Source organism: Oncorhynchus masou, chromosome 31, assembly GCF_036934945.1.
Source record: "Oncorhynchus masou masou isolate Uvic2021 chromosome 31, UVic_Omas_1.1, whole genome shotgun sequence".
NCBI lineage: Eukaryota > Metazoa > Chordata > Actinopteri > Salmoniformes > Salmonidae > Oncorhynchus > Oncorhynchus masou.
Genome location: NC_088242.1, coordinates 37,479,098 through 37,767,455, shown reverse-complemented (window position 1 = coordinate 37,767,455; position 288,358 = coordinate 37,479,098). Strand labels below are relative to the sequence as shown.

At 43.0% G+C, this 288,358-nt stretch overlaps 14 protein-coding genes and 1 non-coding gene across 24 annotated transcripts in view; 6 read left to right on the top strand and 9 right to left on the bottom strand.

The window, feature by feature from the left end:
• Positions 1 to 6,851, bottom strand: part of LOC135523913 (transmembrane protein 106B-like) — a 16,470-nt gene extending 9,619 nt beyond the window's left edge. Inside the window, exons 1-3 of the mRNA XM_064950931.1 lie at positions 6,710 to 6,851; positions 1,668 to 1,873; positions 616 to 676 (exon numbers count right to left, since the gene is read on the bottom strand). Coding sequence (XP_064807003.1) covers positions 616 to 676; positions 1,668 to 1,854 — 248 coding nt within the window. The 5' untranslated portion in view covers positions 1,855 to 1,873; positions 6,710 to 6,851. The remainder of the gene's footprint in view (positions 1 to 615; positions 677 to 1,667; positions 1,874 to 6,709) is intronic.
• Positions 6,852 to 8,641: 1,790 nt separating this feature from the next.
• On the bottom strand, positions 8,642 to 18,154 carry LOC135523912 (next to BRCA1 gene 1 protein-like). The gene is given in 22 exon segments (XM_064950930.1): positions 8,642 to 9,774; positions 10,086 to 10,185; positions 11,017 to 11,098; positions 11,434 to 11,519; positions 11,738 to 12,141; positions 12,143 to 12,318; positions 12,500 to 12,664; positions 12,985 to 13,143; positions 13,390 to 13,500; positions 13,649 to 13,724; positions 13,859 to 13,996; positions 14,252 to 14,500; positions 14,757 to 14,916; positions 15,222 to 15,461; positions 15,594 to 15,713; positions 15,894 to 16,141; positions 16,261 to 16,338; positions 16,568 to 16,756; positions 16,885 to 16,907; positions 17,026 to 17,044; positions 17,678 to 17,740; positions 17,936 to 18,154. Coding segments are annotated over 22 exon segments (3,204 nt in total). The 5' UTR covers positions 18,038 to 18,154; the 3' UTR covers positions 8,642 to 9,558.
• Positions 18,155 to 18,218: 64 nt separating this feature from the next.
• psme3 (proteasome activator subunit 3) lies at positions 18,219 to 25,180 on the top strand. Its single transcript, XM_064950929.1, has 11 exons — positions 18,219 to 18,374; positions 18,814 to 18,846; positions 18,958 to 19,020; positions 19,121 to 19,225; positions 19,321 to 19,369; positions 23,780 to 23,898; positions 24,009 to 24,077; positions 24,198 to 24,265; positions 24,360 to 24,414; positions 24,601 to 24,687; positions 24,793 to 25,180. The coding sequence occupies exons 1-11, from the start codon at positions 18,333 to 18,335 to the stop codon at positions 24,871 to 24,873; spliced, it is 771 nt and encodes a 256-aa protein (XP_064807001.1). The 5' UTR covers positions 18,219 to 18,332; the 3' UTR covers positions 24,874 to 25,180.
• An 8,951-nt stretch (positions 25,181 to 34,131) lies between these two features.
• Positions 34,132 to 39,095, bottom strand: LOC135523910 (glucose-6-phosphatase catalytic subunit 1-like). The gene is given in 6 exon segments (XM_064950927.1): positions 34,132 to 36,069; positions 36,614 to 36,729; positions 37,054 to 37,159; positions 38,427 to 38,536; positions 38,721 to 38,855; positions 38,857 to 39,095. Coding segments are annotated over 6 exon segments (1,053 nt in total). The 5' UTR covers positions 38,934 to 39,095; the 3' UTR covers positions 34,132 to 35,560.
• A 1,463-nt stretch (positions 39,096 to 40,558) lies between these two features.
• Positions 40,559 to 44,089, top strand: LOC135523909 (glucose-6-phosphatase catalytic subunit 1-like). The gene is made up of 5 exons (XM_064950926.1): positions 40,559 to 40,899; positions 41,160 to 41,269; positions 42,271 to 42,382; positions 42,804 to 42,919; positions 43,034 to 44,089. Exons 1-5 carry the CDS (start codon positions 40,670 to 40,672, stop codon positions 43,540 to 43,542), a joined length of 1,077 nt encoding a protein of 358 aa, XP_064806998.1. The 5' UTR covers positions 40,559 to 40,669; the 3' UTR covers positions 43,543 to 44,089.
• Positions 44,090 to 49,265: 5,176 nt separating this feature from the next.
• LOC135525186 (putative protein PTGES3L) lies at positions 49,266 to 51,342 on the top strand. Its single transcript, XM_064952920.1, has 7 exons — positions 49,266 to 49,402; positions 49,507 to 49,620; positions 49,989 to 50,055; positions 50,260 to 50,361; positions 50,687 to 50,776; positions 50,865 to 50,927; positions 51,057 to 51,342. Exons 1-7 carry the CDS (start codon positions 49,314 to 49,316, stop codon positions 51,063 to 51,065), a joined length of 534 nt encoding a protein of 177 aa, XP_064808992.1. The 5' UTR covers positions 49,266 to 49,313; the 3' UTR covers positions 51,066 to 51,342.
• Positions 51,343 to 53,987: 2,645 nt separating this feature from the next.
• Positions 53,988 to 123,906, top strand: LOC135523908 (formin-like protein 1). The gene is made up of 25 exons (XM_064950925.1): positions 53,988 to 54,760; positions 76,209 to 76,292; positions 77,823 to 77,901; positions 78,152 to 78,230; positions 88,828 to 88,911; positions 90,746 to 90,871; positions 96,250 to 96,358; positions 96,633 to 96,709; positions 97,114 to 97,207; positions 98,931 to 99,005; positions 99,214 to 99,324; positions 102,574 to 102,723; positions 102,904 to 103,005; positions 103,128 to 103,380; positions 117,256 to 117,498; positions 117,648 to 117,772; positions 118,091 to 118,293; positions 118,693 to 118,927; positions 119,053 to 119,121; positions 119,242 to 119,322; positions 120,509 to 120,802; positions 121,310 to 121,411; positions 121,638 to 121,742; positions 121,885 to 121,990; positions 123,780 to 123,906. The coding sequence occupies exons 1-25, from the start codon at positions 54,602 to 54,604 to the stop codon at positions 123,878 to 123,880; spliced, it is 3,246 nt and encodes a 1,081-aa protein (XP_064806997.1). The 5' UTR covers positions 53,988 to 54,601; the 3' UTR covers positions 123,881 to 123,906.
• Positions 123,907 to 129,363: 5,457 nt separating this feature from the next.
• On the bottom strand, positions 129,364 to 169,123 carry LOC135523907 (SRC kinase signaling inhibitor 1-like). 4 transcript variants are annotated; one of them, XM_064950923.1, is made up of 17 exons: positions 168,825 to 169,123; positions 160,083 to 160,109; positions 151,141 to 151,342; positions 148,053 to 148,182; positions 147,633 to 147,804; positions 143,519 to 144,477; positions 143,305 to 143,394; positions 142,688 to 142,728; positions 139,446 to 139,606; positions 139,000 to 139,175; positions 138,692 to 138,822; positions 136,399 to 136,546; positions 135,791 to 136,115; positions 135,233 to 135,560; positions 135,008 to 135,144; positions 134,688 to 134,843; positions 129,364 to 133,527 (listed from the first exon to the last, which is right to left on the bottom strand). In XM_064950923.1, exons 1-17 carry the CDS (start codon positions 168,909 to 168,911, stop codon positions 133,369 to 133,371), a joined length of 3,429 nt encoding a protein of 1,142 aa, XP_064806995.1. In that variant the 5' UTR covers positions 168,912 to 169,123; the 3' UTR covers positions 129,364 to 133,368. The 4 variants fall into 4 exon arrangements, with proteins under 4 accessions (XP_064806995.1, XP_064806996.1, XP_064806993.1 ...); XM_064950924.1 differs by having other exon boundaries at positions 135,791 to 136,088; XM_064950921.1 differs by having other exon boundaries at positions 135,008 to 135,141; positions 168,825 to 168,987.
• A 19,171-nt stretch (positions 169,124 to 188,294) lies between these two features.
• grb7 (growth factor receptor bound protein 7) lies at positions 188,295 to 202,951 on the bottom strand. Of its 2 annotated transcripts, none has more exons than XM_064950920.1 (14): positions 202,819 to 202,951; positions 198,037 to 198,223; positions 197,591 to 197,711; positions 194,894 to 195,050; positions 194,479 to 194,600; positions 193,761 to 193,835; positions 193,286 to 193,423; positions 192,662 to 192,772; positions 192,471 to 192,569; positions 192,076 to 192,267; positions 191,528 to 191,585; positions 191,313 to 191,400; positions 191,072 to 191,165; positions 188,295 to 190,370 (listed from the first exon to the last, which is right to left on the bottom strand). In XM_064950920.1, the coding sequence occupies exons 2-14, from the start codon at positions 198,207 to 198,209 to the stop codon at positions 190,224 to 190,226; spliced, it is 1,575 nt and encodes a 524-aa protein (XP_064806992.1). In that variant the 5' UTR covers positions 198,210 to 198,223; positions 202,819 to 202,951; the 3' UTR covers positions 188,295 to 190,223. The 2 variants fall into 2 exon arrangements, with proteins under 2 accessions (XP_064806992.1, XP_064806990.1); XM_064950918.1 differs by having other exon boundaries at positions 198,037 to 198,219; positions 202,819 to 202,950.
• Positions 202,952 to 212,013: 9,062 nt separating this feature from the next.
• LOC135523905 (ADP-ribosylation factor 1-like) lies at positions 212,014 to 218,307 on the bottom strand. Its single transcript, XM_064950917.1, has 5 exons — positions 218,211 to 218,307; positions 214,469 to 214,621; positions 214,235 to 214,345; positions 213,977 to 214,101; positions 212,014 to 213,744 (listed from the first exon to the last, which is right to left on the bottom strand). The coding sequence occupies exons 2-5, from the start codon at positions 214,614 to 214,616 to the stop codon at positions 213,583 to 213,585; spliced, it is 546 nt and encodes a 181-aa protein (XP_064806989.1). The 5' UTR covers positions 214,617 to 214,621; positions 218,211 to 218,307; the 3' UTR covers positions 212,014 to 213,582.
• Positions 218,308 to 228,299: 9,992 nt separating this feature from the next.
• Positions 228,300 to 250,379, bottom strand: LOC135523904 (progranulin-like). Of its 2 annotated transcripts, none has more exons than XM_064950915.1 (17): positions 250,233 to 250,379; positions 249,958 to 250,059; positions 247,353 to 247,484; positions 246,887 to 247,024; positions 246,579 to 246,692; positions 240,841 to 240,976; positions 240,462 to 240,556; positions 240,090 to 240,219; positions 237,929 to 238,020; positions 237,669 to 237,816; positions 237,413 to 237,510; positions 236,907 to 237,158; positions 236,295 to 236,531; positions 233,355 to 233,624; positions 232,948 to 233,181; positions 231,646 to 231,903; positions 228,300 to 229,631 (listed from the first exon to the last, which is right to left on the bottom strand). In XM_064950915.1, exons 2-17 carry the CDS (start codon positions 249,958 to 249,960, stop codon positions 229,488 to 229,490), a joined length of 2,481 nt encoding a protein of 826 aa, XP_064806987.1. In that variant the 5' UTR covers positions 249,961 to 250,059; positions 250,233 to 250,379; the 3' UTR covers positions 228,300 to 229,487. The 2 variants fall into 2 exon arrangements, with proteins under 2 accessions (XP_064806987.1, XP_064806988.1); XM_064950916.1 differs by having other exon boundaries at positions 240,462 to 240,553; positions 250,233 to 250,378.
• A 3,701-nt stretch (positions 250,380 to 254,080) lies between these two features.
• On the top strand, positions 254,081 to 264,448 carry LOC135523902 (delta-1-pyrroline-5-carboxylate synthase-like). Of its 5 annotated transcripts, none has more exons than XM_064950912.1 (18): positions 254,081 to 254,234; positions 255,109 to 255,234; positions 256,066 to 256,217; positions 256,390 to 256,539; positions 256,784 to 256,888; positions 257,000 to 257,152; positions 257,724 to 257,814; positions 258,422 to 258,546; positions 258,938 to 259,082; positions 259,316 to 259,389; positions 259,479 to 259,578; positions 259,821 to 260,041; positions 260,194 to 260,331; positions 260,640 to 260,835; positions 260,919 to 261,040; positions 262,109 to 262,295; positions 262,893 to 262,988; positions 263,072 to 264,448. In XM_064950912.1, the coding sequence occupies exons 2-18, from the start codon at positions 255,135 to 255,137 to the stop codon at positions 263,275 to 263,277; spliced, it is 2,361 nt and encodes a 786-aa protein (XP_064806984.1). In that variant the 5' UTR covers positions 254,081 to 254,234; positions 255,109 to 255,134; the 3' UTR covers positions 263,278 to 264,448. The 5 variants fall into 5 exon arrangements, with proteins under 5 accessions (XP_064806984.1, XP_064806982.1, XP_064806985.1 ...); XM_064950910.1 differs by having other exon boundaries at positions 257,000 to 257,158; XM_064950911.1 differs by lacking the exon at positions 254,081 to 254,234 and adding an exon at positions 254,243 to 254,759 and having other exon boundaries at positions 257,000 to 257,158.
• On the top strand, positions 260,440 to 260,570 carry LOC135525393 (small nucleolar RNA SNORA15). Its single transcript, XR_010453161.1, has one exon. It is a non-coding gene; the product is annotated as a small nucleolar RNA SNORA15 (small nucleolar RNA).
• Positions 264,449 to 266,922: 2,474 nt separating the features above from the next.
• On the bottom strand, positions 266,923 to 268,763 carry LOC135525185 (gamma-crystallin M2-like). The gene is made up of 3 exons (XM_064952918.1): positions 268,663 to 268,763; positions 267,779 to 268,021; positions 266,923 to 267,425 (listed from the first exon to the last, which is right to left on the bottom strand). Exons 2-3 carry the CDS (start codon positions 267,953 to 267,955, stop codon positions 267,150 to 267,152), a joined length of 453 nt encoding a protein of 150 aa, XP_064808990.1. The 5' UTR covers positions 267,956 to 268,021; positions 268,663 to 268,763; the 3' UTR covers positions 266,923 to 267,149.
• Positions 268,764 to 270,838: 2,075 nt separating this feature from the next.
• LOC135525184 (gamma-crystallin M2-like) lies at positions 270,839 to 274,335 on the bottom strand. Its single transcript, XM_064952917.1, has 3 exons — positions 274,327 to 274,335; positions 271,590 to 271,832; positions 270,839 to 271,114 (listed from the first exon to the last, which is right to left on the bottom strand). The coding sequence occupies exons 1-3, from the start codon at positions 274,333 to 274,335 to the stop codon at positions 270,839 to 270,841; spliced, it is 528 nt and encodes a 175-aa protein (XP_064808989.1).
• Between the last annotated feature and the right edge of the window lie 14,023 nt (positions 274,336 to 288,358).

The following is a 288,358-nucleotide window of genomic DNA, read 5'->3' as shown; positions in this document are numbered from 1 at the left end:
TTTTGGGCCTTCCTCTGAGCTACCTGCCATCCAGGACCTATACATCAAGCAGTGTCAGAGGAAGGCCCGAAAAATCTATATCAGGCAGTGTCAGAGGAAGGACCGTCATGCATTCTTCACGACTGTGCGGGTGTGTGTGGACATTGTTAAGTCCTTAATCATGTCGACCCACTCCACTACAGCCCTGTCGATATGGATGTGGGAGTGCTCACCCCCCTGTTTACTGTAGTCCACGATCAGCTCTTTGGTCTTACTGAGGTTGAAGGAGAAGTTGTTGTCCTGGCACCACACTGCCAGGTCTCTGACCTCATCCCTGTAGGCTTTCTCATCGCCGTCGGTGATCAGGCCTACCAACGTTGCGTCTTCAGCGAACTTGATGATGGTGTCGTGCATGGCCACGCAGTCGTGGTTTAACAGGGAGTACAGGAGGGGACTAAGCACTCACCAATGAGGGGCCCCCGTGTTGAGGGTCAGCGTGGTGTGTTGCCTACCCTCACCACCTAGCGGAGGCCCGTCAGGAACTCCAGGATCCAGTTGCAGAGGGAGGTGTTCAACACAGTTATGCACGCACACACAAACACAATTAGACACTCAAAAACAGACACACACACTTACGTCCGGCTGGGCCTCAGTCTAATGTCTGAACATGGGATGACTGCCACTAGCTGATCATGTCCTATACAGAGAAGAACAAGTTATTATTTCACAGTTAGAGATACTGCTGTATTGGCATGTCAGCCTTGCTGCACAGAGCACAACAGGAATTGATTTCATTTTACAGAGAACTGAAAGGGACTCTCCCTTCTTCTGAAACAAATGTGGGTTATGACTGCCACAAGCTGATCACGTCCTATACAGAGAACAGTAAGGTGAGTTATTACTTCACAGTTAGACATACTGCTGCATTCAAATCCAATCCAAGTGTATTGGTCGTGTACACAGTTTAGCAGATGTTATAGCGGGTCTCCCGAAATGCTTAAGTTACTAGCTCCTAACAATGCAGTAAAATATCAAACAAGTGCACAAATAACACAAAATTTAAATGAAGAAATGTCAACATCCCAAATAGCACTGTAACAATAATCCAAATGCAATCTATGTGTATATACAGTACACCAGATTAATTGACACAAGATATACTAAGAATTATATGTACAGCAGTAGATACTGTATATTAGAGTGAGCTATGTCAAGAATCCAGTATATAAATAAATATGTGGTGTGTATAAGCAGTGTAACTAAAATGCAATGTACAGTAGTAGAAATATTAGAATGAGCTACTGTATGTCGAAAATACAGTATTTAAATACACAGTACAAAGCCCCATGGCAAAATTGAAAGAACTGCAGGAAATGAGCTAACAGACCAGTCCGCAATATAAATATATAATATATGTATGTGAATCAAGTGTAAAGACAGTTGGGCAGTATGTGAATAGAAAAGTATGTTTACAGAAGTAGTTGGGAGTGGCATGTCAGCCTTGCTACACAGAACACAACAGTATTTTGAGAACTGAAAGTGACTCACTTCTCTTAAAACAAATGTAGGCTATAAAATACAAATCTTAACAAGTCTTGAATAACAACATGGAAATAATCGCAACATCAACATGTAAGTACATCACAGGCACAACTAAGTAGTTAGTCTGGCTGAAGTGGACCACCTACCTCTTGGAATACGCCCTACTCCCCAACAAGTCGGGCAGGTATCTCCTAGGTTGCCTGTACTGTTCCCGGTGATGGCTCCATATAGTTGGGAGGGGGACTGAAGTCTTCTCTTCTCCGGTTCTTGTTCCTGAGGCAGGATGGCCTCTGTATCATCCTTGGAGCCACTGGAGTGTTCTAAAGTAACCATAGTCGAAAAACCATCCGATCTAATGGGAGAAATGCAAACACAACCCCCACCCCACGGTGCTCTTACAAGGTGGAATTTCCCTCTTGAAGATCAGCCATGCATTCCCTCACTTTTCTCACACAAACAAGTACGATTGATATTGTCTAGTTTGGTATTACTCCATCTATAAGCACCTTGGTGACTCCGTTGGTCCTCTTTGTGAAACCTGAAATAATGTTGAGTTGCACTTTACGGTGTGAGGGCACCATAAACCTTCAACCTGCCTCTATAAAATAATTGTCCTGAATTAAATCTAGAGACATAGGAGGAGACAAAGACATAGGATGCCCAAGTCCTCAACATTGCTGTGAAGGCAAGACGGTTAGCATCACTGTATAGTATCTCTGACTGTCATGTCTTATTATGTCTGTTCCTGTCCTTTCTCGTCACTCTGTCTCTCTCTGCTGGTCTTATTAGGTTACCTTCTCTTTCTCTCCTTCTCCAGCTGTTCCTCATCTCCCCTAACTAGCTCATTCACCCTTTCCCCACCTGTTCCCTTTTTTCCCTCTGATTAGGTCTCTATTTCTCTCTCTGTTCCTGCTACTTTCGGTGTCAGATTCTCGTTTGTGTTTCTCATGCCAGAAGCAAGCTATCGTCTCGTTTGCTTCCACCTAGTCCTATCCTGTCGGAGTCTGCCTGGCAGGTGCATCCTGCACTCTACTAACTATCTTTTGTTCCATTGACAACGTCGGAAGAGGATCTATGCCATTCCTGTTTTTTCATTAAAAGAACTCTGTTTCTGTTAAAACCGCTTTTGGGTCTTCACTCAAGTACATAACACTGACTGATTGCAGATCTATAATCGACTGCTACTGAGTTAGAGAAGTTTTGTCAAGGTGAGATGTTGAAAGGAATATTTTATGGGGGCCACAATATTGCTACGATGTAGGCCCCGGCTATTCAACTGGTGTCCCTTGGGTCAGATTTGTCCAATTTATGAATTTAGAATGGCCCTTTGATAGTGGCGTGTATTCATGGATGCTAATGGATGCCAGTCTTCCCCCCAAAAATGTATCTTTCGCCTTTCGGTGTGTCATAATCTTCCTTTATTTCGCAAGAGGCTGAATGTATATCACAGGAGAAAGCATCTGACCGAGTAAAACAGCACCCCTCTGTTTCTCCTCATGTAGACAATCTATCTGATGCTGTCTGGTCCAAACAAGTATGACATTGTTGCAGCCCGTAGCATTGAGTGCAAGGGAAGCCAGCAAGCATCTGGCCTCCCTTGACAAATAAAAGTATACAAAATTAGCCAACCAGCTTTAAGCTAAACTGAGCGAGCTCAACTGTGAATGGTCCTGGTGCACAAAAAAAGTGCCAAAGGAAGCCAGCTTGGATTTGGCATCACTTCTATCAAATCCCATTGAGAGCATACGTCATTGACAGAAAAACTTGAATTGTTGCATCTCGTGGCATTGTTTCCATCCGGTGGCTAGCTAGCCAGCTAGCTAAAATTGGCCCTTTCCTCAATCAGCCTTGGTTGGATTTAGGAATTTGGACTTGTGGTTTTACTTAATTCTCCACTGGCCAATGATTATAAAGGTGATTCTTATCCAACCATTACCATTAATTCGTACATTGTTGTGCCCCTGGCCTGAAAGGATGGAAGTTCAATATAGAAGGCTACATGTAGAAGGCTAATGTTAACAAGCTAATGTTGCCCATGAATGGGTTAGGCTAGAGAGCAAGCATTTTAGCCAGGTAGCCTAGGACAACAAAAAATACAAGTGTGTACTGTATGACAGGAGGATAGAATGTTTCGTCAACCTGAAAGAGAGGATGACATTGGCGCTTCTCGACAAGTAGTCAACATGTTTTTCTACTTGCACGAACACACACACGCACACATAAATCTGAACCTTGGACAGTAATCCTATTTAGCTTATGGTGATTGGACTAAATTGTTTTGGTATCTTTTAGATGTCACTGTATTAGACTAAGCAGAGGTGATTTGATGGTATTCAAATGTTGAAGTTGAAATGATGCTGGAATAGTAGAGGCAGCTACTGTTTTCTTTGCGACTTGCGGTCACCCTCTGTGGTTCTAAATCCATAGTTGTTTAGTGGTACAAAAATGTCTGAAACTGGAACTTGCTTGACCATGCTGTATGTCATGTAACTTTCTGTTACTATAAATGGAATATGCTTTGTGGACTTCACTGGATAGAGGTTGCTATCCTTGCCTTCCCCAGGGATTTTACCCATGCACCACTACTGCCCTTTGATCAATTCTGAAAATAATTTATTCTTTTTTAATGCAAAAAGGTGCCCTCTTCAAAATTTTCCAGTGGGAGAACCTGTTTTCCTGTAGTCTCGCCCATTACCTGCTGTCACTCAATATCACTGAACATACCAGTTACAGTATCATCATCTACTTTTATATAATGTTGTTCGTTTGCTAAGCAAGGGTAATAATTCTCTCAAGAGAGCAACCTATGTGAGCTTAGTTGCTTTTCTCAAGAAAGCCAACAGATATCTAGCGAAAATGCTTGATGAGAAGTTCGTATTAGATGCAGTTCGTTTTTTTGTGACATCTTCAATCAATTGAATTGACTATATTATTATGATTTGAAAAACACTGCTTTTCAAAAATGTGTTATTTTTCTCCTCTGATATGAGCCCAAACAAAACGCTACACTGTGCAACAAGATTTGATGAGTTTTGCGACTGGATCCCATCGACAGGGCCATTGCATTTTGGTACACCAGAATTACATTCATTTCCAATTAAACGCTGCGTTTGCCTTACAGCATTGCGTTGCAGAGGCAGTTGCAGTGCATACCTAGGTTTTATCGAACATATGCGTCAACCTGTATGCATAGACAGCTTGACAGAAATGGTAGCAGAAGGTGAATGTTTAACTTTTGTTGCAAACATCCAGATGATGCTGCATACTATTTTGCGCAATGTTGCTGTCTGTGTGTTTGAAGCATAAAACACTGTGTTTGTCTCGCTCTGTGTAGTGCATATGTTGGATTTATCGAACAAATGCATCAAACAGTATGTGCAGAGGGTTGACAGAAATGGTAGCAGAAGGTGAATGTTCGGGATCATCTGGATATATGTGCAACAAAAGTTATGCTACAATTTATGTTAAGCTGTCTACAGCATACAGGTTGATGCATACGTTAGATAAAACCTAGGTCTGCACCACACCAAACGCACTGCACCTGCCTCTGCCTCTGCAACGCAATGCTGCATGGCAAACGCAGAATGTAATTATGGTGTACCAAAATGCAATGACACTGTAGTCCCCACAGAGGTGGTGCCCAGTTTGTTTATAAAGATCTGTTCTCTACTGATGTGGGGGGAGAAAAACTTCTCTGCGAAAGCTCGTCAACTGAAACATGCCATTCACACAGTGGCAGTCGGTGCCGAGGGAGGACGATGTTTATTTTATTTATTTTTTTGACCAATGCCTTTTATTTCTATTACAGGGTATTGGATGACTGTCATTCATATTCCATTCACCCAGCTCAATGTAACATCGATAGGTTTAGGCTACTACATGATACTCTAAAGTTTTCCTATACCCAGCATGAGGTTGCTACAACCCAGCCTATGAATGAAAGTTTACAACATAGGTTGAGAGACATTTGAGTAATCAAGGTGACATACATTGACACGTTCAATAGCACCTTGCGTACTCTTGCCCGCATCGAGCTGATCTAGTGTGTAATTATTAGTCTAACAGTTACAAACGAGAGTTTCGGTTGAACAAATTCAAGTGGCGCAGTGTTCTACGACACTGCATCTCTGTGCTGGAGGCGTCAATACAAACAACCTGGTTCGAATTGGGAGTCCCATAGGGCGGATCACAATTGGCCCAGCGTTGGCTGTCACTGTAAATAAGAATTTGTTCTTAACGGACTTGCCTAGTTAAATGTTTATCCCTGTTCCGTTAGCTTCCATTTAAGAAAAAAAAAATCAACAGAATCGGCAGAATTAATACACCCCTGATCACTCGCAAACACAGTTCACTTTCTTGGCAGCCACAAGCAAACAGCATGATCACTTTGATCCTTGTATAATTACTTTTAGCATCTAGGTGCTCTCCTTCTCTCACCTTTTCCCTTTGCTTGTGGACTTCAGTCCACAAAACATCAGCTGTCTGTGATCTGGCAAAAAATATCTTACCAAGCCAAACCTTCATATCATAACCGCTACACACAGCCTACATCATTGTCACCATATTAATGTCATAAAAACTGATTTTATATCAGAGCTGTGCATGTTGTTCACAAGCGTACCTGCCCTCATTGGCTAGAATGGTTCCACCAGATCTCACCTCTACTTTAGGCTGAATGGTAGAACAGCTATTGCCATGTTAAAATGTTATGGAATGCATTTTTGCCATTTTTCTATGGTAGGCCACTCTGGTAGACCTAAATTATGATCAAATAGCCACAGTAGCCTACTTGACCACTCTAGAAACTGTAACTTGAATCTGGTACAGCTGCAGTGTTCACAGTAAACTTGGGGCTCCTGAGTGGCACAGAGGTGGAAGGCACTGCATCTCAGTACAACATACCCTGGTTCAAATCCAGGTTTTTAACAGACTTGCCTAGTTAAAGAAAGATAAAATATATATATATTTTTAATGCGCTGGAAGTTGACCAGAATTTTTACAACATTCAAGCATGCTCGCAGACCTGAAATGTGCTCAGAGAACATTGCTGGTGGTATGTATGCCCTATACATTATTTATGCTTTAAAAACATTGATTTTATTTCTTTTTTTAATCTAGGGAAAATGACAATGCATTAGTTCAGCTGACAGTGTAGAAAGTTGATATGCTTTTGCCTCTAAGCACTTACCGTATAAAATTATGTCCTGCAGGTTTGCAGTGCTGCTATTTGTTGATTAGGTAAATACTCTCAGCCTAGCATGTTTTATATCAGTCAAGGATTAACGAATGTTGGACACTTCTCCTACATCGTTTATATAAACTTGCGAAGTGAAGTAATCACTTCCTACTTGAGGCATTTGGCAGGAGGGATGTCGTTTCTGAATGTTGTATGTTGCCACTTGGTGGGAAATTACAAGCATTAACCACGTCAATGTTTATCATATGCGCCTATAATTTGATTAAGACTTGGCCGAAGAAATATATGGAAAGCAATGTATGGAAGTCGGTAGGCCAATGTCCAATTTCTAAAAAACACCGAGTATAACTTATTTTAAGTTGCAAACAAGTTTGTAATACCTTAATGGCAATGTAATGCCCAGCAATTCAATTCACATCCCGTTTTTAGAAGGTAGAACATACGTTGTAAAAGCCATTTTCAATATCATCTTTATGTATTACACTAACCACAGCTACAGACGCCTATAGAAAGGAACTTCAAAAGAAAAGGCCTTGGCCAATTGCAACCAAGGGATAGTTAACCCATAAAAAAATGCCATATTGCTTTCCTTGCCCTGCAAGCAGTCTATGGACAAGGTATGGCAGCAATCCATGCTTTGGTTTTGGACACTTTTAAACGCTAACTTTATTTGCATTTGTGGCAGAAATCCATTGCAGTCAATGGTACCCATATTTGCATTTTCATACTTTATGGCCAAGTCTTTTTGTATCTAAAATTGATTATTTAGCTCAACGAAGTCATATAAATGATGTGGACATGAAAGCGCACAAATGCTAATATAGGTACTATTGGAGTGTTTGTAATCATGTAGATAAGTTATTCATGGTTACATAAAATTGTAAGTAGCCAACACGGGTAAATTGCCACAGTGGATTTGCTGTGGTAAACAAGGGAATACTTAATTTCAGTTGTAGGGAATTGTCATATTTCAATCTGTGCATAGTCTTCTCAATGAGTAGGTTTAATTAATACAAATATAATAGCCCGTAGTGAACAGGACAAACATGTCTTGAAAAACTTTGAGAAAGCAGAACTAAAAGTTAACACCTACAGCTTAATGCTTCTTGATGGTTTAGCTGAAAAATTGTGCTTACATAATAAAATACCATCGAGCATGACAATTACCCTCTGTTCTTTAAATTTAAACTATTTTGTGCCGTGCACATGACTTAAAGTTAACCTATAAGTTCAACAAGTCATCAGACACAAAATGTACAGAAACCCATACAATAAATCAGTGCCATTCAACAGGTGTAAAGTTCTTAAGTAAAAATACTTTAAAGGAGTATTTAAGTCATTTTTTTGGTATCTACTTTACTATTTATATTTTTGACAACTTTTACTTCACTACATTTCTAAAGGAAATAATGTACTTTTTACTCCATACAGTTTGCCTGTCACCCTAAAGTACTCATTACATTTTGAATGCTTAGCAGGACAGGAACATTGTCAAATTCACACACGTATCAAGAGAACATCCCTAGTGAATCTGGCAGATTCGCTAAACACAAATGCTTTGTTTGAAAAGTGTCTGAGTGTTGGCGTGTGCCCCTGGCTATCTGTAAATAAATGTTTAAAAAAATAAAAATAAACAAGAAAATAGTGCTGGCTGGTTTGCTTAATATAAGGAATTTGAAATTATTTATATTTTTACTTTTGATACTTAAGTACATTTTAGCAAATCAATTTACTTTTGGTACTTAAGTATATTTAAAAACAAGTACTTTTAAACTTTTACTCAAGTAGTATTTTACTGGGTGACTTTCACTTGAGTCCTTTTCTAAAGGTATCTTTACTTTGACTCAAGTATGACAATTGGGTACTTTTGCCATCACTGCCATTCAAACAACCATGTTGAAAATACATTTCAGCCCCTAAAAATAGAATTGTGCAATTTGTTTATTGGCTGATTGACAATTGCAGTGTACTTACATGCTGATTGAAAGGAGACCCCTTTAGCAAGCACAGTTAATATTTTCAGAATTTCTTTCGAAAACATGATCTTTAAACTGTTAGTATTTGAACATATCACAACCACAAACATGTGTCCAGTTACAAACCTATTTTTTTCTGAAAGGAAAAGTACACACAGAGATAGGCCTATACTATGTTTGACAGTTCAGCCTACAAAGTTTGAAACCTATGCACTCAAATCACCATGACTCGGTCACTGATTACCATTCATAAAAACAAGCTATGAGAAACTTGGTTCCATGAACAAACTTTGGAATGTTATGGTTGGATATACGTAGTAGTGTTATATGATAGAAATATAAGAAAGGGGATGATTCTTACAATGTGAAAGAGGAAAATTAGTACAAGTGTGATGCAGACAACATTTATAGATGCGAGTCCTATAGTACCACAAGTATGACTCGTGTGCTTAAAACTGACATGCAGGTGTCTCCTAAAAAGAAACAGCTTATTTCCTTAGTCTGCAGTGTCTGTTCCTTATACAATCCACAGGTCAAATGTTGCTTGTAGCCAGACATCTAGAATAACAGTACTTTTGATACATACATACATACAATATTGCATTGTTTAGGCCAATTCACTACTATATCTAAAAGAAATCTGACATCTCAGTTCTTTAGCATTCCTTATGTAATTGGAATGTGACTCAAACCATGTAAGTCCTTCAAAACAACAAGAATAGTCTCAATACCCAACACAATGGAGAAGATTGGAATTCTGAATACATTCACAACCTCCATTCTCTTTGGGACAGAGAACCTACCCTGGCCCTGTCAATAGGTAAAGCCCATGACCTGACATCAGTGGCAAAATGAACCCCCCTCTCATTGGTTGTCAGGGGTCGTGTAGCGGTCTGGCTGATTGGCCGACCGGCCCGTCAGTAGTGTGTTGTCGGCCATGGCGACCAGCTCGTTGACAGTGTGCTGAAGGTTGTGCCTGTGCTTCATCAGCAGCCACTGGTTGAGCCGCTGGTCCCTGAAGCCCATCTCCAGCAGCACGGCCATCATGGAGGCGTCCTGGCTGGCCGGGTCCACACCACGCTGCAGTGAAGGGGGTGGGGGAGCCAGGTCAAAAGGTTAGTTCTCGCTTGTCATATTAAAAGTGCACAGGGGTTATACAATAATACTGTACATTCAACACTGTAAAAAAAAAAGACATGCATCACCTTGGTCTTTTGAGCCAAAAACGCTTTAAAATAGATAAGCAACTTTTTTCACAGTTGTATGAAATAATCACTCATCTTTATGACGTTATAACCATTCATCATAGAGCATATTAAAAAGTTACGTCAAAGTTTTATCTCATGGCAGTGTGTGACGAGGTGACGTAGTGTGCTGTACGTGGGACCTACCTGTGTGGAGCAGCTCTGTCCAGTGAAGAGAGCCTTATAGGCAGACGCTGCCACTGACAGAACGCCCTTTACTAGTCCCTCCGTGATACCGCCTTGGCCCCTACAGAACAGGAAGGATGTTGTCAGCCACTATGGGGAACTATTTGTTCCAGGGCCAGTGGTTTGGAGCTAGCAATGCTTTCACAAGACCCAAAATGCCACAAAGCGTGTACAAAAAAAGCTGTGTCACAGTTATATCACCAAATGACATCACACCATGAAGGTCTTTAAATATCTTCTCTTTATTGCGGTTTTATCATTTACAGTTGTATCTTTTGATATCTACCTGTAGGCAGGTAGCGTAGTGGTTAAGGGCATTGGGCCAGTAACTGAAAGGTTTCTGGTTCGAATCCCGAGCCGATGAGGTGAAATGGGTTGACGTGCCCTTGAGCAAGGCACTTAACCCTAATCTGGATGAGATCTTCTGCTAAATGACTAAGATGTAAATGTCATGTGTCAAAAATACTGTGCCTATCAACAATTAATGATTAGTAGCCATTGAAACGTTTCACATTCAAATATTAATTTGTTGGCAGAAACCAAGTGTTTCAAACATTTTTTGGGGGAACTTCTACCATTGAAAAGCGATATTACAAGTATAAATACAGTAAAGTACAAACACTAAAATGTTTGAAGCAAAATAGCATTGTTTTTTTAATGACAATTGCTCAATTCAAGGAGTTGGTCTGATGGGTGCAGTCTCATGACATCGGCCTCCCCCTTGCTTGCGGGAACAATGGAGAAGCAATAGAGGAGCAAAGAGGAAAGGCCCACCTGTATATCATGAGGAGACCCGGACCACCTATTGAGATGCGACTTTTGTTAAGTAAATCAGGTGATAAATGACGTACTAGGGAGGCTGGAGTCTTTTAATATTGTGTAGGTGTTTCACCTTGGGCGCAGGGAGCTGCAGGGTCTGGAGTTGTATGTCTCCAAGGCACTGGCTAAGCCCGATGGTCTGGTTGTACTAGATACTGAAATATAGATGGGGGGAGGGGGGGGGGGGCGACACATGCTGGATGAGAGAGCTATTACAGAACAGTTGAGACGTTTTCCTGTTCCAGCCTCTTCGAAAGACACATATGTTTCCTTTCTGGTCAGTGGCCGCAGACGGCGAAGTGAACACATCCTCAAAAAGACATGATGGAACAAACACAAGACAAGCTAGTCACATTAGTTAAATTGCATATTTTTTGGGACTGTGTGATCAGAGCTTCCAAAAAAAAACACGTCGCGTCTGCTTCATGCAGTGAAAAGGCTGTATTTTGTAGACACTTTCCCAACCGGCTGTGTGTGTCTTAACACTCACCATTTAAATGGACCACTGGTTGGCATGGTTCTACTGGTCCAGACGCTTGTTGACTTGTTGGCTCTGCAACGTGGACTGCTTCAGACCTGGAAAACACACCAAACATAATGATATACTGATCGGAGAGAGAACGGACAGTGGGGTATAATATCAGTCTGATAGTCCTCCCGCAGAAGATACTGAACAATTTGCACACTTTACTTCAATAAAACACACTGTGATTGAACAGTAACATATCGTGATATCATTGTCCCCTGTTATAGCTGAGCTGATAGCCTACTATTGCCTCAGAGAGCCCTCTCACCTGTGTGTGTACAGGGCTTGTGGGGACAGGAGAGAGACCGGCGGTGGCACCACCTCAGGGGCAAGGGGGACAGCATCCAGCGTCTGGGAGGCACACAGCATCTGGTTGACACTGCTGTGGATGGTGGTCTCCGTGACTGTGGCTGCAGCCTCGCCCCCCTCTTGCCTCTCCCCCTCTGGGGTGGCTCTGTCCAGCTCCTCAGGCTCAGAGTCTGTCGCCGCCTCCTGCTCCACGGCTGCGGTAGTGACAGGCTCCGAGAGGGCGGAGCTGTACGTGGACTCGCCCAGCGGCCGACTGGTGTCGAAGCAGTCCGGCAGGACTATGACGTAGTCCTCGCAGGAGGATGAGGACAAGGTGGAGATTTGGCTGCTCACCTCGTCCCAGTCCGCTTGTTCGTTCTTCTTCCTCCTCATGTTCTTTCTCCTCTTCAATCTCCACGTAGTTGTCATCCTTTTCATCTTCTTTATCATCGGCTTTCTGGTCCTTCACATCCTTTCTGCCTTTGTTGTCTTCCTCGTCCTCCACCTTCATTGCATACAGCTCCATGTACACATTCTCAACCTCTGGGGCCACAAGCACCTCTGAGGACAATGCATTGAGAACAAACCAACCGTTTTCTGATTATGTCTCATAATCATGTCTTCTGCTAATTTACAATTGCCAATGTGTAAAAAGGTGAGAGCATTACTTGGTGCATTTTGACTTGAGTTACTGGAGTCTGTAAACAGAAGCAGACAGGCTGCAGTGAGAGCGGTTCCTTACCTGTGACAGTCTCCTCTGAAAGTGTGATCTGGGGAAGGCCTGGAGGTGAACCTTGATCTCTCATAACACCCATCATCAGCAAATCTGGTCCTGTCACTCTTAATGTGGTGTCAAATACTTTCCTCTCATAGCCGAAGACAGGGCCCGAGGCTACAGCTCCAAAAACTGAAACAACTTTAGTTTTTAACTTCAATTTAGATTATTTAGTTATTTAACAGACGCGCTTATACAGAGCGACTTACAGTAATGAGTGCATAGATTTTCATACTGGTCCACCGTGGGAATCGAACCCACAACCCTGGCATTACAGGGTTGTGGGTTCAATACTGTCATACAGTATTACATGACAGTCATAACAAATACCACAGATAGTGAGTGGACAGAACAACCATACTTTATCATTCAACTGAGTCTTATATCATTTTCACTTAGTGATGTTTACATGTTTTCACATTTTGTTGGGAAATTCAACCAAATAAGATCACCTTTGGGCTTGCAGTAGCTGGGCTGATGTCTGCGAGGGGGCTTGTGGTCGGGAGCCTCCTCGAGGGCGAGGGAGCGGATCACCGTCTCACACACAAACTGAGTCCCGCTGATGTCTTCCTCCTCGTGGCCAGGTGGGTCAGAGTTCTCCCCGTTCACTCCTGACCACAACACCCAATACAAAGATTAGGGTCGTGCCCGATTCAGGGTCATCACTGGGATCAAAGCTTCTTTTCTCTCAACTTCTTTCACTCAAGCCGACACGTCCCCCTAGTTAACATAACGCCTCAATTCTAGCCTACATTCATAAGCAACACAACATCTCACAATTTGATATGTATTTTTTTTCACTTATTTACTGTACAACTCAGTATGGTGAAAGTCCACAACATTCGCCTCTGCCTTACCTAGCAGGTTGTTGACCCGGTTCATCTCCGTGTTGTTTTCGACCTGGTCGGTGCCTGGGTGCTCCAGTAGAGGGCCATTGTGGGGCAGAGGGGACACACAGGGGGTCAGATCTACCAAAGGAACAAAAACAAACTCATCTCGGTCATCACAAGTCTGACAAGCATTAGGTCTTGAAACTCTCTGAATATCAGGGAAGAAAATGCCCCACCCCAAAAAAAAACTTGACATGGATTGTGGTGGCGTCGTATTATTTCTTACCGACTGGAGTGTTGTTCGGAACTTTCTCCAACTCTTGCACAACGTTAATATCCAGCAATCCAAAGGACAAACGATCCTAAAAAAATAAAAAACAAAGCACAAGTATTGTTGAGTCATTGAATAAAGCATGATGCTGCCCCATGGTGTACGATGAGGTCTACCTTTATGGCAAAGCCAACACCCTCTGCCTTGACCTAAGCCTTTCCTCACCTGTGCAGTGAGCAGGTCTACAGAGGGGAAGTGGTAGTCTCTGTGGCAGTTGTCTACAGACACGGCCAGACCACTGTCCCTGGAGCTGTTACTCGACATCCCCTCCACCTTCACCACCACAGGCCCAGGCTCCAATTCCTGAAGCAGTGTGGGAGAATGTCTAAACATGAGCAAGGTTTGGAATGATATAACGATACTAATAGTGGTGGAAATAGGCTGGATTTTGAAGTTTTATTACTGAATCTAAGTCCAGCCCTATAGAAGTGCCTGCATTAGCTAAGTAAATATTATTGCTTTGTACCTGGTGTCAAATTTGCTTCGTAAATCCGTCCCTGCACTAGTGTATGTACTGGGTAAAGAAATGTGAATGGGAAACAGAGGTGGTTGACTTGCCAGGCATTTGTTCTGTGGACAGTTGGCGTGTGGGCTGGTGCTGGGGGCCACCACAATGCTGCACCACACGCGAGGGCCAAACTGCTCTCCGCAGTGTGCAAGGCGCCAGTGTGAGGTGTAGGTGCCCTCCATCACCGGGGCGATGAAGGCCACACTGACCACGCCCACCTGGCCCGGCTGCAGGAGGGGCACGGCCACCTCACGCTTCTCCTCCAATGCCAGTGCCAGGTTACCCCACATGCACTTCAGCTAAAGACACAGGCATGCAAAGAAGACACAGACATTTACACAAACCCAAGGAACCAGACACAAACACTTAAACAGAGAGCTTACACTGAATCCACAAAAGGCTGTAGCACTGGTCTGGTTAATCAGACAGGGTAAGTACTAATTACAAATAATCAATAGTTACAATTAGGTGGGGTTAGTTCTAGTATTCGGGTTAGAGATTGAGATCGTTTTAGTATGCAGGTTAGGGACTTAGATCGTTCCTCTTGGGTGGTACCTTGGTCTCGGAGGTCCAGTTGATGATGCCTGAGTTCTTCATCTTCCAATACTTGATGAACTTGGTGCCGGGCTCTCGGCGGGTCCCGTCAGGCAGATTTTCATCCAGAAACAAGGCAGCCATAGTGGGCACCAAGGTGGTGTAGGAGACCTCGGGACCCCTAGTATTTCAAGTGTACAGAGCATTGTTGAAAACAGCCCCGGCTCCAGACCCATCCCTGTTTTTTTTATGAATCATCGAAAAAAGCAGGATCCTTTTTTGCAGCTCAAAGCTATTTTTTTGCTTAGAAATATATGAAGCAGCAGCAGCAGATTCACACGTGAGGTAGTTCCATCATCCACCAGCGATAAACTCTATTACAACTATTACAAAGATGGCCTATTTCTTGGGAAAATATTTGATTTTTGCTCCATGCTGGGCCTAGAGACAACCAGCACTCTGACGCCCTCCCGGGGTGGCGCTTACTCTGGACTGGAAGCCTGGGGGTCTGGGGCAGGGCCTGGTGCTGGGGCAGCAGCAGGGGCCTGGGTGGTGGCCACGTTGGATCTGGCCGAGGTAGAAGCGGGGCCGCTCCATTGCAGGCCCCTCTTCTCCAGCCTCAGCTTCTTCTTAATCTCCTTCACCTCGGCCTTGAGCTGCCTCCGCTCGGCTTTGAGGCGCTGACGCTCAGCCTTGCGCACGGTCCGGTCTCCTCGCCTTGGAAACCTGGGCACAAACAAAATGTAGAGAGAGGTGTGAAGGCTAAGCATCTTCTGACAATGCAAGAAAGTAAGATAGGTAAAGTAATGCATAGACAACATCACAGTAAAGGCAGGCTTCTACATCCAGCGAACTAACCTTAATTCTCCTGACATCCCATGCTCAGGGATGGAGAGGGGAGTCTTGGTTCTCACCAGGTTGTGACTGGGGTCGTGGCTGTGTCGACACAGCTCACATAAGATACAGGACGGACACACTCTGTTCGAAAAACAGGACACCAAAAAGAATGCACGGGCAAGGTTATATACTTATATTACTGTGGAAGTGACATATTTCATGAGGAATAAGTCAAATAAACATTGTATACTATTTCAACTCCTGAGTTAATCATTAACAACATAATAGCGCTTGATCTGTTATTGTTGCGATGCGGTTTACCTGCACTGATAAGCTCCATCGGTGGCTGGTCTCTTGCATTTGCTGCATTCCGGAGTGTAGCCCAATGAGGAGTAGGCGGGGGGGCCGGTGGAGGAGGAGTTCACCTTTGGGCCTTTGATATTGACTCCGCCCACTGCCCCAAGGGCCTCGAGAGGCCCATCACAGTTGGGGGTCTTGTGGGTGCAACACTGGCCAGAGAAGTCACTGCACATCCTCTCCACTACCTCCTTCACCACCTCATCCTTGAACTGACAGTAGAGGGATCCCATTAAAAGAGGTTCCCACATTTTTTTTAAAGTTGATTTTTAGGGAAGTTTTCCTTTATATTTCTGAAATAGTAAAGAATATAATTTCAATATGGACTTACTTTTTCCATGTAAGATCTAAACCAAGCTGGGGGAAGTTTATCCTCTGGCTTAGTTACTTTGTTGTCCTTCACAACCACCTATAAAATCAAATGATCGACATTTAACTCATTATGATTGGTCAAATCCTATGACACCAAAGTGTGTGTTCATCAAATCTTAGCTCTACTTTTATTATTACATTGGCCCAACATTTCATGAAGACAACGATTATATCGCTCATGCCAAAATATACCACCCTGACACAACACTTTTCTTACATTCAGACAACATTACATCAACATTGAAAGCCATGAGTGGTGCTCTTACAGCATCTCTCTCGGGAGTGACCTGTGTGCCTTTGTCCACAGTTTTGACCCTGGAGGGGTACGGCGGGGCTGGCCGGAGTTCCCCCTTCAGCTCCTTCACTTCTTGGGTCTTGCCCGGCCCAGTGCCAGCCTGCCCCTGCTTCGCCTTGTAAACGTTCATGTGCAACTGGTTCCCCTGCTTCTCTGCACTCTGGAGGAAATACATACAACACATGCCACGTTCAGTAATTACATACAGCATTCTACACACTGGAAGAAAAAGTTTAAATATTTGTTTTAGCTATTGAAAGCCATGAAAGAACATGTATGTTTGAATACCTTCACACCCTCCTCATATTCCTCTGAAACACAATCAAAAGAGATCAGAGAATACATTTTGTATTGGTGAAGATTATGAACGGTAAAGCTTTAATAACAGCCACACAAAAAAAGCCTATTAAGTTAACACTATTTAAATACCTTGGCTATTGATGGAAACCTGGATCAAAGAAGAAGGAGATGCAGAAACAGAAAGTGTTACACAATATCTTCAGTTTACTGTATTCAGTATACTGAATAATCAACCATGAACCATGAATACTGAATAATAATCATTATTAATATTGGGGTGGCAGGCTGTCTGGTTCGAATACCGGAGCCGAGTTAATAGTGGACAAAACCTCAATCGCCTCGACTAACATTGACTCTGTACCGGTACCCCCCTTTATATAGTCTCGCTATTGTTAACTTACTGCTGCTCTTTAATTATTTGTTACTTTTATTTTTTAATCTTTTTTTAACTGCATTGTTGGTTAGGGTCCTGTCAGTAAGCATTTCACTGTAAGGTCTACCTGTTGTATTCGGCGCATGTGACTAATAAAATGCGATTTGATTTGACAAGACTTGGCAAGGCTCTTAACCCTAATTGCTCCATCGGCGCTGTACAACGTCGTGATCTTACTCTCTGGGGGAGTTACACGTGTGCGTAAGAGGATAAATATAAGAACACCCCCCCCCCCCCTGCTAATGTATCTCTTGTGTTTTATTATTACTACTGTTGTTGTACATCAGAAATGTTGGCACTGCATTCGTTGAAATAATACACAGTAGCACAAAATACATTTGAACTCACCTCCTCGTTGTCCTCATCAAAATATTTCACTTGAAAATGGCTTATTCCAAATGATGCTTTTATCTGCAGATTCAAAGAAGCATGATGATTGAGGATCAGCTTAACAAGATAACATCACATATCATCATAATTTGTGTTGTTAGAAAAATAATTTGCAGACAAATGTAATTCGTGTGGTGTAATGTTGTGCTAGCTAGGCCTGCTAGGCAAGGGGCCTCGAAGAATCCAGGCTAGCTAAACTGCGCCAGCGCTACTTACCCAGGCTTCCACCGACTCCCATTCCGACTTGTCCAAATCTGGAGCAACAAATCTCTTTACATTTCCCCTGAAATTCACTTTAATAGTAACAGGGAGACCCATTGCTGATTTTTGCGATTAAATAAGGACAATCATGAAAGGTAATAAGTGGACAAAACGAGCTTTCGCACTCGCCAATCCTCTTGTTTACATCTTCAGCTGCGTTCAGGAAAACACGATGACGCGTTCAGCACATACCTAATACGCATGCGTATTCGTTTGTAGTGTTGTCGCATGTTGAAAACGTCATTTTTAAGCTCACAAGTGTGGCTGACGGGAGTGGGAAAACCACACGTTTAGCCCCGAATTGAATGAATTGAGGACAATCGTACTTTTACCCGGTTTGTGGTTAAAGAAGATGAATTCTCTCCTCAAGGTGGACAATGAACTCAAAACTAAGGTAAAACGTGATTGATCAACGCCACATGTCACGAGACATGGGGGAAAGTTGCTAGCTAGCTAATGTAATGCTAACGTGACCTAGCTTGCAATTATATGAATCAGAATGAGGCCAAGTGTTTAAGGTAATTTGCTTTATCTTCTGCGCCCGTAATAACGGACAAGGCAAACTGTCTAACAGGGTGCACCTCCCTGAACAAAAGGGTTGCTGTGCCGCATATTTCGGTGCGAGCTAACGGTGTCGAGGTACCGTTAACTCAATTTGGCACAATTTTTTTTTTTAGGCCTAGTCAGTAGAGTAAGCATGTTGAAATGACGTTGATGACTGGTATCATATTGCAGACAGTAGTCTAGTCTACTCACTTGTTGTATTTAAACAGACTTGCTGATTTATTGAATTGTTTGCCTGTGATATGACAGTTGTTTGGTTATTTGTTCAGGTCGATGCTTTCAGAGAACGAATTACTGGGGAGGTGAGTTTCCTTTCAGTGGTTTATTCATTGAGGGACAAAAGCAAATATTTTAGCTAGCGACCTGTATCTAGAGCTGAGTGTAATTTTCCAACTCAACTCTTTGTTTCACAGGCAGAGGAGTTAGTTGCAAGTTTTTTCCCAAATAAGTTATTGGAACTCGACCATTTCCTCAAGGTAAACATTTATTTACATTCATCAAAATGAAATGATTAGTCAAATGTCCTCTTGACTTCCCTTTATAGTGTGTGTATGTGTTGTTGGTCATCCTTTGCAGGATCCTGGCTTAAACATCTGTGAACTGAAGGAAATACACTCAGAAATCAACTTGACTGTGCCAGACCCCATTATACTCTCGAGCCTCCACGATGGACTTGAAGCGGTGAGACTTGGAATGGAATTTAACACCCTGTAATTACCAAATGCCATCTGTGATTGCATGTGTTCATTGTAAACAACTTGATATCCTCTTCAAAGCAAAATGCCAAAAAGAGGAAGATGGAAGATGGCTCTGGGGAGGACAAGGGTGAGTAATTCACACACATTTTTACCTCTGAGTTTTCTGGTGTTTAGTTTTTTTTACCACGGGCCTAGTATGGGTGCCTGGCTTTGTCTGAAAGTGGGGGGTGGAAAGCTTTGGTATAATGGTTGCTCCTGAGTGGCCCAGCAGTCTAAAACACTATCTCTGTGCTAGAGGTGGCACTACAGACCCTGGTTCAATCCCAGGCTGTGTCACAACCGGCTGTGATCGGGGGTCCTATAAGGCGGCACGCAATTGGCCCAGTGTTGTCCGGGTTAAGGGAGTGTTTGGCTGGGGGCCGTCATTGTAAAATAAGAATTTGTTCTCAACTGACTTGTCTCGTCAAATAAAATACTTTTCAAGTAATGCAAACAGACCCTGCGCAAGGATAAAGTGACTAAGGGGGCAATTGAAATCGGTGAGAGGGCACATTTTTGGGGGGGTTCTTGGAATTTATATTGAATTCTGCTTATATCACGCTATACCACAAACATAAAGTTCAAATGCAGAGACTCAGACTATTGAGTGCTTTTGGTTGGCAGGAAATATGTAGTCCTCACATTTTATTGGTCACACACATGTTTGCGAAATGCTTGTGTTTCAAGTTCCAACAGTGCAGTAATATCTAACAAGGAGTATCGAACAATTTCACAACAATACACACATCTAAAGGAATGGAATTAAGACTATATAACTATTTGGACAAGCAATGTCGGAGCGGCATAGATACATACAGTAGAATAGAATACAGTATACATGAGTAGAGTAATGCAAATTATGTCAACATTATTAACATGACTAGAGTTCCATTATTAAAGTGGCCAGGGATTTCAAGTCTATGTATATAGGGCAGCAGCCTCTAATGTGCTAGTGATGGCTATTTAACGGTATGATGGTCTTGAGATTGAAAAACTATCTCTCTGTCCCAGCTTTGATGCACCTGTACTAACCTCGCCTTCTGGATGATAGCGGGGTGAACAGGCAGTGGCTCGGCTGGTTGTTGTCCTTGATGATCTTTTTGGCCTTCCTGTGACATCGGGTGCTGTAGGTGTCCTGGAGGGCAGGTAGTTTGCCCCCGGTGATGCGTTGAGTAGACTGCACCACCCCCTGAAGAGCCCTGCGGTTGTATGCGGTGCAGTTGCTGTACCAGGTGGTGATATAGCCCAACAGGATGCTCTGGATGCATCTGTAGAAGTTTGAAGGTTTAAGGTGCCAAGGCGCTGTTGCGCCGCCTTCACCACACTGTCTGTGGGTGGACCATTTCAGTTTGCCAGTGATGTGTACGCCGAGGATCTTGAAGCTTTCCACCTTCTCCACTCTGATCCTGTCGATGTGGACAGGTGGGTGCTGCCTCTGCTGTATCCTGACGTCCACGATCAGCTTCTTTGTTTTGTTGACGTTGAGTGAGAGGTTGTTTTCCAGGCACCAACTCCCAGGGCCTTCACCTCCTCCCTGTAGGCTCGTCATTGTTGGTAATCAGGCATACTGTTGTGTCTTCTGCAAACTTGACTGCAAACTTAATGATGAGAATGGAGGGTACTATGTGGTTGAACGCTTAGCTGTAGTCAATGACCAGCGTTCTTACGTAGGTATTCTTCTTGTCCAGGTGGGATAGGGCAGTGTGATGGCGACTGCATCGTCTGTGGATCTATTGGGGCAGTAAGCAAATTTGAAGTGGGTCTCGGGTGTCAGCTAAGGTAGAGGTGATATGATCCATGACTAGTCTCAAAGCACTTCATAATGACAGAAGTGAGTGCTATGGGGCGATAGTCATTTTGTTCAGTTAAACAGCCTATGTGAATGCAAAATAACGCAAACTAAATGCGAAAGTAGTGCCCTAGTTATTCATGCAAACTAAGATACTAAATAGCAGTTTGTCTTAGATTACCGACACAACTGTGAATATGAACGAACACAATGCCGGCATACATTAAAAACATTTTCAATACTTGCAGATCCATTTAAACGCATGAAAAGCAATAGGCTACCAAGATAACCATAGCAATAATATGTAGGCTATCCATTTCTATGATGAAACATACCAATATGTAGCTATACCCAGGAGAGTCATTTGGTTTCTTGCATCGGAATGATTGATTTCTGCTTATATCACACCAAAACACAAACCTAAAACTTAAAATGCAGAGACCATTGAGTGCTTTTGACCAAAAAGTGACAGGTTGGCGTGAAATCTGTTTCGCTCTATCAGCACCATGGACAGCACCCTACACACTTAGCAAGGCTGTTTTGGCAATGGAAATATAGGCTAGCTAAAGAAGTCATTTTGCCATTGCATAGCCTAGGTGTTTGCTGAAAATGAAGCCACTGGCTATACTACCAAGATTTTGATGTAAAACCAACCAATTAAACTGAACAACATTATAAACGCATCATGCAACAATTAATGATTTTACTGAGTTACAGTCCATATAAGGAAATCGGTCAATTGAAGTAAATTTATTAATCTCTAATCTATGGATTTCACATAACTGGACAGGGGCACCATGGTTAGCCCCCCCCCCCCCCCGGCAGAAATACTCCTCCGTTTCATTAGCTGTCAGGATGGCTGGTCTCAGTCAATCCCCCAGGTGAAGAAGCCTGATGTGGAGGTCCTGGGCTGGTGTAGTTACACGGGGTCATGTTCCTTCAACTTTAGACATCTGTGGCATTGTGTTGTGACAAAACGGTACATTTTAGAGTGGTCTTTTATTGTCCCCTACACAAGATGCACTTGTGTAATGATCATGCTGTTTAATAAGATTCTTGATACGCCATACCTGTCAGGTGGATGGGTTATCTTGGCAAATGAGAAATGCTCACCAACAGATGTAAAGACATTTGTGCACAACATTTGAGAGAAATAAGCTTTTTGTGAATTTGAAACATTTCAGGGATTATTTTATTTTTTTCAGCTAATGAAACATGGGACCAACACTTTACATGTTGCGTTTTATATTTTAGTTGAGCATACGTTTGTTTCTTACCTTTCCAGAAGAGTTGCAGTCTTCTTGATGCTCTATTGAACTTCCTGAGTAATTGATCATTTCATTCTTCCCGAAATCGTCTTGTAAGAATCCCCCTCAAATGCCAGTTGGATTAGTTGAGCTTTCGTTGGATGTAGCATGCTTCATCTGTGCTGACTTAACTTATTTTCCACTGACATGTGTTATTGCCAGCTGCCTATCATTTAACAAGTGTTGACACCTCAGTTCCCATTGCACACCAAACTTGTTTTTCTTTCTGCAGTGCATTTCAAATGCTTCCTGTTTGATGCGTGCCGAGTGAATCCTTTTGGTTCTATCAATAGCATGCTTCCAGTTAGAATACCCGCCTTGGACGAAAGCCATGGACCCAATACAGAACTTTGTGACACTTTGGTTCCCCTGTCCATCTGCAGAAACTCAGTATTCCAGCCACTCTTTTCCTATGAACCGGTTGCTATTAAATGGACATTTTTCAACAGAAACCCTGCGGCTAGGTTAAGATTCTAACCTGGTCCGCCTCCTCTGTTCCAAGATTTGTCAGGAACAGTCGGAACGGGCTGTGGAGCCATTATCCCGGCGGCAGTTGTTGAAGGGTGCGTCTGCTCTTCACACGGAACTAGTTGAAGCTCGGCAGCAGCATCTTCTGCAGGGCTTGCCGGCGGCCACAGTGGTTTGACTTCTGGTATCCATTAAGGCTGGTTAAAGCTAAATAAGCTAATAGCACTAATGAGTTTTTACAGCTAGCATGGAAGCTAACTGAACTCTAGTGTGGAGCGGGAAGCAGCTTAAACTGTAAACTTGACCCTGTCCTTAAATCGTGCAGTTCTCTACTAAGGTGTAACCTTTTGTAGGCTGGTGGAAGGCTACTCAGTCCTACTGCGCTCCAGCGAAATCGCGACATGCCTGTGCTCGTCATGGCTCTAACAGGCAAAGTGAAACCCTACAATCAATTTGTTTGTGGTGAATGGAGCTCAAATGATATGTGACTACCATTGGACCAACGCCATCGGATATGAAACAACAATACACATGTAAGAGCACAACAAAATGGATAAAGAAATGTATTATTGCAGGTGCCTTTTCATTGTAAGCATCAGTGGTACAACTAGTGCTTTCTAACTGCACTGAACCAACACAGTGTGCGTGGGAGCGACGCACAACTTTTGAGTGGTCAAAACCATTCATCTTGAGGCGATGGGGGGTGGGTGCAAAATGCAATCTGTTTTATTATATCATATATACAATGGCCATATCTATTTTAATACCTAGCTCTAATTATTATGACTAATTATTGAAAATTATAGATTACCCAATGTATCATATTTTTCTTGCACCTCTATTTTGAAAGTGGGGTTGCAGCTGCTCCGTTTGCTCCTATGGTCAAGTCCAGTTGTAAAACCTCTCTTGTTCATCTTCTCTTCCCCTTCTACAGTGGCTGGCACCAAGGTTTTTGTCATGCCCGGTGGGATGATGAAGAGCAATGCCAAGCTGGTGGACCTGATTGAGAAGGTCAAGCCAGAGATCAGGACACTGATAGAGAAATGTAACACGGTACGTAGCTTTATCCCACACAGTTTCTTCCTTAGTCTATTTGGACAGGTGCTCATATCACTCATTACTTATCACCCATGATCTAATATTCAGTCTTTCTTGTTCTTCAGGTCAAAATGTGGGTTCAGTTGCTTATCCCAAGAATAGAAGATGGCAACAACTTTGGAGTTTCAATTCAGGTGCCATGTTTACTTTAAATATATTAAAAGGGCAAATGTTATTGCAGTCTGTACCTAAGGTCTCATTTAAGTGTATAGCTACATTGAACCATTACTCAATTACTGATTGGGCATCTGCAGGAGGAGACAGTTGCTGAACTCCGAACAGTGGAGGGAGAGGCAGCATCTTACCTCGACCAGATATCCAGGTACTAACTAAAGTCAACCCAGTCTTTACTTTGTTTACGCTGAGCACTCTTACTGCAGTAGACTGTAATAATCTTATTTCCTATCTGCCCATAGATACTACATCACAAGAGCAAAGCTGGTGTCCAAAATAGCAAAATACCCACATGTGGTAAGTGTGATTTGCTAACTGCAGGTCTGGTTGGCAAGCTTCTTCCAGGCAGAAACCTATCTTGTGTGTGCATTTACTGAGGGCAAAACGATGGTATGGACATTTGGATATCGTTCCAACCCTAATATGCATATTTTACCTGCACCTACATTACTATTTACCTTATGTCGCTCTGTCGCTAAACAGGAGGACTACCGGCGCACAGTGACGGAGATTGATGAGAAAGAATACATCAGCCTCAAGATCATAGTTTCAGAGCTGAGAAATCAATACGTGAGTCAAATGTCCTGTTATACACAGAAATAGTTTTCGGCACCATCCATTTCTACCCGCAAGTTAACATGTTGCGTTCTAATCCTGAACTCTGCTCTGCTACAGGTAACGTTACACGACATGATCTTGAAGAACATTGACAAGATAAAGAAGCCTAGGAGCAGTAATGCTGAGGCATTGTACTAAGACTGACTCAACCACCCTTCCCCTGCCATGTTGTCAAGTTTACGGTACCCACAAGCCTGGGTTTGGGTCGTCTGACCGTCTAGAGCTAGACCATCATACCCAGATCAGTACAATCCAGAAACCATAGCCCCAGTAGAGACAACCACACGCGTATTTTCGTTTTTGATTTGTAAAATATCGTCATTGTTTTTAAAAACCCTTTCAAGAATACGTTATGAGATTGCTCGACGAATAGAGAGGTCTAGAAAAAGAAGTGCTATGTATTTTTAAAAATGTAATTAAAAAAACATTTTGTCCATGCATCTTCCACTGTCTTTTGTTGAACTTATTTACACCCAGCTCTGTTTTGGATTGGTCCAATATAGCGTTGACCGTTTTGATATCTGTCTGATCATTTTGATATCTGTCTACTGCTTTATCGAATGTGTTCTATGGCTGCGATAGGAGACAAGTCCCATGTAGGTCACTGAAGAAGTGCTTTTAGCAGCTGTGTGTTCAATTACCCTGGTGGTAATGGCTGACTCAAAGCAGAACAATTATTTCAGAATGTAAGATTGTTTTTCTTTTTTTCTTAAAATGTATTTAAAGACATGTTCCGGAACTTTGGCGACTACGAGGTGGGCGTTTTCCCCACATGGGCCAGCCACCTAGCAATATGAGTTCGAGCCAATGAGCTTTAGCTCCTCGCCATTTGAGTGACGGCTAGCAAGAGGAGCAAACACAGAGCAAGTGAGAGCAATGACGTGGTGGATATATGTGATGTAGAATGCAATTTTCTGGGACTAATTTCGGGTCATGAGTGCTACGTTCAGAACTACTGGTTAAGTATACAGAAGTATATCTTTAAACAGCGAAATCCCATTGAGACCAAGGCCTCTTTTTTTACAAGGGCATCCCGCACACAATCATACAAATTTACAATTTCAACACAATAAAAAATACTATTTACAAGCAATTGAAGATAAGTAACTTACAAAACACGATCATGAAAAAACAAACCTGTTCCTAAGTGAAAGTCAGAGACATTGGAAGGGCCCTTGTTAGATGAACTACAATGCTGTTAACTCCAGAAAGGTGTTTAACTCATTTTACTGAATAGAATGATATTATAAGAAGGCATTTGGAATAGTTTCATTTTTAAACAGTATGTTTCATCATGCTTGATGTTCTTCAGGGGTGAAAAGTATCATGTAATATTAGACATCGTTACACTCATTTCTGCTCACATATACCAGTGACGTAACCCATGTTTTAGCAATGCACTTGTCACCCAGTAGATGGCGCTAAATAGTACATGTAAGGCTGGTGTGAAATGAACATCCCTAGCAGTGCAAAAGTCAATCATGATTTACATTTATAATAACACACATCTGATTCGACCGAACTGCATCTTGATCACTTACGTAACGGACCTTATGTTTTGATTATTTTATTGGAAAAGGTCCCTTTAGTGTACATCAGATGAAAGAACAAATGTGCCTGGCATTAGTTCACGGGTTTTACAGACAATGTTTTCTTCAGGTATTCAGAGGAAATTATATCCACCTTTCAAACAATGTATATTAATGATGAGGCCATCTGCGCTCTTTTAAGGTCCTTACTACTGAATAGTGTCTGTTCTAGGTGCATAGGAGTCAAAATAAGAATACTGGAAAAGATCGAGACTGCACACTGTCGAAAAAAGGAATACATTCAAAACGGAAGCTTAAATACAAAATACAAATGTTTATAAAAAAACTGGTGCAAAAATCGAAGTTGAAAACAAAAGTGCCATCATCATTGTAAATTCGCACACACACCTGGCTTCTATTTCAAGAATAATATGTCACATGATCGGGTGTCCTTAATGTTTTGTATACTCAGTGTATGTTTTACATGCTTTTTATTTATTTTTGCATGTCAAAATGCCTTTGTTGTAAATGTTTTCGCGCCACATTGGTGGCATTTGTGAAAAAAGTAAATCATTGGAAGTGTTGCAAAGTTAATTGAAGTTAATGTCACTGTTGATTTATATAATTATTTAATTGAAAACTCGTTGGAACCCATAGCGGCCATCAACAGCCTTTCTTTAAATTACTATTGCGGCCGCGAACGGCCACGTTTTTCTAAAAATGATCTGTGTCGCAAAATGTACTTACTAACAAACTGTTGTCGTATTCGCGTGGCTGTTGTCATCAACCAGAAACCGGAAAGGTATGCTGTCATTTTACTTAAAAAATGTTTTTTAAATAACTTAGGTCCATAAGTATTTGGACAGGGACACAGTTTGCATCATTTTGGCTCTGTACATCACCACAATGGAAACAATCCAGATGTGCTTTACTTTTAGACTTTCATCTTTAATTTTTGTGAAAATTATTGTATGAACCGTATAGGAATTACAACCATTTTTATACATAGCTCCCCAAGTAAATTGGACAAATGTATTACATTTATTTTTTCCTATTCGATGTACACACAATACCCCATAATGACAAAGCAGAGACAGGTTTTTAGAACATTTTGCAAATGTATAAAAATAAATAACTGATATGTAAATGTTATAAGTAAGACCCTTAACTGAAGCACCTTTGGCAGTGATTACAGCCTTGAGTCTTAGGTATGACAGTATAAGCTTGGCACACCTGCATTTGGGGAGTTTCTCCCATTCTCCACAGATCCTCTCAAGCTCTATCAGGTTGGATGGGGAGCGTCGCTGCGCAGCTATTTTTAGGTCTCTTAAGAGTTGTTCGATCGGGTTAAAGTCCGGGCTCTGGCAAGGCCACTCAAGGACATTCAGAGACTTGTTCCCAAAGACACTCCTACGTTGTCTTGACTGTGTGCTTAGGGTCGTTGTGAACCTTCGCCTCCAGTCTAAGGTCCTGAGTGCTCTGGAGCAGGTTTTCATCAAGGACCTCTCTGTACTTTGCTACGTTCATCTTTCCCTCCACCCTGACTAATCTCCCAGTCCCTGCCGCTGAAAAACACCCCCACAGCATGATGCTGCAACCATGCTTCACCGTAGGGATGGTGCCAGGTTTCCTCCAGACGTAACACTTGGCATTCAGGCCAAATAGTTCAGTCTTGGTTTCATCAGACCAAAGAATCTTGTTTCTCATGGTCTGAGAGTCCTTTAGGTGCTTTTTGGCAAACTCCAAACGGGCTGTCATGTGCCTTTTACTGAGGAGTGGCTTTCCGTCTGGCCACTACCATAAAGGCCTGATTGGTGGAGTGCTGCAGATATAGTTGTCCTTCTGGAATGTTCTCCCATCTCCATAGAGGAACTCTGGAGCTCTGTCAGAGTGACCATCAGGTTCTTGGTCACCTCTCTGATCAAGGCCCTTCTCCCCCGATTTCTCAGTTTGGCCGGGCTCTAGGAAAAGTCTTGGTGGTTCCAAACATCTTCCATTTAATAATGATGGAGGCCACTGTGTTCTTGGAACTTCAATGCCCCAGAAGTATTTTGGTACCCTTCCCCAGATCTGTGCCTCGACACAATCCTGTCTCGGAGTCCTACGGACAATTCCACAAAAGTATGTGGACACCCTTCAAATTAGTGGATTTGGTTATTTCATGCCACACCCGTTGGGGACAGTTGTATAAAATTGAGCACACAAAATCGAGCACACAGGCAAACATTTGCAGTAGAATGACCTTACTGAAGAGCTGTGACTTTCAATGTGCCACCTTTGCAACAAGTCAGTTAATCAAATGTCTGCCCTGCTAGAGCTGCCCCCGGTCAACTGTAAGTACTGGTATTGCTAAGTGAAAACGTCTAGGAGCAACAACGGCTTAGCCCTTAAGTGGTAGGCCACACAAGCTTCCAGAATGGGACCTTTGAGTGCTGAAGAGCGTAGCAAGTAAAAATCATCTTTAACACTTACTACCAAGGTCCAAACTGCCTTTAGATGCAACGTACAAGAACTGTTCGTCGAAAGCTTCATAAAATGGGTTTCCATGGCTGAGCAGCCGCACGCAAGACTCAGATCACCATGTGCAATGCCTATAATCGTCTGGAGTGGTGTAAAGCTCGCAGCCATTGGACTGGAGCAGTAGAAACACGTTCTCTGGAGTGATGAATCACACTTCACCATCTGGATGTCTGACAGATTAATCTGGGTTTGGCGGATGCCAGCAGAACGCTACCTGGCCCAATGCAATGTGTCAACTGTAAAGTTTGGTGGAGGAGGAATAATGGTCTGGGTCAGTTTTTCATGGTTCGGGCTAGGCCCCTCAGTTCCAGTGAAGGGAAATCTTAATGCTACAGCATACAATGACATTCTAGATTATGTAACAAAAATTAGGGGAAGGCCCTTTCCTGTTTCAGCATGCCAATGCCACTTGCACAAAGTGAGAAATGGTTTGTCGAGATCGGTGTGGAAGAACTTGTCTGGCCTGCACAGAGCCCTGACCTAAACCCCATTGAATATCTTTGGGATGAATTGGAATGCTGACTGCAAGCCACACCTAATCACCCAACATCAGTGCTCTAATGCTTTTGTGGCTGAATGGAAGCAAGTTCCCGCAGCAATGTTCCAACATCTAGTTGAAAGCCTTCCCACAAGAGTGGAGGCTGTTATAGAGGGGGGACCAACTCTGTATTAATGCCCATGAATTTACACTACATTACTTTTGATAATGTAGTGTATTTTGGTTTATGATGCGGATTCGGACACGTCCTCCTTGTACTTTTTAAACAGCGTTGTTGAAGTTTGATGATGTGAAGTTCTGGGAATAGCTCCCAGATTAGAAAATCCTGTCATAATCATTTGGTTGCCCACAGGCGAGCTCATCAGCAGTGGAGCAGGATTGCTCTCTGACTCTTGGAAATAGTTAGTGTTTAGCTGTATATCGTCAGCTAACTAGTTGGTTATGTTGTCTTGTTTCTACTTATGTAATTCATATGGTAATGGCTGCTTCCTATAGCTAGCTAGCTAGCTAGCTCTGCCACACAGGAAAAGTGTGTCGGTATATTTGGGCTGCGTTTGCGAAGCGTCGACCTCAAATGTCACGTTCACAAGCTAGGCTCACAGAAAAGCAGCTAACTAGCCACCGGAATGGAGATTAGAGTAATTTATTTTTATTTCACCTTTATTTAACCAGGTAGGCAAGTTGAGAACAAGTTCTCATTTACAATTGCGACCTGGCCAAGATAAAGCAAAGCAGTTCGACACATACAACGACACAGAGTTACACATGGAGTAAAACAAACATACAGTCAATAATACAGTATAAACAAGTCTATATACGATGTGAGCAAATGAGGTGAGATAAGGGAGGTAAAGGCAAAATAAGGCCATGGTGGCAAAGTAAATACAATATAGCAAGTAAATCACTGGAATGGTAGATTTGCAATGGAAGAATGTGCAAAGTAGAAATACAGTAGGGAAAGAGGTAGTTGTTTGGGCTAAATTATAGGTGGGCTATGTACAGGTGCAGTAATCTGTGAGCTGTTCTGACAGTTGGTGCTTTAAGCTAATGAGGGAGATAAGTGTTTCCAGTTTCAGAGATTTTTGTAGTTTGTTCCAGTCATTGGCCGCAGAGAACTGGAAGGAGAGGCGGCCAAAGAAAGAATTGGTTTTGAGGGTGACTAGAGAGATATACCTGCTGGAGCGTGTGCTACAGGTGGGAGATGCTATGGTGACCAGCGAGCTGAGATAAGGGGGGACTTTGCCTAGCAGGGTCTTGTAGATGACATGGAGCCAGTGGGTTTGGCGACGAGTATGAAGCGAGGGGTCGCAATGGTGGGTAGTATATGGGGCTTTGGTGACAAAACGGATTGCACTGTGATAGACTGCATCCAATTTGTTGAGTAGGGTATTGGAGGCTATTTTGTAAATGACATCACCAAAGTCGAGAATTGGTAGGATGGTCAGTTTTACAAGGGTATGTTTGGCAGCATGAGTGAAGGATGCTTTGTTGCGAAATAGGAAGCCAATTCTAGATTTAACTTTGGATTGGAGATGATTGATATGGGTCTGGAAGGAGAGGTTACAGTCTAACCAGACACCTAAGTATTTGTAGTTGTCCACGTATTCTAAGTCAGAGCCGTCCAGAGTAGTGATGTTGGACAGGCGGGTAGGTGCAGGTAGCGATCGGTTGAAGAGCATGCATTTAGTTTTACTTGTATTTAAGAGCATTTGGAGGCCACGGAAGGAGATTTGTATGGCATTGAAGCTTGCCTGGAGGGTTGTTAACACAGTGTCCAAAGAAGGGCCAGAAGTATACAGAATGGTGTCGTCTGCGTAGAGGTGGATCAGAGACTCACCAGCAGCAAGAGCGACCTCATTGATGTATACAGAGAAGAGAGTCGGTCCAAGAATTGAACCCTGTGGCACCCCCATAGAGACTGCCAGAGGTCCGGATAGCAGACCCTCCAATTTGACACACTGAACTCTATCAGAGAAGTAGTTGGTGAACCAGGCGAGGCAATCATTTGAGAAACCAAGGCTGTCGAGTCTGCCGATAAGGATGTGGTGATTGACAGAGTCGAAAGCCTTGGCCAGATCAATGAATACGGCTGCACAGTAATGTTTCTTATCAATGGCGGTTAAGATATCGTTTAGGACCTTGAGCGTTCCTGAGGTGCACCCATGACCGGCTCTGAAACCAGATTGCATAGCAGAGAAGGTATGGTGAGATTCGAAATGGTCGGTAATCTGTTTGTTGACTTGGCTTTCAAGACCTTAGAAAGGCATGGTAGGATAGATATAGGTCTGTAGCAGTTTGGGTCAAGAGTGTCCCCCCCTTTGAAGAGGGGGATGACCGCAGCTGCTTTCCAATCTTTGGGAATCTCAGACGACACGAAAGAGAGGTTGAACAGGCTAGTAATAGGGGTGGCAACAATTTTGGCAGATAATTTTAGAAAGAAAGGGGCCAGATTGTCGAGCCCGGCTGATTTGTAGGGGTCCAGATTTTGCAGCTCTTTCAGAACATCAACTGAACGGATTTGGGAGAAGGAGAAATGGGGAAGGCTTGGGCGAGTTGCTGTGGGGGGTGCAGTGCTGTTGACCGGGGTAGGAGTAGCCAGGTGGAAAGCATGGCCAGCCGTAGAAAAATCCTTATTGAAATTCTCAATTATGGTGGATTTATCAGTGGTGACAGTGTTTCCTATCTTCAGTGCAGTGGGCAGCTGGGAGGAGGTGTTCTTATTCTCCATGGACTTTACAGTGTCCCAGAACATTTTTGAGTGAGTGTTGCAGGAAGCAAATTTCTGCTTGAAAAAGCTAGCCTTGGCTTTTCTAACTGCCTGTGTATAATGGTTTCTAGCTTCCCTGAACAGCTGCGTATCACGGGTGCTGTTCGATGCTAATGCAGAACGCCATAGGATGTGTTTGTGTTGGTTAAGGGCAGTCAGGTCTGGGAAGAACCAAAGGCTAAATCGGTTCCTGGTTCTAAATTTCTTGAATGGGGCATGTTTATTTAAGATGGTTAGGAAGGCATTTAAAAAAAATATCCAGGCATCCTCTACTGACGGGATGAGATCAATATCCTTCCAGGATACCCCGGCCAGGTCGATTAGAAAGGCCTGCTCGCTGAAGTGTTTCAGGGAGTGTTTTACAGTGATGAGTGGAGGTCGTTTGACTGCTGACCCATTACGGATGCAGGCAATGAGGCAGTGATCGCTGAGATCTTGGTTGAAGACAGCAGAGGTGGATTTAGAGGGCAAGTTGGTTAGGATGATATCTATGAGGGTGCCCGTGTTTAAGGCTTTGGGGAGGTACCTGGTAAGTTCCTTGATAATTTGTGTGAGATTGAGGGCATCAAGTTTAGATTGTAGGATGGCTGGGGTGTTAAGCATGTTCCAGTTTAGGTCACCTAGCAGCACGAGCTCTGAAGATAGATGGGGGGCAATCAGTTCACATATGGTGTCCAGAGCACAGCTGGGGGCAGAGGGTGGTCTATAGCAGGCGGCAACGGAGAGAGACTTGTTTTTAGAGAGGTGGATTTTTAAAAGTAGAAGTTCAAATTGTTTGGGTACAGACCTGGATAGTAGGACAGAACTCTGCAGGCTATCTTTGCAGTAGATTGCAACACCGCCCCCTTTGGCAGTTCTATCTTGTCTGAAAATGTTGTAGTTTGGAATTAAAAGTTCAGAATTTTTGGTGGTCTTCCTAAGCCAGGATTCAGACACAGCTAGAACATCCGGGTTGGCAGAGTGTGCTAAAGCAGTGAATAGAACAAACTTAGGGAGAAGGCTTCTAATGTTAACATGCATGAAACCAAGGCTATTACGGTTACAGAAGTCGTCAAAAGAGAGCACCTGGGGAATAGGAGTGGAGCTAGGCACTGCAGGGCCTGGATTCACCTCTACATCGCCAGAGGAACAGAGGAGGAGTAGAATAAGGGTGCGGCTAAAAGCAATAAGAATTGGTTTATCTGTTGTGTTTAGGTCATAGTTTGTAATGTTTGGGGGAAAGATATTCATAGGCTATACATTGCTTTGTTTTCTATTATTTGACAGTTTAGCTGTAGTGTTAGGGTTGATGCCTGTGCAGTGGAGCTCATATGATTTTGTGTTGTAGTGATATTTGTTTACATAGCCAGCGACAAGCTGCTTGTTTTGTCCTGTTTCTACAGATGGAAACTGTCCCAGCTTCGTGACTTATTAGCTAACATTGGCAGACTGTAACGTAAACTCACCCCCTTCCGTACAAATGTGCGCAACCGCAACATTCAAACGAGGCTGCAAAGAAAACTAATGGGACTGTAGCGACCAGTGTTGCCAATACATTTTCAGGGTAAGTTGCTGGAGTCAGGTTGATTTGTTGCTAAAAGTTGCTAAATTACGTTGTGATGTCATTGCGTGATAGCGTAAAACAGTATTATGTCACCATAGGAAATATGCATGTCCGTCACAATACTAGTCTCTGATAGGCTGGATTGTCCCCGACTTGATACTGGGGTCAAGTTAAGGTGATTTTGTACGGTAGTGTTGACATGTGACAATGCACAGTAAAGTCCCGTCTTTATTGATTATTGCTGGTATGTTTGTTTGAAACAGTATAATGGGTATGTATCACTAATACACAGATGCACATGGTGCACACAAAAAGTACCGCTCTTTGAACCGCCACGCTCAAAACCCCCAACATCAGTGGCCATGAGGTACAGAGAACGAGTGTTGCTATGTATTGAGCTGAGGAATGATGGCCTAGTAGTTAATGTTTAATGCCTGGCTCTGGTGAAAATTAATCAGCATTGGCATTTTGGAAAAACAAGACACAGAGAAGAAAAGCTGGACCGAATCTTTCTCGGAAGAACAATCAAACTCAAAAGTATAAAAACCTCTGATTTTACTCATTAGTTAATCTTGGCAAACTTGTTCACAATATCTAGTAAATACAAAACACAAAAATTGTCAAACACAACATTTTAGATGCATGATCATATTCACCACCTGTGCATAACCGTATCCATCTATAAGTCTATCTACAGGGATAGGCAACTGGTGGCCCGCGGGATGCATACGGCCCGTGGACCAATTTAAAATCAGGGTGGGGGGGACTCAGTCAGGGTCTCAACTAAGAGTTAGAATAATACTACGCAAGGTTCACTTTTGGAATTTAGTTGAGCATCAGCAGTCTCTTAATTAGCTCATGTCATTGGTAAATTAGTCTAGCTTTCTGAACTTGTAGTAAGCAATTACCGACCAGGGTGAGGCCCATTGATCATAAGTCATCGTATTTAAAAACTGCAAACATTTTCCTCCCTATGGCAAAATGTTTAGAATTGCTTGAAATGCGCTCTACAACTGCAAAATCTTCTCTCCGCCACAGTGTGGATGTCTGGGTACGCAGACCCACGAGCCACTGAATCCCCTCATAATGACTCCAGACCCTCATAGTTGCACATCCCTGACATGCAGTGCCTTCGGGGAAGTACTCACACCCCTTGATATTTTTCCCAAAACATTTTGTCAAAGACTGAATTTAAAATGGATTAAATTGAGATTTTTGGTCACTAGCCTACACACAATACCACATGGTCTTGAGTTCAACCCCTTTGTTATGGCAAGCCTAAATATACATTGGCAAACATTTCCAAAAAATATGTTTTCACTTTGTCATTATGGGGTATTGTGTGAGATAAAAATAAATACATGTAATCCATTTTCAATTTAGGCTGGAACACAATATGTGGAAGAAATCAAGGTGTATGAATACTGTCTGAAAGCACTGTACCTCTGTACTATCTACCTCTGTACTAAATGTGGTGCTGTTATCTCAAAACAGTCATTCTGCATTGTAAAACAATTTTACAATATGTTGCGATTTTGTAAAATGACTGACATGGACCCGTAGAGGCCCCCAGGTGCCAAATCTGTGGGGTTTCCATTTCTTAATCCATTCGGGGTACATCAATGTTCCTATGTAGATATTTGGTGCTGTTATCTCAAAACAGTCATTCCAAATTGTCAAACAGTGTTACAATATGTTGGCATTTTGTAAAATGTCTGCTGTGGCCCCAGGGGCCAAATCTGTGGGGGCTCCATTTATACTGTAAATATTTTCAGGGTACATACATCTACCTCTGTAACACATTTGGTGCAGTTATATCAAAACACTACTTCTGAATTGTTCAATGTTGTGTTACTTTCAGTGGCCATTTTGTAAGATGTCTGCCATGGCCTGATATGTAAATAATTTCAGTGTACATAAATCTACCTCTGCAAAATTTGGTGCTTTTATCATAAAGTGAAAGATTGTTATGAAAATTTCAGTTTAGCCGCCCCACTACCTGGGAAGATCCAAGAGAGTCCTCCGGAAACCAGAGCTGTGGGAATGAAGAGAGCAGCAGCACTCTTACTAAATGACAACACATAGAACATTGCCTGGTCTCTCGAGGAGAACGTCAAGCCATCCAAAATCTGTAGCAACAATAAAGAGACAGTGATACATCCCACCCTGAAGGGGATGCTGCTGTTCTTGTTCTCGGTGTAGAGGGGCGAGTGCAGGCCCAGGCCCAGGCCAAACAGGGTGCCCATATTGCGCAGGAGGCTGGCAAAGGGGGTGGAGTCCATGTAGACCCACTCGGCTTTCACACACCACTTCTGGGCTTTCTCCAGGGTCCACAGCAGGTCCACGCCTATAGCTTTCAGCAGCTCGTAGAAGCCCACAGCAAAGGAGAGCAGAAAGATGGTGGTGTAGAAGTACTTCTTCAGACTGGCTCCATAGATCCACTGCACTCTGGAGAAGGCCTCAGCCACCATGATACCTGCCATGGATATAGACAAGAACATTTTAGAACAAAATCAAAACCCGATACCCCTCTTACACTGTAAAGAAAAATCTAGTTGTTTTACGGTAACTTACTGGTAGCCAGTAACTGTAAAATACAAGTTTTAGTATTTTACCATGAAGCCGGAAGAAACTTTGGTTTAATAGCACATTGCTGTAAAGGTATTGTAAAATATGTACTGTAAAAGGTACAGTATGTTACTGTAAATTTCAAAGAAACTTGGGTTTAACGGTACATTTCTGTAATTTCCAAAGAAACTTGGGTTTAACAGTACATTACTGTAAAGTTTACAGTCTGTCAGTAAAAACAACAGGATTATTTTACAGTGTACTTGCTGATCCAAACCAAGCCAATCCGAGCTGTACTGTGCTGGCCTGGTTGCGCATTCACCACAGTTCCTAGAAAGGACGACAACGTGAAAGGAAAATAACCAAGCCTGCACAGTATGATTCAGGTTAGCACAATCTGCTAGGGGTACAAGCTGCATCTTGAAATCTCGCTCAAGCCCTGGTTCTCTGACCTGTGATGACCCCACTGATGACCTGGTGCGGGAAGTGGGCAGCCATGTAGACTCTGGACATGCACACCAGCAGCTCTACTGTACACAGCAGCATCCAGAGCCCCACCTGCAAGAACCTGGGGAAGAACAAGACACTAAGGCCCTGCTCCAAAACAACAATAGATCCTACCCCCTAACCAAGTTTTTGTTTACAGATTTGTCCTCCAAAAAAATCTATTTGAGGTCCAGAAAAAGGGCAGTTAATTGAAAATATATAAGTCCAACATTACTACATACTTTCTATCTACAGTAGTTTCAGATGTTCGACGCATAACATCGGCTAGCAGGCCATAGTTTTCCCACCTCTGTCCTAACCCCTAGGCACTTTGTGTGGATCTGAAAGCACTGAATTGGGTATAAGCAGTAACAACACTATTGACTCCACTTCTCTTTTGACCCACCTGTACAGGAGAGGGGGGAACCGCCTTTCTGTCGCCACTGAGAAGACAGCTGTTAACATCACGTACCACACCCCAGACGAGCCCATGGCATGACCCGAAGGGCTTCCTATTAAAAACAGCACACTTTGGCTTCATGAACCATTTCGGATATAAGCGTTGGCTAAAGCACACACATATCTGGCTACCAGGGATATGATGAATATCTGGGCAAAGTCCCTTTGTTCAGCAGCTATTGTCTGCATTATTTTCCCATTATCACATTACTCCTCTTTCCCATCCCTGTTTGGTTGTCTTATTTAGACAGTGGACACACACCCTGAAGATGCAATTAGCTAAACAACAATTACACACTACACTACCCACTGAATTCCTTTCCAGATAAGATTATTCTCTTATGTATTTACCCTGCGGAATGGGAATCGATAAGTGCAAAGGTGTTATGGCCCTATAGTACTGGTATCAGTCATTTATGACATACAGGCCAAGCAAATAATGCCTTGTAAGAATTCGCAGATGAGTAGGTAAACCACCACTTCCCTCCGAATTATTGGCCAACGTGCAATCATTGATAAACAAACTGTACGATCTACGATTGAGACCATCCTACCAACGGGACATTAAAAACTGTAATATCTAATGTTTCACAGACGTAGCTGAACAACGATACGGGTAATATAGAGCTGGCTGGCTTCTCCGTGCATTGGCAGGGCAGCTACGTTTGGTAAGACGAGGGGCAGGGGTGTGACTCTATTTGTCAATAACTGCTGGTGCGCGATGTCTAATATTGAAGAAGTCTCGAGGTATTGATCGCCGACGGTAGAAACCTCATGATAAACTGTAGACCACCCACAACTACGTGGCCAAACACGACTCCAAAACCATCATTAAGTTTGCTGACGACACAACAGTGTTAGGCTTGATCAACAACAATGATTAGACAGCCTAAAGGGAGGAGGTTAGAGACCTGTAAGTGTGATGCCAGGACAACAACCTCTCCCGCAATGTGAGCAAGACAATGGAGCTGATTGTGGACTATAGGAAAAGCAGGGCCGAACAGGCCCTCATTAACATCGAGGTTGAAGTGGAGCGGGTCGAGAGTTTCAAGTTCCTTGGTGTCCACATCACTAACAAACTCTCACGGTCCAAACACACCAAGACAGTTGTGAAGATGGCACGAAAACACATTTTCCCCCTCAGGAGACTGAAAAGATTTGACATCGGTCACCAGATCCTCAAAAAGTTCTACATCTGCACCATCGAGAGCATCCTGACCAGTTGCATCACCGCCTGGTATGGCAACTGCTCGGAGTCTGTCCATAAGGGTATTGCGTACGCTCTGACTCTGGCACACATATATCTATGGCATTGCCTACCTGGTCCAGTTTCACAGGTGATGGGGAATTGTTTTAAGACAGGGGCTGGATCTGTCCCATAGAAGCGGGTATCATGGACCCACCAATAGGGTCTCTCTCCAAATAGAACCCTGCCATGGAGAGGGAACATCATTCAACTCTTTGAAAGTCCCGACTTTGTAATATATAATGACAATTTCAGTTTTAAATTATGTTCAAGTCAGCGTACGTTTTTGTGAATGTGTACTAAATCGCAATGTGTACCAAAATCCATGAAAAACAAATGACACAAAAACAATTTAATCCGTTCCTTACCACTTCATGACCAGGTTGAGCCAGTCCCCGATGACAGCCACCCAGATGAGCTTTACACCCACGTCCCTGCGCAGATGGAACCAGACTGGGAAGAAACAAAAGAAGGTGGTATGCAGGTCAGCCACTGTAGAGGCTAAACCAGCCCTCATAATGCCCATACTGGGTCTGCAGATGGATGGCCACTTCCACCCCCCAGCTGTGGAAAAGATCCATGACTGTGGTGTGGATCCAGATCAGTCCCCAGGGAAGGTACACCAAAGCTGGGCGAGGATTGGAGAATGGTCAGGAGCGGTTCTCTTGAGCTCCAGGACTGTCATGCAGTCTGTTGTTCCCACTGGACTTTATTCAAGGTTAGGGCATTTGTTTGCTTCCAGGAGGTTGTTGCAAACACACTCCATAACCTTTAGCCTACACATGGGCAGGCTTGGTGATTTGGAGGCAAGTCTGAGGTCCCTGGCCTAAGTGATATTTGGTTAACCCTACCCCACCTTGTGGGCAAAACATTTGACTGGCGGTGGAGATTAAAAATAGATATATATAATTTTAAAGTACATTTCCAGCAATTCTACACATTTTGCTATGAGTAGAGAAAATGTTGCAGTTTTAAAGCTAATTTCCCGGAAATTCTACACATTTTGCCTTGACTTATGCCATGTTCATACTATATATGGTTGCCTAATGGTAAGTCCGCCACTGAGCCTACACCCCTCCTCCTGCTCCCAAAAGCGGTAAACAGAGGTGGTCTGCTCTGGAGTGATACGCTAGCCCCTGAAACAGGATGACTGTGCAATGGTGAGTGAACGTTTTTCCACTTCAGGACAATACGTCTCATGGTGAGGATTGTAGCAAGGACACTTCAAGTAGTCCAATTAAAATTGATTGACCTATCTATGTCTCACTACTTCAACCACATCCATCATTGGCATGTGAAACAAATGGAACTCAATCCATTGAAATTTCACGATTGACCTTGTGACCTGCTATAATGATGAGAGTTCATTGGCTATTTCCTTCCCAGATAAAACCCTGGCTTGGGGGTTGCCTTATCGGATTTATTTACAGTACAGTGAGTACCATATCTAGGACCTAGTGTTATTGGTAAGTTATCTTCTCAGCATCTCCTGAGTAAGTCCAAAATCATTTAATGATTGATTCCTTTATGTAGCTGCAGGATTCTGGCCAGACTCAATTTTCACAAAGTCGTCAGAAATTTATTATATAACTGACAGATTATGGTCTGCAAGTTGTTGAAGGATGGGCGTATTTAGCGTATTGTGTGTATATATATATATATATATATATATATATATTTGCCTTTTTGTAATTCAAATGTTTTTTTTATTTCTTTTTTTTTTAAATGTGTTTTTTAAAACTGGCCAAAAAGTGGGCTGAGGGAAGTCTGTGCATTTGTGTGACTCTTTTAGTCCCTATCTTATCCATTACATGGTCTTACAAGGACATCTTACTGTATTACACATAAAGCAGACTGTAGTGTAGTAAAACATTGGGTTTTCATTTCAGTAGAGAAAAGCGAATGCAATGCATGTTTTCCACGCATCCACTTGCTTGGCTTGTTTTGCCACAAATTGTATTGTGGAGGCTATTTGTTGGGTTTTTAATTTGAATTCCACCGGTCAATCATAAATTAAGTATTTTTGGCTCCATTTCAGGGTGAGAGACACAGAGACACTGATTGACTATTGTTTTTACCTGTCCTTTGTACTTATTTGTATGGCCTCTATCCTTAGTACAACCCTCCCAAACACCCCTGCCCCGCTGTGTTTTATTACACGTGCTAGGTCCAAAGATCAGGCTGTACATGCCTGTGGGTGGTGGGACCCTCGGGTATAAAAACAACAGGCAGCCTCATGCATACAGTGCTCTCATACCCCATCACATCTCACATTGGCTTTCTACTAGACTGACAATTCACAAGGGACAGTTCGAAAATGGAGGCAGTCATGGATGCCATGCAGGGCTATGGGGTGAGCACCACTAATTACCTTCAGACCAACTATAAGGATGCCCAGGGTTTGTTCCTGTGGGTGTCCTGGGCTGCTGACCTCAGGAACACCTTCTTCATCTTCTTCCCTCTTTGGTTCCACCTGCGGGAGTCAGTGGGCATCAAGCTCATCTGGGTGGCAGTGATCGGCGACTGGCTCAACCTGGTCTTCAAGTGGTGAGTCGTACTGCCTATGAATGTGTTCTGTGTGGTTTATGCATGTGTTATGAAGTCATTAATATTGGTACCCTTCAAATAAACGGTTACTGGGATACCAATTCAGAACTTGATCAAATGTGTCCCTTCGGCTACATCTGGCACATTGACATGTCGATAAATGTGCACAGTCACAGTCAATTTAATTGAAATAAAATGCAACCGACTGAAATTCCCCACATTCATCTTAATTCTAAGTGGCTTGTGCTTTCCTTCCTAAGGATTCTGTTTGGCGAGAGGCCGTATTGGTGGGTCCATGAAACACCTTACTACAGCAATACCACTGCACCTCACATTGAACAGTACCCAATGACCTGTGAAACTGGCCCAGGTAAGAAGCATCACTTTACTTTCATATACTTCTACCGTAGTGCCTTATGACATGAAATATACACTCCCCTATGTATTTATTTGGAAAGTGAAGCTACAACTTTTCATTTGGCTTTATACTCCAGCATTTTGGATTTGAGATCAGATTTTTCATATGAGGTGACAGTACAGAATGTCACCTTTTATTTGAGGGTATTTTCATACATATCTGTTTTACCATTTAGAAATGAAAGCACTTTATGTATCTAGTCCCCCCAATTTGAAGGTGTCTTAAGTATTTGGACAAATTCACTGTTAGAGTATTTTCATACATAGCTGTTTTAGCATTTGGAAATGAAACCACTTTATTGAAAGCACTTCACAAACATTTTTACGCAAAATGACACAATACATTATTTACCATTCATTTCTATTGGGCACAACATAATCCGAAACGCAACCAAAACAAACTGCAAATGCATCCAACAAGTATCTAATCAAAAGTTTTGTATTTGGTCCTGTATTTCTAGCTCACAATGACTACATCAAGCTTGTGACTGCAATTTCTTTGGATGCATTTGCAGTTTTTGGTTGTGTTTTAGATTATGTTGTGCCCAATAGAAATGAATGGTAATTAATGTATTGCGTCATTTAGGAGTCACTCAACAAAACGCTTTAATTTCTAAACAGTAAAACAAATATGTATGAAAATACCCTCATATTAAAGTTCACATTCTGTGCTGTTGCCTCATATGAGGCAACATTTTCCTCAACATTTGATCTAAAATCCAAATGCTGGAGTATAGAGCCAAATTAAAAGTTTTCGCTTCACTGTCGAAATAAAAGTTTATGGGAGTGATATGCTATGATTCAGTGAAAATAGCCAACGTTTTATAAGTAAATGATGTTGAGAATATTCATGGTTTACGATATTGTACAGCATTGTGTTGGATTTTCATTTTACTTGAATAAAGTGCTATGGCCATTGACTGAAGTATGCCTTTCTGTCTGCGTGCCTGGTAGGCAGTCCCTCTGGCCACGCTATGGGAGCTGCAGGCGTCTACTACACACTGGTTACCTCCATTCTAGCCATCATGCTGACCAAGAATAAGACGGGATCTTCCTCTAAGGGCCTGTAAGTTCCAGAACATTCAACCCCTCTTGTCCTCAATGATCTTGCTCTTGTTTGCCATTTTTCGTTCAGTGCTTGACAGTTTTATGCTACTTGTCTGTGCAGCACTGTAGTTGATGATTTACCCTGAAAACTAACTTCAGTTAGTCGAAGGGAAGGGGGTGTGCAAAAGATTCCGTTCGAGTGGTTTTGTTGTCAAATCAAAGGAAGCGACAGTCGATTAAAATGATTACATGTATCAGTAGAAGCCTATTCACCTCTAGTGACACAGGAAAAACAAATTCCCCTGCTGTGAATAATATTTATTTGCACATTTACTGGTATTCACAATTTATTATGCAGTCTCTTAGCAGCCAGACAGATTTCAAAATGCCTAAAGATGCATTTGATGATGGTTCCTCTCCCTCTCCCCTTGTCTGGGCAGGTATCTACGGGGCACTCTGTGGGCGTTCTTCTGGGCGGTCCAGGTCTGTGTGTGTCTCTCCAGAGTCTTCATTGCTGCCCACTTCCCCCACCAAGTCATCTGTGGAGTAATCACAGGTCAGTATGAAGCCCTTATACCAGCCCTTATAACAACCCTCACAAATATGGCACAAAATGTGCAGATTGTTCAACTACATGATGTTAATATTACGTTTTCTATTTGATTTCCAGGTATGGTTGTGGCCGAGGCGTTCAACAGAACCCAGTGGATCTACGGAGCCAGTCTGAAGAAGTACTTCTACACCACCCTCTTTCTGCTCTCCATCGCTGTGGGCTTCTACGTGCTGCTGAAGGCTCTAGGCGTGGACCTGCTATGGACCCTGGAGAAAGCCCAGAAGTGGTGTGTGAGAGCCGAGTGGGTCCACATGGACTCCACTCCCTTCGCCAGCCTCCTGCGTAACATGGGCACCCTGTTTGGCCTGGGCCTGGGCCTGCACTCGCCCCTCTACACCGAGAGCAAGAACATCAGCGGCACCACCCTCTTTAGGACGGGATGTATCGTCACCTCGCTGCTCCTGCTGCACCTCTTTGACTCCTTCAAGCCCCCCACGCACACTGCCGCTGTCTTCTACCTGCTGTCTTTCTGTAAGAGCGCCACTGTCCCCCTGGCAACCGTCAGCATCATCCCCTACTGCGTGTCTGGAGCTCTGAGCAGCGTACAGAGCAAGAAGTATTTGTGAGGTCGTTGACGGCCGACATGCACATAGTCTCGTGTATTCGGATATGACTCCAGAATTGAACCGTGCTGTAATCCTTAATCATTCCATGCATTGACTTTCTTTCCCAAACTGCCCAAGCGATCAACAAGCCATTGTGGTCTTTGTCTACCCTACTTTCATCCAGTCACCCACTGTAAAGGTCTTATTTTCTTATCTACACACAGTGTAATCACTATAATGAAAGGATTATCCAGTGAATTACTCAGTGGCACTTTAGACACTGTGGTTTGATTGTATCAAAACTGATAATTTATAAGTAGTTCAGTGCGAACTCAGGAGTCCAGAAAGTTAATGTTCCTGTTTTGAAACGAGATAAAGCCGAATCAAATCCAGGAGAAAATGAGCCCAAAAGCTCTCTCAGGGACTTAAGTGGCCTGCTTTACAGTGCGTTCTAAGAATATGTTATACATGAATAACTTTGTTAATATTTTTTTTGTAACTGTATTTTTCCTGTTTAATATATTTTTAGAAATTCTGTCATATTTATAATAAAAATCTTTAAAATATATCACTTACTATGTTCTAACACTAGTATGCATATATTTAGGGATTGGTTCAGACACATGGTTCTACATTCAGTTTTTAAATGTTTCCTATCATTAATGACACGTTACTGATAAACTATCAGCAAGTCCACAACACTTTGAAACTGCAGCAGTGGTAAAACTAAAATCATCACACTATCAGTGACATGCGTCTACAAAACAAGTACACATTGTAAAAAAAAATATTCTATTTGTACGGTACATATAAACAGAGCCAAACCACTGGTCATCAACCCTATATGGAGCCCTGGACTTTAGCCTCATGCTCACTGATAATCACTGATGACATAAGTCCACACGTCACACAGCCGTCACTCCCTGCAAGTACTTAGAACAGATGGCCTTGGCTGAACCATCGATATTTGACTGCCAGGTTTTTAATCGATAGAGTCTGGCCTGCTTTTTGTTATGCATTTGGTTATGTATTTGCTAGCCTCAAAGCAGACAATAAAAATGAATGTCCATTAAATAGACTGGCTCGCAGTTGGCATTTCATTTCTGTAAGGACCTCGCTTTGTGCACGGGGGACTTGTCATGCTGAATTAAGAAAGGGCCTTTCCCAAACTGTTGCCACAAAGTTGGAAGCACAGAATCGCATAGAATGTTGCTGTGGCATTAAAATTTCCCTTCACTGTAACTAAAGGGACTAACCCAAACCATCATCCTCCACCAAACTTTACAGTTGGCAAAAAAACTGGGGGGGGGGGGGGACAAAAACACAATTTCAAAATGTGGTGGAACATGTCCCCCCGTCCCCAGTGAAAGTTGCGCCCCTGCCAACATGTAATGGTTTCTGAGAAGCTGAATTATATGGTTCTGCACTACACATGAGGTAAGCCTGTCCCTGCTCATACCTAAGTGTTGCTGCATGTGGTCAAACCTCCGCTCCCAGTCCATCTTCAGTTGCACCTCCTGGCCCACCTTTAGGACTGAACCCACAAAGTGCAAAGCCTCAGCCCCCTGCCATGTCACCTGCAGCACCGGCACATCCCCAATCAGCCCGCGGTCATCTGGCTGGAGATGGAAGATACTAGGTGTTAGCCTGTGTCCGACCACTTCCAGCCCACCTCAACAATGGTCCCATCCTTATCTCACCCGAAAGAGAGGGGTAGTTCAGTGACTTCAAAGATGATAGAGTTGATGCATTCTGGCCTTCCTGTATTTACCTGACCACCTCCCTCAGAACACAATATGGTGTGTTGAAGCTCGACATTGACATTTCTTTCTTCCCACTGATTTCTTCTTTCTGTTCACCAGGTGAGCAAGGGTGACAAATTGAGGTGACAAACTGCAGAGAGAAAGACAATTTGCCAACATCAAAATTATGATGACGGTCAGTTGAAAACACCTCATTTATGCCAAGGACTCTCGCCTTTGTAAACATTTAGCAGTGGTAGCCACAGAACCGACAATATGTTCAGATTCTTCAGCTGCCAGTAGTAGCTACAATGTAGGATATTAATTTGACCACTCTGTGGCAGGATAACCTTACTGCAATGAAGGAAATGTCAAACGTGTAGTGTATTTGAGGTCTAAAAAGGTTTCTGAAGCTTGTAATTTCCACTTAAAAATTTCGGACTTGATTTTCCTTATGAAAAATGTGTAAAAACTTACAAAAATGTCCATTAATTATAGTTCACATATCTTTCAATCAGAACATTTCTTGTTGCTGCTCGATTACTTTCCTGCTGTAGCAAACGGTCTCAAATTAATATCCTACATCTGTTTCATACATCAATAAGACAGATATGAATGAACCAGCGCCCTCTTGTGGCTGTTCGGCAACAAAACATTACCAGGACTAGGCTTGAAGCAGAAAAACAGAGCAAATGCACACATCTAACTGCGATTAGGCTACTGCATGCATAACGTTGTCAATGAAAAATCAGACATATTCTTAATTTCAATGTGCAGTCACTACTCACAAAAAGTCATTGGATGAGCATGTGCGTTGTGACGTTAAACACAACTAGACCCATGTCTGTTCGGTCTGGCTGGCTTGATTTATTGTGCGGCTAACGTGCTTTTTGATTGACATTTCTTCATGGCATTGGAAGACTAGACATTGTGTAAGAAATGTCACACTCTGCCTGTCAACAACTAGCTAGCTAACTAAAGTAGGCTACACACAAAAAGAGGACAAGTTACTGTAAGAACGTTAGCTAGCTAGCTAGCTCATGCTAACTGTAGTCTAATGTTGGCTTGTTACTTTTCAGCTAGCACCTTTTCAGCGAGCAAACTCCTGTTTGTGCCAAGTCTTAAAAAAGCACAAGGCAAACAAACATTATGTTACTCTCTCTCAAACGTCTTACATGTAAAAGTCCTTTTGACACTAAAATGCCATATTTAAAGCTGCAATATGTAACTTTTTGGGCGACCCGACTATATTGACATAGAAGTTTCAGTTATAGATCTGCCATTCTCATTGAAAGCAAGTCTAAGAAGTGGTAGATCTGTGCTATGTGCACTATTTCTATTCTTCCTGCGCTTAAGTAGAATTTCAGCATTTTTACTTTCGGTTTTGTACACAAGCTTCAAACAGCTGAAAATACAATATTTTTTGTTATGGAAAATATATTTCACCGCAGTTTAGACGGTACAATGATTCTCTACACTATACTTGCTTGTTTTGTCACATAAACTGAAATTAGGCGAACTATTAGAAATTTAGCAACATGGAAATGGCGGAGCGATTTCTGCGTATTGCACCTTTTAAAGAAATATAATGTCATAAATCCAAGGTACACTCAGTAGCTCTATTTTAGATCCCTGAAATAGGGATGGGTTTACTAAATTAACTGGTCTATGCAGTAGCTCAATAGCCAGAACTGTCTGCGTTCTTTCGGCAGCAAAGAAACAAAAGCAACAGTAGCTAGTATTTCCGATATCAGGTTCTGCCTTCTAAATAAAAGCCTCTGAAAAGACTTTTCAAGCGAAAATGGGTTATACCAGGAATATGATATTTTACTTTTGAAGATAGCCGACACCTACAGGTTAAACTAAAATAAAGCATACTACCTAAACATTTGGGTCCTTTCTAATGTTTTCTGCAAGTGGTTCAATTGCCATTGCAAACAGGAGTGGGGAGAGAGGACATCCCTATCTTGTGTCCTGTTCTAAAGTAATTTAATTCAATAGTGTAATATATGTGTATATTTTTGCTTTAATATATTTTCTAATATTTTTATTAGATGCATTATTTCAGCTGGAAAGTTTTGAATAGAAAAGGCCATTTAAGACAGTCAAACGTATTTTCGGCAAAACAACAGCCATTCAATCTATATCTTGTTTTTTAGCCTTATTGTATTCAACTGAATCACGTTCTTGTATTCGTTTGTAAGTGTATATTTGTAATACACCCTGTTTGATTGATATGTGTCAAGTCTGGTAAAACTTTTGCCATTTTGTTGCTTAGGAGCTTTGTTATTTTATTGTCACAATTTATTAAACGTATGGGTCTGTAATACGTAGGGGACTCTACAGCTTTTCCTTGTTTTAATATAACTGAAATAGCTGTTTGATACATGGACCTAGGAACCACTGAATTGAGTGACATGTGTGTTGTCATTTGTGTAAATAGGTGTGCTACTTTTCCCCAAAATATGAAATAGAATTCTATAAGAAAGCTGTCCAGACCTGGTGCCTTTCTAATATTTAGTATTAGGGCCTGATATTTCTTTTGGGGCGATCTCTGTTTTTAGTGATACTTTTCTGTCTGCTGATAATTTATTTATTTATTTATTTTACTAGGCAAGTCAGTTAATAAGAACAAATTCTTATTTTCAATGACGGCCTAGGAACAGTGGGTTCCTAACATGAATCACATTGTTCCTAATGAACACATCTGTACCCTTATCTTTTAAGATTATAACTGGTTTGGCATGTTTTGTGAGCGCTGTGAGATGTTTACCAGATTTATTTGCCATTAGAATGTAACAGGTATTGGTATACATGAATACAAAACTAAACTTATTTGCAGATGATCTCCTGATACACTTGACCAATTTTGAAAACCCCAATGCCCCCCGCTCACTAAAGTATATTTTCAGAATACTCTACAATCTCAGGATGTAAAATTAACGTTGAAAAAGAACAACTCATGATCTACAGCAATCCTTCAAAGTGGACCACAAAAAAATACCAAATACTTAGGATGCTTGATAAGTGACAACAAACAAATATATAAAGATAACTTTAGCCCATTACTCAACACTATGAAAGCCAGACCTAATTAAATGGAACAATCGCACCATAAATTTGACAGGTAGAGTAGACCTCTTCAGAATGGCATGGCTCCGTAGGTTGTTATGCTTATTCTCAGTCATATCAACTACTCCACCAAATAAATAATTTAAAAAAGTTTACTCAGTCATAAGACTTTATATGGGCAACTGAAACTCACAGAATAAAATAGGAACGTTTTTAGATCTTCCTAAGTCTGAGGGTGGTTTTAACCTTCCAGACTTGGAGTTGTATCAACTCTCCACCCAGGGCTTTTAATTTCTACATGTAGTTAAATACACTGAAGAGGAACAACGGGTACATATTGAAGATGCATGCGCATGTTCATCCCCAATCTTTTCACATGTCTATTTTCAAAGGATAAAGCTACGAACATTTACAAATTCACAGTTGAGAGCACTATATGGAAGAATATGTAACTTATTCTACAAAAACTCTGCAGGCGTCGGAGATGTGTGTGTGAGCATGTGGGCCTGGGCACGGGTAATGTAGTTGATTTTTGTGGGATGTCGTTTGTCTTTTGTATTGTATTGTATTGTTTACAAAAATAAAATATTGAAAACCAGAGATTAAGCAGCTTTCAGTTTCTGTCTTTCTTCTGGCAAGCTTTTCATCTCCCTTCCCCATCAATCAATCACATGTATTTATAAAGCCCTTTTCTTTCTTTTTTACATCAGCAGATGTCACAAAGTGCTATACAGAAACCCAGTCTAAAACCCCAAACAGCAAGCAATGCAGATGAGTTCACAGAAGGTGGGATGGTCCTGGAGTGAAAACTGAAAATGCCCCTTCTTTCCAGAGAGTTCCATTACAGCCTATAGGGAAAGGGGGGAGAGATATGTAGCCCGAGCAGCTGATAACAACTGATCTAAAAATAGTGCAGGGCCTAACAGATGGGCTGCTAACTATTCTGAGTAGGCTACTTGTTCTATCAGTCAACCACAAATGAACTATAAATGTCCAAGAGCATATTATCTCCCTAGAATCAACAAGATGGCTATGCTACCGAAAAACCTTCCCAGGCCAGAGGACTGGTATGTACTGTATTGCTGTGAAGCTTTTTTCTCATTTGACAGATTACATCTACAAATGCAATATAACAAAATGTTCATTATGTTTTCTCTGCTTCTAACAATAGTCAAGGAGCACAGGCTCTATGGTATGACCGGAAAAAATACGTCATCATTAATTTCATGGTGCAAAACCCCAAGGATGTTGAGGTTGATATTCAGGATACCTTTATAGTTTTAAGGTGAGTTTGATTCATTTGTAACCCTGAAGTGTGAATGATCTAGAACATTTTTAGTCTAAATAAATAGTGTCCAAATAGTGTGTGCGAGAGAGAGAGAGAGAGAGAGAGAGAGAGAGAGAGAGAGAGAGAGAGAGAGAGAGAGAGAGAGAGAGAGAGAGAGAGAGAGAGAGAGCACTTGTGTATCTGAGGTTGGGGGGGAGGGGGGAGGGTTGGGCAACTATTCTAATGTGCATTGATTTATTAAGCAGGCCTGTATTACCACTCTATAATGACTGCTCTGACGCATAGGATATGTTGTTATTGCCAAATGTTTCATTATAACCTACGTTTTATAACGTTGTTTGTCTCTGGATTTGTGTCCATGACAGTTGTAAAGATGTCGATGACAACAGCGTCTACAATCACATTTATTTCTACGACAAAGTCATCAAATTTGTAAGTATTCACATTTCTCCGTCATATCAAAGTTAATTTGATTCTCACAGTTAACAAAGATAACAGCTGTAAAGATGTATAAATATGCAGCATGCTTCAATGTTCAGCACGGTAATGTATTAAAAAAATGGATCCACATTACAGAGCATAATGGATACTGCAGTACATCCTGCTAAAAGTAAGCTTTGTATATTTATCTAACAGGACTCCCAAGTGAAGGTCCATGACCGCAGCATCCACATCTTGATTAGGAAGGCTAAAGAAAATGTAGCATGGCCTCGTCTTCAGAAAGATGCCGATCTCAAGGTACTGGAACATTTCATCTTCCACTTAGAGGAAGTGAAGAGCAGTGTAAGGGTAGACTAATGCTTCATGTGTTAAAGGTAGACTCAGCAATATGACGTCATCAAGAACAGTGGGGCGACGAAGGCAATTTGTGCCCTCCCCTTGGGCCATGCTCACACTGGAAAGAGCCAATAGACTTGGTTGATTCGAAGGTTGTTACTGTTGACTACTGAAAGCAGAAAGTCACCATGCTACACTGTGGTAGTCATATTGCAGGGTCTACCTTCTCACTGACAATATGCGCATCAACATGCTCTCTCTCCCAACATTATTCTGTCCCTTGTAGCCAAATTGGATGGCTGTAGACTTTGATAACTGGAGAGACTGGGAGAATGAAGAGGACGAGGGAATGGCGGAGTACGAGCAATATTTTGACGTACGTGTAACTGCCAAATGGGCTTATCCTACGTCTATGTTTGAAGGTCACATCAGTGTGGCTTTAATGAATGGTTTTCCATTTTTAGATGATTCAGGATATGGGGAACAAGAAAGAAGGGCCACCTGCGATGGATGATCTGGATGATCTGGTTAGTACAGCAAGAATCCACCTCCAATTCGCATTTCACAACCATCATTAGAGACATATTACCCCTGACTTGTCAGCATGTAAAGCAAGTGAGGAAGTTTATCGAATGAGTTGTTTTCTCTCTCCACAGAGTGATTGAATACTTTTCTGAAGAGAGCTTTCCTCTGCATTGGAAAGCTTGATGTGCATTGAAAATCGCTGATGAAGACTCATCAAGATCATGCCATGTTGATGGATTATTGTATTTGTTGATGATTGCGGTGAATGCCATGTGGATTAATATATTGAATTGCTAGGTATTTTTCCTGGTACTGTTGTCTGTGTAATTTGCAGTACTATCGATTGAATGTTATTTATTAAATCAACTGAAGTCTTGTTTCTACTTTTCTGATATGTAACCTCTTAAATATACTGAATAAAAATATAAACGCAACATGTAAAATGTTGGGACCATGTTTCATAAGCTGAAATAAAAGATCCCAGAAATGTTCCATAAACACAAAAAGCGAATTTCTCTCAAATGTTGTTCACAAATTTGTTTAAATCCCTGTTAGTGAGCATTTCTCCTTTACCAAGATAATCCAGCCACCTCACAGGTGTGGCATATCAAGAAGCTGATTAAACAGCATGATCATTACACAGGTGCACCTTGTGCTGGGGACAATTAAAGGCAACTCTAAAATGTGCAGTTGTGTCACACAACACAATACCATAGATTTCTCAAGTTTTGAGGGAGCTTGCAATTGACATGCTGACTGCAGGAATATCCACCAGAGCTGTTTCCAGAGAATTTCATGTTAATTTCTCAACCATAAGCCACCTCCAATGTCATTTTAGAGAATTTGGCAGTACATTCAACCGGCCTCACAACTGCAGACCATGTGTAACCACGCCAGCTCACACATGTAAGATGGTCTGTGACAACCCATCCGGACAGCTGATGAAACTGGGTCAACACAACAGAAGAATTTCGGCACCAACTGTCAGAAACCGTCTCAGAGAAGCTCATCTGCATGCTCGTCGTCCTCACCAGGGTCTTGACCTGACTGCTGTTCTGCGTCGTAATCGACTTCAGTGTGCAAATGTTCACCATTTGATGGCCACTGGCACGCTAAAGAAGTGTGCTCTTCACAGATGAATCCTGGTTTCAACTGTGCCGGGTAGATGGCAGACAGTGTGTATGACGTCGTGTGGGTGAGCGGTTTGCTGATGTCAACGTTGTGAACAGAGTGCCCCATGGTGGCGGTGGGGTTATGGTATGAACACAATTGCATTTTATCGATGGCAATTTGAATGCACAGAGATACTGTGATGAGATCCTGAGGCCCATTGTCGTGCCATTCTTCCACGGCCATCACCTCATGTTTCAGCATGATATTGCATGGCCCAATGTTGCAAGGAACTGTACACAATTCCTGGAAGCTCAAAATGACCCAATTCTTCCATGGCCTACATACTCACCAGACCTGTCACCCATTGAGCATGTTTGGGATACTCTTTTTTTCGCTTTGCATCCTCGTATTGAGGTTCAAATCATACAGATATCTACACATTTACAGTAAAAACAGAAACTCAGTCACATTTTCAGACCCAGATGTCAGTGTAATTGCAAGAAAATATAGGACCGTTAAGTAGCAGGGTGATGTAAATGGTTTAAATGATCTACTTGAATGATCTACTTGAAAATGTTTAGAAAGTACAAGTGCAATTAGAACACCATTCTATGGTTGGTTTGATCATGTGACGATGTATCCCGGAACAATGTAGTGTCTTGCCAATACCAGTAGGTGGCACCCTTACGGTGTGAATGCTAAAGTGTTTTTGTTTTTTATGGCCCTTTTGATATACAAGCACAACCCATCAAGGGCTTATAACACCACCATGGCTTATTGGTATTAGCCAGACATTGTTGTATTGTTCATAAGTAAGTAACAATACATGGGCAACCAGCTGTTTTGCACTTCAAAGCAGTCTGAAAACTCTTAAAAAGGAATTATTTTTTATAATTCATCCTGTTGCCCAAAATGATTCTTTAACTTACTATTCATAATATCATTGTTTCCTTATGTACTAGGGTGCAATACTACATTATATAGCCTTGGTTTTATGTAGATCTCCTGTGCTGATCCGGTGTGGTAAGGCCTACAGGTATCAACATTACCCTCATTACTTATTAAAGCCTTGCTTCCACGTAATGCACCTTTCAGGAAAACACCATTCGCTATATTGGTGTCAGGTCCAAATGCCTGGATTATTAACTGCCCTATGCCCTACTCTGAGCAGTGCCTAGTACAGTTATGTCACTGCTATAGAACTTTTGAGTCTGATGACATCCCTGATCCTGTTTTGCAGCCCCCTTTAGTTCACCTCTCAACGTGGGGTTGTTTTTGTAGACTTTGGGCATTATGAGATTTCCAATGATGTAATGAGCTAGTTTGAATAAGGCTTTGATCCACGTTAGATGTGGTTCAACAAGCTGTAGACGTTATGCCGTACCTCCACTCTACCTCTGACAAGGCAGGCTTCAATTGATTACCGCGACAGAACATTCCCGTATTTGCCATGTTATTCAGCTCGCACGTAAACAAACGTTTCATATGCAATTTAATAGACATTTATACAGGACTGTAACCGTTTGGTAATGTTAAACAATCAATGATGGACTTGTAGCACCCACCGTTAGACATCTGCATTGAAGACAACTGTTTGTCATCCAATTGAACGATGGTTTCTCTCCATCTCTCCCTCATTCTGGCCTCCTTCCCTCTGTCTTTGTCATAAAACACACTACCCACTGGGCACAGACGTCCATTCAATGTTGATTCAACACAATTTAATTGAAATGACGTGGAAATAACGTTGATTCAACCAGTGTGTGCCCAGTGGGTAGTCTGGTTTTGAGAAGTTGACACTACCTGAACTGAAAGGCACTAGGACCCAGGAAACTCCATCACTTCTCCACTCCTTCCCTCTCTCTGGAGAGCTGCATATGCTGATGTTGCCTCCCCTTTCTGTCTGTCCCTGTTTTCAGATTATAGAGAAGTTGGCTGTGGACCTATGCCTCCTCTCTCCTCCTCCGATATGGCTGCCAGGAGACCGGTTAGCCCCAGCATCGTGTGTGGACACCAGTCAGAAGAGAGTGGCCCCCACCTCCTATCTTTAAGTCCCCCATCTCTCTTGGCCAGCTACTGCTGTCACTAAGGAACTAGGCTACTCTCTGCATAGTAGGAGTTTTGCACCTCTCCTTCACAGGATGACACAGGAGCTCTACCTTTTGAATTTGAGTCTTCTCTGACTCACGCTCATACTCTCCTGTCGCCTCCCTATTTCTCTCTCCATCTCTCGGGGGGTTGTTCATGTCGCACAGGGACCTTGCTTACAGGTCTGACACTTTCTCGTTGTTGCTTTAGAGTCATTTTGTATCATCACTCCCCCTGTCTGAGAGGATGAAGGAGCAGGAACATTGGAGAAGATGATTCTTTGGGCTGGCCTGCTCCCCTGGGGTTTAAGGAAATTGTCAATGGTCGCCACTCAATGCCACATCGAGCCTCAACTCAACGGGAGAAGTAGTGGAAGAATACGTTTGGTTCACCACAACATTTGAGTTCCAGTGCTGTCTTAGCCCTTGGAAGTAGCTGTGGAGTACCTGGGTCTGTGCATCTGGGACAGATAATCATGGGCAATGCCGCTGGGAGCATGGATGTGCCACCGGGGAAGGAGGTGAAGACGGTGTCGGCCCCCCCAGGCTCAGGGGCCCCCCAGAAACAGGCGGCAGGCCCCAAACTCCCCATGCCTGCCGAGGAGGAGTTAGAGGAGCGTTTCAATGCAGTGCTGGTGAGTCTGATTGCTGATGACACACACACACACACACACAGGGCCCAGAATAAGTAGCCTGTGATGGCACACATACAATTTGACACAATACAAAGAAACAAAGAACACTAATCATTTTGAAAACGTGCACATCCTCAGGACAGGCTTATCAAAGAGCAGGGTACATAATGTGACTGTGGAAGGACAAATAAGTCCTTTATTATCTGGTTTACAGTAGTATTGAGTTCATTGTATGGTCATTTGGGGATGGATAAAGGGGAAGTTCTGATCCATATTTGCAGTGGGTAAGGTATAATAAAAGTTAAACATTAAACAAATATAACCCCACCTGGACTGTGATCCTGTGACACAAGGTAAAAAAAAAATGTTCAAGTTTGTAGATCAAAGATATTCATGATTCCCCTAATCCCAATGACTTGTACAATTTCACTTGTATAACATCAGTTGTTTGATCTACGGTGGTGTTAAAATGTTAGGCAAGCCACATTTTAATAGACGGCATTCACTGTAGTAACAGAAAACCCATCCATTCACTTCCTAACACAAATATTTCCTTGTACTCGATGACAAATCCTCAACAGAACCGATCGCAAGTTGGGAATTCCTCGACTCCATAACTTAATGTTCCTGTGACTCCCTTTACTGGGACCATTTGTCCTCGGTCTGCGAAAACCTATTATAGGCCAAACAACTCGTGGTCATGTTGACAGCCAAAAACCATTTGAGAAACAGTGGCTCAGCTACATTTGATGTTGCTCAGGGGTATCAGTGCCATGGTATACTATTAAATGCATTCTTGTTTTTAGTCTCGCACATCCCTCTTTATCTCCTTGGTCCATACCTATTTGTTTTGCCCTGTAGAGTTGCATCATAGATATAAAAACAAATAGATGGTGAAAGAGAAGAGAGCTACCTGACCATGTGTCCTTCAAGAAGCTTTCTATGTCACTTTAAAACACTTATAGGCTAACTTTACTTTTTCCATAGAAATTACATTAGTGAGATGTGCACAAACAAACTACTGTGCTGTGTCAATGTGCAATTGCAGCTGCCAGATGACACTTATATGCATACTATGATGTTAATTCATGTCAGTCTCATGGCTCATTTTACTCAGTCAAAAGCAATGTGTACTCCTGTAATTGAAAGCAATCTAGAATGTGGACTTGATTGCTGTCACACCCTGGTCGAGGTATTTTGTGTTTGTCTTCATTTATTTGGTCAGGCCAGGGTGTGGCATGGGTTTTTGTATGTGGTGTGTTTGTATCGGGATTGTAGCTTAGTGGGGTGTTCTAGTTAAGTCTATGGCTGTCTGAAGTGGTTCTCAATCAGAGCCAGGTGTTTATCGTTGTCTCTGATTGGGAACCATATTTAGGCAGCCATATTCTTTGAGTGTTTCATGGGTGATTGTCCTTAGTGTCCTGATGTCCTTGTTCTGTGTTTATTTACACCAATATAGGCTGTTTCGGTTTTCGTTACGTTCTTTGTTTTATAGTGTTTGTAATTGATTCGGGTTTTACGTTTGTTGGATCGCAATCTACACGCCGCATTTTGGTCAGACTCTTCATCACACCTAGAAAACCGTAACAGAATCACCCACCACAACAGGACCAAGTGGCGTGTCAACAGGCAGGAGCAGCAGGAGAAGCAACAGCGGCAGCAGGAGCAACAAAATGAGGAATGGACATGGGACGATGTTTTGGATGGCAAGGGTTGCTATACATGGGAGGAGATACTGGCTGGAAGAGATCGCCTCCCATGGGAACAGGTGGAGGCACTGAGGAGAGCAGAGGCAGCCGGAGAGAGGAGCCGGCGTTATGAGGGAACACGGTTGGCAAGGAAGCCCGGGAGTCAGCCCCAAACATTTCTTGGGGGGGGGGCTCACAGGGAGTATGGCGACGCTAGGTAGGAGACCTACGCCAACTTCCTGTGGTTACCGGGGGGATAGAGAGACCGGGCAGGCACCGTGTTATGCTGTGGTGAGCACGGTGTCTCCAATGCGGGTGCACAGCCCGGTGCGGTATATTCCAGCTCCGCGTATCGGCCGGGCTAGATTGAGCATCGAGCCAAATACCATGAAGCCGGCTCTACGCATCTGGTCCCCAGTGCGTCTCCTTGGGCCGGCTTACATGGTACAAGCCTTGCGCACAGTGTCCCCGGTTCGCCTGCATAGCCCAGTGCGGGCTATTCCACCTCGCCGCACTGGCAGAGCGACCGGGAGTATTCAACCAGGTAAGGTTGGGCAGAAATTTTTGGGGCTGACTCCCGAGCTTCCATCCGCGTCGCCGTGCTGCCTCCTCATACCAGTGCCTCTCAGCTTTCTCCGCCTCCAGTTCTTCTTTGGGGCGGCGATATTCTCCAGGCTGAGCCCAGGGTCCTTCTCCGTCCAATTCTTCCTCCCATGTCCATTCCTTCTCTTGCTGCACCTTGGGGCGGCTACACTCCCCTGGTTTAGCCCAGGGTCCTCTCCCGTCGAGGATTTCCTCCCAAGTCCAGAAATTCTTATCACGCTGCTCCTGCTGCTGCCTTTGCTGTGCTACACACAGGAAGTCAGGAAACAGGTACAGAAGGTGGAGTTTAATAAAGAACAGATACTCAAACATGAGTGTACAGAACCTGAGAGAAAAACAGTAACACCTAGTGACTGAAAACTGAGGGCTAAATAAAGGGGGAGTAATCAAAGAGGGAATGACAACCAGGTATGCGAAATGATGGGGAACAGGTGTGCGTGATAAAGAAGCCCGGACCACTGTTTAGTAGGTTGGTGACTAAGAGCACCGGAAGGAGGGAGCAGGAGTTTGATACGATAGGTTACCTCATTGACCCTGTGGAGGACCTTGAAGAGCCCCACAAACCGGGGGCTCAGCTTCCGGCAGGACAGGCGGAGCGGGAGGTCCCTGGTGGGGAGCCATATGCGATCACCAGGATGGAACACCTGGGCCTCACTGCGGTGGCAGTCCGCCAGATCCTTCGGAGGGTGGACGACACACTGGAGCCTCACGTGGATGGTGTGCCACACCTCCACTGCGCACTGGAACCACTCATCCACTGCAGGGGCCTCGGTCTGGCTTGGAGTCCATGGAGCCAAGGCCGGTTGATATCCCAGGACGCACTGGAAGGGAGTCAGCCTGGTGGAGTGTCGAAGTGAGTCATATTCCACCCAGGGAAGAACAAGGCCCACTCACCTTTCCGGTCCTGGCAGTGACTTCTTAGGAACCTCCCCAGCTCCTGGTTGGTCCGATGCTGGTACCCGAAGGTGAGGCTGACCGTGACCCCTAGCTTTTCCATAAAGGTTTTCCAGATCCTCGGAAGGCCATAGTCCCGGAAGACCTGCTGGTATAGTGCCTCGGCGACCTGGAGAGCTGCGGGGAGACCAGAGAGGAATAAACCAGCATGATTTAGAAAATCTGTCCACAACCACCAGAATGGTGGTGAAACTGTCAGAGGGGAGATCGGTAACAAAGTCAATGGACAGATGAGACCAGGGATGCTGAGGCACGGGAAGGGGAAGGAGCTTCCCTGCTGGAGCGTGCCGGGGGACTTTGTTTAAGCACACACAGAACAGTTGATGTAACGAATAACATCCTGCGCCAAGGTGGGCCACCAATAATTCTCAGAGAGATTGAATGGTACGGGTGATCCCAGGATGTCCAGTGACAACAGCTGTGTGTGCACAGGTCAACAGCCGCTCCCTTATCCCTGCGGTAACGTAGATGCGTTCAGGAGGACAGGTAGTGGGTAACAGGTTCCCAGGTTCGTGGAAGATCACATGACTGTACCTCTGCTCTCGTGGATCCCAAGATAGCACTGTCTGGTACGTCCTGAAGCCCTCCTTGACCACAATAGGGACTGAGCCCCAGCTGTTTCAGTCATCACAATGAGTGCGTCCAAGGAGAGGTTGTCATCTCGACAAGCCAGTTCCGTCTGGACCTCCTCGCGCAGTCGTCTTCTGAATAGTGTACGGAGTGCCGGCTCATTCCATTCACTGGATGCTGCTACAGTCCGGAAGGTGAGCGCGTACTCGGCAGCGGTCTGGTCATCCTGCCGTAATTGGAATTTACATTTACATTTAAGTCATTTAGCAGACGCTCTTATCCAGAGCGACTTACAAATTGGTGAATTCACCTTCTGACATCAGTGGAACAGCCACTTTACAATAGTGCATCTAAATCATTTAAGGGGGGGGGGGGTGAGAAGGATTGCTTTAGGTAGGTATTCCTTGAAGAGGTGGGGTTTCAGGTGTCTCCGGAAGGTGGTGATTGACTCCGCTGTCCTGGCGTCGTGAGGGAGTTTGTTCCACCATTGGGGGGCCAGAGCAGCGAACAGTTTTGACTGGGCTGAGCGGGAACTGTACTTCCTCAGTGGTAGGGAGGCGAGCAGGCCAGAGGTGGATGAACGCAGTGCCCTTGTTTGGGTGTAGGGCCTGATCAGAGCCTGGAGGTACTGCGGTGCCGTTCCCCTCACTGCTCCGTAGGCAAGCACCATGGTCTTGTAGCGGATGCGAGCTTCAACTGGAAGCCAGTGGAGAGAGCGGAGGAGCGGGGTGACGTGAGAGAACTTGGGAAGGTTGAACACCAGACGGGCTGCGGCGTTCTGGATGAGTTGTAGGAGACTATCACAGTGCAGGTGCATTTATACGGAGACTTGATTACACACAGGTGGATTGCATTTATCATCATTAGTCATTTAGGTCAACATTTGATCATTCAAAGATCCTCACTGAACTTCTGGAGAGAGTTTGCTGCACTGAAAGTAAAGGGGCTGAATAATTTTGCACGCCCAATTTTTCCGTTTTTGATTTGTTAAAAAAGTTAGAAATATCCAATAAATGTCGTTCCACTTCATGATTGTGTCCCACTTGTTGTTGATTCTTCACAAAAAAATACAGTTTTATATCTTTATGTTTGAAGCCTGAAATGTGGCAAAAGGTCGCAAAGTTCAAGGGGGCCGAATACTTTCGCAAGGCACTGTACATGTAGATATGGTTAAAGTAGCGCAAAAGAGGGTTACGCAGTAGCGTAAAAGAGGGGTTGGCGGGACACAATGCAGATAGCCCGGTTAGCCAATGTGCAGGAGAACTGGTTGGTCGTATGTACATGAATCTATAGTTAAAGTGACTATGCATATATGATAAACAGAGTAGCAGCAGCATAAGACGGTTTGGGGGGGGCACACAATGCAAATAGTCAGGGTAGCCATTTGATTACCTGTTCAGGAGTCTTATGGCTTGGGAATAATAACTGTTGAGAACCCCTTTTTGTCCTAAACTTGGCACTCCGGGACCACTTGCCATGCGGTAGTAGAGAGAACAGTCTATAACTGGGGTGGCTGGGGTCTTTGACAATTTTTAGGGCCTTCCTCCGACACCGCCTTGTGTAGAGGTCCTAGATGGCAGGCAGCTTAGCCCCAGTGATGTGCTGGGCCGTACGCACTACCCTCTGTAGTGCCTTGCAGTCAGAGGCCGAGCAATTGCCATATCAGGCAGTGACGCAACCAGTCAGGATGCTCTCGATGTTGCAGCTGTAGAACCTTTTGAGGATTTCAGGACCCATGCCAAATCTTTTTAGTTTCCTGAGGGGGAAATAGGGTTTGTCGTGACCTCAATAGGCGCTATAAACCCCCTCTCTGCCCTCCAGTGGATGATCGAAAATGGCTCTGATCAGAGCCATGAACCCCTCATTCACATACAGCTCCTCCTCTCCCAGATGGCCATAGCCCACTCCAATCCTGCCCAGTCAGCAGAGAAATAAGCGTGGCAACCTTGGACCTCTCAGTGGTGGGAGCACCCATCTGGTGCACAAAAGCGGGACCACTGGATTAGGAAACCACAGCATTTCAGATGGGGTTGCATCATATTTATCCAGGAGGGACAGACAGGCAACACTGACATGGGTGGACTGCTGAGTAGACTGGTGGCAGTGTATCCTCCACTAGATCAAGGCAACGCCTCTTGGGCATGTTCGAGACGTTGAAGACTGCGAAGAACCTCTTCCATTGCCTTTCCCAGTTGCGTCAGCTGGTCGTTGTATTGACGAAGTAGCTACCCCTGTTCATCAACCATCTGGGGCCCGATTACCTGCTGCTTCCATTTGTTGAGGCTGAATTCTGTAACGTACACACTGGGAGTCAGAAAGCAAGTGGTGAGCTTAATAAGAAACAGACCATAGCCCACTCTACCAACCACAAATATGCATGCATGCATGCATGCACACATATATACATACATATATATGTGCATGCATGCATGCATGCATACATATATACGCATGCATGCATACATACATACATACATACATACATACATACATACATACATACATACATACATACATACATACATACATACATACACACACATACACACACACACACACACACACACACACACACCACACACCACTTTTTTACATACGTTGGTTTACTGTTAATACATACATACATACATACATACCCATTCCCCTTTTTTTCACTGCGTTGGTTTACTGTTAATGGAACTAGCTTACATGTAAGTAACCTAGTGGTTAGAGCGTTGGACTTGAATCCCTGAGCTGACAAGGTAAAAATCTGTTGTTCTGCCCCTGAACAAGGCAGTTAACCCATTGTTCCTAGGCCATTGAAAATAAGAATTTGTTCTTAACTGACTTTCCTTGTTAAATAAAGGTATATATAAAAATATATATATATTTAGATTGTCTTTATTGATCTGATATTTTGTTTACTAGGCCTTCTAGTTGATACCTCTATTTTGTTCTGTTTGCATTCACTTGTTCGCATTTGAGGTTTTGTCGGTATTCTAAGACAAATTGCTATTCAGTATTTTTGTCTGCATGCATGAATAACTAGGCTAATACTTTCAGCATTTAGTTTGCATTATTTTGGTGTTGACATCTGTGTGTACGGCTGCATTCACATAGGGTAATTAATCTATTAAACAGCCTATCATTATTGTAGCCTATATTCATTACCAAAACTGACTTGCTTTAGTGTAAGGCGCTGTCCATTGTGCTGATACAGTGGAGATGGGCTACAGACTTTGCACCAACCGGACGGTCACTTCAAAAGTACTGAGTGATCTCGGAGTCTCAGCATTTGAACTATAAGGGGGTATAGTGTGATATCAGTAGAATTCAATATAATTCCAAAACAAGAAACCGCCAAAATTGGGCCCCCTCTCCGATTTCAACTGCCTCCTTAGTCACTTTATCCTTGTGTCAGGTCTGATTAGTTGGGAATAGCAGCCAAGTATGCTCGCTATCTTATTTGTGCTTATTAGATACAAGTGTCAAGTGTCAAGGCCAACAGTTTCCACATGACTTATACAATAGCTAGCTTCCTTTGTATGTAGCTTGCCTCTTATCTGACTGGTAGTTAGCTACTAGCACTGTTGATGCGCAACCCAAGTGCTTTGGTCAGGTTTTAGAACTCTCAGATTTGGCTGAAAATATGTTAGCATTGTCAGAAATGCTACAAAAAGGTAGCACATAGTTGGTTCTTAATGGACGGAAATGTGAGAGTGATAAATTCTACTTTTTATAAAAACTGTTGCACCTACAAACGCATTCAGTCTAAATGGATACAAGTCTAATGGTCACCTTATGGACGCTGTTGCCTCGTTTTAATCCGACGACTGGAATTTGACCTAGGTTTGGGCAAAAAATTGTCTGAAGACCCTAATGCCAACGACCCTGTCAAAAATCCGGTATGTTGGTTCTCAGTAATGGACGGACCATGACGAGAGACAGGGAGTGTGTTGTGTAACTCCATTCAACTTTATTTGCACATTTTCATAGACATTTGTGTCATATTAGCTTAGATATGATGGTAGGGAAATCTGAATATAACATTGAGCTTCAACCAATGCCACCACATCAGGATGAGATGCCAAGTGACTCACCATGTGGGAGACATGCCTACACTGCTTACTATCTGAATGAAAATATAACTTTTTTCTTTCTTTAGTTATTTTTTGGGGTTTGTTGTAACAACATTCACAATATTGCTGAGCCTACTTCTATCCAATCCTCTTCGAACTCCACAAGTGTATTAGGCTTTGGAGAGAGGTACAGTGGGGAGAACAAGTATTTGATACACTGCCGATTTTGCAGGTTTACTACTTACAAAGCATGTAGAGGTCTGTAATTTGTATCATAGGTACACTATATCATAGGGACACAACACAAAACAAAAATCCAGACAATCACATTGTATGATTTTTAAGTAATTAATTTGCATTTTATTGCATGACATAAGTATTTGATCACATACCAACCAGTAAGAATTCCGGCTCTCACTGACCTGTTAGTTTTTCTTTAAGACTCCCTCCTGTTCTCCACTCATTACCTGTATTAACTGCACCTGTTTGAACTCGTTACCTGTATAAAAGACACCTGTCCACACACTCAATCAAACAGACTCCAACCTCTCCACAATGGCCAAGACCAGAGAGTTGTGTAAGGACATCAGGGTTAAATTGTAGACCTGCACAAGGCTGGGATGGGCTACAGGACAATAGGCAAGCAGCTTGGTGAGAAGGCAACAACTGTTGGCTCAATTATTAGAAAATTGAAGTTCAAGATGACGGTCAATCACTCTCGGTTTGGGGCTCCATGCAAGATCTCACCTCGTGGGGCATCAATGATCATGAGGAAGGTGAGGGATCAGCCCAGAACAACATGGCAGGACCTGGTCAATGACCTGAAGAGAGCTGGGACCACAGTCCCAAAGAAAACCAATAGTAACACGCTACGCCGTCATGGATTAAAATCCTGCAGCGCACGCAAGGTCCCCCTGCTCAAGCCAGCGCATGTCCAGGCCCGTCTGAAGTTTGCCAATGACCATCTGGATGATCCAGAGGAGCAATGGGAGAAGGTCATGTGGTCTGATGAGACAAAAATAGAGCTTTTTGGTCTAATCTCCACTCGCCGTGTTTGGAGGAAGAAGAAGGATGAGTACAACCCCAACAACACCATCCCAACCGTGAAGCATGGAGGTGGAAACATCATTCTTTAGGGATGCTTTTCTGCAAAGGGGACAGGATGACTGCACCGTATTGAGGGGAGGATGGATGGGGCCATGTATTGCGAGATCTTGGCTAACAACCTCCTTCCCTCAGAAAGAGCATTGAAGATGGGTCGTGGCTGGGTCTTCCAGCATGACAACGACCCAAAACACACAGCCAGGGAAGCTAAGGAGTGGCTCCGTAAGAAGCATCTCAAGGTCCTGGAGTGGCCGAGCCAGTCTCCAGGCCTGAACCCAATAGAAAATCTTTGGAGGGAACTGAAAGTCCGTATTGCCCAGCGACAGCCCCGAAACCTGAAGGATCTGGAGAAGGTCTGTATGGAGGAGTGGACCAAAATCCCTGCTGCAGTGTGTGCAAACCTGTTCAATAACTACAGGAAACGTATGATCTCTGTAATTGCAAACCAAGGTTTCTGTACCAAATATTAAGTTCTGCTTTTCTGATGTATCAAATACTTATGTCATGCAATATGCTAATTAATGACTCATCATCATACAATGTGATTTTCTGGATTTTTGTTTTAGATTCCCTCTCTCACAGTTGACGTGTACCTATGATAAACATTACAGTCCTCTACATGCTTTGTAAGTAGGAAAACCTGCAAAATCGGCAGTGTATCAAATACTTGTTCTCCCCACTGTAGATACCTTGATAGAAGCTCAGAACTATGTACGTGGAGCTAGACTATACTCTTAACTACAGATGTAGGATCTTACTTTGAGCCAGTTTGCTACAGCATGAAATAATCCTGAAGCAACAGGAAATGTGAATTATTATGTGGATTATAATTAATGAACATTTTTGTAGGGATTGATACATTTTTCCGAAGAGAAAATCATGTCTGAAATTTCATAGTGGAAATTACAAACTTCAGAAGCCTTTTTAACCTCAAATACACAACATGTTTCCATTGCAGGAAAGTTCTCCTTAAAACAGGGCGATCAAAGGAAAATCATATGCAGTGGTGTAAAGTACTTAAAATAAGGAATTTAAAATTATTTATACTTCTACTTTAACTTTTGACACCTAAGTATATTTTAGCAATTTACATTTACCTTTGATACTTAAGTATATTTAGAACCAAATACTTTTGGACTTTTACTCCGTAGTATTTTACTAGGTGACTTTTATTTTTACTTCAGTAACTTTCTATTAAGGTATCTACTGTATACATTTACTCAAGTATTACAATTTGGTACTTTTTCCACCACTGATTGTATGTGGTTCTTGCCCATTGGTCTCTGTCAACCTTGTTTGATTTGCTAGGGTAAAGCTATTTGATCGCTCATTTGGATTCATTTGCATGCATGCCTAACACATCTATCTTCTACACTCAGTTCCAATGAAGACTATTTGTAGGCTACACTGAGAACTCATCCATAAACCTAGCTCGTGCACAGACAACTCCCAACCCCACTTTGCTCTGTAATTGAATATGACTCCAATCAAATGAAAGAGTCGACGTTATGGAACACCGTTGTCTAGTCATTAATAAAAGTCCATCATTTACATAAGTTGCTACATAGGCAGTTGAATAAATGCATTGTATTGCTCCATAACTCATACCTTAGATATAAACAGATTTCTACCAAAGTTTGAATCATGTGGTGAGTATAGTCAATGTTATCGCTCCATTCATTATTGAATTGCTACTGTATATGATTTTCGGACAGTGTACTCTATCCCTACACTTCTTGTCTAATGAATTTGTTTCCATGGTTCAGGAACAGGGAGGAATAGGGGGGCCAGCTACTGTAGGGCAGAAGCAGGACGCGTGCGTGTTCTTGAGAAATCGAACACGGGTCTGGAGTGAGATCTGGAGATCAGACTTGTTGTTGTAATGAATCAACTTGGCAGTGGTCAAGGCTTAAGGGCTTGGGCATACATCCGGTGCCGGCTGTAGTGCTGTCAAATCACGCTGGACCTCCCTGTGTCTCTGTCTTTGTATGTGTCTGTGTTTGTGTGTGTACAGACAATGTAAGTAGTAAGTATAAGGTATGTTTTGCATCTAACATACATGTATCAACATGCCTGCTTGTGTTCGTAAATTCATGTTTGTACATAAGGTGCACATGACCACATTCTGCTGTGGTATGGGACTGTTCCTTTTTTTGCTACATCACTCTATCGTAGGGAGCAGTAAAGATAGATCATCCCTGCCACACACACCCTTACCAAACGCCCCCGGACCCACCCCCATCTTCAATCTAATGCTCAGTGTACATAGCAAATCTCAGATGGGCCAGACGACTGTCTAGCGAGCAGGCTGGTTGGTGTGCAGGGATCCCTCTACAGTGGGCGATCTCTGCTACAGAGAAAGACATTAAAGGGAAATGCCACCGCCGCTCGATTTCACTGCATATGCCCATTAATATGTTATTCATTTATCATACACTACTGTTCAAAAGTTTGGGGTCACTTAGAAATGTCCATGTTGTTGAAAGAAAAACACTTTTTGTCCATTAAAATAACATCATATTGCTCAGAAATACAGTGTAGACATTTTTAATGTTGTAAATGACCATTGTAGCTGGAAATGGCTGATTCTTAATGGAATATCTACAGAGGCCCATTATCAGCAACCATCACTCCTGTGTTCTAATGGCACGTTAGCTAATTCAAGTTTATCATTTTGAAAGGCTAATTGATCATTAGAAAACCTTTTTGCAATTATCTTAGCACAGCTGGAAACTGTTTTTCTGATTAAAGAAGCAATAAAACTGGCCTTGAGACTAGTTGTGTATCTGGAGCATCAGCATTTGTGGGTTCGATTACAGGCTCAAAATGTCCAGAAACAAAGACTTTCTTCTGACACTCGTCAGTCTATTATTGTTCTGAGAAATGAAGGCTATTCCATGTGAGAAATTGCCAAGAAACTGAAGATCTCGTACAAAGCTGTGTACTACTTCCTTCACAGAACAGCGCAAACTGGCTACATTTACCACGATATCCAGAATTCATAACGATTTCAGGATGTAGTACCGCATCAGTTGATGTGGGAAATATCAAAATGTCTGAGGATTTTGAAACTGGTTGCCAGGATCAATGAATGTTAAAGTGATGCTATTCCATACATTTTCCACTTCACTTCCAAGAGGAAGGCATCCAATCAGCCAATCAAGCTGAGGTAACGTGGCTAAGGTTACCTAGCTAACTAGGTAGATAACTACATTTGTTTATCTAAATCAACATCTAGCTAGTTAGCTTTCATAATACGCTGTCTAGACATTCGAAAGCAAATCAATGTAATTAGCCAGCTGCTATGTGATTTGATTTGCAACTTTGCAAGCTAATGTTAGCTTCATTAGGTTTTGTTATCTACAGCCTACCGGACTGTATCTAAACGCTGGCTAGCTAACCAACTACCACATGACTATGTGCTCTATTTAGAGTCCGATCCCATCAACATCTGCAGCGGCATCGGCATCAGGCTCAGCACTAGGAACTCACCTTTGCTAAATATTTCCATAACTCCATGATGCGCAAATAAATATACTGGAGCTAGGCATACATATGGTCTGTGTCTTGTTGTCATAGTTGGTGTGTTTACAAGTACGTTATGCTTCAACTTGTACTGTAGTTTTCGCTGTATTGTGGAGGCTTTAGTTGAAGTCTAAATTGGAGAAAAGGAGCTGTTAGGTATGGGTGGCTGACTGGGTGTCTGTTAGGGATGGGTACTGTGTGTGTGTATGAAGATTAGTATGTATGATCTATTGACATGAGGAGGCTGGGTGGATTTTGTACCTCGTTGAGTGTGTATTAATGGTGACAAAGCAGTCAAATTTGGCCAATCACGGACTACTGTGTGTCCTACAGACTAATCTTGCTGCTGATAACAAGGACCGTGACACCAGCTTTGGTAGTACAGAGCCTGCACTATTTGGATGAAAGCTTTCAGCCGGGAACAAGCTCAAGCTCAACGTCGTCTGATTCTGAAACAAGCCAGGACAGCCAAAAGGTATTTATAAAAGCACAATACCCTCTTGAGAAAACAGAATCACAAACACACTATACTGTCTACAAGTCAAGTGATCCTTGCAGACAGTTCTTTGGCATGGGGAATAAGGGCTGTTTGTATACTTTTCTAGCCTATTCACTCTATTGTTGGCAGTGCTTGTCTACTCAACAGCACAACTGTAGGTGCTCATACACAACAATACACGACTAGAAGTCTACAAGTCAAGCCCTCTCGAACTTTTCACATCTTTGTTAACTGTCCATCTCAATAACCCAAATTGACTCTGAGTGTAACAAAACACATACCGGTACACAGGACCTTTTTGTTTTGTTTAACAGATGATCTGTCTTTATGTCTTTCCAGGAGACTTGCAGTACAAACAAATCTTCTGCAAGAAGTCAAAACAGTGGGTGGTGAAAGTGTACAAGCCTAGAACCCACCTCTTCATTCAGGGAGAGGCTTGTCCACCTGGCTGTGGCGTGAAGAAAGGACCAGACGGTGGGTCTACAAGGAGCCAGAGTCACAGCGCCCTAAACCTAACATTTCTGCCAACATCACCACAGCACCAAAGCCTGCTAAACCAGCTGCCATTATCCAACACAAGAAGAGGTGCACCAGCTGAAGAGCATTCTGGAACCTGCCTGGAACATTCAGTCAGAGTTGTTGTAGAATAATATAGAATACCTAGTATGCTCACAACTGCATTGTGGTATAGATATGGCTAGTTCCAATGGTGTTTTATATAATATGTTTTACAAGTGTACTGACAAGTGACCAAAGTGACCCAGCTGCATCAGAAACCAATAAAGTGTTGACTTCAACCTCTGGATCATTTCATTGTGATATTCATGCCTTTGCATGTTGATAAACTAGCTACAATCCTACTGCTAAAACAATATAGGGAGTTGTATGTATCATTTAAACTTGAATTTGTTGGCAAGTAAACATATTTCAATAAAAACAGTAGATTAGTCTGTCACTATGGCAACTAAATAGACGTGGCTTTTGTTCAAAACAACTTTTATTTGCTCTGGAGACCAAGGTGAGTTTACACAGCAGTATGCAGGAACAGTCATGGCAATGTATGACATATATACACAGTAGAATAAAAAATATACTACTAGCGCCGATGATAAATACTACAGTTTTTTTTAAAGGAAATACTTGCATGTGGTGTGTTTGGGTGGTGCAGTGACGTGTTCGCAGTCACGTTGATATAAGTGGAGGTTGTTATGGGACCCTTCATATCTATTTGTTTTGTTTGTATCCAAGTAGTTTTGTCTGTGAGAGAAAGATACAAATGCTATTAGACATTCATGGACAATCTTGATGATGTATAATATGAGACATTAACAGTCACATGTTAGCTAGCCACAACACACGGGTATAGTTACTCCAAGACTAATATGAGTCATAAAGCCAAAGTCCTTTACTCTTTATCATCATCTAAACATTTCAACAGTTTTGCTCCTGATGACATGGACTGAGGTTAGCTAGGCTAGTTAGCTAAAATGTTAAGACAACAGTACATTTTAGGTATAGCAAACATAGCTAGCTTAACAAAATTGTACTGTACTAAACAGCACCGCCTTGTGTTAAAAGATAGCTTATTTTACTTGTTTGCCTTCCTGAGTCCTGGTCTTCCTGGTCTAGGATGCCACCACAGCTTGCTGGTCCCGCAATTATTTTCCTCTAGGCATGCGTCCTCCGAAACATGACCCGCCAGACCACACTTCTTAACACCTGCCTGCCCACTTAACCCGGAAGCCAGCCGCACCAATGGGTCAGAGGAAACACTGTTCAACTGATGACCGAGGTCAGCCTGCAGGTGCCCGGCTTGCAACAAGAAGTCACTAGAGCACAATTAGCCAAGTAAATCCCCACCCTGCCAATCCCTCCCCTAACCCGGACGATGTTGGGCCAATTGTGCGCCGCCCTATGGGACTCCCAATCACAGCCAGTTGTGACACAGCCCGGGATCGAACCCGGGTCTGTAGAATTGCATCTAGCACTGCGATGCAGTACCTTAGACTGCTGCGACACGCTGCAGCTATTCTACAATCACTGCATCCAAAATACCACAGTCCACTGTAGTCACTGCACTTTTACAGCAGTTTTAAAACGGAAATCATTTTTTGTAAGGGTACGGAGGGAGACTGGAAAAACACCCCAAATAGTGTCTAGCGCTGAAGTTTCCCTTTAAGTACAGCTGTAAAAACCCTGCACCAGGGGCCAGACTGTCCCAATGTTAATTGACTAGAGACTCAGACTACTAAATTATACCAGAGTGTCAGATGTCAATCCCCCACAAGGGTGGCACTGTGTGTGTGTGTGTGTGTGTGTGTGTGTGTGTGTGTGTGTGTGTGTGTGTGTGTGTGTGTGTGTGTGTGTGTGTGTGTGTGTGTGTGTGTGTGTGTGTGTGTGTGTGTGCGCGCGCACGCCGTGTCTGACCCACTATGCTCCCTCCCTGAACAATCCGTTTGTCACATAATGACGGGCTGATGGTGTTAAGTGCTGAATCAGATTAGCATCTATACCACAGACCTCAGCATTATATAGGTGGTGATAATAACAAGGTGCTCAAAGGGAGGCCTTGGCTCAACCCTCCTCCCTCTCCCTATTCACATTTATATTGAGCGTCTTTCCTCTGTACTTTGCATATACCACTATGCATATTTCCCACTGTGCAATGCTGTTGGCTGTGTAAATGTGCATCTGGGGATTTGCATACTGTTGATACGCGTGTGTACGTGTGCTCCTGTATATGCACGCCAGTCTTTGTATGAGAGCATAAAAGCATCAGGATACAGCTTACATGCGGGTGTGGATTTGATCAAAAGGGTGTGAATTTACTTTGAACATGTTTGTGTACACATGCTTGCATGAATTTATAGAGTACCTCTGTGAAACTGACAGCCATGTTGTTTTCTGCTCCACTGAGGCCGGAGAGCCAAGGTGGCTCCACAGACCCCACATTGGTGGGAGCCAACCCAGGTATCAATTACAGAACCTCATATAAAGGACCTTTGTCACTAAAGCCCCTAAAGGTTGTTTGGTAGCCAGGTACAGCACAACAAGACTGAGTAGAGACCGTAATGATGACAATGTCTCAACTCCACCTGAATTCACCCCCGGAAATATTTTGACAGCTAATTATTTTCCATGCCTTAAAGACTGTACATACTGTATGTGAAAATATTTTCTATTAGTTTAGCAAATAGCACGCAATGCAGGTATTCTCACTGTCACCTTTTCCACCCTCTTTGTGGGACTGTTTACCCATTTGGCGGAATTTAGCCTCTCACATACTGACTGTTAGCCTTTCCCCAACTCCCAAAATCAATTTCCCCAACTCCCAAAGTCAATCAAAGACGGATAGGAGCTAACTGCCCTAACTCCTGAGTGGGCCTCTGTTAAACATGGCAGCTTAACTAAAACAGAAGGAAGCGACATGCTCCCAGGCTACTTGACATGGCAGCCTCAACCACACTTCTTGAGGCCTCCTGATAGCCGAGACAGACAGTGTCCCTGGAGAGTTACGGATCTAGAGCTGAGAAGCCTTTTTAAAGTCAATGACGGGATTGGAAGTGAAGCCGAATGTCTGAGTGCCACATTTACTTTGTTATGACAATGAGAGCAGTTTGATACTATGCCGTATGCTTTCCCACAAGTCTGCATGAATGCACGCTGCGCTTGTTCCCCTGTAACATTCAATCTGCTTTATCACACAGCAAAGAGGGTGTGTCACTGGCGGTGGTACCTTATGAGGCATGGCTGTGTATGTTTTTGTGTATCCTTGTGTAGGAGTATGTGTCCTGTATATGTGAGGGAAGAGAGCAAGGGGGAGGTCTAATCAATAGACCTCAAGGGGGAGGGCTAATCTGAAATGGGATGAGTGCAGTTTGTCTCGTCACCACTGTCTTTGAAGATAGAGCTCCTAAAGAGACAGGTGGCCCAATTTAACGGTAACAAATGGACCTACAGTATTAAGTACCGGTATGCACCATTTAAAACATTGTATTTTTTTACAGATAATTAACAGGGTATTTTCCAGATTTTGAAATGCACATCTCTCATATGTAACTCTAGCTTCATGATATCAATGAGAAGAAAACAGGTGACTTTGACGCCATATTGCTCCTACTGTGCGAATACATGACCGTACAACTCCAGTAGGTTTCTCCTCTGTGAATGTACACGACCGTAAAACTCCAGTAGGTTTCTCCTCTGTGCATGTACACTACCGTAAAACTCCAGTAGGTTTCTCCTCTGTGCATGTACACTATCGTACAACTCCAATAGGTTTCTTCTCTGTGCATGTACACTACCATAAAACTCCAGTAGGTTTCTCCTCTATGCATGTACACTAGCATACAACTCCAGTAGGATTTCTCCTCTGTGCATGTACACAAGCATTAAACTCCAGTAGATTTCTCCTTTGTGCATGTACACTACCATTAAACTCCAGTAGGTTTCTCCTCTGTGCATTTAACACTACCATTAAACTCCAGTAGGTTTCTCCTCTGTGCATGTACACTACCATCAAACTCCAATAGGTTTCTCCTCTGTGCATGTACACTACCATTAAACTCCAATAGGTTTCTCCTCTGTGCATGTACACTACCATTAAACTCCAATAGGTTTCTCCTCTGTGCATGTACACTAGCATAAAACTCCAGGAGGTTTCTCATCTGCGTGTCCCTGTACAGGACTAGCCACCAGCCAACTCTAATCCCAGTTTATTGATCCAACATCATTTATCAAGTCTGATTTATCAGAGCACTGGCTGTACCATTGATTTAGGATGCTGTACGCTATTAGTTGTGCATCAGTTTTCACACCCCTGTGTGTGACACAAGTAACTTTTAACTGACCGACCTGACGTGGTTACAAAAAATATTTGTTGGGATGCATCAAAACCAAAAGGCCATTAGCCTCCTTCAGCATTAACTTATGTTTGACTGGTCATGAGTTGAGTTGTTCCACTAAAATTGCATTTACAAAGTATCCACAGACCATAGACTTTCCTGAGAAGCCCTTGTCTGGGCGTATCTAGCAATTCGCTGTATCTAAACAAAACAAGTAGCAATTCTGAGAGAGAAAAATGTGTTGCTTTGGAGGCTTACCCAAAAAGTTAACTGTGAGTGACCTTGTGAAGAACCTCTCTACTGGTTACAGAAACGTACAGAGACAACAGGAGGAGGAGAAGAGGGGGAGGAAGAAGAGGGGAAGGAGGAGGAGTGGGGGAGGAAGAGGAGGGGAAGGAGGAGGAGTGGTGGAGGAAGAAGAGGGGAAGGAGGAGAAGAGGGGGAGGAAGAGGAGGGGAAGGAGGAGGAGTGGGTTGGCGAGGTAAAAAGATATATGTTTTGTCCTTGAGTGGGAGTCTCCTGTTGTCTAGCCCGGTTTCCCCGGGTGGCAGGGCTGTGTTGGGCTATAATTAGTACAGAAGGATGTCCTGCATGTGTACAGAAGGATGTCCTGCACCAAATTTCTATCAACATGTTAAATGTGCAACCAGAGGGAAAAGAAACTCAAGACCACCTTTACTCCACACACAGAGACACGTACAAAAACCTCCCTCGCCCTCCATTTGGTAAATCTGACCACAACTCTATCCTCCTGTTTCCTGCTTACAAGCAAAAACTAAAGCAGGAAGCACCAGTGACTCGGTCTATAAAAAAGTGGTCAGATGAAGCAGAAGCTAAACTACAGGACTGTTTTGCTAGCACAGACTGGAATATGTTCCGCGATTCTTCCGATGGCATTGAAGAGTACAGTACACCACATCAGTCACTGGCTTTATCAATAACTGCACCGAGGACGTCGTCACCACAGTGACTGGACGTACATACCCCAACCAGAAGCCACGGATTACAGGCAACATTCACACTGAGCTAAAGGGTAGAGCTGCCGCTTTCAAGGAGCGGGACTCTAACCCGGAAGCTTTTAAGAAATCCCGCTATGCCCCCCGACGAACCATCAAACAGGCAAAGCGTCAATAAAGACTAAGATCGAATTGTACTACACCGACTCCGATGCTTGTCAGGTGTGGCAGGGCTTGCAAACTATTACAGACTACAAAGGGAAGCACAGCCTAGAGCTGCCCAGAGTGACACGAGCCTACCAGACGACCGAAATAACTTCTATGCTCGCTTCAAGGCAAGTAACACTGAAACATGCATGAGAGCACCAACTGTTCTGGATGACTGTGTGATCACGCTCTCCGCAGCCAATGTGAGTGAGACCTTTCAACAGGTCAACATTCACAAGGCCGCAGGGCCAGACGGATCACCAGGACGTGTACTCTGAGCATGCGCTGACCAACTGGCAAGTGTCTTCACTGACATTTTCAATTTCTCCCTGTCTGAGTCTGTCATACCAACATGTTTCAAGCAGACCATCATAGTCCCTGTGCCCAAGAACACTAAGGTAATCTACCTAAATGACTACCGACCCATAGCACTTAGTACGTCTATAGCCATGAAATGATTTGAAAGGCTGGTCATGACTCACATCAACACCATTATCCCAGAAACCCTGGACACACTCCGATTTGCATACTGCAAATGATCCACAGATGATGCAACCTCTATTGCACTCCACACTGCCCTTTCCCACCTGGACAAAAGGGACACTCAAAACTGCATCGTTGGTTAAGTTAGCATTTCACTGTTGTATTTGGCACGTGACAAATACAATTGGATTTGATTTGTAGCTCTCTACCAATCTTTCCAGCAACTTTTTTGAGAGTGTGAGTGAAAGAATTTACGAGATTATGTCAGAATGATGTAAACTATTGTATCCGGGTAAAACTGTGGAACTGTCTCGAATAAGGTGTGCCTTATTGTAATTAAGGGCGTGGCCCAGCGTATCAATGTATTTCCTTTTAATTCATTTCGGGGATCCTCTTACTCAGTGCCAATACCAAATGTACAATGTGCAGGGATACTGGAGTATATGAGGTAGATATGTACATATAGGTGGGGATTAGGAGTGGAATATTACATGAAGATGAACACTTTAAATCTGTATTGAAATAACCATATTTTTCTGAGAGCGCTTGATCTTGCTGAAACAAAGACATGTCCAAGGACGAGTTGCTGAGTAAATACCAAAACAAATCACATAATTTCTGGCCCGATCATTCCATTGATCCACTCCTTGATACAAAGAACCAGAGTATTTCAGATTAGTCCCCCTACGTTACACTATACTCTGTCTCTCTCTTCCTTCCCTCTTTCTTTCCCCTTGCCCTGTCTCTCCATACCTTCCTCTTGAAACTTGAAACATGCAGTCAGACCAATAACAAAGTCTCTTTAGCAATACACTCTCTGGTGGTGTGGCAACAGCCCAAGGCGCCCAGCTGTTACAGGAATACTGTCTGTCAGCCTGTCGGTAGTGAAATTGACCTCTGAGTCATGGGGGCCATGAAGAAGACGACTGTATAGGGACAGGATTGCTGTCGCTGAGTGACGCTTAATGAAATCATTGAGGTACTGATGCATTATTGACGAGTTTGTCATAGAAACTGGCTGCACTGTGCATTCAAGGGACATTGTGTGCCTGTCTGTTCACGTGGCCTATTCATGTGGCCTATTCATATAGTTAGGAGCTTCACTGAGTGTACAAAACATTAGGAACACCTGCTCTTTTCATGACATAGACTGACCAGCTGAATCCCAGTGAAAGCTCTGATCCCTTGTTGATGTTAAATCCACTTCAATCAGTGTAGAGGAAGGGGAGGAGACAGGTTAAAGAAGGATTTTTAAGTCTTGAGACAATTGAGACACGGAATGTGTGTATGTGTGTGCGATTCAAAAGGTGACCAAAGATTTAACTGCCTTTGAACCGGCTATGGTAGTAGGTGCCAGGTGCAGCGGTTTGAGTGTGTCAAGAACTGCAACGCTGCTGGGTTTTTCCACACTCAACAGTTTACCTTGTGTATCAAGAATGGTCCACTACCCAAAGGACATCCAGCAAACTTGGCAAAACTGTGGGAAGCATTGGAGTCAACATGGGCCAGCATGCTGGTGGAATGCTTTCGACACCTTATAGAGTCAAATTGAGGCTGTTCTGAGGGCAAAAGGGGGTGCAACTCAATATTAGGAAGGTAATGTTTTGTACACACAGTGTACAGTATATCTGCAGGCTAAACGTCACCCAGCAATTTGTGTTTATAGTTTTCAGTTGCAGTAAGAAAAGATTTTAAGATAAACTCACACGTGGTGTTTTGAAGTGGATCTAAAGTTTGCACATCAAGTCAACTCGTTAAAATTGCTCCAATGGAACCTGTTGTAACGTGACATCATTTGCCAACATTGCTTATCAAACTCCAGTCAAAATCATGACGGCCTTAATGTTCTCATCAGCACCACATGGAATCGAACTGTCTTCAGACATATTGATAATGTTTCTCTATTAGTACCTATAACATCTCTATCGTCTCTCTCTCTCTCTCTCTGTGTGTTTAGAACTCCATGAATCTGCCTCCAGACAAGGTGAAGATCCTGTGTCGGTATGACAACGAGAAGAAGTGGGAACTGGTCTGTGATCAGGTGGGACTCCAACTCCATTGCACAAGGCAACAGTCTACTGTACCGTTTAACGTTTCAATAACACCTAGTGGATGACGTTACAGTAACAGGTTGTAATCATAGTTCTTAGGGGAACTTCAGGTAACATGATAACCATGTGAAACTTCTTTAGAGAAGTCTACGTCGTGATGAATCAAGCCCTGATGATATGCACTGCATCCTTTAAGCTTGGCAGAACTTTGTATAGAGGCGTTGAGGTGTCAATTTTGTTGTTGTTGTGGTGTCCTGGTTTCTAGGGAAGCACCCCATTGACACACCATTGCAGTGAGAGGGGTTGTTCATACACACACTTGCGCACGCAAGAAACAACCACCCGCCACCACACATGTGCACACACGCACACACTTTGCATCCTGCTGGGAACCTCATCAAAATTGTACGTTGCCGTGGCAACATTGACGAGGCAGATAACTTCCTGTGGCTCAGGGGGGAGAGACACACAGGACACCTGTCACTGTCGCACAGACCTGCAGTGGTTCAATGTTGTCCGTTCCATTATCTAGCACAGCTAAGGCCATTGTCAACAAAGGCTGTCTATCTCTACTCTGACCTGGCATTAAATGATAGATTGATATTCTGACATGCAAAGCTCTGCATCACCAACAGACATATCATTGGTTATACTTGTATAAATAAGCAGCGTAATCACCCCAATTGATTCATTCCACCCCCCCCCCCCCCTCCTCCTCTCCCCTGTATCTCCTCTCCCCTGTAGCTATCGTTGCTGTAAATTAGAATGTGTTCTCAGGCAACTTACCTGGTAAGAAAAGGGTTAAAATAAAAATCATCAAGGCTATGAAGTCACTGCTGTGTTCTGCCCTCTGGTCCCCTTCTCCCACAGTGCACCCATGTAATCAACATAATTAGATACGTTCTAACATCTCTCTCTCTCTCTCTCTCTCTCTCTCTCTCTCTCTGTCTGTCTGTCTGTCTGTCTGTCTGTCTGTCTGTCTGTCTGTCTGTCTGTCTGTCTGTCTGTCTGTCTGTCTGTCTGTCTGTCTGTCTGTCTGTCTGTCTGTCTGTCTGTCTGTCTGTCTGTCTGTCTGTCTGTCTGTCTGTCTGTCTGTCTGTCTGTCTGTCTGTCTGTCTGTCTGTCTGTCTGTCTGTCTGTCTGTCTGTCTGTCTGTCTGTCTGTCTGTCTGTCTGTCTGTCTGTCTGTCTGTCTGTCTGTCTGTCTGTCTGTCTGTCTGTCTGTCTGTCTGTCTGTCTGTCTGTCTGTCTGTCTGTCTGTCTGTCTGTCTGTCTGTCTGTCTGTCTGTCTGTCTGTCTGTCTGTCTGTCTGTCTGTCTGTCTGTCTGTCTGTCTGTCTGTCTGTCTGTCTGTCTGTCTGTCTGTCTGTCTGTCTGTCTGTCTGTCTGTCTGTCTGTCTGTCTGTCTGTCTGTCTGTCTGTCTGTCTGTCTGTCTGTCTGTCTGTCTGTCTGTCTGTCTGTCTGTCTGTCTGTCTGTCTGTCTGTCTGTCTGTCTGTCTGTCTGTCTGTGTCTTCCTACAGGAACGTTTCCAAGTGAAGAATCCTCCCTCTGCTTACTTGCTGAAGCTCAAAGGTTATCTTGAGCAGGGAGGGGTCAAAAGTTTAGGCATGTTGTCAAGGTACTGTACCTTTGACAGTCCTGTAAGAGGTCCAGTTTGGATGACAGTTACTGTATGGCCCTGCACTGGCATATACTTTCAAAAACATCATTTATTGAAGTATTCACTTTTTGCAAAAGCTATGTTTAAAAAAACACTGGTTTCGTCCATAGCTAAGTTACCACATGTTTTGTTTACTATATACCATCAAACATTTCTCCACAACGATAATGACCTTGTTATGCGTGTTATGACAGTTCAAGAGGCGGGTCCAGGAGTCCACACAGGTCTTAAGAGAGCTGGAGATTTCCCTGAGGACCAATCATATCGGGTGAGACTCGTCCCTTAGCCAACTTTTCTGCTTTCATCAGCACTCCATCTATTGATCCTTACACAAGCTACATTTCTTTGATTTATTTATACAGGTAGGTCAATTAAATGGCACTTCCGCCACTTTTCAACCTCATATTCATTATCACTAGCACCATGCCAGTTTCTACATTCTATGATCTGTGTTTGAAAAGATAAGACCAAAGGTCCTAAAAAAAATGCTTCATTAGGATTAAAAGCAATAATATTTTTTTCAAAACCTGCAACGAGTTTCTAGTCAAAGGGAGGATATTTTCTTGTTCCCCACATGTCATTGGGTAGAACTTAACATATTTTTTCTTCTACAAAACATAGAAATGCACAGTTTTCACACTGGTATTGTGCTGTAGATCATGAAAATGAGGTTGGAAAAGGATGGAATATAACCCCACCCCTTTAAAGCACAGCCCCCAACACCACTAGGGATATTTTCAACCACCAATACCATCCTGAACAGGCTGCAAAATAATAAGTGCATTTCTCAGAACAAGGGGGGCGTACAAAGGATGACCACATCAGTGAATACAATAGATTGTTTCTAAAGCCCCAGTAAGCCAGTCACTAAAAAGCCCCTTAGTACATCTCTCAAAAGTAAATATTCATGCCAGGCATGATCATGTCAGTGTCACACTCCTGGGCCAGATAAGTCAATCATTGACCCACTGAAGAGATAAGTCTTCAGTAAAGACTTGTTGAGGCATGTTTGTCACATGTAACTGTGTACTTTGACAGTATTACCTGATGTAAACTCAGAGGTACAGAGCAAGATGACTTTGTAGGTTACTGTAAAATTGAAAATGCACAAAGCTGCACTAGCATGGCATATGATCAATTTTTTGGTTCTAGTCAACAGTACTATTTACATATTACTTTAGTGCTTTATGGGGTATGGATAGAGCAAAGTAGTCTAACCTAGAAGTGACAAAAGCATGGATTAATTTTTCTGCATCATTTTTGGACAGAAAGTTTCTGATTTTTGCAAAGGTAGATGGAAAAAAAGCTGTCCTTGAAATGGTTTGAAAGTCTTCAAAACAGAAAGGGTCCAGAGTCCCCAAGGGCACAGTTTTATTTGCGACTGTACAACCACTAAGATTTCTGTCAGATTCAGAAGTTCTTTGTTTCTTGGGACCTAGAACAAGCATATTCTCATCCACATCACAGGAAAGTTTGCAGCCATCCAATCCTTATGTGGAAAGAATCTTTTGGAAATGTTCCATTCACCATGTTTCTATTGATGTCCTACATGTGCATCCATTGCAGCCAGCAGGGTCATCTGTGTTTGGCTGACGAATAACATCCTTCCACCTCCATGCTGGAAAACGGAACTCCTCAATTACAGTTGATTTGTTAAGGACAAAATTGTGAACAAACTGATATCTTTCCGACAGATAAGATCTAAACCAGGCCAGAACTTGTCCTTGTAGACCATTTGCAATCTTCCAAATGAATGTTTGATCGATGGTATCAAAAGCTCACATTATCCGATGCCATTATGATGTCATTTACCACCTTCACAAGTGCCATCTCAAGTGCTATAATGCAAACCACATACTTTGGTCTAAAACCAGACTATAGCATTTTGTATACATTGTTTGTCTTCAAGGCAAATGTAGCCTTTTTAAAAATTTTGAGAGGAATGGAAGATTCGATATAGGCCAATAGTTTTTTATATTTTCTGGGTCAAGGTTGGGCTTTTTCAAGAGAGGCTTTATTACTGCCACTTTTAGTGAGTTTGGTACACATCCGATGGATAGAGAGCAGTTTATTATGTTCAACATAGGAGGGCCAAGCACAGGAAGCAGCTCTTTCAGTAGTTTAGTTGGAATAGGGTCCAGTATGCAGCTTGAAGGTTTAGAGGCCATGATTATTTTCATCATTGTGTCAAGAGATATAGTACTAAAACACTTGAGCGTCTCTCTTGATCCTAGGTCCTGGCAGAGTTGTGCAGACTCAGGACATCAGGGATGAGAGCCCTGTAGAGAGTCTCTAAAAAGTTGAGTAGATGCTGGGTGTTGTATGGCCCTATAAGGGGGATATGGGTTAGGACACCATGCTCCGAAATAGCAGCACACATGGTGATATTTCCTCCCCGTTGGCCTGGCAAATCCACAGTAACTCTGTGACCCATGATAGTCCGACCCCGCCTTCTGCATTTGGTCAGGTTGAAGCCAGCCTCATCCACGTATACAAAGTTGTGAGAGGGTTCACTTGATTCCAACTCCATTATACACTATATCCCAGAACACACAGTTGAATTTGTTTTGGTAAGGAAGAGTGACATAAAATGTACATATATTGCATGTTCCTTCCACAGCAATGGAAATGTGTGCAGTTTATGCTTATTGTACTATGTATCACTATAAAATGTTGCTGTAAAGTAGTTACATAGATATATGTTTTACCTGTACATACTGGTACAATAGCTCCTTAACTCTGTCCTCATTCCTTTGGAATGGTACACGGTACAGCTGTTTCATACTCATCTGGTTTCTATGCAGCAACCTGTCAATGGTTGAGATGCTAACCGTATGGATGTTTTCAAAGACATCGTTGTCTTCTATAATGGTCCTTTGTATTTCCCTGAGTCTCATGGCATTGTTTGCTAGGACCATGGTGCAAATAGCCTCCTCCTGTTGAGGTGTGAAAAGGCGTCCTCTGCCACCGGTTTGAGGTAATCTTGCAGTCCTATGTGGTGAAAAATGCAGTGATGCATTCCACACTTTCACAGACAAAAACTATGCGAACACACATTTTACTGTAAAACATACAGGTGGGTGCATATAAGGTGCAGTATGTATCTGTATAGAGTATATTTCTGTATGCTGTGAAATACAAGTGGACTACTGTAATATGAAGCATTGCAGGAAGTATACAGTATACTGCTTATGTACAGTAACAGTGCACTGTACTTTGGTGGACATACCTGTTCTCTCTTCGAAACGTGTGAACTATTGAGGACACGGTTGATCTCCCAATATTCGGTGACACCCTTCGACCTGCCTCAGCCATTGTAAGGCCATGATTGACAACATGGTCTTCAATAGTGGCCCTTATGTCATCAGATATGCGGTAATGTCCTCTTCTTCCTCTGTTTTGCCTTCCACCACACATCCTTGCTCCTTCTTCTTCTTCTTCTTCTTCTTCCTCCTCCTCCTCCTCCTCCTCCTCTTGGCTGTTGACCCTGTTCGTTTCCTGGTTCGTCCATTATTGGAAAATTGCAACTCTGTGTTGTGGTCTGTCTATATATGTTTGCCAATTGATTCTTCATGAGATGCACCTTTGAGCAATTTAGACAACTGGATGATTGTTGGTTGAACTAACACTTTACATTCCTTCATGAGTGAGGGTCAATTTCACCTGCACGATTCATCAATTCACGTTTTTGTACAAAAGGTCTAAAAGAAATATGTAAAACTATGCTTGATAGTTTATGACAAATAGTTCAACAATTTTGCATGTAATGGCTTATGCAAGGAACTAATGCCTAGATGTTTTGAGGGGTAAGACTATTCAACAGAGAACCATCTACTATATTTTGATCAACATGACATGAGCAATTGATAATGTGGAAAAAAGCTGACACTTGTACATTATCAATTGCAATTTGTTCAAAGAAATAAGACATTGCTTTAATGATGTGCACAAGTGACTAGATTATTTGGAATTTGTACAAGTAGTATCAAGAATTGCACTTTTGATCTAAGAAAAGCACCAAAGCGACTGAGAAAAACTGTAAGAACAAATTCTTATTTACAATGACCTGTCAGGGTGCAGCAAGTATAACATACAAACAATACACAGGCAGTAAAACCGTCAGTAAAGCATCAGTAATAGACAGCATAAATAACTGATGATGATAAAACAGCTATGAACTCAACCAACAAAATAATAATTCTGTAAAATGGCTTTAAATTTTTATATATATATATATATATATATATATATATATATATATATATATATATATATATATATATATATATATATATTTAACATTTATTTTGACAGGGTCTCTTTTACAGATGAATCCAATCAAACACTATACAGAATTACTAAACATTAAAGAAAAAATTACTTTAATCATCATAGAGGTCTCTGATCATTACACTGAACTGACATAGGGGGACCGGAACATATATTTTCAGAAAGCTCGGAAAGTTGTTCCACATACAGGGTGCAAAAAATAACCAAAAAACATCTTTCCCCAACTCTGTGGAGACCGTAGTGTTCCTCCAGTGATATCCAAGCCTAAGACCGGGTTTGGTCATTTGTAAGACTACATTGAATTTAGTCTTCCTATGATGATAGGAAGTTTGCATGAGTGCTTTGTAGATAAACACAAGAAAATGCTGCTCTCTCTTTACATACAAAGAGGCCCAACCCACTTTTTGATTCACAATGATGAATGTCACGACAATGGGCCTCAAGGATCTCGTCACGGTATCTCTGTGCATTCAAATTGCCATTGATAAAATGCAATTGTGGTCATTGTCCGTAGCTTATGCCTGCCTGCCCATACCATAACCCCACCATCACCATGGGGCTCTCTGTTCACAACGTTGACATCATCAAACCGCTTGCTCACACGACGCCATACACATGGTCTGCGGTTGTGAGGCCAGTTGGATGTACTGACAAATTCTCTAAAACGACGTTGGAGATGGCTTATGGTAGAGAAATTAACATTCAATTCTCTGGCAACAGCTCTGGTGAACATTCCTGCATTCACCATGCCAATTGCACGCTCCCTCCAAACTTGAGCCATGAGCCACTTGAGTGACCTTTTATTGTCCCCAGTACAAGGTGCACCCATGTAATGATCATGTTGTTTCATCAGCTTCTTGATATGCCACACCTGTCAGGTAGATAGATTATTTTGGCAAAGAGGAAATGCTCACTGACAGGGACGTAAACAAATTTGTGCATAACATTTGAGCTAGAAAAAAAAAGTGAAAATCTCATCTCATGAAACATGGGACCAACACTTTACACGTTGCGTTTATATTTTTGTTCAGTGTATATACAACATACAACATTACAAAACATATTAAGAAAAACAGACACATTTATCAACATATTGGTCTCTGATCATTTAACTGAACTGACATAGGGGGACCAGAACATCTAATTTCAGATATCTCGGTGAGTTGTTCCACATGAAGGGCTCAAAAAAACTCAAATCAGCTTCACCCAACCCACTTTTTGATACAAAACACAATGATGAGTTCTATAACCATCACCAGTAATAAACCTAAGTGCACAATGGAAAACAGCATAGGTGTTTAATTGTAGATTCTGCTGAATGTACATAGACAATATCCTCCTAATCTAAAATTGACATAAGTGGCCTGGACAATTTCCTTCCTGTTAACAAAAGTCAGACATGCTTTGTTTCTGTAAAATAAACCAACTTTGAACTTGAACTTCTTCACCAGCTCAGTGACATGTTTTTTAAATAACAGTTTGTCATCAAGACAGATACCAACATATTTGTAGGAAGGAACTCACGCAATTTCTGTACCGTTCAAACTAGTCATTACAAATTCATGCAAATCTAGGTTATGGGACCTAGAAAAAAACCATGCCTTTTGTTTTGTTTGCATTTAGCACTACCTTTAGATCCAACAGTGACCTCTGCAACGCTTGAAAATCAGGCTGTATGTGGAAAGAACAATCAACTGACAGGCCAGGACCAGTATGACCACCAAGCTGAGATAAAATCTCTGAACCTTTTCAGTCTAAAACTGCTTGCTTAGGCAGGGAAGTAGAGGAAAGGGAATTGCCCCGCTTCAGCGAATTATTGTTTTTCCAGAATTTAGAGGGATCGCTAACAGAGTCTGTCATATCGCTAAAGGAAGTAGTTTAATGTGGCCTGTTTATCGGAGGCAGTGCACCCATTTCTTAATTCCCTAAATAGCTGCTAATCAGCTAACAAGCCCGTGTGTCTAGACTTGGCCCAGTCTTGATTTCATATCAAGAGGAGGATTGAGAGTATAGTCGTGGCCAAAAGTTTTGAGAATGACACAAATGTTAATTTTCAAAGTCTGCTGCCTCAGAATGTATGATGGCAATTTGCATATACTCCAGAATGTTATAAAGAGTGATCAGATGAATTGCAATTAATTGCAAAGTCTCTATTTGCCATGCACATGAACTGAATCCCCAAAAAACATTTCCACTGCATTTCAGCCCTGCCACAAAAGGACCAGCTGACATCATGTCAGTAATTCTCTCGTTAACACAGGTGTGAGTGTTGACTCACACCTGTGTTAAGGCTAGAGATCACTCTGTCATGCTGATTGAGTTCGAATAACAGACTGGAAGATTCAAAAGGAAGGTGGTGCATGGAATCATTGTTCTTCCTCTGTCATTATGGTTATCTGCAAGGAAACACGTCATTGCTTTGCCCAAAAAGGGCTTCACAGGCAAGGATATTGCTGTCAGTAATCAAATCAAATCAAATGTATTTATATAGCCCTTCGTACATCAGCTGATATCGCAAAGTGCTGTACAGAAACCCATTCTAAAACCCCAAACAGCAAGCAATGCAGGTGTAGAAGCACGGTGGCTAGGAAAAACTCCCTAGAAAGGCCAAAACCTAGGAAGAAACCTAGAGAGGAACCAGGATATGTGGGGTGGCCAGTCCTCTTCTGGCTGTGCCGGGTGGAGATTATAACAGAACATGGCCAAGATGTTCAAAGGTTCATAAATGACCAGCATGGTTGAAACTGGAGCAGCAGCACAGCCAGGTGGACTGGGGACAGCAAGGAGTCATCATGTCAGGTAGTCCTGAGGCATGGTCCTTGGGCTCAGGTCCTCCAAGAGAGAGAAAGAGAGAAAGAGAGAATTAGAGAGAGCATACTTAAATTCACACAGGACACCAGATAGGACAGGAGAAGTACTCCAGACATAACAAACTGACCCTAGCCCTAGCGACACATGAACTACTGCAGCATAAATACTGGAGGCTGAGACAGGAGGGGTAAGATTGCGCCTAAATCAACCATTTATTGGATCATCAAGAACTTCAAGGTGAGCGGTTCAGTTGTTGTGAAGAAGGCTTCAGGGCGCCCAAGAAAGTCCCGCAAGCGCCAGGACCATCTCCTAAAGTTGATTCAGCTGCGGGATCAGGGAACCACCAGTACAGAGCTTGCTCAGGAATGGCAGCAGGCAGGTGTGAGTGCATCTGCATGCATAGTGAGGTGAAGACTTTTGGAGGATGGCCTGGTGTCAAGAAGGGCAGCAAAGAAGCCACTTCTCTCCAGGAAAAACATCAGGGACAGACTGATATTCTGCAAAGGGTACAGGGATTGGACTGCTGAGGACTGGGGTAAAGTCATTTTCTCTGATGAATCCCCTTTCCGATTGTTTGGGGCATCCAGAAAAAACTTGTCTGGAGAAGACAAGGTGAGTGCTACCATCAGTCCTGTGTCACGCAAACAGTAAAGCATCCTGAGACCATTTATATGTGGGGTTGCTTCTCAGCCAAGGGAGTGGGCTCACTCACAATTTAGTCTAAGAACACAGCCATGAATAAATAATGGTACCAACACATCCTCCGAGAGCAACATCTCCCAACCGTCCAGGAACAGTTTGGTGATGAACAATGCATTTTCCAACATGATGGAGCACCTTGTCATAAGTAAAATGTGCTAACTCATTGGCTCGGGGAACAACAAAAAAATATATATTTTGGGTCCATGGCCGGGAAACTCCCCAGACCTTAATCCCATTGAGAACTTGTGGTCAATCCTCAAGAGGCGGGTGAACAAACAAAACTCCAGAAAATCTGACAAACTCCAAGCATTGATTATGCAATAATGGGCTGCCATCAGGCAGGATGTGTCCCATAAGTTAATTGACAGCATGCCAGGGTCGATTGTAGAGGTCTTGAAAAAGAAGGGTCACCACTGCAAATATTGACTCTTTGCATCAACTTCATGTAATTGTCAATAAAAGCCTTTGACACTTATGCAATGCTTGTAATTATACTTCAGTATTCCATAGTAACATCTGACAAAAATATCTAAAGACACTGAAGCAGCAAACGTTGTGGAAATTAATATTTGTGTCATTCTCAAAACTTTTGGCCAGGACTGTACATGAAAGCATTTAAGATACTCTTTGAAGAGGTAGGGCTTCAGGTGCTTTTGGAAGATGGACAGGGACTCTGATGTCCTAGCTTCAGTGAGATGCTGGTTCTACCATTGGGGTGCTAGGACAGAGATGAGCTTTGACTGGGCTGCCATGTGGTATGGCCAAGATACCAGAGGTGGCAGAACGGAGTGCTCAGGTTGTGGTGTAGGGTTTGAGCATAACCTGAAGGTAGCGAGGGGTAGTTACTTTTGCTGCTCCGTAGGAAAGTACCATGTTCTTGTAGTGGATGCAAGCTTAGACTAGAAGCCAGTGGAGTGTGTGGAGGAGCGGGGTGAAATGGGAGAACTTAGGAAGGTTGAAAACCAGGCGCGCTGCAGGGGTTTGATGGCACAAGCAGGTAGCCCAGCCAACAGAAAGTTGCAGTAGTCCAGACGGGAGATGACAAGTGCCTGGATTAGGTCCTGCACCTCTTCCTGTGTGAGGTAGGGTCATACTCTACGGATGTTGTACTCTACGGAGTGAGTCACTGCTTTGATGTTTGCAGATAACAACAGGGTGTTGTCCAGGGTCACTCCAATGTTCCTTGCACTCTGGGAGGGTGACTCTGGAGTTGTCAACCGGGAAGGAGATTTTTTGAGCGGTCAGGCCTTCCCCGGGAGGAAGAGCAGCTCCGTCTTGTTGAGCTTGAGGTTGTGGGCCGACATCCGTATCACCACCTCAGTGTCAGAAGGGGGTAAGGAGAAAAGTAGTCAAGTGCCATCCGCATAGCAATGATAGGGGAGACCATGTGAAGATATGACACAGCCGAGTGACTTGGTGTATATAGAGAAGAGGAGAGGGCCTATAACCAAGCCCTGGGGGACACCAGTAGTGAGAGTATGTGGTGCAGACACAGATCCTCTCCATGTCACCTGGTAGAAGTGGCCTTCCGGGTACGATGCAATTCAAGAGTGTGCAGAGCCTGAGACACCCAGCACTGAGAGGGGGATCTGTTTCACGGTGTCGAAGGCAAGGGATAGATCTAGGAGGATGAGAACAGAGGAGAGATAGTCAGCTTTGGCAGTGTGGAGAGCCTCCATGACACAGAACAGAGCCGTCTCGACTGAGACCCATCTTGAAGCCTGAACGGTTAGGGTCAAGTAGATCGTTTTGAGAGAGATAACGAGAGAGTTGATCAGAGACAGCACACTCAAGTGTTTTGGAAAGGACATAAAGAAGGGATACAGGTCTATAGTTTGACGTCAGATGAGTCGAGTGTTGGTTTCTTGAGGAGGGGAGCGATTTGAGTCGTTTTGAAGTCAGAGGGGATGCAGCCAATGGTCAGGGATGAGTTTATGAGGGTAGTGAGGAATGGGATGGCCTGGAGAAGGGAGGAGGGGATGGGTTCGGTTACTAATTGCTGATGGCCTAGGAGAGACATATTTTGGTTTATGGACACTTTTATAACCAACAGCTCATATATTTTGGAGACAGGGATGCTAAGAGAGCATGATGCCACAAGAGAAGATTTTACATAAATGGTCACCCCTCCAACCTTTTTAGTCGATTACATCTGAAAGTCCAAACCCTCTGTGAAATTTGAAAACAGGAGGAGTATCTATGGAGACAAAAGAGTCTATAGAACTGGATTAGCTAGCCACAATAGGCTTCCTGGTTGGATTCAAAGTTGTAGAGCTATCAGTAGAATGAGGTAAATGTGCACAAGATTACTATTGACAATACCCATATGCTTATGAGCACATGTAGCCAAACAATAGCTTGATATGAAACTATAAATAGTATAGGTGGCACTAAAAACAGAGCTTTGGTGAGGACTGAAATACTGTACAATTATTGATATTAATTTGCAAACCATAAAATGCTGGATTTAGGGTTCCCACTAGTTAACACATCCACATAGTCAAAATTGTCGATATCGTAGAAGTTCAGGAAAAAAACAAACATTTAAGTTAGGAATAAGGTTAGGGTTAGGTTTAAAATCAGATATTTATAAAATAAATGGTAGAGAGAGACTAGATTTAGCCATAATTATGACATTTTGGCTGTGTTATCTAGCGACAACCTGGATTTAGGCTTGCAGGGTCTAGCATCAGGGTTAGATGCTATTGTGTAGCTACAGTCAGATTATGAGCGTCGTGCTTGTGAGATTCTTTCACCATTTGGTTGAGTGAGATTGTTGTTTTACTTTGTTACAAAATCTTAGACCAACAATCCAGTTGTAACCTTATTAATACTGTTATGTTTGATTGTTGTAAATGTATGTTGCTTTAAAGTGTCACCGTATGTGCAGTTATTGTAATGTCTAGTCGTTGTCCAATCTGAGTATTATTATGTCTGGATGTCTATAATGTGTGTCTGATTAGGGTTGTAGTTATGTCTGACCGTTGAAAAATCGGATTCTTGTAGGGTGTGCCCGTTGTGTCTTAGTCTTATTATAATATCCTGTTTCCCCTCCTCTCCAGCTGGGCTCAGGAGTTTCTCGGTGAGGAGAACAGAGGTCTGGACGTCCTGGTTGACTACCTGTCCGTCGCCCAATGTGCCGTCACGTAAGTACCAGTCCTTCACATCTACATCGCCTCCAGAAAGTATTCCTACCCCTTGACTTATTCCACATTTTGTTGTGTTACAGCCTGAATTCAACATGGATTAAATCATTTTTTCCCCCACTCACCTGCACACAATACCCCATAGTGACAAAGTGAAATCGTGTTTTTTTTGTATTAATTGAAAATAAAACAGAAATCTCTAACTTACATAGGTATTCACACCCTTGAGTCAATACTTTGTAGAATCAACTCAATCAAATTGAGTCAAATGAAAAAAAGTTACACAATAAAATAACAATAACGAGGCTATATGCAGGGGTACCGGTACCAAGTTAATGTTCGGGGTTCAGGTTAGTCGAGGTAATATGTACATGTCGGGGTAAAGTGACTGTGCATAGATAATAAACCGGGAGTAAAAGCAGAGTAAAAAAGAGATTCAATGTAAATAGTCCGGTTAGCCATTTGATTAAATGTTTAGCAGTCTTATGGCTTGGGGGTAGAACTTGTTATGGAGCCTTTTTTAGGACCTTCCTCTGAAACCGCCTGGAGACTGTTGTCCTTCATGCAGGTTCTCCCATTTCAGCCAAGGAACTAGTTCTGTCAGAGTGGTCATTGGGTGCTTTGTCACCCTCAGCAAGGTCCTTATTGTCCGGTTGTTCAGTTTCAATATACGTACCAATGATGGAGACCACGTTGCTCTTGGAAACTTTCAACACACTAGAAATTGATTCTTTATAAAGGGCACAACGCGAGACCCAGACACGGGAGGCAGATGGTTTGAGTCTCTGATATTTATTATAATCCTAAAGGGTAGGCAAGAGAATGGTCGTGGACAGGCAAAAGATCAAAACCAGGTCAGAGTCCAGGAGGTACAAAGTGGCAGGCAGGCAGAATGGTCAGGCAGGTGGGTTCAGAGTCCAGACAGGCAAGGGTCACAACCGGCAGGACTAGCAAAAACAGAGCGAAGGTAGTAACAGCATGAGAACAGGAAAAACATGCTGGTTGACTTGACAAAAAATACAAACTGGCAACAGACAATCAGGGAACACAGGAATAAGTACCCAGGGACTAATGGGGGAAAACAGGTGACACCTGGAGGTGGGTGGAGACAATCACAAAGACAGGTGAAACAGATCAGGGCGTGACATTCATACCCTTCCCCAGATATATGCCTCATCATAATCTTTGAGATTTACAGACAGCTCTTTGGACTTCAGGTTATAGTTTCTGCTCTGACATGCACCGTCAACTGTGGGACCTTATATAGACAAGTGTGTTTCTTTCTGAAAACATGTCCAAACAATTGAATTAGCCACAGGTGGACTCCAATGAAATTGAAATTTCAAGGAGGATCAAAGGAAATTGGATGCACCTGAGCTCAATTTGGAGTGCCATAGCAAAGGGGTTTGAATACTTATGTAAATGAGATATTGCTGTATTTTATTTACAATAAATGTGCAAACATGTCCCCAACAAATTAACCTTGTCATTATGGGGTATTGTGTGTAGATTGGAGAGACAAAAACATATATTTAATCAATTTTGAATTGAGGCTGTAACACAACAAAATGTGGAATAAGTCAAGGGCTATAAATACTTTCTGAAGGCACTTGTACGTGAATGGGACAATCTGAGAGGAAAATGTTTAGATTTTTAGGCTTCAACATGACGTAGGTCTTTATGGTAGTTCTGGGTCTTTCCTTCTTTTTGGGACACTTTAGTAATGAAACATATCTGAGGGCTTTAGATTTAACATAACTTTAATATTCCAAATTGATGATTTTGGGTCAACTCTCCCATTCATGTCCAAATTCCTGCTACTTTGGACTCTCAGCTATGACATGGAAAGTTTGGACAATGGGACTTCCACACCAGAAAAATCGGTGGAGGACTTGACGAGGAGTGCCAGTAACTCTCCAACCCATGGCGGTTCTAAAGCTGCTCGTGCCCTTACTGTGAGGTGAGTGTTAACAGGAATTGGTGAGTAGAATGGACATGAGCTTCTGTCTGTTAGATGGGACAGAGGTTGGACTACACTTGTAGTTCTTGCATCCTAGATTCATGAGCATTAATTGTGAGGAAAGAACAATGACTCCCACTCATCCCACACACATTGTGACATACACACACACCATTTCCCCTGCCATCAAACTAGAGTTGAAAAACAAAATGGCCTAACAAATGTTGGAAATTATAAGCAGAAACTTAATTTAAATTATAGTATATTAATTAAAGTAAGATTAATTAAATTTAATATTAATTAAATTATTCTGGAAATATTATGGTGGGTTGAATTTTGCAAGTAGCCTACTTTTTGAAGTGATTTTTTTTGACAATCGGATAACATCACACAAGACCCATGGTGTGCAAAACGGACCCTGCGCAGACCGCAAAAACAACGCTAAACGGGGTAAGATGTTTGCATGCCACAGTATACCATCTTAGCTCAGCATATCCCAGGTGTCAGGATTTGGCCAGGGTTGTTCCGGGTTTTGGTCACTAGATGCCCCCATTGTGCTTTTTGACCTTATGTTTTTTCCCTTGTTCCCCATTATTATTTGCACCTGTGCCTCGTTTTCCCCTGATTGTATTTAAACCCTTAGTTTCCCTCAGTTCTGTGCTCTGTGTTTGTATGTTAGCACCCAGCCCTAGTGTTCTGTGTATTCTTGTCGTTTCCGGTGGATGCTCTTGTGGAATTCTGTTTTTGTTTTTGAGTATCTCTTGAGGCTTTTTTGTGCTATACCTACCACCTTTTGGATTTGCCATTTTGTATTGAAGGACTTCTCCTTTTTTACTTTATTAAATACACCGTCTTAAGTACTGCTGTGTCTGCCTCATCTTCTGGGTTCTGCTGACTATTCGTGGCTCAGTTGGTTAAGTGACTGTTTCTCACTCCGGAGACCCAGGTTCGTAACCGGGTCCTGACACCAGGCATCTTATCCGGGTTTCTCCTAACTGGCATACAAGCTTTTTCGGGTTATTGTAAACGGGATGTGATGTTTAAATGTGTCAGCTCAAAAACAGAATACTTGAGTATCCCGAATAATAACGCGATATTGGTGTTCAAGTAAACGTGGTCAGTGTAACATTTCTTGCCATGGAACAAAGTTTATTCCATAAGCAAACCTTCAATCTTTCTTCTTATGTAACATAAATCCTTTGCACTGTGTTTCGAGTTCCTGGAACAGTGTGATCTCAGTTTTGTCTATTAAAAATGTTCTCAAAATGTCTTAGAACGTTGTTGATTGGTCATAACATTGAGAACCTTGGGTGCAACTGGTACAGCTGAGACACAGTGAGCACATACTGTAGAGCAGGGGTGTCAAAGTCAAATGGACGGAGGGCCAAATAAAAAATTTAGCTACAAGCCGAGGGCCGGACTGTTCGAATGTTCATTGAAAATTTTTTTAATGACGCATATAGTCTAGTGAACCTAATTGAACCTACTGAAAACCTAACAAATATATTCCAATATGATCAGATAAATAAAGCAATATTTTCTTATGGCTCTGTCAGTAATCTTTAATTTTCAACAGACACAAAAGACAAATTTCCTTTATATAAAAATCCCCATAACATGAACATTAAATGAAAGAAACCGGTATTCAAGGCACCATCAGTAGCCTATATTTTCTATTTTAGCAAAAGTGGGCTAAATTTACTTCAAAGAAAAAAACAATAATAGCAATTTTCTATCATCCACTCAACTGAAATATTTTTAAAATATAATTGGATTGAAATACAATAAAATAAAGTGCAAAAATCTATTAATCAAAAACAACACTTTGTTTAAGGAGAAGTAACATGCAGTGAAAACAAATATTAAACTTTAACTTTTAAACTTGAACTGAGTAAAAACTCTAAATATGTGATTGCACAGTAATGTTCACTTGTTTGAGGTTGAGGGTGATACTTGGTGGTGTCCCATCTTTTCCACAAGTTCATCAATGTTCGGGGTAAGGCTCTGAGCTGAGGAAATCCTCAGAATTGAGTGGAGGTGTTCAGCAGTAAGTCGACTTCTGTGTGATGTTTTGTTCAGGTTCATCAAAGAAAAAGTTGTTCACACAGGTATGTGCTGCCAAACATAGACAACGTTTGAGCAGCCTGGATGCGCAGCTGGGGCATTGTGTCGGGGAGGAAACGGGCGAACTCCGCAGCACCCACTGCCGCATATTTTGCCCTCAGTGCATCATTGCATTGGAGGTCAATCAACTCCATTTGGAGGTTTGGTGGTGAGCTTTCCACGTCAACAGCAAATGGGTTACCGAGCAGTTCCAACCTGCTTTTTTGTGCTTCAAAGTCAGCAAATCGGCGTCGAAAGTCAGCGGCAAGCATACCTATTTTATCAGCCAACTGTGCGCTCGGGAACGCACTGGTAGAGAGCTTCTCTTTCATGGTCTGGCAGCTGGGAAAGTGGCTCAAATTTTCTTTCCGCATCTGCGTCTCCCACAGAGTCAGTTTGGTTTTAAATGCCTTCACTGTACTGTACATATCAGAGATGACATGATCCCGACCCTGCAGCTGCAAGTTCATTGCATTCAGATGACTCGTAATGTCACACAGAAAAGCCATTTCACACAGAAACATTTCGTCTCGGAGTTGTGTTGTGTCTTTCCCTTTGCTGTCCAAGAACAGACAAATCTCCTCACGAAGCTCGAAACATCTTTGAAGCACCTTTCCCTGGCTTAGCCATCGCACCTCTGTGTGATAAGGCAAATCACCATGCTCCGTTTCTAACTCCGTCAGAAATGCCTTGAACTGGCGGTGATTCAAACCTTTGGCTCTGATAAAGTTAACTGTGCGCGTGATGATGCTCATTACATGCTCCATTTTCAAGGCTTTACCGCACAACGCTTCCTGGTGTATGATACAATGATAAGCTGTCAGCTCACCTGTCGCGTTTTCCTCTTGCATCTTTTCCCGTATCTTCGCCACCAGTCCGCTCCTGTGTCCACACATCGCAGGTGCTCCGTCGGTTGTCAAACCCACGAGTTTTTCCCAAGGCAGCTCCATCTCATTTACACATCTTGACACCTCTTCATACAAATCATGCCCCGTAGTTGTGCCATGCATAGGACGTAAAGCCAAAAACTCCTCTGTCACGCTTAGGCTGGAGTCCACTCCGCGGATGAAAATTGACAACTGGGCAATGTCAGAAATGTCGGTGCTCTCATCCACAGCCAAGGAATATGCAATGAAATCTTTTCCCTTTTTCACAAGCTGCTCTTTTAGATTGATGGACAACTGGTCTACTCTCTCGGCAATGGTGTTTCTGCTCAGACTCACATTTAAAAAGAGTTGCCTTTTTTCTGGGCAAACTTCGTCACAAACTTTAATCATGCAGTTTTTGATGAAATCCCCCTCCGTAAATGGCCGGGCTGATTTAGCGATCTCTTCTGCCAAAATAAAACTGGCCTTGACAGCAGCCTGGCCTTGTGATTTGGCTTTTTTGAACAGAGCCTGTCGAGATTTGAGGCCTCGTTTTAATTCCTCTGCCTTTTGTAGCCTTTGTTCCATGTCCATATTCTTGTTTTTGTCCGCGTGTTTCGTTTCATAATGTCGTCTCAGATTATACTCTTTCAGTACCGCCACACTTTCTCCACACAGAAGACACACAGGTTTTCCAGCTACCTCCGTGAACATATACTCCGACTCCCACCTTGTTTGAAACCCCCGGTTCTCAGTGTCCACCTTCCGTTTTGCCATTTTTGATGGGTATCTGAAAGTTAATTTTACTGTGATGCTGACGACTGCTGTGCCAATAAATATTGAAATGAAGCAGCCTACTGCTCGGTGCGTCACCGTTGCATTGTGGGAAATGTAGTATTGGTGCGTGTAAAAGATCTGCGGGCTGCCGGCTTGCTGCGGTCTGCGGGCCGGTTCTAATAATAAATCAAGATCATCCCAGGGGCCGTAAAAAACCTTCTCGCGGGCCGGATGTGGCCCGCGGGCCTTGACTCTGACATATGTGCTGTAGAGTAACCTGTGGCGTCAAGCCATCCCAATCTGTCCCAAGCTGTCTCCCCCACACACACACATACATAACCATGTCAACTGACAGGCGGACGGACGGACACACTCACACACACTCACACACCTCTATAATCCTTTCCATCTGGAGGAACCACATTGCTGTCACACTAACTGTTTTGTAGGGTAAATGTTGGATGCAGCATGCCTCCCTCTCAACAATGTAGTCTGTCTAAATGTAAATGTGAGCAATATCTGACTCTGGGCAAACCATCAGCCATTCCACCCATCAACAGACATCTTGAAGTCAATTTTGGGGCACTGTATGTCATTGATACTTCCAAGAGGCGTGAGCGTCGCAAAATAAATTTAGAAATCCTTGTTATTCAATTACTGCACCCACACTGCACGCGCGCGCCAACGAGCTAAAACAGAACTCATTCCTATTTCTGACGCAGATCGCGCTGCAAGTCCTGCCTCTCCCATCTCCTCATTGGTTATACCCACGTGGGTGAATGAAAGACGAACTGTTTTGCCTGTAGTCGTGGTAATACAATGAAAGTTGCGATCACCATATAAATTAAATGATGAAAAAGCCTGGAAGGAGGAGAGATGACTAGAAACGATTCGGTTGGCCGTTTTATGTGTGGATTAATTGTTAAGTAGAGGTCCTTGTGCATTTCAGGTTAAATAACAACTCAATGTTTATATCCCTGGACAAATTAGCTCGCAACAGCAAGCTAGCTAAATAGGACAAATTAACGTTAGCTAGCAGGTGCAAGCTAACTAGCTACATTGCCTTACATGTTTAATGTTTTCGACCTGTCCCCAAATTAATGTCGTTGGGTTTTCATATTTTAACCTCCAAGTCGTGATCACGTTTGGTGTGTATGCACGATGGCGCATGCGCGCAGCCGGTTTGTGTTCTGTGTAAGAACCATCGCCTCCTCTCTCATATTGGATGTTAATATTTGTTTCTCTAATATTTCTCTTTCCCTCTCTCACTTTTAACTAACTCGGATGTCATTTTGAAGGGTGTATTAACATGCACACCGCCATTCTGCCTCTCATTGTGGTGTTGAGAATGTGAATAAAGGCACATTTCTTAGTTCATCCTTAACAAGAAAGAATCTAGCACTGAACATGTAGGCGAGGGAGTAATTCTTAATCTATGAACAATTTTGAAGTATGTAATCATTCTAAACACAGAGTTTACATTGTGTAGCTATTTAAACATACCGCAATGGCTTTGAATGAAAATGTGTTACTTCGGCTTTGGTGTTATGTAATAACCCCACATTTGCGCAATGCATAGCGCTATGCATGAGTAATAACATGTTAATAACAGATACGTTTCTCACCTGGCAGATTCAACTCTCTCCACAACAGGAAAGCGCTGAGGAAGTCCCGCCTTGTCAGTCAGAAAGATGACGTTCACCTCTGCATCATGTGTCTACGTGCCATCATGAACTACCAGGTACATACCTCCCCATGGAAACCTTATTTAACCTTTATTCAACCTATAATATCTTGCCAAGTAGATTTAGCTAGGAATAACATTTATTTTAGCATCATGGTTTGTGGTTTTTCACACCGTAACTTGATGCCTCCCTCCTGTGCTGGGAGACGGTTTCCATTGAAAAAAAGACAGTTGACAAGGTTTTGTGTCAGTAGGAATCAAGTCCACCCTGCAGTATATGTCATATGACTGACAATGGTGATGACGGACAACTGTGTGTATGTGTGTTTAGTCTGGGTTTAACCTGGTGATGACCCACCCATGCTGTGTGAACGAGATCACGCTCAGCCTCAACAACAGGAACCCCAGGTGAAGACCTGTATTATTAATGTGTGTGTGTGTGGAGTTTGTATTTCTGTCTGTTGTGAAAAATAACATTGTTGTTGAGTGTGTGTGTGTGTGTGTTTTTAGTTTTACTATCTTTGTGGGGACCAGAAGTGGGGACATTTCGCCAGTCCACAGAAGGAAAAAGGCTATATTAGGCTTAGCGGTTAGGTTTAGTGTCAGGGTTACAATAGGGTTCGGGTTTAGAGTAAGGAGTTAGTCTTATGGGTTTGGGGTTAAGGTTAAGGGCTATGTAAAATAGGATTTTGAATGTGAATCAATTGTTTGGCCCCCACAAGGATAGTAAAACAAACATGTGTGTGTGTGTGTGTGTGCGTACGTGTTTGTGTGTGTATGAGGGTATTATAATGTACACTTCTACCCATCAGGACCAAGGCCCTGGTGCTGGAGCTGCTGGCTGCCGTGTGTCTAGTGAGGGGGGGTCATGACATCATCCTCTCCGCCTTCGACAACTTCAAAGAGGTTTGAGGGTTATCCAAGACGACAGTCTCTTCGCCAACAAGCCCTACACCCCTCTCTCAATATCATATTACATGTCATAGAGGCTCCCAGTTTCCCAAATCTCCCATTGACATCAGTGCACAATTTTACGCAACGCTTACATTAGTTACATGCAGAGATCTCTCCAAAAATTAGGACGTGGCCATCAGTCGCCTGCGTGCTTTCCTTGACTCGCACTAGCAGTGTGAATACGGCTCACTCCAAGTCAAACTCTCAACCCCCATCCAAAGACATCCTGTCTCAGTTTGAAACCCCACCACCCCCTTCACACATCGAACCCCATGGCAGCTGTCGGGGCAGTTGTCCCCTATAAACAGACACAAAGTAAAGAAGGGGCGGGAGGGGGTGGGAGCACAAACATTCGTAACATTTGTTGGCAACATGACAGTTGAACTTTTCTGTGGACCTTTCATCAGTGTCTGTCAAGGGAGCAACTGTTGCCAACAGAAAAAGACCTCCATGAATAGGGTTACCGAGACATTGTGATGTAGACCTGGGTATTATTAGCAGTGGGCAGATCTTCATACTTGAGGCCCCACTGCAACCTAGGGATAGTTGCCCCTAAGCACTGATCTGTGGTCAGTTTTGTCTTTTAAGTCCTGATTGGCATAAGTAGGAATGGGGTGAGTGAAGCTGATCCTAGACCAGTAGTTATGTGAAACCTCTCCCTAGTGCGGATAATTACATGGACATTGACCAGAGCAGACAACTCTCTATCAAAAGGTCTCACATTCGCTCGTTTCCTATGACGTATGTCTGGTGGCTTGAGGAAGTATCAGAACACATGATATATCAGTGTTGGTTACTTACAGTCCGCATTTTTAAAGACCTATAATATGACACTCAGAGATAGGCATCGGTTAAACAACACACACAAAGTTGTGAAATATTTAAAGAGGGATTGAGTTTTTCTACCCTCTTTCAAATCAGCTCGATAAAAGTCATCAATAATTGTGGTATCCAGAGCTCTCGCCCTCTCATATCCAATCGCACACGTTGTTGAAGCAATACCTTAGAGTAGTATCCTAGCATCCGTTACAGAGCTGGCATCAAAAGTGGCACAGTGAGTGGTCCTTGTTTCGGTACAGCGCAGAGAGACTGTGTGGGTGAGAGACTAATGGAGGGAGAGAGCGAGAGATGACAGATAGCACATTGTAGAGGAGTGAAGTAGCGGAAGCGGAAGGCTGGCTCCTGTTGCCCACAGTGGCAGAGTGTGGGCATTGTTGGGGTACAGGCTGGCAGGTTGAAGTGCAGGCCTGCATTATTTAGTGGACATGAGCGGGTAGAGGGGAAGGCGGCGTTAGTCCTTAAAGACATATCACACATGATGATAATGGATATCACACAATAAGAGTTGTCCAACTGATATATTTCAGTTTCAAACACACTACTTACTCCTAGAGTGCAGAGTGTTCTGAACCCACTTCTGTATGTAGGAGTAATGCTGATTTTTTTATCTTCCATTATTAAAGTCAGTTTACTTCTATTATTGAAGTCATTTGTGATGGTCTAGTGGTGGAGAGAGAGTGGGAGAGGGGAGAGGCATAACAAGTGAAAGATAGACAGCATGGGGTACAGCTGGCTGTAGTTAAGGATACCCCCCCGTGCATATTTGTAGTGTTGCAGAGCAGAATTATGTGCCCAATCGAAAAACTTTTCACCTTCTATCTATGTCGTTCGTAAGGTATGTGGAGAGAAGAGCCGCTTTGAAAAGCTCATGGAGTATTTCTGCAATGAAGAAAGCAACATTGACTTTATGGTGAGTCTGGCTCCAAAGTGCGCAATTCGTGTTCATTAGGTGTTCCTTATGTCCATCTCCATCTGTACACAGAAGAGATATTGCTCAGACTTGAGAATAAAGTTATAGTAGATGTCAACTTGTCTCCATTGATGTAAACCATTGAAATTACGCAAGCATAGTTTTCCCACGGTGTACCATGCCATCGCCTACTGTTTATGTCCACCAGGTGGCGTGCATGCAGTTCATCAACATTGTGGTCCACTCAGTGGAGAACATGAACTGTAGGGTCCATCTGCAGTATGAGTTTACCCACCATGGCCTGGATGACTATCTAGAGGTGAGTGACAGAATCACAGAGAGAAGTTTCCCCTCAACCACTGACACGTGGTCAGATATTTTCAGAAAATATCGAAATATACCCCCAGTTTTTTTAAAGAATATGACTTATAATACCTTATAATTATAACTTATAACATTAGTACAGCTGTTTCCTTAACATTACCAAAAAATCTAAGGACACATAATTCCAATGAGTATGTTTTTGTTGTCATAGGAGACTTAATTTGAAGGTAAACCAATTATGCATTTGTGGGCACATCATTAAATAAAACAATAGTAAAGGATCTCTATGTTTGTCTATATATACAGTGCATTCAGAAAGTATTCAGACCCCTTCACTTCTTCCACATTTTGTTACGTTACAGCCTTATTCTGAAATGGATTAAACAAATAACAATCCTCATCAATCTGCACACAATACTCCATAACGACAAAGCGATAACAGGTTTTAAGAAATGTTTGCATACAGTGCCTTGCGAAAGTATTCGGCCCCCTTGAACTTTGCGACCTTTTGCCACATTTCAGGCTTCAAACATAAAGATATAAAACTGTAATTTTTTGTGAAGAATCAACAAGTGGGACACAATCATGAAGTGGAACAACATTTATTGGATATTTCAAACTTTTTTAACAAATCAAAAACTGAAAAATTGGGCGTGCAAAATTATTCAGCCCCCTTAAGTTAATACTTTGTAGCGCCACCTTTTGCTGCGATTACAGCTGTAAGTCGCTTGGGCTATGTCTCGATCAGTTTTGCACATCGACAGACTGAAATCTTTTCCCATTCCTCCTTGCAAAACAGCTCTAGCTCATGGAGGTTGGATGGAGAGCATTTGTGAACAGCAGTTTTCAGTTCTTTCCACAGATTCTTGATTGGATTCAGGTCTGAACTTTGACTTGGCCATTCTAACACCTGGATATGTTTATTTTTGAACCATTCCATTGTAGATTTTGCTTTATGTTTTGGATCATTGTCTTGTTGGAAGACAAATCTCCGTCCCAGTCTCAGGTCTTTTGCAGACTCTATCAGGTTTTCTTCCAGAATGGTCCTGTATTTGACTCCATCCATCTTCCCATCAATTTTAACCATCTTCCCTGTCCCTGCTGAAGAAAAGCAGGCCCAAACCATGATGCTGCCACCACCATGTTTGACAATGGGTATGGTGTGTTAAGGGTGATGAGCTGTGTTGCTTTTACGCCAAACATAACGTTCTGCATTGTTGCCAAAAAGTTCAATTTTGGTTTCATCTGACCAGAGCACCTTCTTCCACATGTTTGGTGTGTCTCCCAGATGGCTTGTGGCAAACTTTAAACAACACTTTTTATGGATATCTTTAAGAAATGTCTTTCTTCTTGCCACTCTTCCATAAAGGCCAGATTTGTGCAATATACGACTGATTGTTGTCCTATGGACAGAGTCTCACCACTCAGCTGTAGATCTCTGCAGTTCATCCAGAGTGATCATGGGCCTCTTGGCTGCATCTCTGATCAGTCTTCTCCTTGTATGAGCTGAAAGTTTAGAGGGACGGCCAGGTCTTGGTAGATTTGCAGTGGTCTGATACTCCTTCCATTTCAATATTATCGCTTGCACAGTGCTCCTTGGGATGTTTAAAGCTTGGGAAATCTTTTTGTATCCAAATCCGGCTTTAAACTTCTTCACAACAGTATCTCGGACCTGCCTGGTGTGTTCCTTGTTCTTCATGATGCTCTCTGCGCTTTTAACGGACCTCTGAGACTATCACAGTGCAGGTGCATTTATACGGAGACTTGATTACACACAGGTGGATTGTATTTATCATCATTAGTCATTTAGGTCAACATTGGATCATTCAGAGATCCTCACTGAACTTCTGGAGAGAGTTTGCTGCACTGAAAGTAAAGGGGCTGAATAATTTTGCACGCCCAATTTTTCAGTTTTTGATTTGTTAAAAAAGTTTGAAATATCCAATTAATGTCGTTCCACTTCATGACTGTGTCCCACTTGTTGTTGATTCTTCACAAAGAAATACAGTTTTATATCTTTATGTTTGAAGCCTGAAATGTGGCAAAAGGTCGCAAAGTTCAAGGGGGCCAAATACTTTCACAAGGCACTGTATGTATAAAAAAAATGAAATACCTTATTTACAGACATATTCAAACCATTCAGACCCTATGAGACTCGAAATTGAGCTCAGGTGCATCCTGTTTCCATCTGTGGTAATTTCAATTGATTGGAAATTATTTGGAAAAGCACACACCTGTCTATATAAGGTTCCACAGTTGACAGTGCATGTCAGATCAAAAACCAAGCCATGAGGTTGAAGGAATTGTCCGTAGAGCTCCAAGACAGGATTGTGTCGAGGCACAGGTCTAGGGAAGTGTACCCAAAAATGTCTGCAGCACTGAAGGTCCCCAAGTACACAGTGATCTCCACCATTCTTAAATGGAAGACGTTTAGAAACCACCAAGGCTCTTCCAAGAACTGGCCGCCAGGCTAAACTGAGCATTTAAGGGAGAAGGGCCTTGGTCAGGGAGGTGACCAATAACCCAATGGTCACTCTGACAGAGCTCCAGATTTCTTCTGTGAAGATGGGAGAACTTTCCAGAAGGACAACCATCTCTGCAACACTCCACCAATCAGGCATGTATGGTAGAGTGGCCAAATGGAAGCCAGTCCTCAGTAAGGCACATGACAGCCCACTTGGAGTTTGCCAAAAGGCACCTAATGGACTCAGACCATGAGAAACACGATTATCTGGTATTATTAGCAAAGTACAGAGTGATCCTTAATGAAAACCTGCTCCAGAGTGCTCAGGACCTCAGACTGGGGCAAAGATTCACCTTCCAACAGGACAACGACCCTAAGCTCACAGCCAAGACAATGCAGGAGTGGCTTCGGGACAAGTCTCTGAATGTTCTTGAGTGGCCCAGGCAGAGCCTTGATTTCAACCCGATCGTACATCTTTGGAGAGAACTGAAAATAGCTGTGCAGCAACGCCCACCCAACTGGGAGAAACTCCCCAAATACAGGTGTGCCAAGCTTGTAGCGCCACATCCAAGAAGACTCGAGTCAGTAATCGCTGACAAAGGTGCTTCAACAAAGTGCAGAGTAAAGGGTCTGAATACTTATACAAATGTGATATTTCATTTTTTTATTTAATCAAATTGAGAACAAGGCTGTAGCGTGACAACGTTTTGAAAAGGTGAAGGTGTCTCAATACTTTCCGAATGCACTGTATGTGTGTATGTGTCCCTCTGTCATGCACAGAGGTTAAAGTTCACGGAGAGTGACCGGCTGCTGGTGCAGATCCAGGCCTACCTGGACAACGTGTTTGATGTGGGGGCTCTGCTGGAGGATGCAGAGACCAAGAACGCCCTGTTGGAACACATGGAGGAGCTGCAGGAGCACAATGCACAGGTGACCATACCATAAAAGGACACACATCCTCTATGTAACCTTTATTCTGATGTGTTGCACCCGGGTGAACTTGACGCTTTGCTTGTACACACGTTGAAGGTTTAGAGTGAGCAGATGTGCTGTGCGTTTCTACATGTTTCTGTGCGGCTATATAAGTGTGTGTACATGTGTGTGTTTTAGATAAGCAGCCGACTGGAAGAGGGCGAGAGGGAGGCGTTGGAGAAAGTGTCTGAGCTGGAGAAGCAACTCATCCAGACCACTAAAGAGGTGGAGCTCCTAAAGGTAGACCTATCATCTAACCACAGTCCATTACATTCACACAGAAGACTTGCGTTAGATCCCGAGCTAATGCCTAGGCTATAGCTCATAGGGCTAACACACGGACATGTTTGTCTGTGTAACAGGAGAGTCTGCGTGAGTCCTGTGCCCAGGGGACCATTCTACAACAGCGGGAGATAGAGCGAGAGAGAGAACGAGAGAGGGAAAAAGAGCGGGCGAGGGATAGAGATCGTTCGGCCCAGGCCTTAGCGGAGCTGGAGGAGAAAGTTCAGGGGCTTGTGTGCCAGGGGCTGATTCGAATGGAGCGCACGTCCTCGGGACACCTGGACCTCCATGTGGTCCCTGTCATCCCTCCTGTTGTCATCTCTGCAAAAACAGGTGAGCTACAAGCCACACACATGGGCTCAGAAACCATGTCAGAAATCAAGAGTTTCATTGCAAAACGCTAGATATCAATTTTCTGAAATGTTGGGAAAATGAGCTTTTATTGTTTTCTCACTATCTAGTCATGGCATGGGGTTGTTTAATGACAGACAGGTATTTGTTCAAATCTATTACTGGTTTATTTTCAGAGAGACAAATTATCATGTTATCAATGCTATGTACCAGGCTCACTCTCAGAAAAATAAATAGTATTGCTAGGTTTTTCATGGTAAAATGAAGCAAATAAGTACATTCATATGTACTTATGTACAGGTCTTGCCATATAATATATTTATATAATATATTTAAATACAGTAATATGAGATATTATGTAAAAAATGTACATTTGACATTTTAGTCATTCAGCAGAATATCTGATCCAAGGCGACTTAAAGGTCCAATGCAGCCGTTTTTATCTCAATGTCAAATCATTTCTTGGTAACAATTAAGTACCTCACTGTGATTGTTTTAAATTAAAATGGTCAAAAAAATAAAGAAAAAGAGCAATTTCTCAAGCCATAATTTAGCTAGGACTGTCTGGGAGTCGGGTGGGGAGGGGAAAACAGAAACCTATAGCTATTATTGACAGAGAGGTTTGGAAAAAAATAATAATAATTGAAATCTACACACAAAACCCCATAATGACAAAGTGAAAATGTTTGCACATTTATTGAAACTGAAATACATAAATATCTCATTTACATAAGTATTCACACACCTGAGTCAGTACTTTGTAGAAGCATAGCTGTGAGTCTTTCTGGGTCTCTAAGTCTCTAATAGCTTTCCTCACCTGGATTGTGCAACATTTGCCCATTTATTCTTTAAAAAATGATTCAAGCTCTGTCAAATTGGTTGTTGATCATTGCTAGACAACCATTTTCAGGTCTTGCCATAGATTAAATTCAAATTCAAGTAAATTTCAAGTAAATTTAAGTCAAAACTGTAACTCGACCACTCAGGAACATTCACTATCTTCTTGGTAAGCAACTTCAGTGTAGCTATGGCCTTGTGTTTAATGTTATTTTCCTTCTGAAAGGTGAATTAACTTCTCAGTGTCTGGTGGAAAGCAGACTGAACCAGGTTTTCCTCTAGGATTTTGCATGTGCTTAGCTCCATTCCATTTCTTTTTTTTTTATCCTGAAAAACTCCCCAGTCCTTAACAATTACAAACATATACATAATGCAGCCACCACTATGCTTGAAAATATGGAGAGTGGTACTCGGTAATGTGTTGTATTGGATTTGCCCCAAACATACTGTATTCAGGACAACAAGTTAGTTTCTTAGCCACATTCTTTGCAGTACTACTTTAGTGCCTTGTTGCAAACAGGATGCATGTTTTGGAATATTTTGTATTCTGTGCAGGCTTCCTTCATTTCACTCTGCCAATTAGGTTAGTATTGTGGAGTCACTACAATGTTGTTGATCCATCCTCAGTTTTCCACTATCACAGCCATTAAACACTGTAACTGTTTTAAAGTCACACACCATTGGCCCCATGGTGAAATCCTTGAGAGATTTCCTTCCTCTCCAGCAACTGAGTTAGGAAGGACTCCTGTGTCTTTGTAATGACTGTGCGTATTGATACACCATCCACAGTGTAATAAATAACTTCACCATGCTCAAAGGGATATTCAATGGCTGCTTTTTGAATTTTACTGTACCAAAGGGGTTGAATACTTATTGACACAAGACATTTCAGCTTTTCATTTTTTATTAATTTGTAGAAATGTCTGAAAACATAATTCCACTTCTACATTAAAGGGTGTTGTGTGTAGGCCAGTGACCCAAAAATATCTGAATTTAATACATTTTAAATTCAGGCTGTAACATAACAAAATGCAGAAATAGTGAATGTCAATGCTTTCTGAAGGCATTGTAATTTATGTCACCAGGTAGGCCAAAACTCCATCCCACCAAAACAGGCTGTAATTTCAGTGGTCTTTTCAAACAACACTTACATTATCATAATTTTCACAACTTCAAAGTATCATTCAGACCTCATAGTATGGAATATACAGGTAACTGACAAAATAAAGGAAACACCAACATAAAGTTTCTTAATAGGGTGTTGGCCAGAACAGCATCAATGCACCTTGGCATAGTCTACAAGTGTCTGGAACTCTATTGGAGGGATGTGACACCATTCTTCCATGAGAAATTCCGTCATTTGGCGTTTTGTTGATGGTGGTGGAAAACGCCATCTCAGGCGTTGGTCCAGAATACCCATACGTGTTCTCTTTGGTTGAGATCTGGTGACTGTGTAATATATGGAGCGATACACCTTTAATGATGAGTTACTCCACCTCAAGAATTCAATTTGGAGAAGAGCTCAGCACACGCATACTCAGGCTGACTGGCTCTCATTCTCATGTGAAATAACTACACTCAGGCTATCCGGAGGGCCAAAGTTAGTTATTTTAAGGAGCAGTTCTCTCTAAGTGGGTCTAACTCCAAGAAGTTCTGGAAAATGATTAAAGACCTGGAGAATAAGCCCTTCTCCTCACAGCTGCCCATGTCCCTTAATGTTGATGATGTGGCTGTTAATGACTAGGAGCACATGTCTAAGCTCTTTAATCACCACTTCATTAAGTCAGGATTCCTATTCGACTCAGCCATGCCTCATTGCCCGTCCAACATTTCCTCATCTCCCACCCCTTCTAATACCACTAGCCCCGATGCTCCTCCCTCTTTTCCCCCTGCCCCTTCTAATAAGTTTCTCCCTATAGGCCGTCACTGATTCTGAGGTGCTGAAGGAGCTTCTTACACTTTACCCCAAAAAGACATCTGGGTCATATGGTTTAGATCCTTTCGGCTTTAAAGTTGCAGCCCCTATCATCGCCAAGCCTATCTCTGACCTTTTTAACCTGTGTCTTCTCTCTGGGGAACTTCCCATTGCTTGGAAGGCAGCCACTGTGCGTCCTTCAGTTAAAGGGGGAGATCAAGCTGATCCTAACTGTTATAGGCCTATTTCCTATTTATTTTGCCTCGTTTATCAAAAGTTTTGGAAAAACTTCTCAATAATCAACTGTCTGGCTTTCTTGATGCCAATAGTATTCTCTCTGGTATGCATTCTGGTTTCTGCTCAAGTTATGAATGTGTCACTGTAACTTTAAAGGTCCTAAATGATGTCACAATTGCCCTTGATTCTAATCAATGTTGTGCTGCTATTTTTATTGATTTGGCCAAAGCTTTTGATAGGGTAGACGATACCATTCTTGTGGGTCGGCTTAGGAGCATTGGTGTCTCTGAAGGGTATTTGGCCTGGTTTGCTAACTACCTCTCTCAAAGAGTACAGTGTATGAAGTGCAGTGTGCCTGTCACAAGGGAGTACCCCAAGGCTCGATCCTAGTTCCCACGCTCTTCTCAATTTACATCAACAACATAGCTCAGGCAGTAGGAAGCTATTTTATCCATGTATATGTAGATTATACTATTTTATACTCAGCTGGCCCCTCCCTGGATTTTGTGTTAAACGCTCTACAATAAAGCTTTCTTGGTGTCCAACCAGCTTTCTCTGCCCTTAATCTTGTTCTGGACGCCTCCAAAACAAAGGTAATGTGGTTTGGTAAGAAGAATGCCCCTCTCCCAACCGGTGTGATTACTACCTCTGAGGGTTTAGAGCTAGAGCTACTACTGCATTACTCTTCTGTAAACTGGTCATCTCTGTATACCTGTCTCAAGACCCACAGGTTGATGCCTATTTATAAAACCCTCTTAGGCCTCACTCCCCCCTATCTGAGATACCTACTGCAGCCCTTATCCTCCGCATACAACACCCGTTCTGCCAGTCACATTCTGTTAAAGGTCCCCAAAGCACACAGTCGCTCCCCTTTTCAGTTCGCTGAAGCTAGCAACTGGAACGAGCTGCAACAAACACTCAAACTGGACAGTTTTATCTCCATCTCTTCAAAGACTCAATCATGGACATTCCTACTGACAGTTGTGGCTGCTTTGCGTGATGTATTGTTGTCTCTACCTTCTTGCCCTTTGTGCTGTTGTCTGTGCCCAATAATGTTTGTTACATGTTTTGTGCTGCTACCATGTTGTGCTGCTGCCATGCTATGATGTTGTCTTAGGTCTCTCTTTATGTAGTGTTGTGGTGTCTCTCTGGCCGTGATGTGTGTTTTGTCCTATATTTCTGTATTTTGTAATCCCAACCCCTGTCCCCGCAAGAGGCCTTTTGCGTTTTGATAGACAGTCATTGTAAATAAGAATTTGTTCGTAACTAACTTGCCTAGTTAAATAAAGGTTAAATACATTTTTTTTTCTTCAATGATAGGCCATAACTAACTTGTGTTTAACAGCCAATCAGTATCACTCTTAAGGTTGAAGGTCAAAGGGGATATGTAAATGAGCTGTCTTGCAGTTTGATGTGTGCCTGCATGCACAGAGTTAGTTCTTACCATGCTTCAGTTATAAAGGTAAAGGTTATAGGACTTCAGTCGCCATTGTCAATGTAATTATATCGTGCCATCACCAGCAGACTACTAATATGAGTGGCTAGTTAGCAGGCTAACGCTAACTTGAGTGAAACAACATACTTTGCTATTGTTAGCTATCAAGTTTGAGATTAGCAGCGATGCAGTCAATTACACCACCATATCTGCTGTTGCTGACTGGAAACCTTGCAGAAAACTGGCAGAAATGGAAACAAATACTGAACTTGTACTACTTAGCCAGTGGTCTAAATGACAAGCCAGAGGCTAGGACAATAGCAATTTTGCTACACTGCATTGGCGAAGACGCGCTGGAGATATACAATAAGATGGAGACCACTTATGCCGGCCCGGAAAACAAGAAACTGGCCCAGGTGATGAAAGCATTTGATAACTACCCCACCCAGGAATACTGTGTTCCAGAGACATCCGTATTGGGCACCGAAGTTCAATGAACAGGCAGTTGTTGACAAGTGTATAACCAAACTTGAGACTGTGCAGCTGTGAGTTCAGACACAGAGGATCTAATGCTAAGGGACATAATTGTGTTTAGTGTCACAGATATTGGAATAAGAGAGAAACTACTCTCCATTTCGGATTTAACCTTAGCTCAGGCCATAGATTTGTTTGTTTGCCGTGCAAAAGAAGTTTCATCAGCTAAAGCTATGTCAGCTAGCAGTAGCACGGAACAGTTTGCGCGTGCCGTGGGGGGGAAAAAAAGGGCCGCCATCTTAAGCAATCACAGGCACAGTCAGAACAAAGGCAGGCCGCGTACTTCACCGGCGCGCAGCAGACAAAGACTTGTGGGAAGTGTGGAAAAACACACAAATCAAAGGGGTGTCCTGCGTTTAATATCGAGTGTTAAAAAAATATGTCAAGAGAAATGACTTAGCAGCAGTGTGTACATCAGGGGCAGAAGTTGCTACTGTTAAAACCGAAGTCAAGGAAGTAGACATTTTGTTCATAGGTGCAGTGACACAAGCATGCAAAAAAAGATGCTGGCTGGCACACAAACTTCCATATAGGGGGACAGGCAGTCAACTTTAAGTTAGACACAGGAGCTGAAGCCAATGTGCTTCCACAAGCAATAGGAGACAAATTGCCCTAGCAATTCAAAGTGCGAGGCTGAGGCTGTACTCATAGCCTATGGAGGCACCCGCATTAAACCAAAGGGCATAGCAAGTGCACAAACAAGCCCATCTACAGTTCTGTGTTACAGATGCATCTGACACACCACTACGAGGCAGAGAGGCCTGTGTACAGCTGACACACCACCACTCGACAGAGAGGCCTGTGTGTATCTGACACACCACTATGAGGCAGAGAGGCCTGTGTGTATCTGACACACCACTTTGAGGCAGAGAGGCCTGTGTGTATCTGACACGCCACTACTACACAGAGAGGCCTGAGTGTATCTGACACACCACTACTAGACAGAGAGGCCTGTGTGCATCTGACACACCACCACTACACAGAGAGGCCTGAGTGTATCTGACACACCACCACTACACAGAGAGGCCTGTGTGCATCTGACACACCACTACTACTACACAGAGAGGCCTGAGTGTATCTGACACACCACCACTAGACAGAGAGGCCTGAGTGTATCTGACACACTACTACTAGACAGAGAGGCCTGAGTGTATCTGACACACCACCACTAGACAGAGAGGCCTGAGTGTATCTGACACACACATGCCTCTCTGTCACTACTAGACAGGTGGTGTGTGCATCTGACACACCACTACTGTCAGTAGTGGTGTATCTGACACACCACTACTAGACAGAGGCCTGAGTGTATCTGACACACTACTACTAGACAGAGAGGCCTGTGTATATTTGACACACCACTACTAGGCAGAGAGGCATTAGTGCATCTGACCCACCACTAATAGACAGAGAGGCATTAGTGCATCTGACACACCACTACTAGGCAGAAAGGCCTGTGTGCATCTGACACCCCACTACTAGGCAGAAATGCCTGTGTGCATCTGACACCCCACTACTAGGCAGAAAGGCCTGTGTGCATCTGACACACCACTACTAGACAGAGAGGCCTGAGTGTATCTGACACACCACTACTAGGCAGAGAGGCATTAGTGCATCTGACCCACCACTACTAGACAGAGAGGCATTAGTGCATCTGACACACCACTACTAGAGAGGCACAAGGTAGAGAGGCATTAGTGCATCTGACACACCACTACTAGGCAGAAAGGCCTGTGTGACACACCACTACAAGGCAGAGAGGCTGCATCTGACACACCACTACTAGTGCATCTGACACCCCACTACTAGGCAGAAAGGCCTGTGTGCATCTGACACCCCACTACTAGGCAGAGAGGCTTGTGTGCATCTGACACATCACTACTAGGCAGAGAGGCATTAGTGCATCTGACACACCACTACTAGACAGAGAGGCCTGAGTGCATCTGACACACCACTACTAGACAGAGAAGTGCCTGACACACCACCACTAGACAGAGAGGTGTGCATCTGACACACCACTACTAGGCAGAGAGGCATTAGTGCATCTGACACACCACTACTAGCAGAGAGGCATTAGTGCATCTGACACACCACTACTACTAGGTAGAGAGGCATTAGTGCATCTGACACACCACTACAAGGTAGAGAGGCATTAGCATCTGACACACCACTAAGGCCTGTGTGCTATCTGACTGACACACCACTACTAGGCAGAGAGGCAGCATCTGACACACCACTACAAGGCAGAGAGGCATTAGTGCATCTGACACACCACTACAAGGCAGAGAGGCATTAGTGCATCTGACACACCACTACTAGGCAGAGAGGCATTAGTGCATCTGACACACCACTACTAGGCAGAGAGGCATTAGTGCATCTGACACACCACTACTAGGCAGAGAGGCATTAGTGCATCTGACACACCACTACAAGGCAGAGAGGCATTAGTGCATCTGACACACCACTACAAGGCAGAGAGGCATTAGTGCATCTGACACACCACTACTGCATCTGACACACCACTTCTAGGCAGAGAGGCATTAGTGCATCTGACACACCACTACTAGGCAGAGAGGCATTAGTGCATCTGACACACCACTACTAGGCAGAGAGGCTGTGTGCATCTGTGCTGAGTGTATCTGACACACCACTACTAGACAGAGGCCTGAGTGTATCTGTAGACAGAGAGGCATCTGACACACCCACTACTGAGTGTATCTGACACACCACTACTAGACAGAGAGGCATTAGTGCATCTGACACACCACTACTAGGCAGAGAGGCATTGCATCTGACACACCACTACTAGGCAGAGAGGCATTAGTGCATCTGACACACCACTACTAGGCAGAGAGGCATTAGTGCATCTGACACACCACTACTAGGCAGAGAGAGGACACACCACTACTAGACAGAGAGGTGTGCATCTGACACACCACTACTATCTGGCAGAGAGGCCTGAGTGTATCTGGAGGCCTGAGTGTATCTGACACACTACTAGACAGAGAGGCCTAGTGTGCATCTGACACACCACCACTAGACAGAGAGGCATTAGTGCATCTGACACACCACTACTAGGCAGAGAGGCATTAGTGCATCTGACACACCACTACTAGGCAGAGAGGCCTGAGTGTATCTGACACACCACTACTAGACAGAGAGGCCTGAGTGTATCTGACACACCACTACTAGACAGAGAGGCCATTAGTGCATCTGACACACCACTACTAGGCAGAGAGGCATTAGTGCATCTGACACACCACTACTAGGCAGAGAGGCCTGTGTGCATCTGACACACCACTACTAGGCAGAGAGGCACTTAGTGCATCTGACACACCACTACTAGGCAGAGAGGCATTAGTGCATCTGACACACCACTACTAGGCAGAAAGGCCTGTGTGCATCTGACACACCACTACTAGGCAGAGAGGCCTGTGTGCATCTGACACACCTAGACAGAGGCATTAGGACACACCACTACTAGGCAGAGAGGCATTAGTGCATCTGACACACCACTACTAGGCAGAGAGGCATTAGTGCATCTGACACACCACTACTAGGGCAGAGAGGCATTGTGCATCTGACACACCACTACTAGGCAGAGAGGCCTAAATGTAGACAGAGAGGCATTAGTGCATCTGACACACCACTACTAGGCAGAGAGGCCTGTGTGCATCTGACACACCACTACTAGGCAGAGAGGCCTGTGTGCATCTGACACACCACTACTAGGCAGAGAGGCCTGTGTGCATCTGACACACTACTACTAGGCAGAGAGGCATTACTGCATCTGACACACCACTACTAGACAGAGAGGCATTAGTGCATCTGACACACCACTACTAGGCAGAGAGGCATTAGTGCATCTGACACACCACTACTAGGCAGAAAGGCCTGTGTGCATCTGACACACCACTACTAGGCAGAGAGGCATTAGTGCATCTGACACACCACTACCACCATGCTCCAAGGAAGAGCTACTCAAGCGCTATGCATCTGGGTTTGAATAACTTGGTGAGTTTCCAGGCCAGCACCACATCTACATTGATCCAAAAGTCCCTCCTGTTCAGTCCCATATGCTGTGCTCGACCGGCTGAAAGAGACATTTGGACAGTCAAGAGCAGAGGGGTGTGGTCAGCAAAGTAACCAAACCATCAGCGTGGGCGAACAGCCAGGTCATAACACAAAATAAAAATGTCTCTCTCAGTATGTGTTTGGATCCTAAGGGCCTGAACAAGGCCATACAGCGCCAACACTTCTCCATTCCTACCTCGGAGGATGTGCAATGCCAACTAGCGGGCAAGAAGAGATTCACTATCCTAGATGAGAAGGAGGCGTATTGGCAAGAATCAGCTGATCTTTGGACATTCAATACCCCATGGAGGAGGTGCCGGTTTAATCGCTTACCTTTTGGCGTAAAAAGTGCCAGCGAAGGTATTTCAGCAGATTCACTTGGAGAGTTTTGGTGACACTGATGGTGTCTGTGTAATTGCAGATGACCTGACAATTGCAGCAGCCACCGAAGAAGAGCGTGACCGCATTCTACAGCAGGCGATGGACAGAGCCATCCGTCTGAATGTGAGGTTCAATGCTGACAAGATACATGACATGGTGAGTGAAGGGAAGTACATGGAGCCCGCCATCAAGGTGACAGCAGTCACACAGACGCCCCCACCAGAAGACAGAAAAGGTTGACAGAGATTACTGGGTATGACACACGTTTCCTAACCCAGTACATCCAAGATGAAGCCACGCTCACTGCACCACTCAGAATGTTCCTCGGGAAGGACAGGACATGGCATGGCAGTGGAACCCAGAACAACAAGCAGCACTGGAGAGACTGAAGAAAGCCATCTCCCTTACGCCGCTGCTGAAACTCTTCAATCCACGGGAAGAGATACAAGCTGATGCATCCAAAGAGGGACTTGGAGCTGTTCTGATGCCAGCTGAACAGCCTATAGCCTTTGCATCCAGAGCTCTGTCTGGGGCAGAACAAAATTATGCCCAGATAAGAAAAGAACTCCTGGTAATCTTGTTTGCACTGACAACGTTTCACCAGTATGTCTATGATGTCCCGGTCAGAGTTCAATCTGCCCACAAACCACTTGAGGCTGTAATCACCAAGTCCATTGGAAAGGTGCCTGCCAATCCGTTCTTCGAAGGACGCTGCTTCAAATACAGAAATATGACATTCACATCGTCTACACCCCAGGTAAAGACATGTTGAAAGCAGACACCCTGTCCAGGGCTGTACTCCCGGACTGACACACATGAAGATTGTGACCTCAGTGACCTCCACACATCAGCCACTGGAGGGTGCTGTTATGCAGCAGCTGAGAGCAGTCACAGAGGCACACAGTGAGATGTAGCTGCTGAGGAACCTGCACAGAGATGGGTGAAGAAAAGTGCACCACTGAAAGTGCAAACCTACTGGCACATCAGAGACTCTCTTTACATTGAAGATGGACTACTCCCGGGAAACAAATGTATTATCATTCATCAAAGACTTTTAGACCTGAGGTACTTAAGAGGCTCCCCATTGCAAATCAGGGCATTCAACGCTCCTTAGCTCATGCCAGAGCTCGCATGTATTGGCCAGGCCTCGCTGAGGATGTCTGAATGACGGTCGAATCGTGCACTTCCTGTCAAGAAAAACCGCCCAGCAACCAAAAGGAACCACTCCTACCACACACAGTGCCTGACACCCCATGGCAAAAAAACGCAGTTGATATGTTTAAGTTCCAAGGACGCTCATTGCTTCTGATAGTGGACTACTACTCCAAATATCCAGAGGTGCTGAGGCTGTCGGACAAGACATCAGGTACTGTCGTAGCAAAGTTCAAAGCTGTGTTTGCTAGATATGGTATTGCAGCTGAACTGATTGCAGATCATGTCCCCTTTTCAAGTGCTGAGATGGCTCAGTTGGTGCAAAAGAGTGGGGTTTCAAAATCACTCATTCCAGTCCAGGGTTTTCCCCAGTCAAACGGAATGGCTGAGAGGGCCATTCAGTCAGTGAAAAACGTGCTGAAGTCGGCATCATAGACAGGTGTCGACCCTCACGCAGCTCTCCCGAACCTGAGAAACACACCTGTCCCGGGGTCTGCAGTACTCTCCTGCTCAGCTACTCATGGGACGTGTCCTACGCTCCAACCTACCTGGAAGTAAAGCCGCCCTTCAGCCAGTGACTCCCAAAAATGGCCAGCATGGCTTGAAATGCAGACAGCTGCAGCAGAAGACGAGCTATGACACAATGGCGTCACCGCTTCCTTCGTTTCGGGACGGAGAGAGAGAGTGCATGGAGACGGCAAAAGGATGGCAGCCAGCAACAGTGGTGAGAATCAGAGATGAACCGAGATCATGTGATATCGTCACACCCGAAGGAGGTCGCTACCGCAGAAACAGAAAGCATCTCTGACCTGACAGAACAGCCAGGTACAGAGATAAGGAAGATGTCACAATCACTGACTCTGATTCAGACCAGGAGGTCGAAGAGGCGACACAAAGAGACACAAATGAACACAGACTGAACATAACAAATGACAGAGAACCAAAACCCTCTGTCATAGAGACTCGCACCAGTCAGTGCACCGGAACCCTCTGTCATAGAGACTCACACCAGTTAGTGCACCGGAACCCTCTGTCATAGACTCACACCAGTTAGTGCATCAGAACCCTCTGTCATAGAGACTCACACCAGTCAGTGCACCGGAACCCTCTGTCATAGAGACTCACACCAGTCAGTGCACCGGAACCCTCTGTCATAGAGACTCACACCAGTCAGTGCACCGGGACCCTCTGTCATAGAGACTCACACCAGTTAGTGCACCGGAACCCTCTGTCATAGACTCACACCAGTTAGTGCATCAGAACCCTCTGTCATAGAGACTCACACCAGTCAGTGCACCGGAACCCTCTGTCATAGAGACTCACACCAGTCAGTGCACCGGAACCCTCTGTCATAGAGACTCACACCAGTCAGTGCACCGGGACCCTCTGTCATAGAGACTCACACCAGTCAGTGCACCGGAACACTCTGTCATAGAGACTCACACCAGTCAGTGCACCGGAACCCTCTGTCATAGAGACTCACACCAGTCAGTGCACCGGAACCCTCTGTCATAGAGACTCACACCAGTCAATGCACCGCAACCCTCTGTCATAGAGACTCACACCAGTCAATGCACCGCAACCCTCTGTCATAGAGACTCACACCAGTCAGTGCACCAGAGCAGCCAGGTGTACTAAACTACCAGCGAGGCTACAGGACTATGTGCTTGAGTGAGTCAGATGGAAAACCTGGTATTGTAAGTGGAACTAGACCACCCTCTACCATTGACTCTACAGCAGTATGGAAATGACTATATTCTTGTTTAAAGTTTTGTTAAAAGGTTATGGCCCCCCAATGGTGGAACAAACTCCCTCACGACGCCAGGACAGCGGAGTCAATCACCACCTTCCGGAGACACCTGAAACCCCACCTCTTTAAGGAATACCTAGGATAGAATAAAGTTATCCTTCTCACCCCCCCCCTTAAATGATTTAGATGCACTATTGTAAAGTGGCTGTTCCACTGGATGTCATTAGGTGAATTCACCAATTTGTAAGTCGCTCTGGATAAGAGCGTCTGCCAAATGACTTAAATGTAAATGTTATGTTTGCTTGTAAGATCTAACTAAGAGGGGGGGGTGTAATATATGGAGTTATACACCTTTTACTGATAGTCCATAACTCTCTTGTGCATAACAGCCAATCAGTATCACTCTTGAGGTTGAAGGTCGAGGGGATATGTAAATGAGCTGTCTTGCAGTTTGACGAGTGTCTGCATGCACAGAGTTAGTTCTTACCATGCTTCAGATATAAAGGTAAAAGTGTAGTGTACTTCAGTCCCCTTTGCCAATTGAATTATACCGTGCCATCTAGAGCACGACAGACTGAGACAGCCATGGCATATGGTTTACATCGTTTTCATGCTTATCAAACCATTCAGTGACCACTCTTGCCCTGTGTATGGGGGCATTGTTGTCCTATGGGGGCAGAGCCATGGTAGCCAAAATAATAGCATGCCCAGTATTATTTATTCATGACCCTAAGTATGATGGAATTATTATTTATTTTTTTCACCTTTATTTAACCAGGTTGGCTAGTTGAGAACAAGTTCTCATTTGCAACTGTGACCTGGCCAAGATAAAGCATTGCAGTGTGAACAGACAACAGAGAGTTACACACGGAGTAAACAATAAACAAGTCAATAACACAGTAGAAAAAAAAGAGAGTCTATATACATTGTGTGCAAAAGGCATGAGGAGGTAGGCAAATAATTACAATTTTGCAGATTAACACTGGAGTGATAAATGATCAGATGGTCATGTACAGGTAGAGATATTGGTGTGCAAAAGAGCAGAAAAGTAAATAAGTAAAAACAGTATGGGGATGAGGTAGGTAAAATTGGGTGGGCTATTTACCGATGGACTATGATGTCAATTGCTTAATTAAATCATGAACCGCACCGTGGTGGAAGCACCTACTTTCAATATACTTTATGTCTTTTACTCAAGTGTTTCCATTATTTTGTATATAAAACACAGGAAATCATGTTTTTGACTGCACTCGGCCTATAAGATGGATAGGTTAGACAACCACATTGGATACGAACATTCCATTCCAGCTCAACAATGAATATATAGCGTTCTACAATCTATGAATAAAAAATCTGAGAACAGTCATATTTACACACAAATGAAAGATACCCATCAGCAATCATTTCTGATGAAAAACACAAATGTGAAAAATTGGTAGATATTGTGCTTTGGAAATAAATTCTTCAAATATTAATTTAGTTTGGTTTATGGAATCAAATTCATCATATCAAAATGACATTGTTTCATTTTCCCTGCATCCACAGAACACATCGCGACTGTCGAGGGCCCTCCCACATCAGTAGTCCCTCCCCCTCCTCCACAATTACCTGGTACAACAGAGGCCACAGCACAAGCCCCTCCTCCTCCCCCCCCTCCTCCTCCTCCCCTTATATGCTCGACTGCACCACCTCCTCCGCCCCCACCTCCTCCAGGGGGTGGTATGCCCCCACCACCTCCGGGCGGTGGAATGCCCCCACCATTTGGGGGTATGCCTGATGGACACACTGGTAAGCTAACACGCGATAGGTCAAGATAGTCCTGTCAGTCGTGTTTCTAATGACAAAACGTTCAGATAAGTGGATCCCACTAAACAAGGACTGGCCGTTTTAGAAATGGTTTTACACAATGAAACACAACGTGTTCCTCTTCTGGACAGGTAACAGAAACAAGAAGCCCATTCAGACTAAGTACCGTATGCCTTCACTCAACTGGCAGGCCCTTAAACCCAACCAGGTGTCTGGAACCGTCTTCAATGAGCTGGATGATGAGCTCGTGCTGGGGGTGAGACCACAGTAGTCCACTAGCTATCTGCTTACAATCTGTATTCTTGTCCATCTCAATCTGTCCTCGTCTGTATGTGATTCTCTTTCTTCTCCTTCCAGTCTTTCCATCCCTTTTCTCTGTCTCAGCCGTTCTCTCGTTTCTCTTTCTTCTGTCATCCTGAAATCCTTTTGTATTTCTCCCTCTATCTGATCTGTCTCCCGTCATATGACAACATTTCCTGCCGAACCAGCGACTTGTTTAAACTGTAAATCGCACAGTTTGGACATTACCAACAGCTCCTGCATTAGTCATCCACCTCTCCACTCCATGTCCTAGGTGCTAAACATGGATGTCTTTGAGGAGCAGTTTAAGACCAAGGCCCAGACTGCCCCGGCTGACGTGGGGCCCCTGAGAGCGAAGGTGGCCCAGAAGACCCCCAGCAAAGTGTCCCTACTGGAGCCCAACAGAGCCAAGAACCTCGCCATCACCCTGCGCAAGGGAGGCATGGCCGCCTCAGACATCTGTACTTCCATAGAGACGTATGTGTCTGTTATCAAGTTATAAGAAAATGATACTACATGTAAATTGTGCGTAAGACTAGAAGCAGTACTACTATATATAGTTGAATGCATTGACTGTAAGTTGCTCTGGAGAAGAGCGGTTGGATGACCGAAATGTTAAATGTATACCTTTTTGTAGTGTGACTATGCACAGCCAGAGAGAGGAATGTATAGTTAGCTATGGTTTTACTAAGCATGTGATAGTAACTGATAAGCTTGTAACCGATGTGAAGGATCACGACACTCATAACTCACTTCTATTGTCAGTTTACAATAATCGGAAGTGTATGAACAGCAATAGTAGTTGTACAAGTAGTATGATGTAGTAGTTGTACATAACCCTGGCTTTGTCCACTTTCTCTTTCCCCTCCCCTACAGGTATAACCAGGAAGCTCTGAGCCTGGACTTCCTGGAGCTGCTGGAGCGTTTCATCCCCTCAGAGTACGAAGTCAAGCTCATCCAGAACTACGAGCGAGACGGGAGGCCCCTGGACGAGCTCCCCGAGGAGGACCGCTTTATGGTACGCTTTGGCAAGATCCCCCGCCTGCCCCAGCGCATCAGTACGCTCACCTTCATGGGCAACTTCCCAGAGAGCATCCAGCTCATCCAGCCGGTTAGTAGGAATACTGAAAACAATGTTATTTTGAGATTGTTTCAATGCTTTATCATCTAGTCGGATGCGCCAAGCTTCCCCAAAATACCAGAGATCAACATAATATGTTCCCATCTCTCCAACAGCAACTCAATGCAATCATCGCTGCCTCAATGTCAATCAAGTCCTCTAGCAAGCTGAAGAAGATCCTTGAGGTACCGTTAGGAGACTGCTCTTTTGATACGCTGCATTGATGGTACGCGGCTATATTGTTTTGTTTTGTATGATGGCACAACATAGGTGTCTAACTTTGGTATGCCTCTTCTGTTCCTAAGATCATCCTAGCCTTTGGAAACTACATGAACAGCAGCAAGAGAGGAGCAGCCTATGGGTTCCGCCTGCCGAGTCTCGACTTGGTGGGAAAGACTTTGAACATAAAGCGTACTCTATTTATCAACCAAATGTTAGAGGCTCATTTTGTGTTCCTTTTCCTACCATGAGGCACGTCGGTTTTTGTACCCCAACCTTAGTCCGGGAAGATTCACTTGGGTTAGCAGAATGTCATTTTAGCACAGCATCTAATTGATTATCTACGGTAATAGACTAAAATGGGGCTCCACCTCAGTGAGAGATCCAGAGATAACCGATTGTGACAGGCCTGCTCTGAATTAGCCACAGTGACTGAATGAATAGGACACTAAGTTGGAGCTGTGGAGGATGTCTCAACTAACAATGATTGCTGATGATAATCAATGACAGGCAGAGTTACCCAAACCATCAATTAACGTCAAAATGGATTTAATTGGAGACGAGTAACAACTTGATCATCAGGATTGGACACATTTGCTCTTGCTCACACTGTATTTCTCATTTTGATGGGGTGCTGTATCCCTTTGATTATCTGATCTCAGTTCTGTATGTGCTATCACTGACCCCTCTGACTACCACTGTCCTAAAGGGAATACAGATCTGGGATCAGGCTAACTTTTTGACTTTGTATCCTTTTTTTAACCTTTATTTAAGTAGGCAAGAACAAATTCTTATTTTCAATTGACGGCCTCGCAGTGGGTTAACTGCCTTGTTCAGGGGCAGAAAACAATGGCTCAAAAACGTGATTTCCCTGTGTTTTATATATATTTCCACTAAGAGGTTGGAATAATACTGTGAAGTTGTGGAAATTATGATAATACCTTTTAAGTTTAAGAGCTGTTTGAAAAGAGCACCTGAAATGTCAGCCTGTTTTGGTGGGATGGAGATTTGGCCTGCCTGGTGATGTCACTCTGCCAATGACAGCTAGTTTTCAGTTTTCCCCCTCCCCACTCAGACCACTCCCAGGCAGTCCTAACTAAATTCTTGCTTGAGAAATTGCTCTTTGCTAAGAAGCTATTTTTGTTTCTTTTTGACCATTTCAATTGAAGACAAGCACAGTAAGGTACTTAAGTGTTACCCAGAAATGATTTGATATTTATATAAAAACAGCTGCATTTGACCTTCAAAGTTTTGGCAACGTGGTACCTTCTTGGTTATTAGGTTTACCCATGAAATAGTTTGGAGCATATACTGTATAGCGTGTGCAACTTTCTTTCTTTTTATTCAATCTAGCTGTTAGACACCAAGTCCACAGACCGGAGACAGACTCTGCTTCACTTCATAGTGAACATCATCCAGGAGAAATACCCCGAGCTCCAAACCTTCCACAGTGAGCTGTACTTCTTGGACAAGGCTGCTCTGGTGTCCCTGGACAGCATTCTGCAGGACGTGCGTGCCCTGGAGAGGGGCATGGAGGTGACCCGGAAGGAGTTTGCCATACACGAAGACAACGCTGTGTTGCAGGAGTTCCTCACCAGCAATAATGACCTGCTGGACTCTGTAGTAGGAGATGGCAAGACAGCCCAGGTCAAATCTCCCTACTAAATATATATATATATATAAAATTGACAATCAGTGGCAAAATGTAAAGCCTAATATATCAATCAAATGTATTTATAAAGTCCTTTTTACATCAGCCGATGTCACAAAGTGCTGTACAGAAACCCAGTCTAAAACCCCAGACAGCAAGCCATGCAGATGTAGAAGCACAGTGGCTAGGAAAAACTCTTGAGAGAGGCAGGAACCTAGGAAGAAACCTAGAGAGGAACCAGGCTCTGAGGGGTGGCCTGTCCTCTTCTGGCTGTGCTGGGTGGAGATTATAACAGAACATGGCCAAGATGTTCAAACGTTCATAGATGACCAGCAGGGTCAAATAATAATAATCACTGTGGCTAACCTAGTAACAGTTGTATTGCACTATACTAAATTAATTTAGGAGAGGCTAATAATATTTGTAAAACAGTACTGCTACAGAAAGCAATGAGGTACAGTGTAATGGAGGTATGATCATATTTCTTTCCCCTCTCATTTTAGGATGTGTATGAATCAGCAGTGGAGTACTTTGGAGAGAACCCTAAAACCACACCTCCCTCCATGTTCTTCCCTGTCTTTGTTAGGTTCATCAAGGCCTATAAGGTTAGTCACCACGTTGACTGATTACGTTGTTCATTGACTCAATTCATTCGATCATTCATACAGTACTTATACCAGCCGACTATTAAAACGTAAGTACGTTAATGTGTCAACAGAGACGAGCTGAGCTCTTTGCCACACATCAAACAGTAACTGTTGCATTAATGTGACAGTGTTCCATACATAAATGATTACAAATGTCTTTATAACACCCCCCCCCACCCGGCAGCAAGCAGAGCAGGAGAATGAGCAGAGGAAAAAGCAGGATGTGTTGTCCAGTGAATGGAAAACTGGGCCACTGTCAACCTCGCCGAAGCCTGAAACATCCCAGAAGGTAGTCCGTGACACATTACCAACCACGTAGGAGCCATAAGACACAGGGAGAGTTGACTCACTCCACTTACCTTCAACACGTGTATAATTTAGACCCCAATGTTTTTTGCCTGCCCTTTGACCCCCCCGACCCCCCACTGCAGGTACCCATGATGCCCCAGATGGATCTGATAGCGGAGCTGAAGAGGCGGCAGGTGACCCCCCTGGTTCGGGAGGGCAAGGATGGAGCCATCGAGGACATCATCACAGGTGGGCCTGGTGGAGTCAGGGATAAATGGGTCGAGGTGTGTGTGTGTGTGTGTGTGTGTGTGTGTGTGTGTGTGTGTGTGTGTGTGTGTGTGTATATACATGTATACACACACACACTACCGTTCAAAAGTTTGGGCTCACTTGGAAATGTCCTTGTTTTTGAAAGAAAAGTACAAATTGATCAGAAATACAGTGTAGACATTGTTAATGTTGTAAATGACTACTATAGCTGGAAATTGCAGATTTTTTTAATGGAATATCTACATAGGCATATAGAGGCACATTGTCAGCAACCACCACTCCTGTGTTCCAATGGAACGTTGTGTTAGCTAATCCAAGTTTATAATTTTAAAAGGCTAATTGATCATTAGAAAACCCTTTTGCAATTATGTTAGCACAGCTGAAAACTGTTGTTCTGATTAAAGAAGCAATTAAACGGGCCTTCTTTAGTCAAGTTGAGTATCTGGAGCATCAGCATTTGTGGGTTCGATTACAGGCTCAAAATGGCCAGAAACAAATAACTTTCTTCTGAAACTCGTCAGTCTATTCTTGTTCTGAGAAATGAAGGCTATTCCATGCTAGAAATTGCCAAGAAACTGAAGATCTCGTACAACACTGTGTACTACTCCCTTCACAGAACAGTACAAACGGGCTCTAACCAGAATAGAAAGAGTAGTGGGAGGATGCACAACTGAGCACAACTGATATGCACAACTGAGCAAGAGGACAAGTACATCAGAGTGTTTAGTTTGAGAAACAGACACCTCACAAGTCCTCAACTGGCAGCTTCATTAAATAGTACCCGCGAAAGACCAGTCTCAACGTCAACAGTGAAGAGGCAACTCCGGGATGCTGGCCTTCTAGGCAGAGTTGCAAAGACAAAGCCATATCTCAGACTGGCCAATAAAAATAAAAGATTAAGATGGGCAAAAGAACAGACACTGGACAGAGATATGGCTTTTTCTTTGCAACTCTGCCTAGAAGGCCAACAGTTTTCTGCTGTGCTCACATAATTGCAAAAGTGTTTTCTAATGATCAATTAGCCTTTTAAAATGATCAACTTGGATTAGCTAACACAACGTGCCATTGGAACACAGGAGGGATGGTTCCTGATAACGCTTTTCTGTAGCCTTTTCCCATCTCCACAAATACATCATATAACTAACTGTCGCCATGCAATATCCACCGCCACCTACATTATCCTGTTGCATCTGTCACATCCACATTCATCTTCTCCCTTCATTCCTTTTTTCATGTCATTCCCACTCATTCCCCTGTGCATATCTCTCCTCCCCCTTGGTTATGTCTTTACCGTCGCCCTCTTCTCCCTTTATCGCTCTCTCTTTCTTTCTCTCTCTCTCCCTCTCTCTCTCTCTCTCTCTCTCTCTCTCTCTCTCTCTCTCTCTCTCTCTCTCTCTCTCTCTCTCTCTCTCTCTCTCTTCTCTCTCTCTCTCTCTCTCTCTGGGGTTTTCAGCTTTGAAGGCTGTGCCCTTCACGGCTCGCTCTGGCAAGCGCACCTCTCGCCTCTTCTGCGACTCTGGCTTCAGTGATGACAGCCCTACATAGTCCCCTCAGAACTGTATAGATCTGTCTTTCGCTTTCTCTCTGTCTCCGGAGATGTCTGTGTCTCCTATGCACACCACGAGAGTGTAGCACCATGTGCCTCTGTCCTCTTGATGCAGCTGTCTTTGTTAGCGTGGCGGTGTCACTACAAAAGCCTGTTTAGGACCAGACTTGTTCCGTGTTGTGGTCTCACAGTGCTGTTGTTACCCATCACTATCCTTGCTAGACCTGAGGAACCAGCCATACAGACGGACAGACGGGTCCCGAGTCAGCGCCAAGTGGAAGCCCAGACAGAAGCTCCAAGTCTCCTCCGACATCTTCCTGTGAAACACTACACACACACACTTGCTGACACACACTTGTGCGCACACACACACACACACACACTCCATTCAAAGCATCACCCTCATTTAAATTCATTGACATAGAGCGCACACAAACTTGAAATAAGTCCCCAAGGCTTAGCCCAGCATGGCAGGTGATTGGTTCTACCTGTGGTTCTACCCACAGCAAACCTCCACCCTCTAAGTAGAGCTTTAGGAATATTAGACTGTGAGGTGCTGTCTCCTAATACCTCTCTGATCCACAACAAACACCTACAGTAAATACACTATATTCCTCATCATAAACTGGGTGATTCGAGCCCTGACTGCTGGCTGGCTGAAAGGCGTGGTATATCAGACCGTATACGACGGGTATGGCAAAACATTGATTTGCACTGCTCTGATTACGTTGGTAACCAGTTTCTAATATCAATAAGGCACCTCGGGGGTTTGTGATATGGCCAATATACCACGGGCTAAGGGCTGTGTTCTAGCACTTTGTGTTGCGTCGTGCCAATGAACAGCCCTTGGCCGTGGTATATTGGCCATATACCATAACTGCGCAGGCTTTTACTGAAGTAAACACTTCCTACTTCTACATAATGTTAGTGGAGTAAGGGCTTGGCCATGGATGGACTTTATAGTTCAACGGAATGATTTAAACCCTCATTCTCTACAATCCTCATTTGAGCTTTAGGCCCCGTGTATGGGAGGTTCAGCACTGGGACAGTGTACATTAAGTAACAATCAGTGAAAGCTAGCAAGACTCTACATTTTGTCTTTCATAGTGAATAGTTTGTTCTATTTGTGGTACTCGGATGGCTGCAGATTGTCAAACCCCAATAACTGCTGTATCTGGTGTAAAGGTATATTGACCTGTCTGTCTGTCTGTCTGTCTGTCTGTCTGTCTGTCTGTCTGTCTGTCTGTCTGTCCTAGGACAAGTAGGTTTACGACAGCTCAGAATGAAGCTTAGAACATGATTTGTATTATATTCAAAATATTTGAATGGATAACCCTCTCTTTGGTTCACTATTTTGGGTTTGAACTAATAAATATTTTATACTGTGATTGTCTGCTACTTTATAACACCAGAAGTCATGAAACATGAAATTGGTTTGGAGTTCATTTCAGACCCAGAATGAATTTGAATCAAATCCTTTCTTGTATAAGAGGTTCACTTTTATTGTCACAAAAACACAACAGAGAGGTACAAAAGCAGCAGTCTTTGTTAAGTACCATAGTTGATCATCTTCTCACAAAAAGCAGCAACAGTTCTTTCAGTATGTAGAATTGGCGTAGCATTTGCACTGTTAGTTGGTCTTTAGCATACCGTATTGCTGTGTCATTCTTCTTCAGCACTCATAAACAACACTTCTCTCACACGCACAGCGAGAATCACTCTCAGAATAACGGAAGAGTCGTTGCTCTACGATGTTTTCAGATCTTTTTCTTAACATCAACGTTGACAGTGACATTTGTTTTGACTGACACTGTTGCACATGATACAAAATCTATGATCCTGCGCCATGTTTAATCTAATATACACTTACAGTTATACACAGAGGAGAGGTATTGACAGAAGTAACAGAACCTTTTGTTGACCCAGCGTGCAAATTCCAGGAATGTACAGTATGTGCATGCTGTTTGGATTACGTTTCTCTCAACAACAACAACAACAACAACAAAAAGAAATTCACATAAATCCATATAAGTAACATCTTCTCGGTCAATTTACATGATTTTTAACACCCACAGACTACTTTAAACGACCACACATTCATCGAGAAACCATATTGTACGTACGATATTGTTTACTTTTGATTAGGATAGAGGAAGACAGTTGTGGGTAGTCACCAGTGACTACTTGTAAAGAGGGATGAGGAAATGTGCTCTGGGTCTCTTTATATCTTTCGTTCCCTCTATCCGTGCAAGCTGAGTGTAGTGCTGCTTTAAGTAGTTCACAACCCTTTGTCATTGATTTCTATTGTTTCCCAAACAAGCCTCCCACAGGTTTCAGATTTTTCACAAATGTCACTGCATGTGTTCTTTGTATCCTGCCATGAACCATATTAGTCTATGACAAGATATGATACAAACAATTTGCTCAATGGCCTAAGTAAGTACTAAGGAACCAAAATGATGGCAATAGAAAACAAAAAACACACACAAATTAATTTACAGAATACATTTCTAAAATGTGGTTATGAATCCTCTTTTCAAGTATAAAAATACAGTCTTGATAATATAAAACATAGATGAAGATTGAATTATGTACATGATATAATCACTGCAAACAATAACTATAGGGTAGTATACTATTTTCTCACAATACAGTATATCTCTTATATGATTTTGATTATTCTGAGGTTAATTGCGTGGTCTTTATTTTCACATTAGCTCTTATTTCTATATTTAAAATGAATAATACATTATATTAATGTCTAGGATTTACCAAGGGTGATGTTTTATCTCCAGTTATGTATATTTTTTGTGCCAGTGGTATATATTTGTGCAGAGAGAGCTTCCATGGCAATATTTTTACACTTTTCTCCAGCAGTTTCAGACAGCACATAACCCTTCTGTGGGATTATGTGACTTGCATTTAGTGGCATGGTAAAAAAAAAAAAAAAATTGTAACGCATAAAATCTTGGGATGCAAATCTTCATTTTGCTGTGGCAATGGTGGCTAATGTACAAAACGGTGAGAATGAGTCCAGAGCCTTTCACATTATGGATAGAGTACTCGTGTTTAATGTGGGATTTTAGGATCGTTATGTGTTCAATTTGCAACATTTGGTGTCAGAAGTGGGATCTTGTGCTGAATCTTGCTGTCCACCATTTTCCCTTCAGTGTTTATCCCAGTACTCATACTGACCATGATAGCAGAGGATCTGGAAGAAGAGAGAACATTGCTCACATGATCTCTATCGAACTCCTACCCTAACCTACTGCAATAGGGTGTCTGGGAAAAGTCTGCAGTCTGCAGCTTTTTCTGTTGCATTCTCATTTTTTTAAAGGGGTTTAATAGTGTTTTAAGATCACATTTGTTTTCCCTGTTCTTTGGTGACGCCTTCCAGATAGAGACAGACCAGGGTCAAGCTACGGTCTTGGTCATTGGCTATCTTACATCTATGTGGTCACATGGGGTGCTACTGTATGCTTCAGCCAGTGCAGCGCATTTCCCCTGACTGGCCACAGGGGTATGCTGTGTTTGGTGTATCAGCCCGACAGTCTTCCCGCTCCTGTCAAAGATCTGAGCCATGTGGCTGTCGCTAAGCAGAGCATAGGCAAAACTGGGGAAGCGATGCTGTGATCAGTACTGCACTGCTGTCAGGACTTGAGGACGGGCTACCTGTCCCGATGCATCTTCTCAGTGGATAGGAGAGGAAGGGGAGTTGGGAGAGGAGAGGGAAGGGAGAGGTGAAGCAATACAGATTGAGATTTCAGAGGGAGAGAGGAAGAGAAGGATAGGAAAAGGAGTAGGTAATGGAGGAGCTATACTCGACAGTATAATAGGATAATAGGTGTCCTCAAGTTATATGACCTTTATAAGTGAAGGCTGAACTCTGCTTTTACCCTGGTTAACCCTAGGCATACTTTCTTGCTCTGTGATTGCTCAATTATGTTTTTTGTTTGTACTTTTGCCCTCGGCTGCTGGCTCATTTGGACACATTCGGGGCTAAAAACCCAAAGCTACTATTGGCTGTTAGGATCAACCCAAACAATCCTCACCCCTGAAACAACACACATTTTCAATGAATTGGTAATGTCTGAAACAGTTAAGATGCTTTCTTTGTCCAAACGGTGGGCTGCCTCCCAGACTAAATGAATGGAAATGAATTATCCTCCCATCACTTTGCACCTACAGGGGCTTCTCCATAAGAGCCTCGGAGACCCAAACAAACAAACTCAAGGAGGGAAAAGCCAGCACTGAGCCTCTCTCGCTGACACATTTGGACACAACATCAAGCTCAATTTGATGCCACTGCTAATGAATTGCCTTGGCCTTTAGCGAACAAGAGATTTCCTCCTCCGATTAGATGTCTAAGGGCCCCCACACCGCTGCCACAGTGGTTTACACATCCAACCGTTCAACGGGGCAAAAGGGTTAAGGGGAGAAACAAGACAAAAGCCTGAGATTAACGACGCAGACTTCCTATTAAGCCAAGAGCATAGACAAAGGGAGGTAGGAGAGGAGAAGAGAGGAGAGGCGTGCCTTTAAGGATGCCAAGAGAGCTGGTTGCACTGATGTAGATTTAGATCAATGTCATCTATATTCTGGCTCTATTCTCCTCATGATAGATGGGGCTGGGATGTGTCCTTGGGAGGCCTACTGCTCAAAGTGAGATAGACTGGGTGGGATGAAGAGCAGTAGAAGTCTACACTAGCTTTGGTCTACATGGGGCATGGAGGTTATAGATATGTACATTCAGTTCATTCAATGTGGGGAGAGGAAGGAGCCATTTGTAATTATGGAAGGAGCACTAGGGGCAAGCAGTGCAGCCTGGCCTCAGAGCCGCAGAGCCACCCACAATAACATCTGCTAAATATGTGTATGCGACCAATAACATTTGATTTGATCTGAATATGCTATACACATTTCCGAGCCCCTCTCAAGACATAGGATCTGTACTAATGGTCTAGTTACGGTAGACAGAAACGGACGTAGGGAGGTTGGTCGGGTAGGATGGACGGGCGTATTCCGTGGCAGACTAGCAATTCAAAGGCTGCATGTTCGAGTCGCCCCGGAGACAACTGTAGCATTTGCGCTAACCCTTCCTCAAACCCTAATTCGAACCTTAACCCTTTTCACCGAACCCGGTCGTACAATTCGTATGGTATTGTACGAGTAAGACGTACTACACGACCTCTAATTTTGACTTGAGGGACACCGGTATATCTGTATTTCTTGGAGCCTGTGTCACAACATGTCCTTTACACAGACATGAACAGACAGGTGCAGAAGATTGAGGGATCCTCCCACTTTCTGCCATCCCACGAGGTCCTCCATTCCACAGATAAATCACATTCATATTGGATCATTAAAAAAGGATTCATGCCAAAATCATCCATTCAGGGTCCAAACAAAAAGTCCACCTATTCAGGAGAGATATAAAGGACAACACCTGGTCATCGCCTGTTGTCATTCCTTCTGGACAGGTTTTGGAACAGTGAATGTAGCACCGTGTTGAGACAATGTCCACACAATGTCCTCAGGCACTGGGCTAAGATATCAAATAGCAGAATACCAACTAAGCCTTTTTAAAATCAGATAACCCCAAGGCATTCACATGTTGTGCACACACAAACTTCACTTTTGTTGACGTTAACAATTTTTCAGCTCGTGCACATTTTCCCCTCAGGATAAAATGGTAGGGTCTTGGTTAAATCCTATTGGTTCAAAAATGACCTCATTGGTTCATGTCTGAAGCAGTCCTGTATTGTTGAAAGAGTTAACCTAACATGATGCATCACAGTACACAAAATAGCCTACCCATGGGGTTTTATTTTACCCACACTGTACATACAGGTCACACAGATGCATGTATGTCCAATATATTCAACTGACTCCAACATACAGTATATTAATTCATATTATTTGCATATGTTAAACATATAGATTAAATTGAACAGGTCCTTTGTTTGGTTGATCACAGACAGTTTATCACATTTTACTGACCCAATTGCCTAGATATATATTACTGTATTTACTGTATGCTACAAACATCAGGTCAGACATTTAATAAAATACATCATCTGCATCATAAGAGGACTCACTCTTGCCATGAGCGTAATCTGCACACACAAAAATCTGCACAGTGTAATGACCCTAATAAACAGCATCCGCAGACTCCGAGGGCATATTTGACATCATGACAAAATGGAGATAGGGAAGGAAGGTACACTTGGAGGCATACGCAATCTCACACAATTGAGTGGTTTCCAGCAAACAGCATAAATAGCAGCCTGGTCTCATAGGCTAGATTTAACATAGTAAATATAAATTCGGGACCATTAAATTAGTATGATATGTTACATTTAGGATGGTTACATAAGACAGAAGGTGACGTTTAAGGCAAAAACGAAAGGAGGGTGGTTGGTCGGGGTGGAAGGGTGAGTGTTTAACGCAAATGTCTAGCAACCCAAAGGCTGTGTGTTTGAATCTCATCACGGACAACTTTAGCATTTTAACTAATTAGCAGCTTTGCAACAACTTACCATGTTAGCTAACCCTTCCCCTTACCCTAACCCTTTAACCTAACCTTAACCCCAACTTTAACTCTTAACCCTAGCTAACGTTAGCCAGTTAACTAACGTTAATGTTAGTCACCTAGCTAACATTAGCAGCAACAAATTGGAATTCGTAACATAGCCTACATTTTGTAAATTCGTAACATATTGTACATTTAGCAATTTTGTTAAATATCATATGAAATGGTTGAAGGACATCCACAAATAAATACATGCCAACTTTTTACTTTTTAGATTTGCATGTATTGTTAGATATTACTGCACTGTTGGATCTAGGAAAATAAGCATTTCGCTACACCCACAATAACATCTGCTAAAAATGCGTAGCCAACCAATTTGATTTGATTTGATTTCCTGTACGAAATCGCAACATATCATAATAAATGGAGTTCTCGGATTTATGTACAGAGTAATACGAAATGCTCTGAGACCAGGTTGGAAATAGACATGAATACTAATGCTTGGTGTGTATTCCTCCACTGTCAAATAAAGGTTAACATGTTAGCCATGTGCTAACTACTGTATTCACTAATGGGCATTGTTGTGAAGCGCATTGACCTCTCTGGGAGGTCATCTTCTGCACTTTTATGATACTTTTGTGTTTTTTTTACACGGATTCCAAGTGGTTTCTGACTCCTTTCACTTTCACCCCAAAGAGTGAAGTATGGTTTTTATTCTGGTGCAAACCTTGTGCTTCACCAAAATGGATGTGGTTACAGCTTTGGTGGTGGATGAGATTAATTTGCCCCACACAAGGTAAAAACCTTTCAGATCTGATCAAGATGAATGTAGAAGAGCATCAATCCAGCCATCCGAAGCGAGTTGAACCATGGCAACATTTTGGGGCTCTTTTTCAGTCCAACGGATAGTCTTTTCAACTCGAATAGCCTGTGAATAGACCCCCTAAGCCTAAAGAGCACCACATGGGGCCTGTTTCTTAGAGTTCAAATGAGGTGGCCTCTATCTTAGTTAGCTAATGGAGTGTGGATTATCCCCGTTAGGGTAATGAGAGGATTGGGTTGACTGGCTCAGAACAGGTGCTAGCTGGAACGGAGTGGCTTTCTTTGTTATCTCTCCCTGACTTTGAGAGCTGCCAGAAGGTCATTTGGGAGGGACAGTTTGGGCTGAGGTGGGATAGGGCTATTCAGATCAGCCTACTGAGTTGGAGTGCCTGCTGAACCACGTAAGACTGCTGCTTCAGAGAGGAGGGAGGAGGGCTTCAGTCAGAGTCAAACGTTTTGGACACACCTACTCATTCAAGGGTTTTTCTTTATTTTTTACTATTTTCTACACTGTAGAATAAAAGTGAAGACATCAAAACTATGCAATAACACATACGTAATCATGTAGTAACCCAAAAAGTGGTCAACAAATTCTTCAAAGTAGCCACCCTTTGCCTTGGTGACTGCTTTGCACACTCTTGGCATTCTCTCAACCAGCTTCACCTGATGGAATGCTATTCCAACAGTCTTGAAGGAGTTCCCACATATGCTGAGCACTTGTTGGCTGCTTTTCCTTCACTCTGCATTTCAACTCATCCCAAACCCTCTCAACTGGGTTTAGGTTGGGTGATTGTGGAGGCCAGGTCATCTGATGCAACACTCCATCACTCTCCTTCTTGGTCAAATAGCTCTTACAAAGCCTGAAGATGTGTTGGGTCATTGTCCTGTTGAAAAACCAATGATAGTCCCGCTAAGCGGAAACCAGATGGGATGGCGTATCGCTGCAGAATGCTGTGGTAGCCATGCTGGTTAAGTGTGCCTTGAATCCTAAATAAATCACAGATAGTATCACCATCACACCTCCTCCTTCATGCTTCACAGTGGGAACCACACATGTGGAGATCATCTGTTCACCTACTCTGTGTCTCACAAAGACAGTTGGAACCAAAAATCTCAAATTTGGACCAAAGGACATATTTTCACCGATCAAATGTCCATTGCTCGTGTTTCTTGGCCCAAGCAAGTCTCTTCTTATTATTGGTGTCCTTTAGTAGTGGTTTCTTTGCAGCAATTCAACCATGAAGACCTGATTCACGCAGTCTCCTCTGCACAATTGATGTTGAGATGTGTCTGTTACTTGAACTCTGTGAAGCATTTATTTGGGCTGCAATTTCTGAGGCTGATAACACTAATGAACTGTATCCTCTGCAACAGAGGTAACTCTGGGTCTTCCTTTCCTGTGGCGGTCCGCGTGAGAGCTAGCCTCATCATAGCTCTTGATGGTTTTTGCGACTGCACTTGAAGAAATTGTCAAATTTCTTGAGATGTTCCGCATTAACTGACCTTCATGTCTTAAAGTAATGATGGACTGTCGTTTCTCTTTGCTTACTTGAGCTGTTCTTGCCATAATATGGACTTGGTCTTTAACCAAATAGGGCTATCTTCTGTATACCACCCCTACCTTGTCACTACACAAATGACTGGCTCAAACACATTAAGAAGGAAAGAAATTCCACAAGTGAACTTTTAACAAGGCACATGTGTTAATTGAAATGCATTCCAGGTGACTACCTCATGAAGTTGGTTGAGAGAATGCCAAGAGTGTGCAAAGCTGTCATCAATGCAAAGTATGGCCACTTAGAAGAATCTCAAATATAAAATATTTATTTGTTTAATACTTTTTCAGTTACCACATGATTCCATGTGTTATGTCATGTAGAAAATAGTACAAATAAAGAAAATCCTTGGAATGAGTATGACTTTTCCATCGCCTGACCCTCTCACTTTTGGACTGTGGTTTCAATGACTCAGCTGGAGACAGAATGATTCAGCGGTTCAAATAAAGGAAGCCGAGTCAGACAGCCGTGGTACTGTAGGATCATCATCTGCTCGGTGAAAAGTCAGGGGTTCGGCATTGAGATGTTCAACTATTCCATGGCATAATCGAGAAGTGCAGTTTGGGTGCCATTTAGCTTGTTAAGTGCACAATACCTCCATGATCTTACCCTCCTCAGAAACATCAATGCCAGCCAATGGGATAATAGAGCCCGCTCTGTACACAATCCATGTTGGATCCAACCACAGCTCAAAGTCAAATAATATAACAACCAACATTGGTGATTTCTGATGAGCCTAATCCTTTTCGCGTCACCTTACATTCCCACTGATAACATATTGTATCCCAGTATAGTCCCGAAAGAACCCAGTAGTTGCCCAGACAGCTGTGAGACGGGGAAGTTGTCAAGGTCAAAGGCCACCAGAGCTGTTCTGAAGAGGGCTACTCCCCTGAGGGGCATTCTAGAAGTGGAATACTTGCTGCTGGCCCTGGATCTTGGGGAAGTCCTCTCTCTGCTTCCTGGTCTTGGGCCTCTCCAGGCTGCCTTGCTGGAGGTTCTTCAGTCTAGCCGCTACAGTTGACTGGGGTCCCTTGGATCCCCCTGGTGAGTTGCTTGCATTCTACGGAAGGACAATGAGCATGAGGAAGGTTATGGTCATATCTGAGATGACATTTTGGCTAGAGCCCTGAGCAGTGCACAATATAGGAAATAGCATTCCATTTTGGGTGCTGATCCGTTTTGGGCAGTTTTGTGTTTTGAAAGCTGGTCCAAATCCAGCAGATCAATTCTGTTAACCTGAAAATGGCTGTACCACCTCTGTTTTTGACAGCTTCCCTCCTAGTGCGATGTGTCTTGTTTTGATCTGGGAGCGATAAAATGAGACCCTTTACAGAGATAAATGTGTCATTCGAGCAGTAAGAGAGTTCTGACATTTGCCTTAGTCTGTCAGCAAACCTTGAATTGAAATATGTTATTCCACCGTAACACACTCCATGCAGTCTGCATGTAATTCCAATATGCACGCCAGAAGTGTAGGACTGTCAGTCCTCGTAACAGTTAGTTTGTTAGAGAATTAGAGCACAGCTTAGTTAGAATACTGAATGCAGATCAGAATGTAGAATGCAGTCAGTGGAACTAGCAGGGGGGGGATAGTCGTTAGCGAAGTGAGACAGGGGAGTTAGATTGAATGGAATTAGACAGTATAGGTTTGGTAGTCGAATCCAACAAAGATAAGCACTATGTCGTGTTTTCAGCCCAGAGAACTTCTGCATCAGGCAGAATTAGAGGAGACGGAAGGATCAACAGGCAGGTTAGTGGCCCTCTAAGAAACAAGTGCAGTGGAACAGCAGTGACTGAAGCAAGGGGAAGAGGACAGGAGACAGTAGGGCCGCAGGCACTGCAAAAAAAGTGGGCATTTTGGGGGGGGCTTAAGGTTTACCTTTCTTCCCGGGAAGCCTGAGGCGCAAGGAAGGGTACGGGCTGCAGGGGTAGGCCTCGGTAGCGTGCTGGGCAGTGAGTGGGGAGGGGACACTTTGACAGTGGTTCGCTGAAATATCTGTCAAGTGGTGTTTGGCGGAAGGTGAGTGGTGTCGTGTGGGGAAAGGGTCGCAGAGACAACATTATCACATTGCTAAGGCACACCGAACATCGACTGCAACGGACAAAATACACACCGCATGTCACATTCTTATACATTTTGTATGCAGCTACTCGAGGTATACAATTTAGCACCAGTGTAACACGCTGTAAATTACATCAGGGAACAAAAAGGACGCCTACCTCGAGTTCAGCAATGATCCTCTCTTCGTCGTCCTCATCTTTAATCGCTGAGGCGGCGATGACGGGGGGAGTGGAGGTGGGGCGGGGGGTGTCAGACGGCGTCCTTCTCAGCTTGACCAGAGTCTTCGGAGCCTCTCCGTCTTCTGGCTCCAGCTTCTTACAAAAACAAAGCAGGGTTGGCAACATGTCTTCAATATGTGACAGGTCTTTAGAACATCCATGCATCCAAATCGCCTATCTCAAAGTATCTTCATAAACAGTCATGTATACTTTTGTGCTTTGCAGTTATTTCTTGCTCAGCCATCTCTCTCTTACTGTACCTTCTTGGTGGTGACGATCACTTCTCCAGTGCTGTTGGTGGTGAGCCCATGGGCTGATGGGAAGCTGCGGCGAGGAGGGGGTGGAGGCGGAGACTTAGAGGGTTTCTCAGTGCGATACCTGGTAACAGTCAGCTCTGCTAAACACACAATAATATATCTTTATTGGGCAGCTCAGTCATAACTAAAACACAAATAATATAATGTGCATGTCGTATTCAGTCTCACCAGATCCGCAACGTGAGCCCCCCTCCAGCTTCTGGGCAGTGACCTGCACCATGTTGGGCTGGTGCTCAGTACTGGTAGTGGTGTTTGTGCTAGTGGTGGTGGAGGTGGTGGTGGAGGTGGTGGTGGAGGTAGTGATGGGGGTGGTAAACTGTGGTTTGGGGTGGGGTTTGGGGGGCACAGCAGGCTTGTTGATCTGCCTGGCAGCAAAGTCTAGGTCTGGGATGGCCTTCATCAGCTCAGCCTGTGTCTCCTCCAGCAGACGGTTGATGTCCTGGGCACTAAACTGGGTCAGACTAGCTCGCTTCTCCTCCCAGTCCCGCTCCGCAGCCTATACAAACACATATTTGTCGACCCAAATACTGTATATTGGAAATATATTGCAGAAATGTCCACGGATATACTGTACATGATAGGGAAAATTTGTCAGATCAGAACATCTATACATTTCCAGGGAAATTGTCACACTGGTAAAGGTACCGATTCCCCAGTAAAAATGTACATTTAGCATTGTGAGGGGGATGGTATAGAATGTAAAAATACAGGAGCGGTTTTCCGTACCAGTCTGACCTCCGCTGACACTGATTTGCCAGCACCGCGGCGGCTCGGCAGCTCGTCCAGGACCCGGCTTCTGTAGCTGGCTGTAGGGTGGGGGTCCTGCTCAGTTCCCGAAGCATCTGGGTCACTGCCTGATACGGGCATCCAGTTGGCAAGGCTGGCACTGCCACCCAGGTCATTGAGGCTGAGCGGTGGACTGGTCAGTATGTCAAGGTCCAAAGTCTTTCCTGTGTGCTCCTTTCGCTTGGCTGACTGGCTGGAGATGTCATTCTGGCCTTTCCACAGGCCCTCTGTCACTTTTCTGTACATACAGGTGGCATACAATACACTAACAACACACAGCAGTATCAGGGCCCTATTGCATCTATTCTGGTGACCAGGTTTCCGGGATCAGTCAAAAAAAACTTTTTTTTTTTAATTAATCTGTTCCAAAATGATTTTTATATGAACATGCTTTCTCGTTGTATTGAAAGAGTATCATTTTTACTTATCTTGAAAAACAAGTCACCAGTTGAATGGGTCCCTCGTAACAACCGGTTATAACAATTGAACAACAACGTAACAACAAGGTGTATATGGCGTCTACTGGGTTGTGTTGTGTTAAACTATACCTGCGTAGCGTGGTCAGTGTGTCGGTCATGGTGTTACAGCGTTTCAGCAGTGCGTCCAGTCTGTGTGGCTCCTCCTTCAGGAACTTCACAGCCTCCACTTCCACCCTCAACACCACTCGCATCTTACTCTGCAGACTGGGGAACTGGTCTGGAGGGAGGGACGGAGGGAGAAATAAGCGTAATTAAATCAATGAGAGAGGGAAGGAGCGAGGGAAGGAGAGAGGGAAGGAGGATATATCCAAGCTTGTTTGTAAAACAGTCATGCAGCGTCTTTGTGTCTCTTGTCATGCTCTCTACTGGGGCTCGCTGTACTCTCTGCCCCCTGTGGGGTCATTTAGGATGCACAACAAAAATCAGTTGTTTTAAACAAGCATCTCGTTCGAACTGTTTGGTTTTTAGCTATGATGCTACACGTGAACATCTGCATGTGCGAGCACATCTTTCTTAATCAGACACTCCTATTATGGACGTTCACCTGCTTAATCCCTGACACCATTGACACGATGTGACAGATTGCAATTATCTAGAAAGGTAATTACACGAGGGGTCAATTTTATTCCATCCAAACGTAGCAGGTCTTCACACAGCTAATTGCCTCAATGTTGCATCTTCCTGTATCGTTATCCCACATATACTACAGTACATATACTACAGTACCCATATACTACAGTACATATACTACAGTACCCATATACTACAGTACATATACTACAGTACCAGACAAAAGTTTTGACACACCTACTCATTCAAGGGTTTTTCTTTATTGTCACTATTTTCTACATTGTAGAATAATAGTGAAGACATCAAACCTATGAAATAACACATATGGGAATCAAGTAGTAACCGAAAAAGTGCTAAACAAATCAAAACAGAATTTATATTTGAGGTTCTTCAAAGTAGCCACCCTTTGCCTTGATGACAGCTTTGCACAATCTTGGCATTCTAACAACCAGCTTTGTGAGGAATGCTTTTCCAACAGTCTTGAAGGAGTTCCCACATATGCTGAGCAATTGTTGTCTGCTTTTCCTTCACTCTGCATTCCAACTCATCCTAAACCATCTCAATTGTGTTGAGGTCGGGTGATTGTGGAGGCCAGGTCATCTGATGCAGCACTCCATCACTATCCTTTTTGGTCAAACAGCCCTTACACAGCCTGGACGTGTGTTGGGTCATTGTCCTGTTGAAAAACCAATGATAGTCCTGCTAAGTGCAAACCAGATGGGATGGAGTATCGCTGCAGAATGCTGTGGTAGCCATGCTGGTTAAGCGTGCCTTGAATTCTAAATAAATCACAGATAGTGTCACCATCACACCTCCTCCTTCATGCTTCACGGTGGGAACCACACATGTGGCGATCATCTGTTCACCTACTCTGCGTCTCACAAAGAGACGGCGGTTGGAACCAAAAATCTCAAATTTGGACTCAGACCAAAGGACATATTTCCACCGATCAAATGTCCATTGCTCGTGTTTCTTGGCCCAAGCAAGTCTCTTCTTATTGGTGTCCTTTCGTAGTGGTTTCTTTGCAGCAATTTAACCATGAAGACCTAATTCAAGCAGTCTCCTCTGAACAGTTCATGTTGAGATGTGTCTGTTACTTGAACTCTTGCGAAACATTTATTTGGGCTGCAATTTCTGAGGCTGGTAACTCTAGTTAACTCTGGGTCTACCTTTTTTGTGGCGGGCCTCGTGAGAGCAAGTCTCATCATAGCTCTTGATGGTTTTTGCGACTGCACTTGAAGAAACTTTCAAAGTTCTTGACATGTTCCAGATTGACTGACCTTCATGTGTTGAAGTAATGATGGACTGTTGTTTCTCTTTGCTTATTTGAGCTGTCCTTGCCATAATATGGACTTGGTCTTTAACCAAATAGTGCTATCTTCTGTATACCCCCCCCTACCTTGTCACAACACAACTGATTGCTTAATTTCACAAATTAACTTTTAAGAAGCCACTCCTTTTAATTGAAATGCATTCCAGGTGACTAGTCCATGAACCTGGTTGAGAGAATGCCAAGAGTGTGCAAAGCTGTCATCAATGCAAAGGGTGGCTACTTTGAAGAATCTCAAATACAAAATATGTTTTTATTTGTTTAACACTTTTGTGGTTACTACATGATTCCATATGTTTTATTTCATAGTTCTGATGTCTTCACTATTATTCTACAGTGTAGAAAATAGTAAAAATAAAGAAAAACCCTGGAATGAGAATGTGTCCAAACTGGTACTGTATATGAATATAAAGCATTTGAATGAGTATGTATCTAATATTTTGACTGGTACTGTATGCTTACGCTTGAGCTCTGTGAGGGTCTCTCCCAAAGACCTTAGCTCCATACTCTTCTGCTCCACTTCCTGCTCAGTCACCAGGCCGTGGTTGACTGACGAGTTCCTCTGCAGTTCCTCTACTGACTTCTCCAGATCACTGTAGGCACCAAAAAAATGACATCATTATAGCATGGCCAACAAGTATGCAGGCACTGCACAATTCTAGCTCAAACACACCTTCATCTTTTTTTCTATCTGAGCAGTTTGCACCATTTCTTCATTCACACTGACCGCTATCTTGAGTTAGAGACCCTGAATTAAAGGCTAAACTCACTGCAGTTGCTGGATGAGCAGCTCTTCCTGGTTGAGGTACTTGAGTCTCTCCTCCTCTACTAGGAGGCGCTGCCTCTGTAAAGGGTCCTCCTGGGTCCGCATGGCGTCCAGCATCATAAGACTCAGCTCCGACTCGGTCTGCCTCAGCAGGGACTGTACTGAGTCCTGGTTCTCCAACTGGGAGGGGAGACGTCGACAGACCCAAATACATGTCGTTGGGACATACACGCACTTAGACAATACATCAAACAAGCCTAAGTCAAAACAAGCACAATGTCCAGTCTGCACACACAAAGCTCTGACGAAGGCCTTGAGGCCGATACGTAAAGCTTACTAAAGAGCAGTGATACAAGAGAAGTGATTGATACATAAAACACATGTAAAAACAAACATTGCCTTGAGAAATGTGTGTGTGTGTACACGGCCACACTGTTCTCCAGTGCTCACCTGGATGTTGCGCAGCTGGGACAGTTGTTTGCGCAGCTCACTGGTGTTCTGCTGCAGGCCATGCAGGTGGATCTGCATCTGCAGCCGCGACACCGTCAGTGGCTGGGAGGACCCTATGAGTGGTGGCGGCATCAGGGCCAATGGAGCCAACGCTGTCAGGGCTGGCCAATGAGAAAGTGGGATTAGGGTCTCATGACGGTGCATTCTACTGTCACTGTAGCCAATTATGTCATCCATCGTGAAGTGGGGAGGGACTACAGGATTATTCACAGGTGTAATGGTGATTGACAGAATGGGGAAGGTTTTTAGGACACACAGAGCCATATCCGAAGCTGTATTTCCTTACATACATTTCAATTCCAGGGGCAACAACAGAGCATCGACAACAAGCCCGAGCGAGCAAGTCTTTGATGCTTGGGGTTGAAAATGACACAATGGTCCATTGAAATGACAATGAACAAATAGCTTTGCTATATGGCAATTTCTCAGGCATATTTTCTCATGCATAACAAAATAAAGGGACTGGTTTGGTAAGACTAAGTCACTCACAAACTTAGAGTTCAGCCAAACTAAAAAAAAATCACTTTGTTGCTTGACACGGAAAATAATTGAATTGCTTTGAAAATAGTCCATTAGCATTGATAACTTTCCGGGCAAAGAAACGTAAAATGGGTTTTTGTAATTTAGGTGAACTATTCTTTCAGAGGAGATGGTTAAAACACAAGGTCGTAAAGCACGTTGCAATTTCAACGGAGGAGCTGACGTGCTGCAGTGTACTGTTCAACTGACTTCCTGGAAGATTTCTAACCTCTACTGGGAGACAGAGAAATTGGAGCTTGGCACAACTCCTTGTAGAAGAACACCTTGTTTTAGGGGGAGGGCATGTGACAGTTACTGTGTATTTCTAGGTTCATTGTCTAACTAATAGCTGACCTTCTAACACCTGTCTGGAATGGGCGTAGATAGTGAGGTGAATGGCCTATTTTCATCTGACAGCACAAAATCCCCTTTCACACAGACGACTTCCTGCAATAACCATTGTTTTTGTAGGTCTGTGTGAACGGTAATCAGGAGTAGAAATACATCTTGATCTACCCAAAGAACCAAATATGCACACAAAGTAACCTAACCATACCATTACCGATGACAACAAGATAAACAAAATAATATTCCAGCATGAAACAGTAGGGATTGGGAAACATTATCATGAGCCCAGTCCGGAATCCAGACACTGAACGCAGACAAAAAGAACACGAGAATCAAAAACAGAATCCTCACAAAAACTCAAAAGTGCATCAAACGAGAGACACCAACTATAAGGGAAGCAGTCTGTCATTGAGACACACAGGGGAAAGAGGATGACGACTTCGGACAAGATGATACCTTTCTTGTTTTTTAACCGTCCAGCTAAAATAAGGCACAATGCTCTGCAACCCCAACCCTTACTCTTTATATTGCAATGCTCTGCAACCCAACCCATACTCTTTATATTGCAATGCTCTGCAACAGAACATTTATATTGAAGCATGGCACCCATTACTAGCATAAGCAGACACACACTTGATGGTTCTTTGTGCACATTGGTCACACGTGAGCAATACACATACGGTAAGCAGCTCAGTTACAGAACATTTACAATTCTACGCAATGGATCATGTTATTTATATTGCAATGCTCTGCAACCCCAACCCTTACTCTTTATATTGCAATGCTCTGCAACCCCAACCCTTACTCTTTATATTGCAATGCTCTGCAACCCTAACCCTTACTCTTTATATTGCAATGTTCTGCAACCCCAACCCTTACTCTTTATATTGCAATGCTCTGCAACCCCAACCCTTATTCTTTATATTGCAATGCTCTGCAATCCCAACCCTTACTCTTTATATTGCAATGCTCTGCAACCCCAACCCTTACTCTTTATATTGCAATGCTCTGCAACACTAACCCTTACTCTTTATATTGCAATGTTCTGCAACCCCAACCCTTACTCTTTATATTGCAATGCTCTGCAACCCCAACCCTTACTCTTTATATTGCAATGCTCTGCAATCCCAACCCTTACTCTTTATATTGCAATGCTCTGCAATTGCCCTAACCCCCTTACTCTTTATATTGCAATGCTCTGCAACCCCAACCCTTACTCTTTATATTGCAATGCTCTGCAATCCCAACCCTTACTCTTTATATTGCAATGCTCTGCAACCCTAACCCTTACTCTTTATATTGCAATGCTCTGCAACCCCAACCCTTACTCTTTATATTGCAATGCTCTGCAACCCCAACCCTTACTCTTTATATTGCAATGCTCTGCAATCCCAACCCTTACTCTTTATATTGCAATGCTCTGCAACCCCAACCCTTACTCTTTATATTGCAATGCTCTGCAATCCCAACCCTTACTCTTTATATTGCAATGCTCTGCAATCCCAACCCTTACTCTTTATATTGCAATGCTCTGCAACCCTAACCCTTACTCTTTATATTGCAATGCTCTGCAACCCTAACCCTTACTCTTTATATTGCAATGCTCTGCAACCCTAACCCTTACTCTTTATATTGCAATGCTCTGCAACCCCAACCCTTACTCTTTATATTGCAATGCTCTGCAACCCTAACCCTTACTCTTTATATTGCAATGCTCTGCAACCCTTTAACCCTTACTCTTTATATTGCAATGCTCTGCAACCCTCTTTAACCCTTACTCTTTATATTGCAATGCTCTGCAATCCCTTTAACCCTTACTCTTTATATTGCAATGCTCTGCAATCCCAACCCTTACTCTTTATATTGCAATGCTCTGCAACCTCTTTAACCCTTACTCTTTATATTGCAATGCTCTGCAACCCTAACCCTTACTCTTTATATTGCAATACTCTGCAACCCTAACCCTTACTCTTTATATTGCAATGCTCTGCAATCCCTTTAACCCTTACTCTTTATATTGCAATGCAATGCTCTGCAACCCCAACCCTTACTCTTTATATTGCAATGCTCTGCAACCCTAACCCTTACTCTTTATATTGCAATGCTCTGCAACCCCAACCCTTACTCTTTATATTGCAATGCTCTGAAACCCCAACCCTTACTCTTTATATTGCAATGCTCTGCAACCCTAACCCTTACTCTTTATATTGCAATGCTCTGAAACCCCAACCCTTACTCTTTATATTGCCAAGTCAATGGGACACAATGAAAAGTCAATGTATATTTGTTTTCAGGTATCCCTGATTGATACTTACTGTCTGTCTCAGAGCAGTCATTGGCCGTCTCTATCTTGTCCCTGGAGAAGACAAAATAACTTTAGGTCCCCACTCTGTGTGTACTGTATATGTACTGTAAGTACTGTGTGTGTGTGTGTGTGTGTGTGTGTGTGTGTGTGTGTGTGTGTGTGTGTGTGTGTGTGTGTGTGTGTGTGTGTGTGTGTGTGTGTGTGTGCGCACGCAATGGACGTCAGTGTGATGCTAACAGTATATCTTCCTCCACTGTCTGTGTCCCCATACCGGGCTTTAAACATTGATCCTCTGCTTCGCAACGCACGACAGTCCTCCTTGCCAACATACCAACCGTTTGAGCGGTTGAAAACGATGTAATTTGATACCTCCATCGGGGACATTCCATCTAGCTGTGGAGCGAGCTTACGGGAACGTTCTTAACTGCGTTACACTCACCCCTTCTAAACTCGCTAGGCAGCAAGTGAGACCCGGCCGTTGAGCTGAGCCCAACTGCTAATCCAGGTCACGGCACCCGTGAAACGGACGTCAGTGTGCTGCTAACAGTTTAGCTTCCTCCACTGTCCCCCACCGTTACATGTGCGCCTGTGTGTGTTCATGTGTGCATGCTTGCGTGTGTGTCTCACGGGCTCTCGGCCTCTGGTCCCCTGGTCAGAACAGTCTGCAGTAGACCAGTCAGACTGGCTATCTGTTTCTCCATGGCCTCCATGCGCCCCCTTTGCGATGACAAACATAGGGTATGAGTCAGTTTAGATACACACAAAATACCCATCACAGACACATAAAACGTACATGCACACACCACACACACCAGACACACACACACACTGGCACTCTTACCTGGTCTCTGTCTCATTGCCTGGTAGAGGTGAACTGAAACCTGGTGCTGAACTGAAACCACCGCTCTCCCCTCCAGGTCCAGCCATTAAGCACAGTTGATCAGACCCCAACCCTGACCCCTGACCCCTAGCTTTGGGACTCTCCCCGAACACAGAGGAGGATACCGAGTCCCTCCGCAGGGTCTGCCTCGCAGGGGAGCCCCGGCCGGGCATGGTGCCTGAATACGAGTCCTTCATGTCGGGGATTTTCTGCGGAGACGAGGGGGGTGGCACCCGGAAGCCCATGGCCAACATGGACGCGGCGTAGGCTGCATCATTATACAGTGGGCCTCCAGGCCTGTAGAGGACACCACTGTCCATCAGCTCTCCTTGCAGAGCCGCTGCCGAATAGGAAGTGAGGGAGCGCACGGAGCCGGGTCCCAGCCCTCCTCCGGCCCCTCCGCCTCCTCCGCGCCGGTAGAGAGAGCCGTAGGCATCCCCTCTCGGAGGTAGAGATGAGTGGGGGCCCGCCAGGCTGAGGCGGCCTCCTTCCTGGCCCAGGGAATAGGGGTCAGCATAGATCCCCCCTGCATCGCCCCGCAGGAGCACTATGCTCCTGGAGCCAGTGCCGTGGACCTCCTCATCGGGCTTAACATCCCTACGCTCCAGGATGGCACTGGGGGAGAAACCTGCCTGGGCATGGTGCTGTAGCTGGGGCTGGTGGTGGAGCTGCTGGGGGTGATGCTGGTGGTGGGCCGCACTCTGGCCACCTGGCGAGGAGTGGTGGGGGTGGGGGAGGGAGTGGGTTTGGGGATGATGCTGGGGGTGAGGTTGCCCAGCGTAAGAGGATGGGCGGCCCCCACTGTAGAGGAGACGGATGCGGGACGGCGAGCCGGAGGGGGCAGAGGCAGAGGAGGCAGGGGCGTTGCTGAGGCGACGGTTGGGCGGGGAATCCTGCTGGGGCGTGTATACCATATCCCTCTGTCACCAGAGGAAGAGAGGAAGGATAGAAATAAACAGCAACATTCACGATGGAATAGAGTGTAAAATAAGATGTTAGAGCAGAAGCAGAACAGAGTGATGTAGAATAGAATAGAACAGGTTAAGGTACAAGAGAATAGAGTACAATAGAGCAGATAGTACACAATATTACAGGTGATTTAAAGATTGCACATCAAAGACCGGCCTCCTGGGCTTTTCATGCATGGCATTGTCTAGGGTTTATCGAGAAGGACGTGACAAACAAAAAACATCCAGTCAGCGGCAGTCCTGTGGGCGAAAACAGCTCATTGAGGAGGGCTCGAAGGAGAACGGCAAGAATCGTGCAAGCCAGCAGGCGGGCCACAAACAGGCAAATAACGATGCAGTACAACAGTGGTGTGCAGAAATGCATCTCAGAACGCCCAACTCGTCGGCCCTTGTCATGGATGGGTTATTGCAGTAGACAACCACACCAGGTTCCACTCCTATCAGCTAAGAACAAGAAGAAGCGGCTCCAGTGAGACCACGATCACCAAACATCGCCTGATCCGATGAATCCCGGTTCCTGTTGCGTCACGCTGACGGCAGAGTCAGGATTTGGCGTAAGCAGTATGAGTCCATGGCCCCATTATGCCTGATGTCAATGGTACAGGCTGTCGTGTATTGGTGTGGGAAATGTTTTCATGGCACACATTGGGTAACTTGATACCAATTGAGAAAGGGTTCCATTCCCGAAGAATTAAGGCTGTTCTGGAGGCAAAGGGGTGTCTGACTTGGTACTAGATGGGTATACCTAATAAACGGATGACTGAGTGTATATACATGCTGTATAATAACCTCCCTGACAATACAACCCCCAATGGATTCTACACACACACTGGAGTAATGACTGGAGCGCCTTCATCTCCACCATCTCCGTCCTGTATCTTAGCAACTGCCTTTATATCTACAGGAAAATAATCCCACTAGACGTGAATGACTAGGCAGGGGCTGACCACCACCACATCTCACACTAGATCCCCAAGCCCCACTGTCATACAGAATGTCCGTCATAGATCACAGCAGATCACACTGTCGCTGTATCTCCTCCCACTACTCTAGCCTGTCACCTCATAACCAACATGCCAGTCAATCTCCACTAAGCCATGTCGTCCATCCATTTGTCCGTCCTTCCATCCTCCCTGTCTCAGGGCAGTGCTACTCGGTGGTCCCAGACATGGTTTACGGTCTGCTATCAGATAGTAATCTCTGCTCGGCTGTCTAATGTCCCCTTTACTCACCTCTGTACCTCAGCTCCTATCTCTCAGATTCCTCCTATCCTCCAGCACATAAAACCCAAGGTAAACCAAGTCGCTTGATAAAGCCATGAAACGCAAGGGAGAATTCAGAGCTGAGTTGTGGTGAGCTGTATTGTGCGTTAGGGTGGTTGCAATGTGCGTTAGGGTGATGCGTTAGGGTGGTCGGGGGAGATGGGATAGTTGACCTCCAAAGCACACAGGGCAGATGCAATTCACACACACACACACAGACAGACACACAGACACACAAACAGACACACAAACACAGGCACACAGACACAAACACACACACTACACAGATGCACATGCACACGGGCTCCCTAGGGTGGTTGATTGACATGAGTGGAAGTGGCAGAAGTGGGAAAATCGCTCTCTTTCTCTCCCCTCTCTTCCCCCCTCTCATATTCTCACTTTCTATCGTCTTATTTTCTCCTTCTTTTCCTCTCTGTCCAGAGTGACACAATGCCAGTTCTATACTGTGTATGCCAACGTTTCCCAATGTACATGTATTTGGGTTGTCGTCCACCAAAACCCAAAGCAAATCCAATGTTATTGGTCACGTGCACCGAATACAACAGTGTAAACTTTCCACTGAAATGCTTACTAATAATTCCATTCCCAACAGTGCAGTTAAAAAGTAAGTCAAATTATAGTACTTTTGCTAAGTAAAATCGGAAATAGTGACACAATATAAACAATAACGAGGCAATTTACAAGGAGCACCAGTACCTTGTCAATGTGCAGTGGTTCGAGCTGGTTGTATGGGTATAGTCTAGTGGGTGTGCATAGAGCCAGTGCAAGGGAGTCAGCGCAAAACAATTAAGGTAAAGTAAACAGTAAACAGTAAAGGGGGTCAAAGTAAATTGTCCGGGTATCCATTTAATTAACTGCTCAGCAGTCTTAGTAGAAGCTGTTCAGGTGCCTTTTGGTCACAGACTTGGTGCTCCGGTATCGCTTGCCATCCGGTAGCAGAGAGAACAGTCTATGACTTGGGCGGCTGGAGTCTTTGAACATTTTTATGGCCTTCCTCTGACACCGCCTGGTATTGAGGTCCTGGATGGCGGGGAGTTCAGCCCCAGTGATGTACTGGGCCGTACTCACCACCCTGTGTAGCGACTTGAGATCGGATGCCGAGCAGTTGCCATACCAAGCGGTGATGCAGCCAGTCAAGATGCTCTCAACGGTGCAGCTGTAGAACTTTCTGAGGATCTGATGGCACATGACAAATCTTTTTAACCTCCTGCGATTGAAGAGGTGTTGTCGTACCCTCTTCCCGACTGTGTTGGTGTGTTTGGATCATGATAGGTTCTTAGTGATGTGGACACTGAGGAACTTGCAGTTCTCAAATCACACTTTGTAGTGTCCCATTAAATACACAGAGTCGTGTCTCTAGCCGACCCACCATTTGAGAACAGCTGTGTATGTACAACATTACACAACATTATCAGTCAGCAAACAGACATTTTTTTGCCTTGGAGGGAAACAGGTTGGCATGGATTCAAGAACAGCAACAGTGGTGCTACTATTGTACTAGCATATTGCTTGTTCATGCGGACTCATTTAATAGAGACTGGCTGAGTTTAATTTGTGCTCCAGTAGGTTACATAATGACGATCCTTTTTCCCCATTTGTGAACAACATCCTATCAATGTCAGAACAGCATGAGTAACTACAAATATAATGGTATTTAGGGCCATGGAGTACTTGGCTCAGTATTTGTACTCAATTCTGTAGAGAGCTTTAGTGACCACCGCTCCTGACGGCGAGCAACGCCCACACATACAGATGGATAGGACAGAGAGACAGAGAAACTGACTGACAGACAGACAGACACCAATACCCCCATTCTACTCTCACCCGGAGGTCTCCGTTGGCCAGGTGTGGGTTGTGGTGACTGGGGTAGCTGCCGTAGACAGGCTCCTTGCAGTAGATCTTGATGACACAGCGGTCCTGGACGTCTCGTGGGTCCTCCAGCTCATAGAAGACGTTACGGGCCTCATCCTTGATGAGCAGGGCCGTGCTGGGGCACCTGAACATGGGCATGGACACCTGAGCATTTGACCTCCGTATTACCTTCCGTTTACAATTTAATTGCATCATTAAAAAAAAAAAAAAAAGTTTTTGTTTCAATTCACATGGATCATCTGCATCTTATCAGCTAATGAATCTGATATTAGCTGAGAAAGAGTATTTTTGTTGTTGTTGTAAAGTAAGTTGTTATGACAGTGTTATGTGGCCTTTATAGCTAGGCATTCTAGTAGAGTGTGATAAAGCCACCTGAGCATTGCCATGGTGAGCCTCTGGGGGAACATGTGGACGATGAGGGCCCTCAGGGTCTCCAGGCTGGTCAGCTCGTGGGTCAGGTGCACCCTCCTCATCTCCTCCCCCAGCTGGAGGAAGAGAATGCCTAAGGGGGAGGATGAAGGGAGTCAGGAGGAGAGGAGAGGGGAGGGGAGTGTCATTTGACTGTAGTGACTCAACAAACACATGCACATGCTGTACAGTCAGGTCCAACATTTTTGGCTAAGATGTCCTTGGTAAAGTTCATGATGCCGTTGACCGTAACAAGGGCCCCAGGACCAGTGGCAGCAAAATAACCCAATAACATCAAAGATCCACCACCATATTTTACAGTAGGAATGTGTCACAGCTGGTTCTTTTCTGCATATGCATCCTTCTTTCGAAGCAAAACCCGTGGCACGTGCACGGCCAAAGAGCTACTGTCTATTTTCCAGTCATCTGACCATAGCACCCTTTTCAATCCAAGTGCCAATGCCGTTTACCAAACTCCAGGCGTTTACATTTGTTGGATGACATGAAAATAGAACTCTTTGGACATGCACATCTGTGGAAAAAAATATACATATGCAGAAAAGAATCACAAACAGTGTGTTGGGAAAGTATTCAGACACCTTCACTTTTTCCACATTTTGTTACATTACAGCTCATTCTAAAATGGATTTAAATCATATGTTTTCGTCATCGATCCACACACAATACTCCATAATGACAAAGCGAAAACTGGTTTTTAGAAATGTTAGCAAGGAACAGATATACCCTATTTACATACAGGTAAGTATTCAGACCCTTTGTTATGAGACAAAAAATGGAGCTCAGGTACATCCTGTTTCCATTGATCTTCCTTAAGATGTTTCTACAACTTGATTGGAGTCCACTTGTGGTAAATTCAATTGATTGGACATGATTTGGAAAGGCACACGCCGGTTCATATAAGGTCCGACAGTTGACAGCGCATGTCAGAGCAAAAACCAAGCCATGAGGTCAAAGGTATTGTCCGTAGAGCTCCGAGACAGAATTGTGTCAAGGAACAGAAACATGTCTGCAGTATTGAAGGTCCCAAAGAACACAGTGGCCTCCATCATTCTTACATGGAAGAAGTTTGGAACCACCAAGACTCTTCCTAGAGCTGGCCAAACTGAGCAATCGGAGAAGAAGGGCCTTGGTCAGGGAGTTAACCAAGAACCCGATGGTCACTCTGACAAAGGTCCACAGTTCCTCTGTGAAGATGGGAGAACCTCTACCAATCAGGCCTTTATGGTAGAGTGGCAGACAGAAGCCAGTCATCAAAAAAAGGCAAATGACAGCCCGCTTGAAGTTTGCCAAAGGATTCTCTGGTCTTGATATTACCAAGATTGAACTCCTTGGCCTGAATGCCAAGCATCACGTCTGGAGGAAACCAGGCACCGTTCATCACCTGGTCAATACAATCCCTATTGTGAAGCATTTTGGTTGCAGCATCATGCTGTGGAAATGTTTTTCAGCAGCAGGGACTGGGAGACTAGTCAGGATCGAGGGAAAGATGAATGGAGCAAAGTACAGAGAGATCCTTGATGAAAACCTGCTCCAGAGCGTGCAGTACCTCAGACTGGGGCAAAAGTTCACCTTCAAACAAGACAACAAACCTAAGCACACAGCCAAGACAACGCTGGAGTGGCTTTGGGGCAAATCTCAATGTCTTTGAGTGGCTCAGCCAGAGCCCGGACTTGAATCTGATCGAACATCTCTGGAGAGACCTGGAAATAGCTGTGCAGCGACACTCCTCATCCAACTTGACAGAGTTTGAAAGGATCTCTAGAGAATAATGGGAGAAACTCCCCAAATAGAGGTGTGCCGAGGTTACAGCTGTCAAAGGTGCGCGAACAAAGTACTGAGTAAAGAGTACTTATGTAAATGTGATATTTATTTTATAGACATTTTTATAAATCTGCAAACATTTCTAAAAAACAGTTTTTGCTTTGTTGTTATTGGGTATTGTTTGTAGATTGATCTAATCTATTTAGAATAAGGCTGTAACGTAACGAAATGTGGAAAAGGTGAAGGGGTCTGTATACTTTTCGAATGCACTGTACCAACATTTACTGTAAAATATCATGGTGGTTCTTTGATGTTATGGGGCTATTTTGCTTCCACTGGTCCTGGTGCCCTTCTTAAGGCCAATGGCATTAATAACTTTACCCAGTACAAGGACATTTTAGACAAAAACCTGGTTGCCTCTGCCAGGCTGAAACTTTGCCGCAAGTGGATCTTCCAGCAAGACAATAACCCCAAGCACATATCAAAATCCACAAATAAATGGCTATTTGACCGCAAAATCAACATTTTGCCAGTCTTCGGAATTGAATCACATTGAAAAGCTGTGGTTTGAATTGAAGAGGGTTGTCCATAAGCGCAGGCGAATGACATCAAGGATCTGGAAAGATTCTGTATGGAGGAATGTTCTAATATCCCTCCCAATGTGTTCTCCAATCAAGTCATAAAGTCTCAGGGCCATTATCCTCGCAAAGTGAGGAATTGAAAGGTAGTGAAAAGAGGGGTGACAATAACTTTTACCCTTGTCTTTTAGAGAAAAAACAATATTACTTGTTCAACAAAATATCTCTCTTTGAGCAATTATTATCAGTATCAAATAATATCATTCCCCAATTTTTCTGAGCATACAATACATACAATATATTTATACAAAATATACAACCAACTTTTATTTCATGCAGTACACTTTGCTCATCTTTGTCAAGGGTGACAATAATTTGGGACCCGATTGTTCACGCCAACACTCACACACGGATCTTCTACACACAGGACAGAGGACAGAGATACTAATCTCACCTGAACGCCGGGGCTTTTTCAAAATGAATCTGTGACTCATTCGAAATAGAATCACGTACACATTTAGATCTGTAATTAGCCAAATATTGAGAATGTGATCCCGATGCCTCTCATGAATACGAATAGAACTCCCTTGAGAGCTAGCGAATCTGCAACCACAAAGATGGCACAGATGGTTGTTACGACTGTGGTTGATATGACCGTGAAATGACCCTGATATGACCATGGTTGTTCGGACCTGGCGCGCGGAGCTTGGCCTGGCTGGATGAGCGCGCCAGGGGCAGGCTCTGGCGGAGGCGGTTCATGCGGTTGAACCCGATGGGAACTTCGGCCTCAGACATGGTTTCCAGACTCTCAGCCGAGGCAAAGGATACTCTGCTGGCTTGGTCGGCTAGAGCCGTCTGGTTGGGGTTGGGCCGGATCGCACGGGGGGTGCGGGCCTATGGGATAGAGGGAGAGACAGATTGATACAATCAAAACGGCAAAACATAAAAAACACAACAGCAAAGTCACACAGCTGCAGTTAAATCACCACACACAAAACAACACAACCACTGCAAAAAAAGTCAACCACAAAAACACAGACAAGACAACAGAACCACTGCAAGAAAGACAACCAATAACACGAGATAAAACCACCAGACACAACACAAGAATCCCAGACAGAGAGACAAAACAGCATAGCAGTTTCCTCAGGATGAGACAACTGCATAAAACACAACGACGCAGCAGCCACCAAAACGGTTGCAAGAAACATATCTTACAAAGATTCCAGAAAATCTATTGACGTGTATATAAATATATATTATTAATGCTATGTAAATCATGTGGTCTTGAGTGTTTAATGCCAGATTCACCAGTATCAACTCCACAGAGAATTAGAGGAACCAAAAGAACACTAACGAACAAAGCTAAGGCTTCAGAATTCAGAACTTGTTCTCAACTAGCTTACCTGATTAAATAAAGGTGAAATAAACTAAAAACTTTAAAAAAAAACTTCACCTGCCCAATTTTAACCACGGAGGGAAGATGAAGCAGTGAGGAAATACGAGGAAATGGACCTCTCGTTACAGCAGCGCATTGCAGGAGTCGCTAGAGCAGGTTGTTTATAATGAATCCCTACGGACAGACATTTTCCAGCCCAAAGACTACACTAATGGGCTCTGACAGTTCTCTGTGAACACTGCTCACATTCACTTATGCATTTGTTGTCTTCCCAACCACCACAGTTGGGCTCGCTTTGATTTGTTGTGCCAGCAATAGGCACACCCAAGCTGTACATGGGGGTATACTCACACATACACACGCAAATACATACAAACACACACATGCAAATGCGCGCACACACACACAAATACATGCACATACAGAAACACACACTGTAGGTGAAGATGGACACACACACACACACGCTTGCACACACAAACACACACTTCTGTCATGAATTGAGTAGGATGACAGGTTGCAAGTTGGTGCCCTTCATTTGTGTTGAGATGTATGGCATGTGTGTGAGCCAGAAGCAGTGCACCTTCTGCTTCTAACATCCCACAAGCATCAAGCTGTTGAGCAAAGAAGTTGGTGGCACAAGGGAATTACAAAGTTTGTGGTTAGTCAGCTGTAGAGAGGAAGTAGGGAGCAGGGGAGAAAGTGAGAGGAGAGCGAGAGAGAGAGACAGAGAGAGAGAGAGAGAGAGAGAGAGAGAAAGAGAGAAGGGCAGAGGGAGGAAGCCTGAGACTGGGACTGGAAACATACAGCAAGGGAGGAGCGAAGGCGAGAGACGGAGAGAGAGTTTGAATGTGTAGCAAATAAGCATGTGCAAGTGTTTATGCAGGTGTTTGTGTGCGGGCCCATAAGAGCGCAATAGCCACTTGATGTTGAGCCCAAGTGAGGGAGACAAACAAAGAACGAGAGGAAAAGGCGTAAAGCACAATATGGTGGTTGACTTCCGCTCCACGCTTTCCTAATTAGTTCTCATTTCAGTGTGAAAGCAGCAGCTGTGGAGAGGCTCAGAGGGCAGGCCTTCTCTCCAGGTGTTCCTGGGAACCAGAGGACAAGCTTGGCTGCACTCTGTATGCCCACGTTTTATTCCCGCCGCGTCTGTCTACATTACGAGCTGACATTTTCACTGGGATAACGGTCAATAAACCTCTACACAACCATCCTCTTCCACAACACAATCCGAGGGAGGAGAGGGGAGGAATCGGGGAGGAACACCTGGGAATGTGGTTTCAAAAGTGAAAATCTCAGGGGAAATACAAAAAATGTTTTGGGGGGGGATGCCTGGAGATTTCGCAGTAGTGAATTCCTCGAGAGATTTTTTTCTCCCAATTTCACCCTTGCCCTCGACAATCATAAACAAGTTTCTACCTATGCAATCAAACTTTGATAGATACTCTAATAAAGGTCTCCTCCAATGAATAAATAACAACTGATTCCTGTCAGACCGTTATAAGTCAGTTTGGTTGTCGGAAACTGTTATGATCTGTTGTGACAGTGTTACGTCATTATGTCAACAGCCATTATGACTGCTGGAGAAGAACTAGTGTGTCCTGTTACCCCATGACCTCATCTATGTCTTATAAGGCCATTCTATCTAATGGATTTGCCCTTGGTTTATGACAGTGCTTCTCTCTCCTGACTCCTGCTAAGGCTCTGCAATCTTCACTGGAGATGTCATGGGCTTTTATAAAGCCATTTCTTTTATTACTGAAAATACAAAGACTATATTGCATCAAATATCATGCGGTCAGTGTTATCTGTGTCAATAAGAACTGTGCAGATGGATCACTCTTACATTGTGAGGAGAAAATACCAAAACAATACAATCTATGACACTGGACATCCACATAATCAGTATAACTGGAAATCAATCATTTGTCAAGTAACAGGCAACAAGTTTACTGATAAGTTTAGCAGCGAGAAAGTGTCACTCATTTGCACATTCATTTCTTACCTCTATGTTCAGCATCTTGGTCCTTTATTGCGGGTCTCTGAATGACTATACTGTATGTCTCCAACTGTCAACTGGCTAAAACAATTTATTCACAATCCTAGGTCTCTATCATTCACTTTACTGTGTCTCTACTGCCTCACGTCTCTACCAGAATGTCATCACGTTGGTATTATCTGTGCAGATGATGCCTTAGTCATCTCCCCCCCCCTCTCTCTCTGTCTCGCTCTCTCTCTCTCCCTACCCCTCTCTCTCTCTCTCCCTACCCCTCTCTCTTTCTCTGTCTCTCTCTCTCTCTCCCTCCCCCTTTCTCTGTCTCTCTCTCTCTGTCTATGTCTCTCTCGTCTTTCATGTACTGCTGTCTAGTTACATTGCCCTTGGTCTGTTTGACCATCCTTAAACTCACTATATTACTGTTCCCCTAAGTCCTGTCTATCCAAATGCCACTACCTCATCACAGATTTCTCACCACCGATTGGCTGGCTTTGTCAAAGTGGATTTTCTCAGATCAATGATGATTGACAAGGCAGCTGTGCACAGCTGTGCCACCCACGCCCCCTGAACCCCTTCCCCACCCCTGGTCCCCCCCCCTGTGGAACTCGGTCAACCCCCTCCTATTTGATGGGCATTAGCACCATGCAGTCCTGGCATACCGTTCCAGTGAGCTCTGTAATTGGGGGATGAGTACCATCTATACAACTACCTAAAAGTGAATACCAAGGAGTCACTCAATGGACATCCTGATGCGACAAATCCTAACGACAACTGAAGTCACATTTTCACTTAGCCATGCATTGATGTCAGTGGGAAGTTGCTTAACTGAACTGAATACAAAGCCTTGAAGAAGATGTTCATTGAAAAGCCATAGAAATAGTGTTGTAATGGACAATAAAGCAAAGTAGTGTATGCTTTGGAGTTAGGCTAGTCTTTGACCTCAGTGTCCTTGGGCTATGAGCACAGGTTTGACCTGCACAATCGAATCATATGATGTACAATGCAGTGGTGTAAAGTACTTAAGTAAAAATATGTTAAAGTACTACTGATGTCGTTTCGTTCATGATTTTACTATTTAGACTTTTGACAACTTTTACGAAACTACATTCTTAAAGAATACATACATTTTCCCTGATAACCACTCCTTGTGCAAAAATTGTATACATAAAGCCGATCTCTTCTCATATAACATTTATCTAATTACAGTTACATAACAAGATTTTTATTTTGCATCTCCAGTGTAAAAGAAGTCCTTAATAAGTTTTCATTAAATTATTAATTTAAGCACCAAACATTGTCTTTGTCTTGGCGGATCATAGTCAAGCACTTTGATAAGTGATTCTGACCACGTGCCACAGCATAAGGCAGTCGCTGGGGGAAACATGGCAGCCGCTGGCAATCTAAGCCTTTTAGGGCTGTAAAAAACACCATTCAGGCCATTCTCTGAGATATCTACTTTTGTCTACGTGAAACAGCGTTTTTGTTGTTGCTATTGCTATTGGTTTGTTTGTTTGTTTGTTTGTTTGTGTGTGTGTGTGTGTGTGTGTGTGTGTGTGTGTGTGTGTGTGTGTGTGTGTGTGTGTGTGTGTGTGTGTGTGTGTGTGTGTGTGTGTGTGTGTGTGTGTGTGTGTGTGTGTGTGTGTGTGTGTGTGTTCAACTGTGCTTCTTTGCTAACCCAGCTATTACATTTACATTACATTTAAGTCATTTAGCAGACGCTCTTATCCAGAGCGACTTACAAATTGGTGAATTCACCTTCTGACATCAGTGGAACAGCCACTTTACAATAGTGCATCTAAATCATTTAAGGGGGGGGGGGGGGTGAGAAGGATTGCTTTATCCTATCCTAGGTATTCCATAACGTCCTGAGAACATTTCTTTGTCAGTGCTTGGTGAGAGCATGGTTGTCCTATGTTTATTTTGCATACATCCTCTCACAACTTTCTGTGAATATTGCAGCAGGATAATTGCTTGGCATTGGAACATTCTCAGGACATTTACGGAACTTGTCAAAAAATCATAAATGTTTTGGTATGTCTTTACTTTAACAGAACATTTCCTAAAAGTTAAAACATACATTTCATTTAAATGTTGGTAATCTTCTAGCAACATTCTCCAATTGTTTTGATATTTGGAATGTTCTCAAATTGTTCCAAGAACTTTACGAAACAATGTTCTTCTGTGGGAATTCCAGTACTTCGGCAAAACATTACCTACAGGTTTCCTCATGGTTCTATTAAAAACGTTAGGAAAACGTTCCATAAAAACCTCAAAAATCTTTAGTAACGTTCAGAGAATGTTATAAGAATGTTCTTTGAAAAACATCAATTCTGTTCTCAGCATCAACAAAACTCTCTCTATCCTCTATCTTGTTAAGTGTTTTCAGGCGTGTTGGCCCACTAATCGGCCACACCTGATCTTAATGATTGCTTGTTTCCTTTGAAATGGAGTATGTTTGACTAAAATGAACAGCTTTGTATGCGTAAAAGAAACATGGCATGCTGGCTCCATCCTGGTGGCGCAGTGGGCGAATTTCATGGATAGAGAACAGAAGATTATAGGTTTGAATCTCACTGATGCCATTTCACAATAAAAAATGAATGCCTAAGGGAATTCATTTTCATGTGTCCAATTTGTGCTTGGATTTTTTTTTTATGTGTCCAAAATAAGCTAGCAATGTCATTAACAGTCCAGTCTTATTGAAACATAGAGTGAAAGTTTAAGGAAGTTATGAAAAACCTCCAAATAACCTATTATTTCCATTCTCAGAGCTTTAATAAAAACCACCCAAGAAAACTTTAAAGGGACCAGAGTAAAACGTTCTCAGAACCTCCCTGCAACCTAAAAATACACTTTTCCCAGAACAGGCAACACTTTCATGTGTTCTCAGAACATTTAAAAATGTTCCGTTTTACCGATCAAGGAATGTATGACTTTGTTCCCACAACCAATGTGAAACCAAAAACATATGTTCCCACAACTTCCAAGGAACCAAATGTGCTAGCTTGAAAGCCACTTACAGAATACCTAACAATAGCTCCTGCATTGAATCCATTTTCTTTGGTGAACAGCTCTGGATGAAAGGAGTCGAGCTCAAGGAATCCATGTACTTTAGGACACATGATTACTTCCCCTGGATCTGATGAATGACTCATTGTACATGTGAATACAGATAGTGTCACTGAATAGGAGCCTTTATGTGGTTCTAAGCTTATGTTATTCCCTTTGTAGTGCACTACTTTTGACCAGGGCCCATAGGACTCTGGTCAAAAGGAATGCACTATGTAGGGAATAGGGTGCCATTTGGAAAGCACCTCAACTATAGTATATAGACTTCCTAGCCTGATTCGGCAGTAAGGTTGAGGAGAGGAGACAATGGACTCCGATTATTTCCCCGCTCCAGACAGACAGAGGCCTATGAGGTGCAGACGACAGTACTAACGTTTCTATTAGCGAGGCTTAGATTTGCAAAGAGGGAGGGAATTATACAGTCCTCCATTCCTCTGTTGCTGCCTAGCAGTCTTCGCAGTCAAGAGGTGGAGAGAGGGCACTGCAAGCATTTGAATGCACGGCAGGGCCTTCCCTATGGAGAGTAGTTTAAACAGACGGACAGACAATCCCACCGTCTTGTCGGAGCATGTGGGAGAATTTGAGAAGGAGTTTTATTTTCCAGGTGTTGATGTGTGTGTGTATTTACAGTATGGGTCCATCCATGCTCTTCCATGTGAATGTAGGCATGTTTGTATGATAATCCGCAGGGTGTGTTTGTTTGCGCGTGCACATGCTCATTGTGGAGTGTAAGCAAGCCAATGAAACATCAAAAGAGACCAGCATGGGAATGTTACAAACACACACATCAACACACATTGAGACGCAAACACACACACAGACACACAGCGAGCGAAGAGCACCGCTGCAGAATAGTGAGAGCAGAGCAGAGCAGCAGACTACCCGACTCCCCGAGAGGAAGGGAAGACGAGTGATAACCAATCCCGTTAGAGCTGGGAGCCAACAGCAAACATGGGATTCAATAAAGCTAGTGTGTGTGACATTGAACGAGATAAGAGGGAAATGGACTGCTGGCATATGAGGAAACCACCAGCTATGTAATTGTGAGGGATGTATTGTATGACATGCAAGTTGATAAAGCAGGGATTGTAAATCCAAATAGGAAATGCGCATTTGTGACTAAATTATGAAATATTCTGTACATTTACAATGGAAATACAGTGGAGAGATTGTTACGCTAATGGAATGTGTGTAGAAGGCTTCTGTGTAGATGCTACACAGATACCTGACAGTACCATCCTACACTGTAAACTTTTGTTGGTCATCCATTCATTCTGAAACCATCAACTCGGCCCTTCTGGCAAATGTAGAAACTTGTAGTAGGAAAAACATGGGCTTCAAACATCCTGCCATCCCTTGTTCTTTCCTCTCTTCTCCTCTCCTGCTTTGTTCTTTTGTCAGCAACACACAGCAGTCAGATCTCTGTCATAGGGAATTATTCATATGTGACCTGTTTCAAGAAGCAAGGCATATGTCACACGTCACTACTTCACAGGATTGGCATTTGAACGTAATGTGTTTTCATTTATTTTTTTTTATCAAGATGCGTTTTTGGGCAGAAATGCCTACTGGAACACGTGAACTTTCATGTGCCTTAACACATTTTGTCAGAAAGTTGTTTTCATTGCAAGTTAAGCTAGCTAGCAAACGTTAGCTTGCTGGCTCGCTAGCTAATGTTACGTGTATCTCGGAAAGCCATTTGCATTGATAGTTATAGCTTAATGTTAGCTAGGTAGCTAACATTGAACCTAGTTGGTTAGCTTTAGCTACATGCAGATTCATACTACAGCTATGGGTTGGAATTATAGTTCATTGTTTAGCTAGCTAGCTAGTTACATGTCTAAACAAAAGACTCCACTTCACCAGATGATTACATGACCCGTCAAGTTAGCCAGGTGTGTCTGGGGGTGATTACGGCCATCTGTTGTCTTTCAATAACAACCCATCTATAGTATTTCTTTCACATGACCCATCAATTTAGACAGGTGTGTCTGGGTAAGCATCTAATAATTATAAACTATTTTATCTGAACACTTTCTATTTTTGATATTGCTATACTATGCAACTTTGCAAGTAACTATTTGACTGTACAGTTACACCTTCTGTATCTTGTACCACTTAGATTTCATTCAAAATAGTGTGTGTCTACCAGAGATGGTAATGTGAAGAACAAGATAAAGTGTATTTTTACCTGGATGTTTAGCACATGGCCTCACATGTGAGGGTGTGAACAATGCTGAATAGGTGTAGACAAAGAATCGTTATCCAGTAGGTGTACCAAAATATTCGAGGGCCATTTTCTCAAAGTGGGGCTGCAAGTTGATCAACTTTCAAAGCAGAATTACTTTCCCATTGTTCATCAACTGCAGTGTATGATATACCATTTTGTAGCTCTTAGTCTATACTTTTATCCAATGTAAAAAAACTAAATTTAAAATGTTGCTACATAAGACCAAATTGAGGCGGTTGGTCACATATGTATTGTAGCGTCACTTGCCCCCTCCATATGATAGGGCCTTATCTGATGAGGCAACAGAATCAGTAGCCCTTCCATTCCGCATGATCTGTATCAGCTTTACATAGTGACATTCCAGAATATGGGGGAAGCAATACACAGTGCCCACCTGGGTGATGCACGGCAGCCATATTGGGCCAGAAATGCGATTTGTGTCCACTAAGAGTACCTAAACCTTGTAGACAGAACTGTTCTACAGCCATGGTGATTTATAAGCAATGGAATGTAACCCCAACATTTTGCAAATCAGGCAAATTATTTACGTATTACATATATTTTTATATAAAATATTACATATTGATTAGGGTTATTCAAGGATGTCTGCTTTTGTAATTCTCTTTGGCCCAAATCCTAACTTGAGTTCCAGGCACAAGTTACTTTTCGCACAAATCTCCCATCGACATCAATGCATGATTTGCGAGATGAGCAATTTCAGCAAATGAATATCAAGTTAGGATTTGGCCCTTTATGAGGGACTCAAAACACAGCAGCAGATGTACTCCAACACCAGTCATACGTCTCAGTAGAGTGTGCCAACACTACAACACTCACATTGAGATAAGAGAAGCACAAAGATGCACACACAGATTATCCCATTCTAGACCAATCCACAGAGACAGTGACATAGATTCACATTAAAACACAAACTGACCTTGAAGCTCCAGTAGTTTGGCTGTTGCTAGGGGGAGAGAAAGAAAGAAAGAAAGAAAGAAAGAAAGAAAGAAAGAAAGAAAGAAAGAAAGAAAGAAAGAAAGAAAGAAAGAAAGAAAGAAAAAGAGTTAGATATGTTTCCATCCATTAAGCCGGACAACAGTTTGTCAGAGAGAGAGTTGGATGGGGAGAAATGTGTGAGATGGAGGAAAGGGCGGAGTGAGTGAGAAAGATCCATCTATCCGCTGCCAGTCAGACGTTTCAGAGATAACGTAGCTGTGACAAATAAAGTTGGGAAGGTTTGAAAGTATACTTCATCGGTGTAGAGAGAGGGAGAAGTTTAAGTCTTTCTGAAGACTAAAAAAGGAGAGGTATAAAATATCATCATATTTTTCTCTCCATCAGATCCAGTCCGAAAGTGAGGGGCTAATTATTGTGATGATAGCGCAGATTCATTTCCAATGTCCTTCAGTGCCATCATAATAGCCTTTTAATTGCTTGTAATTGCTTCCGAACAATTAATCAAATGTTTACCAGACACTACACCAGACACCCATACCAATAATACACCCACACCAGCTAGCTAGCAATTCAACTGACTGCCTACCATTCACACAATTAGCTGGCTCAAATTCAGGAGCGGATTAAAGTAATACACAGACACTGGATTGAAGAAGCTTGGCTTTTTAAGGGAATTTGGGCAGCCTCCAACACAGAGGGCAAAGTTCATTGAATCTATTAGTATGTATTTGGCTATTGTAACTGTGTGTAGAGTACTTGCGTCACAGTGTCAATGGTAGGCTATAACCATGAAACAGTCACAACATTATGAAGGCCTTGTGCCAGGGTGTCAAGTACACTATACTTTTTAGGTTAGTCTAAATTGGGGATGATAGCTGGCTAGTTTATCACTAATCTAAACAACTGGGTCGTTCTTAAATTGCAGTGGCATTTGGGCATGGAATTTGAGGAAAAGTTAACTTTGGGGGGGGGGGGTATGTCTTTTCATCAACTAATATGGCAGCTTAATGACCTTAAATATTTTTACCATTATGATAACACCATGCCACCAGTAGGATTAGTAACACCAATTACGCTAACACCAATGACAAATTTGAGGTCATTTAGGATTTTCTAAAGTGGCAATCATGGCCAAATACCAACCAAATCTCGCTTAGGGCCCCCAAAAGGTTAGAGCCGGCCCTGAATTGGCTAATACTTTTCTTAGTCAGGATCTGAGTTTAAGTGAGGTTCGAAGGGAAGTCTTAAGAAAGTTGAAGCTCATTTACTGCATTTCTATACAATGTTAAAACACTAGAATGCAATTTGGAGAACAGCAAAATTGAGCAAAAATTATCCCAGCCATTATCACATTGGTTGTTGTAACTTCATTCACCTCAGTCAATCTACAAACACATAGCCTATTAGCTATAGAATTAGCCACTACACATTAACTCACATTAACGCAGCGGTGGGATTAAAAAGTATTTTATTAACAAAAAATATACAAATACGTGTGCGTTACATTAAACATATTTTTGTGCAGTTTTAAAAGCTATAGTTACGACGTTTAGATACTGTAGCTGGCTAGACTAACTAACTACACTAATTTACCAAGTGACATACTGTATAATAACAGGAAAACTGCTGATGTAAAACCAAGTTTCAAAAATTGCATCTTGTGTATTCTACAATAAGTTGAGACCCCTCCCCCGATAACAGTTTGCCACTGGAAGGAATGGTCGAAGTCCTTCCATATCTTTGCAATAAGTGATTTTCAAGTTAATAGCACAAATTACATAAAACATAGGGACAAATATTACATTCTATTTCAATAGCCTTTTTTGTTTTAATTGATATATACAATATACAGTATGAAATACTATGTTTTCATTCTGGCTTTCAAAATAATAGATAAATATCCCTAAATGCCAAAAACATGTCACTACAGCTGTACTCATCATTACTCGGTTAAGACAATATGCTTGCCCTAAACAATGCATATACTTAAAGTTTTGCAGTATAAAGGACTTGCATTATGATTTGTGATTAAATAAACAGTTCAATATGAAAGGGAGAAAGTTAAAAACTGGGTGGTTCGAGCCCTGAATGCTGGTTGGTTGACAGCCGTGGTATATCAGACCATATACCACAGATATGACAAAACATTTATTTTTACTGCTCTAATTACATTGGTAACCAGTTTATAATAGCAATAAGGCACCTCGATGCTTTGTGCCCAATAAGAGCCCTTAGCCATATTATATTGGTCATATATCCCCCCCCCCCCCATGCCATATTGCTTAAATATACCAAGGCTTTCAACCAATCAGCATTGAGGGCTCGAACCACCCAATTTATAAAGGTGAATAATGCATGCTCTAGAATGTTGTTCAACCCCAATCAGGAACGTGGATTCAACAATGCCTTGTATATGTAACTATTTGTCAAGTGTTTTTCATGGCGACGGAAGCAAACACCACCGCAATTCAAGAATGACGCTGCTACATTCACATATATCATACTCAGGGTTGGGGAGTAACGGATTACATGTGGACCCGTTACATGTAATGGATAACCAAAACACTGTAACCGTAACCCGTTACGTTACCAGCTAAAATATTGTAATCGATTTAAAGATACTTTTTTTTAAACTAGATGATTACTTGTAGGATTACTTTTAAATTCAGAAAATTGGACACCTTTCTGTTTTCTCAACGACATTGAAATCATCATTGCAAGTTTAAGTTTGCTCCTCCTGAGCGAGTCTGACCACAAGTCAGAGTCCACTATGACACCGAATGCGTTTGATGGATCGCGGGAAAAGGGCAGGAATAGGCTTTTGTATGCTCCATTCCAAGCTACACTGAGTGCACAAAACATGTTTCATGACATAGACTGACCAGGTGAAAGCTATGGTCCCTTATTGATTTTACTTGTTAAATCCACTTCAATCAGTGTAGATTTAGGAGGAAACAGGTTAAAGAAGGATTTTAAAGCCTTGGGACAATTGAGACATGGATTATGTATGTGTGCCATTCAGAGTGTGAATGGGCCAGACAAAATATTCAAGTGCCTTTGAACGGGGTATGGTAGTATGTGCCACGCGCACCTGTTTGTGTCTTTCTTCATAATGCATTTGTATACATTACACAAACTACAATTTGTTGGGGCTAATGTTAGCTAGCTAGTTAGGTGTCTAATGTTAGCTAAGCTCGGTGTTAACATTAGGGTTAGGGGTTAAGGTTAGGGTATGGTTAAGGGTTAAGGTTAGGGCTAGTTTAAATGCTAGCTGTACTTAAAAGGTTAGGTTTAGGAGTTAGGTTAAAGGGTTAAGGTCAGGGTTAGCTAACATGCTAAGTAGTTGCAAAGTAACTAATCATCAAAAATGCTAAAGTTATCCATGATGAGATTCAAACACACAACTATTTTGTTATTTTGTTTGTTCTGTGTTCATTCATTAAATAAATAAGAATGTACGCATACCACGCTGCACCTTGGTCTCCTTCGTACGACGGACGTGACAGTGGCAACAGGGGAGTTTAGAAAGGAGGAACTCCCTTAAACATTTATTCCAAAGCTGGGGATCCTCACTGCAGCTTGTTGCAAGAGCACATTTTTCACTAGCTAGCTGTCCTCCAATCGCAAAAACATTTGTTTTCATTTTTTTTCACCTTTATTTAACCAGGTAGGCTAGTTGAGAACAAATTATAATTTACAGCTGCGACCTGGCCAAGATAAAGCAAAGCAGTGAGACACAAACAGCAACACAGAGTTACACATGGCATAAACAAACATACAGTCAATAATACAATAGAAAAAGTCTATATACAGTGTGTGCAAATGAGGTAGGATAAGGGGGGTGAGGCAATAAATAGGCCATAGTGGCGAAATTATTACAGTATGGCAAATTAAATACTGGGGTGATAAATGTGCAGAAGATGAGTGTGCAAGTAGTGGTACTGGGGTGAAAAGGAGCAAAATAAATAAAATAAATAACAATATGGTGATGAGGTAGTTGGATGGGCTATTTACAAATCGGCTACGTACAGGTGCAGTGATCTGTGAGCTGCTCTGACAGCTCACAGAGCTTAAAGCTCGTGAGGGAGACATGAGTCTCCAGCTTCAGTGATTTTTGCAGTTCGTACCAGTCATTGGCAGCAGAGAACTGGAAGGAAAGGCGGCCGAAGAAGGAATTCGCTTTGGGGGTGACCAGTGAAATTTACCTGCTGGAGCGCGTGCTGCGGGTGGATGCTGCTATGGTAACCAGTGAGCTGAGATAAGGTGGGGCTTTACCTAGATGACCTGGAGCCAGTGGGTTGGCGGCGGATATGAAGCGAGGGCCAGCCAACGAGAGCATACAGGTCGCAGTGGTGGGTAGTATATGGGGCTTTGGTGACAAAACGGATGGCACTGCATCCAATTTGCTGAGTAGAGTGTTGGAGGCTATTTTGTAAATGACATCGTCGAAGTCAAGGATCGGTAGGATAGTCAGTTTTACTAGGGTATGTTTGGCAGCATGAGTGAAGGATGCTTTGTTGCGAAATAGGAAGCCAATTCTAGATTTAATTTTGGATTGGAGATGCTTAATGTGAGTCTGGAAGGAGAGTTTACAGTCTAACCAGACACCTAGGTATTTGTAGTTGTCCACATAGTCAGAACCGTCCAGAGTAGTGATGCTGGATGGGTGGGTAGGTGTAGGCAGCGATCGGTTGAAGAGCATGCATTTAGTTTTAATAGCATTTAAGAGCAGTTGGAGGCCAGAGTTGTATGGCATTGAAGCTCGTCTGGAGGTTAGTTAACACAGTGTCCAAAGAAGGGCCAGAAATATACAGAATGATTGATAGGCAGCTTAAACTCCTTCATTTCAATTTAAGTAACCTACTGTTTTTATCTGGGATTCAAATGCACTGTATACAAAAAAATTCAATGTTTTTTCATGTGCATATCACAAATTTCCAATAAGCAATTTGTGTCTATTTCACAATAATCTGTGATACTGGGTTGGATATACATAGCGAATTGAGGTGAATCACACTGCTGCTCTGTCATCAAGCTATCTGCACCGTTCAGATTGTGGTTGTTGTGGATGGCTGTTCCTAATTGTACATGCATATTTGAACCCAATAATGGTTGAATTGAAGACGTTTAAGCTGCCTATCGATCATTATATTTGCGACTAGAGGAGACCTAGCTAGTGAAAAATGTGCTCTTGCAACAGCTGCAGTGCAGATCCCAGCCTGTGGAATAAAATGTTTAAGGGAATTCATCCTGTCTAAACCCCACGTGGTGTTGTGCTCCATACTGTCAAAAGTAGTTTCTTTTAAGAAGACCACAAGTAGAGCTTTTATTTCTCAATCTTATTTGTGCTGATTCCCTCCAAAAATGCCCATATGCTTAATTAACAGACACATGCTCAAACTTGTGTACTATTAAACATCTGCAAATGATCAAGATATCAAAGTGTCACCAACCAAATGTAAACAATAGGCCTACAGTATAGCAAATGCAGAATACTGCGCTCATTTTTCACATGCAAATAGCACTTTTCCCAAAAGCAGCATTTATTTTTCAACTCGAAGGCATGAGCCCAATTAGTCCTCCATGACGACAAAATCATAAACAACAGAGTAGGGCTGGCTAATAAGTCCTTCCTTTTCGGCTTACGCTCAGGTAAAACAATTTAGCTAATCTATATTTCCATATTTCCAAGTCCTATTCTTGAAGATCAAGGGGTATAACATTAATTGCAATGACTGGAAATCTGACAAAATCAGTTTTTTGTTTTATATGAAGGTATAGTCTAATCACATTACTATCTGTGGTAGAAGCCTACAGAATCAACCCATTGAGTGAATTGTAACATCCATTTATGGCCAGCTATGTCAAATCTAACATTGATTTATCCTGCAATAGATAACTCTTGAGCAGGTTGACGTTTATTGGGATGAGTCATGTCCTTGAGGCAGAACTGACTCCGCTAGATGGGCAAGCTGCAAAGTCAAAATTGTCCTACACTGGTTTGAGAAGAAATATTCAATGAGTTCCTACCCTCTGTTGAGAGAGGATGTGGAGGAGAAAAGCTGGATGAGGATAGACAGAGCAGAGCATAGGCAGGAGGGGAGGAAGATACGAATTGGGGATAAAAAACCAACAGAACAGAGGCCTGCGGGCTCCTTTGACCCAGATACATAGAGCATTGTGTGTCCTGCAGGCTTCTGTCCGAGTCGGAGCTAGCAATCATGTGTCTACCTGAACATTTGTCAGCCTGCACGGCCGTACTACCACCAATCAGACCCCATTCTATTGGCCATGCCTCGACACAAGGCTCTTCTTGACAAATGTCACTAAGACCCCTATTTTAGGGATTCTATTTCCTCACCTCTCTTGTGTTTTTCTGTTTAAATTGTGTTTTATTGAATTGTATTACCCTATAACTATACTGTATATCAGTGTCTACTTTGTACATGTTTTACTTAAACTTGAAATTGAAGTGTGATGTGGAGAATAGTTGCTCACATGGTTTGTTTTGGATGTCATGTATGTGTCCTACTGTGTATATCTACTTGGAGGACTGGGACGCTGCTTGCATCTTGAAGAAGATCTCTCTTGAACACTCTACTCCTAACCATATGCTGAATTCCAAATCAATCCCTACCCCCTAGGGAGTAGGTGCTATGGTCAGATGTGGAACTCAGCATACACATCTACCTGAACTCAACACATACTCACTACCACCTACCGCTAGACGCACATACTCTACTCAACTCCACCCGCTAACAGACCAGTAGACTTATGCATATGCATCCTTTTGAAAACATTCTCCCAAATCCCATTCTTTTTCTATTCATGTCTTCATCCACCTTTCTGTCTTCACCCCTGCCCACCTCAGCCTCCCCTGCCCACCTCTCCTCCAATATGCACTAACAAGAGGGCGTTTCAGAACATTACATTTGCCCCACATACAATAAACCCAAGCCCCTATGCACCGTGACACAATGCCCATATGGGCTGCCATATTTCTTAATCACACAAGCTGAATCCCACGATGGACATGTACTGAGAGAGAGAGAGAGAGAGAGAGACGCATGCCTGACCTGCATGCCAAGCAGCTAATTTCTCTCTCTCTCTCTCACTCTCACACACGCACGCACACACACACACACACACACACACACACACACACACACACACACACACACACACACACACACACACACACACACACACACACACACACACACACACACACACACACACACACAGTCCCCCTCCTAGACACTGCGGCACCACATCCACACCTGGCCAACACCTGCATGCCAGTACCACCCCGGAACGAGCCAGCCAAAACACACCACACACATATCATACACACACTCACACACCCGTCCTCTGATCCCTGCAGAAAGCAGGGAGTAGAGGAGAGGCATACCCATTACATCATGTCTTACCTGCACTGGTCTCCCCTACACACTCACAGACTCATACAGACACTTGCTGATCATGGTCACATGCACACACGCATGCACGCAGTCAGGTACAGATACAGCTCTCTTGCACGCGCTCTCTTTCTCCCTCACCCCTTTCTGTCTATCCTTTTCTCCCTCTCTCTGCATCACATGAGGCAGCAGAATGTCATCTATCCCACAGTAACACCAGAACAGACAGGATTCTGCACGTCTCCATTAAATAATGAAAGGGAGAACTGGTACCGTTGTTGCTACTTATCGAGCCTGCTACTGGTGACTGGTGGTGGTTCATCGGTTCGCATGCTGCTCCACATGCCTCCCTCTCCTTCCTCCTCCTCCCTCTCCATTTTCTGACGGCATTCGCTCTGTTCTCCCACGAGCCCCCGAGGAATCAGTAAATCCCAGGCAGTGTTGGTCTGGTTATATACAAAGTAGAGCCAAGCAGAGTAGAGTGTCCTCTCTCTCTCTGTCTCTATACCACTACAGCCCAATCCCAGTTTCAGCCTTTCTCTCACAACTCATTCCTCTCTGTTTCTCTCCCTCTCTCTGCTGCTGCCATCCGTACTCTCTTCCACTCTCTCTTCTTGCCTAGGCATTACCAGCCATATGATATCATTGACTTCCTTATATGGGAATGGGGGTTGCCATGGAAACCACGGACTCCACCTGTTTCTCTCTTTATTTGTCCTTCCATCTCTCCCTCTTTTTCTCCCTCTTTCTCTCTCTCTCTCTCTCTCTCTCTCTCTCTCGCTCGCTTGTGTGCAGAGATAAATGGCTGTGCCAGGGTAAATACACAGAGCAAATGAAAAGCTGGGGAGGAAAGAGAGAAGTGGTTGGAGGGATACTTGGCCCGATGGAGGAGAGAGTGTGGAGAGACGACAGAATTCTCAGGGAGGGGATGGAGGTAGAGGGATGGAGGGATCAGGACAGAGGGATGGCAAGGGATAAGGGTATATACAGTATCTCTATTTGTCCTTCCTATCTCAAATCTCTGTTTCCATCTCCCTCTCCCTCTGACACTTTCTGATAACTCTACTAGCCAACGATGTCATGATGAACTGATGAATTGACACCTGGATACTCCTGTGGTTCTCAACTGCTTTTGTACCTGGGGTGGGCAATGGCTATGGCCAAGGTAGATCTTAAAGAAATTGATAAGTAATATAATTTGTCACCATATCCTTTACACCAATTCTTTCACAAAGTGAAAAGAGATCAGGGTAGATGCTGGGGGGTTGATTCTGGCCATGGTGTTGAGAGTATTGAGATGTTACCTGCTGTTGGCGGCCACAGTTAGGTGAGCCCTGGCCCTGAGACATACAAGGGCTGGCCGGGTACTTCTGATTCTTCTGGAGGTCCATGAAGGCTCCGCGCTGGCGCTCTATGTCAGCCTTGTGAAGGTTCGTAAGGGCCTCCAGGCTCTTGGCAGCGATGTCGTTGTGGCGTTGGCGGTCCCCCGAGGTGGGCGCCTGCCCCCCGTTGTTGTTGTCAGGGAAACGACGCGTGCCACCGTGGCCCAGGGTGTGGTACTCCCGCGGGAACTCGGCATCCCCAGCGGAGATCTTGTGACCCTTTCTTCTATCCCGGCCTGAAGGGGTCAAAAGTGAGGAAACATGGGCCAGGGGTTGGATTGGAGAGAGGAAGTGAAAGGTGAGAAAATGTGCTCTGGTTATACATAGATTTAATAACATATGCAAAATATTTTATATCATCATTACTTTTTCATAAAGGTAAATACAGGATAGATATTGCTGTATGTATGTTGGGTGTTAGAGGAGGAGATCACTGGAGGCTGCTGAGGGGAGAACGGCTCATTACAATGGCTGGAACGAAGCGAATGGAATGGCATCGAACACCTGGAAACCGTGTTTAATGTATTTGATTCCATTACACTGATTCCGCTCCAGTCATTACCATGAGCGCGACCTCCCCAATTAAGGTACCACCAACCTCCTGTAGAGGAGCTGCTTGGAGAGATAGGACTCTCTCAGAGCCATCTGACATGTACGTATGATCCAGTCATTGGCTACCGATAATCCCCGAGCCAAAGGAAATCTCATTCAGCTAAACACACACACACACACACACACACACACACACACACACACACACACACACACACACACACACACACACACACACACACACACACACACACACACACACACAAACAATATATATCTATAGCCCCAACAGCTGTAGCATCTGCCAAAGCCCACAACAGTCAAGCCTATCTTGTTGGGGCCTCAAGGGGACACTACTGTCACAGGGTGAGGTCACAAATCTTGGCGATGACAGCAAGTTTGTCACCATTGCTTGTCAGGACCATTCGGTGTTAGAAGCCGTGATTGGTTGTGAGCTGTTCCTTCAGAGCGCCACCTTCTGGCCATGGAGATATATAGCTTGAATAAATTGACCAAGGATGGTCACTAAAGGAGCTAAATGAGCTGCCTAGGGAAACCCAGTGAATGTCCCTTTTCAGAACATCCATAGTAACTAGATCTGCTGGCTAGGCAGTACCAGACCGTAGAAAATAGCTTTTCCACCGTCTCCCGTGAATTGAATGGGCAGAGCATGAGAGAGAGAGAGAGAGAGAGAGGGAAAGAGAGAGAGAGAGAGAGAGAGAGAGAAACAGAGAGAGAGAGAACGAGAGAGAGAGAGAGAGAGAGAGAGAGAGAGAGAGAGAGAGAGAGAGAGAAACAGAGAGAGAGAGAACGAGAGCAGGCACGTGAAGTCCCACACACACGCGCATACACAGGCTCTTCCCACGCAAACTCTCCATCTGCAACCGCAGCTGTGCATCCAGAATTGGACGCAATACAGTCCACCAATCAACTCATAAATAAAGGAGAAAACGATCCATGTCAGAGTACATGATCAACCATAGCAGTGCATGCGTCAATGCATTATTTCAAAATGTTACATAAGCCGTTGAGCCGTTAACCATTCAGTGTTGCACTCCCCTCTGTTTTGGCACGTCGGCCTACAGTATCTAAACAGCTGAAAGCACTGAATCCATACAGTAAATCAAATGTCTTATGAACACGCTGATAGAGGGATCCATATTGATCTTCTGCAGTTTAGCCCCATTACTTAGTCTGTGGAGAGGCAACTCTACATGTGATTATCTCAAGGTTAGAGAGCCACAGCCACACAGCTGTTAAAGTTCTCCGAACGCCACACATGTTCTTAAGGTAAATACAGTCAAGGGCTGGTGCCCTGCACCCAGTTTAAAGGGATATTTCACTCAAAAACACTCTTCAGCATTTTGTTCATTAGTCCACAATTCCCCAAAATCGTGCATGTCAGCAGTCTATTTTTTTGTTGTTAAAACGTAGAAGATGTTCAGTACATAGCAATCACTGTGATGATGCTTTTTGCAGTGTTTCTTATGATTGATTTGGTTTCAGATGTAAATCTTGTGGTGGAGTAGGGCAGGGATCCAGGGATTCCATGATGCAGCCATGACAGCAAAAGATCTGTTAGAGGAGACAGGGAAAATCTATCGTAGGCTGAAGGTTTTCTAATGGAACATGTGTGAAGCCAAAGGCATATTTTCACATCGATTGGACAAAATAGTATTGACAGTTCTATTCTATTCTTCAAGTGATGTGAATAGATGGCATATTCACTTTTAATTTGATATTCAAATCATATTAATATAACAAATGACATTTGCAATGAAACCAGTTCAATCCATCTATATACAAGGAACCTTGTACCTCCCCCGTGCTTTTCCACCCCCTGACATGGCAGTATAACTCACAGCAGCGGGATTCTTAATGACCCGTCACCTCCAACACAGGTCCCTTCCTCACCTGTTATTAGAAATGTTACGGGAACGTTAATTACTCCATTAATACTGGTGACGAACATCCTTTTAATTTCTCCGACTCACACTGCTGAATCTTTTATGTCAACTTTTGTCACTGTAGTGGGAGGCCATCGCTCTCCTTCACCCCTCCTACTCTCCCTCTCTCCTCGACCTATCTTGTCCATAAAGTGTCGTCATCCCGGTACAGTTTGTGAGGCGGCCGGAGATTCATCATCGGAGCTAGTGTTCATTAGAGTTAAAGCGGAACTTAAGACGCGGTGAGTGATAGTCATTGCCCGGGCGCCGTCGTATTTCAGCCAACCTGGAGTCTGGACAAATTCCAAATGGCTTGGCTCAAGGCTGTGGCCAAACATTTCTCATTATGGGGCAAACACAACAACCTTGGTCGCTGCTGACATGGGAGGTGTGACAGAGGCCATTTTTTTTAAGATGGTTTCCTCACACTGACTCCTGGTTATTTCTGCTCCGCTCTGGGAGTGGTAAGTTTGTGTTATGGCCAAGTTCTATCAAAATGATTTCATAGCTCCTTCCCTCCTTAAAGTAATCACTTCTTTCCTTCCTTCCCTCCTTTCCACCTTCCTCCCTATCAACTCCAAATCAAATCAAATCCAATTTTATTTGACACATACGCATGGTTAGCAGATGTTAATGCGAGTGTAGCGAAATGCTTGTGCTTCTAGTTCCGACAATGCAGTAATAACCAACGAGTAATCTAACCTAACAATTCCAAAACTACTACCTTATACACACAAGTGTAAAGGGATAAAGAATATGTACATAAAGATATATGAATGAGTGATGGTACAGAACGGCATAGGCAAGATGCAGTAGATGGTATCGAGTACAGTATATATATATGAGATGAGTAATGTAGGGTATGAAACATTATATTAAGTGGCATTGTATAAAGTGGCTAGTGATACATTTTTTACATCAATTTCCATCAATTTCCATTATTAAGTGGTTGGAGTTGGGTCAGTATGTTGGCAGCAGCCACTCAATGTTAGTGATGGCCTTGAGATAGGAGATGTTTTTCAGTCTCTTGGTAACTGCTTTGATGCACCTGTACTGACCTCGCCTTCTGGATGATAGCGGGGTGAACAGCCAGTGGCTCGGGTGGATGTTGTCCTTGATGATCTTTATGGCCTTCCTATGACATCGGGTGGTGTAGGTGTCCTGGAGGGCAGGTAGTTTGCCCCAGGTCATGCGTTGTGCAGACCTCACTACCCTCTGGAGAGCCTTACGGTTGTGGGCGGAGCAGTTGCCGTACCAGTCGGTGATACAGCCCGACAGGATGCTCTCGATTGTGCATCTGTAGAAGTTTATGAGTGCTTTTGGTGACAAGCCAAATTTCTTCAGCCTCCTGAGGTTGAAGAGGCTCTGCTGCGCCTTCTTCACAATGCTGTCTTGTGTGGGTGGAACAATTCAGTTTGTCCGTGATATGTACTCCGAGGAACTTAAAACTTACTACCCTCTCCACTACTGTCCCGTCGATGTGGATAGGGGGGTGCTCCCTCTGCTGTTTCCTGAAGTCCACAATCACCTCTTTTGTTTTGTTGACGTTGAGTGTGAGGTTATTTCCCTGACACCACACTCCGAGGGCCCTCACCTCCTCCCTGTAGGCCGTCTCGTCGTTGTTGGTAATCAAGCCTACCACTGTAGTGTCGTCCGCACACTTGATGACTGAGTGGGAGGCGTGCATGGCCACACAGTCATGGGTGAACAAAGAGTACAGGAGAGGGCTCAGAACGCACCCTTGTGGGGCCCCAGTGTTGAGGATCAGTGGGGTGGAGATGTTGTTACCTACCCTCACCAACCTTCCTTCCTTCATTTACTCCCTCCCTAAGTTGGTCGGCGGTCACTGATGTCAGCCATATTACTTTCACAACTTGATATCGCACAGCTATCTCCGCTTTCTGACAGCCTCCGGTTCAAACATTTTCTTGCTGAACCATGGACATACTAGCCTGGTCCCAAATCTGTCTGTGCTGTCTCGTCAAATGTTTGCAAGGCAGCACAAACAGATCTGGGACCAGGCATCGACACACTGCTTCCTTCCACCCAACAGCTGGACTGCAGACAGTTAGAATTCAGTTAGCTCTTCCTGTTTTTGAAGAGCTTGGTTACTGGAAGAGCATGACTGACCCTTCAGAATAGCACTGGAAACATAGGGGATTGAACCCTACCGACTGCACTGTTTAATTCTAGTAATGTGAATGGAGGGTTTGACATGTTAACCATTAGTAATGCAAATAGGAAAATAATAGATTATCAATGTTTTGGGTGCTGGGTCCAGAGTACAGGATATTGAAACAAATCTGTCATCAAGTACAGACAGTCGTGTTTGTCTGCATGTATCATTCAGAATTATGAAGAGCACGAAAATTGTGTGCATCAATTCAGGGACAAAATATTGAAATATATTGGTGCTCTATGAAAAATATATTATTTGAGTGTGTCCCTGTGCTCCCAGCAGGGGGAATTGGTTCTGCCAGAGATAAACATCTCACCATGAAAACTCAATGTCCTCAACACATATATATATGCGCACGCACACACACACACACACACACACACACACACACACACACACACACACACACACACACACACACACACACACACACACACACACACACACACACACACACACACACACACACACACACACACACTACTGCAGATTCTCATTACTGTGCTCTCTCCTCCTCTCATTCTATTCCTTCTCTCTCCACCACAATTCATTCATATTCCAGTGGCCTCTGGCCCAAACCGTACATTCATAGCATATACCACTTTCTCTACTAAAGATCCCACCCACATCTTACAGTACAGTACCACAGTTTACCACGGTCCATCAGCCGACAGCCTGTCACAGGGCTAAGCACATGACACCCTGTAATTACAATCAAGAACAGATTGTTCAGTGAAGTGTCACTGGGAGGACCTGAGACAAATTTGTGACCGTTTGTCAGCCGGAAACTGTACATCAGTGATCATCATCTAGATTCAACCGCAGGCCAATTTTTTCTTGAGTGGATGGTCGAGGGGGCTGGAACATAATCCCAGATCAATTGTAGACTGCGAATTGACCCCAATTCAAAGAGTTTCATAATATTTGACTAAAACATAATTGTTTCAAACCGTGCTTACGCGATCACATCTCTTATTATGCATGGGAATACATGGGAACCGATTTTCCTAATTAAAATCAGTTTAGGCAGATTTTGGGGTGTTTGTTTTTTTTGCCAAGAAAACATGGGGGGCCAAATATCAACCCCACCTCCCATTGGCCACTTCAGATAGAAAGGTTGAAATGGTGATTACATAATGATGACGATATTCCATTGCATATCGTATGAACCTCAATTCACTTTATCATTATACCTTGGATTATGTTTTGGAATATATTTTATACAGTACCTGTGCATAACTACTATGACAGCTGGTGCGTGTCATTTTTAGGTTTTGACAATGCAAACTGTGTTAACCATGGCCCCAGTCATTTGTTATTGCGAACATTGTCCCAGGCTAGGATCTATGCTTGGAAATGAGGAGACTTTCTCTCCCTCTGGGTTCAGACATAGGTTCTTGCTGAGTGATGTGTGTCATTGACTGAAAGCCCGGGCTGGATGAGTCATAGTCTGTGAGCTATTAACGCAGACTAATTATTAATGCAGACTAATTAAGACTGGGATTCAGCCAGGCAGCAAGCTCTGTGAATGAGGGGCAACCAAGCGGCATTAGGGTGGAGCGTGTACACAATGTCATGAATAAGGGTTTACTATAGGTTCAACAACACAAATACGAGGAGTAGGCGTGATGAGAGAGGCCTACTTAGGGCATACAATACCTTATGGTACACAAATAATGTAATATTATTGCATCCTTGGAGTGAGGAACGTGCATTATTTTGGAGCAGATGGCCTATTTAATGACCAGCCCTGCAGGACTGAAGTATTGTTGGCTTCTTCACTGCTTGCCAGTTAATTGATAAATGGATGTCATTCGTTAGCTACGAGAGTTTCAGTCCTGCAAGACCCGAATCGAATAGCCCTGTTTTTGGAGTCATAACACAAGCATACTACATCAGTATACTACACTATGCCTACCAAGGGAAACATTTTAAATGGATAGCATCTGTACCGTAAAGATCACTGCATGACGGCACTTCTTTGGTTAATATTTAGCAATTTGCTGAATCCACTCATTTTGCTTAAGCATAATTGCTTTGACTGCAAACGGGATGCACTCTGAGGCAATTCACACGCCAGCAGTTCATAACTGGCAACATTTTACATAAATATTCAACAATGGTCATAAGTCAACTGCTTCATGGAAAGTGAAGTAGGCTAAGCAATTAAAAAGACTGATGCGCAGTAGAAAAGGAAGGCTAATGTGAAATTGATTCAGTCTAGCAGACAATTAGAAAGAAATGTGTGTGTGTGTGTGTGTGTGTGTGTGTGTGTGTGTGTGTGCGTGCGTGCGTGCGTGCGTGCGTGTGTGTGTGTGTGTGTGTGTGTGTGTGTGTGTGTGTGTGTGTGTGTGTGTGTGTGTGTGTGTGGTCCGCTGGGTCAGCTCTGGGTGTCAGAGTTTCCATCACAACCAACCTGCTATAGCCTCACGGTCAGACCACCGGAGACCACAACCAGACCATAGCCCTACCACAGCCAGACCATAAATACAGACCACAGTCTGACCATTAATACTGACCAAAGTCTGACCACAGCAAGACCACTGAGCCAGACCACAACCAGACCACACGGTTAGACCATACAGCCAGACCACAGCCACTGACCACAACCATATCATAACCAGTCCAGAGACCACAACCAGACCAAAGACAGACCACAGCCAGACGACAACCAGACCACAGCCAGACGACAACCAGACCACAGCCAGACTAGACAGACAACAATCAGACCAGCCCTACCCCTCTCTCATCAGCTTTGAAAAAATACAGAATCTTGTAATAGGGAAATGACAGCTTTGAGAGTGTATCAAAAGGGTGGTCTATGTCTGTCAAGTTGACCTTAACTGCAGTGTTTATGAGTATTCTGATGGGAACCTGGCTATAAACATACTAGATGATGAACAAATGTACTGAGAAATTAAGCCATCATAGCGAAAACATAATTAAGTGCTCTGCGAGATGGGTGACATTATATCAAAGATACACAATTCTTTAAAAAAATTAAAAGCTGGATCAAAGGAATGACAACGAAACGCAAATTCCCCCTCAATTTGGGGCTGACATTCACTGCTGCAATAGTACACCGCCACTTCATTGAAAGTTGTTTTCAAGAAAAGAAGGCTCTAGATATCTGGGGATTTACAAACTGATATCAAAAGGATTCGGAAGTCTCAGATTCTGTAAGTCGGGGAATTTGGAAAATACATCAACTTCAAAAGCATCAAATTGATTTGGAGTCAGCAATACTCTCTCTGGGCTGTATAGACAACCCCTTATATATCACCAAAGCTGCAGCTCTTTCCGATATACGAAGCAAAACCTCGAAGTATGCTAAAAATAAAGTAAGATATTATCAGAAGCCATCAGCGTAAAAAGCCAGAGGGCATCATCCAACATGCTCATCAGAATTCCCCCCCTTCAAAAATTGTCTACACGGCTATTTCACAACAACATACAAGATGAATAGATCATGCAAACGACATGACCATTTGCATCTTGCTCTGGCATGTCTATTCGTTTACAACCTCATTCATATTCGTGGCTGCCTCAGCCACTTGAGAAATGGACTGGCAAAAGGCTAACTGTGCCGTTTAAGAAAGTGAGACTTTGTCTAGTGCTCCACATGGGGTCTAATAGTCCATTAACTTATCAAGGTCAATCCGGGTTAAGGCTGATGTGCCTTGCCTGGTTGCCGCATACTTCTCTCCCTGGGCAGCAGAGCGGAGCACTGGAGGATTTGGGCTCCACCACACTTCGAGCATCCAGCCCCTCTCCCTCTGCTTCTCTTCCTGGGTTATGCAAAAGCCAGATAATCTTGGTGCATGCAGCTTGCAAGAAGAAGGTCTGCTACTGTATGCAGCTGAGCTGACTGCCCTGCATGGCTCATTTCAGCACCACTCATCCAGTCCACTGATGCGGAATTTGTCAATTATAGAACAGCAGGAATGGATGGATCGTACCTGACTGGTCCTGTGCCGGTGTATTCTTTGCAGAGACTCTACATGGCAGTGGAGTGTGTGTGTGGTGTGTGTGTGTATCGAGCGCCAATGAAGAGCTAAGGAGGAGTGCAAAGTGCAGTGCTGGAGGTAGGCAGGGTTTGTGACTGTGCTGCTGAGACTGTGTGTGTGTGTGTGTGTGTGTGTGTGTGTGTGTGTGTGTGTGTGTTGTGTGTGTGTGTGTGTGTGTGTGTGTGTGTGTGTGTGTGTGTGTGTGTGTGTGTGTGTGTGTGTGTGTGTGTGTGTGTGTGTGTGTGTGTGTCTCTCCCTCTCTCTCTCTCTCTGTGAGTATAATCCTTTCCCCGTCTTCAGGGACAAGCTGCAAATCAGCCTCTTTTTTTCTCCCCTCTCCCTCTCTTCTCTCACTGTATCTCAGACTCGCACATGAGCCTCCAGTACAATGATCCTCCCATGCCTCCACCTTTCGCCAGATAACACAGGATGCAGAGAGCTGTCTCTCTCTCTCTCTCTCTCTCTCTCTCTCTCTCTCTCTATTAATGACTGTAACTGTATCTTTCTTTCTCTTCCACTTTTCTTTTTGGTTTTCGGTGCCCCCCTCGCTGTCGGTGCCGCAAACGCCTCGTGTACCCTCGTGTACCCTCGTGTACTCGATTAGACATCCACTCTTTTGTCGGATTTATATATGCATGTTGTTTACACTCCAAGGTGAAACACACATGCCCGTTCAATTAGGGATGTTTATGTAGTCAGAGATTGTTTGTAAGTCCACATTTACGAAAGGGATGTTTACTTCGTACATACACATCCAGTCACTGTTGATGAGAGCATATTTTTTGGGATGTTGGTTTACTGTCAATATTGCGTTTGTTTGTCTTGGTCGTCGACTCAAATATAATGCTAATAGATTTACGAATGGTATTTGCCCACCCACTATTGTAGTGCGGTTACACAGCTAAGTAGTGGGACATTGTTTTATTTTTACATAGTTTGTATTTATTCTGGATCCCCATTAGTTCCTTCCAAGGCAGCAGCTACTCTTCCTGAGGTCCAATCACAATTACATAAGATAAAACAATACATAACACAACACATTATGACACACTAATAATGTATTGTGATGTTAATAGACAACCACATCTAATTTGTAGTTCCTCATGATTATGGGGGAGCGATAGAGCCTTAAGGTTGTAACAGAATCAACCTGGCAGAAAGTGTTAGCACTGTGTCAATCAAAGGTTACATTTTTACCTATGTAGATATAGGCAATAGATAACAATTGTATTTGGACTCACGTTGTGCTTGAGGAGAAAGTGTGGGTAGTAATGATATCCCCTATTCTATATTAAAACCAAATTCCCACTGATGTAAGGTGTAGTAAGGAACAACGCAACTGGGCTGATTAGTGCAGACTGGTTTGGGATTCAGGCTGAAGTCTGTGTGGCAGAAATGGAGAGGGACAGACTCACTTGTAAAGAATATGGGCAGGGTAAGGAACAAGCTTTTGCAGTGTGTGTGTGTGTGTGTGTGTGTGCGCATATGCATGCGTGCATGTGTGTGTGTGCGCAGGCGCACTTGCATATTCGTTTGCGTATGTGTGAGCAAAAACCCAAGTTAAGCGCGATCTAATCAGCAAGCACTTTCTTGCTCTTCCTCTCCACTCCCTCTCTGCCTCTCTTTCTCTTCCATACTCTTTCTTACCTACCTTTCAGGTTGTTGTTTTTTTCATCTCGTCAAAGGATTGCTGATAGGAGATTAACATTGTCAATCAGTTTTTGATCCATGCCACCCAATAATGAACCAATGCCTAAAGACCAGAACAGATAAGGAACAGAAATAAGAAGTGCTACGTCTGCTTGTGATGCAGGGCTAAACATGACAGTACACTGTCAGATATCAGGTTCAGATGGGCCGCGTGTATATTCAACAAACGGGTAGTTACACATCCACACTGCAATTTAGTAATCAGACGTCAGTCTCGGGTTTGTTTGCTCTCAGTCAACACAAGTCAAATCATCAAACCTGCTTAGGAGCAAAGAAAGGTGGGGATATGCCACATCTGTCACATACAAAATGGCGGAGAGGGAACCCTGAAGACGGATGTCTATTTCTGAAATCGGACAGCAATCATGGCTCCATTTCCTCCATGACAATCCACTGTCAGTAAGACCAGTGTGAAAATAACCCCTTGCCCCCCCTATGTCTTGGCTGTCAAGGCTCAACCTAGCCTTCCACTGGGCGTAAATTCTGGGTGCTTCGGCCATAAAGCTTTCAACCCTGGAAATGGATTTGGGCCAAATCGGTATGGAAATTCAATAATGTTGTATCCAAAGGCATTCAGCTAAGAACCCTTTTCACAAGTCAAAATGTATCAATTTTCCCTGAGAGTTTCACTTTGGGAACCCTCACTCCCTCCAGCGGTATTGGTTGTTGTGGGTTATATGTTTAAAGGTGATATATGTGATATATGTGCATATGTAAGTATACAGTACCAGTCAAAAGTTTGGTTTTAAATATATATTTACTATTTTCTACATTGTAGAATAATAGTGAAGACATCAAAACTATGAAATAACACATATGGAATCATGTAGTAACCAAAAAAAAGTGTTAAACAAATCAAAATATATTTTATATTTGGGGCCTCCCGGGTGGCGCAGTGGTCTACCAAACTTTTACATATGCACATATATCACATATATCACCTTTAAACATATAACCCACAACAACCAATACCGCTGGAGGGAGTGAGAGTTTCCAAAGTAAACTCTCAGGGGAAATTGATACATTTTGACTTGTGAAAAGGGTTCTTAGCTGAATGCCTTTGGATACACTGCATCACAGTGCCCTGTGCCACCAGAGACTCTGGGTTCGAGCCGAGGCTCTGTCGCAGCCGTCCGCGACGGTGTTTCCTCTGACACATTGTTGTGGCTGGCTGCCGGGGTGGATGCGCGCTGTGTTAAGAAGCAGTGAGGCTTGGTTGAGTTGTGTTTCGGAGGACGCATGGATTTCGACCTTCGTGTGTAGCGATGAGACAAGATAGTAACTACTAATAATTGGATACCACGAAATTGGGGAGAAAAGGGAGTAAATTTCATATATAAATTTTTTTTATATTTGAGATTCTTCAAAGTAGCCACCCTTTCCATTGATGCACACTCTGGGCATTCTCTCAACCAGCTTCAGCTGGAATGCTTTTCCAAAAGTCTTGACGGAGTTCCCACATGAGCTGAGCACCTGCTGGCTGCTTTTCCTTCACTTTGCAGTCCAACCCATCCCAAACCATCCCAATTGGGTTGAGGTCAGGTGATTGTGGAAGCCAGCACTCCATCACTCTCCTTGAGAGATTGTGATTGTGGAGCCCTTACACAGCCTGGAGGTGTGTTTTTTGGTTACTCCATGATTCCATATGTTATTTCATAGTTTTGATGTCTTCACTATTATTCTACAATGTAGAAAATAGTAAAAAATTAAGAAAAACCCTGGAATTAGTAGGTGTGTCCAAACTGGTACTGTATATGAATATAAAGAACCCTATATCTCACTTCAGGGCTACATATATGTTACTTTAACTCTGGACACAGGGAGTAACAGGCTTTCTCTCCTATCGTATTCAATCTCATCTCTCCTACAGTTGACTGGCCTGAGTAATCATCAGGACTCAAAGTCATCTCACCAGCTGTGTGTACTTGGAGTGAACGAGCTCTTTCAGGTCTATGCTTCAATGCCCTTCCTAGTGCTCTCTGTATCTCTCTGTGTCTCCTTGCCTCTGCCATCTCTCCCACTGTCAACAAGCTAGATCAAATAACGCACGAACAGTGGTTTAAAGTACGTATTTTACTTTACAACGTTCCAAAAGAAAACAATGTACTTTTTACTCTTTACATTTCCATGACACCCAAAATGATTTGTTACATTTTGAATGCTTAGCAGGACAGGAAAATGGTCCAATTCACACACTTATCAAGAGGATATCCCTGGTCATTTCTACTGTGTCTGATCTGGCAGACTCACGAAACACCCAAGCTTCATTTGTAAATGATGTCTGAGTGTTGGAGTGTACCCCTGGCTCCTTAAATTAAAAAAAAAACAAGAAAATGGTGCCGTTTGGTTCGCTTATTGTAAGGAATTTGAAAAGATTTATACTTTTACTCTTGATACTTAAGCATATTTTAGCAATTACATTTACTTTTGATACTTAAGTATATTTAAAACCAGGACTTTGACTTGAGTCATTTTCTATTATAGTATCTTACTTTTACTCAAGTATGACAATTGGGTACTTTTTCCACCCTCGCACAGGAAAACCTTATTTTCCCCATTTCCGTGAGACAGACCCTTTCCTGTATCCCTTTCCTGTATCCCTTTACTTCCTCAGTCAGGCACTTGCACTTTCCATGTATCTGATATCATGTTTGTTTGTTCCGCGAGGCTTTTGGAAGCGTGAGCTTGACTCATTCCGAGAAGAACTTGACTCATTGTCACTACACATGAAGAGGCCAATTTCAGGCATTCAAGTCTGAGAAAACGCAACAGTACCTGGAAAACCTCTGTACAGGGTCAAAGAAATATTCTAAATACAAACACATAACGTATTACAGACATTTATGGAACAACACAGGGCAATCTCTTCATTCAGTAAAAAATCTCAACTCATGCATAAGGCAAACCTTCTTCACAGACAGGGAATAATTGTTTGCCCACAGTGCGTCACGATTACATTTTTATGCACAGAAAACGTCAAACCTAATACACAACCCATATATTTCATCTTAAATTTACTCTGACGTCCTTTCCACTCAGGCCAGCATGAGACAGCTTCCTGTTTAAAAATCAATATCAATTGTATATTAACTTCCTGTTTATTAATCAATATCAATTGCAGATAAAGTGAGGGCTACCTTGATGTACAGCCCAAGGCAACATCTCCACGTGGAGCTCAGTAATACCAATTTAATGTCACAGTGGGGATAATATCAACATCTTGACCAGAAAGCACAGCATGTGCATCCCATACCCCTATCCTCTTATTTCATCCTCTCTCTCTCTCTCTCTCTCTCTATACTAAATCAACACCTAATTTTATTCCCATTTTGCCTGTAAAATATCCTTTCAAACCGCTGTAATACTTTATACATAAACTGTCCCATTCTTTAAAAAACACAATTCAACCAACTGATAGTCCAAGTCACTGACATCCCACCTGCAACCTTATTTGAAATACAGCATGTCAATACAACACTGTACATTTTAAAACATTTATCAATAATAATCATCTCGAAGAGATGAAACACGTACACAAATAAGACTTCAAACCAGGAAATGAAACGTTAGCATATCAATGAGAACATGAAAATGCTCCCAAGAAATTCCCAAATCAGCTTCCGTCCCCCAGGTAAACAGATCAAAGAGAACTGCCAGCCCCCAGCGTTTGAGAGAAAGCCACTCAAGTTAAAAAAAAAATAAAAAATACCTGCAGTAACTACAGTATGCACGGAGATAGAGTTGACATGCCTGGGGATGAAGAATTGCCCATTCTGCACCACGACAGTCGCACTTCTATACTGTCCTGTGCCGTGTTAGTACAGGATCCCTCTCTTCACAGCTCTGCTTTTTATAATTTCCCTCTGGTTTCTGCTCCCGTCATAGTATTTCTTCTTCTTCTACTATTATGTCTTTCTTTCAGCCCTCTTCTGCTCTTATCTTCATTCTTCTGTTTTCTCTGCATCCATATTTTGTCTGAGTTCAGTTTTTCTGGTACAACCACACTGCACGGGAGAGTGTGTTAGGTATGGTTGTGAGTGTGTCTGTTTTCGGGTGGGTTGGCAGGGGTTGGTGGGTGGGTGGGTGTGTGTGTATGTGAAAGCCAGCATGCTCCAGAGCAGGAGAGCCTCTCCCCAATGTCTTTGCATGTCCACTGAATAAACTCATGTTTTATAAATGTAGACTCCTCCCCCCTACACATTCTGCTTAAAGGCACAGTGGCCTTAAAATCAGGGACTGGTATCTGGTCCAAATGACCAGGGACGCTATTTAATTGGATACTCTTCAGGAAGTGCGACTTGTAAGGGAATTATGTTCTTATGAGAAATTATTTTCAACCAATGATAACGTCCCAACTATGTATTTATCACAACCACTATGTTTACCATTGGTTGAAGGTGTGACATTTTGGACAGTGTGCGGAGTCATCACATACTTTTCTTTTTAGAGATGTGTCCGACGCATCAACCAAACTTACTGACAGTTGCAATAAATAATGAACGAAGATGATGTGTCTCGACAAGAGCCCTAAAAAGTGTCCCATGTATGGGTGTACATGAGACGAAGTGGACACAGATGATCTATAAGCAGTGTGTGTTTTGTATGTATCTGTGTGTGCATGCGCTAGTGTGCGATAATGGACACAGGACAGACACAGTCAAAGTAAATCCTGTGTCACCTTAGGCTGTAATTCAATCCAGTATTAAATGCCATGAATTAATGAGAAGGTAGCCGTGTGTTTTCAGGGTGAGGAGTCCAGGACTGGTATACATCATATGCTGTATGACACAAGATAACACACACAACATGAAGGCTACCGTCCGTTCACCACAAAGTCCCATTTAGTTTGTTTGTTGCACAGAAATTGATGCATATTACTTTTTAAAGAAATGCATGCTTGTGTGTGTGTGAGTGTGTGTGTGTCTAGGTTTATGCCTGGGTGTGTGTCATGCAAGAGCCTCACGCTCTTCTCAATTTACATCAACAAGATAGCCCAGGCAGTAGGAAGTTCTCTCATTCATTTATATGCAGATGATACAGTCTTATGCTCAGCTGGCTCCTCCCTGGATTTTGTGTTAAATGCTCTACAACAAAACTTTCTTAGTGTCCAACAAGCTTTCTCTACCCTTAACCTTGTTCTGAACACCTCCAAAACAAAGGTCATGTGGTTTGGTAAGAAGAATGCCCCTCTCCCCACAGGTGTGATTACTACTTTAGAGCTAGAGGTAGTCACCTCATACAAGTACTTGGGAGTATGGCTTGACGGTACACTGTCCTTCTCTCAGCACATATCAAAGCTGCAGGCTAAAGTTAAATATAGACTTGGTTTCCTCTATCGTAATCACTCCTTTTTCACCCCAGCTGCCAAACTAACCCTGATTCAAATGACCATCCTACCCATGCTAGATTATGGAGTCATAATTTATAGATCAGAAGGTAAGGGTGCTCTCGAGCGGCTAGATCAGATTTGCCACCAATACTCCTTACAGGACACATCACTGCACCTCTATACTCCTCGTTAAACTGATCATCATCTCTGTATACCCATCTCAAGACCAACTGGTTGATGCTTATTTATAAAACCCTCTTAGGCCTCACTCCCCCTAGCTGAGATACCTACTGCAGCCTTCATCCTCCACATACAACACCGTTCTGCCAGTCACATTCTGTTAAAGGTCCCCAAAGCACACACATCCCTGGGTCGCTCGTCTTTTCAGTTCGCTGCAGCTAGTGACTGGAACGAGCTGCAAAAAACACTCAAATTGGACAGTTTTATCTCCATCTCTTCATTCAAAGACTGAATCATGGACACTCTTACTGACAGTTGTGGCTGCTTTGCATGATGTATTGTTGTCTCTACCTTCTTGCCCTTTGTGCTGTTGTCTGTGCCCAATAATGTTTGTACCATGTTTTGTGATGCTACCAAGTTTTGCTACCGTGTTGTCATGTTGTGTTGCTACCATGCTGTGTTGTCATGTGTCGCTGCCTTGCTGTGTTGTCTTAGGTCTCTCTTTTTGTAGTGTTGTGTTGTCTCTTTTGTCATGATGTGTGTTTTGTCCTATATTCATATGTTATTTCTTTTTCGTTTCTTTTTAATTTTGAATCCCAGCCCCTGTCCCCGCAGGAGATCTTTTGACTGTTGGTAGGCCGTCATTGCAAAATACGAATTTGTTCTTTACTGACTTGCCGAGTTAAATAAAGGTTAAATAAAATAAATGAAAAAGAGAGAACATGTTTGTGTACTGTATATTCTGTGTTTAGTCATGATGTGCCACAGTGCCCGTCTAGTGGTCTGATTTGTTTGTTGGCTGGTTAATAAAACATAGCGATAAATTAAAGATGGACGGGCCTGGCCTTGAGTCCTGTGAGTGGGCGATGCTCTCACTGGGCCAAGTTGGAGTGAGGCCTTCACTTTGCCCTTGAGCGAGCTACTGTATTTGCGAGGAGCGCTTCTCTCTAACGGCACGTCACTTTCAGGACAGGTCGAGATCGAGAAGACAGGTCGAAATGGGAAGATACTGCAAGATTCATGTTACTTTCCACTGAATTCCTTGCGGTTCAAAACACTTGAATTATTTCAGAGTATAATTAAAAAATGGAGACATGGAGAGTTAATCACACCTACAAAAGAGTGAGAGGTTAATGAGATCTGCAGAAAAGAGGGGAAGAGCAGGCAAAGAGTGACCAGAAGGGAAAAAGGGAATGTAGAGGTGGAAGAAAAGGGAGAGGAGGGAGTTAAAGGAAAAAGACAGAGTGGAGGGAGAGAGAGAGGACAGGGAGGGTGACTGTGAGAGGAGAAGGGAGAGAGAGACAGAGAGAGCAAGAGAGAGAGAGAGACTATAGTGACAGATTCATTGCTGCCCTTTGACAGCAAGTGCAGTTCCTCTTGCACTGTCTAGGCACAGCAGCTGAATAATGAATCTGGTTCCAGGCAACGCTGCAGAATGATTCAGTAATGCTACATTCATTAGGCTGACCCAGCAACAATCCCCACACAGAGAGAGGGAGGGAGGGAGGGAAATAGATGGGAGATGAGAAATCAAACATGAACAGATGTATTTATGCAGGATATCAACACATTTTCTTTTACGGTGACAATCTGTCAAATATATGTATAGGATATTTAACCCTCTTATACTGCTACAGTCTTGGTCCACTTCTCTCCATATCCGCCATTCATTAGAACCTAGCCTTTCACGATCATCTGACACTTCCTCTACTTCAAGCCATTAATTTACCTGCCCATCTAAAGGCCTATGGAAGAGAAACTGTTGCTGTGGCAACCCCTTGGTGTAGGGCTGGGGAAGCTTGCCCGAGTGGATCTGAAGGGTTAGCGAAGCTATTTATTTAACCACACACAGTTCTAGACCACCAGCGAAATCAAGTCTTAAGCTTTATAACCTACACGAAGCTATACAGCATGGTCTGCCTGTGCACTCTGCTGTCAAACGGCACATGCAGTGCCTTCAGAAAGTATTCACACCCCTTAACTTTTCCCACATTTTGTGTTACAGCCTGAATTTAAAATACACTGCTCAAAAAATAAAGGGAACACTAAAATAACACATCCTAGATCTAAATTAATGAAATATTCTTAAATACTTTTTTCTTTACAGTTGAATGTGCTGACAACAAAATCACACAAAAATTATCAATGGAAATCAAATGTATCAACCAATGGAGGTCTGGATTTGGAGTCACACTCAAAATTAAAGTGGAAAACCAATCTACAGGCCGATCCAACTTTGATGTAATGTCCTTAACTGGCCTGTCTCCTGGTAGCGCCTCTATGCTCTGGACACTACGCTGACAGACACAGCAAACCTTCTTGCCACAGCTCGCATTGATGTGCCATCCTGGATGAGCTGCACTACCTGAGCCACTTGTGTGTGTTGTAGACTCCGTCTCATGCTACCATTTGAGTGAAAGCACCGCCAGCATTCAAAAGCGACCAAAACTTCAGCCAGGAAACATAGGAACTGAGAAGTGGTCTGTTGTCACCACCTGCAGAACCGCTCCTTTATTGGGGGTGTCTTGCTAATTTCCACCTGTTGTCTAATCCATTTGCACAACAGCATGTGAAATTTGTCAATCAGTGTTGCTTCCTAAGTGGAAAGTTTGATTTCACAGAAGTGTGATTGACTTGGAGTTACATTGTGTTGTTTAAGTGTTCCCTTTATTTTTTTGAGCAGTGTAGATTGAATTGGGATTTTGTGTCACTGATCTACTGTGCAGCGACACTCCCCATCCAACCTGACAGAGCTTGAGAGGATCTGCAATGGGAGAAACTCCCCAAATACAGGTGTGCCAAGCTTGTAGCGTCATACCAAAAGAAGACTCAAGGCTGTAATCGCTGCCAAAAGTGCATCAACAAAGTACTGAATAAAGGGTGTGAATATGTAAATGTGATCAGCTTTTCTAATAAATTTGCACAAATTTCTAAAAACTGTTTTTGCTTTCTCATTATGGGGGTATTGTTTGTCGATTGATGGAAAAAAATACAATTGAATCAATTTTAGAATAAAGCTGTTATGTAACAAAATGTGGAAAAAGTCTGAATACTTTCCTAATGCACTGGAGTTACTTACCAAGACCGCATTGAAGTGACCTAGTTACAGTTTACTTAAAATGGCATGAAAATCAGTCAGCACTTGAAAATGGCTGTTTTTAGCAATGATCAACAGCCAACTTGATAGTGCTTGAAGAATTTTGTGGGTTGAATATTTGTCAATTATTCTTAATCTAGGTGTGCAAAGCTCAAAGTCTTACCCAGAAAACACTCACAGCTGTAACCAATGCCAAAAGGTGATTCTAACATGTATTGACTTGGGGTGTTGAATACTTATCTAAATCAACAGTGTTTAATTTCCCATTAAATCAGAATTATTCCACTGACTTGTGTTAGACAACTAAATACAAAAAATAAAAATCACACTTTGTAACAAAATGTGAAAAAAAGGAGTGTGAATAATTTCTGAAGGCACGGTACACATTGGTCTTAAAGTCCATTCTTATTATTTTTATTGTTATAAAGTGCTCGGATGGGAAGATATTTACAGTAAATGCAGATACTGTAACCATAGCGACGAGACAAATCCATCTGATCCCGACCATGATTACAGTGCAAAAATTTAAAATCAGATCCAATTCAACAAACCATATAAGAAAATCTATTATTTATTAAACAGTCATGAAAGAGACAGTTGCCATGTTGCATATCACACAATACAATTGAATTCAATGGGGGGAAAAAAAAAAAACGTGGCACAAAAGTAAACTGGCCTTGAATAACTTGAGATGTATACGTTGCACATCGAACACCACTTAATTCATATAAAACGCTATGAGCAATTGCAAGATTTCAAATAAGTCTCAGATGTCATTGATTGAAAGCCCATACAAGTATACACTATGAACATGCAGGGTAGGAACGAACAGCCCACATCTTTTTTTACATCTAACTACAAAAACAAGACATCAGAATAGTTCTCCCTCAACCAACATTGTGCAAAAAATATGCATTTAAGAGTGCTTAGTGTTATATGAATTTACAAGGCACTTACTAGTAGTGTGTCCTAGTATGAAAACCATACACAGTGAACTATAAAATAATCATTAAAAACATACATATGCACATTCAGAAGGCATGCCGAGTAGCTACAATATTTCACCAATCCTGGGGCTTATTCAAGATGGTGCAATTTTACAGAACATTCAGATAGAAATGTATTGTGCTGAAAAGGCTTGATAATTCCTGATGTGAAGAATATGGATTTTCAATAGCTCTATGGAATTTATTTCTAACTGATTCTAAACATTGCACCTCGCTGGGTAAGCCCCTGATGAATTCCTCAATGACAAATCAGCTCTCACGTCTTTGGCTCTGCTGTCCGGTGTACGAAGAGTGCTCCCTAGTGGTACACTCAGGAACTTGCACACTGTACATTCCACACATTGAAAGGGGCTCTATTCCACATGCAAATCGCCAAGCCCCTAAAGGATGTGTGAAAACAATGTTTTTTTTTCTCAAATTAAAGAACCTACTCAGTGATATCAGTTATAGCCATCCAGCCAACTATCCACAGACGTATTGCTTCACAAGGGAGTGAACAAGCCCTTTAGCAAGTCAAATTCTTTAGGTTTCAGCACAAAATCCTACCACGAACGATGACACTCTAAGATCCTAAAGCTGTGCAAAATGCGTAATTAAACTTACCCTCACAGGGATTGCAAGTAATTAATTAAAACATTAAAAAATGGGGGGGGGGGGGGTCTGAAACGACAAATAAGTTAGGTTCAATTAAAAATATATGATTTAAAAGCTACTGCTAGGGGTGTATAGCTGTGACCACCCATGTCCAGACCCCTACACACTAGTTACTGCATGTGACTTCAAGCTGCAATTTGTAACTTTTCAAAGTGTGCAACTGCAGCTCACAATTAAGGGTGTTCCCTCCTCGAGCACCCCATTGGATCTTTCATGAATGTCCCCCCCCCCCCAGCACCCCAATAGTTCCTGCATGAATACCCGACAGGCGGGGGCGAAGGACACTGTCTACCGGTCGCCCCCGCCTCCTGCTAGCACAGCAGACGGGCTGCTAGAGCAATACCGTGTCGTGTACCAGCTAACTCGATAGTTAACGACAGTGTGCTAGCTAGCTTGTTAGTTAGCTAGCAAACAGTGTTGTTCCCGCCTCCCATGTACCGGAGTCGTCCTCATGGTTTAGCTGGCTAAGCTAGCACACAGTGTCGTTCGCTCCCGCCTGCCAAACACCTGCCCTCGCCATCTGGAAAAAGTGCCCGAAACACAGGGGCAAAAGACACGGTCTACTGGTGTACGGCTAGCTACAGTGAATCTGACAGCGTTTGAACTACTTTGCATATATACCTAGCCCAGTGGTCATATGAGGTGTCCCTAACCAAGTGGTCAGAGGGCGACACAGACACAGGGGTGTTTGAGGCAGACAGGGAGGATGCCTCTGTTGATCTGGTGAAACTCCACCAGCTGCAGTAGGTCAATGAAGAGGGTGAGGCCATCATCCATGGTGTAGTACTTCCTACCGCCCTCCTCACACTGCACAGAGAAACAAGAGTTTCACAATAAAATAATCATCTACATGCTCATCTGTCAGGATCAAACAATTAGCGCAAAAACATACGAGTTAGATAACTAGCATAGTTAGATGCTAGTTAGATAATTTGCATACCTGTCTGTACTAAAAAAAAAACAATTTATTATTTTTATTTAACTCGGCAAATTCTTTTTTACAAATGGACAGCCTACCAAAAGGCCTCCTGCGGGGACAGGGATTCAAAATACAGGACAAAAACACACATCACAACAAGGTGACTTGTGACTTTTGGGTGACTTTCACTTAAGTAAAGTTCTACTCAAGTATGACAATTGGGTACTTTCTCCACCACTGGTTATAATAGGATAGGAGGCCAAGAGTGTGTAACCAATAGAGAGTCGGAGTCCCGAGTGTGGGAACAAACAGTCTGTCCCACGATCGGGTAAACATGTAAGTCCATAGTCAACAAAGCACGCAGGAGTTATGAGGCAAATAGCATAAAGCACAATAAATAAAAAATAACAACGTGGGGCTAGCCATTGTAATTTCAAAGTCACTCGCCCCAACCGTGCATGTGTGCTGAAGGCGAGCGTTGTTTTTCATATCTACCTAGTATAATTATGACTAGACTGTCCTTATAGCCTTGCTATCTCATAATGAAAGGGCAAGGTTCACATGATGGGGGAGAGGAAAGTCCACTCACAGGGATGACGAGGTAGTGTTTGGTCTTCAGCTTGTAACACAACGAGAGGACAAAACACTGGGCATGCTGCTGGCTCTCACGAATCAGGAACATCCTACACACAGACACACAATGCGGTAGATGTCACCCAAGGTGAGCATGTCGTTTACAAACTGAAGCTACTAAGCTTCATGCAAAGGAGCTACATTCAAAGGAGCTGCATGCAAAGATGTGCCCGCAACAAGCACACATGCATACATACCCATCCACCAATCCCTGTTCCTCGATCAGCCTCTGGGCCTGCTTTCGCGACACACCACCGTGGAACCAGAGCTGGGTCCGGTGTATGGCTGTGTAATACACACACACACACACTCATTTGCCATTTAGATCAATGTACTGAACAAATATATTCTGTTTGGGGAAAAACTGTGAATGTAAAACACTTTGACACGGTAGTTGTTTGACTGGACTCACAAGAGGGCCGAGATCCCGGGTTAAGGTTGGGTAGGCTGCACCTCAAGGCTTCTCTCCTCTGAGATACAAGAGAGAGGTCATAGTCACTAGTAACTCCAGACTGTTTGGCTTGTTGTTATTCCTCCTGTGACTCTCTTAGCCCATTTCCTATTTTTCTTCTCCCTGTCACCTCTCCTCTCTTTTTCCATCATGGAACTTTGCAGAATGACTTAAAATTAGATAATTGTATTCCGATTGAGGATTTTAAATCCCGGATCGGAGGGCTGCTGACCACAGACTGCACATGTTTAAAAAATAATAATTATGTTCTCTTATGCACTTTGCACTGTTTTAACTTCCATTCATTGTTATGTTTTATGTGGTGTTGTTCTTCATGTGGAACTATATGTAAGCTGTACTCTCGGCCAGGGATGTAAATCCAAATGGGACTTCTCTGGTTAAATAAAAGGATAAAATAATTTATACAAATCAAAATACTACAACACGTCACCCATCGATCCTTGTCCAGTCGCATTCTCCACACCACCATCCAACCCAGTTATCCTCACCCTCCATGCCTGTCCCTCCTCCCTCTCCGCGCTCTGGGCCTCCCAGGCATTCTGGATGACCCGGCCCCCCGCCTTCCCTGAAAAGTCCATGGCGACCAGGCTGGCCTCCGACTCACACCGTTGAGACACAACCTCCTGTAGACGAGGTGCCGACTGGGACAGCTGGTAGTTACAATGCAGCTGCCTCCCATACTGCTCCGGCAGACACAGGAGGAAAAAGTAAAAGGGTAAGCACGCGTATCTATCAAATTTGGATTATTTATCCACCATCTTATCCAGTATGGGTTTGCCACATTTTGTATGTTTTTATTTGTGTTTGTTTTGGGCATGAATCTGCTTCTATAATAAAGTTCAGGTCATGATGTAATGATATCCGAGTATTGGGTTCTCCTCACCTTGAATAGTCGAAATGCAGAGGTCCAGCAGGTGCGCGTTTGTTCGTTCTCCGCACACAGCAGCTTCAAGTCCTGCGCACGAATACGGTCTTTGCTGGGCTACACACAAAGAAACGTGTAAGCATCCTATTTCAGAACAATTTCGAAACATTGCTCTCTTGAATGAAGCCCTGGACGGTTGTAGTGGTTACCTTGACGCAGAAGGTGAAGTCCACAGGGGCACCGTAGAGCTTGCGGCTGTTGGTGATACTGTAGACGTTCAGGTCTTCCAGGTCAGCCACGTAATGGAGGTGACGGGGCTCCTAGGACACACAGACCATCAGACCGTCACACCGACCAGGCTATCCGTCGATGGGGCATATCGAAACAATATACTACAAATATCTTCATACCTGTACAGTAACTATGCCGCCCCAAGTCATTTAACCATTGATTTGAAATGGAAAGCGTAAAACTAAATTAAATGGCCGTTAAATAGTGGAGGATCCCATACACTTACCACAAAGGCCTTGTGTGCTAAGTTTGACGTATTGTACATTACTCTCAGTCACCCTTTTATGGTGTCGTCATTAGCACGGTGTACATGATCCCAATTTTAGCTCCAAGATGTCACCAATTTAAAAAAAACTAAAATAGTAGATTGTGACATGGTTCGATAAATAAGCACACACACCGTAGTTTAGAAACTGGGCGTAGTGCTAAAACAATGAAGTAATTTCTGAAATCCACCATCTTCATGTACCTTTGCCATTTCTTGTAAATTACTTTCAGTTCTGGATGTTCTATTTATCAAAATCTGGTGCCCCATGGCTGACCTTTGATGAGCCTTTGGTGGAGCAGTAGAGGCCTGAACGTCGGAGGAAGAAGTAGACCTTCTTCCAGGCTTTGCGGCTGGGCTCTCTGACGTGGAGGAAGCCCTGGATCTCAGGACATGTCCCCGACTGCAGCAGATTCTAGATAGAGGCAAGGAAACAACATCTGGGTCAAATCCAATGGATCTTTGTCTAAACCGAAGAGAAGCATAGAAAAATCGACAAGGTTCAAAATGTAATCAATTCAACTACTGAACTAAAAACCATTCCAAAAGATTGTTTCTGTACGTCCTCTGACATGATTGAAATGTTATTCTCAATATCTGCGAATTCAATTAGTTTCCTGATACACTTTCCTGGCAACCTGATATAGTTTCTAGTTCCTCCTCAGCTAGAGTGAAACCTAACATACACCACAAAGGAGAAGCTATAGCAGAGCAGATGGCCTTGCTCCATTTCCCTCCAATTGGCTGCTTACCTGGATGAGTTCTGCCGAGGTCATTCCCTTGGTGACATCAGCACTGTCTGAGATCATGTGCTTGGGGAAGAACAGCTGTAACAGGAAGCTACAGTTGTAAACCAAAGGGCTATTTCAATAACATAAGGTCTCTCTGGTGCCTGTATGGAGGGTTATGAGCAATGGCTTGAGTCTGATAGCAGTGTTTCAAGGGGGTTAAGGCAAGACGTCACGCAAATCGAAGCAAACGTTTAAAACCTGACAAAAAAGGTTTATTTTGCCCACTGTCTGTTAAGACACGCACACCTGTGTGAATCAACCTGCATTACCATCCTTATAAGTAAAGGTGTTTTAATAAAAAATGTAAAAAATACTGTGTGGGTGCGTGCATGAAGTCAAACGTTTTAATGAACAGGATGAGCAACATGAATGTGATAGGAACACAATGTTAACACTGATTCCACCAGGACATCCAGATGATGGTGATTATTAACATACTAAACCGTTGCGGACACGTCTGACTAAAATCTAGCATAACATAAGATCCTATCAGAATCCTTGGACAGAATACATGTTAGAGCATCTTGTACGTTATACTATTCATCACCATTTCCTTCCAGCCATCTAAGCTGATCTCTGTGTGACCATGCATTCAGAAGGGCCTTTGGCATTTGGCTTTGAAATAGCTTCTCTTCCTAGACAAAATGGTGGAGGATGCAGAAGAGCTCAGCAGGCCTACCACAGGTGTCCTGAAGAACTCATATTTGGCGTAGTTCTTGCGGAACAGAAGCTTGGTGTCGCTCTCGGAGGGCCAGGCAGCCTGCACCTCCACCACCACCTCGTGGTCCTCCAGAACTCGCTCTGGGGGGGGGGGGGGAGAAATACTTCACACAGTGTAGGACAGGGGGTGACCAACCCTCCTGGAGAGCTACTTGGTATGCAGGCTCTCTCAAGCCAGAGTGAGTCTGAAACCAAACCACCTCTGAGGCTGTCCTAATATGGACACCGTACTCCAGTCGTCTCATCTCGTGGAAACTTTTTGATGTAGACTCGCCTTTAGACAACCCACAAACATTCCAAAAACAATTGCAAATAATTGGAATGCCAATGGCATTTGCTGGGCAATGTTTGGACAGTGTGCAGTCCAGTCTTACCCAGGCCCAAGGCTGAATGCAGCTCGATCAGAGCCCAGTTCTCCTGGTCGCTACAGTGGGCTGTCTGCACCAACAAATGGCACACATCCCTGGCTGTGGCCCTGGGTATCACCCACAGGGACCGACTGTGACTGTCCTCGCCAAACACCTTGATCAGCTAGACCAGAGAAGCAGACAGAGACACTACATTGAGAAAAGAGTACATTGCGTAATATTCAACGAACATACACATGCATACCAAGACAAATCCAAAATAAAGGCAAAAATGACATAATGAAAATAAATTAAAAGAGATCATAGCTGAACTATAAGAATGAACAGCAATAGGCCAATTCTGGAACTGTCACATTATTAAGCTTAACCAGGGTGAGAGACTGGATGGCAAGAATCAGTCAACAGCTTTTATAGTGACAGCCAAAAATAATCCTTTATTTAACTCCCTTGACACTTCACCCTCCCCTTGAACTTGTTTTATTCAATCTCTCCCGCTCCCTCTTTTATTTACAAGAACACACCTCCTCCCATCTTGTTCCAGAACCGGTCTGATGGGATTGGCACACGGCCTAGCCCGAGCCCCCAAGGCCTGAGAGAAGAGCCAGGTACAGGTTAAATTGAGGACTTGTGACACCCCCGACGCAACTTCTAGCTCAGTCTCTCTCCTCAGCCAACTCCAAAACCAGTACAACCAGATTTAAACTTCACCTGTTATTTAGCGAAAGCAGACTCGTTCCCGCAAGAGACAACAGGCCAAATAATGAACAAATGCTTGGAGTCTCGTGGGCAGTGTTAAGTAACGCATTAGAGTACTCAGATTACTTTTTGGTGGTAACAAGTAACCTAAAGCACTTTTTTAAAAGTAATCAGTTACTTTTACAATATTTCCTTTTTTCTTTGTCGGCGCAAATAAAATAAAAAATGAAATCCCTCTACCTAGGCTATGTTCATCACAATCTTACTGTTTCTGCGCAAACGTTGAGGTGGGTTGCTGGCATGGTAGCCGGCAGATAGCTAGCGAGATGGCAGAGACAATAGCCGTTATCGCGGCAGTATTCACATTACTTTGAATTGGTAGAAGAAAAGGACAGAGGTGACCCCTCGAATCTTGACTGACGCTACTTGCAGGATTCACACGCAAACACAGGATCATCGGGTTCAGGAGACTGCCCCATTTATTGCCTGGTAATAAAGCAAACAATGTAGCTAGAGAATCAAGTTAGGCTCGGTTGATAAGAATTGTAATTTATCCTGCTCCGTCGTCACCATAAACAGAAAGGAAAGGGAACAACAATTACATTGTTTACAGCCCAGTTCATATTGGTGGGTAAAAACAGAGTGGTAGCCAGTTGTTCTTGTATTTGAACTCTCATTTTACTTTGCCCAGTTGGTTTTATACAGTATATGTATTTACTTATGTATAAATAATTAAACAAAATAATTTATTTAAAGTATAGTAAAGGAGATATTGCGTCTGTCATTATTAGTCGAGTTGGTATAGTCTAGAGCTATAGATTAGGCTGTGGGTGGTTTAGGCCAGGGGGGGCAACTTTGGTTTTAGAAGTGGGGGGGGGGGGCATAATTATTATATATAAATTTTTTCTGTCAGATAAACACTCCAAACAGCCTACCCAACCACTCGAAGGCGGCCGCATGGTCCTAAAGCACACCGTTGCCTCGTTAGTATTATCATTGGAATGTGATACAATGGGGGACAAAAATGCAATTTCAGAATGGGGAGGGGGAGACATGTCCCCGTCCCCAGTGAAAGTTGCACCCCTGGTTTAGACTACGCAAGCCATTCAAAAGGTAGTGTGAACCTTTTACTGGGGATAGGAATACATGACTAAATGCGTAAGGCATCTTCAGAGGGTTTTCTGTTTTTGGTAACGCAAAAGTAAAGTAACATTTTACTTTTCATAGTAGGTGACCGTTGTAGCATAAGTTATTTTTTTAAATGATGTTCTCCAACACTGCCCATGGGGGATGTTTGCACATTCTTTCCAGGCAAGGTATCAATATCCGCTGAATTCATCCTTTCAGCAAAATAGCTTAGTTAAAATGTTGAACATTTTTGCTCTGATGTTTAGCCGTGGGGCAAAACAAAACCAATCTGTACCTAGTAGCTAGGTACATACAGAACATTAAAGACATAAGTATGGCATTTTAAACAAACTAATACATCTATGTTAATCCAGACAATGATGGATGGTGTCACCACATGATGGAATTTGTCTGTGCAACTATACCACAAGTAAAGATCCTGTGGCGGTAACTGGAGGAAAAAGGTGTGTTTTTGTTTGTCTTTATGTGTGTGTGTATTAGAATGTGCTTGTGGCACGCTTGTATGTGGTGAGTGTCATGCCCAGGAGCATCTATGGCATAGTGACAGTCTGTCGCCTAGCGTTAAATACGCACAAGCATACCCAGGGGCCTCTGCCAATCAAATTAACCCCTGCGAACCACTCAGTCAACAACATGAATCCATACAATCCCCTCTGGAGGCTCCTCTGCCAGACCAGTCAAATTAACTTGTACTGTATTCTGTATTCCAAAGAGGCAATGTTATCAATGTGACAATTCTACCTACCCAATGCCAATCAAATTAATTCAGAACAATATCCCTGAAGATTGCATAGCCAATTACATCATAATAATTATAATAATAATGTAGGCTTGGCTGAATTGAGCCCTTGATCTTACATGCGTGTCACTTCTCGGCGGTGAGAGCGAGCCAATCAGGACTGGGGATTGAGAGGGGCTGCACAGCTCTGGAAAGGGATTGGGTATAGAAGGAACAGAGGACAGTTCCACGCTATTCATTCTGGAAAAATGGTGAAAAAAAATACAAAATCTTTTTTTTAAACGGAATAAGTGAATCGCAAATACAATACAACAATGTACAAAAAGGAAAATAACATTTCACACAATATAACCAATACATTTCAATTAAAAAGGGTCTGTCTATTTTTAGCAAGTCTTTTGTAACCGTCATGAACAACAGGATGTGACATATGACACAATATCCAAAAATGACTCATTGACTTCTGTGCAGGTAGCAAGTATAAGACATGTCAAATGCTATTGAGGCATTCACAGTCAACCAATGGAGTCATGGCCATTGGGTAAGTCAAGTCAGGTAGACCTACCTGCTTCTGCGGATGACGAGGGGCTGGGAGCGGCGAACGGGAGGGGGAGGAGTGTTGACCACCAGAGGAGCCAAGGTGATTGTGGAGCTACCCAGCAGCTCACCCTCCCCACCAGAGTCCTCTTGTCTGTCAGAGCCCTCGAAGACCTCCGCCCATTGCCCTTGGACCTCCATTAAAAATGACCTGGCTCAGTATGTGAGTGAGAAAGTATCTTAGTTATCACATGCAGTATTTTCAAGAGTTTTGTGACCAAAAAATATATACATTTACAGCCAATGGGCCATGTGCCTAAAATAAACAAGGAAACCAGTATTTCCATAGTGCGTGACAGATTTCACAACATGTACTAATGTCTAACACCTTCTTGCTCGGTTTCAGTGTTATGACAACGTATTAGTCACAGAAGCAACAGTTGAGAATGAAAACGTCACACCTGCTCCCAACTCCGTGGCATCCTCAACCACAATGCCGGCCCAACAAGACATCAAAGCCCTCTCTCTCGTTCAAATTGACAAGCTATATCCTTTGCTTAGTGTTGCTATGCAGAACATAGCACTTATAATGAGCAGAGGAATGCTGGCAGACAACAGTTTTGAAAGAAAAAAAAAATGTCTGAATCAGGCAGGCAGACTAGACTGGGTGAGGTGCAGTACTTGTTTCAGTGGATGGCAGAGTTATGGGTCTCCCGCTCAGTGTACAAAGGGGCCATTGTATGGACAAGATGTACAATGTGTATCAGGTGAAGCCTGCTGCTTCTCTTTATTTGAGCAGCAATTATCAAATCAAATTTTATTGGTCACATACACATTTTAGCAGATGTTATTGCGGGTGTAGCAAAATGCTTGTGTTTCTAACCCCAACATTGTATTAGTATCTAACAATTTCACAACAATACACACAAATCTAAGCAAAGGAATGGAATTAAAAATATATAAATATATGGACAAGCAATGTCAGAGCGGCATAGACTAAGATACAGTAGAATAGAATACCGTAAAAACAAATGAGATGAGTAATGCAAAATATGTAAACATTAAAGTGACGAGTGTTCCATTTATTAAAGTGGCCAGTGATTTCAAGTCTATGTTCATAGGCAGCCTCTAATAAGCTACTGATGGCTGTTTAACAGTCTGATGGTCTTGAGAAGTTGTTTTTCAGTCTCTCAGTCCCAGCTTTGATGTATCTGTACTGACCCTGCCTTCTGGATGAAAGTCGGATGAACAGGCCGTGGCTCGGGTGGTTTTTGTCCTTAATGATCTTTTCGGCCTTCCTGTGACATCGGGTACCATAAGTGTCCTGGAGGGCAGGTAGTTTGCCCCCGGTGATGAGTTGAGCAGACTGCACCACCCTCTGGAGAGCCCTTGTGTTGCGGGTGGTGCAGTTGCCGTACCAGGCGGTGATACAGCCCGACAGGATGCTCTCAATTGTGCATCTGTAAAAGTTAGTGAGGGTTTTACTTGACAAGCCAAATTTCTTCAGCCTCCTGAAGTTGAAGAGGCGCTGTTACGCCTTCACCACATTGTCTGTGTGGGTGGACCATTTCAGTTTGTCAGTGATGTGTACACAGAGGAACTTGAAGCTTTCCACCGCCTCTCCACTACGGTCCTGTTGATGTGCATAGGGGGGTGCTCCCTCTGCTCTTTCCTGAAGTCCACAATCATCTCCTTGGCATCTCCTGGCACCACACTCCCAGAGCCCTCACCTCCTGTAGGCTGTCTCGTCATCATTGGTAAACAAGCATACTACTGTTGTGTCGTCGGCAAACTTGATGATTGAGTTGGAGGCGTGCGTGGCCACGCAGTCATAGGTGAACAGGGACTACAGGAGGGGGCTAAGCATACACCCTTGTGGGGCCCCAGTGTTGAGGATCAGCGGAGTGGAGGGGTTGTTTCCTACCTTCACCACTTGGGGACAGCCCGTCAGGAAGTACAGGACCCAGTTGCACAGGGCGTGCTTCAGACCCAGGGCCTTGAGCTTAATGATGAGAATGGAGGGTGCTGTGGGGTTGAATGCTTAACTATAGTCAATGAACAGTATTCTAACATTGGTATTCCTCTTGTCCAGATGGGATAGGGCAGTGTGACGGTGTGTTTGTTTGAGAGTGTGTGTATGTTCTTAAATACATCAGCAAATAGTATTACATAATTAGGTCACAAGACTTAATCAAAATAATCCTTCAAAAAACATACTGTTACTCCTGATACTGACTCAAGGGTGGACAAATATTTGGAAACTGATTAGTTGGCCATCAATCAACAAAAGAGATAAGCAAACAGTGATGAGGTCACCCACGCAAGAGAGCAATAGAGTGAGCTGCCACTTCACCCGTGCACCCTGCCAGAAAGGTACATAGTGTCCAGACAGACAGAAACTCCAGACAATTATCTGTGGCACTGGCATGTCCTGACTGTGTGTCAACAACACATACTGATACTCAGACACCTGTCCTCATCCAGTCTAAAAAAAGAAAAAGACAGAGAGAAATAAAAAGAAATTGTTCTAGGCAAAATTTTGATGTAAAATCGGTAGGCAGGTAGGCTAGCCCAGCGATTCCTTTTGAGATAGCGAATTCAGAGACGGCGTCAAAATCAGAACACAACTATGACTTTAGAGTGCAATAAAAATAGCATACAACTTGTTTTACTACGACTGCTGCAGCGCATGGCTGGACAGAGAGAACATTTTGCAGTTTAAATCTTAAATGACAGTGTAAAACGTTCGCGCCCAGGCTCTGTCGCAGCCGGCCGCGACTGGGAGGTCTGTGGGGCGACGCACAATTGGCCTAGCGTCGTCTGGGTTAGGGAGGGTTTGGCCGGTAGGGATATCCTTGCCTCATCGCGCACCAGCGACTCCTGTGGCTGGCCGGGCGCAGTGCACGCTAACCAAGGTCGCCAGGTGCACGGTGTTTCCTCCGACACATTGGTGCGGCTGGCTTCCACGTTGAATGCGCGCTGTGTTAAGAAGCAGTGCGGCTTGGTTGGTTGTGTTTCGGAGGACGCATGACTTTCGACCTTCGTCTCTCCCAAGCCCGTACGGGAGTTGTAGCGATGAGACAAGATATTAACTACTAATAAATTGGATACTACGAAATTGGGGAGAAAACGGCGGTAAAATTCAAGAAAAATATATTTGGTTGACGTGGAACGTGGAAATCTCATTGATTCACTCACTCAAAATGTGTCAGAAGTTTGTTAAATTCCCAATGTAATATCACTATGCGTACAACCATCTACACTGAACAAAAAATAAACACAACATATAAAGTGTTGGTCCCATGTTTCATGAGCTGAATTAAAAACTGCCAGAAATGTTCCATACACACAAAAAGCTTATTTCCCTCAAATTTTGTGCACAAATTTGTTTACATCCCTGTTACTGAGCATTTCTGATTTGCCAAGATAACCCATCCAACTGACAGGTGTGGCATATCAAGAACCTGATTAAACAGCATGCTCATTGCACAGGTGCACCTTGTGCTGGGAACAATAAAATGCCACTAAAATGTGCAGTTGTGTCACACAACACAATGCCACAGATGTCTAACGTTGAAGGAGCATGCAATTGGCATGCTGACTGCTGGAATGTCCAACAGAGCTGTTTTCAGATAATGTAATGTTAATTTATCTACCATAAGCTGCCTCCATGGCTGCGGTGATGTTAAATCCATAGATTAGGACCCAATGAATTTATTTCAATTGACTGACTTCCTTATATGAACCGTAACTCAGTAAAATCTTAGAAATTGTTGCGTTTTATTTTTGTTAAGTATAAAAGCACAACCAAATTCTAATGGAAAAACAATGAGTTTTGGTTTAGTTTTCATCTCTGTGTGTGATCACTGCACGTTCAACCATTTAAAAAGGAGAATGTTAGATGTTTTGTATATATGCAATAACGTCATGCGTTATCACTGTGCCTCATCTAATAACACAACCAAATGTCCTGGATTGCAGTTGAGTTCACTTCTAAAATTACATATATTGCAAGTGATCAATGCTGTTCGAGATTCTGGCAGATTTTTATAGTAATTGTTAAAACCTGTGACTTTTGCATGCTATCTTGAACATAGCCGCTTTTTATGATTACATAAGACATGTATAGTTGCATTAGGCTAACCTCAAAATGTAGACACAGATCAAATCAAAATTTATTTATATAGCCCTTCGTACATCAGCTGATATCTCAAAGTGCTGTACAGAAATCCAGCCAAAAACCCCAAACAGCAAGCAATGCAGGTGTAGAAGCACGGTGGCTAGGAAAAACTCCATAGAAAGGCCAAAACCCAGGAAGAAACCTAGAGGAACCAGGCTGTGTGGGGTGGCCAGTCCTCGTCTGGCTGTGCCGGGTGGAGATGTGTTACTCATTTTAAGGTTGACTAAATACTGTTACATTCGTTTGCAAGATAACTTTAGGCTAAGGCTATTTACTGTATGACAAAAGTCATGTAATTGTGTTTGGTTGACAACGCAACTAAAATATCAACATTTAAAGCATATGTAGAATAGTTTATGCTCAACCTCAAATGAAGCTGTACTGGGATACATTTTCCTATCCTACTAAGAATTTCATTGCACGGTGGAGAAAAACAGGTTGTCGTCTTTCATTTTGAGAACACTACTGTCAAACTATATCATTTGCACATCAGCCGTCAAGAACAGGGCTATGTGTTACCAGTGCAACTTTAGATCACGCATCGCTCGCAAATTCTGTATATTCTAATATGAAGCGCTTCCTCGCTATATCTGGTCCAGATACTGCGCCATTTCAATCCAAGAAATTTACCTTATAATTTGGTTTGGCGAGATGTCAGCTGCCGGATCATATTGAACAACCACCACCAGAGAATTTCAGCTACCTCTTCCTTCGGACGTAGTAATGTTTTCAGCTTCCCCTCAACCGTAACTTCACTTGTGCGCTTACCACACACACTTGGGAGGAGCGTGCAGTGCAAGGTGGTAGGTAAACTACACACACCCCTTTCTTCTAAGGTAAAGTAGGCTAAATGTCCTTCCTCACCTATTGGGAACAGTTCCAGAAAGTAGGACTTATTGTTCAAATAATGACCGATTCACAGATAGGATTGGTCACGTTGAATATTGAATATTTTTTTCAAGGTGTGTAAACGTAACCTTGTGTGTAAACCTTCACAATTATATCAAACCAAATCAAATCTGATTGGTCACATACACGTGATTAGCAGATGTTATCGAGGTGTAGCGAAAGGCTTCTGCTTCTAGCTCCAGCAGTGCAGTAATATCGAACAAGTAATATCTAACAAATTACACAACATATACCTAATACACACACATCTAGGAAGGAATTAATTAAAACTATATACACATGGATGAGCGATGTCAAAGCAGAACGGACTAGGATACAGTAGAATAGTATAGAATGCAATATATGCATATGAGATGAGTAATGCCAGATATGTAAACATTAAGTGACTAAGATACCATAGAATAGTATAGAAAACAGTATATACATATGAGATGAGTAATGCAAGATATGTAAACATTATTGACTAAGATACCGTAGAATAGTATAGAATACTGTATATACATATGAGATGAGTAATGCCAGATATGTAAACATTATTAAAGTGACTAGTGTTCCATTCCTTAAAGTGGCCAGTGATTTCTAGTCTATGCCTATAGGCAGCTGCCTCTAATGTGCTAGTGATGGCTGTTTAATTGTCTGATGGACTTCAGATAGAAGCTGTTTTTCAGTCTCTCGGTCCCAGCTTTGATGCACCTGTACTGACCTCTCCTTCTGGATGACATCTGGGTGAACAGGCAGTGCCTCAGGTGGTGTCCTTGAAGATCTTTTTGGCCTTCCTGTGATATCGGGTACTGTAGGTGTCCTGGAGGGCGGGTAGTTTGCCTTGTGGTTGCGGGCATTGCAGTTGCCATACCAGGCGGTGACACAGCCCAACAGGATGCTTTCAGTGTATCTATAAAGGTTTGTGCATCTATAAAGGTTTGTGAGGGTTTTAGGTGACAAGCCAAATTGCTTTAGCCTCCTGAGGTTGAAGAGGCTCTGTTTGCACCTTCTTCACCACACTGTCTGTGTGGGTGGTCCATTTCAGTTTGTCAGTGATTGTACGCCAAGGAACTTGAAGCTTTCCATCTTCTGTACTGCGGTCCCATCTATGTAGATAGGGGGTGATCCCTCTGCTGTTTCCTGAAGTCCACAATCTCCTTTGCTTTGTTGACCTTGAGTGAGAGGTTGTTTTTAGGCACCACAGTCCCAGAGCCCTCACTTCCTTCCTGTAGGCTGTCTCGCCTACTACTGTTGTGTCGTCGGCAAACTTGATGATTGAGTTGGAGGCGTGCGTGGCCACGCAGTCATAGGTGAACAGGGAGTACAGGAGGGGGCTAAGCATACACACTTGTGGGGCCCCAGTGTTGAGGATCAGCGGAGTGGAGGTGATGTTTCCTACCTTCACCACCTGGTGGCGTCCCGTCAGGAAGTCCAGGACCCAGTTTCACAGGGCAGGGTTCAGACCCACAAGCATAGTCAGTGTATTCAGCTCAGCTATCCCCATTGGGACCGTGTCTGTGCCTCGATCTAGGTTGGGCAAATCTAAACATGGCGGTGTTTGCCTTAGCAATCTCACTGGAATAAAGACCTCCTCCATTCCTGTCATTATTGAAAGAGACAGTGATATCTCACATCTCAAAATAGGGCTCCCTCACTTCCAAGGCAATTATAGTCAATGAACTAATCACTGATCATAATCTTGACATATGATGTGATTGGCCTGACTGAAACATGACTTTAGCCTGATGAATTTACTGTGTTAAATGAGGCCTCTCCTCCTGGTTACACTACTGACCATATCCCCTGCGCATCCCACAAAGGCGGAGGTGTTGCTAACATTTACGATAGCAAATATAAATTTACACCAAAAAAATGACTGCGTTTTCATCTTTTGAGCTTCTAGTCATGAAATCTATGCAGCCTACTCAATCACTTTTCATAGCTACCGTTTACAGGCCTCCTGGGCCATATACAGCGTTCTATACTGAGTTCCCTGAATTCCTATCGGACCTTGTAGTCATGGCAGATAATATTCAAATTTTTGGTGACTTTAATATTCACATGGAAAAGTCCACAGACTCACTCCAAAAGGCTTTTGGAGCCATCATCGAGTGGGTTTTGTCCAACACGTCTCCGGACCTACTCACTGCCAGTCATACTCTGGACCTAGTTTTGTCCTGTGGAATAAATATTGTAGATCTTAATGTTTTTCCTCATTATCCTGGACTATAGGACCACCATTTTAGCAAGCTTACAAGCAAGCTTACAGAAAATTTGAACGGAAATGGCGCTATACCAAACTGGAAGTCTTCCAACTGGCTTGGAAAGACACTACTGTGCAGTATCAAAGAGCCTTCACAGCTGCTCTGTAAATTACATTTGAATAGCGTCAGACCAAGGCACTGCATTTGTCCTCCTGCTCCTAGACCTTAGTGCTGCTTTTGATACCTTCGATCACCACATTCTTTTGGAGTTGATGGAAACCCAAATTGGTATACACGGACAGTTCTGGCCTGGTTTAGATCTTATCTGTCGGAAAGATATCCGTTTGTCTTCTGACAAATCAACTGTAAATTTCGGTGTTCCTCAAGGTTCCGTTTTAGGACCAATATTGTTTTCACTATATATTTTACCTCTTGGTGATGTCATTCGGAAACATAATGTTAACTTTCACTTTTATGCAGACGACACACAGCTGTACATTTCAATGAAACATGATGAAGCCCCAAAATTGCCCTCCCTTGAAAGCCTGTGTTTCAGACATAAGGAAGTGGATGGCTGCAAATGTTTGACGTTTAAACTCGGACAAAACCGAGATGCTAGTTCTAGGTCCCAAGAGATCTTCTGTTGAATCTGACAATGAATTATTTTTTTTTTACCTTTATTTAACCTTTATTTATTTGGGCGGTAAGCAAATTGGAGTGGGTCTAGGGTGTCAGGTAGGGTGGAGGTGATATGGTCCTTGACTAGTCTCTCAAAGCACTTCATGATGACGGAAGTGAGTGCTACGGGGCGGTATACAGTAACCCCAAATATCATATTACTCCAGTGCTAGCCTCTCGACACTGGCTTCCTGTTAAGGCTAGGGCTGATTTCAAGGTTTTACTGCTAACCTACAAAGCATTACATGGGTTTGCTCCTACCTATCTTTCCGATTTCGTCCTGCCGTACATAGCTACGCATACACTACGGTCACAAGATGCAGACCTCTTTACTGTCCCTAGAACTTCTAAGCAAACAGCTGGAGGCAGGGCTTTCTCTTATAGAGCTCCATTTTTATGGAATGATCTGCCTATCCATGTGAGAGACGCAGACTCGGTCTCGACCATTAAGTCTTTATTGAAGACTCATCTCTTCAGTAGGTCCTATGATTGAGTGTAGTCTGGCCCAGGGGTGTGAAGGTGAACGGAAAGGCACTGGAGCGACGAACCGCCTTTGCTGTCTCTGCCTGGCTGGTTCCCCTCTCTCCAATGGGATTCTCTGCCTCTAACCCTATTACGGGGGCTGAGTCACTGGCTTACTGGTGCTCTTCCATGCCGTCCCTAGGAGGGGTGCGTCACTTGAGTCACTTATGTGACTCAACCCGGACAGGAAGATTGGCCTTGTCTCAGGGTAGTAGGTTGGTGGTTGAAGATATCCCTCTAGTGGTGTGGGGGCTGTGCTTTGGCAAAGTGGGTGGGGTTACTGTATATCCTGCCTGTTTGGCCCTGTCTGGGGCTATTGTCGGACAGGGCCACAGTGCCTCTCGACCCCTCCTGTTTCAGCCTCCAGTATCTATGCTGCAATAGTTTATGTGACGGGGGGCTAGGGTCAGTCTGTTATATCTGGAGTATTTTACCTGTCTTATCTGGTTTCCTGTGTGAATTTAGGTATGCTCACTCTAATTCTCTCCCTCTCTTTCCTTCTTTTTCTCCTTCTCTCTCTCTCTCTCCTTCTCTCACTCTTTCACTCTCTCTATCTCTTTTTCTCTCTCTCATCTCTCGGAGGACCTGGGCCCTAGGACCATGCCTCAGGACGACCTGGCCTGATGACTCCATGCTGTCCCCAGTCCACCTGGTCATGCTGCTGCTCCAGTTTCAACTGTTCTACCTGAGGCTATGGAACCCTGACCTGTTCACTGGACGTGCTACCTTGTCCCGGACCTGCTGTTTTGGACTCCCTCTCTACCGCACTGTACCTGTCTCTAACTCTGAATGATCGGCTGTGAAAAGCCAACTGACATTTACTCTTGAGGTGCTGACCTGTTGCACCCTCTACAACCAACCACTGTGATTATTATTATCTGACCCTGCTAGTCATCTATGAACATTCGAACATCTTGGTCATGTTCTGTTGTAATCTCCGTCTGTACAGCACTTTGTGACATCGGCTAATGTAAAAAGGGCTTTATACTGTAAATACATTTGATTGATTGATTGTCTCTCAAAGCACTTCGTGATGAAAGAGGTGAGTGCTATGTGGCGATAGTCATTAAGTTCAGTTACCTTTGCCTTCTTGGGTACAGGAACAATGGTTGCCATCTTGAAGCATGTGCGGACAGCAGACTGGAATAGGGAGAGATTGAATATGCCCGTAAACACACCAGCAGCCTCGAGGACGTGGCTAGGGATACCGTCTTGGCCCGCAGCCTTGCGAGGGTTAACACCTTTAAATGTTTTTCTCACGTTGGCCACGGAGAAGGAGAGCCCACAGTCCTTGGTAGCCCTGCCACTTCTGAGCAGCCAAAGAGAGCGAGTTCTGTATCAGGATCAATGGCCCTCTCATATACAGTTGAAGTCGGAAGTTTGCATACACCTTAGCCAAATACGTTTAAACTCAGTTTTTCACAATTCCTGACATTTAATTCAAGTAAAAATTCCCTGTTTTAGGTCAGTTAAGATTACCACTTTATTTTAAGAATGTGAAATGTCAGAATAATACTAGAGAATGATATATTACAATTACTATTTGGTAGCATTGCCTTTAAATTGTTTAACTTGTGTCAAACGTTTCGGGAAGCATTCCACAGGCTTCCCACAAGTTGGGTGAATTTTGTCCCATTCCTCCTGGCAGAGCTGGTGTAACGGAGTCAGGTTTGTAGGCCTCCTTGCTCGCACACGCTTTTTCAGTTCTGCCCACAAATTATCTATGGGATTGAGGTCAGGCTTTGTGATGGCCACTCCAATATCTTGACTTTGTTGTCCTTAAGACATTTTTCCACAACTTTGAAAGTATGCTTGGGGTCATTGTCCATTTGGAAGGCCCATTTGCGACCAAGCTTTAACTTCCTGACAGATGTCTTGAGATGTTGCTTCAATTTATCCACATAATTTTCCTACCTCATGATGCCATCTATTTTGTGAGGTGCACCAGTCCCTCCTGCAGCAAAGCACCCTCACAACATGATGCTGCCACCCCCGTGCTTCATGATTGGGATGGTGTTATTCGGCTTGCAAGCCTCCCCCTTTTTCCTCCAAACATAACGATGGTCATTATGGCCAAACAGTTTTATTTATATTTCATCCGACCAGAGAACATTTCCCCAAAAAGTACAATCTTTGTCCCCATGTGCAGTTGCAAACCGTAGTCTGGCTTTTGGAGCAGGGGCTTCTTCCTTGCTGAGCGGCCTTTCAGGTCATGTTGATATAGGACTCGTTTCACTGTGGATATAAATACTTTTGTACCTGTTTCCTACAGCATCTTCACAAGGTCCTTTGCTGTTGTTCTGGGATTGATTTGCACTTTTCGCACCAAAGTACATTCATCTCTAGGAGACAGAACGTGTCTCCTTCCTGAGCGGTATGACAGCTCATGGTGTTTATACTTGCGTACTATTTTGTACAGATGAATGTGGTACCTTCAAGCGTTTGGAAATTGCTCCCAAGGATGAACCAGTCTTATGGAGGTCTACAATTTGTTTCTGAGGCCTTGGCTGATTTCTTTTGATTTTCCCATGATGTCAAGAAAAGAGGCACTGAGTTTGAAGGTAGGCCTTGAAATACATCCACAAGTACACCTCCAATTGACTCAAATTATGTCAGAAGCTTCTAAAGCCATGAACATTTTCTGGAATTTTCCAAGCTGTGTAAAGGCACAGTTAACTTAATGTATGTAAACTTCTGACCCACTGGAATTTTGATACAGTGTATTATAAGTGAAATAATCTGTAAACAATTGTTGTAAAAATGACTTGTGTCATGCACAAAGTAGATGTCCTAAACGACTTGACAAAAGTATAGTTTGTTAACAAGAAATTTGTGGAGTGGTTGAAAACGAGTTTTAATGTATCCAACCTAAGTGTATGTAAACCTCCAATTTCAACTGTATCATTGGTCCCATCTGTGACATGCACTTATGTCAAAATCTTTAAAACGGGGAGCGAAGATGGTCAAAGTATTCCAACTGACAGAATAAAACAACAATTCACTTCAACTACAATAACATTCTCAGTAACGATTACATATATTTTTCTTCTTGCTATGACTATGATATGGGGTTGTTTATATGGATGCACCGACTAAGTGGCTCTAGATACTGTAAGAGCATTTGCTGAGTGACCAACATGTAAATTAAAAAATAAACACTTGAGCTCTGGACCTGAACACGTACAAATTTGGTCGGTTTCGGATCAGATCCAAATCTGAACTAATCATAGACGTCTCGGCTGTTTCACTAGTTGAACATCACATTATAAACGGGTGATTCAAGGCCTGAATGGTGATTGGCATGACAAATAATGTATTTGTACTGCTTAAATTACGTTGGTAACCACTTTATAATAGCATTAAGGCACCTCTGGGGTTTGTGATATACATTGCTCAAAAAAATAAAGGGAACACTAAAATAACACATCCTAGATCTGAATGAATGAAATATTCTTATTAAATACTTTTTCTTTACATAGTTGAATGTGCTGACAACAAAATCACACAAAAATTATCAATGGAAATCAAATTTATCAACCCATGGAGGTCTGGATTTGGAGTCACACTCAAATTTAAAGCGGAAAACCACACTACAGGATGATCCAACTTTGATGTAATGTCCTTAAAACAAGTCAAAATGAGGCTCAGTAGTGTGTGTGGGCTCCACGTGCCTGTATGACCTCCCTACAACGCCTGGGCATGCATCTGATGAGGTGGCGGATGGTCTCCTGGGGGATCTCCTCCCAGACCTGGACTAAAGCATCCGCCAACTCCTGGACAGTCTGTGGTGCAACGTGGCGTTCGTGGATGGAGCGAGACATGATGTCCCAAATGTGCTCAATTGGATTCAGGTCTTGGGAACGGGCGGGCCAGTCCATAGCATCAATGCCTTCCTCTTGCAGGAACTGCTGACACACTCCAGCCACATGAGGTCTAGCATTGTCTTTAAGTAGGAGGAACCCAGGGCCAACCGCACCAGCATATGGTCTCACAGGGTGTCTGAGGATCTCATCTCGGTACCTAATGGCAGTCAGGCTACCTCTGGCGAGCACATGGAGGGCTGTGCGGCCCCCCAAAGAAAGGCCACCCCACACCATGACTGACCCACCGCCAAACCGGTCATGCTGGAGGATGTTGCAGGCAGCAGAACGTTCTCCACGGCGTCTCCAGACTCTGTCACGTCTGTCACATGTGCTCAGTGTGAACCTGCTTTCATCTGTGAAGAGCACAGGGCGCCAGTGGCGAATTTGCCATTCTTGGTGGTCTCTGGCAAATGCCAATCGTCCTGCACGGTGTTGGGCTGTAAGCACAACCCCCACCTGTGGACGTCGGGCCCTCATACCACCCTCATGGAGTCTGTTTCTGACCGTTCGAGCAGACACATGCACATTTGTGGCCTGCTGGAGGTAATTTTGCAGGGCTCCTCCTGCTCCTCCATGCACAAAGACGGAGGTAGCGGTCCTGCTGCTGGGTTGTTGCCCTCCTACACGTCTCCTGATGTACTGGCCTGTCTCCTGGTAGCGCCTCCATGCTCTGGACACTACGCTGACAGACAATGCAAACCTTCTTGCCACAGCTCGTATTGATGTGCCATCCTGGATGAGCTGCACTACCTGAGCCACTTGTGTGGGTTGTAGACTCCGTCTCATGCTACCACTAGAGTGAAAGCACCGCCAGCATTCAAAAGTGACCAAAACATCAGCCAGGAAGCATAGGAACTGAGAAGTGGTCTGTGGTCACCACCTGCAGAACCACTCCTTTATTGGGGGTGTCTTGCTAATTGCCTATAATTTCCAACTGTTGTCTATTCCATTTGCACAACAGCATGTGAAATTTGTCAATCAGTGTTGCTTCCTAATGGACAGTATGATTTCACAGAAGTGTGATTGACTTGGGAGTTACATTGTGTTGTTTAAGTGTTCCCTTTACTTTTTTGAGCAGTGTATGGCCAATATACCACAGCTAAGGGCCGTGTCCAGGCACTCTGTTGCGCATAAGAACAGCCCTTAGCCGTGGTATATTGGCCATATACCACTCTGCCTCTGGGCTTATTGTTTATTATAGTGCGGCAGTTTACTAAAGTAGAGAACAGTACAGTAGAGCTTTATTCAGTAAAGTACAGTAGTTTAAGTCAGTAAAGTAGGGTAGAATAGTTTCATTGTACTTTACTCTCTTTACTGTACTGCATTGTAATGTACTGTCCAAACTTGTGAAACAGATGTCTATGATTGGTTCAGATTTGGTCCAGGCCAAATCTGAACCAATTATAGACGTCTATGTTTGGGCCAAAAATGTCTGTGGATGTTGAAATCAAGGCCGGGCCAAATATGAACCAAACATAGACGTCTATGATTGATTTGGATTTGATCCGGACCAAAAATCAACGTCCTTGTATGTTGAAATCAAGACTGTACCAAAAAAGATACGTTGCAGTTGGTAAATGCTTTGTGGGATCTATACATTTTTTCTTTAAAGCTAAATTCTACTCTTCCCACTGTCACACAAATCATCTCATTGTCAACACAAGATGTTCGGATCAAATCATATCATTTAATGTGTTCAGGAAAACCCTACAGAAACAGTTGTAGGGGAAAACTTACAGATTTACAATCATTCTTAACAGAAGTGCCAGCATAACCTCCAGTCACACAATTTAAGAGGGTGGTTATCCCCCCGGCCCACGCCCTCTGTGGTCATTCTTACAGCTCTTGGAATGGAGGTACTGGTACCTGTTGGTCTTAGTAACTCAAGTATGAAGCACAAAGTTGCTAAATGTAGCCAATGTTAGCACTCAGACCCTTGAGCTAGGCTTATTTTCTTCATTAGCCTAGCCCTAGCATATTTGGTGCTTTTCCTTCATCACAGCGACAAAATTAGCGAGAAGCTGGGTACAGCCAACCTCTGAGACAAGAATAATAATCTCTTGAACATTTCCAGGTAGAACACAAAATGTAGAGCGTTTACACCCTTGAGGGTACACTACGTTTAATATACAAGATTTGTCATACTGCTCAATTGCATTTGGTTCAGCAGTTGAACAAACAGAAATGCTAGAACTAAAGACAATGGACATGGAACATTTCTAGGAATAAAGTTTGAAGCTTCTGAATGTCAACAGTCGACCAGCCCAATGCAGCCTATGAAAAACAACCATGTATTGAAATGCTCAGTTGAATAAATAGGTGACAAATTGAAAATGCAGGAACATATTTGCTTTAAATTCAGTCAATACATTGTCAAAATGTGTCAAGTTTTCACAATTCGAAAATGACCAAAAGGAAGTCATGTAACATTTACCGTTTTTAAATTCAGAATGAATTTTAACCTTAGAGGGAGAATATTTCCCTATGGTTGTTGGTTTGTGCTTCATGGTCTCTCCCTCTCTTGCTGGGAAAAAGGTAGTGTTCGCTAGAGAACCATTGCTAAGAGATGTTGGTAATATAATAATAATATAAAAAGAAAAGCATGGTTTTCAAGTGATGCAAAGAACAAACAAGAGTGGAAGGAGAACTTTTTGATTTGTTTCAACCTGATACAGGTCACAATGTTTTTTTTTTTTAAATCACAGGTGGGGGCTGGGTAAGGTTTCAAAACAAAACACGTTAAAATGCAAGGCCTATTATTCAGTCTCAACACTGGTGGGACAAATAAAGTTAAATATCTACCAAGGAGGGAGAGGAGAACCGTTTGCACTCTTGCTCTTTCTTTGCTTTGTAAAAACCATGCTTGGCATAGGGGAGAGGGGGTCGTGCAAGAGAGAGTTGGCTTGGGTGGGATGTGGTGGGGTGGCGCTTGAGGAGCCAGACCACCATTTCCACCGGAGGTGTGTTAAAGGCACGACAGGGTTACTCCCAATCCCAGCTAACAGACACAGAGACGCCTTCACACCCTTGACTGCAAACACACAGTACACACACACACACACACACAAGCAGCACAGGCTAGAGCCCCAGGAGTAAGGATTGATACAGAAAAAGAGATGAAGGATGAGGTTTTTGGAGAAAGACTGTGGAGGGAGGAGTTCCGAGGGGCCAGGGGCTTGGAACCGGTGCTGCCAACTTGTCAGACAGAAAGAAGGGGAAAACAATGGTGGAATGGATCATTTCTGGTTCTTGAGCTGGTTGGAGAGCCAGTCGAGGCCCTCGTAGAGGCCGTCCCCACTAGTAGCACAGGTGGCTTGGATGTACCAGCTGCGCTGGCGGAGAGCGTGGAGCCCCAGCTTGTCTGTGATCTCCGCAGCATTCATTGCATTGGGAAGGTCCTGAGAAAGGGGGTTCAAATGATTTATCCTCTACCACACTTTGCAATTACGATATCTTACTCAAGCCCAGTGATAGCGCAAGGGGTTGGCAATGCAAATAATGTTACGTGTGCGTGATCAATGAGCACCGTCCAAACATAATGTTTAGCAGGAGCAAAGAGCACTACAAGGAGGTAAGGCAGTCAGAATTCAGATATGAACACCATCCGTCGCACAAAGTAAACAAGATCACCTGTTTGTTTGCAAAAACGAGCAGCACGGCATCTCTCAGCTCGTCCTCTGCAAGCATTCTCTGCAACTCCTCCCTCGCCTCGTTCACTCGCTCCCTGTCGTTGCTGTCCACCACAAAGATAAGCCCTGCAGAGAGGCACACAGTTAGATATTGAGAATGTGACACGGGTTCTCCGACGAGCAAGCCTTGCTCTCGTAATGGTGGAGCTATCTATGGACCACCGTTGCCAGCGCTCTTCAAAGCGCTATTGGATCTTACCTTGAGTGTTCTGGAAGTAGTGGCGCCATAACGGCCTGATTTTGTCTTGACCGCCAACGTCCCACACTGTGAAGCTGATGTTCTTGTATTCTACCGTTTCAACATTAAAACCTGGACAAAGAACACAGAATGTTACAAAGGCATTAGTGAGGCACATATTTCATATGCAGCCTAATATGGCAGTGGTATTACTTTTGGTGATAGGCTAATGCATTCAAGGAAAATTGTCCTTACCAATTGTAGGAATGGTGGTGACAATCTCTCCTAGTTTGAGTTTGTACAGGATGGTTGTTTTTCCGGCAGCATCGAGTCCAACCATGAGAATCCTCATCTCCTTCTTGCCAAATAGGCCCTTGAACAGGCTTCCAAACATATTCCCCATGGTAACTTATGTGAGGAGAAAGAGGAATGCAAGGTGAACTGAGGTAATCAGTAATGGTACATGTTTACATTTCTAACGGAATGGTATTAGCTATGTAAATTCAAGGGGGCAGATAAGTCTGCAGAAATGAACTCCCAACCATCAACTTATTAACCAAACCCAACAGCCTGTTATGTAGCCTACAGCTTTAGTTAGCTGTATGACTGTGCATGCATTCTGTTCATTTAGCATGTCAGAGCTAATGCTGCTTTCACTGACTAGTCGAAACGTAGACATTTCCGATTTGGAAACTCATTGCAGAAAGATGAGTTTCCCCACCAGAATCGACCAATAGGAAGCTGAACGTAAATAAGGTTCAGAGCACTCGGTGGTCCCGTTCTGTGAGCTTGTGTGGCCTACCACTTTGCAGCTGAGCAGTTGTTAGTCCTAGAGGTTTCCACTTCATAACAACAGCACTTACAGTTGACCGTGGCAGTTCAAAGGTGGTATCCTATGATGGTGCCATGTTGAAAGTCACTGAGCTCTTCAGTAAGGTCATTCTACTGCCAATGTTTGTCTATGGAGATTGCATTGCGGTGTGCTCGATTTTATACACCTGTCAGCAACAGGTGTGGCTGAAATAGCCAAATCCATTCATTTTAAGGGGTGCCTACATACAGTACCAGTCAAAAGTTTGGACACACCTACTCATTAAAAGGGTTTTTCTTTATTTTACTATTTTCTACATTGTAGAATAAGAGTGAAGACATAATAAAATATAACACATATGGAATCATGTAGTAACCAAAAAAGTGGTAAATCAAAATATATTATACATTTGAGATTCTTCAAAGTAGCCACCCTTTGCCTTGATGACAGCTTTGCACACTCTTGGCATTCTCTTAACCAGCTTCACGAGGAAGGCTTTTCCAACAGTCTTGAAGGAGTTCCCACATATCCTGAGACATGTTGGCTGCGTTTCCTTCACTTTGCGGTCCGACTCATTCCAAACCATCTCAATTGTGTTGAGGTCAGGTGATTGTGGAGGCCAGGTTATCTGATGCAGCACTCCATCGCTCTCCTTCGTGTTCAAATAGCCCTTACACAGCCTAGAGGTGTGTTTTGGGTATTTGTCCTGTTGAAAAACAAATGATAGTCCCACTAAGTGCAAACCAGATGGGATGGCGTATTGCTGCAGAATGCTGTGGTAGCCATGCTGGTTAGGTGTGCCTTGAATTCTAAATAAACCACTGACAGTGTCACCAGCAAAGCACCCCCACACCTCTTCCATTCTTCACGGTGGGAACCACACGCGGAGATCATCCGTTCACCTACTCACTGCGGTTGGAACCAAAAATCTCAAATTTGGACAGATTTCCACTGGTCTAATGTCCAATGCTCACTTTTCTTGGCCCAAGTAAGTCTCTTCTTCTTATTGGTGTCATTTAGTAGTAGTTTCTTTGTGGCAATTCTACCATGAAGGCCTGAGTCACTCAGTCTCCTCTGAATAGTTCATGTTGAGATGAGTCTGTTACTTGAAGTCTGAAGAATTTATGTGGGCTGCAATTTCTGAGGTGTAGTAAACTCTAACGATCTTATCGTCTGCAGCAGAGGTAACTCTGGGTCTTCCTTTCCTGTGGCGGTCCTCATGCGAGCCAGTTTCATCATAGTGCTTGATGGTTTTTGCGACTGCACTTGAAGAAACTTTCAAAGTTCTATACATGTTCCAGATTGACTTACCTTCACGTTTTAAAGTAATGATGGACTGTCATTTCTCTTTGCTTATTTGAGCTGTTCTTGCCATAATATAGACTTGGTATTTTACCAAATAGGGCTATCTTCTGTATACTACCCCTACCTTGTCACAACACAACTGATTAGCTGAAATACATTAAGGAAAGGAATTCCACAAATGAACTTTTAACAAGGCACACCTTTTAATTGAAATGTATTCCCAGCGACTACCTCAAATGATTATTTATTTTATGTAACTAGGCAAGTCAGTTTATAACAAATTCTTATTTACAATGACGGCCTAGCCTAGCCTGGCCAAACCCGGACGCTGGTCCAATTGTACACCGCCCTATGGGACTCCCAATCACAGCTGGATGTGACACAGCCTGGATTTGAACCAGAGACTGGAGTGAAACAGTGCCTTAGACTGCTGCACCACTCGGGAGCCCAATGAAGCTGGTTGAGAGAATGCCAAGAGTGTGCAAAGCAGTCATCAAGGCAAAGGGTGGCTACTTTGAAGAATATAAAATATGTTTTGATTTGTTTAACACTTTGTTGGTTACTACATGATTCCACGTTTTATTTTAGGCTGAGTTTCTGTACAGCACTTTGTGACATCAGCTGACATCAGCTGTACATTTTATTGATTTGATTTCATGGTTGAGGTCTTCACTATTATTCTACAATGTAAACAAAAAAAACATTGTACAAATAAAGAAAAACCATGGAATGAGTACGTGTCCAGACACTTTGACTGGTATTGTACTTTTTTAATGGGATTGGGGGGGTAAAAAAACTCAAGGCCACTCCTGAACTTCTAAAACAAGACAAAGTACGTTGAAATGATAATGAACCTATACATTTTAAAATAACTGCACTTTATCAGCCCCGCAAATTGCTTTTGACTAACAAATCAGTCCAGAAAAAAAAAATCAGCGTGGCCCACGAAATTATTGCACATGGCATAAACTACTGCCTTGTTTAACACAATTCGGAACCTACGAGATCAAATTTGCGTACGCTTTTATTCGCGGAGCTTCCTATCGGCTGATTCTGATACTCTCCAACTGGAAAACTCCGACCTCTGGCTACAACGACTTTCCAAGTCGAAAATGTCCCGAGTTTCCTTCATTGCTGCATACAACCTGCAGTACAATTGATGTCAGCTGACACGCCACTGCAAGCTGCTTTGAGCCTATCAGCGGTATGAGCTCGAAAGCTGGAGTTCTGGGACAATAATCATCACCATAAATGTAGTCATTATTTTGCCAAGTTGTGATTGCTCCTCCGTCCTAGCTTCAATACACTATGCAATTATGAATGCACCTACGTTAGCCATGCTATCCAAACAGAGCACGATTCGTACTGGCCGAGGAAGGCCTCCCGCTTAGCTAAGGCTGAATGCTTCCCATCAGATGTTGCTTTCAACATACAACTGTGATTCAAATATAAAAATTTACTTCGCAACAGTCGTACCTGATAAGACAGTGAACTGGACGGCCGACATTATTCTAGCTAGATAAAGCCAAACGAAGAAGCTTAGCTAGTTAGCCAGCATGGGCGGATGCTAGTTAACAGACAGCCATAGCACAACAAACTGAGGATCTCAGGTATTTCATACGTTTACCGAACGTGTCGTTTTACACACATTTGGTACTAATCGTATGCCAAAACTATGGTCAGCAAATGGCCTGAAGGACGAGGCAATGTTAGTTAACTTAGCAATAGCCTATGTAGCTAGCTAATGACGCGTCAGATGTAGAGGAAATGATGACGTCATTGGAGCAAGCGGAAACGGGACATTTTTGTCCGATTTTAGTTAACTCTAACATATACATTATTGTATGTTAACATAACGTCATGTACGTATGATATATTCACCTTAGAACACGGCTTCTCGATCTTTCGTCCCTTTCAGTCACTCCAAAATGGCGTTTTGCGCAACTCATGAGACACCGGTGTGTGGGCAATTCCTACTATTAATCTTATCCAATCATATTACCCATTGTATTTAAAGACCCCTCCTGTTATACCATGTTATCCAATCACGGGGCCGAAAGGATTTGTAGACAAGGAAGTGAAACTAGCTACACATTTTAGCCAAATACTTTTGATTCTCATTGTCAATGCAAGGTGTGCAGTGGCAGATAATAGATTCGGATCAATGCAGTAAAGTAGTAGAATCTTCTGTCATTCAACTCATTGTGCACTGACTCTCCAGTGAGGTCATATATCAGGGTGTCTTCTTTCCCAAATCCACAGAGCTTGTTTTAAACACAAACTTTTCTGAAATATTCCAACTCAAAATAACATGTTAGTGGACTAGTGATGAATTATTCCCAACATGATCGATTGTCTTCAAAACATGAGTGGTATGCACCATGCCTACATCACACAGATAAAAGGCAGAATTGTTGAGGGACACAGACCATCTATCGTTATGAGTAGCTATAGACTTATTATAGGCAAAACATCTGTCAGAGAAAAAGGTCTATGGATCTGTAACCAATGTGATCTTACTTCATTACACCTTTGCATTGTGTTTTTAAAGAAAGGAGGTAGATATGTATATGATAAACAGAGTGGTAGCAATATGATGATTGTATGTGAGCGGGTGTGTGTATAGAGTCAGTATAAATGTATGTGCATATGTGTGTGTGAGCAAATTATGGAGTGAGTGTTTTGTGTGTTGGAGTGTCAGTGTATGTCAGTCAGTGTGTAAGGTCCTGTGAGTGTGCATCGAGACAGTGCAAAAATAAGAATAAAATATAAGGGTCAACTCAGATCGCTAACAAAATGGCTACATGTATAATGTAGTTTGTTATTTAGCAGTCTTATGGCATAGAGATAGAAGCTGTTAAGGAGCCTGTTGGTGTCAGACTTGATGGAGCGGTACCACTTGCCATGCGGAAGCAGAGAGAACAGTCTATGGCTTTGGTGGTTGGAGTCTTTAATGATTTTCTGGGCCTTCCTTTCACAACGTCTTATATAGAGGTCCTGGATGGCAGGCAGCTCGGTCCCAGTGATGTACAGTCGTGGCCAAAAGTTTTGAGAATAACACAAATATTAATTTCCCCAAAGTTTGCAGCTTCAGTGTCTTTAGATATTTTTGTCAGAAGTTACTATTGAATACTGAAGTATAATTACAAGCATTTCATAAGTGTCAAAGGCTTTTATTGACAATTACATGAAGTTACATGAAGCAAAGTGTCAATATTTGCAGTGTTGACCCTTATTTTTTAAGACCTCTGCAATCCGCCCTGGCATGCTGTCAATTAACTTCTGGGCCACATCCTGACTGATGGCAGCCCATTCTTGCATAATCAATGCTTGGAGTTTGTCAGAATTAGTGTGTTTTTTTGTCCACCCGCCTCTTGAAGATTGACCACACGTTCTCAATGTGATTAAGGTCTGGGGAGTTTCCTGGCCATGGACTCAAAATATTGACATTTTGTTCCCTGAGCCACTTAGTTATCACTTTAACCTTATAGCAAGGTGCTCCATCATGCTGAAAAAAGCATTGTTCGTCACCGAACTGTTCCTGGATGGTTGGAAGAAGTTGCTCTTGGAGGATGTGTTGTTCCCATTCTTCATTCATGGCTGTGTTCTTAGGCAACATTGTGAGTGAGCCCACTCCTTTGGCTGAGAAGCAACCCCACACATGAATGGTCTCAGGATGCTTTACTGTTGGCATGGCACAGGACTGATGGTAGCACTCACCTTGTCTTCTCTGGACAAGCTTTTTTCCGGATGCCCGAAACAATTGGAAAGGGGATTCATCAGAGAAAATTACTTTGCCCCAGTCCTCAGAAGTCCAATCCCTGTACCTTTTGCAGAATATCAGTCTGTCCCTGATGTTTTCCTGGAGAGAAGTGGCTTCTTTGCTGCCCTTCTTGACACCAGGCCATCCTCCAAAAGTCTTTGCCTCACAATGTGTGCAGATGCACTCACACCTGCCTGCTGCCATTCCTGAGCAAGCTCTGTACTGGTGGTGCCCTGATCCCGCAGCTGAATCAACTTTAGGAGACGGTCCCGACGCTTGCTGGACTTTCTTGGGCGCCCTGAAGCCTTCTTCACAACAATTGAAACACTCTCCTTGAAGTTCTTGATGATCCGATAAATGGTTGATTTAGGTGCAATCTTACCGGCAGCAATATCCTTGCCTGTGAAGCCCTTTTTGTGCAAAGCAATGATGATGACACGTGTTTCCTTGCAGGTAACCATCAATGACAGAGGAAGAACAATGATTCCAAGCACCACCCTCGTTTTGAAGCTTTCAGTCTGTTATTCAAACTCAATCAGCATGAAAGAGTGATCTCCAGCCTTGTCAACCCTCACACCTGTGTTAACGAGAGAATCACTGACATGATGTCAGCTGGTCCGTTTGTGACAGGGCTGAAATGCAGAGGAAATATTTTTTCAGGGATTCAGTTAATTTGCATGGCAACGAGGGACTTTGCAATTAATTGCAATTCATCTGATCACTCTTCATAACATTCTGGAGTATATGCAAATTGCCATCATACAAACTGAGGCAGCAGACTTTGTGAAAATTAATATTTGTGTCATCCTCAACTTTTGGCCACGACTGTACTGGGCTGTCTGCTAAACCTTTCCAACCTCCTGAGGGGGACTGTCAGGACCATTTTTATAGAACTTCTTAGTGATTTGGAGACACGATGCCTGGGCAAAGCCTGGTGGTGGGGGGCATGATGCCGGGGCAAAGCCTGGTGTTTGGGGGCATGATGTCTGGGAAAATCCTGGTGGTGGGGGGTAGGATAGAAGGGCAAAGCCTGGTGGTAGATTCATGATTCATCACTCGCATGTCAATATCAGATTGGGTATTTTGTCATCAAACATAACAATGACAAAAATAGTACAAAATACAATAAATGTAATTACCTGACGATACACACAAGGAAGCAAATTAGATGGGCAGGACAACAGTATGTTAAAGGCTGTAGATTCATGATTTGTCTGTTAGCATGGAAATAACTGTGAATGAGCAGGGAGCTAATGCAACCATTACAATTTAGCAATAACATACAAAAGCATATCCCAGGAAGCCCCCAATATCTAACAGGTACCACACATATACAGTGGGGCAAAAAAGTATTTAGTCAGCCACCAATTGTGCAAGTTCTCCCACTTAAAAAGATGAGGCCTGTAATTTTCATCATAGGTACACTTCAACTATGACAGACAAAATGAGCAAAAAAAATCCAGAAAATCACATTGTAAGATATTTTATGAATTTATTTGCAAATTATGGTGGAAAATAAGTATTTGGTCAATAACAAAAGTGTATCTCTATACTTTGTTAAATACACTTTGTTGGCAATGACAGAGGTCAAACATTTTCTGTAAGTATTCACAGGGTTTTCACACACTGTTGCTGGTATTTTGGCCCATTCCTCCATGCAGATCTCCTCTAGAGCAGTGATGTTTTGGGGCTGTTGCTGGGCAACACGGACTTTCAACTGCCTCCAAATATTTTCTATGGGGTTGAGATCTGGAGACTGGCTAGGTCACTCCAGGACCTTGAAATGCTTCTTACGAAGCCACTCCTTCGTTGCCCGGGCGGTATGTTCGGGATCATTGTCATGAGTTTTTACCCCAAAAATTATATTTTGGTTTCATCTGACCATATGCCATTCTCCCAATCTTCTTCTGGATCATCCAAATGCTCTCTAGCAAACTTCACACGGGCCTGGACATGTACTGGCTTAAGCAGGTGGACATGTCTGGCACTGCAGGATTTGAGTCCCTGGCGGCGTAGTGTGTTACTGATTGTAGGCTTTGTTACTTTGGTCCCAGATCTCTGCAGGTCATTCACTAGGTCCTGCTCTAGAGGAGATCTGCATGGAGGAATGGGCCAAAATACCAGCAACAGTGTGTGAAAACCCTGTGAAGACTTACAGAAAATGTTTGACCTCTGTCATTGCCAACAAAGTGTATTTAACAAAGTATAGAGATACACTTTTGTTATTGACCAAATACTTATTTTCCACCATAATTTGCAAATAAATTCATAAAAAAATCTTACAATGTGATTTTCTGGATTTTATTTGCTCATTTTGTCTGTCATAGTTGAAGTGTACCTATGATGAAAATTACAGGCCTCTCTCATCTTTTTAAGTGGGAGAACTTGCACAATTGGTGGCTGACTAAATACTTTTTTTCCCACTGTACATACATGCATGCATGCATACATACATACATACAGTACCAGTCAAAAGTTTGGACACCTACTCATTCAAGGGTTTTAATTTATTTTTGCTATTTTCTACATTGTAGAATAGTAGTAAAGACATCAAAAGTATAAAATAACACTTATGGAATCATGTAGAAACTCCCCAAAAAGTGTTAAACAAATCAAAATATATTTTATATTTGAGATTCTTCAAATAACCACCCTTTGCCTTGATGACAGCTTTGCACACTCTTGGCATTCTCTCAACCAGATTCATGAGGTAGTCACCTGGAATGCATTTCAATTAACAGGTGTGCCTTGTTAAAAGTACATTTGTGGAATGCATTTTCTTAATGTGTTTGAGCCAGTCAGTTGTGTTGTGACAAGGTATGGATGGTATACAGAAGATAGCCCTACTTGGTAAAAGACCAAGTCCATATTATGGCAAGAACAGTTCAAATAAGCAAAGAGAAACGACAGTCCATCATTACTTGCAGACATGAAGGTCAGTCGACACGGAAAATTTCAGTCACATGCGCTATGATGAAACTGGCTCTCATGAGACCGCCACAGGAAAGGAAGACCCAGAGTTACCCCTGCTGCAGATGATAAGTTCATTAAAGTTACCAGCCTCAGAAATTGCACCCCAAATAAATGCTTCACAGACTTCAAGTAACAGACTCATCTCAACATGAACTGTTCGGTGGAGACTGTGAAACAGACCTTCATGGTCGAATTGCTGCAAAGAAACCACTACTAAAGGACACCAATAAGAAGAGACTTGCTTGGGCCAAGAAACACAAGCAATTAGACCAGTTGAAATTTGTCCTTTGGTCTGGAGTCCAAATTGGAGATTTTTAGTTCCAATCGCTTTGTTTGACGTGATGTGGGTGAACGGATGATCTCTGCATGTGTATTTCCCACTGTGAAGCATGGAGGAGGAGGTGTTATGGTGTGGGGGTGCTTTGCTGGGGACACTGTCTGTGATTTTATTTAGAATTCAAGGCACACTTAACCAGCATGGCTACCACAGTATTCTGCAGCGATACGCCATCCCATGTGGTTTTGGCTTAGTGGGATTATCATTTGTTTTTCATCTGGACAATGACCCAACATACCTACAGGCTGTTTAATGGCTATTTTACCAAGAATGAGAGCGGTGGAGTGGTGCATCAGATGACCTGGCCTCCAGAATCCCCCGAACTCAACAAAATTGAGATGGTTTGGTATGAGTCGGACCGCAGAGTGAAGGAAAAGCTGCCAACAAGTGCTCAGCATGTGTGGGAACTCCTTCAAGACTGTTGGAAATTCATTCCAGGTGAAGCTGGTCGAGAGAATGCCAAGAATGTGCAAAGCTGTCATCAAGGGTGGCTACTTTGAAGAATCTCTAATATAAAATATATTTTTATTTATTTAACACTTTTTTGGTTACTACATGATTCCATATGTGTTATTTCATAGTTTTGACCTGTGAAAGAAAATTCAGTAACAATTTACTTAACACCAAATATCATAACACGTTATGACACGGTCATAGCATGTCATAACAGCTGACATAACATTTTATAATATGGTCATAACACTGTCATGACACATATTTAGACCTGTTGTGCTATATATTGCATTATTTTATGGCTGGTTATGACACCTACATAAGAGTATAAAAACCTACCTCTGTAGTTATTTTATGGCTTGTTGTGACCCCTTGTTATCTGTGTCTGTGTACTCTCATAACTGAAATGAACCACTTGAACTAACTTAACCACAGGTACCGTATCTAAACTATGTTTCATAGGTTTACGGGTTTCCAATGTGTCTTAGTTCGTCTGTTTTGGAAAACAAATAAACCCTATCCCAAAGTATGACTTGTAAAGTTCTCCATTTTCATATTTGTTCACTATTATGTGTGGTTCCAGTGCAAAGTTGTAGGAATTTTCAGAAAGTAATCTTGATTCTTGTACATGCACCACTGTAATGTTCCCATTCCGTGTAAAGTTAGGCATTCAGCTAAAACCCTCAACCTTCAAATCTAGAATCTTACTGTGTGAGAACCTTGCCATCTAAGCCCTCTGTACACCTAAGGTAAAATAATGGCCCATCTACAATGTCCACTTCCTGTTATCTTCATTGTTGACCAACACCAACACACCCTCCCTAGCCCTAATATAAATTAAACCTTTAACTAGAGCTATACCTGTCATTAAATTTTGTCAGCCAGTGATTGTCAAGCAAATACCTGCCGGTCTCACGGTAATTGACCATTTAATTAACAAACACATTTAGCATCTCCTGGCTTCCACGCACAGCCAATCAAGTAACTGATGTGGACCTTTGGAACATCTACATAAAAATTGTTTTGTATCACATTCCATGTCCCCCCCGTCCCCAGTGAAAGTTGTGGCCCTGCTAATAACCATCAGCAGCAGCAGATTTTGGAGATGCCTATTTGTCTGTTGCCAGTTCGTCTTGTCACGTCAAGTCTACCAGTGTGTTTTTCCGTAATCCTGTTTTTCTAGTCCCTGTTTTCTAGTCCTCCCGGTTCCAACCTTTTCTGCCTTCCCTGACCTCGAGCCTGCCTGCCGTCCTGTAGCCATCTGACTCTGACCTGGTTAACAAACTTCTGCCTGTCCTCGGCCTGCCCCTTGTCTATTAATAAATATCAGAGACTCGAACCATCTGCCTCCCGTGTCTGCAATTGGGTCTCGTCTTGTGTCGTTATAGTTTTTAATGACAATAAAAAAATAGGTAGTAATCCAACCTACTGGAAAGACAAAACAGACGCTCCTTTTCTGTGAGAAGTTCTCTTTTTTGTGTGGGTAATATTGCAGTTCCATTAATAATTATTGTAGCTTCCATTAATGTAGTTGATTGCATCATTTCCAATCCCCCATATTTCTTTGGGTAAAATTCTATGAGAAGTTCTCTTTGTATTAGTAGAGACAGAGTACTTTGGCCAGTTGGACTTAGCGACTTGTGTCTGTTCTGTGAATGTGTGTGGGTTTCTGTGTATGTTTGTGTGTGTGCTGTGTTCCAAGTGTAACCAACCAGCATTCTGCTGACAGGCCATATGTGAGAGTTAAGAGAACTTCCGGCCCTGAACCCCAGAAACACACTACTGCTACTGTACTGCTCTAGGCTCAGTACTGTCTTGACTCTAGCAGTTTTACTGTTATAATAGTATTTTCTTCAATGTGTCTTTTGACTAAGCAGGTAGTCTGTTTTTAATTTGGGGTTAAATACATAAACGCAAACATACACCTCCCTATATCAAACTGGCCTCCCAATCTCTGTCCTCATTTCATTCTGTTGTACAATCACCTTCAAAGAGATATTGTATTGACACCTATGGCATGAAATACGTAGGTATAACATGGATATAACATCAATAAATAAACAACAAAGAATCACAATGTAGCGTAACTCAATGAAGGTATAAAAGCAGTATTGAGACTGATTGATCAAAAAGTGCAATTTAGTCCACTAAAACGTTTAAGCGGAGTAAGTGAAGCTGGTAAAAGTTATGGTAGAGTGAAGATAAGCTTTTCATACAAATCGGGGAGTTGGCACTGGTTCATTAAAGCTTCCCATCCCATCCAACACATTCTGATCCTCAGAATTCCCACGGGAGTTTGCAACATGCCAGAGGGGGTGTCATGATAAAGCACAGACTACACGAGACAGTTTCTCTGGCAACATCTGAACGGAAACAAACCAATGAAGAGGCGCTCAGGAGGAGCACACATAAACAGGTCAACGAGTTTCATCCGTGTCTTGTTCGAGTGCCCTGGGATCTGTCTATGTACTTGCAAAAGGCTTTGTTTACTCTTGGAAAATGTCCGTTATCAGAAGTCCATCTCCGTGGCAGTCAAATTGATTTATGTTTCTAGCCATTCAGGATAAGGTTGTACAGTTGTACTTCTCTCATTAAGGTACAAAATGTACTTCTCTCATTAAGGTACAAAATCTATCAATCATATTCTTCACTTTAAAAATCATGAATTGAAATGGCTGGAAACCTTACAGACTGTGGCTTTTTACAATGGTGCCATGTGGCAGAATACAACAGAGGGTTGTAAAAGCCAAAGGGCCCATGGGCCAGAGAATTACAGTGCTGACGTGCCTCATTGTTAAAATCCCTAGAGTCAATGTCCGCGCCCTGTGGAAATCGAATTAGCATAATACAAAAAGAGCAACTGCCTTTAAAAAGTAACGAATCCCTTTGATAACGGCCTATGCCGGGATCGATATGAGTCAGAAACAGTTATTTATTCTAGTGTCAAAATGTACTACAAAGTGTCAATAGGATGATTTTGGTCATAAAGTCAGTCTCATCTAAAACGACGTTTGGAACATCCGAGCGTCACAAAGGGTTGGGTTTTTATCTGAGGATGTACAGTGCCTTCAGAAAGTATTCAGACCCCTTTACTTTTCCCACATTGTTACATTACAGATTTATTCTAAAATTGAATAAATACATAAAAATCCTTAGCAATCTACACACAATACCCCATAATCACAAAATGAAAACAGGTTTAGACATTTTTGCAAATGTTTAAAAATAGAAAAATACCATAAGCATTCAGACCCTTTGCTATGAGACTTTAAATTGAGCTCAGGTGCATCCTGTTTCCATTGATCATCCTTGCGATGTTTCTACAACTTCAATTGAGTCCACCTGTGGTAAAGTCAATTGATTGGACATGATTTGGAAAGGCACACACCTGTCTATATAAGGTCCCACAGTTGACAGTGCATGTCAGAGCAAAACAAAGCCATGAGGTCGAAGGGCTCCGAGACAGGATTGTGTTGAGGCGCAGATCTGGGGAAGGGTACCAACAAATGTCTGCAGTATTGAAGTTCCCCAAGAACATAGTACCCTCCATCACTCTTAAATGGAAGAAGTTTGGAACCACCAAGAATCTTCCTAGAGCTGGCTGCCCAGCCAAACTGAGCAATCGGGGGAGAAGGGCCTTGGTCAGGGAGGTGACCAAGAACCCGATGGTCACTCTGTCACAGCTCTAGAGTTCCTTTGTGGAGATGGGAGAACCTTCCAGAAAGACAACCATCTCTGCAGCACTCTACCAATCAGGCCTTTATGGTAGAGTGGCCAGACGGAAGCTACTGCTCAGTAAAATGGACATGAAAGCCCGTTTTGGAGTTTGCCAAAAGGCACCTAAAGACTCTCAGACCATGAGAAACAAGATTCTCTGGTCTGATGAAACCAAGATTTAACTTTTTTTGGCCTAAATGCTAAGTGTCATGTCTGGAGGAAACTTGTCACCATCCCTATGGTGGTGGCAGCATCATGCTGTGGTGATGTTTTTCAACGGCAGGGACTGGGAGACTCGTCAGCATTGAGGCAAAGATGAAAACCTGCTCCAGAGCGCTCAGGACCTCAGACTGGGGCAACGCTTCACCTTCCAACAGGACAATGACCCTAAGCACACAGCCAAGACAATGCGTCCAAACAGTTTGGGATACACACTAATTTTTTAACTAGGCAAGTCAGTTAAGAACAAATTCTTATTTACAATGACGGACTACCCCGGCCAAACCCTAACTATGCTGGGCCAATTGTGAGCCACCCTATGGGACTCCCAATCACGTCCGGTTGTGATACAGCCTGGAATCGTGGGGGGGGGGCAGAAGTGCATAGAAAGTTCAGCATCCTCCCCGAGGGTATATCCATAAATCATAGACTCATTCATTGTTTATTATTGTACTATAGTGCAGCTCAACACAAAATGGTTTTCCCTACCGAAGAACAAAAACTGAAATATTTGAAACAATTTTATTTCACCTTAGTGACACACAACTCCCCTTCATAAGATAAAATATTTGATAAGGAAACAATAATAAACCAAGAAACATGTCCTTCATTTAAAATGACATTTATGTACAAACAACAAATCCAAAACTATAGAGTACAGATACAAATTTGGGACATTAGTCAGGAATGGGATGAGAGTTATGTGCTAACTGGTATTGTTTGCATTGACTTTCAAAGTATTACTACTGGCTACCATTACTACGGCTGGTAGAACAGAGTGCTTAGTATCAATTTTGATATCAACTAACATTGTACTAACCAATATTACAATTCCTATGTACTGGATTCACTTCCCCATCACCTGTTCAAGCAACACAATTCCTATACTGAAAATCAAGATTATCAACAATGGGTCATCAAGAAAAAAAATGGCTTTGACTTAAGGGGTTAGAGTGACAGTATTTTTATTTTAATGACAGAAAACTGTCAGAGGCTGGACCATTTTGATGTTCACAGAAAGTGATGAACCCAGGCCAGAGGGCAAAACATACATTAAAAAATAAAAAAAATAAAAAAATTTAGCAAAAATTTCAATCAAAGTAACACTCAGTCAGCTGATCAATGGCTCTGTAGTGCTGCGAGAAAGAACGATATATTAACGCTAGGTTGTGCCTGCAGCAATAAAACATGATAATAAGCTTTCTTATACTATGTAGCTGTGTTCTTGAGAGTTTGTAATATACATTTGATACATCTTAAAGCAGGTTTATTCTAGAGAATGATAATTCTTGTTCCAAGAGACTATAATACATTCACGTTTCTCATTTGCATAGAGAAAATGGCATATGGGGCAGTAGTAACTAAGCGTAAAGACATTGAGACAAACCTACAAGCTAGCTGCTTAAAAAAACTAAAAAACTTTGGGATGGCCATTGGGTGGAGATGCTGAATTCTCTACTTCCAACCATTTCTATTTCCTGTTCTACCCCAATTGAACCAAATTAAATCACTTACAAAAAAAAAAAAACATACAAAATAAATCTCCTGTCCCTTGTCCAGTTTCCATTAGGTTGTTTGTTCCTCTTATGGAATGTGCTGCAGGTTAGGTTGTGTGCTGGAGTGAGGAACATCAGATCAGTGCTGCATCCTGATTGGCTCAGAGTCCAAATCAGTGCTTCCCGATTTTAGCTCAAAGTCAAAACGGAACAAAGTCCCTCTTTTTGTTGTGGCTGTAGAACATGTCCCAGGTCAACTCAGCCTGCTGGGAGCAGCCTCCCCGCTCCAGGTCACATGTGTATCCCACGGGGCAGCAGTGCCTGGTGTCCACGCAGCATATGGCCTGTGAAGAGAAAGCGAGTTTAAAGGATTAGTTCAGGATTTTACAAATTCATGGATCAGTAGAAAATAATCCATGGTTATGTTCTTTAAAACAGCCACCCCAACCTAACAATCAATGGAAGTGATGGGGTCATTTGAATTAATATATATATGAAAAAAATACAGCATCACCAGACTCTGACGTCTCTTCCTGATGGCTAAACAACCTTCCGTGCATTTGCTACTTTATGCACAATTATTTTACATAGCTGCTGCCGCTTCCCCCTCCCTTCCTGTTCTCACTAACCCCGCCGTGATGTTTGGACGTCTTTGTCTTGTCTAAGCAATGACTGCATACATGAATGGATAAAGACGTCGATCAAGTGACATCAGCCATTCCTATGTGAAGATTCAATAGCGCATTAAAGCCAAATAAAGTTGGTTAAGATGCTGTCTCATGGAAACCTAACATGCGCAGTTTGAGCTACTCCAGGAAGAGAAGTTGCAGGCTAGCTCAGTCCTGCCCCCTTATTAAGTAACTCAAGTTAGACTAGAGTACTGCAGGATGCCATGAGCAACTCAATTATCGGTATAACACCCTTGTATTCAAAGACGGGGGAACTGCAGTGGGATCACCCAAAAAATACAAAATTTTTAACCCAAAAATTTAGAGTACAGATTGTATGGGAAAAAATTTGTTTGAAAAATAATAAGAAAAATATGTTAAGAGTAAATGTATTCATTAGTTTCTTTTCATTTGGATAAGAGATGTAATGAATTGAAGTATTTGTTGACGTAACAATAGAAAATTTAATGATTTTAAGATTGTCATATTTGGTGTGGGGTGATGAAAAACAAATTGGGTTCCGAGCAATTCTGACGGGAAGAAAGTATCCCTGCTGAAAAAGTTTGAATACCAAATGGTATAACTTTTCTGTGTGCGATTTTAAAATAATCCGTTCATGCATCTGGTGGATATTTTTTATTCATACAATTGACCACGAAGATTGACGTTTTTCCATTCACTATAACGGGGATCCTTTTTTCTGCTAACAATGTCTGCAGTACCGCAGTTGGCCTTGAACTTGTGTCTTAGGCGGGCGGGGGAGAATGACTGCCCCCTCTCATTGAAACCACGTTGTACAAACTTCGTCTGTTGTAACTATAAACCACACACACACATCTAATTTACTGCCTACACAAACACACACACACAATGTACTCTGTGCGGCAGACTGATCACTTAAATTGACGGGCATGTTGTCAAACTCCGCCTACTTGCGCGGAAAGGTTCGCCCAAAGGCTAATCTGGTGAATTTCAAATGATGTGCTGACCATCAAATCGTGCAGTGTTGCATGGTCATTGAGAAGCGCAGTAAGTTGAATGTTAGTTATGGTTGAAATGCCGATGGCTTTGACTCAATGCAACGTGTAGGCACTTCTCCGAATGTTACTGATTTCAATAAGTTGGAGCAAAGTTTCAATAAATTGGGAGCAAAGTTGAATCAATGTCTCACGAGATCACTTGATGACTAATTAATATCAAATACCAATATAACAGCATAGCATAACGCTCATGTTAGACAGACATCAGGCAATTCCTTATTCGATTTTAGGAGGACTGTGCTCATGTGCCGATTTCTTTCATGCAGCCAAAACTCAGTGCACACCACTATGTGGTTAGATTGAAACAAAATACAGATTTGCTAGCTTATTCACACCATCGGCTCTAAGTCACTCACGAGCTGCTATGTTAAAAAATAAAATAAAAAAAAAAGTGGGTAAAGTAACAAATGTGCAGAACGTTTTAAGGTTGTTTATATATGGTGAAGAGGTGTCCTGGGGGACAGGGCAGTTCGATCTGGTCGCACATCCTTACAAAAAAATAAAAGGCTACATTTCCTTTATGTACCAAATATGGAGTTGATTAAAGAACATCTCAACTTGTCAAATGTACACACATTTCCCATCTACATCAAAAGTCAAAGTTCATTATTTCAAGTTAGGATTTTCATTCCAAGTAGCCATTTCACTACCTTTGGTGCAGGGCAGCAGGACCATTCCGTGGGTGAAGTCTTGCAGCAGGTTTCCAGTTTGGGACAGCTGTACTCTCCAGTGCTGTCACAAGTCACATCTATACTCATCTCTGCTGCCCTCTGCTGGGACTCTGCTACCTTTGTCAGGGGCACCGTACGGAGGAGTATAGCCTCTACCAGTTTCTCACAGGTCCCAGTCTGCATGTTGCAGCTGTAGCCTTGGGGGCAGCAGTGCTCATGGTCTGTACAGCAAACAGCCTGCAGATTGGGGACGATAAGGAGAGTCAACAAGATGTATCTGTGAGGCGAAACGGGGAAGTAGTCAGACCCCTTCCCCTTTCCCACATTTTGTTACATTACAGCCTTACTCCAAAATGGATTCCATTCTTCATCAATCTACACACAATACCCCATAATGACGACAGGTTTAGATTTTTTTGCAAAAATATATATTTTTTAAACTGAACTTATTTACGGTAAGTATTGCCTTTGCTATGAGACTCGAAATTGAGCTCAGGTGCATCTGGTTTCCATGAACCATTCTTAAGATGTTTCTACAACTTCATTGGAGTCCACATGTGGTAAATTCAATTTGATTGGACTGTTATGTTTTTCAGTGGCAGGGACTGCGAGACTAATCAGGGCCGAGGCAAAGATGAACAGGGAGCAAAGTACAGAGAGATCCTTGATGAAAATCTGGTTCAGAGCGCTCAGGACCTCAGACTGGGGCGAAGGTTCACCTTCCAACAGGACAATGACCCTATGCACACAGCCTAGACAACGCTGGAGTGGCTTCGGACAAGTCTATGAATGTCCTTGAGTGGCCCAGCCAGAGCCTAGACTTGAACCGGATCTAACATCTCTGGAGAGACCTGAAAATAGCTGTGCAGCGACGCTCCCCATCCAACCTGACGGGGCTTGAAAGGATCTGCAGGGAAGAATGGGAGAAACTCCCCAAATACAGGTGTGCCAAGCTTGTAGCGTCACAACCAAAAAGACTCAAGGATTTCAGCGCTGCTTCAACAAAGTACTGAGTAAAGGGTCTGAATACTTATGTAAATGTGATAAGCATATATTTTTTAATACATTTGCTAAAAGTTCAATTTTTTTTTAAAACCCAAACTTTTTGCTTTGTCACTACAGACAATAATAATAATATTGTCTGTAGATTGAGAGGGGGGAAAAAACAATTGAATCCATTTTAGAATAAGGCTGTAACGTAACAATGTGGAAACTCAAGGGGTCCGGATACTGTACAAATGCACTGTATATAAATCCAATCCATTCTCAATGGAGACACACCTTGACCAGGGGACAGCAGCCCCATTCGCCTGTGGGCAGCTTGCAGCAGGTGGCCCCCGAGGCACAGCTGCTCTTGTCGTCACACTTTACGTCTTTCAACATGGCTCCCTCAGTCAGGGCCTTCACTTTGCGGTACCAGGGAATGGTCAGGGGGCCCTTAGTGCAGGAGGTCTTGTGGCCATCACAGCTGTAGCCGCTGGGGCAGCAGTGGTCTCCGTTGGCACAGCACACCGCCTGGCGAGGAGCAGACCATTTACATAGAGGTCATACAGAGATGACTAGTGTATATCATTTCAGCTGCAAATTCTGTTACATTGCCACTGCTTTGTTCATCATCATATTATTATTATTATTATTAACATCTTGAAAAGTTGCCACGGCCAAAGTCCCCAGAGTAGCCTACTTACCTTTGGCAGGGGGCAGCATCCCCACTTGCCAGCTTTGTTCATGAAGCAGCAGGTGGTATATTTGGGACAGCTGGTGTGGGGGTCACACATGTTCTTGGCTAGGGGGAAGGAGGGGGCAATGGCCTGAGGAAGCACCCTGTGCAGGAGCAGGGCTGGCACCCTGGGGATCCAGGGCAAGCTGAGGGTCCCGGCTTTGTCACAGGTCTGCTCGGCCACGTTACACGTGTAGCCTTTAGGGCAGCAGTGCTCATGGTCGTCGCAGCACACCGCCTAGGGGGCAACAATAACATTATTGTTATGCGGTCACCAAAAATTGAGGCTGGTATTCACAAAGAGGCCTGCTGAGCCCACAGGTGGTTTGTGGCACCTTAATTGGTGAGGACGGGCTCGTGGTAATGGCTGGAGCGGAATAGAATGGTATCAAATACAGCTAACACATGGAAACCATGTATTTGATGGCATTCCATTCACTCCGGCCATTATTATTAGGAGCCGTCCTCCACTCAACAGCCTCCTGAGACGGTTTATGAATATGGGCCCTTATCTACAGTATATGGTGTCCTAAATTGCAAAAACACAAGTTATGTTTCTGTAATACACACCCAGAGCCAAGTCGTAAAAACAAATTCAATTAATCTCAGTCTACGAATGGAGTCATTAACCAGGTTTCCAGCCAACCTTTTTGAGAGTAAAGCACATAAATGTCATGACAGGCCTGGTGGATAATGAATTTTTCAATAAACTTCACAAATGTCGACGTAACAAAATACGCTAGACTAGGTGGGATCTTTTTGTGTCTGTAAAATGAATTATGCGAGAAATAAAAATCAGTGGAAAGGCTTTTGTGCAAATATTGATATAATAACCATCATATCAGAGTAAACTTAGAGTCAGGAGATGACGTGTGGTCCTCCCACTACGACTCGTCGGGAAAGCATGCAGTTTATTAGGCTACAGATTATGTTATGGTGAACTTCACAGGGTAGTGAAAGTGCAAGGTGATGAGCTTGATGCTCCTTTCCAATAAATATTGAGGGTGTTATTCTGGTAACATGATCATCGATGCTTGGCTGCCATTTGGCAAACAAAAATGATTGCGCTTTCGTCCATAATAAATCTCATGTGGGCTACACGTGTAACTAATCCTCTGATGACTGGAACAGACGTGCCATTACCAGAGTGGGCACACTCGCTATATAAAACACTTTGTGAGATAACCAAAATAGTTAAATGCAATGGAAACCCATTTAACACATACATACGTGTGAAGTCTGAAGTTTACATTAACTTAGGTTGGAGTCACTAAAACTCATTTTCCAACCACTCCACAAATGTCTTGTTAACAAACTATAGTTTTGGCAAGTCGGTTGGGACACCTACTTAGTGCATGACAAGTCATTTTTGCAACAATTTTTTACAGACAGATTATTTCACTTATAATTCACTGTATCACAATTCCAGTGGGTCAGAAGTTTACATGCACTAAGTTGACTGTGCCTTTAAACACCCAGAAAATGATGTCATGGCTTTAGAAGCTTCTGATGGGCTAATTGACGTAGTTTGAGTCAATTGGAGGTGTACCTGTGGATGTATTTCAAGGCCTACCTTCAAACAATAGTACGCAAGTATAAACACCATGGGACCACGCAGCAGTCATACCGCTCAGGAAGGAGGCGCATTCTGTCTCCTAGAGATGACCGTACTTAGGTGCGTAAAGTGCAGATCAATCCCAAAACAACAGCAAAGGACCTTGTGGAGATGCTGGAGGAAACAGGTGCAATCCAGAGTAAAACGAGTCCTATATTGACATAACCCGAAAGGCCGCTTAGCAAGGAAGATGCCACTGCTCCAAAACCAACATAAAAAGCCAGAATACGGTTTGCAACTGCACATGGGGACAAAAATTGTACTTTTTAGAGAAATGTCCTCTGGTCTGATGAAACAAAAACAGAATTGTTTGGCCATAATGACCATCGTTATGTTTGAAGGAAAAATAGGGAGCCAAAGAATACCATCCCAACCGTGAAGCACGGGGGTGGCAGCATCATGTTGTGGGGGTGCTTTGCTGCAAGAGGGACTGGTGTACTTCACAAAATACATGGCATCATGTGGTAGGAAAAATATGTGGATATATTGAAGCAACATCTCAAAACATCAGTCAGGAAGGTTAAAACTTGTGGGTCTTCCAAATGGACAACGACCCCAAGCATACTTCCAAAGTTGAGTCAAAATGGCTTAAGGGCAACAATGTCAATGTATTGGAGTGGCCATCACAAAGCCCTGACCTCAACCTATAGAACATTTGTGGGCAGAACTGAAAAAGCGTGTGCGAGCAAGGAGGCCTACAAACCTGACTCAGTTACACCAGCTCTGTCAGGAGGAATGGGACAAAATTCACCCAACTTATTGTGGGAAGCTTGTGGAAGGCTACCCAAAACATTTGACCCAAGTTAAACAATTTAAAGGCAATGCTACCAAATACTAATTGAGTGTGTGTAAACTTCTGACCCACTGGGAATGTGAAATAAAAAGAAATAAAGCTGAAATAAATCTCTATTATTCTGACTTTTCACATTCTTAAAATAGTGGTGATCCTAACTGACCTAAGACAGGGAATTTTTACTAGGATTAAATTTCAGGAATTGTGAAGAACTGAGGTGTAAGGTGGCTAAGGTGTATGTAAACCTCCGACTTAAACTGTACATACATACATACTTTTTTTGGGGGGTAAATGGGAATTTAACCCCAAAATGTATTTTATGCGTACTACGTCACCACACTCACTTTTATCTGCAACAAGTCAATTTAATGGAAACATCTCTGGTGGAAAAATGCTCTTTGTTTTTATGCGGATTTGAGAATATTCGCATGAAAATCTGTCGCCAATTGAATGGTAAGATTGTCATTTAAACCACCAGATGCAGGAAAAAATTAACTCACATGAGGTAGAGGACAGCATGCCCACTGTCCTGAGTTCTGTCTGCAGCAGGTGGTGCCCCCGGGGCACATGGTCTGTTCGTCACACTTCTCAGTGGCTAGTTGTGCCTGGGTGGTGAGTGCTGGCACCTTGATGAGCCACGGCATGTTGAAGCCTGAGGGATCATCGCAAGTACTGGCCTCCAGGTTACACACAGTGCCGTGGGGGCAGCAGTGGAGGTGGTCATCGCAACACACAGCCTGAGGGCCACAGAGAACGCATGGAGTTGTTATTACTGATTCAATAGCTACCTTTAGGCTATAAACGTGATGCTTATTTGTCTCAAGATTTAATTAAAATGACTCGCCGAGATGATTGGAAACAAGGACTATTCATAAGTGTATCAAATTAGCACCACTTGGAGTGACTGTACCAGGGACAATAGCGGTTTCCCAATTAGTCAATTCAAATCCAGTCACTTTAGGAATAGAATTTAACATGGACGTCATTTAATCAAATACAACCGGAGGTAAAGTTACCCAAAGTGAACTAAAAAGGTTAGACTCTTAACAAGGACTGGACTTGGCAAATAAGTCAGTGGGGGAAGAGGGGGGTAAATGTGGAAATGTTCATACATTGGGCAGGGAGCAGCATGCCCAGTTTCCTGTGGTGGTCTTGCAGCACGTGGATTTGCCCGGGCTCGACGTGGATTTGTCACATATGCTGTTGGGCAGCGGCTCCTCCTGCGACACATAGCTAAAGGTGGGCACCTTGTCCAGCATGGGTACCAGGGCAGAGCCCGAAGAGGGGTCATCACACGTACTCTCTGCCAGGTTACAGATGGTCCCGTAGGGGCAGCAGTGGAGGTGGTCATCACAACACACAGCCTAGAGGGAAGTCAAAGGAATGAGTGCGGGCGGGGGGAGGCGCTCAGGAGGAGTCTACAGTGTTTCTGTTCTCATATCTGTAATGCTACAAGACCGATGTAACACCACTGACCGTGAAAAAAAAGAGCGGCACTCACTTTCAACATTGATAAATTAACCTAATAAATCAGGTCAGGGTCTCAAGGGCTGAGTACTACTGTCAAGTGTGGCAGGAATTATGGCTGACACACACATACACAAGTTGTTTACAGTACCTTGGGTAAGGGGCAGCAGGCCCATTCTCCACTTAGTAATTTACAGCACGTGGTTCCATCAGCGCAGGCCACAGAGTCGTTGCAGGGCACAGCATTGACTGAAGGGCATAGAGCGCACACATTCACATGTTAAATGTATGGACATTACACTTCTGTCGCTATGCAACTTTTCATCTTGAATATATCCCCACTGAGTCGGTTGCAAATCGATGTTAACGTCATGAGCCAATGTTTGATGTGTAACTTTGTCTCTGACCGGTGCTCTGTAGGGATGTCGTGGTCAATGTGGCGGGGAATTTGACAACCATGGAAGTTTGGCCGTGTTTAGACACACAGGTGCTCTGTTCCAGGTCACAGGTGGTTCCCTCAGGACAGCAGTGGAGGTGGTCCGGACAACACACAGCCTGAGGAGAGCAAGAGGGGTCTTGATACAGCTGAATCCTGCAGGAGCTGATATTTCCTGGCAGCTGAATATGGATGTGTGGTGAGTTATTGGGTTGAGAGCAGATGACTCACACTTGGCATAGGGCAGCAGCCATAGCTCCTATCCCCCAACAGGCAGCAAGTGGTCTCATCAGGACACGATGACACCTTGTCTGGGCAATCCACTAAAAAGAGATGCACATTAAAAATTATAAATAAATATCAACAGAATTCTTATTATTTTCTTAGAGGACTACAAGACTGCGTAACCACCGATTCAGCTGGAAAATTACGTGTTTACACTACAAAATCAATTAGTAACATTTAGTAGCCAGGGATTAGGGGGAGAAGCGGTTGTTGTTAAGTTCATGTTGTAAAATGGTAAATTGTAATTATTTCACCTCCGTGGACCATTTATTGCCTTACCTCCCTACATTTGCACACACTGTACATAGATTTTTCTATTGTGTTATTGACTGTACATTTGCCACACTGCTTTATCTTGGCCAGGTCACAGTTGTAAATGAGAACTTGTTCTCGACTGGCCTACCTGGTTAAATAAAAGGTGAAATATTTTTTTAATTATCCATGTATTTATGTTATCCCGATGCTACAATGTGACACCTCGCTTCGACAAGAAGAGGTCGTATGAAAGTGCATGAACAATGTAATTGGAATCTGGACACGGGTAACTAACCAGGACGACATGGATGCTTGTACTGTGCTCACTTTTGCGTCAATGAAGTCGGCACTAAAGATACTTTTGGGTGAAAAGACGTCTGCCATGCAAATGACAGATGGAATGCAAGTGAGTGACGCGGCATATTACACTGAGCAACAGAGGGAAAAAAAGGTGTCAACAAGTCACGTTCTCAAGACAACCAGTCGAGGGCGCCATTGCCCGGCACACATCCACTGGACAGACATGGAAGGAGCTCAACATTTTCTACTTGTCAAAGCACTTACCATTGGTTTAAAGACTGTCCTCATAAAAATTAACAAGTTAAACTAACAGAGGAAAATGTAAAACAGTGTAATGTTACACTGTTTTCAAACAAATCTGCTTCGAATACAGAGCTCTTCATAGTTGAATCCTTAGGATCTGCTGTGATTGATACTGCATTTACAAGCACAGTGTGTGGTGCAAAATGCCTTGCTAGCTATGTCAAAGAACTAAATATGAAAGTAGTACATGTAGTAATGATAAATAGAGTACAGTTCTTGGCATCTTTGTTTAATTGTCGTCATAGGCTCAACATAATGTTGATGATGCGGTTGTTACAAGGAGCACATGAATGAACTCTTTAAAAATCACCAGTCAGGATTCCTATTCGACTCAGCCATGCCTCATCGTCCAACATTTCCTCATCTCCCACCCCTTCAAATCAAAATATGATTGACACACCAAGCAAGAGCGTTCAAATGTGGATATGGGAGAATCGTCCATTCTACGAACAGAGTCAAGATACCAGCAAAAATGGGTCTGACCAAGAGTCACATTGAAACATAGGTGGTCCCTGCAGATATCCCCTTACTATCCTGACTGGTTGCATCACTGCCTGGTATGGCAATTGCTCGGCCTGTGACCGCAAGGCACTACAGAGAGTAGTGTGTAAGGCCCAGCACATCACTGGGGATAAGCTGCCATCCAGGACCTCTACACCAGACGGTGTCAGAGAAAGGCCCTAAAAATGGTCAAAGACCCCAGTCATAGCCGGTTCTCTCTACTACCGCATGGCAAGCGGTACAAAAAGGCTTCAACAGTTTTTACCCCCAAGCCATAAGACTCCTGAAGAGGTAATCAAGATGGCTACCCGGACTATTTGCATTGTGTGCCAGCCCCAACCCCTCTTTTACGCTACTGCTACTCTCTGTTTATCATATATGCAGTCACTTTAACCATATCTACATGTACATACTACCTCAATTGGCCCGACTAACCTGTGCCTGTATATAGCCTTGTTACTGTTATTTTTCACTATCTTTTTTACCCTTGTTTTTATTTCTTTACTTACCTATTTTTCACATAATACCTTTTTTTGCACTGTTGGTTAGAGCCTGTAAGTAATCATTTCACTGTAAATTCTACACTGGTTGCATTCGGCCTCTCATCTTTTTAAGTGGGAGAACTTGCACAATTGGTGGCTGACTAAATACTTTTTTGCCCCACTGTATGTACTGTCGAAATAGTGACGTAAACGTTGTTCAACTGGAACCAAGTCGCGTCATTTTGCGTTAACAGTTGGTGCCTCACCATCGTTGGAGATGGCAGGGGTCTTCTTAGCCAGTGGGGTCTGTGTGTTGGGGGAAGTGCACATATCATGCTCCAGGTCACAGGTTGTATTGCCGGGGCAACAGTGGAGTTTGTCGGTACAGCACACAGCCTGTACAGAACACACATTGATTAAACATGTAGTTCATCAGTTTTGAAATGCTCAACCTCTGCATGTCCCCATCTCGCTTTAGCTACCCTTTCCTCATGTTGAAACACTCAGACTACGAACTGTCCGTCACATGTATCTTACACAGACTGTGTGCAACACATATTGTGAAATTTGTTGTGTAGGAATAAAATGCTTGAGATTATGTGACCCAGGGTCCTCTGCACTGCTCCAGTTCCACTCACCTCCAGGTAGGGGCAGCAGCCATAGTCGCCACTGGTCAGCAGGCAACAGGTGGTTCTGTTTGGGCATCTGCTCGTACCACCTGGGCAGGTCACTGCTTGTCCAACCACCAGGAACAGAGACACATGGGGAAAATAAATATTAAAATGGATTCGGCCCAAAGAGAACGGTGTTGTGTTCATTAGGCACCAAACCGAAGGCAACAGACTGAAAAGGAATAAATTGGATTTTTAAAATATCTATATATATTTTTTTAATTTGTAGAATTATATTATTATTATTTTTTATTCCCATTGTTTGCCCTAATGGAGACAAGCCTGGAACATAATTCAACAACTTCACAATGATCTTGTTGTTTTTTTCTGTCTGTTCCTTCAGTACCCGTCTGCTTCTTCATTGCAGGCCCCTTTTCCCTCATGGCAAATGTCTCCAGGGTGGGAGACACACACTTGGAGTGGGCTAGGTCACACTTGGTGCCCTCTGGACAGCAGTGCATCTTGTCCTCACAGCACACTGCCTTGAGAGAGAGAACAGAAAACAAAAGTTTAGAATGCTTCAGAATAGTGTTATTAAAGAGCAAATCCAACTCTGCCATTTGTTTGTTGTGTATTATGCAGAGATGGCAAAGATACATTTTAATGCATCTCATTACAAAATAAAGTCTTCAGAGCTTTGTGGCCAGCAATTACCCACCCCCCCAAAAAATTGGGGCAGAATTGGTGTTAGAATTGAGATCCTGTGTTGCCATTACGTAATCAGAGGTGCGATGGAGGCGAAAAAATGTGCGTGAAAGAAAGTTGAGGTATAGGACTCACTTCCCCCTTTTGGAACAAATTCATTGAAATATCCTCACTCTGGAAGCGCATCCTTGTGCTTCAACTTTCTTTTCATGGTCTTTCACCAACACCTCTCATGTCTTCACACAATAGTGCCATAAGACTAAGATCAGGGGTGGAAGTATTAATTTATTCCCAGTATGGTACCCCCCTGTGTGTGCACCCTGCAGTACTAAACATAGATTTACATTCATTTAATAGGATCTCTGTGGGCCAAACAGTAAAAATGTGTTGTTTATTACCTTTTAATGTTGCAATAACATTATAACTGGCTATGTTGTCATCTGATTGTCAAACAATCACTTCAGCAGGCTCCTCCTGTAAGCCTGGCTACCTGCACGTGTTCGCACATTCTAAAATAATTATTGAATCCATACAGTGCACCCGACATTTGACGAATGAAAAGAGACGTCTGTAACAAGACACCAAGAAGGTGTGATTGCCATTCAATTGGCCTACATTTGAAACCGGAATTGATGCGCCCACTGTCCACCTCTGTCACTCACCTCTGCCTTATTATTGTCGAAACACACCGCATTATGGATCGTATTTCACACATTTTCAAGTCCATTTGGAAATGTTTCATGCAGGTGACATGTAGTAATGATAAATAGAGTACAGTTCTTGGCATCTTTGTTTAATTGTTGTCATAGGCTCAACATAACGTTGATGATGTGGTTGTTACAAGGAGCACATGAATGAACTCTTAAAAATCACCAGTCAGGATTCCTATTCGACTCAGCCATGCCTCATCGTCCAACATTTCCTCATCTCCCACCCCTTCGAATGAGACTAGCCCCGATGCTCCTCCCTCTTTTCCCCCTGCCCAGCTACAAAGTTCCTCCATGCAGGTAGTCACGGAGTCGCTAAAGGAGCTCTTTAAACTTGAACCCCCCCAAAAAAACATCTGGGTCAGATGGTTTAGATCCTTTCTTCTTTAAGGTTGCTGACCCTATCCACACCAAGCATATCTTCTCTCTGGGGAGGTTTCCATTGCTTGGAAGGCAGCCACGGCTCGACCTTTATTTAAAAAGGAGAAGATCAAGCTGATCCTAACTGTTATAAGCCAATTTCTATTTTGCCCTGTTTATCAAGTGTGTTGGAAAAACTTGTCAGTAATCAACTGCCTGGCTTTCATGACGTCTATAGTATTCTCTCTGGTATGCAATCTGGTTTCCGCTCACGTTTTGGATGTGTCACTGCAACCTTGATTCTAAGCAATGTTGTGCTGTTATTTTTATTGACTTGGCCAAAGCTTTTGATAGGGTAGACCATTCCATTCTTGTGGGCACGCTAAAGAGTATTGGTGTCTCTGTGGGGGTCTTTGGCTTGGTTTGCTAACTACCACTCAAAGAGTCAGAGTGTAGTGTAGACAGTACCCCAAGGCTCGATCCTAGGCCCCACGCTCTTCTCAATTTACATCAACATAGCTCAGGCATTAGGAAGCTTTCATCCATTTATACGCAGATGATACAGTCTTCTAATCAGCTTCCCCTCCCCGGATTGTGTGTTAAACACTAATTGCTATCTCTGAGGGTTTAGAGTTTGAGGTAGTCACCACACACAAGTACTTGGGAGTATGGCTAGACAGTACTGTCCTTCTCTCAGCACATATCAAAGCTGCAGGCTAAGGTTAAATCTAGACTTGGTTTCTTCTATAGTAATCGTTCCCCTTTCACCTCAGCTGCCAAACCAACCCTGATTCAGATGACCATCCTACCCATGCTAGATTACGGAGATGTAATTTAACTGTAAACTGGTAATCTCTGTATACCTGTAGCAAGACCCACTGGTTGATGCTTATTTATAAAACCCTCTTAGGCTTCACTCCCCCTTATCTGATATACCTACTGCAGCCCTCATCCTCTGCATACAACACCCATTCTGCCAGTCACAATCTGTTAAAAGGTCCCCAAAGTCTCCGCTTTTCAGTTCGCTGCAGCTAGCGACTGGAACGAGCTGCAAAAAAAAACTCAAATTGGACAGTTCTCTACATTCAAAGACTCAATCATGGACACTTGCTGCGTGATGCATGATGTATTGTTGTCTCTTGCCCTTTGTGCAGTTGTCTGTGCCCCATAATGTTTGTTCCATGTTTTGCGCTGCTGCCGTGTTGCTACCATGCGGTGGTGTCACGTGTTTCTGCCATGCTGTGTTGTCGTCTTAGGTCTCGCTCTATGTAGTGTTGTGGTGTCTGTTGTCGTGATGCGTGTTTTGTCCTATATTATTTTTTGTTTTTTATCCCAGCCCCCATAGGTCTTTTGGTAGGCAGCCATGAGTAAGAATTTGTTCTTACTTGTCTAGTAACATAAATAAAATAAACCAGTACGACGTACCACAACTATTACGTACCGGACAGTACCGGCTTACTTTCACCCCTCTTTCTGATACCAATGCAGAAAATGTGGGTGATATGGGACCACAAAACTGTGAATTGTTAGAAAACTTAGAGTACTTAAAAAATGCAAAGTACCATTATCTGAAGTATCGTGTTACAAATTACATGGTGTCTTATTCCAACGCCTTCAAATATAAATGTCCCAAAAAAATTTAGGAATATTTACTCTATGCTTATGTTAAATCATATATTCATGCTCATGTTAATTCTTAATCTGAACAATAAATGAACTTCTGCTGAATAGTAAAATGCCTATGATCAGTAACTTGAGGGTAATCAGCTTTGCAGAACTACAGTGCCTTGCGAAAGTATTCGGCCCCCTTGAACTTTGCGACCTTTTGCCACATTTCAGGCTTCAAACATAAAGATATAAAACTGTATTTTTTTGTGAAGAATCAACAACAAGTGGGACACAATCATGAAGTGGAACGACATTTATTGGATATTTCAAACTTTTTTAACAAATCAAAAACTGAAAAATTAGGCGTGCAAAATTATTCAGCCCCTTTACTTTCAGTGCAGCAAACTCTCCAGAAGTTCAGTGAGGATCTCTGAATGATCCAATGTTGACCTAAATGACTAATGATGATAAATACAATCCACCTGTGTGTAATCAAGTCTCCGTATAAATGCACCTGCACTGTGATAGTCTCAGAGGTCCGTTAAAAGCGCAGAGAGCATCATGAAGAACAAGGAACACACCAGGCAGGTCCGAGATACTGTTGTGAAGAAGTTGAAAGCCGGATTTGGATACAAAAAGATTTCCCAAGCTTTAAACATCCCAAGGAGCACTGTGCAAGCAATAATATTGAAATGGAAGGAGTATCAGACCACTGCAAATCTACCAAGACCTGGCCGTCCCTCTAAACTTTCAGCTCATACAAGGAGAAGACTGATCAGAGATGCAGCCAAGAGGCCCATGATCACTCTGGATGAACTGCAGAGATCTACAGCTGAGGTGGGAGACTCTGTCCATAGGACAACAATCAGTCGTATATTGCACAAATCTGGCCTTTATGGAAGAGTGGCAAGAAGAAAGCCATTTCTTAAAGATATCCATAAAAAGTGTTGTTTAAAGTTTGCCACAAGCCACCTGGGAGACACACCAAACATGTGGAAGAAGGTGCTCTGGTCAGATGAAACCAAAATGGAACTTTTTGGCAACAATGCAAAACGTTATGTTTGGCGTAAAAGCAACACAGCTCATCACTCTGAACACACCATCCACACTGTCAAACATGGTGGTGGCAGCATCATGGTTTGGGCCTGCATGGACAGGGAAGATGGTTAAAATTGATGGGAAGATGGATGGAGCCAAATACATGACCATTCTGGAAGAAAACCTGATGGAGTCTGCAAAAGACCTGAGACTGGGACGGAGATTTGTTTTCCAACAAGACAATGATCCAAAACAAAGCAAAATCTACAATGGAATGGTTCAAAAATAAACATATCCAGGTGTTAGAATGGCCAAGTCAAAGTCCAGACCTGAATCCAATCAGGAATCTGTGGAAAGAACTGAAAACTGCTGTTCACAAATGCTCTCCATCCAACCTCACTGAGCTCGAGCTGTTTTGCAAGGAGGAATGGGGAAAAAATTCAGTCTCTTGATGTGCAAAACTGATAGAGACATACCCCAAGCGACTTACAGCTGTAATCGCAGCAAAAGGTGGCGCTACAAAGTATTAACTTAAGGAGGCTGAATAATTTTGCACGCCCAATATTTCAGTTTTTGATTTGTTAAAAAAGTTTGAAATATCCAATAAATGGTGTTCCACTTCATGATTGTGTCCCACTTGTTGATTCTTCACAAAAAAATACAATTTTATACCTTTATGTTTGAAGCATGAAATGTGGCAAAAGGTCGCAAAGTTCAAGGGGGCCGAATACTTTCGCAAGGCACTGTAGAGAGGAACCAGGCGATAACGTGATGTAATTGGCAGAAAGCCCAGAATATTGTGTGTTTGACTGAGAACAGGTGCTGTGGGAACACAAACAGTTTCTGCAAGAAATAGACACTCCCTATAACTGTGGAGCATGAACAAAGGTTTATGCAGTCCTACTTTAGATGTGTCTGGAGTGAGTCTCCCTTGCTGCAGCTTGTAATAAAGTAAATGAACAGCTCTTTCTGATATTTGCCACAACACGATATATGCATACCCAAATCAACTACATTTGCCACCTGGAACAGGGTAAGCCGTTTCAAATGATTAATACCGTAATACAATAAGTAACATTTTGCCCCCTGAAGTGTTAAGCATTACAATCACATATTTTCAATAACAATTCTGAGACAGAGCGAGTACTACACAAAGAGAGCCCACTTTTGCAAGTACTGTAGAAAAAGTCAAACCTATTCTATATTAACTGAATGTAGCCAACTCATTAACCCCTTGATTCCACTTAGTGAAAAACCCCTCCAGCAGCCACGGTGACTCACTTCATTAACTGTTTAATCTGTTGCCTCGTAGTCAGGTCAGGTCACTTTCTACGCAAATGTACGTTCTATTAATAGCTGAAGACAAGCATAAGGGGGCATTGAAACTTAACATATTATTTATGACGCTCAAGAAGACGAGGGACTTGAATCAATTCTCTCAAAAGGGTCGCTGGGTATTTTAGTGTGCATTGTCGACAGTTGCAGAATCATCTGAAAGATCTTTGCAACACATTACAGTGGTGGTTCCGGGTGAACATTGTACAATCATAGGCAATGGACCCGAGGCAACAGTTAAACGCAAAGATCCTCATTTTGACAGCGCTAAAATATGCAAACCTCTACTGTATTATTCACATCACCTACAGACATCTCTGCAATTTAAGACTGTCAAAATTGCACTCAAAGGACTTCCAGATAAGGAATAAGGGACAAGTGTGTAACGTACCTTGGCCAGCGGACAGCAGCCCCAGGAGCCTTCTGGGAGTTGACAGCAGGTGGTGTCGTCCGGACACTCCGACTCGCCGTCGGGACAAATGACTGCCCTCACTCCCTCCACCATCTAAATGGAGTGACAGGCAATGCATACCAACGAGGGTTGGGTTGACACATACATCCCATTCACGCAACTAGTTAAATAACATTGTTGAAAAGGCTTAAAAATAATCATTAAGAAATATAATCTATATTAAACAAAACAGACACTATAGTTTATAATACACAGAGATACAGAGAATAATGTTGCATTCTCTTTACCAGAGGGCTGATGATGTGTTGTGCGGGGACTCTTCTGACCCACGGCAGAGAGACTGTTTTATTGAGGCACTTGGAGTGGACTAAGTCACACACTGTCCCCTCATAGCAGCAATGCAGGTGGTCGGAACAGCACTCAGCCTGGAGACGGGTTTCAAGACAGTGTGATCTTTGAAAAAGTCATGAGTTGGCAGTAAAACAGTCCATTTTATAGCCATGTTACAACATTCCAATGAATAGAACCCCCACAGAATTAGCAATACCATCAAAACACTGTGTTGCTGATGATGGTGTTGCTGGGCAATGGCCATAAAATTAGCTTTGTTCTTTCACACTATGGTGCTGAACAAGCATTTTCACACTACCAGTTCAAAGCAGGGTCAGCTGGACCGAGACTGTCCTGCATACCTCATTTAACCAAGCAGTCACTCAGATACAAACTTTAGACGACTGGGGACTAATCACTTACATTTGGTAATGGACAGCAGCCATATCCACCACTGGGGGTCTTGCAGCAGGTGTTGCCGTCGTCACACATCCCACCATCGGGACAAATCAGGGCTGAGGTCAGGCCTAGGAGGGCCAAACACACCACACCTATCTGCACAGTTTTGAGAAGAGGGGTTAAGAAAACCTAAGACCGTGTGCTCGCGTTGTTGACGAAGTTGGCTATTACCCCGTGCACATAAAAAGTTATTGAAACAAGGTACAGGTTAACTGCAAAAATGTTTAATTTATTTAAATAAATAAAAATACAAATGACGGGTTAAAAATCAGGCTTTGATCTAAAAAGGTTAAAAACAGGGATAAGTTCAAAACGTTAAGAGCATAAAATGTAGCAAACAAATGCTCTCCATCATTGCTGGCCCTATAACAAATAAACAAACACAATAAGAAATGTATGAGTCTTTAGGTGAGGATGTGCCATCATCCACACACGGGTGTATATTTGACTTATTCTGCTACGTCAATAGGTGGTGGTGATGAATAACGTTGTGCACATGGTGAACTATTGTTTCAGCAGTAGGCCTATATACAGTAGACAAATTTGCCCAGTCTAGGAATGCAGAAATCTGTTCATAACTCCATACATTTGCTCTGTGGTTCATGTACTTTCAAAGCAAATATTTATACATACTGCATCACACTGAAAATGAAATCGCCAATCTTAGGTCTTTATATCTATATGGCACAAAACGTTCACATCTAGTTTGTTATCTGTGGATGTATTAACCTGAAATGGCCTACTTCACTCTGATTGAGTGTTTAATAGTCACATGTACAGTTGAAGTCAGAAGTTTACATACACCTTAACCAAATACATTTAAACTCAGTTTCACAATTCCTGACATTTAATCCAAGTAAAAAGTCCTCATCTTAGGTCAGTTAGGATCACCACTTTATTTTAAGAATGTGGAATGTCAGAATAATAGTAGAGAGAATGATTTGTTTCAGCTTATTTATTTATTTCATCACATTCCCAGTGGGTCTTCAGTTTACATGCACTCAATTAGTATTTGGTAGCATTGCCTTTAAATTGTTTAACTTGGGTCAAACGTTTTGGGTAACCTTCCACAAGCTTCCCACAATAAGTTGGGTGAATTTTAGTCCATTCCTCCTGACAGAGCTAGTGTACCTGACTCAGGTTTGTGATGGCCACTCCAATATCTTGACTTTGTTGTCCTTAAACCAAAGTTTTGGCAAAATGGAAGTATGCTTGGGGTCATTGTCCATTTGGAAGACCCATTTGCAACCAAGCTTTAACTTCCTAACTGATGTCTTGAGATGTTGCTTGAATATATTCACATACTTTTCCTTCCTCATAAAGCCATCTATTTTGTGAAGTGCACCTGTCCCTCCTGCAGCAAAGCACACCCACAACATGATGCTGCCACCCCCGTGCTTCACGGTTGGGATGGTGTTCTTCGGCTTGCAAGCCTCCACCTTTTTCCTCCAAACATAACGATGGACATTACAGCCAAACAGTTATATTTTTGTTTCATCAGACCAGAGGACATTTCTCACAAAATTACGATCTTTGTCCCCATGTGCAGCTGCAAACAGTAGTCTGACTTTTTAATGGCGATTTTGGAGCAGTGGCTTCTTCCTTGCTGAGCAGCCTTTCAGGTTATGTCGATATTGGGCTCGTTTTACTGGGGATATAGATACTTTTGTACCTGTTTCCTCCAGCATCTTCACAAGGTCCTTTGCTGTTGTTCTGGGATTGATTTGCACTTTTCTCACCAAATTACGCTCTTCTCTAGGAGACAGAACCGGTCTCCTTCCTGAGCGGTATGACGGCTGCGTGGTGCCATGGTGTTTATCCTTGCATACTATTGTTTGTACAGATGAATGTGGTACCTTCAGGCGTTTGGAAATTGTTCCCAAGGATGAACCAGTCTTATGGAGGTCTCCAATTCTTTTTCTGAGGTCTTGGCTGATTTCTTTTGAATTTCCCATGATGTCAAGCAAAGAGGCACTGAGTTTGAATGAAGGCCTTGAAATACATCCACAGGTACACCACCAATTGACTCAAATTATGTCAATTAGCCTATCAGAAGCTTCTAAAGCCATGGCATCATTTTCTGGAATTGTCCAAGCTGTTTAAAGGCACAGTCAACTTAGTGTATGTAAACTTCTGACCCACTGGAATTGTGACACAGTGAATTATAAGTGAAATAATCTGTAAACAATTGTTGGAAAAATTACTAGGCTTCGAGCTCCTACATGCAGGACTAAGGGAAACACAATGAAGGACTAGGGGAAATACAATGACAACAAAACAATTTAATAACACCATATAAATAACTGTGGCAATGGAGAATAAATAAATGGCTATTGGGGGGAGGCAGAGTAAAGACTTGACGGGATGGGGGATGATCATAGGAAGGGTTGTGGGGACCTACTATCACATAACAGAAAAATTCTATAGCTTGAATGTTATCAGTGGATTTTCAGCACATTCGTCTCATTTCAAAGTAATGCAGCTAATTTAGTTAACTCGTAAGCTAGTTACAATTATTTTAATTTCGTCTAAACCAAACCAACATCTATTGATCCAAAGAAGCTCGTACCATTGTGTTCAGAGAATCTGAGAAGAGCAAGAGGGTAGATGAGGGAATATCGTCAGATGTGTTATTCAAGTTGGGAACTGCAATGCATAGTCTTCATATAGTCTAAAGATAGAGGCAAGAAAACAAGTTCATCATTATTAGCTGATCAAAACAATGAATGACAGAGCTGACAGTTGTCGCTAGCTAGCTAGCTAGCTAGCATAGCAAGTTAATAAACATAAAATAAAATGGGTTAGGCGTAAAGCCAGACAAAATTAATTACATGTGTTATTTACCTTCGTTTAGTGTGCGATGTAAAAGCTCAAACTAGTTAAATTATCTTTCATTCGAAGCGACGCTGGAGTATTTTGCAATCTGGAGTGATTTCAGATTTGTTTTTCTTCCAACAACGGTTATCACATGATATTCGCACCTTATGACCAATGGCCTGTTCCAGGGTCGACTTTACATTAGGCGCGCTGCACATAATGATCAGCTCTCTCAACTGTGGAGAACTGACGTCTCAGGAACATCAATAAAATAAATTATTGCTAAATATCTTTGTCAATAGTGTAGCTCAGGGTTGCCCAAACTCGGTCCTGGGCCCTCCCTGAGTGCAACTTTTGTTTTTTTCCCTAACAATGCACAGCTGATTCCACCCTGAACACGCTGGAGAAGATGTTTGATGTTTTACATGCTCCTAACTGATTGGGTTTTTATGTTTGTTATTTTGTGTTGTTCGTAACATATTTTTTAAACGTATTTTGTACATAATGTTGCTGCTACCGTCTCTTATGACAGGGAAGAACTTCTGGACATCAGAATGGCGATTACTCACCACGAACTGGCAGAAGCTTTTTTTTCCGTTAACAATTCCAATGTGAACAACATACTGCTTTCCCGGGGACAGGCCCAAATCCTCGTCATTTGTTTGAAGAGATGACGGAGGAAAAAGAGGACAAAGGTCACCTGCCTTCTGAGAATTCGCAGGCGATCGAATAAACTCCCACTGCCTTCAATTCTTCTAGCTAACCTGCAATCATTGGAAAATAAAATTGACGACCTACGAGGAAGATTAAACTACCAACGGGATATTAAAAAATGTAATATCTTACGGAGTCGTGGCTGAACGAAGACATTATCAACATACAGCTGGCTGGTTATACGCTGTATCTGGTAAGACAAGGGGTGGCAGACTATGCATATGTAAACAGCAGCTGGTGCACGATATCTAAGGAAGTCAAGGTTTTCCCACCTGAGGTAGAGTATCTCATGATAGGCTGTAGACCACACTATCTACCTAGAGTTTTCATCTGTATTTTTCGTAGCTGTCTGCATACCACCACAGACTGATGCTGGCACTAAGACTGCACTCAATTAGCTTTATTTCACCATAAGCAAACTGTAAATGCTAATCCAAAGGCGGTGCTCCTACTGGCCGGGGGACTGCAGGGAAACATATCTGTTTGACCAAATGTCTATCAGCATGTTAAATGTGCTACCAGAGGGGAAAAAAACTAAATGCCACCTTTACTCTACACACAGAGACGCATACATAGCTCTCCCTCGCCCTCCATTTGGCAAATCTGACCATAATTCTATCCTCCTGATTGTTGCTTACAAGCTCAAATTGAAGCAGGAAGCACCTATGACTCGGTCAATAAAAAAGTGGTCAGATGAAGCAGATGCCAAGATATAGGACTGTTTTGCTAGCACAGACTGGAATATGTTCCGGGATTCTTCCTATGGCATTGAGGAGTACACCATTGGCTTCATCAATAAGTGCATCGAGGACGTCGTCCCCACAGGGATTGTACGTACACACCCCACCCAACCAGAAGCCATGGATTACAGGCAACGTCCTCACTGAGCTAAAGGCTAGATAGAGCTGCCGCTTTCAAGGAGCGGGACTCTAACCCGGATGCTTATAAGAAATCTCGCTATGCCCTCCGACGAACCATCAAACAGGAAAAGTGTCAACACAGGACTAAGATCGAATCGCATTACACTGGCTCCAACGCTCGTCGGATGTGGCAGGGCTTGTAAGCCAGTACAGACTATAAAGAGAAACACAGCCGAGAGCTGCCCAGTGACATGAGCCTACCAGATGAGATAAACTACTTCTATGCTCGCTTCGAGGCAAAAAAACACTGAAACATGCATGACCGCACCAGCTGTTCCAGATCACTGTGTGATCACACTCTCCGCAGCCAATGTGAGTAAGACCTTTAAACAGGTCAGAATTCACAAGGCCGCAGGGCCAGACAGTACCGGACGTGTACTGCGAACATGCGCTGACCATTTGGCAAGTGTCTTCACTGACATTTTCAACCTCTTCCTGTCCTAGTCTATAATACCAACATGTTTTAAGCAGGCCACCATAGTCCCTGTGCCCAAGAACACAAAGGTAACCTGCCTAAATGACTACTGATCCGTAGCACTCACGTCTGTAGCCATGAAGTGCTTTGAAAGGCTGGTCATGGCTGATATCAACACCATTATCCCAGAAACCTTAGACCCACTTCAATCTGCATACCGCCCTAACAGATCCACAGATGATCTAATCTCGATTACACTCCACACTGCTCTTTCCCACCTGGACAAAATAAACACCTATGTGAGAATGCTGTTCATTGACTACAGCTGAGCGTTCAATACCACAGTGCCCTCAAAGCTCATTACAAAGCAAAGGACCCTGGGACTAAACACCTCCTCTGCAACTGGATCCTGTCTCTTCCTGTACTCTTCCTGTACTCTTCCTCTTCAGTCTCTTCCTGTACTTCCTGTTCACTCATGACTGCATGGCCAGGCACGACTCCAACACCATCATTAAGTTTGCTGATGACACAACAGTTGTTGGCCTGATCACCGACAATGACAAGACAGCCTATAGGGAGGAGGTCAGAGACCTGCCGCCGTGTGGTGCCAGGACAACAACATCTCCCTCAACGTTATTAAGACAAAGAAGATGATTGGAATACAGGAAAAGGAGGCCCAGGCACACCCCCATTCTCATCGATGGGGCTGTAGTGGAGCAGGTTGAGAGCTTCAAGTTTCTTGATGTCCACATCACCAACAAACTAACATAGTCCAAGCACACCGGGGTGGCAGGGTAGCCTAGTGGTTAGAGTGTTGGACTAGTAACCGAAAGGCTGCAAGTTCAAATCCCTGAGCTGACAAGGTACAAATCTGTCGTTCTGCCCCTGAACAGGCAGTTAACCCACTGTTCCTAGGCCGTCATTGAAAATAAGAATTTGTTCTTAATTGACTTGACTAGTAAAATAAAAAAATAAAAAATAAACACCAAGACAGTTGTGAAGAGTGCACGGCAAAACCCATTCCTCCTCGGGATATTGAAAAGATTTGTCTTGGGTCCTCATATCCTCAAAAGGTTCTACATAAGACTCCTGAACATCTACCTTTGACCTTTTTCACCTGCTCCACGACGGAGGCCAGCCTGCCCAGCGCCAGGCCGCACTCGTCAACCCGGGTTACCACGGCGCTTCCCAGTTTGACCACAATCCTCTTGGCCTGGCGCAGCTCCCCACGATGGGCAAAGGAGTTACCGTTGGCACGTGCCAGGGACACTGAAAGAATACAAGTTACTACCCTGCCTTATGGTGGTGCCAATCTGAAGCACTGGTCGAGCACTTTATAAAATGTATGCTTATGCCCCCCTTTACACCGCTGCTAATTCTACCTAGATGTACATATTACCTCAATTACCTCGACCAGGGTACCCCTGTATATAGTCTCGCTATTGTTATTTTACTGTTGCTCTTTAACTACTTGTTACTTTTATTTTTATTTTTTATTTTTTTAAACTGTATTGTTGGTTAGTGGCTTGTAAGTAAGATTTTCACTGTAAGGTCTACTACACCTGTTGTATTCGGCTCATGTGACTAATACAATTTGATTGGATTCAAATAATCAAAGCTTGATGATGAGTTGATTCATTGAAACGACTGTGTTGTGGTAGGGTAAAAAATTATAACTTGTGAGATGTGAGGGGGTGGTGGTTCAAATGAAGATAACCTGGAACGCGCCCAGTCTTTGCGTACAGCTGATTTCTGACCAATCACTGCGCTAGGTGTATGGCTCTGTAACTTCCGTTTACGCCAAGCTATTCGTTCCCAATGCCCCACCCAACTGTTATTGCTTCCCTCTCACCGGCCCGAAAGAGAAGAGAACCGAGAACACCCGTAATTTCCATCACCTAAATCACTGCGCGCGTACTGTAACGTGTGAGTGTGTTGTGGCGGTTGAAGTTTAGCAAGAATTTGCAACGAATTCTGGTGGTGAGTGAGTGAATGCACACATAGCCACCTGTATAGTAAGTAACGTTAGCTAGCTAGCTAACGGTAACGTTAGCTGCTTATGCTGGAACAGCCATGTGGTGGTGCCAGAGCCTCTGCTGCTTGAGCATGATTCAGATCAGTCTGTCTTGGGCTACTCAGTGACAAGTTGTTGACAATGACAGCTTTGAGTGGGTGATATGTTTTGTTTGAACTATCATCTATCATTCTTGAGAAGACACCGACATGTGTTGCTCTGCCTTTTTCCCCCAATAAGGGGCACATAATAAGTGATCCTGCAAGGAGCAGGGATGGTTTCATCAGCAACATAAAAGCACATGAAAGGGAGGAGTTTCTGTGATTTAGACCGGATTCAGCTCTCCTATTGGTTGAGGGCAGGCCTTGTTTATACTGTATGGAATGTGGAATAGAAAGGTTGGAGAGTTGTCCTTTTTTTAAACGAGATGGGCTTGATAGACGTGGCTGCATAACAGACAAACAGGACTTTGAGATTAAGCAAGTATTTCTGTGAGTTTTTCTGTTCTTTATCCAAATGCAAAAAATACTGACCGTGTGCTGTTTTCTATGTATGTATGTATGTATGTATGTATGTATGTATGTATGTATGTATGTATGTATGTATGTATGTATGTATATATATATATACTAGTAAAACTATATAACATTTTATTTAATTATGCAAGTCAGTTAAGAACCATTTCTTATTTACAATGACGGCCTACAAAAAATGTAATCCTTTTGTGACTTTTAAATGTTGAACTGTGATTTGAATTCTTCAAGTGCAAAAAATGAAAAAAAGAGAACTTGGAACATTTGAATATTTGATAGTGATTAAATGATTCTCTCTCCTCTCTAGCTTTTGGAAGTGCGGGTCAGTTAACCATGCTGCTACAGAGGCTGTCTCTATGTGCTGGGCTCCCCTTGGGCCCTAGGACTCGAAGCACCATCATCTGCCCTCGTCTTGCTAAACCACTGACACAAGGCAAGTGGGACTGGCAAACATGCATACATTCACATACCCACACACATGCATGCTTACAATACAGTAGGCTACACCAGTCATTGAGGAGCGGTATAGATATCTATGTAGGATACATTTAGAAAATAGTAGGCTGTTATTCCAGTGATTTTCAATAGTTTCTGTAGCTTGAGATTTTAGTAATGGCATGATAACTGCATAGCATATATAAGCCTTAATATGGGTTTCTTCCCTCAAGCAAGAAGGATACCTAAATGTATCAAGTCCTAATTGTTTAATGCTATCATCTTGCATACCTGTGCATACTTGTTTATCCTCCTGGTGCAGGATAAACCAGATTGATTGCATCAAGATAATGGAGGCCTATCCCTTTCTGGCCATCCTCTCTCTTTGTTTCGGTTACCCCAGACTTTGACTCTCACACTCACTCACGCACGCGGTTGACTGCACTTTAGTGGAGAGATGTGTGCAGTCAGCGATGGCTTTGCCGGTTGCCGTGCTGATGTGGCAGTTTGCACCCTGCGTTTTTCATCTCCGTGGATACCAGGGAATTTAGGAGGGGGGTGAGGGGGTCCTGGCTGCTCTGTTTGTCTAACTCTTTATATAATCAATGATGGAACAAAACCGAACCCAGCTCACACCCACTTACCACATGATCATACTGGTAGGAGATGTACTGATGTGTGTGTGCGCTAATGCTGGTTAGGCACATTGTTTATGAACATTGCCTCAAGTTAAACAAGGGAGGCCATAAGCATACATTTTATAAAGTGCTCGACCAGTGCTTCAGATTGGCACCACCATAAGGCAGGGTAGTAACTTGTATTCTTTTAGTGTCCCTAGCGCGTGCCAATGGTAACTCCTTTGCTCATCGTGGGGAGCTGCGCCAGGCCAAGAGGATTGTGGTCAAACTGGGAAGCGCCGTGGTAACCCGGGGTGACGAGTGCGGCCTGGCGCTGGGCAGGCTGGCCTCCGTCGTGGAGCAGGTGAGGAAGGTCAAAGGTAAAAAGGCTAATGGGAGAACAGGACCTTCACTCAAGACATGGCTTAAAGCTTGTATTTTAACAGCTGTCTGCTTACTGTAGTTTATTCGTTGTTGCAAGGCTACTTGAGAGGCTTTAAATGCGGGTCACTGAGATAGTTTTTGTTTGGTTGCAGGTGGCCATGCTACAGAACCAGGGCAGAGAGATGATGATCGTCACCAGCGGGGCGGTGGCCTTCGGCAAGCAGAGACTGAGGCACGAGATCCTGCTGTCCCAGAGTGTCAGACAGGCCCTGCACTCTGGACAGAACCAGCTCAAAGACATGGTGAGACCAGGGCCCATTATCCACAAAGCCTCTGAATAGGAATGCTGATCTAGGATCAGTTTTTGCCTTTTCGATCATAATGAATAAGCTTATATGGAAAGAGTAGCACTCCTTTCTGAGACTCTGTGGATACGGGCCCAAGACTTATACAAACTGCTCCAAAATATGGTGAAATCAACTTTAATATAAAACAAATCTATTCATATCATTCCTTTCTCTCTCTCAATCTATCTGTCGGTTTCAGTCAGTACCTGTTCTGGAGGCACGGGCCTGTGCGGCAGCCGGACAGAGTGGCCTGATGGCCTTGTATGAGGCCATGTTCACCCAGTACAGCACATGCACTGCACAGGTATGCACACTTTCTCTATGTATTTGAATCCACACTGTTACCCAGGACAATTACCTCTCAATAAAGTTGTATTGAATCGGAAAAAAAGGATTTCCTCTGATTTAATCCCAGGTACTGGTCACAAACTTGGACTTCCACGACGACCAGAAGCGGCAGAACCTAAACAGCACATTACAGGAGCTGCTCCGCATGAACATTGTGCCAATCATCAACACCAACGACGCCGTGGTGCCCCCGCCCGAGCCCAACAGCGACCTCCAGGGGGTAAACGTGGGTACAGAGCACAGGGGTGGTCCGGAGAGGGCAGGACAGGGGCGAGGGGTGTGTATAGCGGTGTAGTGTTAGCAGCTAGCATAGTACTATACCGCTGGTACTCTTCACCGGCTCGCTCTACCCGCCCGCTACTCCCCCCCAAGGATGTGCGTGCAGGGAGGGCTGGGGAGATGGGAGAAGGTAATTCCCTTCTATATGTTAGCCGACTGGACCTAAAAGCGTGGCTGTCTGATCTCACTCCTGGAGGTAGACGCATTCTTCTTTTCTCCTTCCGCAAGCTTAGGCGGAAACGAGCAAGTTCTTCCGGTGTAGAAAAACACACTAGTACTAAACAACTAAAGATTGTAGTGCCAGTAGCTTTGCTAACCCACACAGTAGGAAAGCCAATATCAACGATTGCCAATCTTGTAGTGCTTCACTTTATAATAAAATGCTTGGATTTCATTCGCACCTTTTCTTTTACGCTGACCTCAATTTCGACTGACAACACTCTATTACTTTACCCCGATCTTTTTCGATGTCTTTCTGTGAGACTTAGTCAGTGCGTTTTCCTCCACGTTAGGTCATCAGTATAAAGGACAATGACAGTCTGGCTGCACGCCTGGCTGTGGAGATGAAGGCAGACCTGCTCATCGCTCTCTCTGACGTAGAAGGTAGATTGCTAACACAGCTACACATTAACACCCATTAGGTAACGCGCCATCTGCCTGCGCTCTGGCTCAAAACAATACACGGTAATTAAGGAGCATTACTGTAAGAGGGGGAACTACAGAAGGGTATACTGCAAAGTAGGATCAAGGAGTTAGCCAGCTAACTTGCCTAAGTATTATCAAATGACTTTACTTTTTTTTTTGAAAGATACAGTAAGCTTGAAATGGTCATGGTCTTATTGACTCAACTAAAAACACGTATCCAAGTTTAGCTTTCTTAATGAACCAGAAATCAGTAGTTATTTCTGGTTGTTTATCCTACTTCGTGGGTATACCCCTCAGGTCCTTTTGGTTGTGTTCATTAGGCACTGAATGGAAGAAAACAGACTTAAACTGGCCTTGACTACCTGAACTCGTACAATAGGAAACACTCATTTTTGTTTTCTGTCAGAACTTTTTTTTTAATGTCTTCCATTAAGTACCCTAATAAACACGACCCTGGTTGTATTTGGAAATCACTGATTGATTGGGCAGGGAGGTAATCTTTGTGCATGTTAGGCTAGCACCACAGGAAACAATCATGTAACCATAGTTACCTCCTATCTTGTAGGACTGTACGACAGCCCTCCTGGATCGGATGACGCCAAACTCATTGACATCTTCTACCCTGGCGACCAGCAGTCGATCACCTATGGGACAAAATCCAGGGTGGGTTTAGGAGGCATGGAGGCAAAGGTAATTACAAAGACACGCGTAGATTAGAATAGAAAACTGTCGTTCAATACATGTAAGAGTTGAGGACTACATGTAAGAGTTGAGGACTACATGTAAGAGTTGAGGACTACATGTAAGAGTTGAGGACTACATGTAAGAGTTGAGGACTACATGTAAGAGTTGAGGACTACACATCTGTAATCAGGTTTTAAGAAAGTTTTTGTAATTAGTTAGACTTTGGAACTCTGTGTGTCAGAGTGATATTTGACATTACATTTACATTTACATTACATTTAAGTCATTTAGCAGACATCAACTCGCAGTGCAAGTCTTTCCATTTGGGGCCAAATCCTTACTCGAGAAACAAGTGGGAAATTCAAATAGCCTATGTGTATCCCACCTCTACCCTCAGGTAAAGGCTGCCCTGTGGGCCTTACAGGGGGGCACGTCAGTAGTCATCGCCAACGGCACCCACCCCAAGGTGACGGGCCACGTGATCACTGACATCGTGGAGGGCAAGAAAGTGGGCACCTTCTTCTCTGAGGTCAAACCTGCCGGTGAGTTCTTCTGGGGTCATCTCTTTGGGACGGACACTGACGATGAAGGTTATTAGAATGATGATGATTATGACAATAATGAGCATAATGGTGATAATCATGGTGAGAATCATGATGATTGTAGTTCTTATGAAAACGATTAGGATTATGATCACGCATGCTCATGTCCAATAGTCCCTTGTGCTGTTTTGTATCTGTTGTCATCTCATCCGCGGTAATGTGTTCATCTCCAGGCCCCACAGTGGAGCAGCAGACTGAGATGGCCCGGAACTCCGGCAGAACCCTGGCAGCCCTGCACCCGGACCAGGTCAGACACTCATACACAGTTATATAGTATACGTGATCCCAGGTGTGTCTGTGGTTAGTTGAATCTTTAATGAATCGTTCCCACCCCAGAGAGGCGCGATCATCTGTCACCTGGCAGACCTGCTGGTTGAGAAGAAGGAGGAGATCCTTGCTGCCAACAAGACGGACATGGACCTAGCAGCCAATGCGGGTAATTATTCCCGTCACGTCCGTCTTCTCTCTGATTGAATCGATGGTGTTTGTCAAAACAGGTCCTACTCGTCAGGGCGTTTTACTTACCAACATCCCGTTGTGTGACTGTGATAGGATGTTGATCATTTGAGGGTGCTGTTGCATTTGAAGGTGTATAAGAGCATCACTTGAGTAGTTGAAGGAATAGTCAGGGGTTTTCAACTACATTTAATTTCTGTGTGTTCTCCATCCTCCTATCAGGCCAGTTGTCGTCAGCCCTGCTCAATCGTCTGAGCCTGTCCCCGGCCAAGCTAAATAGCCTGGCTATAGGGCTGAGACAGATAGCCGTGGCCTCTCAGGACAGCGTGGGCAGAGTCCTGCGCAGGACAAGAGTAGCCCACAACTTAGAGCTGGAGCAGGTCACTGTGCCCATAGGAGTACTGCTGGTCATCTTCGAGGCCCGCCCCGACTGCTTGCCGCAGGTAATGGGTTTGTGTGTGCGTTTGGGCTCGTCTATGTGTGTGAGAGTTGTGCTTGTGCATCGTGGACCATCTTTTGGTAACATGGGGTGGTGTTCGTGCTGGGGGTTATGCAATTCTGTGGGTAAAAGGCTATTGTTCTCATTTGTGTGTAGGTATCAGCTCTAGCCATAGCCAGCGGTAATGCTCTGCTGGCGAAGGGGGGTAAGGAAGCAGCCAACACCAACCGCGTCTTACATGAGCTGACCCAGGAAGCACTGGACATCCACGGGGTCAAAGAGGCTGTACAGCTGGTAATCATAGCTGGAAAAAAACATCCCATTTAAGAAAAACGGCATGGAAGATATTTAAATACAATAATTTATACTGAAATCATAGTATTCAAAATCGTAGAACACTAGGTATGAGTGAATTCTGTGTTACTCTGCCAGTAGTAAATATAGTCAGACACCATCCAAAAGAATCCTTTCATTCCTCCTTTCCTAAGGTGAGTGCTGTCCTGTACATACTCAGCGGAGAATTGAATACAACGTAGCAGTGTATTCCCCCTATAGAAAAAAGAAATCCCAGAATGCAGTAGGGTTTATTTTGCGTGCTCCAGGTGAGTACCCGTGAGGAGGTGGAGGACCTGTGTAGACTAGATAAGATGATAGACCTGATCATCCCGCGAGGCTCGTCTGAGCTGGTCAGGAACATCCAGAGAGCAGCCAAGAGCATCCCAGTGCTGGGCCACAGTGAGGGCATCTGCCACATCTACGTCGACTCGGAGGCCGCCATCGACAAGGTCATCAAGATCGGTCAGTGGGAAAATACGCGCAGACACACACATTTTAATTTACTACCAATGAAGGAGTGATTGATTGATGTTTTCTCTCTCCAGTCAGAGACTCTAAATGTGACTACCCTGCGGCCTGCAATGCCATGGAAACACTGTTGGTGCACAGGGATATCCTCAGGACCACTCTGTTTGACCAGATCATAGACATGCTCCGCACCGAACGGGTAAGACCACACACACACACTCAAATACGCAGGTACAGACACATTGACATAAACAAGTGATATTATCCTCCTCTTCATCTCCTCTTAAATACAGGTTCAAATCACTTGGCTAAATAAGATACAGTAAGGACCGACTGGCTGCTTGTTTGGTGGAATGGTTGGTTACATTTGACTACAACTTCAAATCAAATATTTATTTTCTTTCACTGAGGTTGGATTGAGGTGCATGGGTTTAAACATGTTGATTAAGTGCGTTTTTCATGTCTCATTGTTGACGGTTTATGCTTCTAAAACCCAATTCACAAAAATGAACATTAACAATTTACAATCCAATTGATGATAATCATAACAAAAAGACTTCCAAGTATCACTAAAACTTTTGTTGTGATTCGCTATGACAGATCTATCTATGGCAATCTATGGAAACTTTGGTAATTTATATTCTTAACTTTAAAAATAAAAAAATAATCTATTCATATAAAATATTCATTTTTTTCTTGATTTACATTTACATTTAAGTCATTTAGCAGACGCTCTGTAAAACTGTGTTCATATTGCCTAAGAGTCTCTCTAGCAGATAGATCATATGGTTAAAGAGAAAATAGCCTGATTATTGAAAAAATAATCTCATCAACATTGACAGCATTTGCAATTATTTCTGCAACTCTTCCAACTACTGACTTTTCACAACTGCCAACGGTTTGGTGTCTAAACATTTACAACAGACATATGGACATCGTAAAATAAATTAAAGCATGTTCAAATATAAAGGATATTCCATGCTTAAACCCTCATATTAAACACCAATGGTATTCACTAAGTTGATGGGTTACATTTAGGATCATGTTTTACAGCTTTGTCATTCTATTTTTTATTTAAAGTCATCTTATTTTATTATCTTTGTCATGTTGTGAAAATTGTGTCTAGTTTACTGGTAAACTTAAAAGTTATACCGGTAATATACCCTCCCTTTCCAACCCTAGATGCAAGCAAACTCCCTGATTTGATTGATTCATTGACCGATCGCCGTATGTAATGATGACCCCCTTCCCAATGTGACCCCTTTAGGTGAAGATCCATGCTGGCCCCAGGTTTGCCTCCTACCTGACCTTTAGCCCATCTGAGGTCAAGTCTCTGAGGACAGAATACGGGGATCTGGAGTGCTGCATCGAGGTGGTGGACAGCATGCAGGAGGCTATAGACCATATCCACAGATATGGCAGCTCCCACACTGACGTCATTGTGACTGAAAACGGTAGCTATGACTGTCTGGCTATATAAAAGTTGTGAGAAGTTTCTCTCTCTCTCTTTTGTCTTCACTTTGATTCACCCAGGTTAGTCTGGGTGAGAGAGACCAAATCTCTCTTTCAGGAGAGACCTGTTCTGTCTCTCTTTTGCACCCTTGTCCCTTTCTTCCTCTCTTTCTCTAATAAGTAATGACAGCTTTTTTTGGCTTTGTGTAAAACCTCCCCATGAGACTACTTTGAAGAGGACAGAACTGATTTAAATGTAAAATAGGTTTTGCTAAGGGATCTTTGTTGTTAATTTATATGTAGTTATATGATTGATATTCTTCTTGAATGTTTCTTGAATGTTATTTTCCCCTCAAGTTTTATAATACATTTTGATGGAGTACTTTACTGACAATCTCTAAGATGGGTTGAATTATAGATAGATTTTTAGTTGGTTCCGTGCAGAGGACAGTGCATTTTCTGTCTTTGTTCTACCATCTAGTGGCCACAGATTGTATAATATGTTGATCTAAATTGAATGATCCTTTGTGTGCATTAGAGGAAATATAGTTGAGAGATGACAGTGACAATGATGGTAGCTGTGATGATGATTCTTACAGAGGACACAGCGGAGCAGTTCCTGCAGCAGCTGGATAGTGCTTGTGTGTTTTGGAATGCCAGTTCACGTTTCGCAGATGGCTACCGCTTCGGACTGGGTATGCATCGTTTTAATTTAAATGATTTTATCACTGACTTCCTGTTCAACTATCTCACTCACTCCCTGTCTCACTCCCTCTAGGTGCTGAGGTGGGCATCAGTACAGCTCGTATCCATGCCCGGGGCCCCGTGGGACTTGAGGGTCTCCTCACCACCAAGTGGGTTCTGAGAGGAGACGGTCACACCGCAGCAGACTTTTCTGAACACGGCACCTTGAAGTACCTCCACGAGAACCTACCAGTCACACAGCCACAGCCAAGACAGATGACTGCCCAGCGTGAGGACTGACCGAGGACCTCCGAATAAGAGACACGCTCAACCATTTCCCCGAGAGCAAAGCTATCCCCTGGTACCAAAAAAACACTCCCATTGTCTTATTCATTCAGTCTGGATCAGAGTTTACATCGATTTTGAATTCTAACTCGGCTTTCAAAAGTTTAATTGCGGTGCTTACCTCACTCAGTATTCCAGACACTGCTTGTTCATGGGCACTTCCTGTGACCAAGCAGTGAATACACTCATTATTGGTAGCATTGACCCTGTTGGAATGTAGAAGGTCTCACATCCTTGGTTCAGGCCTTAATTGGTTTAGAAGATATTATACGCAATAGGGATGAGTTAGGTGCGTATACGCTCTCCAGGACGCACACCTAATGGGAATTGTTGCTTAAGCTAGTTTACATCAGCGTTATTATCACTATCAAAAGGTTTCCCACTTGGTTTTAGTTCCTTTTGATTGGTCTGTCGTGCTGTACATTAATGAATGACTGCTCAATCAGGTCAGACCCTTACCCTGAAAGTATTGATTTGGTCTCACACCAGAGACTAACGTGTACATTTACTCTAATTTGAAGTGATACAAGTGCATAACCAAACCAGTTTTTATGATAGGTTTAAGGCTAAACCTAATTTTGGAAAGGTACTGATGTGTAATTTTATATAGTGCTTAATGTATAGGTCTCCATGGATAAACATTGTATGAATTGCTGTTAACATTACTACTGCAATCCTTATTTATATGTGGTTAAATGACTAGTGATGAACCACTGGATAAACAATATTTAAGTCTTAAATGTATTTCGTCATAAAAATATGAGATTGATGAATAAGAAATTGACCCGATCTGATTCGTAAGCCTTCAAGTTAGATTTTATATATAAGACTTTATGTTCTTCTTTTGAATGCAAATGATTTATTCTCCTGCTTTTGCTTTTTTTTCATGCTGTCTATTAATGTGGAATTTACAGTGCCCAGAGCCTCTGTCAAACACAAGAGCAGTAATTGACAAGCTGCTTCCCATCTCATCCAAGGGACTACTGCCTTAAGATACAGTGCCGCTGTAACATTCCAGCCTACGAGCTTTTATATCTGATGTCAAGTAACGCACTCTACAGATCAGTTCAGGTTTTTTGTCATTCATAGACCGTATTGTAGAATAAAAGTTTTTGTTGAATATGAATTGGATTGATTTTGTATGGGATTTTACATGCATACCACCACTCTTTCTACTTCCACAAATAACAAATTAGCACCAAAGAAGTCATACTGATCTGAAAACAAACGTCTAAAAAGACTTTTTAATGGTTCTCATCTGGGAATAGGATTTTGCTATAAGTGGGGCATGGAAGATTGAAGACAATACTATAGAGGTTTAATTATCCAGCTATCAGGAAAGAAAGCGGGAAAGAACTGAGACTAATAATGGAATCACAGAGTATATTCTTCTGTGGTTTTTCTACTCGCAGATAAAGAATTCATCCTCCAAAATGCACTACTTACCCTTCAATCAGCCTCCCATCACAAATACAAAGGGTTCATAGATGAAGAATAGGCAGGGTCTACTCAGATCTCACTGTTTTTTTGTACTCTTTCTTTGGAAGGAGCTTGATATTTGTAATGCGAAGAATGACTTGCAGAGGTAGAGAGTCTGATACATGGATGTTGAGGAATATTTAGCTGGTCTAGAATGGCCAATTGAGGGATCATGCAGCTTTAGGCCTATTAGATGAGAGATCATGTAGCTTTTGGCCGAGTAGGTTCCTATACGTTTTTATTTCATTACCATAAAGAGGTAAACATACTGGAACACATACAGCACATAATGTACATGGCTGATACTAGATTGAGATCACTGCATCATCATGACCTCCACCATGAACTTCCATTTACGACAGACGTCAAGCACCCTGTGAATCTCCTGTCATATTATCTCTGGCGTTTCTCCGTTTAGGCAGAGCCAAATCCCATGTTGCACCCTGTTGACACACTGACGACCGTGGGGATTGGAGTCCACATATATCAGAGGACGCAGGGCAAGTGACTGGACTTTTACTGCAAAGTCGACAGTCCTTTAATTGAACATTACTCAAGGCCAAAACTCATATTTCTTATTTTGCTTGATCTTAAGAGACTCTCAAAAGTGTTCCCTGCTGAGCTTCACATTTTTTTGAATCAATAATTAACGGTCAAAGTTATTTATTCATGTGTATCTTTGCCAATTATGGGCGTCTAATTAACAATTTCAATAATTGATATTTATTTCTGAAAGGGTTTCGTATCTCCGGCTGATGAAAAATGCATGAGCAGGGATGCAAACGTGGTTTTGTTTTTTTGGTTCTGAGAGGGCTTGATGCTCGGGGCTAGTACCAGGACACTTTGACTCTTCCTCTTTGAGTTGACGCTATCCCTGTGATGTGGGTCTAATACGGGCTTCTTTCATGGACCCCAAGCGCCTGCTCTGTACCATGTGATCTCATAAAAACTCCTACAAGCCTATCCTCATATAGCCTTTTTTTGTTCTTTAATAACCGGCTTCAAAGAATAATATCAGTTTCCATGATCATTTTGCTTTGTGTATGGGGGGGGGGGAGAAAGATCTCATATCAGTCTGCAGAAACTGGTTGAGTTGGACCTTTTCTCTGTGGCTATCGAACTCCATGGCTAATGTTTGAAACTCCAAAGAATTACCGGTCACAAAAGTATGCATTAAAGTGTGTCCCTGTAACCTCTTTTGATAATGAGGGTAGTTAAGAAGGATCAGACCCTTTTTAAAAATTTTGCCTAAATCTAACTGCCTGGAGCTCAGGACCTGAAGCAAGGATATGCATATTCTTGATACCATTTGAAAGGAAACACTTTGAAGTTTGTGGAAATGTGAAATTAATGTAGGAGAATATAACACATTAGATCTGGTAAAAGATAATACAAACAAAAAACTTGCGTTTTCTATATATTTGTTCCGTCATCTTTGAAATGCAAGAGAAAGGCCATACACTGAGATAGGATCTTAGGTGTAAAATAGATGTTGTCCACAATATGAGATCAGTGTGTGCAAAGTTTCAGTGAATAATTACATTGCTACACAATATCTGCCAGGAGTTTGCCCAAATGTGCCAAATTGGGTATGGAGCCAGAGACAGCAGTCGGGTCAAACTGTTGAACCCAGTTCCTACATTTCAATATAAAAATAGATTTTTTTCAAACAAAACTACACTACATTTTATCTCTCTTCAGGGGTGAATCTATCAAACCATTTGCATTATAAAAGTGTTTTGTTGTTGTGCACTATCCTCAAACAATAGCATGATCTTTTTTTGGCTGTAATAGCTACTGTAAATTGGACACTGCAGTTAGATTAACAAGAATTTAAGCTTTCTGCCCATATAAGACATGTCTATGTCCCGGAAAGTTGGCTGTTGTTTACAATGTTTTCTAGTCACATTACTGCATATTGAGCAACAACTGCCCCGGTTTAGGGACACCGATGTCGTAGAGGTTAATAACAAAAAAAGGCCCTTTGGTTGACTTTGATCAAATTTTCATTTATTTTGCTTATAATAGGACAGGAGGTTGAGGACTGGCAAAGCACATCATTCTGCTCTGTAACAACAAAAGCCAGAGAGTCCATCACTGTTACCATACGAGCATCGCCTGAGCCCCGAGGTCTACTTTCCCAGTCTAAGCAAAGCAGCAAAGACCCAACACCAACTGGTCCAAAAAACCCAATCACGCTAATGTGATTTCAGGGTCAGAAGACCACAGTAGATACACCACAGTAGATACACAACAGTCAAACAATGCTAGCAATAAAGGGTAGGGGTACAGTACAGGATTTATAATAGGATTGCATTAGGAGAGGATGAGGGGGTCTCAGTTGACCTTCAGGGGATCTCGGTGACCCGTCTCAGGGAGCCGATGGTGGGGTTGGAGCTTCCCCACTCGCTGTGCCTCCTGTACTCGCCCGGACGAAGGAAGTACTGACGACCCCTGTAGTGGGGGTGCTCGTGGAGGATCCAGTAACCCTCTATGACGTTGGCGGAGGAGATGTCTCGGCTGTGGAAGCGCTCGTGAAGGTCGGGGCAGTCCTCCATCACCTCCATGTTCTGACCACCGAAGTCAGAGCGCTCGTAGATCTTCATCCTATAGTTTCCATGATACTGGGAAAGAAGAAGACAGACGAAATGGAGAATGGATATAGTTAATGATACTGTTGACTTGACAAACAATATATAGATGGTAATGTAAATGTTCCATAATGAGAATGAAACATAACTTCAACCATGAAGTTTGTGAAGAAGAAATGCACCATGTGTTTTAAAACAAGGTGTTCAAAATAGGGTGGCATTTGTGAATTTATTTGTCATAGCCTCAGCCAAATGTCAGTAAGATTCTCGACCCAAGCAATGATGAAGTAAATGCTAAGATAGAAAAAATCTGTAGACACTGCGGCCCTCAACTCAAGGGACTGAAAACTATGTGGGACTGAGGACACCTGATGTAGTACACTCACAGGGGGCACCATACGGCAGGAGCGGATGCAGTCGTTGAAGCCAGCCCATCGCTGGTAGTCAGGGTACTCGCCCTTGTTCAGCATGTATTGGTAGCCAGTGTAGTTGGGCTTCTCGTAGGCCACCCAACAGCCACTGTCCACCTTTATGGAGTTACAGCGGCTGAAGTGGTTGTGCATCTCAGCACAGTCGCTGCTGCACTCATAGTGCCGGCCCTGGAAGTTCTTGTCCTCGTAGAATATTATCTAGAAGAGAGAGGTGGAAACTTCAAATCAAAATGATACACACATATTGAGGAAATGTTTTACAACATATCACAGAATAAAAACAGAATTCCATTTTCATTCAAATGATTTTTATCATTAACTCTATTCCAATATACACCATATTTATGTATAATTGAAATAAAACAAGCTTATCATCATAATATATATTTTTAGTACAAGTGACTAAGAAGAGAGTGTTATTGGACCAATAATAAATTATCCACTTCTCATTTTCATATCCCAAAAACCACACATCCTTGAGGCCCCAAGCCCTGCCCACAGGTGATGCTTCATTGTTGCGTGCACTTCACCTGTCACAGGTGGTGATGCTGCTCTTTACCACGTGACCCATTTGATGTTCATTGTTTTTGATAGGCTAGAAAGTATGCCAGCTATTTAGTAAAATAATTTTTAAACGGCAACAGAAAGCAAGCAAAACAACCCGACAAGAGGAGCAAATTACTTCCGTCTTCTGGTTTCGTTATATATCTGGAACAAGTTATTGCTGACAAGCAAAACATTTGGGGACTAATGAAACAAACAAAGTTGTCCTTTAAGTTTAACTGCAAGACTGAACAAGTGAAAAACGTTTGTAAAATGTAAAAAGATACGCTACTTACACAAGTAGGCGCCTAGCATTTATTGAAGTCCACATAGGTCTAAATGTGAATTAAAGTCATCTGTTAATTTACAAAAAAATGTTAACATACCAAAAGTGTTCATTTTAAAATACAAGAATAATCTACCTAATGTGTTGCACAATGTAAATGTATTGTCGGGCCATAGTTAACCCATTCATAGATGCTAACTGCTAAAGCGCCTATTGAATATAGTATCTTCTGGTTGGTGGAGTTTTGTTAAGTTCCCCGACGCTCATTCTGAACGTTAAAACGCGTCACTTGTGGTACGGTTTTGGAAACATAAGGAATATATCTTTCATATCAGCTAGAAATAATGATACAAAAAAACTATTAAATTACTACACACCTTTAAAGGGGCCATTAGGGTTAATGTTTTTTTTTCTCTCATTAGGGTTAATGTTCCCACACGGCCATATCTCCACGTTACATCACTAGTTTACGGGAGACGGAAGACCACCTATGCTAATTAGCTATCTAGCGAGCTCCGAACACCTGTGTGGAAGCGTAAGGGACACGCTCTTTTCACGCCACTTTGATACAAAATCATTTTCCTAACCTTAACTTCAGTCTCCTAACCTGCTACGTTAATTCTCCCACGTTAACCTGTTATGAAAAAGTCACTTCAGTATCGAAAAATATATATATTTCACGTAAGTGTAACTTGGGAGGAATTGTAGTTTGTCAACTGGAGGCACACACAGTTTGTGGCTCTGTGCTAAACTGCTACAGTGAGTGTATCTTTATGATTAGAAAATTATTTATGAAAGATAAGGGGCATTGCAACATATATATTTCGAAAAAGGTTTGAAAGCGATGATTATTGACGTTTCTAAACGCGAAACAATGTCGGAATTGAAGTTGACATGGTGCTAACGGTGGGCGAATGTAACCGCTGAAAACCCTAAGGACGGAGAAGAATGGTTTTCGAGAGCTAGGCCGCAGTGTGCAATTAGCAGAAACAGAAATCAGGTGTGCCAACTCTCACCCCAGTAACGTTATGATTCAACTAAGTAACCAACAGCAGCAAACAAACACTATTTTGCCCATATAGTTGATTATTATTAATAATAATAGGTGTATATAATAATGTTGTCCTGGCTAAAAATGCATTACGTAGGGATAGGGTGCCATTTGACATTGCTGCCTTTGAGGCATTTGTGTGGACCTCCTCTGTCCAGTCCACTCATACTTGCACATGGGTTTTGAGCCTTTGACACATTCTATTCAACATCTCCTAAAATCCCCATCCATTATAATTAATGGCCATTAATTTCTGCATTAATTGCAAGATAACTAGTTATTTATAATAGTATCCAGCAAATCTAAATATGAAACATGTATTCTGATGACAGGTTTATCATAGAAAATAGTTAATTGAGCCTCATTCCTGTATTTGCCTGTGTAACGCATAGTGTGTTCATGCTTACCTTTCCCATTGTGACTGTGTTTAGTTCGGATCGGACTAGGTAGCTAGCGTTACTGGACCTCTTTATAGACCCTGCAGGGATCAGGGCTTTCAAATTGTGGCACAAAGCTTTGTCGCATCAGCACAATGTGCTCTACAGACTACAGAATACTATAGGACTGGCCCACAGCAGCAGCTCTTTGTCTCTGTCAAAAGCGCTCTCTCTATCTCTCTCTCTATGGAAAATACTATAACTGCACTTTCCCGAAGTCCCACAATAAGATTTGCTACATCTGCCTTTATTGGCATTGAGGTTAGCAATGTATAGACAGACAGTCAGAGGGAGAAAATTACTATGGCCTCCTAAACAGCTTTTGAATAGATTTGAATGTGTTGCAATGAGTTTCTGATTTGCAGTTAATTCAGTCAATGTTAGTTAATCAATAATATACTTAACAGTATATTTTGTATGTTGATTTGGTTGTGCTTATGACATGCTTGTTCACAACTGATTTGTCCAGAAAACCTTTAATGAGGGTGCAGACGACTTTTAGGGCATCTAATTTCCCTGTCTAATAACCATACAGTTTATCCAACACTTGCCAATTGCTGAAACTTAATTATTAACACACAAGGTAACTTTGCTATTGGTTTTCCCAATGATTTGAGATAAAAAGAAAATCACACAGAGAAGCCATGTTTAAAAACCAGCACGTTTAATCACTTTGTTACAGTCCATAGGTGAGAAGCTTACAGGCCACTCCTCATTCTCCTGAAGGAGCCCACCATGGGGTTGTGGCAGCCCCAATCGCTGCAAGCCCTGTACTCGCCGGGGCGGAGGAAATACTGACGACCCCTGTAGTTGGGGTGCTCATAGAACACCCAGTAGCCTTCCATGACATTGGAGGAGAAGATGTCACGGTGGCGGAAACGCTCGTACACGTTGGGGCAGTCGTCCATGAACTCCATCATGTGACCAGACATCTCTGGCCTGTTGTAGATCCTCATCCTGTAGGCTCCTCTGTACTGTTGGTGGAAGAGACAGAATGGCGGGCATAGAGAGGACAAGAAGGGATTTGGGGTAAAATTATCACAGCGGGTCACAGTAGAGTTTTTTACACTGGGTGAACTAAGCAGAGGTAAACATACATACATTTCTACACATCGAATAATACCAGAGACTTGCTTCCCTTAGAAACAGATTTTCAGTCAAACTGTTCAAAATAGCAGCATAATATATTTTTTCTTAACTGACAAAAACACTGAGCGATGATGAATAGAATGAAAATGAATAAAAGCATCTTTTGGGGGGGGGGGGGGGGGTGTAGCCCATTCCTTTAAAAAATGACTGGATCTCCTAGTGGACTTCGCCACGGGGACTTTCATGCTTTGACTCCTCTCCTTATCTATCAATGACATCAAGAGGCTGGTGATTGATGCTGATTTCTAAAGCACTGTTTGATGTGTGGCAGGGTTAACCCTATCAGTTTGATTGACTTACGGGGGGGAACATCTGGCAGGAACGGATGCAGTTGTTGAAGCCCATCCAGTGGTGGTAGTCTGGGTACTCGCCCTGGTTCAGGATGTACTGGTAGCCGTTGAAGTTGGACTTCTCGTAGGCCACCCAGTGACCGCCGGTCACCCTGATAGAGTTACAGGAGTTGAAGTGCCTGAAGGTGTCGGCACAATCGCTGTTGCACTCATAATGACGGCCCTGGAAGTTGTGGCCTTCGTAAAAGATAATCTATGAAGAACAGAAATGTATAAAATTGTTTATATATAGAGTTATTTAGACTGAGTCAAGGATGATGATAGTAAAAGGCGAATGGCTTGACTGAAAGCAGTACTCATGGATGTGGTGTTGATCGACCAATAGGGGACACATTTCACTGCACCTTTTATATATGCTGTAAACTATGTAAGTGACGCAGGCAACTTCACTTTTGAGAAAGTTAATGCAATGCACAACAGTTCAGTTTAAATAAGAAACCAACATTACTATACTAGTACTAGTATGGTCTCCATAGGTTAGTGCCCCAAAGCAGAGATTTGAGAGCAGTTTTTTCTCCATTAATATTTTAAAGATGCACTCTCAAACTGTTTTTTGTGTACAACGTCATACAATTGTGTACTGCGTCATTCATTTTGTGTAATATATTACGAAATGCTTTCTATGATATCATACAAATTTTACAATTGCTGTGATATGTTACAAATCCAATTTGTGCAATATGTTACGAATTTGTTGTGCTCCTGGAGTGCATCTAAGGATCTACGGGATTGGTGTCCCTATACCGGGACGGTTGTTAATGTGACAAGAATGATGTTGTAAGTAACAGCAAACTTTCCAGGACATAGACATGTCTTATATGGGCAGAAAGCTTACATTCCTGTTAATCTAACTGCACTGTCCAATTTACAGTAGCTATTACAGTGACAAAATTGCCATGCAATCGTTTGAGGAGAGTGCACAACAACCAAAACATTCTATCACGGCAACTGGTTTGATACATTCACCTCTGACGGTAAATAATGTACTTACATTCAGTAATCTTGCTCTGATTTGTCATCCTGAAGGTCCCACAGATAAAAGGTAGCATTGTTTTGTTTGATAAAATCAACTTTTATATTCAAATATAGGAACAGTTTGAAACCCTGCTGTCTCTGGCCCCACACCCACCTCGCCCAGCCATCTAGATGTGTGAAGGTTAGTGGGGGTTTTTTCTGTAGAGAAGCTAACTATCCATCATGTATGACATTCCTTTGTATTACCATATAATTTTTGTATGTTCTCTATACTTGAAAATGTATCAATTGACCAATTCAGCACATTTGGGCAAACTTGATAGAAAATATTATGCAGTACTGCAATGCTTCACAGGACCAGTCTGAAACTTTGCACACACACTGCTGCCATCTAGTGGCCAAAATCGAAATCCCACCTAAACCCCTAACACAGAACCCAAACCGGCTGCACGTGTGTGCCATCGTGCATGTGTTTATTTTGTCCCCCCACACCAAACGCGATCACGACACGCAGGTTAATATATCAAAACAAACTCTGAACCAATTACATTAATTTGGGGACAGGTCGAAAAGCATCAAACCTTTATGGCAATTTAGCTAGATAGCTTGCACTTGCTAGCTAATTTGTCCTATTTAGCTAGTTTGCTGTTGCTAGCTAATTTGTCTTGTGATATAAACATTGAGTTGTTATTTTACCTGACATGTACAAGGTCCTCTACTCCGACAATTAATCCACACATAAAACGGTCAACCGAATCGTTTCTAGTCATCTCTCCTCCTTCTAGGCTTTTTCTTCTCTTGACTTTATATTGCAATTGGCAACTTTCATAAATTAGGTGCATTACTGCCACTGACCTCATTCATCTTTCAGTCACCCACGTGGGTATAACCAATGTGGAGATGGCACATGGGTACCTGCTTCTATAAACCAATGAGGAGATGGGAGAGGCAGGCCTTGCAGCGTGATCTGCGTCAGAAATAGAACTGACTTCTATTTTAGCCCTTGGCAACACAGACACTTGTTGGCGTGTGCAAGCAGTGTGGGTGTGCAATAATTGAATAATATATATTTCTACATTTTACAACACAAGCGGTGTAGTCAGCCTGTAAGGGATATTATGGCCTTTCTCTTGCATTTCAAAGATGACGGAACAATTATTTTTCTGAAAACGCATGTTTTTTTGTTTGTATTATCTTTTACTAGATCTAATGTGTTATATTCTCCTACATTAATTTCATATTTCCACAAACTTCAGTGTTTCCTTTCAAATGGTATCAATAATATGCATATCCTTGCTTCAGGTCCTAAGCTACAGGCAGTTAGATTTGGGAATGTCATTATAGGCGAAAATTGAAAAATAGGATCTGATCCATATTAACTACCCTCATTATCAAAAGAGGTTACCTGTTCCCTTTTTCCCGATCCTTAAGGTTAATTGACCTTTTCTTTGGATTCCTGTTTTATCCTATGGAGTATAGATGGGATTTTTTTTATATATAATCCAAGTAATACAATTTTGTGGAAAAAAGTATCTCGCATCCTTCCATGTATTGGTATTAGTTCCACGACTGAAATCTTTGACAGCTTCATAAACTGTATGCGTAGCTTACTTGCCAAATTGCTTCACTATACACCTTAATAGCATTTGGTGCTCTACATAATTTTATCAGCAGTCATCAAACAAGTAACCGAAATGTGTGTTAGCTCATACCTTTCCCATGGTTGGAGGGCTTGATGGTGGCACCGTAGCCTTCAACAGGGTCATAGTGCCTTTTATACTCTTCTACTGACAAGAGTGCTCTGTTGCGTCGTAGTGACTAGATGTTACCTTTTTAAACGTCACTGACCATTCCCATTGTCTCTCAAACCATAGGCTAATCTTTTTCCCCCGCAATTTCTAGTTTACCTATACAATATATAACATCCACCCCATATAGCTGCCCCATTCTATGTTTTCTGTACACAGACCCTTGTTCAGCCATGGCCTAGTGATGCACCCATTGAAACATCACACAAAAGGCCTTTAGGTATGTAGTGTGAACAACAGAACCTTTAACGTTTACAGGAGGTGAGACGGTTCATGTACTCTCTAGTAAACAAAACAAAGCCATATCTTCTCCAAATATTTGGGGTTGATGTGAAAAAGATTATTGAATGTTGGTAATAGAATGTTATGAAAATGCAAATGGTTTATCAGAGTTCATTTCGGTGTGGGTTCATGTTTTCCCTCTCCCTGTTCGCAGGTCACGAAGTCTCGTTTGTGTTCTGTTCATAGACCTGTGTGTGTGTAAGTGATTCTGATGATATTGATTGAATCAAGCTCTTGTGTTGATGTAATCTAGAGTGATATGTTCTCTTTTTGCTTCCATAGCCTGCAGACCTACTCTGATGCCATGTACAGATAACAGTGTTCTGTGGTGTGTGTGTGTGTCAAAAGGAGGGCATAGTTGTGTGTCTGAGTCTATGTGAAAAGCAATAGTGCTTTGGACTTCTGTCTTTGGCTTGTAAAACATACCCCAGAGCGGAAGGGAAAAAGCCAGAAAGAGTTGCCCTTGTGTGTTCTGTTCCCAAAGCCCAGCTGATGCTAGAAAGGTCAGTCTCATCCTTTAACCTTTCATGAGGATAAAGAGCCCATGTCCTCTTTCTAAAATTGTATGCTTCTTTCTGCTTCAACTCTGCAGAAAGACAATGCTTTCTGAAACACAATAGCCGTTCGGTTCCCGGGCAAAAACCTGCTACTCTGGTAGTTTCTCTAACCAAATGTGACTCATGTTGATAAGCTTTTATTTTTTTAATCAATCATTGCCTTGAAATTCCCATAGGCTTCAATAGATTTAATGTTTCAAGTAGCTCTCTTTTTCCACAACTGAAGTAGCTCATTGATATCCTTTTATCACATTGTGCAGTGTAACTTATCTGATTTATCAGATGGTTTGGCTTCTTTGTGTTTTTTTAACGTTTTTGGGCAACAGAGTAGAAAATGTGACCAAATTGAGGTATTGGGTGTATATATATATATATATATATATATATATATATGAGAGAGAGAGAGAGAGAGAGAGAGAGAGAGAGAGAGAGAGAGAGAGAGAGAGACACTGCCCCAGAGAAGCCAGTAGAACAGCCACCTCAGACCCGGACCACAGCCTCAACACCACAGTGGGACAGACAACACAGGACCCAGCAGATAGCCCCTCTGACAACCCCCCAACACCCAATGAAGACACACAAAAGCCAGAGATTGTGCTTAGACTCTAATGGGAAATACATTGATGAAAATAAATTCTTTCCCAAACACAAAGTGGATACACTCTGGTGCCCAAACAGTTGAGACCCCTACAAACAAACCCTGACCACACCCTATATAACCCCTTCAAATCAAATGTAATTTGACACATCCGCCGACTACAACAGGTGTAGACCTTACAGTGAAAAGTTTACTTACAAGCCCTTAAACAACAATGCAGTTTTAAGAAAATACCTATAAAAAAATAGTAAGAGATAAGAATAACAAATAATTAAAGAGCTGCATTAAATAACAATAGTGAGGCTATATAAAGGGGGTACCGGTACAGAGTCAATGTGTCAATGTGTGGGGGCACCGGTGTTGGGGTAATTATGTACGTGTAGGTAGAGTTATTAAAGTGGCTATGCATCGATAATAACAGAGAGTAGCAGCAGCAGTGGGGAGGCAATGCAAATAGTCTGAGTAGCCATTTGATTAGCTGTTCAGGAGTCTTATGGCTTGGGGGTAGAAGTTGTTTAGAAGCCTATTGGACCTAGACTTGACGCTCCAGTACCGCTTGCCGTGCGGTAGCAGAGAGAACAGCATATGACTAGAGTGGCTGGAGTCTATGACAATTGTTCAGGCCTTCCTCTGACACCGCCTAGAATAGATGTCCTGGATGGCTGCAAGATTGACCCCGGTGAAGTACTGGACCGTATGCACTACCCTCTGTAGTGCCTTGCGTCCGGAGGCCAAGCAGTTGTCATACCAAATATTTTTGTCGTGCCCTCTTCATGACTGTCTTGGTGTGCTTTGACCATGTTAGTTTGTTGGTGATGTGGACGACAAGGAACTTGATGCTCTCAACCTGCTCCACTACAGCCCAGTCGATGAGAATGGGGAAGTGCTTTGTCTTGATCACATTGAGGGAGAGGAAGTTGTCCTTGCACCACACAGTCAGGTCTCTGACCTCCTCCCTATAAGCCGTCTCATCGCTGTCGGTAATCAGGCCCACCACTATTGTGTCATCAACAAACTTAATGATGGTGTTGGAGTCGTGCCTGGCCGTGCAGTCATGAGTAAACAGGGAGTACAGGAAGAGACTGAGCACACACCCCTGAGGGGCCCCCGTGTTGAGGATCAGTGTGGCGGATGTGTTGTTTACTTACCCTTACCACCTGGGGGTGGCCCGTCAGGAAGTCCAAGATCCAGTTGCAGCTTAGTGATGAGCTTTGAGGGCACTATGGTGTTGAACGCTGAGCTGTAGTGGCTATGAATGAATAGCATGTTTTTTTTGTCCAGGTGGGAAAGGGCAGTGTGGAGTGCAATAGAGATGGCATCATCTGTGTATCTGTTGGGACGGTATGCAAATTGAGTGGGTCTAAGGTTTCTGGAATAATGGTGTTGATGTGAGCCATGACCAGCCTTTCAATGCATTTCATGGCTAAAGACGTGAGTGCTAAGGGTCGGTAGTCATTCAGGCAGGTTACCTTAGTGTTCTTGGGCACAGGGACTATGCTGGTCTGCTTGAAACATGTTGGTATTACAGACTCAGGGAGAGGGAGAGGTTGAAAATGTCAGTGAAGACACTTGCCAGATGATCAGTGCATGCTCGGAGGACACGTCCTGGTAATTCGTCTGGCCCAGCGGCCTTGTGAAAGTTGACCTGTTGAAAGGTCTTACTCACATTGGCTGCGTAGAGCGTGATCACACAGTCGCCCGGAACAGCTGGTGCTCTTATAAATGTTTCAGTGTTACTTGCCTCAAAGCGAGCAAAAGTTATAAGTTTCCCTGCACTAAAGTCCCCGGTCAATAGGAGTGCCACCTCTGGATGAGCGTTTTCCTGTTTGCTTATGGCGGAATACAGCTCATTGAGTGCGGTTTTAATGCCAGCCTCGGTCTGTGGTGGTATGCAGACAGCTACGAAAAATACAGATGATAAACTCTCTTGGTAGATAGTGGTCTACAGCTTATCATAAAATAATCTACCTCAGGTGAGCAAAACCTTGAGACTCCCTTAGATACCGTGCACTACCTATTGTTTACAAATATGCATAGGCCCCCGCCCCGTGTCTTACCAGAGGCTGCTGTTCTGTCCTGCCGATAGAGGCATGTATCAGATGCTCAGCATGCTCTGCTCAAACCTAATCCTCCGAACCTAAACCACAGAAACAGCAACACTGGACACTATGGAACGCAAAGCTTTTACTAAGCTGGAATATACACGGTCTGAGATCATCTGCCTTTGGCATAAAGAGCAGGAGCCCAGACTTCACCAAGGGAATCAGAAATACAGACATTGTCATCCTACAAGAAACATGGAAAAGAAGAAATGGGCCCAAAGGTTGCCCTCTAGGTTACAGAGAGCTGCATCCACCAAACTACTAGGTGAGAAATCAAGGAAGAGAATCGGTGGTATGTTAACTTGGTATAGAGCAGACCTAATTAACTTTTAAATTAATCAAAACAGGAGCATTTTCCATCTGGTTAGAAATAAGAGAGGGGGGGGTGGTTCAATCAATCAGCCATCATTATCACAATGGAAAACTTTAATGATTTATTATAGAAAATTGAAATAGCATGGGCGACAGAGAAAAACAATTGATCAAATGTAAGGCCAAGTGGCTAACAATAATGCAGGCACTAGGGATGGGGGTGTGAGCATGTCGGTCTGGGCAGATGAGATGTATAAGTTTGTATATGGAGTAAAAAAAAAATATATATATATATGTGTGTATATATATATATACAGTACCAGTCAAAAGTTTGGACACGCCTACTCATTCAAGGGTTATTATTTATTTATATTAATTTCTACATTGTAGAACAATAGTGAAGACATCAAAACTATGAAATAACACCTATGGAATCATGTAGTAACCAAAAAAGTTAAACAAATCAAAATGTATTTTAGATTTTAGATTCTTCAAAGTAGCCACCTTTTGCCTAGATGACAGCTTTACACACTCTTGGCATTCTCTCAACCAGCTTCATGAGGAATGCTTTTCCAACAGTCTTGTTGGCTGCTTTTCCTTCACTCTGCAGTCCGACTCATCCCAAATCTTCTCAATTGGGTTGAGGTCGGGTGATTGTGGAGGCCAGGTCATCTGATGCAGCACTCCATCACTCTCCTTCTTTGTCAAATAGTCCTTACACAGCCTGGAGGTGTGTTGGATCATTGTCCTGTTCAAAAACAAATGAGAGTACCACTAAGTGCAAACACACAGCGCAAAATTGGGAGGATATCCGCTATCTAGAAAAGAGCCGTTAAATTCTACAACCAGCGATTACCAAACCTTCCATAAAGCCATAACCTATAGCGAGATATACCTAGAGAAGGGTCCTCTCAGCAAGATGGTTCTGGGAATCTGTTCACAAACAGAACCCACAGAGCCCCAGGACAGTCCTAAACAAAGAGACACAGTGTCAAAATTCCTGACCAAAATATTTGACCATATTAGAGACACGTTTCCCTCCGGTTCCACAGTTCCACAAAGAATTAAAAAACAAATCAAATATTCATAAATTCCCTTATCTATTAGGTTAAAGACATCCTACAGGGAGTAGGTGAGGGCCCTGGATGTGCGGTGGCAGGAAAATAAACTATCACTCAACGTCAACAAAACAAAGGAGCTGATTGTGGACTTCAGGAAACAGCAGAGGTAGCACGCCCCTATCCACATTGACAGGACCGCAGTGGAGAAGGTGGAAAGCTTCAAGTTCCTCGGCGTACACAACACTGACAAAATGAAATGGTCCACCCACACAGACAGTGTGGTGAAGAAGGTGCGACAGCGCCTCTTCATCCTCAGGAGGCTGAAGAAATGTGGCTTGGAACCTAAAACCCACACAAACTTTTCCGACGCACAATTGATAGCATCTTGTCGGGCTGTATGACCACCTGGTACGGCAACTGCACCGCCCGCAACCGCAGGGCTCTCCAGAGGGTGGTACGGTCTGCCCAAAGCATCAATGGGGGTAAACTACCTGCACTCCAGGACACCAACATGCACCCGATGTCACTGGCAGGCCAAAAAGATCATCAAGGACAACAACCACCCGAACCAATGCCTGTTCACCCTGCTGTCATCCCGAAGGCGAGGTCAGTGCATCAAAGCTGGGACTGAGAGACTGAAAAACAGCTTCTATATCAAGGCCATCAGACTGTTAAATAGCCATCACTAGCACATTGGAGACTGCTGCCCTATATACATAGACTTGAAATCACTGGCCACTTTAATAATAGAACACTAGTCACTTTAATAATGTTTACATATTTTGCATTACTCATGTCATATGTACAGTATATACTGTATTCTAAACTATTCTACTGTATCTTAGTCTATGCTGCTCATCCAAATATTAATTCCATTAATTTAATTGGATTTGGGTGTATTTTGTGTATTGTTGTGAAATTTGTGGATATTCTTGTTAGATATTACTGCACTGTTGGAGCTAGAAACACAAGCATTTCGCTACACCTACAATAACATCTGCTAAACACGTGTATGTTATCAATAAAATGTTATTTAATTTTATTTGAAATACCACAGTGTGCCATCACAGCAGCAATATGTGTTACCTGTTGCCACAAGAAAAGGACAACCAGTAAAGCACAAACACCATTGTATATGCAATCTTTATCTGTTTAGTTATTTTCCCTTTTGTAGTTCAACTATCTGCACATTGTTACAACACTGTGCATAGCCAATAATATAACATTTGAAAGTTCTCCATTGAGGAACGGGGGGAAGGGTTGATCTGCATCTCCATCTTATCCAAGGATCACGTATATATTTATTATTTAACCTTTATTTAACTAGGCAAGTCAGTTAAGAACACATTCTTATTTACAATGACGGCCTTCCTCGGCCAAACCCTCCCCTAACCCGAACAATGCTGGGCCAATTGTGCGCCGAACTATGTGTCATGACGTTGGCCTGGGGGTAGGTTTATGACAGTCATAAATACCTCTTTCCCCCTTTTTCCTCTCTACCCTACTGATGTTATATTTGCAAAACTCTTGGTTAACATAGAGATTCTGGGAACATCAGAAGGTGGGGGGGGGAATTAACTATATTCTGGTAATCCGACCAATGGAACATATGGTACTTAATGAATATGATGTCAGTTCTGTTGTCATCTGAGACATTCTCAACAATGATAAGATGACATAAACTCTACAGTGGAAAGTCTACACATCAGAGTTATCGGATTCACATGGAATTGTTGTTCAATTTAAATGTTTGAATATGAAATTATTCGTGATGGGATGAAATGTGATTTTAGCTTCTAAAATGTGAGATTTGGGTTTTCATAAGATGGGGCTCTGCTCAATCAGTGGCCCGCCACTGTGAAGGGACATGGGCTATAAAACTTTTCAAACACACCCTCCTCTTCCTTCCTATATAAGCCCTTGACGACAATGTAACCTCCTGTTACAAGGACGTGAGGATGATGGTCCGATGTCAGAATGGTTCAGATAATAACTACAGAACGAAGCCAACATCAGCGTGAGCTTTGGTTGCGAATGGTATGAACTTTGAACTCTTATTCACTACAGAAGTGATACCTCCTAGCTGTTGAGTTAGCAACAGCCGCTGCAAACGAGGGTTAAGAAGGAACAGACAGAGTATCCCGTCTACCACACAACGACGTTACTACAACGTATTCAATTTACCAGCAGAGACATTCTTCAAAAGAACAAAGGGCTCGGTTGGGCAACACGGCCTTCCATCTACCACCAACCTACCGAAGCGCAGCTTTAATTTAGAATGCATAAGATACTGTATTTATGATAGCACACACAGCTTCGCCCTTTGTTCCTCAGTCTTCCTGCTCTTTCACTCAAACCCAGCCCCTTTTCTTTTGTGTAACAAGCTGTCATATCTGTTCCGCCCGCTAGGGACGTTTTCCTTTATGACGTAATTTGTCTTAATCAAGTTATGATTTAATTATGTGTATGTGTAATTCTGTGTGATTAGTGAGGTATTTAGTACATAAATAATTAAACCCAATTTTGTATTGCTGGTTCAACTTGTTAGCCAGGGTTCGTGCAGATAACCAAGAATTTACAACTTTCAGATGAGACTGAATTAAGATGACGATTAATATTGACTGCTATTGATGTAAAATATTACTAGGTCTTTAAGAGTTTATTCGGAAGATAACAGCTCTATAAATACTATTTTGTGGTGCCCGACTCTAGTTAATTACATTTACATGATTAGCTCAATCAGGTAATATTAATTACGGAGAAATTATTTCATAGAATAGCATGTCATATCACTTAATCCGGCATAGCCAAAGACACGACATATGGGACTCCCAATCACAGCCGGTTGTGATACAGGCATCTGTAGACCACTGCGCCACACGGGAGGCCCATACATATAGTGCAATATGTTTAATCACATAGGAGATGACAACACTATTAGCCTACTGACAGTCAGAAAGGGGCCTTGGTGATTGATTTGCACCCTGCAGTTCTGAGAAATCAAAATGTTGACAGGCAGACGTCAGCCTAATGCTGGTTAACTCTTCATTTTTTTTTATCTTACAGGCTTGGGAAAGAAAGAGCCATACCACATAGTTGATACCTAATTAAAGTGAGCCTATAACATCCTGCAAAACAGATTAGTAAAAACAAAGAGACATTGAATTGCACACAAATAATGAATTTGGCTTCAAATTACAAATCATGATGTATTTAACTCCCTGTCAAAAATCATCACAATAGCCTAACCACAAAATATTGCAGGCAGAGATAGGACCACTTAAGTAGGCCTCCAATGTGGCCCTTTCTAAGCAGTAATTTAAAAAAAAAACGCTACGGTGCTGACTCTGCTGAGGTGTAAACAAGGGGTCTGTATGAATTTGATGGAGTCTTCTCTTCAGAATTCGCTAATCTGGTGTTGAAAACGCAGCGTGATCAGACAGTGCTAGCCAAAGCCGCCCACGTCGGGAAAGAGAGCGAAGACCTGTTTTGCTGAGAGATCATCCTCCCCATTCTTCCGTTAAAAAATCTCCAGGCGGATTTTCTCTCTCTCTCTCTGTCACTGCCAGCGCGCGCTCTCTATCGGAATTGCCAGACGCGGACGCAGGAACTGCTATGAGCTCGTGCCAGAGCCGGGATTTACCGATGCGTCTGATGTGCTCCATCTTTTTGCTTGTGGATAATTAAAAGAGGAAATGGTACTGGAAGAACAGAACAGAGGAGGAGATGGAGAGGGGCCTGAGCAAATGTATGCAGCTGTCATTTATTTTAAGTAGTTCACATGTTGTTTTTCCCTCAGTGTGACTTTGTTTAAAACTTTTCTCACCTGAGGATTTTGTCCAAAACAACATATAAGTGGCCATTTTAGCCAATGTGTTTTTTTTTTTTTTTTTTTTTTTTGGGGGGGGGGGGCTTAGGCCTAAACTTTATTATAGGCTTACAATGCAATTTTCCTGAAATAACCATGTAATTACATGACTACTTGGAAAGGCTAACTGAATAGTAAACCTACTTCTTCCTATCCAAACATTCACATCAGTTTCACCTGAAGGAATAGATCCTAAATGGATCCTGGTCTCTGAAAGTGTTTCCCCATCTTTAAACTCAATAGTTTTGATGTGACATGTCTCCCATGCCCCAAAGCTGACAGTAGCCTATAATGAACAATGTTTCTCTGTTTGATCCATGCACTGTTTTTTAGGCCTAGCCTGAGACATGACCAAAAAGTTTAAATTCTCTTTATATCTCCTCTTACAATACACCTCACACATCTCTATCTTTCACCAATCCCTAAATGTATAATCACATGTGATTATAACTTCCCCAAAAGTTGTCTTCAAAGCAAATGTGTTCTGACAACAGTTAGTGACAAGTGCATCAACGGAGAGGCGGGAAATCAACCGTTGGCCTTGCTATCAATTATTGATCGCGTCGCCGCTGACCAGCCAGCAGACTTCTTGTGATAATGAAATACATGAATAAAAAAAACACAAAATTGACAAAGGTCAGCCCCATTGTTGTGTGAAGGCTTATGAGTTTGATTGACTGCCTGCACATTTTCCTAATTCGATAGTGCGGCAGAACAAAGGAGGGCCCTTCTTATTGCCCAAGGCCACTTGCAATTTATTTAGAGGGGCTGTGCCGCTGTCCCAGCAGGTAACAATACTGAACCAAGCCACTCAGGATAATCATAGCTTTGAGGTGTCCGCCCACCCACCCCCACCCCCATAGGCCACACAAACACACACACATGCACGATTAAGGCTGATTAGGCTGATTAGATTCAATTGGTACACAAGGGTGTATTTTGCACTCACATTCTGAATAGCCTCAAAGGAATACACACCTTACCAAGGCCAAGTTTTTGTTTTATATAATTTATTTATAGTTCATTTCGGACCCATGTTCTGATTTCCAATAGGCCCATGTCTGCTGAAAATACCACATGTCAATTCTACCCCCTAATTATATAAAAATGATAATTAGTTGTTTACTTTGAATACAGTAGCCCTGGCCTGATAAATTACCGGCTGCCCGATACTAAGCAGTTGAATAGCATAACCTGCAGTTAGAAAAGAAGGACAAAACGTTCAGTGTCACAAGAAAAAAAGATGATTGGATATTAGAAATGAAAGGGAAATGCTTTCTATTGAAAAAAAAGTTATTCACAACGGAATTCTTGGAATAGGTTACATCATTTAATGGGGGTAAACATATTTGAGCAGGTGCGAGACATATCTGGGAGTGGAAAACAAGTTCCATTTTCGCAGGAGCATAGTGCTTTCTTTGTAGTAGGCTACATCTGCATGGCACCTTGATACGTTATTTTAGAAAGTGTGTTTGAAAACCCGTCCTGTGTACCGCATTAATAATACACGACAGATAGCACATTAAAAGGTGCTCATATTCTGCATCCGGATGCACTCCGGTGCTTACGAGCATGTGCCAAACACAATAGGGGTCTCAGATCTCTTCCCCATAGGAACCCGTCAAAAAAACAAAAGAATGAAATACCCCACCAGTTTTACTCGCCTGGCGTATCTTTTATCTCTCAATTTCCAAATTACAGTTAGGCAATTATTTCAGAACTGTTTTTAATAACCAGAACCCAAAAGAGACGAATATTTGAACATTTTTGCAAAGCACTGCTTTGAGTTCAGGTAGCATGGATACACTATTGTATTGCATTTTGTTGTATTGTGTTATATGTAGTATTAGTATTGTAAATGTAGTCTGCCTACATTATAAGTATAGCCTATAGTATAGCAGCTCAATTATGATATTTTTTCCCCCTACTAATCGGTATTTTCACCAATCGCATCAGATCTTTTCAAAACAGATCTTTTTCAGAGCTGATCTGATAGGTCAAAAGACCAATTAGTGAGAAAAAAAAGATCATAATTGGGCTGCCTATCTAAGCCATAGTGGTCAAAATTATAGCTCTAGGCTTACTAGGTGTCATGGTTTGAGAAGAGGTACAAACTTAACAACATTGTAAACAGTCTTCCTTTTTGCTTGCATGGTAAAACATCTGTTTGTTTTTTATTCACTTTTTATAATTTTATGCAAATAGGCTAATTTACTATCATTTATTGGGTAATATGTTTCATAGGACAGGAGATTTATGATTCAGTAATGTAGCCTAATATTGACTGATTGCACAGGTTGTGACACGTTTTGCTATTAAATAGGTATATTTGGGTCAAGACTTTTCTTCTTAAAGCACCGTAAAAATATAGAATGTTTTTTTTGTCTCATACTAAGAGGAAGATGGAATATGTAGGCTAGGTGAATTTCAGAATCATGGTTATCTTACCTTGCTGCTGTCCTCCCATAACTGTGAGCTATTCAATCTCTTTATTTTAGAAAATGAATAGTCTCTGATTAATTCATTCAAAGTCTATGTGATGTGGGATCACTTTCCTCTCACTGTTTTTTTTTTTTTTTTGTCGAGCAGGAACATTTGTCGAGCAGAAACACTTGATGTGGAGGGGTGAATAATATAATAATATTGCTTTTTTGGTGAAAATGACAGATGAGCCAGACCATGTGTTTCACTCAGTACTCAGCGCTCAGTAAAACACTACCTACTGCATCTGTATGGAACCTCCTCTTTTATGAGATGAACTTTTTTTTTTAAAGTACATTGGTCAACTTTTTATTGCTCATTGTAGAATTCAATGACATAATCCATTTGGGATCTATGTGTCATTAAGACTCCAATGCTGTGTTGCAAGTTTATGGTTCCAACTTGTTAGAACGAGCATTCTTTACCATTAGAGGGCACTAGAACCCAAAACATAGGCCTTTCTCAGATAATCTGTCTCCTGCCTTTATACCTGAGGCAGTTTATGGAGAGAGAGTGAGACTTTGGGCACTCAGTCACAGATGTATATTTGCTGAGTTAGACATGGAGTACATATATGTGTGTCCTCCAGGGTAGATGTAGGGACCACACAGCACAGATCTGTGTTTACTTGCTCTGTGGTCCTTCTCTTTGCACAAACTCCTATCAATGTGTGCAGACACGGTTTTGCTCAGTGGAGGTGGCACCAGATCGTTTGAACCAGCCACTGAGAGAGGTGACCTGTCACAAGGAATATAACAAGCAAACTTTTGCTGTCACACTGGCTGCCACAAGACTGTTTATCTATGGTACAGTATATGCTCACAAGACCTGGGTTCGAATGCTATTTCAATTACTTTAAATACATTTGGAAGTAAGTATTTAGGTATTTTTTATAAAAACAATTGTTGGATATTGGAATGTATTTGGAAATATACTTGGAAAATACTGAAATATCCTGTATCAAATACACTCCCATACATTTACCCTAGGTAAAAGTATTTCAAAATACTTTCAAAATAGTTGGCTATATATCGGAAATTATTAGAAAATACTTCCAATAGTGCCACATTATTTGAACATTTTAAGATACACAGAAAACAAGTATTTAATAACAAATACCCTTGTATTTGCAACCAGGTCTGACTCTCACCTGATGTATACAGTCACCTCCAAAATTATTGGCACCCTTGATAAAGATTAGCAAAAAAAGCCAGTATAAAATAAATAATACAAATACTGAGCTATATTGTATGCTCAATAATGTTGTAAAATGTTATTATTTTATACTAATTAAAATGCACAGATAAAGAGATTTTGTTTAAAAATAAATAAAAAAGGGTCAATATTTTTGGCAACCCTAAAGAGTCTTATCAATCAAATCTGACAAAATGTAATCTGCATTAAGTTAAAATTCTACTTTGTTAAGTTTATTTCAGTTTAAAGAACTGTATTGAGGCCTTCCATTGCTTCCTGTTTCACTGGGGTATACAAATTAGGTAACACGTGTAAAATCTATTTGTCATCCATCAACATGGGGAAAGGCAAAGACCTCACAACTGAAAATAGACAAATGGTGGCATTGGCAATGGGTTAAAAAAATAGCTAAAGACTAAAAAGAGGAAACAAGTGTATCTTGTTCCCACGTTCAATAAGGAAGATAGTTCTGGAGGCAAAGAAAAATCCAGGGGACACAGTTGGAGAATTACAAATCTTGGTCGCATCTTGGGGTCACCAAGTCTCTAAATCTACAATTAGATGCCACCTCCATGTCAATAGGCTCTTGAAGGTTTGCCAGAAAAAAATGCCTTTAGTGAGAGTAACCAACACATGTAAACGCCTGGAGTTTGCTAAACTGCATTGGCACTTTGATTGAACCCGAGCTCTATGGTCAGATGAGACGAAAATAGAGGTCTTTGTCCATGCAAACTAGTGGTGGGTTTGGTGTTGAAAGGATGCATATGCAGAAAATAATACCATACCTACTGTAATATATGGTGGTGGTTCTTTAATGTTGTGAGGCTGTTTTGCATGTTAAAGGACCGATGCAGTGGTTTTTATCTCAATATTAAATTATTTCTGGGTAACAATTAAGCACCATACTGTGATTGAAATTATGAAAATGGTTAAAAAATAAATAAATAGCTTCTTGGCAAAGAGGAATTTCTCAAGCAAGAAATTTGCTCGGACTGTCTGGGAGTGGTCTAAGTAGGGAGGAGAAAACTGAAAACTAGCTGTTATTGGCATCAGTCTAGTAACTAATTTAACGCCTGGTGATGTCGTCCCACTAACACAGGCTGACAATTCAGGGGGCCTTTTCAAACAGCTCTTACAATAAAAGGGCATTATCATGATTTTCACAATTTCCCAGTATTATTCCAACCTCAAAGTATGGATATACAGTGCCTTGCGAAAGTATTCGGCCCCCTTGAACTTTGCGACCTTTTGCCACATTTCAGGCTTCAAACATAAAGATATAAAACTGTATTTTTGAAGAATCAACAACAAGTGGGACACAATCATGAAGTGGAACGACATTTATTGGATATTTCAAACTTTTTTAACAAATCAAAAACTGAAAAATTGGGCGTGCAAAATTATTCAGCCCCTTTACTTTCAGTGCAGCAAACCCTCTCCAGAAGTTCAGTGAGGATCTCTGAATGATCCAATGTTGACCT

Coding starts and splice junctions, on each gene's coding strand:
- psme3 (XM_064950929.1), top strand. CDS start 18,333: ATGAATTCTCTCCTCAAGGTGGACAATGAACTCAAAACTAAG. Junction 18,847..18,957: donor GAGAACGAATTACTGGGGAG/GTGAGTTTCCTT, acceptor TTTGTTTCACAG/GCAGAGGAGTTAGTTGCAAG. Junction 24,688..24,792: donor CAGAGCTGAGAAATCAATAC/GTGAGTCAAATG, acceptor GCTCTGCTACAG/GTAACGTTACACGACATGAT.
- LOC135523909 (XM_064950926.1), top strand. CDS start 40,670: ATGGAGGCAGTCATGGATGCCATGCAGGGCTATGGGGTGAGCACCACT. Junction 41,270..42,270: donor GACCTGTGAAACTGGCCCAG/GTAAGAAGCATC, acceptor CGTGCCTGGTAG/GCAGTCCCTCTGGCCACGCT. Junction 42,920..43,033: donor CATCTGTGGAGTAATCACAG/GTCAGTATGAAG, acceptor TTTGATTTCCAG/GTATGGTTGTGGCCGAGGCG.
- LOC135525186 (XM_064952920.1), top strand. CDS start 49,314: ATGAACTATAAATGTCCAAGAGCATATTATCTCCCTAGAATCAACAAG. Junction 49,403..49,506: donor CTTCCCAGGCCAGAGGACTG/GTATGTACTGTA, acceptor TTCTAACAATAG/TCAAGGAGCACAGGCTCTAT. Junction 50,362..50,686: donor AGAAAGATGCCGATCTCAAG/GTACTGGAACAT, acceptor TGTCCCTTGTAG/CCAAATTGGATGGCTGTAGA.
- LOC135523908 (XM_064950925.1), top strand. CDS start 54,602: ATGGGCAATGCCGCTGGGAGCATGGATGTGCCACCGGGGAAGGAGGTG. Junction 78,231..88,827: donor CTGAGGACCAATCATATCGG/GTGAGACTCGTC, acceptor CCTCCTCTCCAG/CTGGGCTCAGGAGTTTCTCG. Junction 121,743..121,884: donor AGCCTGAAACATCCCAGAAG/GTAGTCCGTGAC, acceptor CCCCCACTGCAG/GTACCCATGATGCCCCAGAT.
- LOC135523907 (XM_064950923.1), bottom strand. CDS start 168,911: ATGGACCTCCAGAAGAATCAGAAGTACCCGGCCAGCCCTTGTATGTCT. Junction 136,547..138,691: donor GACCCTCACAGAGCTCAAGC/GTAAGCATACAG, acceptor CCCTCCCTCCAG/ACCAGTTCCCCAGTCTGCAG. Junction 135,145..135,232: donor GGGCTCACGTTGCGGATCTG/GTGAGACTGAAT, acceptor TTGTGTGTTTAG/CAGAGCTGACTGTTACCAGG.
- grb7 (XM_064950920.1), bottom strand. CDS start 198,209: ATGGAGGTCCAAGGGCAATGGGCGGAGGTCTTCGAGGGCTCTGACAGA. Junction 195,051..197,590: donor CGCCGAGAAGTGACACGCAT/GTAAGATCAAGG, acceptor TCTCTGGTCTAG/CTGATCAAGGTGTTTGGCGA. Junction 192,570..192,661: donor ACTTCACCTTCTGCGTCAAG/GTAACCACTACA, acceptor CTTTGTGTGTAG/CCCAGCAAAGACCGTATTCG.
- LOC135523905 (XM_064950917.1), bottom strand. CDS start 214,616: ATGGGGAATATGTTTGGAAGCCTGTTCAAGGGCCTATTTGGCAAGAAG. Junction 214,346..214,468: donor CACCACCATTCCTACAATTG/GTAAGGACAATT, acceptor TTCTTTGTCCAG/GTTTTAATGTTGAAACGGTA. Junction 213,745..213,976: donor TCGTTTTTGCAAACAAACAG/GTGATCTTGTTT, acceptor CCCCTTTCTCAG/GACCTTCCCAATGCAATGAA.
- LOC135523904 (XM_064950915.1), bottom strand. Junction 246,693..246,886: donor AACACATCATCAGCCCTCTG/GTAAAGAGAATG, acceptor CACTCCATTTAG/ATGGTGGAGGGAGTGAGGGC. Junction 233,182..233,354: donor GATGCTGCCCCCTGCCAAAG/GTAAGTAGGCTA, acceptor GCTCCTCGCCAG/GCGGTGTGCTGTGCCAACGG.
- LOC135523902 (XM_064950910.1), top strand. CDS start 255,135: ATGCTGCTACAGAGGCTGTCTCTATGTGCTGGGCTCCCCTTGGGCCCT. Junction 256,889..256,999: donor ACAGCACATGCACTGCACAG/GTATGCACACTT, acceptor ATTTAATCCCAG/GTACTGGTCACAAACTTGGA. Junction 262,296..262,892: donor CGTCATTGTGACTGAAAACG/GTAGCTATGACT, acceptor TGATTCTTACAG/AGGACACAGCGGAGCAGTTC.
- LOC135525185 (XM_064952918.1), bottom strand. CDS start 267,955: ATGCACAACCACTTCAGCCGCTGTAACTCCATAAAGGTGGACAGTGGC. Junction 267,426..267,778: donor CCTGCCGTATGGTGCCCCCT/GTGAGTGTACTA, acceptor CTTCTTTCCCAG/TATCATGGAAACTATAGGAT.
- LOC135525184 (XM_064952917.1), bottom strand. Junction 271,115..271,589: donor CCTGCCAGATGTTCCCCCCC/GTAAGTCAATCA, acceptor TTCCACCAACAG/TACAGAGGAGCCTACAGGAT.